Raw genomic sequence first — 243,793 nt, forward strand, 5'->3', positions numbered from 1 at the left:
TGGAACAACCCCATTTAGATTCAGAATACAGCCAATCTTGCTTTTTTTTAAGCAAAAACTTTCTACCATAAATATACAAGCTTTACACTTGGGAACATGGGGAGGAAAATGTTATCATCAACGTGTGAAACTGTATAATAATTTATAATAATTTTCCTTCCCAGCTGTAAAGAGTATGTCTTTTTTTCAGTGTATACTGTCATATTCAAATGCTGGCTAAGTGTGTGTTTTGCTTTCCAGTGTGGATGATTCTCTTGGCAGCAGGGGGACATTCTATAGCCTTTGTTACAAAACGCTAGTCCTTTAAACTGTGGGTTTCACCCCCTCTGCAGGACTGTCCATAGACAGCACTTCCATTAGCAATGACAATGACATTGAAGGGGGCAGCCCGTGAGTCACAGGTGAGAAAGCAAAGGAGAGAAAACATGTCTCTGAATATAAAAGAGGCCTCAGCTGCTCAAAGCATGGTCATTGCGCCTGTATACCAGGGAGACATGTACGCTGTCTTCCCAGACTAGGGGAAAAATTGTTGTCACTGTAGCAAAGTAAAGTTTACAGGTCACAAGATGGCAGCATAATCTCACTAGTCAGGGTGACAAAATTTGAGGGATCAGGTCATTAATCTTCCTCTCCTAGCCTGAATAATCAGAAAGTCCTTTGTCTAACTATCTGGTACCTCCCAGGCTCTAAACTACTATGTGTATAGGTGAAGCTATTACGTGTGTAGGTGAAAATCCTGTTATATCACTTTTCATACTAACTAATTTAAATTCAGATGCACTCTGATAGTGTTGAAACAGATTGCTCACCTGGAGTTCAATACTGAACAAAAAATTACAACAGCGTGTTATCTAACTAACCAATAAAAAAAAGCATCATTTATGGAACGTTGACTTTGCAAAGTCTATGCAACTGAGAGTCACTGGTTTTTTTATTTTCCCTTCCTTTCTGCTCTTGAGAGCAAGATATTCGGAACCCTGCCTCAGTATACACATTTCTTACTGAACATTAAGTTTTTTATAGTAGTACTGAGTGAATATATTCTCTGTGAAGAGCTTATTTAATGTATTATTCTCTTTCTGTTTGAGGGATTTGTAAGTAATCTGTATTCAGTTTTCATCTACCTATTTGCCTGCCAGTCTCTTGCATCTTTTTTAAAGAAATCTGCCCATTCTTAACATTCGTCATGAACTGCACCTTTCAGATGTGTACTTGATTTGGAAAAAAAAAAAAAGAACTGTGCTAGGGAGAGATGATTCATCACATCAGTCACCATATTATGTAACGCAGAGTGATAACAGCTACTGAGAACATTTCTAGCAGCAATATTCCCACTTGTGCATTTAAATTCTTTCCCCAGGAATGTCTGTAAAAATAAATGGGGGTATCTGCATATACTTGGAAGGAAAACAAGCCACGAGAGCAAGGCAAAAATCTATCCTTTTTCAAAATTAATTCCATTTTTAAATGATATTACTGCAGAATTAAACTGTAGATAGTTAGGTGGACTTTTTTGAGCAGAATGTAGCATCATAGCTCTACCAGTTGCTTGCATCTATCAAGTGAATATGACATTTTGGCACATGGGAAAACTGTGCTTATGGGTATTTACTTGCTGATCTTACAGGTATGTTTTCAGAGGACACTTTTGCAAACATTAAAGTTTTGAACATATGCTGAAATCCCAAATGGTCATTGGCTTTGTATAACTGTTCAGATGACAATTGCTCTATCCAAGTTTACTCTCACCAGTCCATATAGTTGCATCCGAACATCCCTAAACTATATTTAACGAAGCAAAAGAAAAATGAGAAAATTGTGTACAGCCCTTTCCATTAGCATGTCGTTTCTGGGCTAAGCAATTGGCCACATGGTGTCACTGTGTCTTAAGGCAGCAGAACCTCTAGCAATAAAGCCTTTACCAATTCCAAGTTTTCAAAGTATCCCAACCATGTGATATTATCTAAGGAGATGCTTCAGCAAAAATGGCAAGGTCATGGAAGCTTCGCTGTAGGAGTGTTCTAGGAAGATTATTTTATACAAAGCATCTGTTTCCCGCCTTCATGTACCTTCCTGGAATAAATCAGAAGTGTTTTTAGCCCAGAAGCGCTTGCTCTCCAGATGTCTGCCTTTGGGAGCATGCTTATATGCAAAGCCTCATCTAAAATTGTTGCAAGGCAGAGATTAAAAAATTCAGTGGTGCTGGATTTATTCTACGCTTCGTTATAGTCCTTCTCCTTCTGTCTTGGTATATCAGAATGCACAACATCCTTTGGGTTTCCTGAGCAGAGGAGCTTGGCCTTACGGAGCTCAGAGCAATATAAACTGCAGCTCCTGAGACCCACAAAATGCTCTTTAATCCCTGCTAGTCCCAAAGAATGCTTTGCACACCACACCTGCTCAAGAGAGCTGTGCCAAAAGCTGATGTATCGGGTGTTTAAGGAGTTTCATAATGTACAGCTATAGCAACACTGAGAGAAACAGTCGTGTACAGATACAGTATGAGCCTTAGCCAACAAAGATATCTGGCTCAGGGTGTATTGAAAGACTGCAAAGTCTCATGCAGTAATAAGTGTTGGTATGTGCTCTTTCTTCTGTAAAATGGTAACTGAGCCTGGAGTAGCAGACCTTAAGCTTACATCCTGATAGTCTGTGTAGGTTAGATTAAGATTTTATAGGAAGGATCACTATCTGGCAATGACTTCCCACCCATGTAGAGCGCAAGATGCTTTGTTTTGATTACTAGGACATTAGGTAGTTGCAATGCTTTTCCTAAGTCTGCTGCTCTGCTTTGTATGAAGTTTACTCTCTGCACAGCTGCTGAGAATGATAGCACTGTTTTAAGATGCATATTTCTTAGTGATAGTTCTGCTACTGATTTTGTTTGAGCCAGGAGTTGGCTTGTAATATACCAGTTTTGATGGGCATATATTCAATTTAAGTGCACGGTCAAGTCATATTTTGAGTGATTAGGTTTACAAAGCATGGCTCTGTGGAAATTCTGGTGCCTCAGTATGAATTCTGGTGCAATGGTATGAACTGAGGGAATGGCTATGTTAGTCTGGCCTTGAATGTGACATGAGACTGAGTGCTAAATAAAACCCCAACTGTCAGATCTCACAGGCTAGAGTAGAGCAGAGGTGCCCTGGAGTACGTGACTCCCTTGAAGAGACAGCAACAGCATACAGGGTGAGTTTGGAAGACCAGAAGGCACTTGTGAGTAGCAGATTAAGTTGTGTTTCCTCTTGTTACTTGCAATGTAACAATAGCTTGGAAGTATGTTCAATGATGTTTATTTAGGTACACTTACTTGAATATGATTTTGGCCTACGATTCCTCCCCTTTCCCCCTCACCATTGATTCTGGAATTATCTTAACTGGAAGAAATCTCCACTGGCCTCTGTGCTGGTGATGGCCCTTTGTATGGGAGTTTCTGCAGAGGGTAGAACATGATACGGTTCATCCTAGGGGAAGAAGAGTGTGAAGCAGAAAGTAGCGTTGAACATCAATGCAGGAAAGCAGATGGGGTCTACTGCAGGAGAACATGGTACAGGGAAACTTGGGAGTAAATCAGGCACGTTGCCAAAACAATTTGTCCTTGTTCCGCAAATCTTGGAAATTGCTGACCTCGTTATGTAGACACAAAATGCCTCTTGGTAGTGTGCAAGGGAGTTCTGTCATAACTATAATTATCCTAATGGCACTGCTGCCATGATGGTATATAAACTATAAACAGGAAAGGCTGAAACCCACTGACACAGATGAGATGCAAATGAAGGGCTGATGCCTCTACCGTAGGAATACAAATAAGAAATGAAAACTGTCTGAGGAAGTCCCTCAAGATTTGTCTCCAGGAACTGCCTTCAAAATGTTGGCTCAGGGAAGAAAGGTGTGAAGAAGGGGAAGGATATGTGTTTCCATGGTTTTATGAACCCCAGGCCCTGGACCCAAGGCTCCTTCTGAGAAAGCTTTTCTATGTTGTCCTGTGCAGTGTATTTTCTGGGAGGCTCTGTTGCTCCACATTTGTTGGAAGAAGTACACTGGATATCAGTGCCAAGGGTGTTTCATTTCTAACACTATTAGACTACAGAGCGAGTATCCTTGAAATAACGGGAACAGCTTATCTCTTCTTGTGAACCTATTTTATAAAGCACATAGCCCATCACCGCCTATGGATAATAGTCAACTACAGGCTCCTGATGTATGTTTGAGATGTAAAGAAAAGCTTGATACATGAAAGAAAAAGAGATTTTTAAAGCTAAGACCAGCTATGGTTATTGAGTCTGACCTACACAATGCATACATTTTTCTCAGCAATTCCTGAATCAAGTTCCTAGATTGAGCTACACATGAAAGACAATCATCCAGTCTTGATTTAAGTTTAGCTGTCATGTGGGAGGGAAATGTGGTGTGGAGGCTGAGCAAAGTCAGGGGTCACAATGTGAAAGGAAGGTGTAGGAGGGAAAATACATAGTCTAGCTATAACACAGGTTTCAAGGATCAGAAATAGAATTTGTTGTCATTTATGGTACCATGTCACTGTGAAAAGTCAACGGAGAAAAGGAGCCCCATTTTGTTAAAAGTGATAAAATTTCCCAGATAAGCTGTAGATCTTTCTCAGAAAAAAACTTGTAATCTAAATAGATTACATGAACACCAATGCAAATGCCAACACAAATGGTAAAATAGAAGCAAAAGGACAGGTGTTAAACAATAATTAAGCCTAGGAATAAAATGTGATATGTTTGGTTTTCCTGGGGAGCAGAGAGGGAAGACTGGGCTAATGTTTTGTGCATATTCCTTTGTCTGTTGTGTGGTTGTGCTCCTATTCATCAAACACTTGTGCACCTGAGGTGGCACTTTAATTGTGAATTATCCTATTAATATCAGTTAGACCACTCTTGAGAGAACACGTGCAAGTGTCTGAGAGGATCAAAGCTTCTTAACTTTTTAAATGTATGAGATAACTACTAAATGGGTGGCAGAGAAGCTGGTATTGTCCAACCACAAAACCTACTAATGAATTACCAGTAGCTGCAGATCAGGAAGATGTCTCCATCTTTTCAGCACATCTTTTTCCAACAGCAAACAGACAACTTTGAACTTTCAGAATTTTACTGTAGGTTGGTTTTTGACTGTCTGGATTTTAACTAGCTCCCCTCAGTAATCTGGAATGGTGGGGAACAGGAGGTGTAGTGTAAGAGAGAAGGATTTTACTCATGCTCAGCACTACACAGGTAGCAGTAAAAACCCCAAGATGCTCTGTTGTCAGTATGTTTTGTGTTAGGCACTGTCCTGATACAGACAGACTGCATAATGGTGATGGCTACATATGTCTGAAGGAAGGAAATGAAGCTTGAATGATCACAGCCAGAACTGGAATTAAGAAATCAAATAGGTGTTCCTGTCTCTAGAGGCTGAAATGGATTGGCATGGATTCATCTGTACAGTTGTTCTTTCAAAATGTTAGGTAAAAAAGGAATTAGTAATAGATAGCTATTAAGATCTGTTCCCATTTAGGAAAGCATCAAATAGCTTTACAGTATCTTTGTTTCTTGGTTTTGCAAGGGATACTGTAACATATTCTGTTGAAGTTATTAATACAGACTTCCTAGTACATGAGTGTATCGAGTGAAAATTAAGCTGCCCTGCTCACTACTTCTTCCAGACTATCCCTGGTGCCAAGTTAAACCATTAATTATCTTTCTGACTCCCAGGTTATTCCCCACAGAGTTGAAGGGTGTTTGCTGGGGACAAGTGAACAGCGTTTAGCTGCATCTGTAATAATGTAATACAACCATTCATTTAATTTGATTCAGAGCCACATAGACAATGTCCTATGTGGAACAAGCAGTGTCTTCAACTATGAATTCAGAGGGTGGGACATATTTCTGCCCCATGCTATGGATGTTTTGGTGCTCTCTGGACCATGTGTGAAATGATGTCTCCCATGACAGACACTTAGTGGGGAATACACTAAATTTCTCCAAGCATGGACAGTGACAGTATACAGTGTTTGGGTTCATAAATGGAAGGTGTCTGAAAGGGATATTTTCAAATGCTAGTTATTTGGAGGAAAGGACAGTAATATTCTATAACAATAGAATCCTGGTAATTCTTCTTTGCATTTCTAGTTCGTCTTTCCTCTGAGTTGCTCCAGTTTCCCTGATCTCAGGTGAACTGAACTGGCTGTTACTACTTTCATTTCACACTACAAATTGTTTACTTACTTGCCTCAGACTTGCAGAGAATTTATGAGAGCGCTAAGGAGTATTCAGATGGAGCAGGGGGTGCATTATCATTTTAATTTTCATTTCCTCTCTCCTCTTTTTCCTGTAAGCAAGAGCATGCAGTTGTTGTGCAAGGCATTCTGTGCTCCACATATCTGTTCATGCTGTCAGCTGTTTGTGTATCAAGTCTGAGGAGGAGGAAGAAATATGAGGTGTGTTAACAACAGTCAGGTACTTCCCATTCACAGTTTTAGCATATGTGAGGAAGTGATGTCTGATGAATAGAGCTGATCATAAGTTTTCTGATGCAACACTTCTCCTTTTGAAAATGTTGATTGGGCTCTGTATTGCCGGGTTGGCTGGTTCTCCAGCTTCATGGAAACCTGCTTGGAAAGTTGTCATTCTGTCGTAAGCTTTGTGGACCCACCTGTCCTGTTCCACTGGCTACCCACCATTCTGTGATGCTGTGACACTGCTGGCTTCTCCCAGTTACCAGGGGCTACCCTCTAGGCTGGTCAGCAGTTGAATGAGCTGCCCATTAGATGTCCTTCAGCTGTTGGCCAGTTCCTTTGCTTCCAGCTGCCTAAATCTATTAGCTTCAAAGCTCCTAGCCTGCCCAGGTGGTTGCCTAGCCACCCACGTGGTAGCAAAACAGATAAGTAGGCAGGATCCTGCCATGTGAACTGAGGCATCAGCCCAGAAATGTTTCAAAATCTTTCTTATATATGTGAGTGAAACCTTTCTGGGAAGGGTGAGGGGAGATGTGCCAACATGATTTCCTCTGTGGGATGAACAATCCAGTTCCAAGCACTGGTGCAGGCAAGTCATGGGACGTTCCACCTTTTTGTGGTTTACAGGTTGCTTGCCAGCACTTGGCTGACAAATGCATTCAGTATGTGTGCGAGTGCACAGTGGGGAAGACCAACAATTAGTGGATTTGAATCATACAAGGCGAGGGTCTCTGCCACTTTGCAACGTATCTGTTGCATGGGGAGGGATTGCAGAGTACAAATTGCACATGTTGCAGAGAAGGCACCATTACTGGTTTGTGCTCCACTGCATTGGCAGGCTGTGGGTGAGGCTTGATTCCTGGAGGGATTTATGGGAGAGGTCACCATCTGAGATCTAGTCTTCCATCACATCTTTACCCCTGGAAGCTAGAGTCTCTGAGTGAGTGTACCTCCTCCAGCCCAGACTCTCCATGGCTAGGCCCAGGAGACCTAATTTGGGATCTTTGGCACATAGATCTGGATCCTCTGGCAAAGGAGGCAGTGTAGAGAGCTTATTTTAAAGTTCTGCTCTGAACAGACTCAATGCCTCTGATGACCTACACAAAAATTTTCTGGCTTGTTGACCCTATCGTGTCTCACTTGCCATATAAACCATGAATGTTGGCAGCCCGAGGTTAAAAACACCCTAGTTCATTGAGATGCTGAAGGCTATAAATTTCTATTGGCTTTGGTATGAGTTTATATTCTGGGTTCTCAGGTTTCAAAAAGCATTGTACAAAAATCTTGGAGCTTCAGAAGTCCCAGGGCATTACATGAATTAAGAGGTTAAAAAAGATCTGTGCCTGTGAAAAATCAGTTTTCTACTAGAATGAAAACATGTAAAATTGCAGTCAAGTGTTATGTTTTGTGTGCTGCTGAAACAGAAGAATTAAAACAGACTCAATATACATGCACAGAGACATTCAGAGATAGTATCAGACTCTGTGGATGACTCTGCCTTGGCACAGGATATAGTAGGTTTCCTGAGACCAGCTGAGATGCTCTGTGTGTTTCAGGGGTCTGGCTCTCTGCTCACACTTGTCTGCCTTCTACACTGGGTTAAGGGAAACAAGTGACAAAAAGCTGCTGTCATCCTGCTGGAATAAAGCTGAGAGTGCTCTCAGCAAGGTGAATTCACAGTTGCACTATTAGGAAAACTTTCTGACTTCTGTCACAAGAATGGTACAAATGAAGAACAGACACATACCTAAACAAGAAATATTTCTCATCACAAATATAGATAAGTATCGATGCAGAAGGAGCTTTTATATTAAAGTCCTCATGACTCTATAGAGCCCATGAAGTCCTCATGAAGTAGTCTTCTGCTGTCAGAAGTTGTAATCCACCAGGAGTGAGTCACAGGGCTCCTAATTGCTGTAAATAAGCTTGCAAGGCTCATAACTCATAATAGCTCTAATGGCTAAGTCAAACTCTGGTTATTCTGTTTCAAATTGTTCCTATAGCTTGGGTGATGTCTAGAGACTTTGTATTAAAAAAAAAAAAAAAAAAGTTAGAATCATGAACCTAAGTGAAGGAAGGGAAAAATTCAGTTTTCAGTTTTGACAGCCTTGCAGCAACCTTAGAAGAACTGTACAAAGAGGTAGTGAAACGCCCGGTGATTTTCTGGTACTGGGGTCAATGAACTGTAATGATCCACTTGAAAGGATGTGGACTGAATTGTCTAATGTCTTTTCCACCCCTGATACTCATTTCCTTGAGTCTTGATGCTTTAGGCAGCTCTTCTGGACAATGCTATTTGCCCATGGTCAGATTCCTACTACTGAACTCAAGGCGAGTTTGTATGTTCTAGTAAGCTGAGGTAATGGCTACATGCCACTAGAGAAGGGCAGTCCTGGAAATTCCTCAGAAAAAGGAAAAGAGTAATATTCTATTGCTTCAGCTCCTCAGATGATCTTAGCATTTGGCCACAAGAGTTCCAGAGCCAATACTGTGGAGTAGGGGCAGAACTCTCTAAGCTTGGGACTGGGATGGGAGCAAGACCTCCTCTTTTCGTGACAGCTAGCTCTTACCTGAGTTTTGCTGCGACGTGAAACTTCACCCTCAGATATTTTTAAGACTTTAGCATTTTCAGGTATTTACCGAGGATCCTGTGCAAGTATTCACTTCTTTGTGATCATTTATGCCTGCTACATAGACATACTTTGCAGGTATTTCCAAAGTTGCTGGTGATATACTTGGATGTATTCAGTTCACCCTGAATTGGATGTTTTTGTATCTCCTCGCTCTGTCTCTATGCTCAGATGAGTAGTTTTCTTATATTTACACTTCACTAAAGTCTTCCTACTTAAGTAGGTTGGCTGATGCTAGTTTAGTTTAAAATCTATACTATACTAACCTACAGAATAACAAATTGAGGATACCTGCTACTGTCTTTAGTGTTGCTAATTTTGGAGGGCTACTTGGAGGATAAGTTAATGCCTGGAATGAATGAACTGAACCCTTAATGACTTGCATATCATATGAAATAAATGCGTGTATATCTTATATCCTTTTCTGATCCAACATTGAAGGACTGTGCTCAAGTAAAGGTAGAACCTTGAATAAAACCACATACAGGGCTGAATGAGGATTTGATACAGAACAGCAACAGGGTTAGAAATACTGCTATGTGTGTCATACAATCACAGTAACCTTTGTTTTTTAATTACTCTTGCCCAGTATAATAACATTCAGTAGCAAATATTTCCTTAGTAGGTCTTGCCTCAAAGAACTTACAGCCATAAAGAGTTCAAAACAATAGGAGAAAACAAGAGTTACTCTCTTGATTCTAAAAAAGTGACTATTAAAAAAATACAAGAGGTTGGTGGCAACTGAGAAAGAAACCCTTCTTTTGATAATTTGAAGCTAAATACCATAACCATAAGTCAAGTCTTCCTGTCAGTCAAGTGGTTAAGTGTAATACTTACCTAACTCTTCCGAGGTCTTTACTCAGGCAATTTCATACTGACATCAGTATGAATAAGATCTGAAGATAAAGGTCTCAGAAACTGGCTGGAGTGGAATGACATGGAAATATCTTACTCAATTATTCCAATTAGATGCGCTGCAATCACTTGGTTTAAAATAAAAGAACAATTTCTAAACATAAACAGTGGGTTTCAGTGTGTGGCTTTACATTGACGTGTCTTGGAAAGATAACACTCCAGTCCTCAGATACCCCAGGACAGTAATAAGCAGCTTCCTCCCATCCTGAAGCTGCGCAGATCACTATCTCACCATAGTTACAACCTCACCTGAAAAGTATCTGAGGAAATTAGTAGCTCTCTTACTCTGGTCAGGAAAAATAGGCAGTGATACTGGCTTTACTGTGTGATACCTTTATTTAAGATTGCAGTAGTTAGGGAGATAGGTAAGAGGATATAGCACCTTTTACTTTTCTGAAACAGGTTTAGATCTTGATAGCTAGGACAGTCAGTTTACAAATGCTGCCATCACCTGCCTGCTACCCTAACACACAACTTGGTATTTTATTCTAATTAACATCAGGTGTGCTGAAAATGGTTGTTTGGAAAGTGTTCAATGATCTAAAATAATTTCAAATTAACTGTGTTGTTGTGCTGAAAGAGAATGGGGGATGGAAACAATGAAAGATTAGAAAGTTTTTATTTCAAAATTAAATGCTTCAGTTTTGAAAGGTCCCCAGATCTGGCATTTCTGAAGCTTTGCTTTATAGCTTCTAGTTTCACATGGCAATGTTGAATTGAAAAATAGAGATATATTTTAATGATTTTTTTTATTAATTTTTACAGTGCTTAAATAACCCAAATATGAAAAAAAAATTAATTTGAGGATGAGCTACTTTTCCCAATTTCTGAGAAAATTTTGAATATCTTTGTTTTGCATTTGACTATAGACAATTATTTTCTCAGATTACTGTGATTTTTCTAACCTAGCCACTGAGCTGAACAAGGTATAAACTAATTTATGAGGTAGAGAAAAAGCAACTGTCATCTCCCATTGCCACTCTCTGGCACAAGAAGTGTCTGTAAAGCTGCACAGTCTTCCATCTCCTCAATTGTGTAGCTGCATCAGGCCCTAGGAAGATCCATCACTTCTGTCTACTTAACAGCTTTCATGGGATGATGAACAAATGTTCTTAAACAAAATCATAGGAGATTTGTATTTATAAAAGAGTGTTTCAGTAACTGCCATCCCTGCTTGTGAGGCTGCTAGGATCTAGCATGGAAGGAAGAGTGCATCGCGGACGGCAGTTTTTTGTACATCAAAGCTGAGACATATTTGTGTGAAATTGTGCTGTGCTGTTGCCATTGCTGGGGTAAGTAATGTTCTTCACTAAATGGGTCTTCAGTACCTTTTGTACGTTCAGTCCCAGTTAGCTTTTAAGTTTATGCTGGCAGTATGATGATCCAATTCACATTTAGAGTTGCTACTACTCTACTACTTGGTTTCTGGCAGCTCAGCTGTGACTCTCAGTAGTTTCTTGGAAGGGGCTGTTAGTGAGCAGCCCACTGGGTAAGTTGCATGAAGCTGAACACCATGTTAATTATCTTTTATTTCTTGCATACCGAGAGCAGCATGAGCTTGCATTTCTTCCATTCTGATTCTGTTTCACGTAGTCTCTTGTGTGCTTTTCTGAATGCCAACAGGTAGCATATGAAGTAATATAGCCCCAGTGTAATTTGGTGTCTTTTTATCCTCCCCCCCCCGCCCCCCCAGCTTATTTCCAAGTCCTTTCTTAATATTGATTCAGAAAACAAATAAGGTTCAGTGATAAAGGTGGAGTGAGACCAGCTTAATTAACCTGTAAAATCATTCTAGAATCCCTCTTCTCTTTGTCTCCTGAATAGTCTTTTACAGGCTGAAACCACAGATACAGTGTTATATTTTCTGAATCTACTTCCACTAGTATAAGCCTGGCATGACTATGTTCCCCCTCTAAAAAGGGAAGGGGCAGTACTTTCTGTACCCCTTGAAGATACTGCTTACTATTTAGCTAGTTCACTAATGCATTGTGCTGTGCCCTCTTTGCTTTAGGTTTAACCTTTTAGTTTTGCCTTTCCTTCTTTACGCAGTTGATTTTCTATGTCTTACTTTACCCATGCTGTACATTTTTTGTGTCTGTAGTACGACCTGCAATCACGTAGCCCATCTCTCTCATGTCCAGGAGGAAATGGATGTGGAATTTCTCAGTGTGGTTGTTGACAAGCAACACAAAATGCTTTATGTATTTTGGCCATGCTGATTTACTGGAAACATTAGCTTCTTGGAGCGGCTATTGGAAAAACTAGTTCCATAGCTCTCCAAAATAACTTTTACACCTTGATTTGAAGACATTCTGGGACCTTTTTTTCTTCTTTCCTGTTCCATTAAGACCTGGGTCTCCCTGCTGCAGCTGTTCTGTTTTTTAATGTGTTGCTCCGTTTCCAGGCAGACATACCCCCTCTTTGAGTGGAGTTCATTTTTCTCTGGCTGTTTTTCCATTTGCGTTCTCTTTAGGAGGTAAATTTGCCAGCCTGCTATTTTGGTTTCTCAGTTCACTACAGCAGCAGAACCTGTGATCGAAGCTGCAACAGCAATATAAAGGAGGAAAAACAAACCTCCACTCTGAATAAGAGCTTTTTCCCCTTTTTCTATGCTTTTTTTCTTATCTCCTGAAATGGGATGCTGCAGATTTTGGTATCCAAGAAAGCATGGTGAAGAATGCTCGCACAACAGTCTTGACTGCTCCTGTAAAAATGCCCAAGTGAGACTGTCAAAACAGTGTTACTGCAGGAGCACAAGGCTTGCATAGTTAATTGATCTGAACCCCAGATTGCTTTCTGATGAGTTTGGCTTATTCTTCTGTGAGTTTTGTAGGTGCCCTTTGATTTGCTGCACATACACAGCAGACCTTTATTTCAGATATCTTTCTTTTTAGTATTTCAAAGCAACCTAACTAAGCACTCAAGTTCTCACCCTGCTGCTTGGGTGAGTCTGCCTCCAGTCCTCACCGCTAGCGTGGTGGCTGCATGGCCAGCCACAGTAGAATCTTTGTCAAGTGTCAGTTTGAGCTGTTGGTTCTCACTTGCATAACCCAGGAGCATCTGACTAGAACTGATTTTCAATTGGTAACAGATTTTTTGTGGAAAATGCTTTAAAAAGTGATTTAAAGGTGATCTACAGTGTGCATCTGAGTTTCAGGAAAAATCTAAACCCAAAGAGTTCAGATAAACATATATTGTGATTAATTTCAATTTTTTCCTTCTCTTGCCAAAATCCGAACTCATAACTACTATTTGATGAAAATTATCTCTTGACACTCTCCATCAGTGTAAGGTGTCCACTGGTTGTTTGGTGAGACTTGGTCCTGTCTGATATTACTGTCTCCCAGTGAGGACATATTTTACTGCATACTTATGGTGGCCTCCAAGCCTTTTCCAAGTCTGGGTCTGCATGCCATCCAACATGAAATTGCAAGTGTGGATTAAAGTATAGCCAGAACAGCTTCCCTGGAGCAATGTCCTGACAGAGACCCCACGAGCTGTCTGTCAGCAGTCCACAGCAGGCAAGGGAGATGTGGAGGATGCCATGCCTGTGCCATCTCCAGAGGATGCCTTAGGACCCACCACTTTCACCAGCAAGCTGATGGGCAAATAGAATGGGAAGCGGAGAGGTGTCAAGTTGTCATGTTCTCGTAAGAAGTGTGTAGAGGAGAAAAGCCCAGCAGGTATGCAGCTTTCCCTTTCCCTACGGATATTTATCTCAATTTCACCAGCATCTCTGCATTGGCCAGGTAGTCATTCAGTAGGTACTTCAAAGTGAGGAGACTTGACTTACTGGTTGGTAGAAAGATTCCAAATAATCCCAATAAACAAGTCCCTATTTTAGGAGGAGTTGAAAAGAGCATTCAGAAGTGGGTTGGTCTCTGACCGGAAATTTAATAGATAAGATTAGCTATCCCCTCCCTTCGGGTTTTTTTGGTGGTGGTTTTGTTTTTTTTTTTTTTGGTTTTTTTTTTTTTTTTTTTTTTTGTTTTGTTTTTGTTTTTTTTTCCCCTGGAGTATTTTGTGGAAGACCTTAATAGCTACTGAAAATTTAGCCACTGACTAGATAGATGGAAGAGATGAGGAGTGAAGGAAGACTTTCTGAAAGTGGCAGAATCCACCCCAAAGCCTGGCAGGACAATATTGGGGCAATAACAAATGGTGAGAGGTAATAGTGACAGGCAAAGATGAGGTAACTGCAGCTTTCCTCTCACCTCTGACATTGCAGATCTTTGCCTCTCAGACGTAGGCAGACTCTTCTCCACACAGAGGAGGCAGAGGGTGGAGCTCAACGCCTGTATAAATTATATGTGTTCTTCAGGTTATTTCAGCAGCAACAACAAGCTGTGAGCCTGTTTGTCAGCTGGCAGATCTGTTACCCGAATTGGGTTTTCTGTTGCTGTCGCCATCTTGTGTGTCATGGGGAGCCCACCAGCCAAGGTAAGAGAATTGCAGTTCTGTGCTTTGCTGTGGCCCGGCACCTTGCTGTTGGGACCTCCCTGCTTCAGTTCTTGCAAGCAAACTCCCTCGTCTTTGCATCGGCTGAGATGCAGAGACCAACTGCTGCTGGTGCGATGTGGCAGGGTCATCCTGAACTTTGCAAATTTACCATTTTCCCCTTTTACCTCCCAGTAACTAATATACAAGCGAGCTTCAGTGAAAACACAGAAAAAATATGGCCCTTTTCTTCTATCGTGAGGTGTACATGCTGGAGTGAACACCAGGAAGGAAGAGGGCTGGCCTTGATGAGTTTACCTCACTGTAAAATGAAAGTGCTTTAGCCCTACTGCGTGCTTTTCTCAGGATAGCACATGTTCATTTCTTGCCCCAGCGGAAAAAAACCAACAGCTTTTTCTAGCAGCAAAGCATACTTTATATTACTTTAGCTGCAGGGGAGAGTTTCTATGAGGTATTTGGCTGATTTAGCTATCTTTAATGTAATGTTTACAGTGTCTGCGATTCTAGTGCAACTATTTCATGTCTGGACTCGAGTTTTCTAATAATAAGCTCCATTCAGAAATTTTAACTGATCCTTTTTAGTATAAATCAACAGAATTATTAGCTGAGAGTTATTTTCTCATGTATATCTTTGAAGAGTAATGGATGCAGTGTCTGAAATGCAAGATGTGAATCATTTACAACTAACCATTCTTTATGTATCAAACCCTATGTCAAGTTTTGCAGCAAACAAAAGAAATACAGGCATTTATGGGTTTTAAGTATAGTGAGAAACAATGTTATATATAGCGACATATAGAGAATTGTTAATCATTAAGAATAAAGAATACTTACTCTACTTGTGGCATGGTAATATTTGCAGGTGAAGTTAAAGATTCAGGAAAATATCAGTAGCTTAAACAGCTCGATAGATTAAAAATATTCAAACGTTGCATGCTCTGGGCAAAGAATATAAATTGTAAATATAATGTACTTTCTAGATAAAATTGTATCTAATCTATCTGCCTGTTAGATCCAGAGCTACCTATCTTAGATATAAATATTACCTATCAATTTTAAATATTAATTTTGTATCTAATAAAATAATTCTGAATCTGATAGATGAGTAGATAACTTAGGTATGATTTTATCTAGAAAGCCTTGACTACACCGAACGTTCTTGCATTTCCTCCTAATGCTGCAACTGCTATTCCACAAGTATAGACATATTCCAGGTTAATAGGCAACAGTGCCAAAAGCTTGGAGTACAAGCATAGCTTCAGGTCAGAAAGCTTTTATTCCCAAGGAAGGAGATTCATGCAGTACTGCAGGTAGCTCTGCCGTTCTGTCAGGCAAATGCATCTTTGAGTGTGGTAAATTGGTAAAAAGATAAGGAAATCAGAAGAGTGGATTGGTGTTTTTGGTTTTTTGTTTGTTTGTTTTTCCTTTTATTTTAAAAAATCTAACTTGTTTAGACGAGTGTGGATACTTTGAACTATCTAGGAAGACCAACTAAAAGTCTCCCTGTTAATTTTTTTCTGTTTAAAAATGCTATCAAATTGGCATGGAAGTGATGGACAATATTAATTTACAACGTCCTGGGAATGTTTTTGGTATTCATAACAGGGTCTTTTCTTCTGCTCAGACAAGAATAACCACTCTTTAGCAGTTTTATTTTGTGAACTACGGAATAATTTTCATGTGGTAAAATACTCAGAAATTTTGACAATACAGAGCCCTGTACTCATGTATGTAAAGAGATGACAGAATATGAACAGGGGCTGCATCCCAAATCCACAATGACTCTTGAAACAATCCATCAGTGGTAACATGAAATTCCAGTAAATGTTTGTAAGGCAAATGAGATTTACTCACTTCCACCTTCCAACGACAAGATTCTCAACTTCCAACTTACAATCACAAGATTTTGGATAATTTTGATTCCCAGTGAAAATGAGGCTTTCATGGTCATGCTGTCTCCTTCTATCCCCTCTTCTGGTTCTGCATATTTCTTCAGTCAGTTGCTTTTCCCACCAGAACTTCGCATTCCTCTAATTTTAATGAAAATAGGCAGCTGGTTGGAAGGACAAATTTCTAGCAGTATTTTCACTGACAGAGGGTCTAATAAACTCATCCTGTATTAGATGTTAAAGAATTTATATGGAAGAGAATGCTTTGAACCAGGCTGGTCATGAGGCTTTTTTATAGTTTACACGTTTATAGCTTTAACGTTAATTTGATAAATTGCTAAGTTGTAGTTGAAACAAATCCTCAGTATCCAGGATTGAATAAATGGTAAGAATATGCCAAAGGATTACATTTGGTGTAAGATCTTGTACATAAGTTATTGTACAGCTTCTAGTACACCACTGGAGAAAGAAAAAGTAATCTGTGAAAGGAATTAATTATTCCTACCTGAAAGATATTGATAAGTCTGAGTGATAAATCCTACAGCTATTTACAGAATGTCAAAAGACAGAGAGCAAACTCCTCATATCAGACTTCACGTAACTCTGTGTTATCCCATGGTGATAACTCCACTCAGAGAACTGCTTAGGATTGGTGCAGAGGGAGCTAAATGCTGAGATTCTGTTTCTAGTCAGACTTCCAACATGTACAAACCAAGGATTCTTTTTTCAAGAAAAAAAAAAAAAAAAAAGAAAATAAAAAAATAGGTGGTGATGGGAGGTCGTTCCCAGAGTGCCAGGCTCTGCAAAAACTAACCCCTAGGAGACTAACTTTCTAGTGCACGTAGCCGTGAGATCTTGTTCTAGGAGCGGCGTGGAGGGACAATAAGGAGTAAAATGAAAGATGGTAGGTTTTTCTTCTTTCACTGCCCATCCAAAGACTCACTTGGTAGGCTCCTCATTATTAATGAGCTTTGAGAAGATTTCATACTACTCTTTGGGACTCTGGACATGCTACTATTTATTGGTTTGGAGTGTTATTGTCTAGGATGCAAATATACACAGGTAGCTGAATCCTGAACTCTGTCATTGGCCTCAATGTGTCACTAGTTTTCCAGTAAAAATAGAATGATGCACTTCTGGGAAAGCGACCTTTGACTCTGGATATTTACAGGGGGGTTTTGTTATTCTCTGTGTGCCTATGCAGGAAACTGCTTCTCTCAAGGAAGTGAACTAAAAAGAGCAAGGCCAGTACAGCTACAGGACTGTCAAGAGCTGTCTGGATGTGGTATCTGTGTTTATCCGTTTGCATTAATTATGAAATTACACATTGCTTTTTATGAAAATAGCAAGTGGTATCTCTAACCATAATTAATTTTTCTAGAAGGGTATTCTAGAGTGCCAGCACTTTTGAGCAAAGATGTTATTTTAGACCACCCGAATCAGACCCTAGTAGTCTGCCCTGCACCGTTGTAGAAGAAAATTAGCTCTGCCTTTTTGTCATGAAAAAAAGAATTAGCCCAGTTCTGACTGGTTATCACAGGCTGGAGTAACTGCAGTCATGGGAGCAGGATGGCTTCTGGCTTCCCCTGGGGATTTGCACAGCCCATAGTGTTTATTATGGCCACATTTACCCATCTGAACCTGTTTATCTTTTACCCTGCAACAACACAAGGGCTAAGATGCTCCAAATCAGAAGTAGCGAACAGTCATATTTGATGATGTTTCCATCAGCAGGCAGATGTTGACATGTTTAAGGGAAGCGATTGCTGTTGAAGGGAGGAGGAGTGAGGCTCTCTGGCTCTAGTGGGAGAGGATGAAAACATGTCAGCTACCACGATTTAGAGTACTCTGGTGACAAACTGCAGATGCACCATTTTTATAAGCAATTAGGAAATTTTCATCACAAAACGTTTAAAGCAAGTTGTATACCAACATCTGTTTCTCCAGTGAAGACAGACTCTCAGAATGGTTTGGGCTTCTGTTGAGCAAGGGGGAAGTTGATTACAAAATAACACAGAATTAACACATTAATTAAAAACAGTCAGCTCTGTAATTTGCTACATAATCCAATATTTCATGCTAATGAGACCCACTAGGAATGCCGACTGAGTCTTCCAGTTGGTACTTCTATGTTAAACAACTATTTGCACAGGAAAATTAAAGTCAAATTCTTTCAGTGGGAAACTGGAATATAGTATAGAAGTGTCCCAAATGGAACTTGTAACATCCATAATGCGTTAAACTCAGAATGTTTTAAATGTGAGTTTCAAATTTGAAGAAAACATAATAGAAATGTTGTCACACGAGAACAAATGCATCTTGCATTTTTATACAAGAAGTGTTTTAATCAATCATTAGGAAGACAAGAGACAGAGTAATCTGTGATTTTGTAGGTTTAACAACAAGGTATCTCTGCTCAGGGCGACTCTTGAATATTAATCTGAATTTTAAAAAGATGTAACTTTAAAAGTGTCATAATAAAATTTAATATTAAGCGTTTATTTGAGTGTGCTAATTCACAGTTCAAATGGTACCCATTTGACGTAACATAATTTACTTCTAAACAAAACTGAATGAAGCTGGATGAAGGCTATTCTCAACTCTATTAAACATGTCCAGTAGTGTCCACCCCATTTTAAAAGGCTTTCAGATTAACTGTAGTGAGGCAACTCCTTCCATAGGGAGGTTCCTCCTTCCCCGGCTGTTTCTATCTCCACAGTTCATAATTTCATTGTCAAGAAAATTAATCATGGTGCTAACTTCCAAAATAAAATTGTGAAGTTATTTTGTTACAGTGTAATGGAATACTCTCATTTGGACAAATAGATACGGTGTTTCAGTCAGTGTGTAGCTTAAGCTGCCATTCAACCTAATGAATCACATCCAACGTGGTGTGGTTCTGTTTTAATTTAATAGTGGTAGCAGGACTGTATGTTATTATCACCAATTATTGCTGACAAGCTATGCTAATATGAAAAAAACAGTTAAAATGCTCAACAGAAAATTAAAAATAAATTTAAATGTTCCAATTTGAAAAAAAAAAAAAAAAAGAAGGAAATGTTTTCCCCCTTTTAGTATTAACAATGTCACATGTCTGTACATGTGTGTTCACTCAGGCTTATCAGAACGTCTTCTAACAATGGCGAATATTTTCTGACCAGCTTAGGTTGGGAAGCTTAATTCTTTGTTAGAATTAGGAACAAGTCACTTGAAATAAGCATTACAATGATAGCTTGCCTATGACAGAAATAAATCTCATGTCTGGAAGAAGTGTTTCGATTTCCATTAGGTGTGTCCAAGACACCTAATGATGTGGGATGCTGTGATATTATGTCTTCAAAGCAGGGCTCTTCTTTCTTCATCTGTAGTGCATTCCTCTAGATGTCTTTTGGTGAGCTTGGCCTACTTAGGAGCGTCATGGAAATTTAGCCCTTGTTGGGATACAGTCAGAAGTGTTTAGAGCACTTTGGGAACTACCACGTCCTGGCCTAGTGTCAGTGCTGTGCCAGGACCCAAGCGAGCAGCTGTGAGTTCCTAGTATTGCCTCCCAAAGGCCCATTTTTGTCCTACCTGTGGCATAGGACCCTCGGCAGATTGGCAGTACGACCATCACCATGGCCATGCATGCATCAGGTTGTATGAAAATTGGCACCTCTAGGGTGACTATGAAAACTTTCCATACCATTTTCTGAGCCCCTGTTTCTCTGTCTTCACTTACTCAAGCTACTTAGCAAATAGCCCAGTGTGCAGTTGTGCTACCGTCTTAGCATGGTGTACTTCCACTGGACAAACAGAAGGACAGTCTGTCCCCTGTACTGTTCAAAATACATATTATTTTTGTATTCTGAGCTGATAAAACTAATTGCATTTGTTTTCTCTGCAGATGAAGTTTTGCCCCATCCACATGCTTTCTGTAAGAATCATACAAGCTAAGAACATCAAGTCAAGAGACCTGTGTGAGTTGTGGTTTGATTATATTTTCAGTCACTCCCAGAGTTTACAGTGAGCAATGTTCCTAAGTTCTGAAGGTATACAAACAATGTACATAAAGCACAACAATAGAAGTACTAATGCCAGGGGTATAATTAGATCAAATGCCTGAGGTATCATTAGATTGGAGGACATACAGAGTGGCATTTCAGGGAACTGGTAAAAACCGACTCCCAGATGAATTTCTTGGTACACAAGGGAAGGTAGACCTTGTGAGAACACTGCAGTCTCTAAATCTGCTTGGAGTTGTTTGGTTTTGATGTTCATAATTGGTATAAATCATATAATAGATTGGAATTTTTGCCACACAGGCCACGTATTTAGGGACCTTTCATTGCGATGTATCAATCATACAGAATAATCAAAGGTAATTTAGAATTTCAAGCCTTCTAAAATACTGTATCATTCAGGGTATTTCCAGTTCTCATAAGACCAGTCATGTTAAATGATATTGATAGTTTCTGGTTAAGGAGGGCCTCTGAAGACCCAGCCCTAAGCACATGCTGAACATGCAGGCAAAACAGACTTTTCTGTGTACTTTTGTATTCAACCTTCTTTAACTCTTTGCCTCGCTCTCCTTATGGCTTGTAAAGGTGTGCCGTGGACCAGCCATTCAGCTGCCATTTTTGCAGAGGTCTCCTTGGGTTCCTCAGTCAGGACAGACCTTGAGCTGCCTTTTCTCACATTCTTGAAACCTCTGACCTGTGTATTCCTTTAATGAAAACCAACACGTTCAGCCAAAAAAGCATCACTTTGTAATGAGTTACTTGAGTTACAGCTGAGACCATTCACATCTTATCATTCAGGGCCGAGCACAACCTTGGCCAAGCTCGGATGTGAGGGAGACCTGAGGAAGTGAATCTCCTGTTGGTTGAGCAACTGCCTGCCAAAGGGCTTCCTGTACTCCTGTGGCAAATGCCATGTAACAACGTCTAGAGGTGGACACTAGAAAGGTGGTAGTGTGACAAGGCCTGTATTTCCGAGTTTCAATGATCTCTTCTATCTACTCTATTGAAGGGACAGTTCCACTTTCCTGCCAAAACCTTGCGGGGCAATGTTATTCACTGCTTGATACCAGTCTGAAGTATTTAGGCATCTCGGGGTGCAGTGGACATCTTCCGTCAAGTCCAGACTCCGGCTCTGAAAGACATCACCTTGGAGATTTCCTTTCACACCGTTGTCAAGCTTCACAAAGTAAATGTACTTTCCCACCCCGGCTCTTCCCAAAGGACAGCTGCTCGAGACACTGACTGCACTAACCATAAGGAGTATAGATGTAGGCTGGAAGTGAGATGAAGAGTTCAGACTTGTTTGTGCCTTCATGTCTTGGGCACCCACCAGCCTTTACCTGCAACAGATTTTCTTCCCTAGTACCTAACCCTTCTAGACAGCCATCGTGTCCCCTCTGCATGTCTGTGTTGCTAGACTGAGCAAGCCAGTCTCCTCTGGTCTTCTCTGTAATACACATTCTCTTTTCCTGTAATCATCCTAACAGCACTCTTTGGGACTAGTTCTAGTTTCAGTTAAACTTTTTTAACATTGTTGACTGGAATTTTAGGGATTGTGCCCGATGAATGGTCCGCGGGGTCTTTTATACCTCTTTATCTTCACATGGGAAACATGGCTTTTAGTGTACTTTGTGTGTGCATGTGTACGTTTGCAGTTTGTAGTTACCCAGGAATTAGATGGTTTTCCTTGGTTGCTTCCACTGGTGGCCTCTTTACTTATTTAAGAAAAGTAGTAATATTTGTTAGCCCCCAGAATCATGGCCTTGCCCTACTTTTCCTCTGTAATATAGGCATCAGGTTTTTAATTTTTCTCTGCTGCAGTGACTGCTTCAGACTGCTATGTGCGCTTGTGGCTGCCATCTGCTTCAAATGGAAAGCTTCGGACCAAAACCATCAGGAATTCTGACAACCCTGTCTGGAATGAGACCTTCTACTTTAGGATCCAGAGAGAAGTTGAGGTATTAAAAAAAAAAAAAAAAAAAAGAAATGTGGAAATGTCACCATTTTGAATAGCTGGGAATCCTCAGTTGACACTGTTGATCAGCTGTGCTAAATAACTTAAGAAAATGATTGTGTAACAGAATTTGCAACTGACTGGTTAGCACAAAATAGTAGACATAGGCAGTAGTGTTCCCCTCGGGTAGTTATAGACATTGGTGATGCAAATGCCTACATCTGAGCTAGTTCAGATTCACTTTGTTGTCACCTGAGAGAAATAAGCACTGCTGTAGCATCCTTCATTTGGGCTATTTTGGATGGTTAATTTAGAAAGAGCTTTCCCTCCACTGGTTGTAAGGGAAGGGTGGAGGAGTTGCTGTGATGTAGACAACAAATTTAATCCTACCCCAAGCTATGCAGTTAAGAGGACTTTGGGGATGAAGAAACTGAGTGCGTTCTTTGGGAAGGTTGTCAGTGTGGTACAAAGCACTGACATCTTTTCTGTCTCAGGATAGTGGGAGCTCTCTGTTATAGGTAGTTGTCTTCTATTTCATGATAAGTTTCCCAAGGCTGGGTTTAAAGAAGGTGTTCCACATTAACAAACTCTTGAAGGAGAGCACATGTTTCTTACCACTGTGCTAGTCAAGCAGCTGCACAAGTCTATAACCATTTATTTTGTTTCTGTGTAATAGCAGCTCAATAACAGTTCTTACTTACTTTCTTCTACTACCAGAACATTTTAGAATTGGCAGTGTGTGATGAAGATCCACTCACCAAAGATGACATGCAGTTCACAGTTCTTTTTAACATTGCTAGAATCAGACCCGGGGAGACACTCCGTGAGACATTTGCTTTGAAATCAGAGGTAAGGACTGAAAATACAGGGAGAGCTCAGCAAGAACTCATTGTCCACATTGGCTTCCATGTTAAGTGGGGTTTGGATCTGCATAAACAGATATCTGTATATATCATTATCAATATATTAGCAAAACAGGTATCATTGTGCTGGATTTTTGTGAGTTCGTTAATCTCTTTTCACAGATTCAGAAAATGAAGCAGTTTCTCTCTCGTGCCCACAGTGCCTGTGGGGGGAAAATATGTTAACAGGGAGCAGCTGTAAATAGTAATTTTTATCTTTTATAATACAAATAAATAACTTACCTTTCGGCTTTATTCCACTTTTGCCATGCTTAGAGAACATTTCCTCTTAAATGTCAACTTTTTATTAAAAACATGAAGACAGTCCACTCACCACTTGAATTAAATGATTCTTTCAGCCTTCTCCTGTTGGTATTCATGCTGGGTTTCCTTCTAGGTGATTCAGATTTCTCTAGCCCATAGTAAAGGGACGCCTGTTCTACTAACATCATTGGTATTCTGTTAAGGAGCCCATGAAAAAGAATTGTCCAGAGAACAAAGCTGGGATAGGCCTGCGGGTTTGTCTGAGCTGTGGCTCACTGCCGGAAGGAGACAGTCCATACCCAAAAGAACAGCTGCTTCCCAAGTACTGAAAGCTGTTAACATGGATTTTGCCTGTGACTCTGCAGGCTGATGCCATGCACTTCTCAGCCAGGGGGTGAGTCACTGGAAATATAACGATTCAATAACCACCTCAGTCCAGGGTACTCTTGCCTACTTCATGTCAGCTGGGTGCAGTGTGAATGTGCTTTAAATGGTTTGTACATGGAAATGACTCAGGCGTTAGCTGCATTTGTTGCTGGGCTTCAATGCCTTTCCCCTGTGCACACCGTCTTTGCAAAAAGCCATTACATTTCTGTTTCAGTCAAGCTTTCCCTCTGTGACTCCATCTTTGGAAATATGTATAATTCTACATATCCCACAATGGGAGAATATTAATCTTGCGTGCCTTTTGCAAGCCTGTGGTTTCCATTGCAATTTCAGCTTTGCAAAGAGGTAACACACACCTTTTTTGGTAACAGTAGCAGAAGAGATTTCAGCCATGGAAGTGGTTTTTACGTGTGTCTGTACTGCCAAATTTTTTGCAGCCTCCAAGAATCTATATTTATTTTACCCTTTTCTTTTTAGACAGAGAGATGCATTAAGAAATGGGAAAGTCTAGAAGTGGAATTCTGGATGGAAAGAATGTGAGTAAAATTCCAAAGCTGAAAGGTATAGATCTGCCAGGGAGTAATAATATCTCAGAGAAAGAGGAACCTCATCCAGCTCTTCCTCCCAGCAGTGAGCCAAAATTACAGTTCCAAACTTTTTTTCAGCCTAACTTCCCCAGATAATTCTGCCTTTCAGTGTATTTCATATAAATCTTACTTTCCGTTTGACGTGTATATCTTGGTCGTGGAAATGTAGTAACGCTGGCATGATGTGGCAAGATGTACAAGAGATGCATGCAAAACTTGAGAGACGTGCTCTTCAATATTAATGTTACTATTAATTGAACAATGCCTAGAACACTGTAGTGTTTCTGAAAGACTAAAAAACTTGTCTTGCATTATTATCACGATATATACATAGAGTTATGCAGACAATATTAGAAAAGTCACCCATTAGGTGATAGCTTAGTTAAACAGAAAAAAACCATACAAATTTAAGACCACCCCCCTCAAAGTGGTAATCAACATTGTCTGGAGAAGAACAAACCTCACAAGATAAACTTTATTTCTCTTTTAAATGCTATCACAAGTTTGGTTGAAAGAAAACACCTAAACTACACGTTCTGGCATATTTGAGCTTAGCATTATGAAAATTAGGAACACAGTCCAGTCAAAACTGACTAACTGGATGATTAGAAGAAGGAACTGTTTTAAATAAGGCTTCTTATTCTTAAAAATGAAAATGCATGAAAAAAGTCACTGGTCTTCTTGGTTAGTTTCTCGCACAGTGAAACTCAGGACAATCTACTTAATTTATTTATGAGAGATACTTTAATAGATGGTATAAGCATCTCTTGCAAATGTGGAAGAAGTCACAGCCAGATGTATAAAAAGGACAGACAGAGGTGCAGTGCTTGGAAACTGGACTGAGTAGATTCAGACTAGAAATAAGAGGAACATTTTTCACCATTCACTTTATAAGGCAAGTGGTGGATTCTCCGTCCTTGGAAGTCCAACCTACTTATTTACATTTAAATACGTTCTACAGCTGAAAAAGAAGTTTTAAGGCTGGAATTGGTGCTTGGTAAAATACCCTGGACTTTGCAGAAAGTCAAATATTACATACTATATAACTTTAATGGTCCCTTCTGATGTATGAAAGCACTTATGGATGTGTGTCACATAATGATGTTGGAGTATTAGCCTTAATGAGAGATGCTGTTTGTAGACTCTATAGGTTACACGTAGTATTGAATAACAACATCCACTCAGTGACAGACCTAGGTCTTACAAGGTAAAATGTCTGGGACAAAGACTTTCTGTTATTTACGTCTGTGTTTTCCAGTCATACACTAATTCTTATTTGCCGTTCATTTGTGATTGGTTGTAAATTATAATCTGGAACAGTCAGAAATGTCTTTCCTAATAAGTATTTGCAAAATACATTAATAGTAGTCTTTGCTTTCCCTAAGTCATATGGTCATTTTTTAATAGTAGGACGTGATTCCACATAGACCAATATGTCTTTGTTCTGCTGTATCTTAGCATATAGTTTTAAGCACTGGTATTTTTATGAGCTCTCCTGCCTTTCTTCTTGTTTGGTTACTACATTTTGGTTCATGTGCTTAGCACAGGTGATCATGTATTATGCCTTTTGGAAAACAAATTGTGTTACTAACATAATTATATTCAATTTTAAGCAGGAAAGGTCATAAAACTACTATTAAAAAAATAAAAATAAAAATACCAGAAACACAGCTTTTGTTCATTTGTTTTTTGATTCTGTCTTGGCAGTCCTGGCCCACCGGAGCACCTCATTACCAATGATGTCCTAGTGGTAAGGTTCACATACGAATTTAGCTTGGAGTGACTTTTCTGTCATTTTGATTGTCTCCTCTTCCCCCAGACATATGACATTTTATAGAGAGAACAGAATCTACCATGATAGATAAGAGCATGGTGTGCATTATAAAGTGAAAGATGTGGGATGATTCCCATTTGTTATGGCTTAACTGTTGCCGCTCTCCATGCAAAAATAGAAGCTGTGTTTCTTGAAGTCCTCAGATATTACAGATGTCAATATTTTGCCCAGCTGTGGTTTGTTAATTTTGCAGTACTCCATATCTGTTGGTGTTCAAAGTGAAAACTTCTTGTGTTTCATGTAATACAGTATGGCACTTGGCAGGGAAAACAAAGGTTATGAAAGAGATGAGTCTGTAGAAGGCAATAGTAAGTGTTCAGTGTGTTATCTAATGTAACACTTTTTGGGAGATGAGGTTTTCAATAAAGAGTTGTTTTAGTCATTGAAACGTAGAGTGCTCTTTTGCTATTAGTCAGCATGTAGTACATTACCCACCTCCTTGGGCTGGCCCAGCAGCTAAGGAGTACAAAGTACTTCATGCCAACCACTCCAAGCCTGCATATGATTTCCAGATGCTAGTGTTGAATACCCCTGAGGCAAAGTAACATATATTCTGTTCTTTCCCCCTCATTTTCTGTGTGAGGCATAAGAGCTGTAATGATTGGCATGTGTTGTTCCTGAAATGGTTTGGAAAACTGTTCTGGCATGAGTTATTAAATGTGAATTGGAATGACTCAGTTGGAGAGGAGGGTGGAATAAATCCATGATCTCCCTACATGAGGACCAACAAGAAGATGCCTTGTAGACTAATCACTGCCACAATAGACAGAAACTCATCATCAGGTGTTTTCCTCCACCCTTCCTAAATAATGATCGGATATATGTGTAGCAGTTTGGGCAACTCTGTTGTACAGAGTTTCCTGATTTTGGGATAACTCAAATGGGTATAATAACCTCTGGCAATGCACCACTGCGTGGACAAGCTAGTTCTGAAGCAGTGTAACTGGGCTGCTGTCTTGGTATCATGAGCTCTGAATTGACTCTCGTGCAGCTGGATCGCTGCCAGCACTGAGACCAGTTTAGTTGGCTCTGTGTTATTGGTAGTTGTGTCTGCATGGTGTTTCCTTATTTGCTGCAGATGTGGCATTTGCTGTCTTCATACTTTTCCACTCCTGTCTTTTACAGTCCCGTGAGGTTTGCTGCTTGGAAGTGCAAGTGGACATTAATGAAAGCAGGAAATATTTGAAAGGTATGCTGATTTCTCTGTGGAGCAAGAACACGACCAAATCATAGTCATTCAGACCCAGATGGAGGCACTTTAGGATACAGAGATGACTAAAAATGTTCTGAAGACAATAAAATGTAATGCAGTGAAAGTCCCTGAAGCTGCCTCCAGCTGTAACACTGATCTCCGGGTCTTTTCCTTGAAACTATCAAGTTTGGACACAGTAAACTGCAGAAGTATGAGAGAGTGCTGACTCTGGGAGCACTCCAAACTATGGGGTAAAGGCAGGAGTACCAGTTCCTGTGCTGTAGGAGACTTGCCAGTGTGGCAGCTTACAGAGGAGTTACCACAGAGAATGGCTACAACAGAAAGTTTGCCAACTTTGTGAGCTGTTTTGCCTGAACAGCAGTATTATTCTCTAAACAAATCTGTTTTCGCTAGAGGGTAAAAATCTCGTGCTTACGGTGCCTGCATCTCACGAGGGAACACAGAAAACTACAGAGGACACAGATACTTTCTACTTCCACTGTGTGAAGTCTTGGGAGCCAGTTCTAAAAGCCAGGCTGCAGGTAATGGGCACTATACAATACCACTGTTCATACTGCTTGCTTATTTCCAGTGTCACCAAAATGTAAAAAACTGTATTGCTTCTATTCTGTGAATAAAAAACGTGTTTTTTCTTCTCTGTAGAAAGTTTCTGATAAGGAAGATGACAATAGCAATTTAAGTGACACCTTAACAGTACCACTGAAATTTCTACCTGTTGGACATAAAGTGAAAGTAACCCTCCCTGTAAGAAATGTAAGTGAATTTGTATGATCTTCTGGAGAGAAGAGTGGAGTAACCCTCAGTGTTTAACACCATAACATTTACCAGTAAGCCTGAGGGAGAATTTTGTGCAAATACAATTTTCTGTGAAAAAAAGGTTAGTTTTCTCAGAGGAGTATCAATTTTCCATCGATAAAATAAATAATTGGGAATTCATCCTGGCCGGCTTTAGACACATTTCAGACCAACCTCTGCTGTCTTTACACAGTTAGAAAATGTTCAATGCCCCTAGCAAGACTTTGGGATGCCCCACTGCTCTTTATCAAGCCTGGGTGGCTAGCTCAGTCTATATACCTAAGTTTTAGATGGCTACAATTAGCTGAGTTGAATCTTACCCTCAGAGAACAATTCTGTCACATTCTTCTATGTGTACAGTCATGATGGTAACTGGTGGAGAGATACAGCTATAAGTTGCTTTAAAAGCAGTAGTAATGCTGCTGTGTGGCCAGATTAATCTGTTAATGATAGCCAGACATCCTTTCCCAGACCTTGCAGCAAATGAGAGGCAAAGACAGGAGAAGAATTTCTCATCAGCCTTTCCTGTAAAGAGAAGGGAGAATGAATGGCTGTTCACCATGACTGATTCCCCACCCCTCTGTTGGGACTCTTCTTTACCTCCAGTAGCTTTTTGGAAGGATGCGTGACTCGTGTTTCCTCTTTATCACTGTCTTTATCTGGCTGCTGTCCTCCGTCCTCAACAGTAGGAGGGTGGCATTGTGATGCTGCTGCTGGGTTAGAATGGTTCGTGGAGGTATGTTCACAGTGAGGCAGAAATCCAGTTTCACAGCCCGTTCATCTAGCCACTTCGACTACTCCTGCCTCTTTTGCTTCTCTGTAGAACTTTTGGCGTGTAGTTGCTTTCCTTCTCCATCCCACTACAGTTTTCCAAAAAACTGTATACAGGGTGGTATTGGTGTAGTGGTGGGGGCATTCCAGGAGGCTCTGAAAGTCTGGATTTCAAAACTTTTCTTTTACCCAGTCATCCACATTGTGCTCTCATTTCTTTGTTTACAGAATGTGCCACTGCAGCTGTACCTCCAACTAAATGATTGGTAAGAGAACTGTTTTTTTTCTCTAAAGGTTTTATTGCTCTTTGAACCCTGAATTCTAGAACAGAGTATCCTTTATTTAGATACAAGGAATGCACAAGACTAGGGGCAAAATGTAACAATATTTAAGTCATTAAAGAGTCACCACAACAGATCAAAGTTAAATGTCCTTGGGGCAAAAGAGTCACACCAAGATGCAAAAAAAAAAAAAAAAAATTTCAAACAGTGAGGAACTTAGTCACTGAGTGTCCTTTGCGTCAAAGAACCAAAAACTGAGATTGGAAGCTCCTTCAAAAGGGATACAGAAGCGGGAAGAAGTCAGAGGGTAAAGGGAATTTGAAATAAGCAAAACATCCAGAGTCCATACATTATTCAAACCACACAGGTATTCTTAAGAAAATAGGTTTGTGGCTTGGGTGATATCAATAGAAAGAAGTACAAGCTAGAGAAGATGAAATGTTACACAGTAAAATAAGGAGACAGACAACAAATAAACCAAAATCATCTGAATAGCTTACTATCTGAATATCTTTTTCATTGTATTGTGTCTGTATAAATCAATGGTACAAAACCCTATGAAAGACCTTGTTAAGTTCAAGTCACCCTTTGCTCAGAAATTAGATGAAGCAGAAATAGAAAGGATTCCGCTTACAAAGCTACTGACACAAAAAAACTTTTTTTTTTTTTCATATTTGCTATACTTAGTTTGTAGCAAAACTTACACTGAAACATCAGAAAATATAGAGACCATGTAGAAGCAAACCAGTTGATTTCTTTGAAACTGGGAGCTGCATTACTGTCTCTAAAACTGAACAATGAATCATGATTTTTTATGTTATTTAATAGACTGCAGTTGCTGAAAATAGTTCTATATACATTTTAAACACCAATCCTGTATCTCTGGATTTATTTATGTTTCAGCACAGAAAAGCTAGATGTGCGCTTAGGGTATGATCTGTGCCGAGAAGAGCAAGAATTCTTGCAAAAAAGGAAGAGAGTGGTTGCCAGTGCCCTGAAAAGGGTTCTTCATCTGGAAAGAGATCTACATGGACACGAGGTCTGTGAGTTGGAATCCAAGCATGGGGCGTGGGTCTATTGAATTAGGATTGGCACAAGTCCCCACAAAATTTCTAGTAGTTTTTGCATGCTGATGACAAACCCATTGATTTGAATGGCAGCGGAGGAGAAGTTCTCAGTGTGGCATACCCCATACTCATCTAAAAATTCAGCTCAGCTATTCATGACTCCATTCTTTTAAATGGGTCAGAGTCCCAAGGATATAATATACCACTCTTCAAAGCCAGTTTCCAACAGTGTGATGCAGTGGGCCAGCAAGATAGGAGGCACTGGTACATTGTGTTAGACACAGCCTAGCCAGACAACCCAAACCAAGCAGGAAACAAGAGTATTTGAAATTCACCTCACATCAATATTTATGAAATCACTGTATTGTCCCTTCTTTAGGCTTACTTTTTTTTTTTTTTTTCCAGAACACTCTTCACAAAAAGTCAAAATTCTTCCAAGTGCAGAAAAAACATTTTATAACAAGCTCCAGCTGAAATATGTTTTGTTGCCAAGATCCAGAGTGAATTTTTAAGTGAACATTTATTTTCTTGCTGGAATTACGTTTGTTGAATGGATGCTGTCCAAAGATTAATTTTGTTTGCTTAATATATTTTTATGAACTCTGCTTAGGACTTCCTTGAATCTGTTCTTAATTACATTTATTGCAATTTTTGTTAGTTATAATAAAATAATATCATTATCTGTTATTAATCATTGCAATTCCAATTATAAAGAACAAGGGGAGGAAGGAAAGTAAAAAACACTGCATATTCAAACTCATCCAAGCTTTGGTGTTAAGGGAACCCACTGAGTATCTGGAGGTTAATTTAAAGAAGGTACTGGTAAAGTCTGGCTGAATGTTGAATCAATTTAATTGTCCTCCAGTGAAGTCTGCTGAGAAAATTAAATGAGCTGTAATTAGGCTTTTCCAAGTAGGCAAGTGAGTAACTTTTTGAAGATAATACTTATGTTTTGAACAGGTCCCGGTAATAGCTGTTATGGCAACAGGCGGAGGCCTCAGAGCAATGTCAGCTATGTTTGGCCACCTCTTAGCTCTTCAGAAGCTAAATCTCTTGGACTGTGTTACCTATCTCACCGGGGCTTCTGGCTCAACATGGTGTGTATAGAAAATGAGATTTATATTTGGAATGAATGTGACACTGTGTTTCCACACAGTGACAGAGATGCACCTCTTCTGAAGTTTTACATTGTTAATAAGTGAACATAATTCCCTGGTAAAGCTGTTATTGTTGGCTCTCGATCATAACTTCAGTTTAGGCTTGCTGCTTCTCTTCTTTGATGAAAATGGTTGGGTAAATACAGTAATTTTCCAAACCCATGCAAATAAATGGATGATTTTCTCACATTTCTGTTCTTTAGGACCCTAGCAGACCTGTATGAGCATGCCGACTGGTCACAGAAGTCTCTGGAGGGGCCACTTAAGGCAGTAAAAGAACAAGTGACAAAATGCAAACTCAATCTTATGTCTATAGAGCATCTGAAGTACTATCATAAGGAACTTGCTGAAAGGGCAAAAGCAGGACACGTGTCATCTTTTACAACTCTGTGGTCACTTGTTCAGGAAATGTTCTTACATGAACGGGTATGTACATGGTCCTGCCACACACCTGCGAAACATCCACTCATGTTCTTTAGAGCTTTACTCTCTGAGGGCATGACGTAATTGTGGGGAACAAATCCAAAGTGGCTGAGGCATCCCAGTTTGATTTGTAAACAATGACGGAGGACCTCGAAACCAGGATTTTCCAGGGTAGCTAATGGTTTGAAGGTGCCTCTGTACTAGGATTCCCAACAGCCAGCAACTTCAGTAGGGAAATTTTCAGAAAGGACTGAGTAATCCTCCCTGAAATGTCAGGTCTTTTAAAATCCATTACTAGTTGGACACTTAAGAGCTAGAGTAATCTGTCTTCATGTGAACCATCAGTCTCAGCCTTAGTAAAGATCTGTGGGATGCAGGTAATCAAGGCACTTAGATATTAATGAAGAGGTTAATAGGTATCAAAAAGACAACCAGGATGGAAAATGCAGGAACATGAAGGAAGCGCTCTCTTTCAAAAATGAGACTCACAGACTCCTCTGGGTTGTAAAACATCTGTTTTCTATCTGTACTTGGGTAGATTCGGTCAGTGTTTTTGCCTTATGTTCTTCCAGAGGTTTACTGTGATTTTTGTATCTCTCTGATTAGCCAAGAAAGTACAAACTCACAGACCAGCGCAGGGCGTTGGAGCATGGACAAAACCCATTGCCTTTCTATGCAGTCCTCAATGTGAAAGAGGAAAAGTTCAGTACTTTCAAATTTAGAGGTAAGTATTCCTAGAGTTTCTTCTGACTCTGAGTAGGGACTGAAGAGAATTTGGAGAAGGGTGCGTGTGTGTGGAGAATAAAAGGGGAATACATCTGTTGCTTGCCCTGACTCAGCATTCCTCTTTTAATCAAATGTTTGTCTTTTTTTGATAACTGCTGTGTGTTGATTAGAAAGAGCAGATCTGCTGGATAATATCCTTAGGCACATACAGGGCATTTTTGAAGATCTGGGCTTAAGTTCTAGTTTTACCACAGACATTGTGAATGAGTGTGGGCAAATCACATGGTCTTTTTCTGCCTCAGTTCCAGACCTCTAAAAAGGCCTCGATGGTTCTTTAGTTTGTAGAGGTGCTGTGAAATGTAATTCTCACTTCCCTAAATACTGCACTGATGAGGGTATGAAAATGGAGTATGATTGCTATGATAGGTGTGATAAGACACTTTTAAAATGAATACAGGCTACATTCAACAAAAGGTATTAAAATGAGCAGATACTGGAAAGAAAAAAACAGTTAGCACTTACATTTGGTTAGGTTTATAGCTACTGTTCTACTGCAACACCTGTATGGGACAGCTTGAGTCAGGAAACTGCACAGCCATGCCTACACTGTGATACTTTCTAGTTTGGAGGTAATGATGTGTTTTTAGGCTGCCTTGTTATATCATGTAGACTGACAGGTTTGGGTTAGCAGAGGTTTCATGCCAGTCATTCCTTGCAGGTTGGATCACACTTGCATATTGTACATTTGATGTTCTTGATTTAGAGAGTCAAGTGGGATCCCAGAATATTTATATAGAAATATATATCTAACCTTCTGAAGCTAATGTTAGACTCCTTCTGAGGTGAAAAAGCTAATTCCTTTTGAATGCAGATCATCTCTAAGTCTGTACAGAAATAGACAGTGTCGTTTGCAATCCAAAGCTACTGGTAGTACAGAGCTGCTGAGATAAGCAAGATCCATGGAGCTTGTGGATAATTTTACCCACAGAGGAAGGTTTTACTTCCTTATTTTATTACAGCAAACATGCCATGTGTCAATTCTTTTGTAGAGTGGGCAGAGTTCTCTCCTTATGAGGTGGCCATACCAAAATACGGAGCCTCCATTCGTTCAGAATATTTTGACAGTGAGTTCTTCATGGGAAGGAGAGTGAAGAAGCTGCCAGAATCTCGGATCTGCTATCTGGAAGGTGACCTAGCAGCACACTATAATTAATCATAACATGGTAGAAAGCATGGTACTAGCGAGTCACAGATCTGTGTATAACAATCCTTGCCAGCAGGTCTCCTCTAGGTCTTGATTCAATGGGCTTTTTACCCCTTTTGTACACTTCTGCTCTTCGTAAAGCTTCTTTCCTCCTGTCCTCCCATTTAACCTGGGCGGATCTGGGAAAGTTACAGCATGGTTCCCCTTCCATTTTCTGAACAACACAAGAAGGTGGGAAAGGCAAGTTGATGAAGCAATAAGCCTTTCTTCCCTGACCAGTCATCAACTCTTCAACTTCATCAGCTATATTCCTAGACAATGCATTGCTGGAGTAGAATTGGAGGGAGCTGAAAATAAAATATAAATCATGTAGAACAATCCACAAAGGTGAGAACCACCTGAGCTTTGTGGGTTGAGAATGGTGTCAGTAATCTTCCCTGACCATAAGGATAAAGGAAGTCCTTTTAACCTCCAACAACTGCTTTGACTGGCTGTTCTACCTCTCAAGGCGAAGAAAAGGGGAAAAGCAGCTAGTCAGAGGAATCCATCTGCCCCAGGAAGATTTTAAACCCTTGTCAGAATTTTAGCTTTTGATACCAAAACCAAGGGTCCAATGGAGACAAAAATCGTATTTCTCTCACTGTGAAGTCTGCTAGAGATTCAATTAGTGAGTACCTGGCATGGGGCTTAATGACAAAGGATAGTTATTTTTTTTCCAAAAGCAGACTCACATATGGAGGCAATTCTATTTCGATCCTGGACCAGTTGAACTCACAGAAACAAAACATGCCTGAAAGGAAAAAATGGGTCTTAGAACAATTTAAAGAGTATATCCATTTAAGGGAGGGCCTTATGCTTACATGGCTTCACCGTGCTTTCAAAGCCTGCTTTCTCTCCCAAGTACACCGTAAACACGCTAAAACACTGTTGGGGTGACCAATACCTCTTACTTTGTTACTCTGTACTATACAGTGAATGGTCTGTGTGTAGTTCCCTCTTGGGAAAGAGCACTGAAGTACTGACACCATTATGTTTGAACTCTTTGAGACTTACTGCATAAGCTGTTCATGACAGGGTCAGTTCGTGTGGGCCAGTAGTATACAGCATGGATACCTGTAATAGGCAGTAGTTAACGTGTGGTGGTGCAGTGTTTTTCTCATGTGGTTTGACTTGCAGGTCTTTGGACAAACATCTTTACTAGGAATTTGCTCGATGGCTTGTACTGGTCCTCAAATTCAAATGAATTCTGGGAACGATGGGCCCAAGATATGGTAGATATAGGTAAGTTTCAAAACCAGAATTTGTTTTTGACCAGACAGTGCTCCCTGTTCAGGAGAGGATAAAGAAAGATGTATTATTGCTACTGTTTGTGAATAATCTCTCACATGTCCTCCCTGAACTGCTGCACTTTGTGTTGCCTCACTGTGGATCTTCCAGCATGATTTTCACCTATTTCAGAATGATCACTACGTGATTATTTTATTTTATTTTATTTTTATTTTATTTTATTTTTATTTTATTTTATACTCAGGCAAAATTCATGCTAGTTACAAATGTTTTTCATTTAAAACTTGCTCATGGTCTGTTAAATGACTCCTCCCATGACTGCAAAGGAGAAGGATGGCGTTTACTTGCAGCAAAAGTACAAAGCCAGTGTGTCATTTGAACGAGTAGAAGACAAAAGCTGTGCTTGCTTTAAACAAAACCAAATATCTCTTTGTTTAAATGGGATTGGTCATGTACATATGTTTTCAAGCAGACTGCAAGAAACAGGGAGAGGAGGGACCCACAGGAAGACAGCAAGGGCAGCTAGTCAGTAAAGGTGCCTGGCAGAACAGATTGCTGATGTTTTTTCTCACAGCTTCTTCTCTATTTCAGAAAAACATTCACCTGAGGAGGATGTCACTACCATCGAGCCTCCATCTTGTTTGTCAGGGAAATTGTATGAAATGTTTCAGGACATTATGACCAAGCGTCCACTACTGGGAAAGTCTCATAACTTCCTGAGAGGCTTAGAATTTCATAAGGATTATAGCCATCAGAAAAAATTTATTGAATGGAAAGGTAACTGCAACAAAGAGTTAGCTGCAGTGTGCAGGTAACATCTCAGATTTATTTTTTTTTTTTTTTAGACTTTGGAAATCTCACATTTAGAGATACTTTCTCAGAGTTTGGAAATCTGCTGAGATGGAACTATGTTTATGGTGTCTGTTTCTTTAGGGTAACAGATTAAAATGAACAAGTCCACAGGCCACTCTTTCACCTCCTGAAGATATCTGTAATTTGTGTCAAGGCATGCTCTTCTACAGGAAGTTTGTCACTCTGCATAGGTACAAGTAATCAAAAGATTCAGAAAGGGTAGAATCTTTTGAGGTCAAGAAAGAAGGGTAACACCGGAAGCATAAAATAGCAGGTTATTATGTGGATCAGATGAAGGAAAGGACTGGCTGCATGCATGTGGTTGCCCGTATGTGTGGTATTTCTGCCTGATGATTTATCCAACCAGACAGCTCTCTTTAACCCTTCAGGAACAGAAATACCAAGATCCAACAACAGAAAGTTAGCCACTGTGTATATTAAACAAACAGAATGTGTAGGCTTGATGTATAAATTGAACAACATTTTTCCATGGCCTGTGCTCTGCAAGCAGGCAAAGTAAACAGTCAAAATAGTTAAGCTCAAAATCTACAAAACAATCTGTAAAATGATAGCAAGATGATGGAACTGAGGCTTTGTGCATCACAAACCTTTCTGTAATCCCAGGGTCCTCATTTATTCCATGAGCAGGTAGCAGTGTGGGAGGTTAATCTGACTTCATCAAGAAAATACGTGTTCTCTGAGTCCTTCTCTTTGGCAACTTGTGTTTTTGCTCCCTTGTTTCATGCAAGTTACAACAATTTTTGTCCCTGGCTAGCTGCCATTGCTACATGGTTTGCTGACAATGGCAAGAGATGGTGAAGCTATTTTGTGGATTAAGGCCGAGCCCACAGTGTGCTAAGTGCTTTCAAAATGTTCAGTAAGCAAAAGTCTGTGTCCTTAAAGAGTCTGCTCTAAAAAAAAAGTGAGAGAAGGAGAAAACAAGTAGCATAAGAAGGGTGGGTGAGAGAAGGAGCGAGCAAGTATCTTAAGAAGGTGGATGAAGGATAAAATTGTCAGTCAGTAAACGTTAAAAAGATTTTTTTCCTTACATTTGCTGACTAGCAGTTTTGTAAAGGCAAATGGGTAGAAACAGATTTCAAGGAGGATTTGGAGGAAGAGAGCATAGGATACTAAAGACTACCTCAGGGTAGATATTCTACAAATAAAGTAAAATAAGTGGAAAGCATGAAGTCAGGAGTGGGAAAAGGGAGACTGAAAGTCTGGAGTGGGAAAAGCTAGCAAATTTTGTATCCTCTTCTGGCTGCCTGCATGAGAGCAAGCAAAACCAAGGTATGGCTCCATCTCTAGGAGCAAGAGGAGATGCCAGTTCTGTGAGCAGAAATTATAGTCTCATGGTAGGTGAAGTGTCCAAAATATAGCTGTGTTTTAAAGGCTTTGTGCAGATCAGGTTATCTGACGCATTCAAACAAGACTTTAAGTGTCAGTGAAAAGCCTGGTTTTCAATGTGAGAAATTTGAGAACTTGCAGTCTGAAGTTAGTGTAATGCATCTACAGTAGCATCCATGCTTTTAAGGGAATTCCCGAGGCAGGACTTCTTTAAAGTCCCTTTTTGGGTGTGGGATGGAAGAAGACTCTCCCAAAGAAATGCCTACTTCTAATTCACATACCCAGCCATGAGTAAATGCTGCACACTTCCATCTCTGTGATAAGAAAATGGGGGCAATGGAATTTCAACTGAAAATATTCGCCAGGCCAAGTAAAACTAAAAAGTATGCTCTGTTTTTTCTGTGAGGGACTGCAAGCAAATGTCTCTCATGACAGCAGAATCTATGAATTCCCAGCAGCCATGAATACTAAAATAAGCAAATAATTTTGTAAAGACCTGACAGTGAGGGAATGGAAAAAATATGAGTTATTACTTCAAGCTGCTGTCAAACATTCCAGGCTATGGAACAAGCTAGAGTTATTCTGCATGGTTTAAATCAACACTACAGAATGAGGCCAAGGAGGCAGAGAGATCAGAAGTTAAATGCTGGAACTTACCTGCACGATTTCTGTGATCAACAGTTTCTTAAAATACCTAAGCACAAATGATTTAAGGCTCAAGGGTTCTGCTCTGGGCTTTGCTACCTCATTTTGGAAACTTGAGGAACACTCTTAAACCACTATTTTGATATTTAAAACCATGGCAAAATATTTCTTATTCTGTGGGACTGGAAATGGTACCAGGGGAACAATAGTGGACTTGCTGTCTACAGGGCAGGCTGGTGGGGTTGCTAGCAGAGAAATAAGAGTTATCTATCAGAAACTGGCATTAGATCTCAACTTGACAGTTGGTATAATCCCCTTTTGGCTCCTTTGTGAAGTTTAATTAATTGAAGCAATATTTTATGCTGTGTGCATGATGTGGCATTTTTTTGCTGCATGGCTAAGATAATTTATATGGAGATCACTGAAAGCAGGTTGAAGTCAGGAGAGGAGTCTAATCCTGAGAATGCAAAAATCAAAAAAAGAGCAATGCAAAAATGCAGTGATGTACTGCATTTGTTCCATTTGTTTCTACAGTGTGAAATTGGGTTGGGTTTTTTTGCATTTTTCCCAGTTCTTAGGGGAAAAAAATAAATCATCTAAAGTCTGTATTCTGTGAAAAATCACTCCCCAGAGCAGTGTGTGTCTTGCCTGTCCTCTGCCTGGCTGCCTCACAGCCTGCCTTTGTGAGGGTGCCTAGGGGAGTGTGGTAACAGGCCAGAGGTGCTCAGACGTGCAGTTCGGAGGGTGGGCTCCCGAGGCCACGTCTGTGGGCTCGTGTCACGGAGGGAGGGGAGCCTGGTCTGCGGGGCAACCGAGGGGCTGCCCTTAAATGTAGCACAGACAGAATTACTGACTCCTTCTTTCCTACCAATGCACCACTAACTACATTCAAAATGTTTTTCAGACACTGTGCTGGACTCTTTCCCTAACAATCTGACACCGCTGCAGAAGTATCTTTGCCTGATAGATGTTGGCTATTTCATCAACACCAGCGGTTCAGCACTTTTCAAACCAGAGAGGAATGTAGATGTTATTATCTCACTCGATTATGGTTTGGGGAATGTGTTCAAGGTGAGAAGATTAACAATGCTCTGCTCCTTGCAGCCCTGGTAAAACTCTTGTGTTATTAAAACTTTTAAGTGTCTAAATCTTGATTATATACTCAAAAACCAGTCGCCATATCTTGGAGGAGGGAAAGAAAATTCCTTCAAGACTAGAACCATAGAAACTGTTAGGATCTTCTCTGTAGTGGATTGCAGCATACACTTCCTAGGATCCTCAGGGAGCTGCAGTAACAAACGATTGCTGGAGACATGACCTTGATCTTTCCTGGTCTGTCCTCATGACAAATTGTAAGTGTGGCTTTTGGTCATTCCCTGTAGCTGTAAGAAACATTATAGGGTGATAAGAAGCATCTTCTGACTTGAGGTGGGTGGTGGCAGAAAGTAGGGCTATACTGGGGCTACTTTGGACTACACATTCATTGCAGAGTAATTCTAGGGACTGAATTAAGTCGCCATTGTATTGCTATGATACCTCAGTAAACCTGATTCTTGTCTTACTGTTAGCTTTAAAGCAATGACATTCTGTGTCCACAGCAATTAGAGATGACATACAAATATTGCAAGATACAAAATATCCCATTCCCCAAAGTGGAGCTAAGTAAAGAAGAAGAGAAGAACCCAAAGGAATGTTATGTGTTTTTGGATGCAGAGGACCCCAGAGCCCCCATAGTAATCCATTTCCCCCTGGTGAATGACACCTTTAAGGAATTCAAGGAGCCTGGTAAGTTCAGTCAACAAAACTATACTTTCTAGTTGAGTTTGGGCCATTTGTCTTTCCACAGCACAGATCTTAGTTGTCCTCTCTAGCAAGAATTTTAAGCAAGGGCACAGCCTTCTTGTGAGTGAGATCATCCTGTCTCCTACCCATCATGGTCACACACATATATTTGCCTCTTCTGCTGGGCACTGGTTGCTTCTCCCATACTCTCAAGCCTTTGTGCAAACCACCATCTAGATGGAGAAAATTAGCAAGTCTCTCCAGCAATAATCAGAATGATGTTTGTGGTCCAAGAGTCAGAGCAGAAGGAACGGGCACATGGCTGCTAACAGCTGGGTCAAGTAATTCTGTTGAGAACATGTTCAGAAAAATAAATAGTAGGAGGTGGATGGGATGCAGTGTTTAGTTGGCATAAGGGTAAGAAGCATAAAAGTTCCTGATTGTCCTACCTTGGTACAAGTATTGTGGGAGGTGACTTCTTTTACTAAAAGACAGTGAATAGAAAGGGCTGCCAGAAAATCTGTTAGTCTGTGGTGTACACAAGGGAAAGCCTGTATTAGCTCACAGAGAAGGGCTTTGTCCTTTACTTGCTAAAGAGCTCTGCATGTGAGTTTGGCAGCCCTGTGCACATGATTAACAGACAGCAAGCCCCTAACTTTTCCAGGTAACACAGCTCAAATCCTTGCTCCCTTTCTCCACGGAATTCAAAGACAGACATGGCTTTGCTGTGGGGACATACACAGTTGGGTTGGTTCTGCAGGCCCTGGGCAGTGGGGTCTGACCCTCAGGTGTTGTCTATGAATGCAGGCATGAAGCAGCAAAGGCCATGTTAGAACAAGAGACCCTCAGTATAGACTAGGTTTTTCCAACAGCTTGTGGGATACTCCGCAAAAATCAGACAGGTGGTATGTTGTTGGTGCCTCTGCTGTTTGACTTCCTTGACCTGAGAACCTCCTCTGTGTTGGAGCTCTTACAGCAACAAACCCTGAAATATCTCACACACCACTTTTTGAGTTATCAGGCCATGGGGAACTTCTGCTCTCCCTCACTACTTCTCAGCACAGCAAACAGAGCATTCACTCTCTCCTTCCAGCTTTACCCAAAATTAACTTGTGGTGCTGGGACTGCAGCAAAATGGATGCCTCTGAGGGAACATTTGGGGAAGGTTATGAACAGCAGGAAAACAGGTTAAGTAAAGCTTCTTTTCTGCTATGATGTTCACCAATGCTCAGAGAATATGTTCAGTAAGAGTCGCACCAATGAAATCACATTTTGAAACTCTATGGATGAACAGAGGAATAGCCACTAGAGGGAACGAGGCTTCTTAGGTGGAGGCTGGAGATGGTCCAAATGGCAATGTGTGGTGAGGTACGGCCATTGAGCAGTGGCTAGCACGTAAAACAGATTAGTGTTTTAGAGTCTCTCTCTCAATGAAAGATTGATGAGATTATGCAGAACAAAGCAGCTGCTGCAGCTTCTCAGTGCTCCAGGCCCAAATTCGTGAGCTGTGGTGCTCACCTGCATGTCTCTGAGCAGCTGGTGATTCATCAATCAAGCTGACAGCCAGCAACTGATGTGGGTGGTTGGGGGAGGAGGGACCTTGGCAACCTGCTTGAGTGGATTTCAAGTTTAACAGTGGAGCTTTTCATTTCTAGATGGCTGAGAGACACCTTGTGGAATGTAGGTACTTATTTTTCTTGCTTTTAACGATGTAAATTCTAGGAAAGAGAATCAGCTTGTGAAGTACCCACTTACAATGCAACTGCAGACTGTGCTTTTGTGGGCTTGAGGCAGATGCATCTGTATCTGGATGTGGATAGCACAGATAATACAGCTCTCTGAATATTGGGAGGCTCACTGAAGCAAAACTTGGACAATTTTAATTCAGCCACTTCTAGTGACAGCCTGTGCCCAGCACCCTGAGGTCACACTGCCCAGAAACCACTAGGTTTGACTAAAACTCTCAAGCAAAATTCATGTGTCACTTTCATGTGGTTCTAGTAGACATCATAAGGAATATCTCAGCAGTCTGTGGCCCTACTGCTGGTCATTTCACAATACATTTGTGGTTTAGGCATATTTGGTTCAGACTGTAAGGAAATAGGTAAAAAATGGAGAAAAAATGTAACTAAACATTTTATAGAGTCATAAATGTGAGGCTGCTGTAGACCCTGGTGGAGGTAAGTAGGGTGTCCTTTAAAGCAAAAAGATTGACCTAACAGGGAGGGTGGATGTTGGCAACTCCAAGAGGTTGGGTTAGCCTGAGGCTGAGCTGAAGGAGCTGAAGGATGAGAGGCTGATGCGGGGTGCTCTGTTCCCTCTGCACTTCCACACTCTGCAACAGGCAATCCTGCGTGGTTATCATCACAAGGCCGCCTTGTACATACGAGGTTGCCCACTCGCTCTAGCTGGCAGCTATGCTCTCGTCACTGTTAATCGAGGTTTGATCGTGGATTTTGGAAGTTGTTCCAGGTGTGTGTCTTATCTGAGAGTCAGACTTACAGGGTCTGGGAAAGGATGTGGACCCAGGGGCACGCTGCTCAGGAATGACTGTCTGCACGGGCAGGATGAGGGGAAGGTAATGATTCCTGCCAGCCCTGCTGAGGGATTTCCAGCTCTGAGCTTCAGCAGGAGGGGGAAGCAGGAGTGACTGGGAAATCTGACCAGGAATGGCTCTTCCAAGCTGGGGATGTGTGCAGTCTTTCCTGGATTCTGCTAAGTAGATCAGTCCCCTCCAACAGCACATGTTTTGTGCTCCAGATTCAGTTCACTGTGATGGCTTTTGTCTTTCTCTGCAGGGGTAAAGCGCTGTCTCTCAGAGATGGAAGAAGGCAAAGTAAACCTGGACAACACCTGCTCACCCTATTACCTCATTAGGCTAATCTACTCCTCTGAAAATTTTGACAAACTCGTGAACCTGAGCAAATACAACATCCTCAATAACAAAGACCTGCTCCTCCAGGCAATCCAGAGTGCCGTAGAACGGAGGAGAAGTGTCAGGACTGGGAATTTCCCCAGCCACTCTAGAGCTGGATACCCCTAGGCTGGATTTTTGCACTGTTCCCCACTGAAGGCTACAATAGTCACATTGCAACACATTACAGTCACGTTATAACATGTCACAGTCACATTACAACACATCACAGTGTTAATTATTTGCAGGAAACTGAGGAAACCTGTACATTTCTCATCTTGCCTTGTTCAAGTTCCTAGCTTTCAAAAGGGTTTATTTAATCTCCTTCCCCTAAGTTTTCAGACCACAAGAGCCTCACACTGTGGTCTTCTTAAGAAATTAGGGTCCTGGTTAGCAGAGACCCTCCAGGATCTCCCTGCTGTTATAGAATATGGTGGTGGTCATAGTGATAGTTCTTTGTACACACCTGTCCCCTCAATCCTGAGCCCATTGTCGGTGTCTTTTCAATGCTTTGTTACAAACCAAGTCCTGGCCATTTGCATTCAGTAATGTCCAGATTTTCAGACAGGCTGAGCAACTAGAATTTGCACTGAATTGGTGGGCTCAGCTTTGAAGTCGGGCCAAAGAGTCATGTATATCTGTGAACAACGGCCAAACTGCAACGTGGACAACTGCATTCTGTCTGGCCGATTCCCCTTGCTGATTTAGAAATTATTCCTTTTTTCCATTCCCCTGCAAGAGTTTGGCACAGAAACACTGCTCCAGACTGCCATGAGGGGGGCAGTTACATTTCAAGGAGAGAGGATATCAGCTGCAGAGCACAAGTACGGTTCTTCTGAGCATTGGCTGGAGGAAAAATTCTGCATAAATTAATAATATTGATTTATACGGGTAATGCCTTTATGCATTAAAATGTCAAGAGACTGAAACAAGTTTTTGATACCAGAAACTCAAGGGGAATAATTACCATAGACTCAGGTACATTTAATTTAATAATCATGACCAAGACATCAGCTGGTGCTCCTTACATGTGTAAACTGAATGTAGGATAACGTAACTCACTAACAGAGTGCATAGCCATTGTATTTTCACACCCATAAGATTTTTTCCGTTTACAGTCTTCTGTCCCTGACATCATAGGCAAGGTATTTTTAATAGGTGCTATGCTAAAATAGATCACAAATTAAAAAAAAAAAAACCTGAACCCAAGGAAATTCTTTGTCACACCTTCTTGCTGGAAGAAAATATTTGGAAAAATCTCACCTGGTTTTCATTTGCTTTGGAGTGCAGTGAGAGACTTTGCTTTGAACTAGGAGCTTAGAACATCTTTATAGCCCTCCACCATATTAACAAGATGGTGGGGAAGGATGCTGACAAACACAAAACAGAGCTCCACACAAGTCAGAGAAGTTTTCAGACTTCCTAGCACTGAAGGATTTGGACTGGCTTCTGGCTTGTTTAATCCAAACACAGCATATTCATCGGGCTCTCCGAGGAAAATCTTACACATTTCTTCTGTGTCGGACATTTACTTGATACCTAGAATTCATTTTACCTGAAATTCAGAATTAGACAGAAAAAGAGAAACAAGACTCTGCCTTTTTTGTATATGCAGACAGTATTCAAACTCAGAGGGAAAGCACTTAACAAAAGCCTTCATTGCCTGAACCCTGCGTCCACTAAATGCTTCTGCTGCTGCCAGCAATGGCAATGCATGAGCCTCAGCAACATTCCTTGTCCAATGCTTATTTACTGAGCTAAGGCATACCATGAAAACCTGAGGAGTCTTAACAGCTGGAATGCAACTGTACAACTAAATTCAGACCATGAGATGACAAGAACTAACCAGATACCGGCTGCAAGAAAAAATATAGCGAGCCATGCTGAGTTGAGAAGTGAGATGGCAGCAGGGGGCTCTCTCAGAAGAGAGACTCCCACCAGCAGGATCTGTTACCTTGGCGCAGGAGAGCAGCAGGTCCTGGCGCAGTATGCCATGGTGCAGGTGGATGCACGTGCAAGCACACGTGGCTGTGTGCAGGCACATGCACACGTTGTGCACTGTTTTCCTCCTCCTCTGGCTGGTCCTATAAAGAAACCTCTTCCTATAACCTGCTTGCACAGAACAAAAACTGATTCCAGCATGACTGTGAAGAGGCTGCATGCTCCTACATCCTGTGGCCTGGTGCACCTTGATTCACCCGGGCTCCAGCGCTTGGCCCCACAGCCAGTCTGTGTTTGACCCCTGCTCGCCTCGGCCGGGCAGTGGGAGCAGGGAGGACGGACAAGGAGTGATGCCATTGTGCTGCCTCTCTCCATGGCCTCACTGCGCTGGGGCACGTGGGGCATCAAATTATGCTCACGTCTTCCAGCATTATGCTATTACACAGGAGGTACAAAAGGCTGAGCTGGAGGAAGGTGCTGGGGGCTGAACAGCTCACGGGGAGTCCCAAAAATAGCAGCCAATAGCGGGTTTTCTGGTGCAGTCGTTAAAGAACTCAGCTCAGTCAGGAACGCTGGTGTTCTCCACAACAGCCTGGGATTTTTTTTTGACACAAACCCAATATCTAGCTGAAGCTGGAGGACTTGGCCTTCAGGAGCAGATATTCAGGGTGACCTCTGCTGAAATACAGCAGATTTGTCAGGAAGAAGACCACCAATGATGTTATGTAATTGCATTTTATTTACATATTGTCCATATTGTAAATAGGAACACTGTTTTACCTCATCTACCTAATTTAAACGTTCTGCTGCTGCAATAAGTTATCCCTGTTTTGTTCATGGACTGCAGTGAGTTGATCCATAACCCCTGTGACCCTTGGCAGCACAAAGTGAGTGAGGCAGCTCAGCCACGCTGAGAAAATTGTGTGTGTCTCTCTCTCTAACTAAATGCTCCACAGATTGATAACTGGGGCGTTTGGTGCATTCATAGTGCTGCTAATGCAAAACAGAAATGCCCACTAAAATGTGAAAGAGCCAAAAACCCCATGGGGTTTTTGGATAACCCACAGTCAGTGGAGGATAACTTTTCCGAGGGATTGTTAAACCCTGTTACAGAGTGAAGGAGGTAGCTGTGGGTTGGGAAGGTGGCGTGACTCTCATTTTACCATGAGAACTGTCATCCACAGTTGTGTCAACACTTACAGTAGGGCCAGGGACTGCTGTTTAATCTTTCAGGCCAGAGGCACAGACACGTATGTGCCCCTTGATTTCCTTGGTGCCCCATGTAGTACCCCTGAGCCTTAAACAATAATGTTTTTTTTAAAATGCATTTTAGAGTCTGAAATTATCTGAGGTCTGTATCATTGCCCATCAGAGTGGGATGTTTTTTTTTTGTTGTTTGTTTGTTTTGGTCAGGTTTTTTGGTTTTATAGTATGACATTGAGGGAGTATGTTGCTGGCCTGGTGGTGTGGCAGGAGGACATCCATGAGGACAATGGCTACTGGAGGACTCTGCAGTATGGAGGGGCCCCCACCTGGCACAGTCCTATCCGTGCAGCTTGTTGGCAAGTGGTGGCTGGCACATGCTGCCCCCCAAAGCACACCTTGGCTCTGTTTCAGAGCATGATAATTTGCACAGCCCCAAACCCACAAAACTACAGTGCATAGCTTGCAGTGACGTATGGCTCATCAGTGACCTGCGCTCAAGTCTGCTCCTTGGCCCTTGTTTCCTTTAGTGTGCACATGGAGTCTAAGGAAATGCTGTGTGTTTGTTCCCCAAAGGTCATGTGTTTGTTCCTTGTCCCCAGCCCTGCCTGGCCTTGTGCCACAGGCTGTCAAATGGCTGTTTGGGCAGAGTGCATGAAAAGCAAAGCAGGCACTGAGAGGTGAAAGCTGTCTCTGCGACTTACCATAAAGAGGTGTGTGTGTGTGAAAAGGCACGTGGCATGCTTGTAAACAAGGCCTTACTGTTCTGGTGTTATGTTTGCTTAACCACCAAAGATGAATGCATGTGTGCAAGAACCTCATTCAAAATGCACCCCAGATCACCGCTCTGAGATGAACATTTTGGTGGAAACCCCCCACAAATACAGAGCTTGCTATCTGCTGCCAAACACAAAGGAAACAAAAGTTTGTTCTTATAACTCTTAGCTACTCTTCAGAAAAATTGCTTGCTGTGTCTTTTAACTATTTAATAATATATTAAAAATAAAATATTGCAAAGGAGCACCAGACCCATGAAAGTCTTTATGCGCTTAAACACAAGACTACATTTTCATCTGTTGTATTAGCACTACTTATTATGCTAGATGCCTGTTGAGCATTTTGTAGGGCATTTACTGGTTTCAAGATTGGGTGGAAAAATCGGAGAGAAGATATTTTGGTTTACGAAGGCCTTGAAAGCCTGAAAAAAAAAAAAGGAACAGAATCTACCTCCTCTAGTAAAACCCTCAGTGAAATGGCACAAGGCTACCCTGAGGAAGGCAGCTGTACTGAGCCACAGCCAAGGCACAGCTTTATTTTGCCTCTTGGTGATTTGTTGTATACACAAGTCTGCCTTTTACTGAACTTTACTGTTATCAATTAAACAGTGAGTTAGAACACCCAAGTTTAAAAAGAAAGGTGAGGCGGTGGGTTTGGGTTTGTTTTGGTTTTTTTTTTTTTGGTAAATGCAATTAAAAATGATCAACAATAAAGGAAAACACACCAGTTTCCCATTACTTTTGTTTGCTGTATTTTTGCGGCAGACAGCGGCTCCAGCAGAGGTACAGCAGATGGGGGAGCTGGACTAGCCAAAAAAAATATAATGATTAGATCACCTTGTTGGATGCGAATGACTGACCTGAATCGGTCTGAACACAAATTTAAATTCTAGATGTTGCATGTACCCATAAAGTATTTACAAAAACTTGGTGTTATGCACTCTCTTTCCCTCCCACTGTAAAATTAGTCAATGCAGAGGAGAAGTCTGCAAGCAAAGAGCAAGAGTCATGTTTCAGACTGGCTAAAAAAGGACCAAGGCTGAAGTCCTTGTCAGAGGAGTTAAGGACTTGAAGCTTTAGCTTCCTCCTCTCAGAGAAGAGCCCCCAGCTACTACACTGACCTGGGTGAAGAAAATGCCATTTCTCCTCAGGTTCATGCTAGGTAACCTCTCTTTGGCTCAGAAACAGAGGTAAGTAGGGGAAAAGCCCCCATATTATGCCTCATGTTTACACAATACCTTAACAAGTGGAGGCTAAAATCCAAACGCTTGCACCAATAGGTAGGTATTTTGGCTAAACAGGCCACACCCCATGCTGGAGGGTTCATCTGATCCGGTTCATCCTGGGTTAGCCCTGGGAAACTGGGCTAAGTCTGTCACGGCAGAACCTGAGTCTTGTCTCAGTTGAACAGTTTCATTGGCACCTTATTTTGATGAGTCGTCTTCTTTCCTTTTAGGATCTGCTCTGCTTCTCCCTGACTGGTGAAGAAAGCAAATTCAGAATCAGAGCTGAAACTTGCTTTCTACAAGCCCATTGCAGGGGATGGACCTCCAGGTGTGAGAGTATTTGGTCTCTGGACAAAAAGACACATGCCCAGGCTTAAGTGCACGCCTGCCATTTTCCTATATTGTTATACCTCTTCCGCGTAAGGATTTAAAGTACGTGAAGATGAGACTCTGGGCTGAGTCCTCCTGGATACCCAAGCTGAGGCAGCCCTGTGCTAAATGCTTTTCTTCTAGGCTTGGACTTCTCCCTGGGAAGTGCTGGCAATTGTGACTCTGCTTGTGGGGAGGAGCTACATTTCTAAAACCACACTAATTACCAAGTTTTTGCCTCTGGAAGAGAAAGGAGGCTCTCCAGAGCTGCTAAAATTTTCCAGGTATAGCATGCTGATAACACACCATCCAGATAGGACCTCTTAAAAGAAAAGTGACCTTGAGCAGCCCTGGTGTACAGACAAATTGGTTTTGTGGTGGCATTTCAGGTCAAAATCTCCACTTCCCAAAACAACCAAACTTGCCTAATTTACAGTGTGCAAACAATCCTTCTCAGCTGTCCCCATCAGCATTTTTAATTGTTTTGGGTGCTGTGCTGGGCTAAGGCTGGTAACCTGCTCCAGGACTGTCCAGGGACATGCACAGGCTGGGCCTGGTCAGGAATTAGGGCATCTGGGGGGTTAACCGTGCTCACTGCTGTTGTGGCAGAGGTTTCCTTGGGAATCATGAAAGCTTAAGGTGTATAAATACAGTCTGGGGAAAAACCTGCTATTCATAAACACTGACTTAGATAGACAGGGTTTTGTTTCAGGTGATGGGCAGGGGAAATTATGACAGCTTGCTTGCTTGGCATCTCCATGAGTTCCTTCATTTTGTGTGCTCAGAGCCCTTGGAAGAACAAAATCTCCATCTCCTGGCTTTCACCCTTCCAGAACCATAGTTACCATGAATTTTCTTTCTGTGAGAATCCAGGGCTAGAGCAGTCATATATAGCTAGCCTAGATTTCCCTGCTGGAAATGTGTACTAAACATTTAACCCATTTGCACCTCTACGACGCCCCATATTTAAGGACACAAGGGTTTTCCTACAGCCTTAGAACAATTTACTGCTTGGTACCAGAGGAGAGTGGAAGTAGGTGTGAGTCCTCCTTCCCAGACACGGCACACAGCTTCATATTATAGTCCTGTGCGGAAGGGTTTAGACACCATCCTATGTGACCAGGTCTCTTAATGCTAATGCCAGGATAGTCTATTCAGGCAGAAGATACCTTGGGCAGGTTTTTAGCTTTCTACTTCAAGCATTCACAGCTAATTAATTGATAAGAGTACTACAAGTAGCATAAAGCTGTTAACTGTAAGTAATGATAAACTACCAACCAGTGTATACCGCAGTGTGACAAATCCAGGCAGAACCTTAGAAGATCCACGGGCACACGAAAGCAACAGTTTTAATAATGGTAATGGCATTGTTAACAGAAAATATAATCCCTGTTCATGGGATATAAACCAGTTCCTGAAGGTAAAAGAGTTACCTGAAGGAGGAAGAAGGAGAGAATTAAGTATCCGAGCACAGAGCACAATCAGGTTAAGACTCGAAAGCCAAAATGATCCCAGTGCCTGAGGTAAAACACTACATGACATTGCTTCAGTGCATTCCTAGCTGATTCCCGGCAGCCAGCACTCTTAGACAATATATGCTCAAAATAAGTCTGTAATTTTGAGGACACTATCCCCTTCTTGCTGATGCATCTCGAGGGAGGCCCTCCTGCTGCTGCACAGCATGGCGTGTATCATCTCCTCCTGGGCAATTTGGGGTTTCTGCTGGGAAAGCTTCTTGGGGATAAACAATGTCGAAATATCTCACACGCTTCCCATCTTAAGAGCCACATTTTCAGCAGTTACTGCTGGCATTTATTAGAGCCTTATTGAGCAATGGCAGCTTATGCCTTGTGGGAAGCAATGGCCTGAGCCACCTAAGCTGCCTCCTCGGTGCACCGCACAGTGCCAGGATGTATGTGTGCCAGTCAGGACACGGGACGTGGATGGTGGATGTCTGGGGAGGAGGAGACAGGAGCTGCACAGAGGCAGACGTGCAGATCGTTTGGGATCACATGGCATGTGAGGCTGCTTCTTTGGAAGGCCAGATGCAGTAAAAGCACAAGGACTGGGCACTGCAGCTGGTGGGATCAGCAGGACACTACATCTCACCTATCAGGAAAAATACTGAGACACCTACACTACAATATAAAAATTCTTTAAGGCATTGCCCCTGTAGTGACTGGTGAGCACCAGCTTACCTGTGGGTGTGGATGCCTGGAAAACGCAAACCCTACTCATTCTTCAGTTAACGTTGGCAATAATGCAATAGATGCTTACATTTGATAATGACAGGCTTCCATCTCATAAGCTACTTTTTTCAAGCCTTCCCCCTCCCATTCCTCTGGCAAATGGCAAGAAAGATGTTTACCTCTTTATTTGCCCAATATAGTGGTAGATGCAACCCCTTTGAAACAATTGCAGAAACTACCTTTGAAAATTGACTATTTCTAATTTAGCAAAAAAAAAAAATTTGCAAATGTGCCTTTTTCTTAGTAAAGTCATGCTTTCTAACCACCAAAATTACAGCCCACCCACATTGGATGATAATTTCTTTTTTTTTTTTTTTTTTTTAAATGTTGATAATGATTTACAGTAGAATAAAGTATATTGATACACCTGCAGGTGCAGAAAGACAAGCCTACACTCAATAATTTAATCCCATAGCATTTCACATTTTTAATGTGTGAGTCACTTTTGAAAAGGTTGAATGTCTTCCCTGCCAGAATCTGGTAAACCCTGAAAAGCTCATTTTATTATGAAGTAACTGCACTCTTATTTGCCTTCTTCTCAGGAGTGATGCTCAGGTGGATGCCAAGGGATTTTTTTTTTATTATAGAGTGAAATTACTGCTTACTTTCAGTTGCTGTGACTTTGCAGAGTGCCATTCAGAGCACTACAAACAAATCTGTTATGCTGAAGCTGCCCTAACTATGCACAGCTGATTCAATGGGTCCTTTACATAAGCACCTCAAGGCAAAAGTAGAGCATGAAAACATCATGAGACAAAGCATTAAGTGCAATTATCTTGCATCTGTGGAGACAGGCGATCAGGTTGCTGTTATTCTTAGTCTGATCTCATCTAAGACCACAGTAATGCAGTTTGGCATGACTGATGATCCCCGGGAGCGAGGTACTGACCTGACAGCACCTAATCCCTCTCATTTGTCAGTATCAAGCTCAAACAATTTAAAGACTGAAGGCTTTCACAGGCCTGCAGCTCTGGCCACCTGGATTGCTACAGTTCAGTTGCTGAAAATGGTGACAAGTCTTTTCTGCAAATTACTTCCGTTGTGATTAGATGATCATTCCTCTCTCTCTGGGTATATACTTTTGACTTGCCATCTAGTTTCCAATGCAGCAAAGTGCTGCGGAAGGAATGACATCATTTTATCCAGAAAAATCCCTGCAGGCCATGCTCTTATTTCATAGTAAAAAAAACTTTTAAAAGACTTTTAAAATTTCATTTGTTTCTCCACCATTCTACTGGGCTCTAGGACTTCTTTAACTGGGGTCAGTGACCTAGTGTGGGGCCTCATCTTTCCACTCTGGTCCTCAGCCTTACCCACTGGAAAGGAACTAGTCATACAGCACCACTGTTGGGATGGTGAGTTTGGCACAGGTGTCATGGGTGTCTCCTCACACAAGTACACACGTGTGCAGGCATGTGTGTGGGTGTGCACACATCTATCCACCAAGAAGGTTCTGTTTGGTCCCCTGCAGGAAAAGATTCAGTTCAACATGCCTATCCACTTAATACAGCAATTGCATAGCATTATTGCCCAAGTTTTCACTCTGATTTGTTCCAGTGCTTTATCTCTGCTTTGACTTCTAGAAGCTGTGCTGAGGTAGGCCGGTGGCTAACAGATGGGCCAACAGGAAGATGAGGGGGGACCCTCACAGTACAAGTCTACAAAGTCTCAGAGTGGTCTTCGTTACTTCTTATCTGACCTGTGAAGAGGAATCAAAGAGCATTGGTGGCAGGAGACTGCCTCCTGTGTGGGAGAGAGGCACCAGGCCACTGGTCAGACCGTTTGTCATGGACTTTTTGCTCCTTATCCAGAGTCCAGATTTGTAATATTGCAGGAATTGTTATTTTTGTTCATTTAGCTACTCTTTGCTCTTCAGCCATGTAGATATCAATGATGTAGAAGTTCAGACTTATTGTGGAGCCATGAGGGAGACAAATGTAGTAGAAAACCTAGTGTAATGAGAACAAGTCAAGACTTCGTACAGATACCGTATTATAAGTTTTTTCCTTTTCCCACATTTCCTCAAAAGATTATTATATAATTCCTATTCAATCCAGCTTCCCAATAGGCTCCTGTTAATCAACTTTGGTTTTGGTCTTTCTGAGAGCAGTGGTCTCAGGACTAGACTTCCTCCTTGCTATCCTGATTTTCCTCTCCGTTTACACTGGAAGACTGACTGGTCACATGTTTAGTTTCAGATTCCATTAAAAATGAGTAACACTGCAGACTCTTTTCCCCTAGTAACCTCATCCAGAAAGAACTGGCAAATAGTTAGGGAATTGCTGGTTAACGTGTTGTAAAAATGAAAGATTGTGGAGACTACAAAACATGCAGGAATTATGTAACAAACGTTCCCTTTGAGACTTCTGCTTCTGTGGTGTACAGACCGCCCAACCCTCTTTAATATTATCTGCTGATATCTGCAAAGATACTTGAAGGTGGCTGCTGCTCAGTCACAGCTTGCACCTTGTGCTCTGCTCGGTGCTCCCCATTTCTGTCTCACAGTCACCTCACTTGACCTGTCTGGCTTAAAGGCCCCTCTGCTGTCCCATTAGGTAACTTGGAGTAGATATCACTTAGGTGATATGATGAATGACAGTCATCATATACAAAAAGTATACTAGATGCAGTCCTGTTTAATTACATTTAATAGTTTTACTAGATTCAATACATAATTAAAATAAGTTCCAAGGGTAGCGATTAACTTAAAACATATCAATACATTTCCAGAGGGCTGGGTTAAGATATAATGGTGAAGGGTCTTGTATTCATTGAGGCAAATATCATTTTTCTCTTCCTGCTTCTAGTAGAGATGGCAGCAGTTTTGTTTTATTACCACTTTGTTCTAGGCTTAGGGTGGCGATGGAGGCTCGTGTCACTGCTGTCCCATCTTCCTTAAAATCTGTGGAAAATTGTGCAGACGCTCTCTCTGGTTTGATTTTGAAGGAAGGTGTTCTCCTGTCAACAATATGCATCACCAGAAAATCAGGTACAATCTAGAGGAGTTTAAGTCACTCTGAATATGTAAGAACTTGTTAGTCCTCAAGCTCAGCAGCAAAAATCTACCAGGCAGAGGGAATAGGATTTCACATCATAGCCTGTAAGATTTTTACAGGCTCCAAATGCAACAGAAATTGATTTACACTACAGGCCAAATTTCTGAATTTGGCTGTGGTTGTGTTTGGATTCACAAAACAGCCTTTGAGGAAAGTATTCAAAAAGTGCAACTTTACACAACTGGTTCGGCTCCTTAAATTAGGAGGCTGGTTCCTTTCAGACCCTGCTGGAGAGAATGTTTAGAGGAAAATCCAAAGCACCTATTGTAGACTCCTGCTCAGATTCCCTCACCTGTTGGAACAAGTTTCTCCCCGTTTAGCATACAGGTAATCCAATCTTCAGATCAGATACTTTATTTCAGTAACTCTGGTTCCTACAATAGGTGATACAAGAATTCCTCTGGGTGTCCCAATTTTAAGTAACCAGCCACAAGGAAAGTGTGGCTGACTATAGCAAGGCCCATTTATAAAAACTGGCTGTAGCACATCATAAATGCACAAACTAATTGAGGCAGAGTCATACTCTGGAATAATGTATTTTACTGGATTAGAATCATAGAATTGTTTAGGTTGGAAAAGGCTTTTAAGATCATCTAGTCCAGCTGTTAACCTAGCACTGCCAAGTCCACCACTAAACCACGTCGCTAAGCACCACATCTACACATCTTTTATATACCTCCAGGGATGGTGACTCCATCACTTCCCTGGGTCGCCTGTTCCAATGCTTGACAACTCTTTTGGCAAAGAAATGTTTCCTAATATCCAATCTAAACCTCCCCTGGCGCAACTTGAGGCCATTTCCTCCTCCTGTCACTTGTTACTTGGGAGAAGAGACTGACACCCATCCTTTCACGTAGCTGTAGAGGATGATGAGGTCTCCCCTCAGCCTCCTCTTATCCAGACTAAATCCCCCCAGTTCCCTCAGCCGCTCCTTGTAAGACTTGTGCTCTAGACCCTTCATCAGCTTTGTTGCTCTTCTGTAGACACTTGTCAACTACAAGATAGTGAGAGGCCCAAAACTGAACACAGTATTTGAGGTGTGGCCTCACCAGTGCCAAGTACAGAGGGATGATCACTTCCCTAGTCCTGCTGGCCACACAATTTCTGTGACATTAGTGACAGAGGGGCGGCACTTTCTGACCTCAGGACAATCTCCCTTTGTAGGTGACTGCTACCTGAGAGCAAAGAGCACTGACGTCTGTTCAGTCTTGTGGCACAGAGCCCCTACCTCAGGAGTGAGCTTTTGCTGGTTAGTCTTTCAGGAGAGTCTCTGTCTGGAAAGTCCCACAGTCTTGTCTGGGAGGTCTCTGTGTTTGGAGCGGAAGGCTGCACCAGCACTGTAGAATGTGATCTGTTACTGTGTTCTGCAGAGTTAAAAAACACAAATAAAAACCTTCTGAAGTAGTGTTAGAGGCAGCTTTCCATTTCTGGGTCCATAAGAATTTTATCTTAACTTCATTGTTACAATCATGCTCTGGCTTCCTTTCCAGTAAGCCACCGCCTAGTGAGGTGTCCAGAAAGAGATCTAGATCCAGGAGAAAAAGCTGTTGATCAAGATCCAAAGCAACTCCTTAATAAAAGGATGAATGCAGCCCTTGGGCAAGGCCCCTCCCTGGGAATAACCTGATGCCAGCCCAGTACAACTGAAAGACTGCTTTGCAAGTCACCCTGGGCATTCTCCTGCCAGGTCATTCCATTGCAAGGCAGCAGGTGATGTGTACTGCTGTCTACCAGAGCCAAAAAGCACAGCTCAAAATGCCCCAGACTAAGGACACCGCCTCATTCTTTTCTCTCACCGTCACTTGCTAAAAACACAGTTCCTTCTTGCAGGAAGTGAGAATGTACCTATGTTATTCTGTAGTGACTGCAGCCAGTCCTCCATCAGTGCCTGAGAAGGTGCTGAGAAGAAATACTCTGCCCCATCTCTCAGCCTGTAAATAAGGATAAGAGAAGGTGAATTCTAGTTAGTCTTGCCTTATACCTGCTGTCTTTGTGAATGAGGCAAGCACTGTAAGGCAGTTCAGTTATGCCTCCTAACAGCACAAAGTCTTAAGTGATTGTAGGCAAATGCAACCATAGACGTAGCTGTGTAGGTTTTTATTAGTGCACTTCTCCATAAGACTTACCGCAACATGAAGGCATTCTCTTTCCTGATGTAATTTACCAGCCTCTCACATTTGGCACCAGGAATGCTGAGGGACAGGAGCATGGATGCATTCTGAAGGAGGATGAAATTAAAATGTCTTCTGCATCTTTTCTGCTAGAATTCAATTCCATACCAATCTGCAGGCTGACTACACACCCATACTACCTTTTTCTGCTTCTAAATTTATAACTGGGATCACGGAATAGGAAGAACCACAGAGGAAGAGTGGACAATATCTCGAAACCAATTCTTGAATAAGATACTTCTTTGAAGGAATATGTTTGAAAATTTCTGAAAGCTTATTATTCTGTCTTATAGTTGGTATCAATTGAACAATTGTTGAATTTTCACTCAGCTGACATTTGAAAGAGAACTTATTACCCCACTCCCCCAAACAAAAGGAAACGTAACTCTATATTCTGTTAAATTCATTTTTACATACGTAAACACAGAGATTACTAGAAAGATTCAAACCCAAATTACCTTAGATGCTTCTTTTTCATCATTATAGAAATCAAGCTTCAATCCATTAAGTTTTACGTAGAAGGATTTCCAAGACCTTGAGCCTGGCTACATGAATAGAAATGGTAATAAAAGCCAATTATTAGCCATATATTTTGAGTAGTGAAATCTTGCATGTTCAACTTCCACAGGAAGCCTATATATTATGATCACAGAAGCTCTCTTAGTCATGACTATCTCCTAGAAAAACAGAACCTGCTGTAGTTACTGGTGTGGGTAATCCAGGAAGGGTCTCAGAGTCAGGACTGAACAAATGCCATAACCTGGTGCAAGCAAGCTCTAGACCATGTTGTGCTCAGCAATATCTTTGAGAGAAATTGGGTAATCAAAGTTATGCCTATTTTTGGCCACTTAAAGCTCCACTTTTTTCCCACCTGGAACACTGGCCCTTGCCTGTTGGTCACAGTCTAGTTTTGTTAAGTGTGTGGTTTCAATCTAATGTGGCTGCTGAATTTTTCTCCATTTCCTAAACTAACCCCAGTGGGATGCTACTGAACACTGTGCAAAAGTAGATCCTATTTCCTACCCCAATTATGTGCCACTGAAATGTTAGCCTAGTGCCATGACACCCTTCTGGATGAAGGATCCTATTACTTGTGTATATTCTTATTTTGTTGTGCCAGTGAATCAAGTTGTCAATTTGGTCATTCAGAGAAAAGGAAGAAACAAGTCCTGAGGAAGGTAAATCATAGCTTTACTTTTTTGATAATATGGAAGTTCAGTACTACAACAAACTAAATTCAGTGTATCCAGAAGAGAGGAAAAACTAAATTTCTCTTCCAGAAGATGGAGTCCATACCAGATTCAATTTTTTAAACAGGTCTTTCAAGTTAAAATTTCAGAGGAAATAGTCTACGGAACAAATCCAAGACAACTTGCTTATGTGCAATACCTCAGCAAACACTCAGATGTCTACAGATTGGTGGTGATTATTAGAAAATTTCCTGCCATGTTATGATCATTAGCCTACTGACCTGAAGTGATATTCTTTCCCAGGATAAGAATTTAGATTTCAGTTTCATTCAGCCCTGGATTAAACAAACCACTTCAAAGATAAACAGAAATCTTAATTCTCTTCTAGCACAGTTAGAAATTATAAGCATTGGGATCATGGGAGTGAGGACTTCCTCTGCCAACTAACCATCACATGCTAATACAGGGATACAGGGTCTTGAAAGGAGTATTTTTCTTTTTCTTTCTTTTTTTTTTTTTTTTTTTTTAAAAAATACTGATTTCAGTTGATATATTGAAACCTGTATTTATAATTTGTGGAACATAATTAACACGTTCGTATGGCCTAAGCTCTGGTTCATAAGTCCGTTAAATGTAGACAGAGCCTGTTCTGCATGATTTCCATGACAAGCAAAGATTCCATTGTCTCTTTCTCTTAAGAACTTGATCAGGTAGTGTCAAAGTCAGTGGACACTTCTTCATACATTTTAGCAGCAACTGAATTAAACCCACGGTCCTGAGCTCCTCTTCAGCAAGAGTTTATCCTGAAAAAGTCGGACCACATCTGAACTATAACTCAAGGAAAGATGAATCAACCCAGAGTGATAGCATTTGTTTCTACCTGTTGTCTTCCTGGAAGGAGCTGGTCCCTCTTTTCTAGGAATCCCTCCATGTGCTGGAGTCTTGCAGAAACCTGAGACACACAAGAACACTGCTGTTTAAAATAGTCCTAAAACATACATTATAATTTCTAAAGGTGTCTCTAGATAAATTCCACACAGAGAAACTGATCTCTACTGCCTTTAGCCTTTACATTCACAGCACGGCTAGAAATCCTCTCTAGGTTGGAGTCACATCTATGATACACTACCTAAATGAAGAGAATTCATATCCCTCTAGAACAATTTACTCATGGAATTTGCTCTATTGTGGTGTGTTAATTACTTAATATTATTTTTATATTATTAAATACAATTTAAACTTAAATTGCTAAAGTTATTCATACCACTCCTGCAATAATACTGAGTTACACCAATGTTGTACACTTTCCTCTCAAAGTGCAAGAGGGGAAGGGAACAATTCTTACCTGTCCATGAGTTAACAGTGCATTTCCTGACAGGATAAGCAAACAGGAGAGGCTGGTTCTAGTCTTGCACCAGCTCAGCTCTTTGGCAAGGGTGACACTAAGTCCTGCCTCGCTGACTTCTAAACTCAGTGAACACTAAGCACCACCCCCTCACATGGAGGGTATGGGTAAGTCATCAGTCTTGCCTCTGTGAGACAGCATCTCCTGGTTCTTAATACTCTGCTGAGTATTCAGCAGCATGAATAACCTCTAGTTTGGGAAAGAAAAAGAGAAACCAATGCAGTTGTCAAGATTTAGGCTATAAAGCTGAGCAAATTAGAAATTCTTTTAAGCAATACCTAGCTGCTTAAGTTAACTATTTTTCTGGAAAGTGTATCAACTGCAAAGGCACATAAAGTGCCTCTTGCTGTTCGGATCCACAAGTGTATCCACTAAAATGCTCACTATATAGTGTTCTTCGTGACTTTGTCACAGAACTTCCTTTATTTCCTTACTTTAACTAGCACAGGATAGCAGTTTTGTGAGGAGAGAGTCAGGTATTCCTGGGACTTACCAAAGATGTATTCTCTAGTCTCTCCAAAGAGGAGTTAGACAGCAGTAAGTTTGGTGATTTATCTAGTGACCCTTGGCCAGGCTCGGATGGAGTTGCCATTAGTTTTGTCTGCAGGTTGGAGGAAGAGGATCCTCTAGCACTTTTTTCCCGAGGTGATAAAAGGCCTGTGGCATACGATTCTGACAAACTGCTGCTGTGTTGCTGGCTTATGGGAGTAGGAGATAAAGGAGAACTTAAAGAACTTTGACTTTCCAAAGATGTAGGTCGTGGACCCACCATCTTTGGTGAAGGTGGAGTGATAATCTCACTCAGCTTCCTCTCAGCTTTCATTTCTGTTTGGTTGCTGCTCAGCACATCTGGGACTCCCCCAGAAGTGAATTGTTGGAATGTTGATGGAGACTTTTCAATGGGGGAGAAAATAGTTTCAAGTGGGGCTATCCGGGACAGGCTGGGTAAGGTCGTGGATGGCAGTGGCATTGCACTCTTTTTCTCTGTCACTTTTGGCGGTGTATTCCTTTTGTCAGATGTTTTTCTTTTCAGAGAGGGAACCCGTACAACTTTGCCTTTATCCTTCTGCTCACTCTCTTCTGTGTCCACTTGTTTCAGGAGATTCATCTCCCTCTGTAGGATACAAATATTAAATTTTTTTAAATGACCTTCATTACATTCATGGGTATTTAGCTAAGATTTTTTTTTTTTTTTAAGCAAGTATAGTTTTTGAAATATGTTCTCTCATGGTATTGAATTTTAAGGCCTGTACCCCCATTGGCATTCTTAGAGTTGGAACTCAACTCAGTTGCTATGTGCTGGCATTATTTTGTTGACCAAACCATGAATAGTGATGGCAGTTATCTCAAACACAGTGAATCCTGCCCTTGCTAAGTTCTCTGGAGACTGAGTCTTTAATAAGCTCTAGAGAAATTACACTTCTCTTCTGTGGCACAGCTTCTTTAAGTTTGCTGTAGGAACAGTGTGTATCGGGGGGGGTTCTCATGGAAAATTTTAGAGTGAAGGGCCTTTGTCCTTTCATTTAACCAATTTTCAAATCACTGAGCAAAAAGGCAGACTCAGCTAAGCTCATTTTTAGCCTAATGCCAAACACAAAATCTATGTTTTGGTGGTTATTTCTGGAAAATAATTTTTAAAGCCATTGAAACAGCATCGGGGAGGCTGACTGAGTATTTCTGGTACTTAATACAGTCTACTGTAGAACTCTGATGCCAGAAGGAAAAAGGCCTATCTCTGCCTTGGTCTCCCTTTATTTTCAAGCCTTTGCTATCCCCCAGCACTCTCTCATGGCTGCAGTCCTGAATGAATCAAATCTCTCTATCTGTGTAGCAAGGGATCACCCTGTTTCTCACACAGCAACGTGCACTATGCACACTTTCTGCTGCTTCTGGCAGAGGAAAGCTTCCACTTTCCCCTTAGAGATTTTGCAAGCGAGCTGGACTCTTTTGATCCACATACAGGTCTTATTCTCTGCAGTATCTCAGCTCTGGTCACTCATTTACTCCATCTCAACACAGGAGCTCATTCTTACATGGAGTGACTGAGCTCCAAACATTCAAGGACCCACATCATCCTGTCTCACACACAGCTCATCAACCTACTTCTCACCTTAGTTTTCCTGTTGAGCTGAGCAAATTTCTCCTCCTGAGCTGCAAGCATCTTTTCAAAATCATGGTGTTTCTTCAGTAATTCCTCTACTTCAGATACTGAACCCTGCATGGGAAAATTATCAGATATGGAAGACTAAAATCAAGTCCGTCAGAAGAGATTATGCCTAAGATTTTCAGACTTACCCATTCTATTTAGCCAAATGATGATTCTAAAGTTTTTGTAACTGAAGGTCTAAACTCCTGATAGTGTGTTAAAAATCTTAATTTACACTTAAAAGAAAGGTCCGTAGCTTCCAGTCTGTCTGCAGTACATGAGAAAAAGCTCAAATAACAGCATTCTTTTTTCTGCAAAGCCATGTGGTACCATGGGTTCCAACTGTAACTGCTTACATATGGATTAAGTAACACAGAGTTTATTCCTGCCCTACAACACATCCATCTTAAACCTCTGTCTTGCTCTCCGCTTAGTTTTTGATACCTCAGTTTGTGCCAATGTTTTCCCACCTTATAAACCATCAGAAGACAATCAACAAAGGGGGGGAAAAAAAAAAAAAGCTATGGATGCTGATGTTTAAATAGGAATTTACAAGCTAGCTATCAAGCCATCTGTGCAAAATATTCTACCGAGCAAGAAGAGGTAGAGGAAAGCCCTTTTCCTATTTGAAACTCTCTCTCTGCATGAGAGGGAAGGTTGAACCCCCTGCAAGTTACCTTATTATGTGAAAAAATGGTCTGGAATTTTCCCCAGTCTTCTATCACCCCCTGGAAGTCACCACCTCCTGGAGCCCATCACCACATAAAATGCAGCAACTGTCCTGGGCTCACTTCTGTAAGAGGACAGACCTCCTGCACATCTCAAGGGTGCATTACTGTTTAGATTGTGATTAACTTCAAGCCCAAGCTGATACATGCTCTAAGTCCTCTGTATATGCTAAGAGGCATTTCAGTAGTGTTGCACTGTTGTTACTCACCCCATAGCTAGGATCTGAAAGAAAGCTCTCCTTGGCAGATAGCCATGCTTCTGCTTGTTCTAGCTCTCTGCGGAGCAATTGAATCTCCCAGTTTTCTTCATATAACTGTTTCCTCATATCCCAGCTCTCCTTTACCTTCTTCATCAGCTCCGACAGCTCTAACAGTTTTTCTTCAATCTGGAAAAATAACATTTGCAATGCCCAGAGGTGAAAAATCCAATCATACTCTCATGTGACAGTCAACTAGCTTGTAATCTGTCCTTATGATCCAGAACATGACCTCTAGATAACTTTGTAGTGTTAACATAGTTTAGAAAGGATGTCCAAGTCCTCATTTTTCTTACTTGAATTCATTTAGTTTGTATGTTGTATAGCTGTATATTATAATTGCGTGCATATTCCACATACTGTATAACCAATATTCTGATATATGCTTTCCCATGATGAAACTCTATACCCAGGCAATTTGTATTATAGAACTAGTGAGAACCAGAAGATTCAACAAATACATCAATTTATGGCAAAGCAACAGTGGAGAGCCTTAAAATGTGAAAGTTCTCCAATTCTTTCTACAACAGAAATAATCTTGCATAAATTCTGAAGATTTTTTTGATGGTGTGATCTTCGGATCTACAGACAGCATGAAGACAAGTTTGGGACCACTGCAAAGGTCAAAGTCTAAAGGTACATAGATAGCAGGATCACAGAAATTTTGCCCCTTTAGCTCTATAAGATTTCTGAAGAATTACATATCTTCTGGTGTACTCAGGGACATCACTCCATCCTATAGTTGATCACACTGTGATATATTTTATCCGATGTCTTGTGTAGTTAAATGCTAAAATCTCATTTATTATCTCACACCTTTTCTGTGGAATGGTGATAACTCCCTACCCTCCCACACAGCATGATCAATCCAGTGACTGTTCTTTTACGGTCAGCTTCAAAATCAGTTTTTAGAGGAGTAGGAACTTTAAAAGGTGTTTTCTTTTTCTACATGTCACATGAAGTCTGCAGCTTTTAATAGTAGAAAACTGGATTGTCCTGTTTAGTTCTGTGCTGGAAGAGAGACAAAGCTGCAACTCCTGCCTGTTTAATGTCTTTGTTCACTCTTGTTTATAAAATATTTAACTCATCAACACACCTCCACAGACATGAAGTGTCCATTCTTCATCAGATCACCTCCTGCCCGCTGCATTTCTTCATATTTTAGCCACTGCTTATCTATCTCACGCTTGTATTCCTCATGGCGCTTGATGAGCAGTTCGGCTCCCAGGACGTCATTTGCCAGTTCCTCGGATATCACTAGTGCATGCATCTCATTGGCCCAGGCCCTACAGTATACAGTCAAAAGGGTGAAAAGGGAAGGAAGCCAGGTCTGTTGAATACTCAGGAATGCACACATTCCATGGCTGTGGATATATGTATACAGACTTATATCAAAAAATATGAATATAAAAACATTGATGAGGGTTCACCCACACGTCTATGGATTTTTATAACCTGAAATAATGTTCCCAGTGCCATCTCAATATATAGCCTGTTAGAAAGGTAGCTGCAGCATCTATACATACTGAAGCATTGCACATTCAAATCCTCAGAAAGAACTGTACCTGCAAACGCCTAGGCTGTACACATGTGTAGGGGTTTTATATGTGGTACAGGGACACAGAGACTTTCAGATGTCCATACAACTTTACCACCATGCGTGAAAGTACTTGCATATGCGTACAGAGCACTCATGCAAAGAAGCATATTGATAGTTTCTACGGAAAAATTTCAACTCTGTGAGCCTCAACTGGCTTAAATCAATGCATCTTGATTTACCTGGGCTCAGGATCTCTCCCTTAGCATAGTAACTGTCCAAAAGTCAGTGGTAGCCACTTCATTGTCTTTGTCATTTCTACTCATGTCGAGGATTAACTCTTTCATTAACTGCACTGAATTATAAATGTCCATATTTCTTCTGTGAGAAATTTTAAAACCCACAATTTTCATCAAAAATGTATCAATTTTGAGGAAAATTACAATAAACTGAGAAAATATAATATTTTAATATTGGTCTGCCACTTTGAGTATAACATATTTCTATTTTTTCAATTTTTACGTTAGAACTCTGCTTATAGATACTTTGGCATGATTGATTTAAACATAATGAAAGATTTAGCTTAACATATAAACTTTTTAAAATATATGTTTTTATAGATGCTTTAAGCATTCAACATTTTGTTCTAATTCAGATTCAAAAATATAAAAAAACCCCCATGGAATTTCCCAGCAATTGAATTCTTCCAGAAAAAGACCCCTAAAAAGAACGGACAGAAGAGTGGGTGCATATGGGCAATGGCATTAAACACGTGTGCAAAACACTTTCAGCACTTGAGGAAGTGCTAACTTATTCTAGAAAGTTACCTTTAATGTTGTTGCTTTGACTCTGAGAACAATGGGCACAGGTGTCTGTACAGGTGTACAAATTACTTGACTATCTAGCAGAGACTACCCCACCTTCCTGCAGAATCAGCAGTATTTTCAGTTGGAATTGTGAGACTACCAAATCTATCCAGAGTGACTGAATTCTCCAAGACTGTCTCGGAAATAGTCTAAAAATGTGGATTTGTCATGCACACTGTGCTGAAGTGGAATGACATGGCCACCTCTGATGTGTGGTAAATTCTGTGAAGTGCTCTTGAGAAGATGCCATGTATGATTATTCAGAGAGATTTGCAAGCAAGGTGCAGAGAACCTGGGCCAGGAGTCAAATAACTAACAGGTGTTATTTAGAAAATCCTATATAGGAAAGACAAGAAATAAGGCCCACTGCCATTCTCAAGGGGCCAACACATACATCAGCTCCCTGCAGTCATTGAAGTAGAGCTGGACTTGTTCTGCCTGGCTCAGTCTTGCCTTCCTCTCCAGAAACTTCTTGTCCAGGTTTTCCCAGGACGCATCCACATCTGTGAGTCTTTCCATGATGTTTTCCTTGACTTGTGGGTATGTGCGGCTGAGGTGCCAAGCCTCTCCCCGAATCCGTTCCAGCTCTTTCATGATGGCTCCTAGATCTCTCTGGAACAGAGACAGAATGTATTGTAAGTCCAAGTCACTACTTACATCTATCAAAAGCAGATTTTAAAGATGGTGCATATCTTTTCTAGCCACTCACTGCACAGAAGTTGGAAATATGACTCTGTGAAGACTTTTCCTCTCAGTTTCTTCCTAATGCCTTTAAACATTCATTGTCAAACATCAAAGAAGCTTCTTTAGATGTGACACACTGATTATTTTGACAAGTGTGGAGCTGAAGTCTCTTGTAGTTCAGATTTGGAATTACAATGACAATTTGGAATAGATTTTAGAAGAGAAGCTTATCCTTAGAAGCAAAAACATTAACAATATAATATCACAATGTTAAAAACAGGAGGAAAAGGCCCCCTTCTGTGAGCACGAAGAGTATTTCAGGATGCAATACATTTATCTTTTGGTTGCCTGCAAACAAGGCACTTGAGAGGATTTCAAATCAAGTGTCAGTCTCTTTTTTTTTGCCATTTATGATTTTCTGCTACTGCTTCATGACAGATCCCCTTACCTCTACTCCTTCAAGCTGGCTGAGAAGTGTCTGTACACCTGGAAGATCATATCCATAATCTTCTATATCCACCACTGCCTCTTTCTCCTGCATCCAGCCCTTTACTTCATCCACATCATGATCATACTGGTGAACTTGCCGGGCTGCTCTTAGATTCTGGGATAAAGAAACAATTTAATGGTAACACTATATATCATGTCTGCAGCACAGAAAAGGGCAACCTTAATATGTCCTAATGCAGCACAGACTGAGCAAGAGTGGGAGCAAAACACCTTCCCAGTTAAGTCACCTGGAAGTGAGGTGTTCAAGCTCACCTAATTTCCCCAAGTTCTCTTTGTCAATGGAAACAAACAGATGTCTCCAAAGAGCAGTTTATCTTGATGTAAGATGAATGATCAAGATGGAGAGCATGAATTACCCTCTAAAGGTAACTCTCAACCACAGAAAGTCTCCTAAAAAACTTGCTTGGAATAGAGGCCTACACTGCAAACAGTGAAAATAAGAGGAGTTAAGTGAAAATTAGGTTTTCTGGAATGAGAGGATTAAAAAATTTTGTAATACTATTTTACATTCAAACTATATATTAACATTGTCATGCATTTACTACTGCTGAGAGACAATAGTGGACTTGACCCACTTCATAAGCAAAATGTATATGTAACAGGAGTGAAAAAAATCGTTGAGGCCATCTGACATTTTACATTCTCTCTCAACACAAAAACGTTGAGTTCTATGTGTCCTCTTTGTTTTTCCAAACGCATCTGTGACTGCAGTTTCATGAGAGGGGGTGAGCTGATTTAACAGCTAACTGCTGCCGAAGTGTAGGGGTTTTGGCTCCGTGTCTCTATTACCTTCTCTCCTATACCCCTTCTTTGACTTCAAGCAACTAACTCAGCAGAAATATCTGGAGAGATTTCGTCTTGTTTAATAAGCTGAAGTAGTTTAATAGAGTCCAGTGACTGCCAGAGCCAGTCTTCTGTTAGCAGTGGTAACTGTTAGATTGGCTCATTTTTTTAAGAAACCAGACCTAGCAACGAATTAAGGAAAGCATAATTACTCCAGGCTGATAAATATCTTTCAAGTATAAGTCTTGCCAGGAACAGCAGGGTAAGCAGTGGCTATAAAGGGAAATGAATCAAAAAAGAATAGAACAGAATACACCCATTGCTCTTATAAACCTTGTGTTTCAACATAAGCAATGCATTGGTTTGGGAAGGGACGAAGGACATGCAAAACTGCAGAAAATTAAATGCCCCAGTTTTTCATTACCTCTGTCCTTGTCTGGATGGCATGGCATAGTTTCTCCCACATCTCATTACTTTGCTTGGTTCTCTTCTGGATAACGTCCATCTTGCTGTGGCCCTCCTTCTCTAGTTTAGATGCTAACTCATTTAAGGAGCCAACTTTGGAATGTCCTAGAGGTTTCACCTCATTTACAAAATCTTTAAAATTTTTCTCAAGAATCTGCAGGATAAATGAGGACACAGATATAAGAATTTCTGCATGCCTCTATGAGAGAGGAAGAAGGAATAATTTTCTCTGTACTGTATAACACAAAAGCTATATATTGCAGTCTACAAGTGCAAATCACTTGATAAACCTAGATGATCCAGAGTCAGAAGGTGGCATCTGTTGTTTTGATCATTTAACATTTTATGTCACAGAGAAAAATCATCCACATTCTGACAAACAGATGCTGTCCAGATCAAAAGCTAAGAAACTTAACCCGTTAGGCTGTCCCCATAGGCAACACTTGTTGAAGAGTGGATACTATGAATTATACCTCTCTGCACTGTGTGCCCTGAGGAGAAATTTATCCTTCAAAACAGCAGCTAGAGGTGTGAATGCTGCATGCCAGTGTTTTCCCCTGAAATTGTTATAAAACCATGGCCCTGGTCACGTCAAATTTTTAGGCCCTGTCAAATTTATAATCAGGGCCAGCAGTGAAGTGTGCTGACCTCACTTTATCCCAAGAAAAAGCTAACTTTCTGATGCACCTACATTTTCTGTTGGAGGATGCTACCAGAAAGCCCTGTATACGTAGACAGAAACCAGTCTGAGTTTTTGCTGCAGAGATAATTGGTTTGCTTAGTTTTTGTCACCGTAACATGTTTCACTGTCAGTAGCTACACAAAAATTGCAGCAAAAATATTCCTGCTTTGCCACACAATACATACAATACTTCTTATTTTCTTTTACCTCAACATCATCTAAGTCCTGCCCATAGTCAGCGGACTCTGCTACAGTCTGTTTACTGGAAAGCCATGCATCCACCAGCTGAAATTCTCTTTCAAACTGATAGAGCTGGAATTGTTCTTGCAGGTGTTTTCTCCGGGTCTCAGCCTTCTGTAGGAGAGACTGATAGTCTGCTAGGATCCCCTGGAGCTTTGAAAGTATGGCTGGGCTGCAAAGAACAAGAATCAGAAGGTATGCCTTTGGTTTACTGTTCTTTTTGTTCTGACAGGTTGAATTTGCAATACCTTCAAAATACAGAAAAAAAACAGATAACATCATGGAGTGAGTTATGCCAAGCTGTTAAAACCAGCTAGTTCAGGAAATTAAAGTATCTCATACAAATGGTGGCTCTTTTAACCTTCCTCCTCCCCAGATATAAAAGAAAACTGGCAATGAAAAACAGTGAACTGTCAATGATGTCTATTTCCTTTCCCAAGCACAGTGTTTTCTGAATCTTTACAGTAAATGAGACCTAGATGACAGTTACTGGACAACAAAGCTCATCTGCACTAATTGGCCTGTTGTTAAAGAACATCAGTCATGAAAACATTTAAACAATCATCAAGCTTTCTGGGGCCTGAGTGTGTGACAGTGGGGAAGGAAGGATTGATGTCCCCTGAAATCATCTTTCTGAATGAGCTAACAGCTACTGAAGGCTGAACTTTTCTATATTTGCCTTCTCTGGGTATTTCTGTTAGACATGGAGCAGAAGCCTGTTTTCACTTTCTTACCTTTCTGGGCTGTCTTTGTTTATTAAGCTGGCACCTGTCTCCTGCACTTTCTCTATCCGGGGCCTGAAACCATCCATGTCCAGCTTGGTAGCTTCAAGTTTACGAAGTAAAGCTTGCGTGGATTCTTCATTCTTCCCATAATCAGAGGTCTCCAGAACGAAGCTTCTTTCTGCCAACCATGCCTCCACCTCCAGTAACTGTATAAAATAGAGGGATGAGCCTGAACACAGCTGTGATTTAGGTCAAGACAAAGAAAACTGAAAAGCAGTGATTCCTAAAGAGGCATATCAGTAAGAACAGAGAGCAGTTAAGGTGTAATGCAATCTAGCAGACGCTGTTCTGAAGAATGCGTGCCCAGAACCCAGTAATTATGGTTCCATGTTTATGCCTCACTTCAGTCAGCTGGAAAATAACTGTTATTTCTCTAGTGCATCCATATTCACCAGATATGAAAAAATCAGGACAGTATGAAATTCTGCTCCTATCTCAGCACTTGCATCCATTCAACAATATAGGTATCAGTTCTTTTGAGCCAAGACAGAACAAAATAAATCTCTCAAGAATCATCTTTACCTCATTCAGGAACAAATGAGCTTCATATGACTGCATGAGCCGCTGTCTCCTCTCTTGAGCCTCTGTCTTCAAGGTTTCTACAGAAGTCTCAAGCTCCTTCAGATGCTCCATAATCTTGCGGGAGGCCGAGTGGCCTCCCCTTACCAGTTTCTGCCCTGTACTAAGCACTGCTTTGGTCAAAGCATCTCGACTGCTTATCTCATTCTCCAAATTCTGTAAAGAGTAAAATGACAGATCAAAAATAAAAACTATGGAGATTTTTATACCAGATGATGTAGTCATGTAATTCCATTATAAATTTGTTTTCCATATACGAAGATGGGTCTGAGGTGCAAAGGTTGAGTGAATGCTTGAAGTGAAGTGGAGGAGTTTTCTGGGGTGAAGGAGTGATTATAGAAATCAAATATAACCATGAAGTTTCGACCTTGGTGTGTATCCATCTCAGAGCGTGGAAGGAAGGAAGAAGTACTAATCACATACTTCTTATCTGTAGATTCCACTGAAATACAGCCACTTTCACCCCATTACACAGTGTTTCTTGAATTAAAATGTGTCTAGGGAAGAACAATCAATTCATCTGCTCATCAGTATGTATCACTTGCCAACACCTTTTTGGAAGATGCAGCTTTGCATAACAGCCATTGAAAACACTCAGGGTACAGATACTACCAGACCACCAAGAGGAAAGGGAGAGAAGAAAACTACTGGAAACAGTTCTCAGAAACTTTATTTGAAATTAATTTTGGAAGACTGGTAGATTTTAAAACCATATGCATACCTCCATATACCCCCCATATGGTATCTGTGTGGGTGGGGAAGAACCACGCCACCAGTTGGTCGCTGGGCAGATGTGCATTCCACAGCTAACTATGCCTGAGCACCTTGAGCACAAACAAACCCCACCATTTTACAATTGGTCTGTTTATTTTCATAGCTACAGAACAGGCAATTTCAGAGTTAGACCGCAGTGCTGTGTTAATGTAGAAGACACCCTCTCTGAGGAGAGGAGCTGCTTTTTCAACTTGGCTGGAAAAGAGCTCTGAATCTAATCTTGCCTTTAACTTCCCCCTATTAATTTCAAGACAGTCACTGTGTTGTTGAAAAGTGACACCGTATTTGACCCCAGCAGAATGGAATCCAGTGGCAAAGATGATTATACATCTTGTACTGTGTATTAATAATAAGCTAGCAACATGAAGAACATCTTTGCAGTTGAACATTTAGCAACATGTATACACAGTATTTCATTTATAATAACATGAAATTTAAAAAAATAAAAGGGGGGGGGGGATGAGGGGAAAATCTGTTCCAAGCCAAGCAGCTGTGTGTACACATGTTATATTTGTGTGTAAATACAGCTTTGCAAGACAGTTTAGGGTTGTTTTTAGGTTGATACATTTAATGCAAAATCTCTTCTGTGGTAACAAACCAAGGACTGAATTTTGCAAATCTGTCTCATTCAGACAAACAATAGAGGGTGGAACTAAGTAAATTCTTGACTGTTATGTTACCTCTGACATTTGTTATCCTGTAAGCCAACATTAAAAAAAAAAAAAGGTGTAGAGATTCTAGCTTCTAAAAGATTGAGAATTCAAAGCTTATATTTTAATCCTGCTTCCAGAAGAATAAGAAACAAAATGGCAGGAGGAATTGTGATGATATTATGCACTGGTATTATGGTCTTTATCTCCCATTCTTATAGTCCATTGGAATATTTTGAGAACTGGCCAATTAACACAAAGATAATTGCAGCCTAAAGCAGTATCTCCACTGTTCCTTCATTTATCCCGAATATTTCCTCAGATTAATTCAGCTCAAATATTCCTTTCTTCCATGAACCTAATTACTTCCCTACCATGTCAATCAGCTCATAATTTTTAGGAGTAATTGCTCACATAACAACATTTATACTTTTGATCATGATGAAACAAGTTTTTTGTTCTTACTGCCTAATCTCAAAGTCACCAACTGCATCTTGATTAAATACATAATTTTTACAAATATGAGAATTACACCAAATACTAAGAAGGTGTAAACTATTCAGAATATACCCATGGTTCTTACTCGGGAATATTCTGGGAGATATATTTAAAAATATTTTGCAATTCACTAAAAGGTGAGTACACCTAGGATAAATCAACTTTTTAAAAGACTTAATTTCTGTCCTAGTATGTCACCTGTAGCAGTCTTGACTTTTTACTCTGGGGACATTTCAGATTTTTTGCAAGATCAGATTTTTATTTGTAGACATACAGATTGCACCAAATGCTTGGGCTTACTTTGTCTGTATATATGTATATATATCACAACTCCCACTTTGTAAGATCTTCTGTTTTTCCCAGCCCTACTGCAGATTGCACAGATTTTCCCCAGAGGCACTTGACCTGACACGTAAATGCTAACATTAAATACCAATAGCTGCTAGAAACTTTTAGCAGGATTTTTTTTTCTTCCATCTCATGTTTGCGAAGAGACAGTGATCTTTATTTAAAAATTATTAGGAAGGCAGCTGCTGTTTTATTGGTACTTGGGATGACAGTGTTCCAGGCATTGCTTTCTCTGATGGCACATCTGAACATAATTCAGCAGCTATCTTGAACGCTACCACTGGAACAAAGGTTGCCTAAGGATCATAATAATATCCTGTTAACTCCCTCCCTCCAGAGTAGAAAGAGTTTTGGAGCAACGTGTTTTCTTGAGACCTTATCCTGAGACATCTGAGCAATTGGCTTGCTTGGATGTACTTACCGAGTTTCAAAGCATATTTGTTAGAGCATCTGTTGCCCAAAGAAGCTATGATAGCATGCACAACAGTTTGTATAATCTATTTTGTGTTTTAAAGGTCAGGTTTTGAACTCAGTCCACAGAAAGAGACAATGTGTCCACAGAAAAGCATATGGTGTGGTACCTCTCCACTGCAATGATAAGCAGCATGGAATCCCACATGTTGCCAAGTCATGGGCATATCCTTTGAAAAATGTTATTATCGGATAAGAGTAATCCCTGGCATCATGACTCCCCTTAGCCAAAACACAGCAGATGAAGTTTGCCAGAGGCAAACAATTCCGTGTTTTCTCTTTAATTTTAAAGACTGAGAATGGTTCTCATGTGACATTACCTGATGCTTTTCTTGTAGACTCTGAACAGTTGCCAGGGATTGGCCATAATCCCTGGAGGAAGCCATGGGGAGTTTCTCATGAACCCAGGCCAACTCCTCATCAACATCTCGGAAGAACTGGTACTGAAGCCTACTTGCCTCCAGACTCCCACGTCTCTCCTGCAGAGGATCACGGAGACTTTTGTATCTGCAGGTTTTAAAGGGAACACAGCAAAGACCACAGATTCATAAGGAATGAATGCAAAATGTTCTTTTCAGAATGATATAGAGAAGGAAAGAAAAAAAATAAGCAGGGAAGGAAAAGACTGATAAAAATAGGAAAAAGATGGCAGAAGACAGGCCAGGCATTCACACACCTCTGCACCAGCTGATCCACTCTTTCTTCTAGTTCATCAGCAAGAAAATGTTTCTCCTTCTGAAACTGCTGAGCTGTGACCACAAGCTCTTGCAGCCGATCCCTATGGCCAGCAATATCTTCCTCCAGTTCCTCTTGTTTCTTCAGATGACTGTTCAAAACTATCAGATCATTGTTACTATATGGTGCTTTCAACTCGTGTTCCACATCTTCCAACCATTTTTCCATATCCTCTACATTTCGCTGAAAATGAAGGCCCTGAGGACAAGCAAGAAGAAAAAGTCTTTCAAACCTTTAGGACAGACAATATGATATAAAAATCTTGACCACTTTCAGTAACAATTACACAAAACCACAGAGAAACTTTCCAGTGCTCAGTGAACTCTTACAAGATATGATGGTGGTCCAAATGAACAAGGGAATTCAGTCACAATGAATGCAAGAACAGATGCAGAGAACATCAAGAGCTAATCTTATTTGTGTTGCACAAATACAAATGATGGACACAGAACCTTAAAAGGAAGCCGTTTAAAGGGAGAACTCTATTTTATACTGACAGTGCGCCCATGCAAAACTCAGTCATGAGAAGTCATGTGCGGGAGCTAGAAGAATGAAAAGCAGCTGTGGGCTTCTTAGTGTGTTGGAGAAAATGTGCCATTGAGACAGAGGTAGAGAGTTGTCATATATGAGTGAACACATTTTCCCTTAGTATCCCTCTCTGGAATCCTGATCTAAACCAGCAACAGAAAGCAGAAGGGAATACAGCCTACAGATCCTTTCCCCTTCATAGGGATTTCCAATTCTCCCACTAATTCTATTCAATCAGTCCACACTTAGTAGTTTCGTTGCTTTAATGGTCTTGAGGAATCATGTCTGATTGTATCAAGTGGCACACTCATAGATGAGACGTGTAGCAAGGCAGCCGTGCTATCTCTGGAAATGACACTGAGACCCAAACTGCTGTCATCCCTGTATTACCTTGTAAGCATCCTGCAGCTTGGTCCGTTTATCCTGACAACTTGTTAGCAGTTCCTCCCATAGCTCTTCCATTTCTTGTAGTCTGGACTGAATGGCTTCGGCAGCATAGTGCTTCTCATGGAGCATCTTCTCCCCTTCCTATAGCAGAGAGAACAGTCAGAGTTTTCTTCCTTTGCTGAATGCACCAGAACACATCACTTTTGCCTCCATAAACAAAGTCTACTGGCACTGCTATGTAAAGGGCCAGCTGCATCAATCACTTCCTGACATAACAGATAGAGGCTGCAGAGACAAATAAAAAAAACAGATAAAAGCAAAATGCTTACTGAAACTAACGTAGAGACTGATTTTCCTGTTTTTCTGGCCTCTAAGATTATATTAAATCCTAGAAGACAATATTAGAAGACAAAGAATAAAGAGAATCTTCATTATGCAACAGCTACATTGCCTAAAAGCTGGCAGGGAGCCTAGTTTGCAAGCATTCAGTTTTTTCTCTGATGTCCCACATTCTATGACCACTGTTTGAGACTGTTCAACCATATGTCCTTTTCTATTCCCTTCCTTGCATGTTAAGAGAGAACTATCTCATACGAGTGAGATATGAGATATTTATCTCATATGAGATATGAGATAAAACCTCTTTTAACCATGTACTGTTGTACCACTGCATCAGGTAAGAGAAGTCTATCTGCATTTCTAATCCTGAGCTGCAGATGCTTATCAGGTTGGCAGAAGAAAAGGTAGAGGGGCCACAGAAAGACTTCCATCAGGTAGAAGTGTGTGTAAGTATATCCTTAAGCTGGGACCAAGTTTGCTTTAGAAAGTTAAACAGAATTATTTCTACATTTTGCAATGGGGAAAAGTAGGCACAGCAATAGAAAGAAGATGTACCAGGACAGCACATGTTAATTTTCTTCTAAAGAGCAATGACTAAGGCTATTCCCAATGAAAAGACAGAGCATCAAGAAGTAATGAGAAAGAGATTGTTCAAATAACTCTTTAAAACCAGATTAGTTCACAGAGAATTGTAACTCCACCTTTTACACCCCATGTTGTGTTTGCACAAAGAGGGGTTAAAAGTTTTGTTGGTTTTTTTTTTAAAAAAAAGGGGGTTCTGCAATACTGGATGCAGCTGAGTCTGAGGAGGGAATCTACCTTTAATACTTATTTATCTATTGCAAAGCACTGTGCTGAAGTTAAGGTTAATAAACATGTAACAGTCTGTCCTTCCAAACTTATCATCTGATCACAGCTTCTGCCAAGTATCTGACAAAGCTTGTCAGACTTCCCCTGTATCTCTGCTGCTAGCATGTCTCTGCAAAGGCAACACTTGAAAACTCTTCTAGATCCTTTTTGTTGGATACTGACTTGTTGAAGTTGTGTATCTAATCAGCTAGGTTCCCTGTTGGAAAGAAACAGGTATACCTCTAAAGTGGCATTCACCCCAGAGAGAAGTCCCTGAAGTCAGTGGATTGAATCTCTCATTGAAAGCACCCTTCTCTTTCCATTGTATGCACAGTGACTATAGACAGCAAGCTCAGACTAGACAATAAGAAAGAAGTTGAAAGAAACTGATGGACACAGACAGTTCTTGATGGACTAAAAGAATAAGCTTCCCAGTTCCCTCAGAGACAACATGAATGATGTCAGCGAGGGGACAGTGATTCCCCCTTGCTTGTTTGAGATCACTGTAACTCAGACTGTCTGTAGTCTTTCATGCCAATTGCCCACCCACCATCAACCCCACTTCTCTCACAGATTTAATGGAGTCCAGGCGATTTCTATTGGCCATGATCTCTGCTTGGAAAGTCTGGTGCTTCTGCAGTTTGGTCTGCAGATTACTTGGATCCTTCCAGCTATCATCCTGGGCAATGCTATTCTTCTCATTGATCCAGGCAGCCACCTTTGGGGAGGACAGAAGTAGACAAAACCTTCAGTGTTTCTTTAGTTCCAACCTGTCAGGCTCTCCTCTAATATGTATAAAACATGGGACTAGTGAGTGGGGACACAAATTAATTGTTCTTCTGAGGTTCTGCTTCCTGCAGCTCCTCCTGTCTTTCATAATGAAGTCACCCCTTCATCTCTGTTTACCAGCACTGTTACCTGGAAAGTGGGCTGCCTCTCTGTGGTAAGACAGTGTGTGGACACTTGTGTACATGTGTGAGAAAGGGTAATTATCTCCCTATTTCTAAACCCACTGTAAGTATCTCACAAGAAAATTACTAATTTGTCTCTTTCCATGAATTTTAAAATGTTGGCACATTCCCTTTTAATGCATTTATTTCTTCTGCATTTTGCTGGTGTCCAATGAACAGTAGATCTTTCATCTGGTGACTGGAGGGAAGCTGTGACTTGAAAGCCAAAAAATATCCCTTCAATCTTATCCTCATCTTTCTCACTATAATCTCATTCCAGGCTCAGTTCCTTGATTTTTCTCTCAGTAAATCCCTCCAGGGATTCAGATCTATGCAGCACAGTATGTTTTAAGAAACCATAATACCATGAAACCTGTGTAACTGTACCTCAAAGGAATTCCTCAGCAACTTCTGCAGAAGCCTTGATTCTTCTAGCAGATGTCTGCGAGCAGCAGCATTCTCCAGCAGTTTCTCCTTTCTGAGATGAAGACAGATGTGTGAGGTAAAAGCCACAGAGTGAATTAGATAAGATAAGGGTTTTCAATTTTCATCTCTAAAACACACATGATCTAACACTCCATTCTCTAGGAGAGAAATGTCTATAATATGCACCCTCCTGTGATTTGGATTGTCAGAGATGATGCTCAGGACACTACAGAAAGGATCGCTAGCGGATAGATATGTTTAAAAGACACATAAATTCTGTATATATGATATCTGCCTCTAGGAATCACCATTGCTGCCTTTCAGGGTACAAAAGAACATAAACTCAGCATGTTTCTTATATGGAAAGCCTGTGAGTATGATGGTATTTGTCACTGGTAAACCAAAGCTACATCATCCTTTCAACTTTTTTTCCAAATGTGGACCTGCAGCACTTTATTCATGTTAATGCAGGCATATGTTCACTTTAATTGTAAGCGATCTCCAACCTCTCCTTGTAAATTTTATGTGTATCTTTTCATCTACCATAGCACTGAGTACAACTGCTTCTACTGTCAGCATTTAAGATGAACAATATGCAACATGCTAGGAGAAATAAAGTAATTCACATGAAAGGGCAAGATCTGATCAGAAAAATTCAAATGCCCTAATAGATGATTTGAGAAGGGCTTTAAGATCAACACCATTAGAACGGTGAAAAAGCCGTTGAATAGCAAATGACCTTTCTTGATGGTATTTCATGATAATGAAGTATTTAATGGCACAGCAGGCCTCTGCCTTTTGTTTGCAGCACTGTCCCTAAGGCCAGGCCAGGATACAGAATTACAGGAAAACTGCCTTTTTCTGAATCCCACTCTCCCTCCACTTCACTGTCTTTTGGAAACCTCCTAATGAAATATTGACTAGACTCAGGCCAATTTGGCAAGACCACAGTGCAAAGCACAAAGTTCAGTAAATGCAAACCAGTTTATGGTTCTCTTAAACCATTTAAAGATATTAGGCACGTGGAGAGAGTCTCATTGCAAAAGAGAATGGTGGCCAACATAGGAAAGGTTTGACTTCACCTCCTGAGAACAGCCTGGCATCTGTTGGTGATGTTGTCCGAGTCATAATGCTTGTTCTGCGTTAGCTGCTGAGCAAATGAAGCCATCTCATCAATTTTCTCCATCTGAGCTTCCAGGGCTTTTTCAAACTGCATGTGTTTCCGCTGTAGGCTTTCCACACTAGACACTGAATCCTGGATAGAATTCAACAAAGGGAAGCTGCTTTCAGTCAGAGTTTTTCCATCCACAACACTTATAATCCAGAAGCTAAATGGCATTTACCCCACATTTGAAAGATGTCAAGAAAATTTATTGGTCTGTGAAATTTATTGGCATTGAATCTGAGACTTGGGGCCTAAATAATGTTCTGTGCATGGTCTGAGGCCATTATTTTGGGGTCAAAACTGGACTAACTGCCGGATGCTTAGCTTCTCCTGTATATTGTTGTACTGCATGGAATATATAATTTCTCAAGAGATAAAGCATCAGCTCTAAATCAATCTTAAAGTAGATGTTATTTTGGAAGCAAATGTGGGATGCCAAACTGAGATCAGAGTTAAGTGAACAAATATGTCACAGAAAGAGATTATAATTAGAGCCTTGGTTTCAACCCATGGAATTTGGAGATCGAGATTTCAGTCTGAGGACTGGAGCTTGACATTACAGTTAATCCAGAGAGAAACAGAGAATTTGACTTCTTGTAACATTTGTGAATCCCAAGCTTAATGACTCAGAGTTCTCTTTTCAGCACCCCTCTGCACTTTTAATTTTAGAATCAGTGGTGTCAAAATGTTGTTACCACAATAAACTCTGCTTTCCCACTATTCTAAAGGAAGCAATAAAGCTCATGTTGAATGAGTCAGAAAAAAAGGAAACTTCTGGATGCTTACATGAGTCATTGGAAGGGAAAGTACTCACAGAGCATTTTCTGTACATTGCTGAGCTAAATATGGGTGGCTCCTTCTAAGTTTCATATACTTTAATGGAGGGACTGTAAATACATACCTTCAGGCTGGAAATTACAGACAGACACCAGCCACTAGCATTATATGATTTTCATACCATTTGTACCAATTATGTCTACAATGAACTCTGAGATGTAATTGTAGTTCTTGCAGAGACAACTAATTTGGTAACACTACCTAAACGAAGTGCAGGGTAAGCTAAGCATCAGAATGTATATCCAGCATCCTGCAGAGCATTTGCAACCCCTGCATCAGTCTGTGGTTTCAGTTATTGCCGTGTTACTGGTACCTGAGGTAGGCAGTTTAAAGCTACACTGGGTATGGCAGCAGTGATGACTCGCACACTGCTGGCAAATATATTTGGGTCAGATGTGACTAGTTAGAGAGATGCAGTCTCATTTTCCTGCTATAATCAGAGTGGTTGGACAGTTTCACTACTCCTTGGTCTGAGAATCCTATCCTGTGTAAAGTATCAAGGAAAGAAATTTGATTCTAAACTGTCAACAAGACAGAACAGTAACTTCAGAAGGGGGAAAAAAAAAAAAAAAAAAAATCACAGGAGGGTTCAGAGCACATCATCATACTTCACAGCTCCCTCTCCCCCAAACCGGTGGCAGAAAAAAATTGTAATTTCTTGGAGCACCTACCCCTAAGTCCTCGTTAGCTAGGAAAGCTTCTTTGCTGCTAAGCCAGCTCTCAGTCTGTTCCACATAGCCATAGAATTTCTGTGTAGGGAAAAAAAGCAGTCATAAACATGGTGTAAGACAAACCCAACTATGGCAGAGTAGGCTGAAACCCAGAAACTTCCACAGCTATTCCAAAAATTAACTACATAACACTGCATAGAAATAAGCAACAGATGCTTCAAAACCACATGTGTAACAATTATAATTTTCTCCTTTATAATATGATTATTTCTTTTTGTCCGAGACATAGGATACAAGTACTTGTAGCTTGTTTGCTAGTAGTGTAGAGAGTGCTGTGTAAGGTAACTGGTCAATATAAAAAGGATGGTATCACGGCCCAAAATAAATAGAATGTAATACATAAAGAAGAATGAAAATAGTCATTACCATATGTTTTTTTTCATATGTATGAAGCTTTTTTGATGGGACTAGTAGCACCAGCTGTTATTTAAGGTACTTGACATTCCCTGTTGTAAAATCTCTGTTTCAGTTATTTCTAACTTTTGCCAACAAGCCATTTGAGCAGAATTTTTGTAAGTGAGATGACTGTTACAGGGAAGTATTTCTGGAAAACTGCAGCCAAAACAGTTCTGTTCTTAGAAGAAAGCCAGGGAAAAAATACAGTATTCTGTCCATGCTAAATTTTTCTTGAGATTATTTATTTTAACAATACTTGCCTACTTCCATGTTTTTTTGGGGAGGTTATAGAATTTGTTAGTGAAGTTCCATTTTAAGTTTGTGCCTTCTGCCAGTTGCATGAGTGTTTGACCAAATTTTCCTAAGTTTGATAGCCCTTGAAAAACATATGAGCACATATTTCACAGAAATTTCTTTGGTTTGTAAAAGCACAATTTCTAAAAGTCCTGCCACAACTGAATGTGCTTGGCTCTCAGCATGTCTTCCAGAAACCAGTGAAATATACATTAAACTCTGGGTATTATTCGCATATCTTTCATCATACCATCTTATAAATTTGCTGTTTATACTGAGGAAAGCTGTCATTGGCATGTGCATTCTCCATTGAATATCTTTCTACTCACCTGTAATTCTTGTGCCTGAAACAATTTCCTATATTGCTCCTGCCATGCTTGGATCAATTCAGACCAGGCTTGCTGTAGTCTGGAGAGGGACTGCTGAATCTCAGGGGTTGCATAGTGACCAGAATTGGCAAGTTCTTGACCATAGTTACTGAGAGAGTTGAATCTTTCCACTCGTGCTTCCATCTCCTCCTAAAATATATTACTAAGGCTCATGTCAAGGGTATACAAAATGCCAGTTATTCAGAATACAAGCCTTCAGGGGAAGAATATGGGTTGTAACTTTCCAACACTAATATTCGCATGGAAAATCATTCATCTTTGAGCTGTGTTACTGAAAGAGCATAGAATTGCCTAATAGAAAATAAACGTGGACAAAAAATGACTTTATTGCTCTAAGAACAACTGGTCTCCTACAAATAAAAATTGGGATTAAATTAGAAACAGAATAGAAAATGCTTAGACAGAAATGAACACAGCTTTGAATATCCATAACACCATATCCCCTACCAGTCCTCCTACATAAAGGTGGTTCTTATGAGAAATGGTGCTAGAATTTTTCCCCTCCTGCCAAATAAATTGGCATCAGATTATTACATTAAATACATGGTTTTACTTTATTTTGTTGTGTTAAAATGAAATACATTTAACTTTTTCACCTGGTCTGAGGAATGAATTATTCCTATATACTGAATCCTGAAGGTGAAAGCATTACAAGCAACTATGACCTTTGCAAACAGAATGTGAAATTCTTAATAATAAAAATAACCATGCACTGAAATAATACCATGTGTTAACTCATAAATCACCTTAAAAACTATGGCATGTACTATTAAATGTCTGAAATTAGAACTGATGTTTCTAGGGCTTTTTTGGGGGGTGGTGTTGCTCAGTCATAGATAACACAGCTGTAAGATAGCCATTCTATTTTTTTTTTAATTCTGATTAGCACCTTGTGCTCAACTCTAATCTCTCCTGAGAACTTTGGTTTGAGTCACTAACCTGAATGAAAAAAACCCTTTCATTTTTATTGTCTTATCTAAACTAAATTTTAGTTCAGTCAATCCAATACAAAAGAACATATTACCTGGATTCCTCCTTTTTTGTGTAACTATCTCCTCAGAGCCATTTGCGTTCCTTTACTAACAGATATTAAAGACTTAGATTTGCTTCTATCTAAATTTGGAGTACACTACAGCAGTGGTTTGGGGTATTTCTATTGTGACAGTGAATTATTAGCAAAAACATTGTTAAGTCTGTGACATGAGAGAGCATTGTTAAAATGGAAGACAGAAAAAGGAGGGGACTTCAGGTACTTCACACTAAATTCAAGACTAGAAAATGAATCAGAATCTACAAACTATTTGTGGTAATAATGGGACCCATAAAGCACTGGATATTAGCCATGATTCTGGGAACATGCTTTTTAGAAAAAGTAACATAATTGCAAAGACAAGGTAATGCAACAGCTACAAGATAGCTGTAACGCTTGGGGAAAAAGTAAAATACAAACTTTTTTTCTGAAGTTAATTAAGAGTATCACTCATTTTAGAAAATCTACTAAAAATATTAGCCGAATTAGCCACCAGAAGATTGTGTGGTAATCAGTATTGGGATACAAATTGTTTCAGAACTGAATATGAAGTACCACTCAGTGGTAATTTACTGCCAGTGTGAGACAAACTGCTGCTTTTTATGTTCCTCTCAGACAAATGGAATTTGCATGACAAAATCTAATTCAAAGCTAGAATTAACTGCCATTAACTTTTTGGCAATCTGAATAAAGAGATCAGCACTGAGCATGTTTTGATACTGAATCTGCTTTTTAACTACAGGGTTGGACAGCAGTACAGGTGAGAGCTAATGGGGCTTTCTAAGACTTTTTGCAGAGACACGAGCTGCCAAACAGCCCACGGGACAGAGTTCTGTCAATAGGTAGGTGAATTCTGTCCCTAGCCTGTTATTGACAACAACCTTTTCATCATGTTATTGACAGACGCATGCAGCAAAATTCTGCTGGGTCTGCAGCAATTAATTCCCATGGGAAAGATTCCCACTATGTTCAACTGGAAGCAATGATAATACTTGCCTTTCTCTCCTGATGCTCCTCAATCATGCTTTCCGCTTCATTTGCGCTTTTAGGAAGCCCCCCTGCTTCCATTAAACCTCTGATGTTTTGGGTCCAATCTAGCACCTCTTTCATCTCCAGGTTAAACTTCTGCCACCGATACGAGGCTTCCAGCTTCTCTTTCCTGCCACACAATGTGCAGTTCAGCATTAGCCAAGACAGAATTATCTAGTTGCCTCTCCCTACACATGTACAGAGGAAAGATTCCTAGGAGAAGCCAAATGAAGTGAATTCAAGACTCCTATATCTCCCTTATAGCTCCTAACAGTCATCGTGTTAAACCAGGAGCTGCACACTGCCTTGGAGTGCTTACCTTGTTTTCTACATCAGTTCATTAGGACAAGAAAGGTAAAAAATCCTTCATAGCTGTTGCTTCCAGCAATGATTACAGCTCAGGCCTAAGGCTTTCTTGTATTGGAAAAATTCAAGAAAAAAAAATAATCTTCTAGAACCATCAAAAATAAGTCTTTCACAAAGGCTTCATGATAGATTTGATCTGATAGTCTGCATTTTAATAACATTACTCAGTGGGATAAGCCACAAGCTCATTGTTTTTGTCTTCCCAAAGTCACATCAGTGGAACTTTTCTTGTACCAAGTCATACTTGTTCCAATGCAGGTGTCTTAGCTGCCTGTATATACTTCGTAAAGGATCCTTATTAAAAGTCCCCAGGCAAGTAGATTTGAGACCCCAGGCTGCAGCTTTGCTCCTGCTGCAAGATATTCAGACCACTAGAAGTCTTTACCTTTGTTTGGCCTGTCCCTGGAGTTGTAGCCAGTTGTTTTTCATCTCCTGTTTCTTCATAGTCAGTTTGTCATTTATGGATGGATTCCTTGTGGAAAGGCGGAAAGATTCCAATTCCAATGGCTAGGAAGAGATTTATAGTGGGGTGAATTTATGCCAAATGCTTTAATTTGTTCCTGAGCCTGCCATTCAGGAAAAGTAGTTCATTTTAAGATCACAGTTTTCTAAATCAGGTACTTAAATTACAATAACAAAATATACAGAGGGACTTTTTATATGCACAAAAAAATACATATGCATTTGCAAGCAACCATCCACGTGAAGAAAAAGATGTGTGTGTTGCTTCACACACAAATGTTAACTTACAATTAAGAAAACACTTTTGCAAAATAGGGACAAACATACAGGAAAAGGAAGTGCTAATTGTAACATGTATTAATTTAATCTAACAGAAAGAAGATTATGACAGACTGGTTTTAGTCCGTAAGAAAAGTACAGATATTATACTTTGTGCATGGTATTTATGGTAGTATCAAAAAACCCCCAAACCCAAACCTTGCTCATTGTTCTGTTTCTATGCAGCACTCCCCCATACAGCCCTGATAATGCTATCTCTGGAATGCTCACTAGTAATCACCCACGTTTCATATAAGAATTAACTAACAAAGTCACAGTGTGTGAAGGTATCACACATATTGTCACCATTTGCATACTACTGTGAAGAAAAGGTTTAGAGAAAGTTTGCAAAAAATATTGTCTATATGAAAAGGCTTAACACTCTGGACAGCAGTGAAAACTGTCAGAGGTTGTCGTAAGACTTCTACTACTGGCGTTCACCTGAAAACATTTCTTTTTATTAAAAATATGCAGGAGCATAAATATATAGGAGCTCATACCCATATTTATTGCTCAACGATTAGTCTTAAATGATGCAAACTGGCCATTTTACAAAAGCCAGAGCTGATCAGGCAGACAGACCTCTAGTTTTGATGTCTATGTCAGAAAAACACATGTACCATGGGTTTTGCGTTTTAGTTTTAAACAGACCTAGAGTTGTGATTTTGATTCAAGTCAGTACAGAGATTGGGGGAAAGACAGAGAGTTAAATTTGGATTCCACACTTTCCAAAAGATATAGGACAGTCTAACCTGGCTTGTAGGTGAGGGCCAGAGAATCAGCTAACATGTCAAAAAGGTACTTCACTTCTTAGATGTGGTGCATCAAGAAGAATAACATTTGATCCTTTAAGTAGGATTAAGCAACGCAGTATTTTACTGAGAAGAAATCTGTGCTGCATTTGCATTGCAGTGCAATTGGTACTAATGAATCTCAAAAGTCATGCTGATCTTTGCACCAGGTTTCCAAGAAGCAAAAATGAACTTTTTTACAGTATCATCTGTACTTCCCCACTTCTTACCTCCATTTTGGACTTAATAACACTGATTTCTCTCTCCATCTCTTCATGTCTTCGAATCAGGTTTTGCACACTTTCCACATCTTTCCCATAATCCAGTGCTTGTATCAGTACACTCTGGAGGGGGCAGTAGGATGTGCAAATGGTGAAGATGACAAAAAGAAAAAAGATCTCTTTATTCTTTCAAATAGCCTTCTCCTTCACTTCTTTGTATGGCCATCTGAATGTTCTTATTGTCTTTTTAAATATCAACAGAGCGCCTTGTCTGCACTCCTTACAGAGACGGAACAAGTATTCACAACTCTTTGAACAGCTGCAATCCTACTTAAGGTGCTTCTAGCCATTCACATATAAAATAAAGACAGGAATGCTTCCCTGCATTTCTCAGTCTTTCTTTTCCCTTTTTTCCATATACCAAAACCAGCCAAGTATTTCCCATTAAATTGCGGCACAGAAATTTTCAAGTGCATTTTATGAAAATATGGGAAAAAAAATTGACCCTTAGAATCCTACCAGGAACAAAATCCCATACAATGAAGAAATACATTCACAAAAGTTGTTATAAAAATTTTAAACGAACAGACTTGTAACCTTAAGTATTCCAGTATGTATCTGCCTACTGACTTAAAGTGAAACTAATCGCATGAGTTATGTGGAAGAAATAATTAGTTTTTATATAGCCTTTTTCTTTTATTAATCTCAAAATGATAATACAGGATAGGCATTTTAACCTCAATTTTCTGAATTAATAAGATTTTTATGCCACTTTTCAAGGTTGCCTATTTAATATGTCTACATTGCACAGCAGGAGAGGTGCAAGCTAGTGTAGAATGAACTAGCTTTGAATATGAAACACTGGAAGCTGCTTATATTCAAGCTAAGTAGATAATCCAGAAAAAGCTCTATGGTAGCTCAGATAACTGGCTTTTGGTATTCAGAACTGACTTGGCTCAGCACTGTCTGAGGGAGATGTACACTCATGTCAGTAACACAGCAAAAAATAGACACCAGTCCCTTAGCTTCTTAGATTTGTATCCTGCTTACTGCATCTTGCTGTGTTACTTTCTTGTGGAATGATTTACTAAACCACATGGTGATGCCTACAAATGTAAAGATGCTGCAGCATCTTGTCTAATTCTTCTTACAGTTGGTGGAAAGGAGGAGTCACTGTTGGAGCATGATTTCTCTCATCCTCAAATCATCTAAAATAGGTCAGATGCACTGGGCTCTAGAAGTACCTGCTTCTTTCTACTGACTGTGGAAGAAACCATGGATGACTACTTTGGATATAGCAACTAGTCACCTAATGCTAAAAGTACTATTTAATAGGCAATACCATTTGACTAGAGACTATTAATTAAAAGAGAATCACAGAATAATTTAGGTTGGAAGAGACCTCTGAACATCATCTAGCCCAACCCCTGCCTAAAGCAGGGCCACCTTAGATCAGATTGCTCTGGGTCTGGTCTAGTTGGGATTTTAATGTTTTCAAAGGCAGTGAATCCACAGTCTCTCTGAGTAACCTGTTTTAGTGTGTGATCACTTCCATAATTTTTTTTCACTTTACACTTATTTGGAACTTTTCTCGTTGCAACTTGTACGCAATGACTCTCACCATTTCACCATGAACCTCCGAGAAGAGTTTAGTTTCATTTTCTCTGTAACCTCTCATTAGGTAAAGATAGCATCCCCTTTTACTGCAGACTTGAATCTGTAATTTTTCACAATACATTTCAAATTTACCTTTCTAACTGTGAATGCCTTGGAGTGTTTAATACAAGGTGTTTAATGACATTTCAGCCTTTCCACAAACTGGATACACAGACAAATATCAAAGGTAATCATTGGATACACAGTATGTCTCTAGCAATCTGCATGCCTGGGTTTATCACTGTTGGCAAAATAGAACATTTTCCCTTTTGAATTAAACAAAATCTGACAACTCACCTTCTCAGTAATTCTCTCTGTGATGTCATCAATTTCTCTGATTAAGGCATGAATCTCTAGGGCTCCCTCTAACTTCTTCCTGTATGCATTGAGGTTACCATGGAAACTGTTCCACCTTTTATTGAAAAGAGTATTTTAGAGATGTATTTCAGAGATGAGTATTTCCACAACTGAGTTTCATGATGCTCAGATTTCTGAACTCCCTTATATATTGATCACCATTGCCCCACAATAGGTGACACATCACAGAGATAGAGCATTAGCCTGACAACACTATCTGGTTATATTTACCCCAAGTTTTCCGGATGGCATGGGGGTTAAAAGCTAAAAAGTACTGATTGAGTTTCCTTAAACTCTCAGTACCTTCACAATCCCTATCTTCATGCTTTTGGTTCTTAGCTAGTGGTCTGTGAAGTAGAAAAAACAATATTCGCTTCACCAGGACAACTATGGGAACAGATAAAAGTGTCTTAGTTTCATGGATCTAGAGTGCAAAGTGCTGTGAAACAGCGTATTTGCCTCCAAGGCTAGGAACATGACTTTGGCTGTGCTGGATTAGAAATCCTTCCAGCTAACTGCACTGAGAGTCTTGAAAGGCAGCCCCAGTGTCTGATGTTTGGTAGTCACGATGTTGAAGAAAATACACATTGCAATTCTTCTATTCATCCCAGCCCAAACACCTAATCTTCCCTTCTTGTTTTTGCTTTACACAGAAGCTTTAAAAGCACACTCACTTCTCATTGAGCTGCTTTCGGCGCTCATATATTGTCTTTGTTTCTTCCTTGTTCTGTCTTTCCAGTTTCATGGCCAGGGCATTGATAGTCCTGATGTGAGCATCGTCCACTGTTGTCTCCTGTAAAGTGAGAAAAAGAATAAAATCTAAATGCTTGTGACTGAGTTTTCCCCTGAGATATGAAAACCAATAACAGCAAGAGTTTTACCTCACTACCAAACATTTCAGTAAAGGCAAGAAAGAACATAATGACTATAGATACAACAATGATCCAGTTCTAGACAAGGACCCTCAGAGCTTCACTTCTAAGTCAGGCGTTCCAGCAGGGGCTCATTTGTTGAAGAAACGTTGGTGCAGTTGCTGGTTACATAGGTAGCTGCTGTGAAACAGCTGGTGTGTGGCAGATTGTTCCTCTGTCAAACAGGTTGTGACTAGGCCTACTTGCTGTTTTTTCTAGATAGGCTTCTGTCCAGAAGTGCCTTCTGTACTGTGGACAACAGGCTTAGAATCCATACAGCCTTGAGAAGCCCAGACAACCCATGCCATTGTGTTTTCTTCTAAAGAAACATCACTGCATTTTAAAAGGGACGCTAAGTCTTTGAGGCAGCTTGCTTCCTGCATACATACCATAGAAAGGATAATATTTCCACATTGCACATATAATCTGGACTATAGTGGAATAATTGTTCTTTTTGAGCATGATGGATGGCCAACAGTGAACACTGCTCCAAGATTCAAAAATATTCTTTATTTTTCTAAGACCAGTAAATCATAAGCTTAGGAGGGAGACATTAATCACTGGTGTAGTGGAAGCACAGCTGCAAGATGCCAGCACACTGTTAATAGAAGTATTGACTCCATTTGTATTTTATTTATGATACATCCATACCAATGTGCATTCTTCCATATGTGCTCTACTATTATACACAGCCATAAAGTAAACAAGAGAAACCAGTAGACAGCCAGATTTTCTTCAGAAACCCTGCAGTCCTCTCTCCTGGGAAATAATAGCAACACAATGTGACAGAATAGGAGTAGAAAATCTGGCAGCCATCAATGCAGGATGATGCATTGATCATGATCATGCCCCGATCTCAGATTTCTCTAGTGAGGAAACCTAGACTGGATGAATGTACACACTGTGCCAGGACCAGCCTGCTTCTGTTTATATCACACTATGGAGTACGGTACAACTAAGCATCAGCTGTGAGGGTATCATTGTCCCAGCCTTTTTCTGCAGGAGTCATGTTCAGAGTGGTACAGGAGCAGTGGCTACAAGCTGATAGCGTCTAAGACCAAGAGCTTCCTGTGGCCCACAAAATCTATCTTAGTTTATGGAAAGGCTTTCCTATTCAGTCTTATGCTGGCTGGGACACTGGGTTGTTTCTGCCTCTTTCAACATCTGTCTTTTGGCTGGTACAACCTGTATCAGTGTCCTTGCTCCATCTCTTAGCTCACAGCTCAGCTGGTAAGGATCAAAGTGCCAATGAAGGTCTCCTCATTTCACTAATTCCCTGGTGCTGAAGCTTGTTGCGCTCTATCCAAATCCAGTATTAATACAGTATCACAGGAAATTCTGCTGGGCTCTGGAAAGGGGAACTCAGGGTTTTCTCACAGGCTGTACTGTTACTTTGCATAGAAGAGGATTATCTCCTCCTGCTCTAGGCAATAGAAGATGGGAGCTGCCATAACAGGAATTGGCAACAAGATAACAGGCAAACAAAGGATAAAGAATATTGGGAGAGAATATTAGAGTAAACCCCACTCACAAAGTCCTAATACACCTCTTTCCAGACCTTGCCCCCAGCTTCCAGACTAGCAAATCAGCACAGTAATCTTTCTTGTGTGACACCCATATCTGTTAGTCCACATCTATAGCAGCTCATACAGAGAGAACAACAGGCTGCTTCAGATGCATCCCCTTGCTGTATGGCCCTTGGTGGGAGCTGAAGCACATCACAAGGAGGGCCTTGTTGTGGCAGGGCCTGTTTCCCAGCATTCACAAGGTTTGGTGCCTATATTAGCACATCTCACTGGGGGCAAGAGAGGCAGCTGGTGTGACTCAGCACCATAAAAGAGGGTCAGAGAGCACAGAAAGGTGAACTGTGCAGCTGTCTTGTCACATGGCTGCTATCCAAAGTGTAAACCATTGCTCTATTTTACTAAATGTCTGATTATTAACGTTATGATTCATGACTAACAATGTGTGCTGTATAAACAAAGGCTCCCAAATATATATGCTTCATTTAGATGAAGGAATATGAGAAACTTGACTGTTCTTCAGGGGGAGGGGAAAGGGGAAATTAAGGAGGGAAATGGAGAAAACAGTAATTTTTTTTTTTTTACAGGCTTGTTCATGGCAAGTCTATAAGACTTTCATTCAAACAAACATGGCTGAAACCACCATTTTTGATCCACTTTTGGATGGAACTCTCTGTGACTTTGCAGACTGCATAAACCAAACTGAAATCTGCTCAAATTCAGGCTCACAGAGCCAGCTTTCCAGTCATGTATCACAATCCAAAATTTTAGGTTGTGTCACAAGTACCTGACAGCTCTGTTTAGACATCAAAGCAGAAGGCACAATGAAGGAAAATTCTATCTTTTTAATGACTTATGAAGTGGTAATGCTTCTTACTCCCTTCATCTTTCACCTCTTCAGGATACTGGAACTGTATTTGCCACCTGGGTATACTGCTGTGCTAAAAAATTAAACTGCAGCTTCCAGCCACACAAGGAATATGCATGGAAAACACGTCTTACCCCTGATGTTGCTCCACGGAACTCATTCAGCTTTTTAATGAGCTGCAGGCAGTGTTCATAGTCATTTCCCACATCACCTATGTTAATCATGACTTCCTGGGGAAATAAGCAGGAGACAGGCAAAATATTCATGCTAAGAATACAAGAACACAGCATGTCCCAATGCTTATGCTGATGCAGTAATTTCGGTGATGTGTCTGACCTACAGCTTCCGAAGTAGTCTCTTTGATCTTCAGATAATTGACACTTAGTCCCAACTCCCTCTCCAATCTATTACTGATTATGGAAGCAACCTCTGAATAAAAACTTAGTAGATCAAGTGACTCTTCCTTCACTCTTACAAAGAGAAACTTTCAGATCTGATACACAATGAGAGTAAGTGCCAGTTGCCAAATGCTTCAAGTTTCTTCCATTCTAGTTTGCTTTCATTTCTCTGTCTTGATAGAGACACATGGGATGACCACCAATAATCACAATCTCTTTATGTGCTCATTTTACATGAGAACATGTGCTAATATTGTCAAACCGATTCTGGCTTGGAAACACTCCAGAAAATGTTTAGAATTTTTTGAATCATTCCTTTCATATTGTTTGTAGAACATGCCATGATTCTTCCAGTCAAAAGCCACTAAAGAAAATATCCTGGAAGTTGACACATTTATCAGAAGTTCACTGCCGAATAATAAGTCTCTAGGGTACTGCTTGGGTTAAATACTAGCATCCATTTACCTTCTCCCTGATCCAGGCTTCCACCTGGTCCACCTTCTGGAGTAATTCCAGGAAGTCCCGGCTGTCCTCCAGCATCTTTCCACGGGCAGCCACAGCTCTCTTCAACTTCTCCCAACGCTCCTGAAGCATGCGGACTTCACGACGGATCTCTCCTGATTTTGGGTGGCCTTTTGATAACAGGGCTTCTCCTTTCTTCACATTCAGAAGAAGTAATTAGAAATGAAGGTTGACACTAATTTTTAATGAGATTACCATGTTACATGTCCTTTCTAGACGGTCTCTTTCACTTTCCTAACCCGGACTATACAATAAATTACTAATATGAATTCTTATCACTCAAATGATACTGCTCAGCTAGGAAGCTTTTACGTCTGGAGAGAATCAAGAACACTAGGATTTGAATATTTCCCTGCCAAGAATGACATTCATGGAGCAGAAGGACCAAGAGAGGTATTACAGATGATTGTGCCCTTCAGCTAAGTGATTCACCCAGTTTCAACAAGAATGTTCACAAATGAGGCATGAAATCCTATTTACCTTTTGTAGGAGCAATCACCCCAGGCAAGGATGAAGTCAGTGATATCTTCCTATTCAGGCAATAAGGAAAGATGGAACTTTCCTGGATAGAGCAATTAACAAATCTCTCTGTTGTAAATTAACTGCATTACATTTCCATAGCATAGCAACTGGGTTCTTGTCACACAAGTAGGATGATTGATATAGAAGTGGTGAACAAGCTACCCTTCCTTTTCATTCCATCTATCTGTCCTTTGGATAATCAGCAATAATCTGTAAAAACACTAGCAGAGTGAGAGAGTTACCTTATTAACAGCTGTGATGATTTCTTCATTTGCTAGAATCTCTGCCTCAAAGACCTGATGTTTCTGCAGCAGCTTCATTTTGTCCTGCAGATTGCTGGGGTCTTGTATGGAAGGATCCTCTAGCTTCTGCATGCGCTCACTGATCCAGTCTACTGCCTGCAGCAGTGTGAGGTTTCAGAGTTAGCATGACATGCCATCCTGGGGCCTCCTCCCAAGACATATCACTGTTTTATGCAACTGCCTATGCCTGGGCTAGGCAGATTGAGCTGGGAGCTAACAGCCAAGGTGGCTCTCCAGTTTCTGAGCTATTCTACTTGACAGGAAATAAAAGCAGGTAGGAATGAATTGTTATCTCACCACAAGAATAATGAAAATTTCCTTGAATACCCCAAATTTTATCACAAGCCATAAAGAGATTATACAATTTTCTAGACTGGATATAGAGAATCCTTGAGCAGATATGGAACCTTGACATGGTAGACATATTTAAAATGAGGTTGTGACAACAGAGCCTTGGATTTAGGGCTCTGAATTTCATCTCCTATCTCTGTCATTGACCTACCTGTAAGATGGGTTAAGATTCTTAAGAATTCTGTGTTTCACCTATAAAACAGCACTAACACTTCCTGATCTCAGCAATATTGTGACACCTAAATGGAAAATGCAAAGCAAATAATGCCTTACTGATGTGGCAAGTACTAGTGAGGTTATCTGAAAGCAAATACTACTCTATCTGCTTTCACACTTCATAAAATTAAAAATGGGTCTAGTCAGGAACATCAGATTCAGAAAAGTAGGTGAACCATGAGGACTAACAAAGCAAGGGTTATATGTTTCTCTCAGGAAATTAGTTTTTAGGGGATTGAACTATATGTAGAATGAAACGGACAATAGGATAGTGAGTTTTCCAGTTTTCTTTAAAGTCTGCTAAACTCAGTCTGTTAGCCCTCAGTGCTGAAGGAAATATTTTCTATCCATCAAAACATGGAGAACTGAACACTTGACATGTGTTGTAACTGATCCTGTTGTCCTCAGACCACTGAAGAAACCCAGTGTTTTGACAACACAAGAACAGCAAGTTGAAGGCAGTTTTATCAGTTTCAAAGGATCTTGGCTGTCCTTGTGGAACTCTGCTACATGCACACAAGACTTGACAACTGGAAGATTTTCTCAGTTAATTAATGATTTGAAGTGTTGTTTCAGCTGCTGAAATTCTATAAACAATAACAGAAATATCGTTCACTAGTAGGATGTTCTCCAGAAACTGTTCCCCTCTAAAGCACGGTTAGAGACTCAGACAGGAGCCTTATACCACGGTTGCCCAGGACAGCACACTGTTGTCTGCTGTTTTCATTTCTGACACCCTCCTCACGAGCTAGGGCCTTCTCCCATTACCCAGCCACACATTAATGCTTTAACGTCACTTAACTGACTTCTCATTTGTATGGGAGAGGCTCATCCATGAAGTTAGGATGAGGAACAAATGAATTCCCTGTATATAGTCAATTAAAGGGTGATTTCTCTCCTACTCTTTAAAAATAAGCAATAACTTAAAGACAGACCAAACAAAGTAATTTAAAAAAAATCACATCTGCATTCTTAGCAGCTTGGTTTATTTTAAGGCTTACTTAGAATGGCTCTAGAGAGTAAGAGATCCTTCTGGTCCCATGTCCACATTCAGATGTGAAGCAAGGCTGATCTGTTGTCTCAAGATCTTTCTATGGTAAGACTTACAGTTGTTTGGACAGGCCTTTTCATTTTATTGAAGACAACAGAGAGTCTAGTGTTATGCTCAGTGTAGGCATATAGGACCATCTTATTTCTATGGGACTCATAAAAAACATGGGCACTGTTGATTTAGAAACTTATATTTTCAAAATATCAGTTACTGTAACCTCAACAAAACAAAAACTTTTTGCAAATTACACTGATTTTTAATAACAGATATATTTAAAGCATATAAAAGGGATGTGCCTGTTCTAGACATTTAGAGATAACAACTAATTCTCTCACTCCTCTGAGATAAAGAAGTGTTTTTTATTCTCTTGTACAGAGGGTGAAGGGGAAAGGAAGTTAAATGATACTAGTATGATGAGCAAGTTTCAGAGTCAGCATTAAAACTCAGAGCAAGCTTTAGACATCAGAAATTTCAACTTTAAGATCTTTCCTCTGCAATAAAATAAATACACATATTTCTAGTATTTCTGGTAACTTGTTCATTTGCATTCCATGTTAACACTGAGGTACAGACTTTGTGACAATAGGATAGTCTCTAAGTCTGCCTCACTTCTTCAGGATTAGAAAAGCTATTTTGTGTCCTATTTTGTGAGCCGCATATGATCTCCTGAGTTAGTTGCTGTGGGTTTTGCACAGGAAAAAAATCTCGTGTCGTGAAAAGTGAAAAGGTTACAAACTGTAGCAGCTAGCCTTCTAAGAGACCATATGATGTTAAGTTTTCTATTCAACATCAGTAATCAGACTACGTTGTCTTTGTACTGTTGTGTGCAGCTCTCTGTGTAATTGCTTCTAGAGACTGACTAGGAGACTTTTAATAATGACAGTAATCACTATTTTCTGCTGACACAAAAAGTTCTGTTTGATCAATAGAAATAACTCAAGATGATTGCAGGAGAATTTTTCAGGGGAGTGGGACCTGAGCTATGGGACTTGTTCTCCTAATAAGTAAGAATAAGCAATGACCTCATCGATTTCACAGCTAGACTCAGAAGTCATCTCTGCAATTTAACATCCCTTTGGGGACTATTCTCATATATGAACTTGTACACACCCAGAACATCATTAAAATCACATTAAATATTCCATTCTATTCAGCAAAGAGGAAGAGAGATATTACTGTAAGTTTTTTTTTTTTTAAATTCCTTGGTGGCATGCACATTCTACAGCAGCAGGCACTGAATTTAGATTGGTGAGGTAAATGAATAGGTAGTTTGAGAGGAAAAACTCCCTGTAGAACTCCTGGCTGAATTTATGGGGAAGAAGTGGATGAAAAAAGGGAAATGCTCCACACTATACAGGGCCAAATCCTCTGCTATAAGTGTGTGATTCAAGAATGAAGGGGAACCCCAGCCCAAACACTGATTTGACAATTACAAGGATATGGGAAGAAATGGAGAACAATCCCTACCTAATGGGTTGATTGTATCTCTAGGAGGGCATTGACAGTTTCTCTACCAAAGAGGGTGTTTGTAGTTCTGTGACTTTTCCATCAGAGGTACATTGTTCTTTTGAAAATATTAGCAATGTGCAATGCACCATCCATTCCACTGCCCTCTGCTAGCCCAGAAGGTGGAGTGGCCATTACTGGTGGACTGGTTCGTGTAATAAGAAAGGTATAGCCAAATAATACAAGTTAATATTTGGCAGTATAAATAATTCCTGATTAAGTTAATTTTAAAAAACTAGCATGCACTCTGTCTCTTTAGTGTAGCCAAAGAAGAGGGTATTTAAATGTCTGATTATTTTATCAGGGAGTAGGGTGGGGGGAAAAATAAATTTGGTTGTCATCAGCAGCTATGTTACAGGCATTCATTCTCCTTTGGTGACAATCATAATTTGACCCATGTCAGGACATGTCTTTTTCATGGGCTGGGAGGAGACAACCACCTGTGGTTTTTCTTTAAGCCATGGAGGATGTTCCATGGGATGCAGCAGCAGCAGGAGTGCATACCAGACCAGCAAGAGTGTTTGCAAATGTCTCCCTGGACTTGCATGCTGTTGTTTATACATCGGATGCTAGCACATTATTCAGTCACACACATTGTGCTGCCCTTTGAAAGACTGACCTAGTATGTCTTTCCAACAGTAGTGCCAGGAGCTGAGCTCACAGGACTAAGACCAGAACAGGAGACAGGAGCTAACACATTCTGCAAAGACCAGTCTACAGTAGCTGAAGAGCTATGCTAAGTTACAGCACTGTTCTGAAGGCCTTCAGTGAACACCCACAAGCAAAGCTTGGCACCCTTGTCATAATGCTTTCCACTTTGTATTCACCCTGATTTGAAATATCTTTTCTTTCCTACCAAAGGAAACATAAGGTAGCAGCTGGCAGTCTTCCTTTCATTAGTTTTATTTTAACAGAGCTCCTGATGTGTAAAGCAGCTGTAATGGGCACAATGCTACAACAATGGTATAGTAACAGCACTGAAGCACGCCTGTTGCGTGACTGTGGCAGGAGTTGCCATACCAGAGTAGATTATCAATCCACCTAATCTCTGGCAAGGGTGAACACTTCATCCGACAGGCATCTCCTCTGCCTTCCATCCCCATCCTAGTCTAAAACACTCTTACCTCTTCCAAGTTCTGGTAGAAAAGTGCCAGAAGAAGGGCGGTCTGCAGCTTCTCTCTCCTACTCTGGGATAGATCCTTGATCTGCCGCTTCCTCTCATGAATGGAGTTCAGTTTCTGCTGGATCTTTAGCCCTTCCAGTCCACCAATCTTTTCTAGCCTGCTTGCCTGTTCTTGAAGAGACATCATCTGAGGAGGCAACAAATATGAAATTGCTTTTATGCTTCAAAATGGTGTGAAAGAAACAAAATCCAGGCTCCTTTCCATACCTAAAAGGTCCTTCTTTTTTCTGGAATCAACCAAGAATAGCAGGGACAAGGTAACCAGCATTCTCCCCACCCTCATCCTGTACTGTTACATTGATGATGCCCTTGTCATTGGTCTCTGGCTACTCAAATGAATTAAAGATTCAGAAGTCCCTATGCCACTGATCATCCAGCACAAGGAATGATGGAGTAAGCCTGACACACATGAGTGCTCAGGTTTTATTGCTTTGTGGAAATCAGGTGTTGGAAGGTAGCTCTCAACATGACCAATCAGTCTGGCAGGGAGCTGACACAGGTTCTGGGAGCTCCTTCCTTCTGGGGAACCCAGGCACAGCCCCAGGTCTGAGTTTAGCCCTAGCCTGGATGAATTCTGGCAGTGGCCACCAGCCAGGCAGATTCCTTTACACATAAGTGAGCAATTCAGCATCTGTTCCAAAGGTGCAAAGAGCCTAGCCAATTTGGTACAGACATTGTATACCAAATGTATATTTAAATAATGAGACAAGTCATTCCCTCTGACCTACTGTATTTTACTTGCTGTAAAAGCTACTGATTTTTTAACGAAAAAGGAAGAAACGTCTGATATCCGTAACATACAATATGGCCTGCTTGAAATACTTCCTCTAGTGAGTCCCACTATTCAACTTACTAAGCACTTTTCCTGTCTGCTGCAAGACAATACAGGCAGGACTCGGGCATGGAGCATTTAACACTTGTTCTCCACTGCTCTGCCTCTTATTTCACTAAGCCTCCCCATTTTCTTTTTGGTTCAAGCATATCAGGCATATCACACCTGCCAGCAATTTAATGTGTTGCCATATTAAAAGAAATTTTTAAAATAATCATTCTAGCTCATGTGTTGGTAGAATATTAGTTGTCAGTTTTTGTACCTTCTCATCCTGTGATGCCAGAAGCTTTTCAAAAGCCTCATGTTTCCTTATCAGTTGTTCTACTTCATCTACAGAGCTTCCGAGGTCACTGCTTTTCAAATAAATCTATAAAAAAAACAGTTAAATATTTTTCTCAGTGGATTAAGTATCACATAAATCTGATTCATAAATGTGAGAAGAGGTATTAACTCTGCAGCTGAGAGTATACTTGAGAGGAAAAAAAGGGAACAAGAGGAAACTGAAATTGGAAATTAAATAGTAGGGCTTCATGGTCTTGAGGAAGAAAGAGAAGCATTAACAGGTCCCGCTAAGGAAAGTAACCTATCACTGCTTATCAGAATCACTAAGTCACAAGGCTGGCAGTGAATTCCAGAGGTCTAAGTCATCCTTATAATCCAAAACAAGATCTACACTGCTGTGTCTGACAGATGTCTGTATGACTCCTTCTTAGAAGACTTCCAATAACAGACACTCTGCAGCCTCCCCTCCCGGGGCAATTTATTTCAGGGCTTCATCACCTTTACCATTAGCAAGATTTTCCAAATATTTAGCCTGAAAATACATTGCTAAGTCTTGACCTCATTACATACTGCCTTATTTATCACACTAAGGAAGTAATTCCTTTTACATTTATTTCAGCCTTGTACAAGTTTGTAGGCTTTTTGCATACTGTGATTTCTATCTTCTCTAGGCTAAAACCACCCTGATCTGATCAATCATTCTACAAAGACTCTGTCTTCTTGATTATTCTTATTACTTTCTTCTTGGTTTTCTCTATTTCCACTTATTTTGAAATGGTCTTCCTAATACTTGATTCAATAAATGTCAGTAAGCAATAAGGCTGCCAGAGTGAAGGTAGTGAAGAAAGCAGAGAGCTTATGTCTGCCTATTAAGATTAATCTGCATACATCTGTGTATGGTGCTTATCTTTTACACAATACCATGAACTCAAATTCACCTTGCAACCTACTATAAGCTTCCAGAAACTTTTCAGAAGAATTGCTATCAGACCAGCTTGTCCCCATCCTGTATTTGTGCAGCTGATTATCCCTGAAAAATGTTATAGCTTGCACCTGTACCAAGTACATTACATCTGTTATTTTTTCAGGCCATCTTTCCAACTTACCTGTATTAATTTTATTTACTGTCTGTCCTGTCAGTGTCTGATGCAGAAAGACCTTAGTCTAAAATAAAACACGCAGTTTTAAGGAAACTGACCTCTGCACTACTTGCTTTTAAGGAGGACCTTTTCTAACTAATCCACATACATTAAGGCACCACAGTGTTTCATGACTTGTTTCTGATATTAAGAAAGCTGACTGCCCAGTTACTTCTCTCATGCATTCCGTTATGTTCAGTTTTGACAAATGCAAAGGAAGAAACAATGTAGTTATCTATTATCAGCAACCAAAAAAGCTTTTCTGCAGGCCAGTAGGAATTTATTATTTTCCAGGGGATTTAATTGCTCACAGTTTCTTCCCTTATTCAATGACGAGACAACAGCAGGACAAAAACCCCAATCAGAGGCTCTGATGAAACATGAGCAAAAAATACCTGTGGACAAGGTTCACAGTGGAGTGAATATGACTGGACAGACTGTTGGAGTTCACACTGCTAAATTTATCAGCTGGGACATAGCACTGTGAATCCATTTAGTGAGCTCATAGAATTGTACGTATTTAGAAAAGGATGAGAAATTCCAACCAGTAACTCTACGTGGGTGAAGTGAAATTAGCAGCGATGGAAGAATTTGAGATCAGTGATACAGTGTGAAAGAACTGAGGCAGGAAAGAAACAGAATATAATCGGTGAAACAACACAACCACTAATACTTTCAGAAGAGGGCTAGTGAAGAATGTAGGTAAATCTGTACCTTAAAACCACAGATGTGCACAGGTAAAATAACATCTAGAGAGATATCTTTTGCAAAATATTATAGTCCTGTCTTACAGGGTGTTTTTTAGAGGAGAAAAAATTCTTAGGCAACTACTGTAGAAAACCAGTAACGATCTTCATTGTGTGCACAGAAGTATTGGATGACTTTAACCCCACAGAGCATCTTCTGAAGGAGATGGTTTCCCAGCCATATGTTATGTGCAGGGCCATCCAATCCATACCTACTTGTCAGAGTCTGAGTCCACCAGCAGGCTCTGTCAGCCCAGACTGTCCCCTGGACGCCCCCCCCCGCTCCCACCTGAGGGCCTCTCTGAGGCTCAGCCCTGGCCCCAGCCCAGCATTGAGGGGAAGCCTGAGCCCTGCCCTGGTCCTCCTGGACAGACCCCAGTTTCCATTCATTACCTCTCTTTGTTGCCTTGATCTCCAGCTGATCAATGGATCTTGTTACTGCCGCCACCACTCAGCCCTCCTTGGCAGCTGTGGCTAAGACGACTGGCAGCCTGACTTGGCCTTTGTCATTAATTTTTTGGGAGTTAGAGAGGAATATTTTGCCTATACAGACAAATGCATAGAAGAATATAGTGCCCAGGACAGATGTTCAAACTGCTCTATACTAATCCATGCTGAGTTTGAGAAGAAAGGTGAATAAAACCCAACACTTTAATCACTGCCAAGAAGAGGAGAAAGCCACTGTACAACAGACCTAAGTTTTTAGTAAGTCTGGCCCATATATCACCAGGATGCTTAAAGAAATACATTAACGCCTCTGTTATGCCTCTGTATGTTAAATACAACCCCACCAGAAGGCAGATATTCTGTCATTCAAATTTTAATCCTTTGATCTATCCTACTCATCAAGTATATGAAATGATGACAGTTTTGTTTTTTTTTTTTCTTAGAGTGTTTTTGGATTTCTTTTGCTTTTGTGGAGGAAGATGTCTGTCTACTGTAATGCTTTGTTAAACCACTTATAATTACTGTCCATATTTACACTGCTGTTACTAACACCGAAATAAAAACTTATTTGCTGAATCTAACTCCTGTTCAGGGTACACAAACATACAGCCATGCTGCACCTCTATTTTGGTGTTTTAAATGCTGCTTTAAAAGCATTGTAGCTTCTCTGTCATATTTTATGGGTTATGTACCATTTTTGGTCAAAAAAGATTTACCTGAGGAAACAGAAAATTCCCATAATTTTCCACATATCACTCCAAGACCTTTAGTAACTGTTAACAGTGAAACTGCAAACTCTGTGAGACATGGAGACATGGTTAGCCATTAGTTTTTCTGCTTACATATATCTGTGGCAGAAGAAAAGGCAAGGGACATCTACTAGGAAAGATGGATACTTTCTTTGGAAAAAGAGAACAGACACATTTGAGAGCAGGGCTGTGGGATGGTGAGTCACAAGCAGCTGCTACTGGAGTGCTCAGTGCCTTGCTCCCACTGAAAATACACAAATAACACCAAGCATTCAAAGCCCCATTCCTTTAGCTGTTACAGCAGTGGGAAAAAGTTCTCTTGACTTCTGAAAGCTTTGGACTAGGTCCTCCAAGTAGAAGCCCATGCAAATGCTCTTGGGAACCCAGGTTTTAATACTGAGAAAGAACACTGGTGCACAAAAAGAAAACTGTTGCAAAAGAAAACTGTGTACGTACATTACAGGACAGGCAATGGCAACACACTTAAAAGAAAGCAGCCCCAGTAGCACTAACAGTGCTACTTGGAGAGCTGGTGAGGTAAAAACTTTCCATTTGTCTTTTAAACAGAAATCTTATTACAGTAATTGTTAGAATCAGAACGGCAACTTTTTTTTTTTTTTTTTTTCATTTAAGCATTCGTTACACAAATCTGAAAGCAGAATGGAAACTGGCTTCCACACCACAATGCTGGCCTGTGGCCAATTACATCACTTTTTTGGCATATTTTTAGACCGGTCTCCAAACTCCTGCTCTGAATGGGACGTGTTGATTTCAAATACAAAACACTGCATAGTTCTTCTCAGGTAATCTACCAGGGTCTCCCACAGCACACAGCAGGTATAAACTTCCTCTCAAGTTTGTTTCTGTTATGAATCATGGCCCATCATCAGGAATTTAATGCTTAGCCACAAAAAACACCAAAGATTTCACCACTTGCTATATCATGGACCCATTTTTAAGTGAAGACTTGCAAAGACGCTTAAAACCCCAAAATGGACTTGGCCCTTTTGGAGATTTGAAATGGAGCATGCAACAAATAGCCATAGTCATTAACAATGCAAAGCACAGAAACGGAAGTCTTAACCCTTCTTAAATGGATTTTTTCACTATTTCTGAGCTCATTGCATAAATTCAGCCTCACTGTCATAAGACCTCTTACAGACAAGTTAATGCAGAACTAAATGCAAAGTCCAACTAAAAACCTTTAAAATTGTTCCTTTTAAATAAAATAGTACTATATACACACTTATGTGACAGTACATGCCAACTCTAGCTTTTGGAGAAATACTGAATGAAACATTTTAGTCATTAGGATAACTATGCTCTTTGGATGCCACAACTGCACATTTATACACACTGGAAACTGACACAGCCCCAAAAGAAATTTGTCTTCCAAGAAGTGTCATTTTTATTTTACTAGAATTTAAACTATTTTAAGTATTTTTGCAAATCCATTCCCTTCTGCTTCTACTCTTCACAGTATAGCAAAGATTTTGCCCCCCACTGCCTGCCTTGGGCTTGCTGCTGAGATTGCTGAAATTCCACTGAAATCTTTCAGTTTTAAGCATGTACTAAAAGCGAGAATTACACCCAGTTGTAAATGCCTTCACTTAAAGCACATAAGCAAGTCCAAACTCTCTGCCCAGATGGATAACAAGGTTTGATTTGACTTACTCCCAATAAAAGTAAATACAAAAAAGATTTCATGAAAAAAATTAAATTTGTTTTAGTAAAGTAAATAAATGTGCATAATACCATGATTATATATGGTTCACAAATATGTTGTACTATTGTTTCATTTCAGTAAAAGTTATAAGGTATCATACTATAAACATAAGTGGAATAAAACACAGTGAAGTTGTTTATAAAAAAAAATACATACACCTTTTCTATCATACTTACATCACTGTATTGGCCTCTGACCTCACAATCTAGATGTGAAATTCTAATGTTAAATGTATTTAACATTTCCTTCCCCTCTCCCACTGCATGCTGTCTCATTGGCATAACAATATAATTATCTGATATTAGAAGTGTATATGTGAAAAACAGAGAGCAGTCAGTATTTGTTTTCTCATAACTGGTATGATCTCTTCCTCTCAGCTATCCCCTCCTTCTTCAAAACCCACCAGCTCGACCCCTATCCTGTAAGTAGTAGGTGTTAGACCAGAACCCTATGTCTATACAACATCATCATTAAAATATTTACGTACGAAACATTTTTCTGAAGGCAGACTAAATTCCTCTTAAACTCTCCACAGTTTCGCTGCTAAAAACTTTGCTGGGATGTCCAGATTTGAGATGCTATGGAGACTAAATTCCCTTCATTTCCCTCAGGAAAGGGTGGTGCCTCTCTTTTTCTAAGGGGAAAAAAAAGTGATTTTTTCCTACACACTTGAATAATTTGGGTTTGGAAACAAGTATTACTTTTAGAAGTTACAAAACCAGGAATTAACCATTTAGAAATATAGCATAATCTGACAAATAAGAAAATGAAGACAGTTAAACAGAAAAAACTAAGAAAAACTACACTGAGGATTTGTCCCAGGTCCCAGCCCAACTGGCAGAGAAGAAAACCAGTTCCTGGCTCTGAAGTCTTGAACCTTCAAAGTGCTGAGCACTATAGCCCAATATGCACATGCATAGTATTGAGCATGTCATGTTGACAACAGTACTCTAATGGTTAAAAAGAAACATTTGTTAAGTGCTTGATCAGATCAGAGTGCTCAGCTTCACTTAGGATAGATCAAGCTATAGCTGCAGCCCCAGTGACAGCAGAACACAAGTAGTTTTCCGATTGTCCCAGAAGTCATCTCTAGGGAGTGAGAACATGGCAGGAAGCATACAAAAAGAAATCCATGTGGCTTGATTAACACAACTTAGAACTTCCGTTTGCAAATGTTCTTAGAATGGAATGGAAATCTTCACGACTCTCCTTCCAGATCCAAAGGATGCAATGTTGACAGCAATAGATGGACACCATGCACCCTCCGTGTCTCTGTGAGTTGAAGATGTGGTGTGAGCTGGTATGTTTGTCAAAATGTTGTCAGGGCATACACTTTTCAGAGTGCATGTTTCCTGGGAAGATCTCAGACCAGATCTTGCCCAATGGCTAGGAAGCAATCCTGTGCAGCAAACTGGATTCACTGATAGAGAGAGACCAGCCCCAATCTCCACAGGGTGAAAGGGTGTACCAGCTATATCTGAATCATGTGTTTTGATAAAGATTGTTGGACTTCGGCTTCTTCTAAATTCTCTCACCACCTGAATAGGCATAGCAGTCCAAGGGGTGGCAAGTATCAGGGTGATTTTGGAAACCTTGTGGTGAGCAGGTGTTAGACCATCATGTGGAGTCTTCCTAAACTCTGGCCTAGATGAAGGGTGGTCCTGAAAGACAATCAGCTCTGGATTTAAATCCTTGCTTGTGACTTCATTCCCACTAGTTGAATTTTCTCTTCCAGTCAGCACAGCTGGGGACAGCCACATATCTCTGGAGACAGTCTGCTGGGGAAGGCCAGGATACTTAGAGGAAGTCACATGAAATCTTGTGATTTGAAGGGCTGGCGACCCACCTGAAGCAAAGCCTTGTTTTGGTTTCTGGGATCCTGTTGGGAGACCAGCTGGAGTTTCAGGCACCTTTTCTAATTGTGGCATGAGCAGACTTGAATGAGCATGACCGCTTCCATGGGAATCTGCTCGAAAAGGCTTTATCATCAAGCTGCAAGTTGAAATGTAGAGCTTCACTGAAGCATGGAGGTCTGGCATTTGGGCATTGCACTGGCTACAGCCTTGTTGGGGTGGGAGAGAATCACAAGGTTCCAGGGATGCATGCAGATTTTTGCTGTGGAGTGTAGGAACAGCAGGAATAGCAGACAGATCAACATCTAGGCGAGATGTCCAGCTTGGCATAGCTTTGCAGGAAAGGACATCAGTGGGCAAAGATACAGCAAGCTTCAAGGGACTGTTTTTTTCAGGAGAAATACGATGAGCATTTTTTTCTCTTTCTGAATATTGCTTGTAAGATGCAGATGTTGACCAAGTGCCAGAACCCTCATATCCATGTCCCTGAGGGTCCCTGGGAAGACTGGAACACCTGGATGTCTCATCAGAAGGACTGACACAGCGACTAGTGCTCCCAAAACCTTTTCTCCGGTCTGTGTGTGCCAGGACGACATCTAGCCTTGAACAGTAAGCTCCAGAAGACACACTGCTTGGTGGTGAGCTGGCATTTCCTGGAGCAAACTCGGCAACTGATTGACCAGTGGGAGGATGCCATGCTGATGCTGGCATCTTTAGAAAAGGCCTGTCCCGCACAGCAGATTCAAAAGGAGGAGGTGGGGTCACTCTGCTGGAAGACAGCATCATTTCCACAGTGGAGACATAGGTTGCAGATGAAAGTTTGCAGCGATGGTCCCTGCATGACATTCTGAAGTTTAGTCCTAAACGATGCAAAAATCAAAGCCACAGAAGCTTGCCTTTCCCCCTGTTTTTAAAACCAACTCCTAATCCTTTTTCCTTTGGCACTGGAAATTTCCATTCTTCCTCTGAAGCAAAGGAATGAGAGATGAATAAACATTCTCCAGTAAAAAATGTATAAACTAAAAAAATCCACATTCAAAATAAAAACGCACAGCTCTTCTAATACTGCTACCACTGCCTGTCACGTCTGCAAAGTGATATGAGTGTGGGATGGGCAGAAAGATAAATTACAGAGCATGAGGCTCTGCTCCCCGAGTGTTCTGACAGTGAGACTGCAGACAGAGTAGGAAGGAGCCAAAAACGCCTGCCAGAGACAGCCTGCAAACTCGCTGTTATTTCATCTGTGAAAAAAAAAAAAGAAAGCAGCTAACCTGAGCAGTGCATCTGCTGCTGTGAAAAGGTTAGAGCGGAGCAGAGTGTACTGGACACTGGTGCTGCTCAAAGCAAAAATTTTTTTTTTCTTCTTTCTCTTTTTCAGCTGTTGCTTGTCTGTACTCCTAATGGCAAGATCTCAGTTTGCAGGTCTTAGGAAAGTTTCCTACAGCAGTTCCATGCAATGGCACAACTGAATCCATAATAAAAAAAAAAATTCAAGATAGACGTTTGCCTAATTTTCTCCACATGTGCTCTATTTTCTTTAGCATAGAACAATCCTAGACTAAATTCTGCAGAAATCCTTCGAAGGTTTAAGTAATTTGGATGTAATATAAGATGCTGGCGTAAAGTCAAACCTGTCACACTGGCACAGACAGCGAATGAGAGAGCAGTTCTCAGTAGTAGTTCTGAGTTTAAAACACTCCTCTGTTGCCTTCTTCCTGCCTCTGTTCCCTGCTGCTGGGGGAAAGACTTGGACTAAAGCATATGAAGTACCAGGAAAAATAGATTGAAAAATCATGGGATGGCAGAAGGTGCTTTCTTACACACATATTCTGCAGATGTGCAAAGTGAAATGCACATGCCTGAGCTTCGCATCAAACACAAAAGTCAGAAGAAACACAAGGGGTGGAGAGATTGCTTATATTTGTTTGCTCAGTAGGAATCCATTTTGAATGTGTGTTTGCTTTTGTCCTTTCTGAAAGCAGCAAATGAAAAAATTCCCATTGGGAAAGTGGTTTGAGAGTCTTCAATTGATGCCTTGGCTGAATACTTTTTGAAAACACATGTAAAAGGACTGCTTTCCTACCATCCTGCTTGCCTCCCTAGGGAGCAGAGTCTGTGTCACTACACAGCCACATTTTAACTCCATATAGTACTAACAGAAATCCATCCAAAAGGAATAGAATCTTCTTGCACTTGTTCTTCAAATGTAGAGAAGTAACATACAAATAGTAACTAAAGAACCTCAGTTCACTGTCAAATTGTATACACTGATCCATAAGGCAGATGGTGGCAGCTGCAAAAGACAGTCTAGTGGTTCTTGCTCTTTCTCCCTCATTTAGATGGGAGTCCTGCAGCACAGCAATATCCCATTTGAAGAATGATGACACTTTGAGATGTGAGAACAAAAGCAATGGGGGATATTCTGGGAATACAGGAATTCCACCTGTAGAGGAATCACAACAATTGTTGTGTTGTTGCTGTTTCTATTCAGGGCCAGGCTGATGCACTGCATATCAAGGAAGGACTAAAATCCAGTAGAAGGTAAATTCCTTCCTGATCTTCCATGAAGAGCAGCAAGTGAGTCTCTTCTTGCAATTATTTGCTTTCATTATTGATTTAATCCCATAAATTCTTCAAAGATACATCTTATTGTGTATGTGAATACATATAGTCTCTGTCTTCTCAGCAGCACAATAGGCTAAACCTGCATCACTCTATGTGAACTGACACTGCTCTTGACACTGAAGTGATCACCAACATTGCCAGATCTCAAATCAGTAAAACTGGCTTAAAGACAACAAAATATGATTTTTAATGAGCAAGTGGCACTGGAATTTGTAAAGTACAGCTGAGATGTGCTTTCTCTACTACTCTTTAGCTTTGAGGCAAGCTGCCTCTTCTTCATGTACTTTGCTCAGTGTGGTTAAAACCAAGATGACAAGAATGGACAATACAGAAATGAGTTATTATGATGAAGGAAAGCTAGTAATTCCTGAAAGGAAAGCTGTTCATAGTACTGGCCTAATTGGTGCATCCAGAGTACTGAGAGTTGAAATTCATCCTGAATGTTCACTGCTCACTGAGGATCTGTTTGTTTGCATTCTTGGATATGAACAAATTCAGCATCTCTTCTTCCCACCTAACTGCACTTATACATTTCCTGGATTGAATTTGAGCACTAATTCATAACAGTTTCTTCTAGGTGTTGTGGTAGCTTGGTGATGGTAGGGACTGTGTCAGTGAAGAAGGAAACATATGGCTGACTCTGATATACCGATTACTAATTTAGAAATCCATGGCATCCTGTCATTTCCCTGGTATCTTGCAGGTAGATACTTGGTCACTGACTGCGATATCATGGGCATTTGTCTATACAGTCACACCATTGTGACCTACTTTTCTATTTTATGACAGTAACTCTGGAAGCATGCAACTGGAATTCTTTACATGCACAGATCTCTCACAAAAGGAACAGTTCTTCAATCAGTTGTAATCTTCTGAGGATTAAATATAAGCAAAAAATGAGAAAAAAGAAGTTTATGATTTTTTTTTTTCCACAGCTAGTGTTCTTTTCAACCTGAGTGCTTTTTTTTTAAAAAAAAAAATCAGATGCAGAGAGTGGTGGAGGGAATGTAAGAGCATATGACGACTGTTGCTCCCTCTTTCTCTATACCTGCATGGATAAGATCAACTTGTTATCATTCCCCTCTCCTTATTCTCTTATTCTTCTGACTGTAAAATGTCATCTGGGTGAAGGGGTGCTGGGAGGGACAGCCAAGTAGCTACACTTTACTGTTCTGCTTTCTGAACATTTAGTCACAGTGAGAGCATCTGAATACCAGGCTCCTTGGAAGTTCATAGAGAAAATACGAGAGAAAGATTCTGATAATAGAGCTGCCCTTCATGGTCCTCAAGGTCTCAGTCCTCATTCTCAGGCTTTGCTTTGACTGAAGAAATTTGGAGAGAGGCACTGTGACTGATCCTACCAAGAGATTTTATCCAGTCTGTGATGAAAACCTGTCCCTTCCATGGCAGTCTACATCACTGCATATGGCAATGGTAAATTCATCCAAATAAATAAGTAATATGAAGTACACTTTACCTGTACAGAATGGATTGGGGGCACACTGAAAACACCGGGTACAACCCTTTTCATGTAAGAGTAATATAGTCTTCTGCAACCAGGACTCATGACTGAGGGGCAAGAAGAGACACTAATCCACAGTAGCTTCCTATGCGTTTACATCTCCAGTATACAGCAGAGCAGATGCTGTAGTCACCGTGCCTGTGCATGTTGGCTGATCTCCATTTCATGAAAAAAGAAAGAATACAGTGGCCAAAGTTTTGTAGAGTTTACACTTTCCCCGATTATGCTACCCATGCACGAGGTTAGCAATTATGTAGCATTGCTTGGTAGGGAATTGAGAGAGATATAATGCAAATTGGGCTATTTGCTAATTAATCAACAAATAAAAATTTTTAATGGGCAGAACTATGTAATATTTTACACCAGAAACCTGAACCTAGGTGAAACTCTCAGTTTCATGCTTTGGTACAAACTCAGAATGCAGGTCATAATTGCCAAGGGTCCAAATTGTAGGGAATTATGAACATATGCATTTCCGTCAGGGGAATGAGTAGCAGAAGGCTCCAAGCCCAAGTGTCCCAAAGGGTTAAGTATTACTGTATGGCACAGCTCAGAGTCAGTTTTCCAAAAGATTTAGTGCCGGTGGCAAAGCACTGGTAGAAAACAGAACTCAGCATAAGACGAGAGCCATTATATTATGCTGCCAGTGGTCTCTGAGAATTAAGAATTATTTTTTCTTAATTAGAAATGACCAGAGGTACAACCTCCTTCAGCTTTTCTTCAACCCTTCAGCGTGGCAGCCTTCAACCCACCCATTGATGTGGTTTACACGCCAAGCCTCAGCACAGTTAAAACAATCCATCAATCCATGAATTCGCACAGTGACTAGAAAAGATGTATAAATTCTGCACTCAGTTTTGTAATACCAAATGTCAGACCTAAAGCTGGAACCTCTTTAAATAATTCCATGAATCCAGGAAAGTGCAAGAGAGACAAAATATAATTTAATATTGATGAAACAAATCTATTTCAAGAGCTGCAAAATAATGATAAGACCATCCTTCTGTCTCTTTGTATCAACTGTATCAGCACTATCTTTTCATGAGAGGGCTTTTTTAACTAGCTCTTCTTTCTCCACTGCAAACAAACAAACTAATATTCCTTACAATCAAATTCTTTCATAGTTGTTCTCCACACTGTTATCAACTCCCTTGCAGAACTAAGAAAGCAGTTCCTTTCCCTGGATGATCCATTTTCTACTAGTTGCATTTCCCCAGCACTAACCCTCAGCCTGGGGTGAGGTTTTGAGCAACACCTGCAAAATAATCTTCCTGTCGTCCTTCCAACCTGCTTTACATTTTCCCTTCTCTCTGAAGCCTACAAAACAATTTCCCGGTGGTTAAGCAGTTGGTATGCTGAGACCTGTTTGTAAAGCAAACTAAGACTGGACTGCTGTCTCCCTCTTCTGTTGTGACTCTCATCTGTTAGCTCTTATATCTATTTGCAGTAAATTACCTTTCAGGCAAAAGAATCATGGTTTTGTTTCTGGTTTCACCCTAAACTCCATAACAAAGCAGGGGTCTTGTAGTCTGCTACTGTCTCCAAGTAATACCACATGCAAATAATAACAACAAAAAGAATGCTTTGTTTATACACAGACCCAAGGATTTTAAGTTGTAGGTGAACAGTAGCGCCCCTTTTAGTTTGTAAGGGTTCAAAGGCTTGAAGAGTTTAACTGCTTATTTCAAGTTTATAATTCACTCACCTCCTGCGAGTTCAGGAGCATGTCCAGATGATCCCAATCCTTGTAGAACATTTGTTCTTGGTGTATTTTCTCCAGCCACTCCTTCTTCTCTTTCCATTCATTGTACACATTTTCCTTCTCTTCCAGCAGAGCCTGTAGCTTCTGCTGAATCTGAACACAATTTCCAATGAAAAACTAATGCTGGTCTTTATACCCCCTGGACCAGGGTAAGGTGGGAGGAGAAAGGATTAAGCGCAGTGTTGGATAAACCCCTTAAATCGCAACAAAATTATCAAACAGAAAAAAGTAGAACAAGTTCTAGAACTTATATTTGAGCAGAGAGATAATCAAAGGTGCCTTATTTCAGGAATGGAGGAGTGCTTCTTACAGCATACACAGCAGCCCAAGCAAAGAGCACAGAAAGGTAACTGTTTCTCAGGGATACCTTCTAGAATCAAATCCTAATTCTCCATTATCTTTAGTCATAACAGTGCAACTACAGCACTTCAAATTGGGATAGGACAGATATTTAAATAAGTTATCAACATAGCATATTCTCCGAATCAGTGAATACATGCCTCAATGTTAGTTCTCACGTAATTTCAGCTTCCAAATTCTGTATCTTCACAGGTCTTCTATAAATTATTTTTTCCTACATTTTTCTACAGGTGAAGGACTTAACAGTCAGAAAGATTTCTAGTTACTATAGTGATACACTGCAATAGTCAACAAATTTTCAGGAAATAGCTTGGTCAGATGGGACAGTAGTTTGCACGAACTCCACAGTTTTCTGAAGATATTTGAGAGATACGTTAATGAATTGTTCAGGGAGAAGTAAACTAGTAGGCACTGGAGAAGAAATAATGCTGTGTGAATCTTAGAAGCTATTTGTCCTGAGTAAACTGACATTTTGATTTCCATCTTTCATTGCCAGGGAGTTAAATATACCAGTATAATTCATTACTACAGAAAATGTTTCAATTAATCTTTCAACTGAGTGTTTCCATTATTTGGTTGACAGTGGTTTTGCCCAGCCTGGTCTGGTGTGGATATAGCACTGTAATATGAAGCATAGTATTTGTGTGAAAACCCAGTTTGGGAAGGGGGTAGAATTGTCTCCATTGTTCAGAACATAGCAAACTTCTCAAATGAGCTCAGCTTTGCTGCAGCGGGCCCTCAGGAGATGCCAGCCCTCAGCTACTGCTGAGGTAGGAAATGGAACAGATGTTTTGTGCCCAAGCTAGGTAACACACTGAGGCAAATGTAGATTATGCATATGGATAATGTGTGAGTGTACACACGCATTTGTATGCTTACAGTGTGATACAGTATAGAACGATAGTTACACTAGTGTTGAGTAGCTGAATTTGTGTGACTGAACAAAAATGAGTTTCAATTACCTCTTTTGATCCTGTTTCCCCATCTTGCAAGACTGACTGTCCTAACTGCACAACATGACTATACTTCTCTTCTCGTGTTTCAATTTCTGCCAGTAGTTGTTGATGCTGGGTAAGTCTCAAGCTGCTAGTAGATATGTCCCGAATAGTCTCCTTGGCTCTCATTTCCCTTATTATTTCTGCTGTCCATGAGAAATAGTCCCATACCTGGAACCAGAGAAAATGCAAATTTGAGGTTATAGCTCAAGCTTGGGTTATCAGGCAGGAAAATCATAGGCTGACTGTTCAATTTTAAGTGAAGAGTAGGTGATAAAATCACAGACAAGAAAGAAAATATTTCATTAAGGTTTAGAGTAGTTCTATTAATTTTAACAAGGGTGGGTAATATGACTGCAGGAACTTCTATACAGTGTGTTAAATCATACATGATTTATACTATTATAATCAAACTGTGTCATATCACATCAATGGCAACATGATATCACTTTTTGCCCTTTACTCCATCATTCCAAAAATGTTTTCTGGTGTTATTCCTTCACAGAGGATAAATAATAAAATCTACTTTTCCATGACTTAGGTTTGACTATAATACAAGTCTATTCAAAACTTAAGTTGTACACATATTCTAAAATGAGAGTGAGAATATTCAGGTGACACACAAATGCACCCACTCTATTAGAGGTGGAAAAAAGGCAATTCACAGGTCAGAAAAAAATGCATATCAGGTATGCAGATTCAGCTCTTGATTTGTGGAACTGTATGACTGAGATTGGCACAGAAACACAATTCTGAAAGGAAAGAATGTAATGCTAGTTGACTTTTAAAATCCAATGAATCGATAAACATGTTTACAATATTTTAAAGTGTCTGAAACATTCAGCTGAGGCAATTATGAGCAAGAAAATTCTAAAACAAATCTCTCAGAATTATCTTCTGACTGTGACTGAAGAAACTTATGCAAGTAAAAATAATTCAACATTTTTTGCATGTCTTTTTCTTCATTTGAATTTGCATCTTCACCAGTCCATTTACTTTAGGCATCTCATTTCAATCTGTAATAGATGTTTGCTCTTATGTGAGAGCTGGTAAAAAATAGGACTGCAAGAAACTGTACTGAAGATTATGTGGGATGATACTAAGTTTTGTTATAGTTTGTGCTTGGATTAGTTGATTCAATTCTGAGGTAGTAAATGGTCTTTTAGTTTTCAAGTGTATTTTAAAAAACTGTTGTGCATAGTAACCACTGATGAAAAATGCTTTTTCGCTGAAGAGAAGGTTTCTCTTGTGAATGGCTGCTGGCTTTTCTGCTGAAGGGAACTATGTAATGGAAATAGCTTCTTGCCTGTTCCATTTTACCCATCACTTTATTCCTATCATCAAAATTTTGTACAGCTCAAAGCTGGCTTGTGAACCATCGAGCCAGGAAAAAATATTTTCAGAAAAGCACCACAAAATTTAAATTGGCCAGTTTGGCATCATAAGAGTTTAGGCTTTAAAGCCAAGACACTATTCTCTTAAAGCCAGTGAACACAGCTACTAAATGACTCTAAAAGGACCCAAGTAGTGTACATGTGTTGGTGTCATTGTGATTCGCAGAACTAATTCACACACAGCTGGATGTCACTGTAGACACTGACATTGCACTTGGCACTGCAAATGTCCAAGACTCCCTGAGATTTTAAGCTAAGCATGAGGAAAAAAATTCATAGGATATTTAATGCAATGGAGCAAGTCAAGAGCCAGTAAGAGGTTATAAGATTGTCACTGTCAGCAACATTTAAGGATAGACTAGGCATTAGTCTGCAGGAAACTCCTAAGTAGAGTCAGACAGAGACCATGCAGATCCTAGCACAAACTTCAGAATGAGAACCTCAGATCATGCAGAAATACTTTGAGTCTATGTCTAAATTCCTCTTCCTTGAAAAAGTTTCTTGGAAGATTTGGAGCCCTCTGCTGTTACTGTGTGTTGTCAGTTAGGGTCATCTCTGCCCTAAAATCATACTTGATGGGATTCAAGGAGATGCATTGTGCAGAATTCTCCTTTCATAAAAAGGCCGATTTGGTTTTGTTTCACTTCAAATCTGTGTACAATTTCATAATGAAAAAGCCCCATGGACTGCATATGAACAATACTAATGAAGAAAGTACACTGAACAGCTGTGACTAAAATTAAGTTTGTGGACATCCTGGTGCAGCTGAAAGAGGAAAGGGAGCAAAGTTGTGTCTTTGTGCTCAACAATTTTGGGGATGTTCTGCAGCAAAGCTGCTTAATGTACACTAGGGCTGCTGAGATTGTTACATTCATTAGATGTGGCTGTATAATCGTCTTGTCCCATCTGGGCAGAAAGACGAGCTTACTGAATTTGTGGAACCAGCTCTTCACTTCTTCAAGAATTATTGTCAGGAAAGGAGATGAAAATTGAGAGGATCAAGAACGCTTCTTGCCAGCAGACTGACATCAAAGAGACGGGGAGATACCTGAGGCATAATCCCATCTAGTCCTGCCACTGAGAATACAGTCACCTGGCTTTGTCATTTTGTTTTACGATGTTAAGAAAGCACTGTGCAGCCCTCTATTAAGCACTGTCAGATTCATATCTTTTTAAGGTGTTCATTGCTTGTAAATTTACTATTGCAGATGAAAGGACAAACTGCCAGAATAAGAAATGGGCTATTAGGTTTGCCATTCAGATCACAGATTTCAGACAAAATTCAAACCAAAGGTATTTTGCATGGTTCCAGCAATAAAATGGAAAAAGCACCCCCACTAACAGGACATTTTCTATCTGAAGTCAACTAAATTTATGACATAAGTTGTGAAACAAATCAATATCAAAGTGAACTTTGAGTGACATCAAGATCCATCTCCTGATTAAGATGTCCCCAGGCTAAATGTTTCAATAATCTATGTTAGACCAATACATACCAGAAAAAGTTTGCCTTGTTCTTACTATCATTCCTAGATACTGCCAGAAAGACAGTGAACGAATGAACCTTTCATCCACATCAGCAGAGTCACTCTAATTTTCCTTAAGTCATATTCTAATTCCTTTTATTTTCCTAACAAGAGTTCTGCACAAGGTAAAGGATTCTTAAGTTAAAAAAACAACCAAACCCTATAAAAACCAAAGTGCCATAAACATTCTTTATCTCTAACTGTACAACATATTTGTGGATGAAATATGGCAGGTAATGCTGGTTCGAACACTTTAAAGAGACTTGAAGTGGATTAGCCTAATGTGCAGAAGCCTCTCATGCTAACACAAAAGCATCATGTACATTCTGTTGTGGTCTTGATCCCAGCTCACAACCTTAAGAATTACTTGTGGGAATGTTTTTTCGAAGGTGAGCATACTCTGGATATTCTCTGCTTCCAAGCAAAGGTGGGAACAGAATGTGAACTACCAGAGGTATCTTTAATGGACACTGAAGTTACACCTGGAATAACTTAAGAATACAAAAAACTGTAAAGGTATTCTAGAAATCTACATTAGCAACTTCCTCCACAATAAAAGGGGGCACCCTTGCTGTTTTCATACTTGCTACTGCAGTACTTGCAGCAATAATCTACTAATTTGTGGTGGTGTAGCTCAAGTAAGACTACTGACATTTGCAGAGTATTCTGTGGCAAATCATAGCTCAGTGACCTACGGAGTTCTTTGGAGACAGAGCTACTGTGCATTGCAGATGGTGATATTACGCTGATATATGCATGCCATTGTGTTTAAGCAACTTAAGAGGTTACTGCAAAGACCAGTGAGTTGTATATGATACATTCCATGAAGTAAGTTAACAGAGGGATATTGCATGCCCTGAGAGAGAGAGAACAAACATTTATCCATTATAAATAGAAGTCTAACATCTATTTTTATCACTCTTACTCAGTGGGAATCAGAGTCTTTGGAAAGACTACTGCTACTCCTCTGAAGTGATGAGAGCTTCTGATGAGTATCAATTATCCCATACACAGTTGGATACCAGCTTTCCTTCCTACAGAAGGTAAAAGATCCTTACCCTCTAACATCTTTCTAAATAGCTACAAGTACTTAAATACTTGATTAATAACACAGATAGCACCTGCAGCCTTTTACATCAGCCTCTGCAGCTTGGAAGTACACCTATGATACACACACGCTGAAGGCAGCTTTCCCCTGTGTACCAGTGGACAGAAGACAGAAGGTGCTTACATGTGCCTGAAACTGGTAAAGCTTGTATGCTTGTTCCAGAAGTTTCTTGCGCAGTTCCACTTTAGACTTCAGAGCCTTCCAGTTCGTCACTATTGCCTGCTGCTTTGCTTTCAGCTTTTCCACCTGCTTCTTTGAGCAGCGGGTCAGCACACGATTTGCAGAGTGGATCAGCTCCTGCAGCTATACATAGGGACAAAAGAGGAGGGTAGGAAAGAGAATCATAGAGATCCAGCTAGTATCAGAAAAGTTATGATAAGGGCTATGTTAATTGTACACATAACTACAATTTGAGCAACATTTTCTGACCTAACTTTACTCATGCTAAATGAAAGCTTCCCTAATTTCAGTCCTACGGAATAACAGTGACATCCAGTGTTTGCTAAGGCTCATCACAACAGTGGTTTTTTTTTCAAATAGGCAGGCAGATTTTGCTTCTTGTTTTTATTATACTATTTATTACACGAATAAGGCAAGTAATACCTAACCATACCTTGTTTTCTACAGTGACCATATAGATTAACTGTGACTACATTCTTTTCATGCATATCTCATACTTTAAAAGTAAAAAGCAGCTGGTGGGATCAATTCTAGTGTTATTTGCCACAAGGCCAAGATATGAGGCCACTGATAAGTGATATTGGGATAATTACTTCAGTAGTCTCAGTATAATGCATGCTGTGTTAACTATATCATTCCATTTACTAAACAGAGGGATGAAGAGAAAAGTCATACTAGTTTTACTGGTCTAGTTGAAGCTAAGCCAGTCTCCTATACACAAGGAAGCTTTCTAAACGACAGCTGTTCTCATGAGCTGAAGTTTTTCACAAGTTTGTATAATGAGCCCTATAATTCTTTCTCACAGTCCAATTCCTATCCCTTTAAACTTGTTGAAAATGCCAGACTGCTTCCCTATCCTTCCTTCTATAATTCTGTCTAGATAATACATGCATTTTGTGTTCAATCAATATACAGTTTCTCTGCACGTAGAACAGATTCCGGATTTTTCCTTGTAATCACCTCTGGACACTTTGAAGAAGGCAGTAAACACATCATAAAGGCTGGCATAATTGTACATTTCAAACAGTGCTTAAAAATATCCCTGTGAATCACTTCAATGGTCAGATTTTATTATAATATGTCCCTTATCTGTAAGGTTTAAAATGACCTACTTTACTTTATCATTGCCATCAAACCTTGAACATATTAAAAAAAGCAGAAGACTAAGGAAGATCCTTGAAGATTTCCAGGCTCTCAGAGAGAGCCTGTAACAATTTTGTTTAAAATACCAAATTATTACTCTGATTGTCTTGGAAACTTGAATTTTGGCTACACATTAAAGACTACAAATCGCTTTCATTACCTGCTGCTCATTCCCAGAGAGCTCATGCTCCAGGGCCACATGGTTCCGGAGCTGAGTTTGCACACCTCTCATGTCCTTAGCAACATCATCTGGAATACTTTTGGACTTCTCCTAGAAGAAAGTAATCAAAGAAAGCTTTGTTACTTTCTACTTCCAAGCAAATCACACTACAAGCCGTCTTTAGTCATTTTGTGTAGTGCAACTCATACTGCACAGTTAAGGACATTCTGGGTTACTCAGCTATGATAGGTAAAAGGAAGCCAGAAAACTCTGTCCTAGAAACTCACTTGTAATTATCTTATTGATTAAGCTACCTAACTGGACTGTGAGAGATGAAGATTCAAGTCTTCCCTTGATCAGACAATGCAGGAGAATGTCTTACAGACTTTGAATTTGGAATCAATCTGGAATAGCTACTGCAGTGAAACACAGTGAATTCTTAAAGCAGCACTAACAACCAGCAGTCTCAGGTATTCTTTGGGATACAGGTGGTCTATCTGTGAACCATCTTTAGAGAAAAATTTAATTACACATGTTCAGGAAAGAGGAGTTAAAAATGGCATACATGCAAAGAAAGATTACTGTAAAGATGAGAGAAACAGAGAAACCATCATATAAAAGGAGACATTTATTTAGCTCAACAAAGGTTCTGAAGGGATTTAGTTGTTACACAGACATGCACTGTGAACACAGCAAGCAAAAAGAAAAGGCATTTCAGCTGGAAGACAACACTGTTGCTAGAATAAAATTATTAGAAACTTGCTCTGGGCCAGTTTAGCTGAAAATTAGAAGAATATTTCTAACCACTGGAAAAGTGCATTTTTTTAACAGATTCACAAGCTATTTTGGGGTACCAACAGCACATCTTGGTAAGGCACTGTAAAAGGAGATGCACGTTGTAGTTGCCTATGATATGATGGCACTGGAGTTGGTGGCTTAAGGAAGATCTTCTAGTACTATGTTCCTATGAGAAATGGCTTTCCTTAGTAAACATCTGACCAGGGAACACAGGAAGGGATGGGCAAGATGACTGAATTGCTCTCAAACTCAGCAGTGAAGCTTATTAACAAGATGCAATGCAAGAAGTGTGTATTGGTTGCCTGGGCCAAACTCAACATGGGGATAAACCAACAGCTGATCTGTGAAGTGTTTCTGAACTATCACTTGTCACTGCCATGGAATTAACTACTTCATCACTGAAGTTCTGAAAACCCCAGCTGGTATACAGTAAAATATTATGTTTGATTTTCCGTTCATGACAGGGAAAGAAACAGAATAACAGTTGAATAAGGCAGCTTCTGCCGGCACAGGCAAGTAGAGAGTCTACCACATGTAACCTAACAAAGCTTTGTTGGATCACTGCCTCCTGTACACATCTGCATTAGGGAAACCACACCTCTCAATAAAGCAAGGATGTTGATAAGCAGGATGCTCAGATAAAACAGAAGTCTGAAGATTTTCATTGGGACTTCTTGCCCCAGTTTTCACACTAGGACTGTTTGAAATTATTGCTAGTACTGGGCACTGAAATGAGAGGAAAAGATTTTTGGCCCGGTGTTTTGCATCAGGTCACATGATTGCCTGAAAAACTAGGCTAATGGTCACTGTAATCCAGACAAATGTCTTTTTCACAAGACAGTTCTTTTTTTCAGCACATAAAACTACAGTGGTGTACAAAGAACTACCACAGTGAGGCAGTATACAGTTTTTTAGTCAGGGCTGATGACTGCAAACAACATTATCATTTGCATTGCACTGTGACTCATTTTAGTTCAAGTCCTGGTATTCTTGGCTTACCCCACAGATCAGCAATACTAGCTGCACCTGGTTTCACCAATGGTTCCCCTAAGGTGACCAGTCAGGTGTTTAAGGATTTCCCAGTGTTGGGGTTTTTTTAACACTTTGAGTAATCACGCAGGTTTCTTACCAAGATTCTTTTTTTTTTTTGAAGTCATCACTAAGTGCACTAAGAATTGTAAGAATACTCCATAAATTAAGCTGAAATGAAGTTCTCATTATATGAGACTTTCCCATTATTTTTTACCTCAATATGGGCCAGAGCATCTGTCAGATCTTGATAACACTTGTGAATCTCCTCAGCATCTCTCAGCCGCTCACCTCGTAATCTGGTAATTTCCAACAGCTCCTCCCAGGAGTTCCTACAAGGGAGCATGACAAAATGAACCATGTAAAACATTCAAACTAGTAGTAAGGGAGATTAACAGTCTGAAGAAAGACTGAAAACAAGATCTCCTCTTTGTTTTTCATCCCTGCCATTAAATTCTGTTGGAGTAATTCTTTGAGGGGCAGCATGTCTCTCACCCTACTCTGTCCATGTCCTTCTGTCTGCTCCAGGCACTTAAATAGATAGTCCTATATAAGGGTGTCCCTCTCCAATATGCTTTTCAGAGTTTATATGCAGAACTTGGAGGACCGAGTCAGACCCTATTATTCCTTCATGCTTCTCTTCTGGGCCAATTTGGACCAAAGTTAAACATAAGAAACTCAAAATGTATTAACATAGTTCTACGGAGCAGTCATGAGATTCAAACTGGAAAATCAGAAGCAATAAAGAAGGAACTAAGTTCCTAGCCTTCCAGTTACATGATCCTGTTTCAAAGGGCAAAGGAAGTTCACTCCTCCCTTACTTGTAAAGCACCTCTGATGCAATTTACAAGAAGCCAAATCAGCCAACAGATAATGTCAGCATTATAGTAGTCTATTTTTAAATGAGGCATGGCAGCAGCTCTGTATCAGAGAGAAAACCCCGTATTTCACAGTTGGAGGACTGGGATGACACATCTTATGCTTTTCTAATTCCTTCTTACTTCCTCCTTCTCCAGTTCGAATTGAAAGAACAGAGCATTGTAGAGCTAACACAAGTCTCCTACCTTAGCTCTTTCTGCTTCTGCCGAATTTCCCGGGACTCAGAATGCCCACAGTTCAGCAGGTTGTCTGCCAGCTGCTGGCAAGCCACAACTCTTTTCCCAGCTGCTTCCAAATGGTGTCGGAACGTGTCATATTTGGCACAAAGTTGCTTTTGAAGGAAAAACAATAACAAAAAGGCATTTTGAGTGCTCTCTTTTCCCAAACATATCTGCTCAGCTATCAGAGCACAGTCAAACAACAGATAATAATCTGATCATATTTGGAGATGGAGAAACTGCAAAAAATGACTGGATTTTACCTCCAAAGACCATGAGAAGCTACAAACTATTAGGAAAACATGAGGTTTGTGATGTAGATGGGAGGCAGAAACAGTATTACCAGGGATAGAAACAAACATGCAAAGTGCAATGAATTTCAATTATTAAAATATGTTTTCACTTCATGAATGCAAACGTATATTACAACTGAATAATGTAGTCCAATTTTAAAATTTAGGACACAAGATATTTTGAAGAAAATTATAAAAATGAGGATACTGAATAGCTATTGATTTCCAACAGAAATCGCGATTAGATTAGATTAGTTTCTGTGCCATGTGAAGAGGTATAGTGGATGTCCATACATCAGCTTCTGTGATTAAAAAATCATTAATGGACGCCACCCTGAAACATCTGGTTATTAAAAATAGAAAGGAGTTGCTCTCTGAAGGCACAGACGTTTCAGCATGCAGTTGTTTCACGCAGCTCAGCCCCCATGGTAACAGGATGTAAGTGTTAGGCAATGGTGTCTGCCTGTCATAATGAGTCAATCCTTCCCACCCCCTCTTCACCATTTTCTCTTCCTGTCTCCCAGTTATTTATACTTATTTCTTACTCTGACCTGTAAGTTTTCAAGGATAACCTTAGAATCTTTTTACAGTCTCACTGCATATGGTTTGGTTGATTTTCAATTTGTTACTCAAAAAACTCACCAATATGTGTTCATAATCATTTCCAAAGTCTTCAGAGCTGGCCGTTTGTTTCTGCTGAGTGATCCAGTCTTGCAGATCTTCATATTCTCGTAGAAATTCATGCAAGACAAGAGTCTCATCCAGCTTCTTCCCTCTGTTGGTGGAAGGAGAAAAGACAATAGAATTAGACCAAGGGAGTATAAGAAGAGGGCAGTCAGTAACTTTCTTCCTATTAATCCCAAAACTTCTCACCATCAAGAATCACGCTCTTTATGAAAGAGTTGACTTTCTCAAGATTGGAAATTATGTTTAGGGGATGACAGCTGTCAGCCAGGTCAGACTCATTGGCCGAGTTTCATAGAAAAGCACTGTGCCTAGCTGAGTTCTCTCCTAGGTTTTGGGGGGTTTGTTGTTTGGTTTTTTTGGGGTTTGTTTGTTTTTGTTTTTTGTTTTTCCCATGAGAATACCCTCCATTTTTTTCCAGATCTGTCTTTCTAAAGATAATTGTAGTACTTGTGAAAATGAGAAGGGAATCTTTATAACTGAGAATAGTGCACCAGGAAGGCAAGTACTATGAAAGTAATTTTAAACAATTCTGTTCATATTGCCTGTTCAGCAAAACTGCTGTAACCCGCTATATATTTCTGATCATCTAGAGTATTTTATAATACAGCCTGACATGTCACAAACCTTCCAAAGTAAACAAAATATCAATTTTCCAGCTGCTAACACTGCCTGTCCATTGTGCAAATATTCCAGGAAAGATGAACCTGGCTTCCCTGTCTGAATCACAAATGCTCATCACAAGATAGAGAACAGCCCACCAAGGAGAATGCAGATCAGTGGTACAAAGCAGAGAACCAATAAGGCACTGAGAGACACAGGTTAACGTTAAGCTTGAATGAACATAAAACATTTCTGTGTTCAACACACGCAAGCATTTTGATATTTCCAGATTAAAAAGTTCAGAAAAAGAAATGTTCATTCACAAGATTTTCTATTGATGATTTTACTTTTTAACTGTAAACAAGAATAAAAACAAAAGGTAAAATACCAGCATTTCCTCTAGGCTTAATTATTCTAGTATTCAGACTCATTTATTTGTTATTCCACTTGCAGAGCCCCATTCTTTTTTTGAGTGAAATTTTTGTGGAGGAAAAACCTAAACTGTTCAGATATTTGTTCCTTCCTCACAAGAAACCAGAAGCGTTTAAAAACCCTGTGTATTGGCAGACTGTCCTGTTGTAAACATTTTACTGTAACAATACCAGAAAGGAAGTTAAATGAAAAGTAAATGACTCATTCATGAATAATACCCTTCCTATACTAGCACAGCTACCCCAAATAACAGTAAGTGTAAGTGTAATTGTCTCCCCTCTGCTGTGTAATGAATTAAGTAATTTTCAAGCAATGTTCAGGAAGCATTTTTTAAATTTTTTTTTTCCTTTTGATAGCAGATTCCAAATGCCACAAAGGCAAGTCAGAATCTGGCATCCCAGGTCACATTGCAGGAGGATGATGAAGGGTAAAGAGGAAATTTGGGGGCTTCAAATCCTTAATGTAGACTTTTTGCTTAGCAATAATGCATAGGTGCACAGAATTCTAATATAGAAACAAGTAATTTCCTAAATATAATTAATAATGGATATGATCTAAATTCCTGTGAGGTAACTGGAGATATCCTTTATTGACTTCACTGGGCTTTGAATCAAACCTAGGATCCAAGGGGCAGTTCTAGTTTATACCTTGCTGCTGCTAGTTCTTGCAGCTCCTGGAGTCTTGAATGAACTTGTTCCTTTGGTGCATCAACCTCAACATACTGGATGGAGCCCATAAGAGGAAGAGTTTGGGCACTTTCACTCAGTTCTTTCATAAAATTTTGGTAAATGGCAATCTCATGCTCCAATGTCTGGCAGAGAAAAGAAAGGATTGAGAGCCAGTTGTCCAAGATATCCACTGTTGGGACTTTTGCACCAGCATATGGTGTAGTCACTGAGACATTAAAAGAGGAGAAAAACTTTCTGGAAGCACGTGACATTTTCAATCAGTTTTAGAAAATTTTCTAGCAATTTTTTTTGGAAAAAAAAAAAGTGTACATAAATTCAAATATATTAGGTGAATAATGACAATTAAAAATTCCTGATGCATTGTTAGGCAGAAAAAAGTATTCTTGGAATAATTATCTATATATTTGATTCTAGGAAAAAAGTAAATAAGCCTTCTTCATGCATCTGTTGAGACTGAAAAGCTGATATGAGATCATAGTCAGTTTTGGCCTCAAAAAAATAAGATGAGAACATTCACCATTCGCCTTTTTTCTCCAAACTACATTTTTTCCAACCATATTAGTAAGATGCATTGGTCTCTTCTATCAGTCCCTTCACATGTAGACATACATCAACATGAAATATCTTGTAGATGACTGGACACTGAAGTACTTAAATACCAATGAGAAAGTTTTACAGCTGCAAACAGACCAGAAGATCAGGCCAGCATACAGAATTCAAGCAGACAAATACCTTATGTTTCTTGAGGAGTTTCAGCGTTCCATCTTCATCCTTACCATAGTCCTTGCTTGTCACAAGTGGATGTTTTTCTGCTATCCAAGCCTCCAGGTCTGAAGTATTCATTAAAAACTGTCAGTTAAAGAGAAAGCAAATTAGTTTCTACCTCAACTTTCAAAGTACTCATGTCATTTTTTTGACTTAATATATTTTAAGTGGAGTGTGCACTGTAAGATTTACTGCGATGTTTTATTAAATAACAAAAAAAGAATATTTAATCCCAAGAACCACTATTCCAGACTGCTGTTCTGTCAAATCATATGAAAGTGGAGGAGGCCATAGATGGAAGACTTCATTGCAGGATAACTATGGTCTTCTCCAGGCATCAAAGCTCTGTCAGTAAGTTTCAAGTTGTCTCACTTTTCTTTCTTCACATCCACTATCCTTACTTGACTTCCTTTAACTTATTCACTAAGGGTAGGGGCTAACTGCATAGTATCAATGTGATATTTCTCCTTCCCCTTCCCAAGAAGTTCAAATCACCTATAAAAATCAGGCTTCATAAAGAGTATAGTACGGAGGGCTGTTTTTATAGATGGAGGAAATAAAAGCCAGATGATCAAATTCCCCAGGGAGCATACTTTATGTGGGCCTGTGAACTTTGTGCAAATGCTGTTTCCGTCTACAAAACTGCATGTGTTATCTGAATAATTGCACTCCTACGTGACACATTTGATATAGAAAATTTGGATTATTGAGATAAATATTTGCATGCTTTTTTTTTTTTTTTTTTTTTTTAGAGGCAAACCTCTAGAGCAGCAGCTCTAGACTGGGGGCTGCGTTCAGCTACGCAACCCAGCTCTCCATTCCTATGAGTCTGGCTTCAAGCAACTGAAGTCAATACCAGCCCCAGCAAAGCTGTTTTGTTATTCACTTTAAAACTTTGGTCCTCTTGTTTGTCTGAAGAAGCTACTGTGTAAGCACTTTGCTGCAACTTGTACCTCCTGGAAGCCAACTGAGTGCTGCAGCTGCTTCATCCTTTCCTCACAGGCCTTCTCCAAGCCCTGCCAGGCAGTCACAAGCTCCTGGCATTTCCCACTTATTTTCTGAGCTGATGGGTGCTGGCCTACAACCATTGTCTTTCCTTTATCCAGGACCCGCTGGACTTGCTGTTTGTGGGCATTCACTTCTGCCTGCAGTTCCTGGGAATGAGATAAAAGGAAAAATAAGAATAAAGGAAGGGTAAATAAAGGAAGGGTATGTGAGGGCAAAGAAATTCCATGTGCTCCTAGTCCTAAGCAAAACTAGCAGCTGTTGACAGTGGACAGAGTATAGCCAGTGGACACAAGGACTGTCAGCCACCGGTCCCAGCCCTGCTCTTGTGCAGCCATTGAGGGAGGAGGTAAGAGTCTGTAAGGGGGCAGCAGACATCCCTTAACTTCCCTACACCCTCAGCCAGGTGCTCTGGCCTGGTTCTAGCCCTTCTCCTTGCCACGTACCTGCCCCTTCCGCTGGCCAGTAGCCAGGGAGGTTTGGGAGATGGAGGAGGACAAGAGATAAGACACAAAGCTGGGGGATTCAGAAAAAAAAGTGTTGAGCTTCTAGTGGGAAAATAAAATATCCCAGAACATGAATGAACTGGGGAATATTGAGAAAAGGGGTAGTACTGACAGAATTGTCAACAGTAGCATAAAAATCATTATACTCCTGCTCCATAAAGCCTCCTCGCTGGTTTTACAACCTTTCTCATGGAACTTGCAATCCAGGTGCTGCAAAATCCAGTGTTGCCTGTGGTGCAGGGCAGCTCTGAGGCGCCCCTCTGGCTGTGCAGAACTGCTACAGGGAATCAAACTCTCCAGAAATCAGTCTTAACTTATCTTTATAAATATGTGGACTGTGGCTTGTTCAAAGCATTTTACAAGCAGTACAGAACTAAAACAGACATTAAATGGCTGTTATCTGCTCTCCTAGAGAATCTAGTGTGCACATAGCTCAAGACTGCATGTATAAGTGTAGGATGAGCATATAACAGTCAAAATATTCAATGCAGATCAACCCACAAAGCAAAAAACTGATTTCTTCTATTTAGTGCAAGGTACACTTTTAATGAGAAGAGCTACATATTTTCTTTTAATAATACTGTAGAACATAACAAATTTTGCAGTTCCCACGGGAATTTCATGTTTTCTCTGAAAATCACCACATTGCTGACTTGTCTCAATCCACTGGAACCATTTTTGCTGGGCTAGTGCTGGAATCAGTGAATGTACTAATTGAAAGTGTGGCAATACATTTTGCTTGCAACAGCCTTCCTGAAGGTTAAAGGAGAACTGTGCAGGTGCTGATTTGCAGGCTGAGGTGAAATGCAGTGTGCCAACAGTGTAGAATTATAGAAACATAGAATGGTTTGGGTTGGAAGGGACCTTAAAGATCACCTAGTTCCAACTCCCCTGCCATGGGCAGGGTCACCTTTCACTAGATCAGGTTGCTGTAATGCTATAATACACTTGATTAAATGAGTTACCTTGTGTTTTTGCAACAGGCTTTGAGCCACATCCAAGGATTTCCCACATTTGGTGGAATGGGCAATAGGCAATCGCTCATTAATCCAGTTCAGTTCCATGTCATGATAATGGTAGAACTCATAGAGACACACTGCAGCTTCCAGCAGTTTACGCCTCTCATCAAGAGGTGCTTGCAAAGACTCAAACCTAGGGGTCATCCATTAAACATATGTTAAAACAAAGCTTTATCCTGACTCTGCTAAGGGAATTAGGCCATGACACCACTGTGAAGATTAGAAACCACTAGACACTTCTTTGCAATTAAATTTCAATGGTTAGTACTACCTGCACAAGAATCCCTCTCCAGAAGGTTACTTTTGGCAAGTAGACTTACATGATAACACTAAATGTAAGCAGAGGAAAAGTGATTTACACTTTTGTAGTCCCAGGCTTGTCTTGTGAAATTTTAAGGAACTAGTCACTATTGCATGCTGGAACACTGCCCCTCTTAGAAAGCAGTGGATGACCCATGGATAAGCAAAGGACTAGAGGAGGAGCGCAGCAGGCAAGGAACAAGGTCCAGTAATAAAGGCTGAGGTGGGTCAACAGGCAGCTGTGTAGGTGCAGATGAAAGCACAGTTGTGGTACAACTGGGAGGACAAATCATCCCTGAATATGGGTTAAACCTAATCAACCAAAAGACATTTTCTAGAAGGTAGAACAAAAAATGCTATTTGTCACAAGGGGAGGAGACAAAAAGAGACTGACAACTCACCTTTGTAGATATTTTTGTGTTTCATCCAGAATCCTCTGGGAGTCAAAGTGGTTGGTGGCCATTTTCCTCGCATGAGATACGATAGAGTTCATTTTCTCTGCCAGCTCACGTGTCTCATTTTCTAGCTGTTTGTGCTGCTTCAGTAGATCACGGCTGGAGCGCAAATCATGGCCTGTCTCGGATTCCTGAAGAACTTTCTCAATTTTCTCTATCTTCTTTTTGGCATCCTGCCAGGAAAACATTATGGCACACTTGTACTGACCTTTTAACAACATTTGCATTCACTCAGACCCTCCCATGACAGCTCCCTGGACACAATTTTAAAATCTGTATGTCCTTTTTTGGTAACATGATGGCCAGGTCTTTCTAAAGGCATCCCCTGGGAATATTTTGTTTTGCACGCTCTTTTGGAGTACTCTTCTCTCGGAGACACTAAAGCACATCATTAAAAGCAGTCTCTTTGAACTAGCGTCAGTGACAGAATACAAACCAACCAAACAATCTTCAAAGGCTTCGTATTGTAGCTACAACACAACAGCAGTTCCATGATACACTGGTATTGTAAGAATTTGCCTGGATGACAATGTACTTAATAGTGCCGTGCCTCCAACCCCCAAACTGACTCCAAGCAAGCAGTTATGTTTGCACAGCATTGACCCATGCAGAGAATTTTGATTTCTCAGTACAGGATGGCCACATAGACGCAGTGCTGAGCCCAATTTCAACAGCTTTGTGTCTTGGTGATGTGCTGGTACTGTTATCCTGCTCATAGCTTTGGAGTGAACTGAGTCAGCATTATATTGGGTTTTCTCTCCTGAGACTGTAGACAAAACAAACACCTTAAAATACACCTTTATCTGGATGGTATTCTGTCCTTTTTTGCAAGGACCACACAACAGATTAGCCAGGGTTCCCGGCCATACCTCCTCCCCCTGTTTACCACCTCCTGACCTGGAGCAGTTCCATGAGCTGTTCTTGCTGCCCAGCTTGTCTCAGCTTGTCACCTCGTTCTATCATCTTGCCATACAATTCCTTCCACTTCTTTTGAAGCTCTGACATCTTCTCCTGAATAGAAACTGCAGCATAATGATTGTCTTGAATGAGTTGATTTCCTGTCTGAAGAAAGACATTACATCATTTTTTTTGAGCAGATCAGCATCTATAAAGTTTGGGACAAGATGGAAAACATAGCTCCAAAACTGCTTTCACCTTTATCAGTGTTGCAAAGTGCTCCTCATTAGCCATCATTTCCTTCTCAGCAGCCTCATGCCACTTCAGTTTGCGTAGAACATTTGTTGGATCACGATAGGATTCATCTGATGCAATCTTGTACTTCTCCTCCATCCATATCAAAAGCTCGGCAGCATCACGATTAAACTCCTTACAGAAACAAGCAGGATTAAATTGATTTAATTTCTGATTCTGCGTGGGTTTGCAGCGCATCCTTGCAGTTAGGATCAAGCCCTGATTATTTATTTTTCTAACAGTTAGGAAACGTGGTATATTTGCGTATAAAAATTGTTCTACATAATCAACCCTCTTAATTGAAGATGTATGATCTTGAACCATTGACAAGTTTTTAAGCATTCAGAATAATATCTCTTAGTCTCTTTTTTACCACATTTAGTAATCTGTTGCCTTTAATTGTCAGTGAAGGTTTGCATTTTTGATAGAATATTTTAACCATAAGTGGTCCCATCCGCCAGTATAACTGTATCTCAGCACTGGAAGGTAAATGTGGTGCCAAATGTACAGTTACTGTAAGTAACTACCAAATTATAAAGGCCCAGAACAATAATAAGTAATGAGCAGAATAAACTTATCTAGTAGACAAAATATTCTGTTGATATTTTTCATTCAATACCTCCATTTTTGTTTTGGTATTTTGTTACAGTTATGACTTTCTAAGATTTATCACTAATGTATCACCAGTTCCCTGTAAAGTGAAATTCTCTGTCTCACAGTCAAAGAGAAAGTGAGCTACAATAGGAATGCTTAGCAGCTTGAGATTTGTCTCATATTAAGACAAAGGGTAAAATTATTTCACACATCCCTGACCAAATCTGCAGGATCAGTCCTCTTACCTGCAGCTGTAGGGAATCCAACAACTTCTGTTTTCTCTTGGCATTGCTTTGTATCAGCTGCTCCCACCTTTGCTGGAGAGTGACAATTCTCTCTTCAATACTACCAAGAAAAACAGGAGGTACAATACAGTAATAGTCTTAATGGTTCCCCTTGGTTGTACTGTAGTCATGACTACAATATAAGTGGAATCTAGTTCAACATCTCTGTTGACAGGATATAGAGCCCTGTCCCATGACCACACTGGGCTCATCTGGAGAGCAGCTATTTCTTGCCGGCTGCTCCAGATTTTCTTTTTTGTATGGCTGTATTACAATAGTGAACTGCAGTCATGTATATTTGACTAAAACAGCCAGACCTTTCTCTTTCCCAAATATTCCACCTTAACTAATAATTATCTCTGTGACGTAAGTGCAACAAGACTCTGGAATGGCCTGATGGTGGTAGTGCTGGCAAGAAATCAGATTTTAAGAGAAGTTTTATGAACTTTTGGAGGGAATTTTCAAGACATTATCACTTGTAATGACAAGAACACGGTCTTTTTGAGCAAAGAGGTACATTCTGACCCTGTATTTCGAATTTGTGTTTATGCAGAGGTCTCCTTACTAGATTGTAGTGGCTCTAGCACAGTAAAGGAATTACAGATGACAGTTCAGCTTTGACAAAAACATGAAGGAGCTCTTCTGATAAGTTATTTCCTTGTGAAGTCCTCTAACATTTTAACAGCAAACATTAATTCTAATATGTGATACAGATATATCAAGGAAAATTTGTTTTATGTAGGCATTTAATGAGTTTACATTGAAGAAGTTTTAACACTACATGTAATTTTTGATACAAGGGGAATTACTCTACCATTCTGTCAAATGCCACTTTTAACATAAAGCATTTCACTTATTTATCCTTAGAGCACAGGAAGTCTCTATTTTTTTAAAAAAATCCCTCTTCTCCCCCCCTCATTCAGCAGATCACAGCTTGGAGGTCAGCTAAATCCTAGCTCACAGAAGGTTTTTCATCTCAATCTAATCACACTGAATCGTTTATTAAAGCTAAATAAAAAAGGAAGGAGTTTGGACTCACGTGTGAGATGCAAAGTGCCCGCTCTCTATTAGATTCACCCCATTTTCATTAAGTGCTTCAACTCGTCTCTTCAGCACCATCAGCAGTTGTTCAAATTCCTGATGCCGCTTCAGGAGGCTTCGAACAGCATCTACATGGTCCTGCATTTAATAAAAAAAATTTGATCAAGTTTTCTCGGTCATATCATTTCTGTAACAATGAAAAAAAAAATTGGACTATTTTCCTCCTTTTTCAGGCAGGAGATATATTGTATGTTTTGCATTTGCCTAAGGTTGTTCAGGGTTACAAACAAGCAGAAGGTGTTTAGGTTTGTATCATATGTGGTTCTTCTGGTTTGTGTTTCCATTATGGTTCCCTTTTCACCTTTTAAGAAAATCTGCATTCGAATTTATGCCAGCACTCTGACACATCTAGGTACACGTAATATAGAAGGCCGTAACTAAGTAAAAATTTATTCCACTTAATTGATCCAAAAGTATTGAAGTTTCCATGTCAGCTGAAAATATAAAAAATGGTGAGATATAGCACTCCTTCACTGATCTTGTGAATATTGCCTGCATTTGTTTTTTTTCCTTCATTTGCTTTAATATTCTCAAAATACTCAATGAAAAGAAAAAGCTTTATTTTTTAGTCAAGTTTTTACTTCACCAAAAAAACCATTATGTTCAGGTTGAAACCTCATTTTAATGGTTAGCCTCGAAACTGATGTCAGCTGGTTTATATACAACTGACATGTACAAACACAGCAACAAATCACAACTCTAGTTTAAAAAAATTGTTTGAGAGTCAATAAGCTTCACTCTTATTAAAATGAGCAGGAACATAAGAACATTAATACAAACCTGAAAGTCTAGTTTCCAAGTATTGAAATGCCATAACCATAAGAATGAGGAAAGTGATCTAATTAGAAAAATGGTTGCTAATCCCTGAATGGGGAGATGAAGTAGGAAAAAAACAACATCAGCTGCTGTACATACCCCAAGGTCATCCCCCCGAAGAAACACCTCATGGCCAGAGAGGGCTGCATTGATACGGTCTCCCTCCCTATTGAACTTCTGCAATTCCAGGCCATCCTGCAGCTTTTTCCATCGCTGTTCCCACAGTTTCTCCAGCTCTTTGTTCTCCTTGGCAAGCCTCTCCATGTACTGGTGGACATCTGTGGTCCTGCCATTACTGGGTTGTTCATGGATTACTTTGCACCCTAGCTCTTCCAGCTGCACAAATCTTCCCAGAGTCAAAAAAAGAAAAGTGAGACCTCACTGCATGAGGGAATATGAATTCTCTTGCATCACAGCTCTTGGGTCTCTTGGCAGTGCCTAGACATTAAGCTTCCCTCCCTCCCTTTCACTGTTTTCCTGCCAGCCATGGTTGCACACTACAAAGTGCAGCCGGTTGTTTGCTTCGGAATACATGCTGGAGGCAGTATGTGCGATCTCCCCATTTGGGTTGAAAGCCCACATAAGCAAGTTCTCCCATTAAAGGGGAGAGGAGCTATCAGTATCTGGAACTTCATAACAGTGCAGGAGAACTGAAGATGATAGTAACTGGAAGCATAAGGCCCGAGAAGGGAATAACTAGGGGAATTGAAATAAAGTGCACATGGAACCATTCCAGTGTCAGGAGAGCTTATGAAATACTACTTCAAACAGACAGCTCCTCCCTCTCCCTCCATCAGCCATCAGAATCAGTATGCAAAGGCTAACTAGATTTTGTGTTCTACAGTCTCCTTTTGACACTCAATTTCAAAAACATTTGAATAAACTGTTGGCATCATTTTTGTACACAATGTATGTACACAAAAGACATGTTTCATCTTCACAGTACTGTTGTCATATCTGCCCACCCTGACAGATTCTCTCTACCTTTCTTTCTGAGACCTAATTTCTTTTAGCAGGTCCTGATGTTCCTTCAGCAGTTGCTCTGCAGAAGCCACATCCACACCCATTTCTTCACTGTTCAGTTTCTCCTGAATGCCTTCTGCCCACAGCAGGAGCCTGCGACTGTCTTGCAGGAAGGACTGTTGATTTTGGGCCCGCTGCAGAACGTCCTGCTTCTTCTGTGTCTCCAGTTTGAGCTTTGCCAGAAGCCTCTCCATGTTCTCCACCTGCTCAGTGATGGCCCTGCTCTCTGCAGGGTTGGTATCCTTAATCCTACAAAAGGAAATAAGATACATTCGATTAGATGAACACTTCAGGCATTTACAGCTTGAACCAATACTCTTTAAAAGGAATGGATTTGGATATTTACACTTCCTTTCAAAGGAAAGTCAAATAATGCAAGGAATGCTCCACACTAGCAAGAAATACTGGTGTGAATACAGTGTATTGCAGAAAATGCATCCCTGTGAAAGACTCTGGTAACACTGTTGTTAATGTCACTATCAATGATTAATTCCCATTGTGAACATACAGAAAACTTTAAAAAGTAAAAAACTTTAAATTAGTATTTAAAATTCAAACTCCTGTGCACAATTCTCTGCTATCTTTCTTACTTCATCATCGTTTCCCGTTATTACCCTCTTTCAGGACCTAAATGATACCTAGTTCAAAATATGAAAGTAGCTCCCATTAGTAGAGATAATTTGCTAGAGCCACAGACAATCCTGTGGTTATTTATCCTCCTACAACAGTGAAGTCTGGAAGCAATCACTTCACCTGTCACCCAGACATACTCAAGAGAGAGGATCTTGGTCCAGCAGGCAAGTCAGGTCTTCAGGTTGCTAGAAATAGAAACTTTGAGAGAAAGTTCACAAGCTGCTTTATATATATATATATATATCTTTATAGCCATAATTTACAACAGGCTCTTAGAGAACTAGTAAAGAATATGGAACAAAGAGCATGTTCCTTACGATTTTGCAACACTCCTCAAGTATTCAATTTTCCTCTCTATCACCAGGACCTCTCTCTCAATTGTAGACAGTTTGCGCTTGTCTGACTCCAGCCCAGCAGGTGAGTTCCCTGGTTCCAGATCCCTGAGTTGGACCATCTTGTCTTGCAGTAGTACTCCTATGCTCTGACAGTCCTGAAGAAATGTCCTCACATCAGCCACTCCAATCAGCTCAGAGCCTTTCTCCTCCTTCAGAGTTTCCATGCATGCCCACCTTGGAGAGAGATAACCCGATTACTTGCACCTAGCCTCAGCCACTACCCTAAAACTTGCCTTTACCTAGAGAGCAGATTCAATTTATATTATTTTTAAAAAATTTATATTCATTATTCGTGATCTATATGCTTTTTTTCTATTCAGAAAAAGTCTTGTATAAAGATTTTATCAGGACTTAAGTGGGCTGAGGGGGTGAACACTAGCACATCCCCACAACCTCAAAGTTCATCTCTGCCATTTCAAGCAAGGGGACCCTGCTCAGGTGACCAGGACACACTGGACATGATGTCAGTAAACAACAGTGGTCAAAATCAGGGCCCAGCTGTGCCTCTCTCAGTTCCAACTGGGTGCCAGGAGTACGTACTCAACAGGTACTAAACATACTTGGCCAAGACAAACAGGGTTTGATGTTCCCTTCAAGATTTGTGAAGGGCACCCTCACCCTGATGTTTAACTAACCAAACCGGCTGCTGCAGTGCAATACAGACAGAACTGCTCTGAATCCACCGCTGTCACCTGTGGGTGGGTTCACACTGTGCTTACACACAAACACACATACACGTGCAACCACACTGCCAGGCAGCCCTGAGGACTGGGTCCCACTTCTGGCCCTCACCACCATCCTGGGCCTGCCCTGCTTGCCCCCCTGTGGGACTGGCCCTGAATGATGAGGCTCCATCCCAGTCTGGCCCTGACGGTCTGGCCCAGGCCAGACCTCACTCCAGCAACGGGCTTCCCAGCCAGGCTGCAGCCCTGCCCCCTCACCACAGACTAGTCCGCCCCGGTACAAGGGGTTGCCCCGCCACTGCCTGCCCTGCTTCCTGGCTGCGGCAGTGGGACAGGCCCCGGCTGCAAGGCCCAGCCCAGGCCCCAGGGATCAGCCCCTGCCCCTTTGCCCCAGTCCCTGTTTGGTGGCAACAGCCTCACCTGAATACAGCAAGCCTCAGCCACATGTGAAAACCTCCCCCCAGGCCAGTTCTGGGAGTTAAATATCTATCAGATGTGTATTCTCTCAATGTAATCTAGATTGCACGTGAAAGGTCAGCTTTCCAGTTGCCCCCAAGACACAATCCTCTATTTTAGCAGAAGTATGTTTACCTGTTGTAGATCTCTTCCAGCCAAATTTGGATTTCAGAGTATTTGCTGGGACAGATCTTTCCATATTTAACAGCTAAATTTTCAATATCTCCCAGCTGGCCTTTTCCTGCAGCCAGTTCCATTAAAAAGCTCTAAAATAGGAAAGATACAAGAATGCAGAACTTGAGGTTTTCCCATTTCTATGAACAGAGTTCTCAATAATCCCTCACATCCACTCATCTCCCACTTTGACAACTGGCTTCTCCATTTACCTGTCTGCTGACACCACACCCACCTGCGCACACTGTTCCCTACAGCCCTCCCGACCTTGCCCTGGTGTGCACGCTACACCTATGCACGCATGTCTCATTCCACTGGGATACAAATGCACTGCACAATTTTTTCCTCATCTGGCATTTTTCTTCAAGTGGTGTAAAATAAAGCACAAAAAGAGTCCTTTTGTACCATAATATTTGCACAGGATACCACATACACAGGAGAAGTTAAAGGGAAGTAATTACAACAGCTTAAATAAGCTTGGCATAGTTTATACAAAATACATATCTGATCTATAAACAACTCCATAAATTGAAATGAATGAAAAGACTCTTGATTTCTCAGCCTTATCTATTCTCTCAAGGTCAAGCTGATTTAAAAGGTGTCATCTGTGAGCTGGGAAAAGGGGTACCTGATATTTCTGTTGCATGACCTCCACATTGTCTGCTTGAGGCTGAAGAGTCCGGAAAATGTTCTCTTTCTCTTTCATCCATGACTGAAATTCTTCGCAAGAGCTACAGAAACGGTAATATCCAATCATCTCCTCCAGAGCCTTTTTTCTGTCCTGTGAAACAGATGAAAATTATTGCTGTAATAACTCCTTGCTGTTTGAAGAAAAACCAGAAAGTTCCTTGCATTTGAACTACAATACACAGGTGATAGCTTAGTAGTTTTGCCAGACACTGCTGAAAGAGAACAGAACATGTTACCTTAATATCATAATAGTTCTTCCCAGAGCAACAGTGGTTTACAAGCATAAGAGAAGCAGGTGCAGAGTGCTCAGCCCCTGGCAGGCAGCAAGGCCACTGTGCTGCTTGCTGCTGATGACTGAAGATTTGCCTCCGTAATATCAGGAATATGTAAAAGTCCCATATAACACGTTTTTTTTTGTCTTTAGGGCATGACTGTGGCAGGTGAAAGTCAAAAGTAATAAGTGGAGAATGCAAATTGTGGTTGTTTATATTTTTTTGGTATCAGATAAAACAGCTCAAAGATTTAGGAGCTGCAGCAAGCAAACATTAGGAAAAAGAAAAAAGAGTTCACAGAAGAATCAACTCTTCATCAGGTAAAAGACTAGAAGGTAAATGGGAAGTTTGCCAATATAAAAGACATTTTGTTACAAAACTTCAATGATAATCTCAAGCCTTGAAGTCCCACAGGGCTTCACTGGATTAAGGCGCATTATAAAACTGAAAAGCAGAAGCCAACACAGCACTTAACCTCACTTCGTATTGCTTCAGATGACTATTTTTGTGAGTTGCAAAGCATTGGAGGGGATATTATACCTCAGCCATACTCTGTAGATTTTCGTAAAGTCTATCTATTTCATCTTGGGTTTTCCAGATGTTCTCTGGAAGAAAATGAACATCTGGACCGGAGGTTCCAGGGAATGCAGTTTCAGATGTTGCCCAGGTTCGACTGATTGATATCTTAGTTGTCTTTTGAATTAAGTCACTTGGGGCTTCGGTCTTCACTATCTGTGAAGCAAAATTTAACAGAATCAATGGGTGAACATTTCTGATTTGGATAAAAATTTCACATGGAAGGAAAATTTGGACTTGATAGTTGAAAATACAGTTTTCTGACCCTTTAAACAAAATATTTCCCTCATTTGTTTGAATCTGTTTCCTTTGTTTTATTCTGACAGAATGAACTAAACTGAAAAACATTGCAGTTTTGTTTAAAGAAGTTTCATTTAGCTTATTTTAAAATATATTGATTCAGTAAAAATTCTTATTTTGTGCCCACATCAAGGTTGGTTTGGGATTTTTTTTAAACTTTAAAAATTGCCAACAAACCAAGGAATTGACGATACTCACAGTTCTATTTGTGGTGATGTTTTAGTACCTGAACATTTCCGGTTTCAAAGCCTGAGAGTGCCTAGTGAATAAATGCTTTTATTTGCACATCAATACCATCTTGTCACATGCTTTTTCATGTTTAATAACAAAGCAATACAATCTTTGTTCTAATAAATATTAATGTTGGAATGATGAGCTAAATGGAAGACCCAGACTGGTGCTCATAGCTCTCAAACTGGTTTGGCTAAACATTGAGTGATCATAGAAGTTTGAAAGAAGCAAGCAATGAAATGTGTCATTAATCTCCCCTGGCTTCTGTTGTCAAACGAACTGATCTCAATCAAAATTTCCCTTTATAGTCAGTGAAAAAGAGGGGCATCTGCAGATGTTGACTTCATACCATGTGCCTTAAACATCCATCCTGGGATCGTATGTATTTTTTCTGGAGCTGTGGGATGGTTCATCACTACATTAGAATGCAGAAAGTATTTGTAAATATGTTTAGATTAAGCACCTGCTTTTTAAAGCTAATTTAAATTAATAATGTAATGAGAATAAAGAGTGAGAAGGTATTTGTGAGAATCAGGAGAAGCAACCAATATAGATGAGTGCATTTGTTGCATTTCACAGAACACTAACTAGGTGAACTATGAGTGGCCAATAAACTTCCTTGTCATCTAAAAATTTGCCTCAATTTTAATTAAAAATTTCTTCTGAATTAAAAAAATACGATAGTTTAATAGGTAATTTGGAATATTCTACTCTGGCAAAATCAAAACAATTCACATAATTAAAAAGCATCTAATCTATATTCTTCAACAAAATGGGACACAACCCCTTGTCTACTTACTGCAGCTGGAGCTTGCTCTGCTGCAGTGACAGCCTGCTCTTTCAGGCGTCTCATCTCAGAGGAGTAGGCTGCAATCTCCTTCTCCAGGCGCAAGTGACGATGCAGCAGTGCTTCGGCACTTGATTCATCTTTTCCATAGTCCTTGCTGGCCAGAAGGGGCTGCCTTTCTTGTAACCATGAATTTGCTTCATCAATGTCAGCAAAGTACTGAAGGAACACAGGAAAGAAAACATTTTATTTCACCCTGAAAGTATCATATCCAGATCCTCCTTCTTTTGAAAATAATGAATAAGACAGACATGCCATTAGGTCTGCAGGTATAAGGTTACTTCCAGGTGTTGTGAAAGCTATGAATAAGGTAGCTCTAAATCTGTGATGTATTTCGTGATCACATCTAGCACATATAATTCAAAGAATCAAAGTGAGTAAACAGATTCAAGGATTGCCTATATAAATCTTTAACAATTCTTAACTAAATAAAACTTTATGGTGCTTAATAGCAGCAGGAAAAGGAACCCACAATGTATGCTGTTGTAATTCCAGATATTTACTAAAGGTTCTAAGGAATAGTCCAACAATGAGCAATGAATTCAGTTTACAATTAAAGCTTTCTTCCTTTATCCAGAATTTTCAGTCTGCCTGGCTACGGTTGTAAAAAAGCAAAATAAGATTGAGACATAGAATAAAGGTAAAACAGAAGAAAAGAAAACCCATAGCAGTGAAGGAAAAAGAAAAACTAAGACACCATAATGGTGTATATACTTATTAGGCAGAAGACAGAATTTAGACTTTGTCAAGAACAAAGCTGTTAAGTTTTGTTCAAGTGTCTCATGGGAATAACAGACTGAGCAAAAAACTTAGGGAAGGCAGAGCTATTTCCATTAGCATTTTTAAAACTTAAAGCAACTCCCAGATGTTCAAATCTCCTGCCTGGTTGGCTTGCAGCAGGATTGAGACTTGACTGCTGGAGATCTTTTTGAAGACTGACACCTGACGGCTTTCTGTCACTGTTGTTCCGCAAGCAGGAGCATGGGGCAGAACTGAACCACACCCGTGTCCCCCGTACCACACACCACAGCAGAGCCCTGTTTACCTGTTTGATGAGAGCTGCTGCCTGCAAGCGGCTTTTGCGATCAGCCACCTCATCTTGGAGCTGCTGCCACAACTTCTGGAGGTTGTCTGTCTGCCTCAGAATGTCCTCCTGGTGCACAGGATTCTTCTGGCTCAGGTCCCAGCCCCTCCTCATCACATCTGCACATACAGCCCTGTGGGAATTGCACTCTGCTTCTAGAGCCTAGCAGAAGTACAGGAGACATGTCAGCACAACTCACTCCCCATCAGCTGAGAGTGAGGAGGGAGTCCTATTCTCCGCTACTGTAATACATACGTTTCCAAGAGCCCTGCGTCTTATCGATGCCTATGATTTTTCCCTGAGCCCTGAGATGCTTGCCCCTTGGCTCCCCCCCCACAAGTTACTGTGCTACTTTTTGCCTTTGATGTGAAACTTCTTAGGCAGTCTTCTCTGAAAGAGTTATTTGTTTGTCATCCACCAATTCAGTTGTCTTATGCCTTCCAGAAGCAACAAATACAAACACAGATGCATGAAAATGTATATTAAAATTACAGAAGAGGTTTCCATTTCGGTTTCGCCATGCAGGTTCTTCTCAAGTCCACGGGTCTCTTCTCTTGTTTACAGTGACTCTTTGCCATAAGAAGGTACTAGCTCATATAGCTAAACTTTTGATATTAGCCCACAACAAGCTCTTAGGGAAAGTAGTAACAGATTTATAAACTCACACAATATTATTCATCCTGCCTGCTAATATCTGTCTTCACTACGTCTTTCTTTCCTGACATCTCTCTTGGCCAGGAAAGGTGGGTGGGAAAAACAAAAAACATCAACCTTCTTTCCTTCCTGTCCAAAGTGAGCCAGTATGGAGCCCAGTGTCTTCACTAGAAGCCGCACTGGTCCACTATGAAGTGCATTCCTTCTCTACCCTTTCCTTCCCCCCTTGAGGAAAAATCCTTACCCTATACATTTTTAAAAATTTTAAATACTGGTCATGACACTTGTGATAATGAGTGGTTTGACAGCTTTCTTATAAGTGCCGTACTGACTGAACTAAAGGACACAAATATTCTAAAACCTGGCTGTAATATAAAGACAAGGCACCACCAGCAAAGTAAGATACCTTGTGCTTCTGAATAGAGGCTGTAATCTGGCTGACATCTTTCCCTAATGTTGTTGTTCTTGCTAGCTTCCATTTCTCAGAGATCCACAATTCTTCCTCTTTGCAGTCACGGAAGAATTCAAAGAGCTTCAAAGCATCTTCTAGCTGAGATTTTCTGAAACAAACAGTATATCTTAGTCAGAATTAGGATCCCATGGAGACAATGGTAGCATAATCAAAGAAGAATTTTAAAAATCCATAATTTGAATTGCCCTCAACTCCTCTTTGTCACAGATTAATTTGTTCATGGAAGAAGACAAAGGAAACAAAATTACATTTCCCTCTTCCTTTAGGAGATAATCACGTGGTATTCAGACTTCACATAAAGCAAGTCATAATAAATGTTGAGAATGAAGCTATTCTTCATCTATGAAAGTGAGTGATCTCTTGCAGTCATCTGCAATCAGGAGACTCAAGTTGCTTGTGCTATGTCTTTATAAATGGAGAAATAAAAAATTTCAAATGCTGGGAATCTGTGTCTTCTGATGAAGGGAGAGATTGGCCATCCTAATCAGGAAGAACAGAGCCACAAGCACAGCCCTACCGTGACTTGCTCAGAGCTGTAAGGCTCTGATACAGCTGACGAAGCATCTGAACTTTCGCATAAAGCACTTCTGGTTTAACTGTGCTGTCCTTGCTGATTTCTGCTGTCCTCTGGGTGATGTGTGTCAATCTATCATCATAGGAAGAGATCTGCGAGTCAACCAAGTTGTGCTTCTGCAGCAAATCTACTACTTCCAGAAGCTGCTTCCCACAGTCCTGGGAATTCACTAGCACCTGCAAACAAAGTGAGAAACAAAAGGCATTGGCAGAGAGTGCATCCAGGGGCTCAGTACAAAGAAATTAGTTGAAAGGTTCCTGTTCTTAACTTCTAAATGTAAAAGAATGTCATCAGCTACGCAAAGCTGAAAAGATGCCTAATTAGAGGTAGCGCACTTCTCTTTCAATTTCACAAGCTAATGGCAACAACCCAGAGTTTCTGTCTACTGCCGTGCAAGTAATGGTCTCTTCAAATAAGCATCTGTTTTCACACTTCAGTTATTTCTATTGGTTAAGCACTCAAGGTCTCATAATTCATGGGCACAAGGAACAGCCCTTTGCTATACACCCATGTGTAGACAGATTGATTTACAGTCTGTATTTGGAGAATTTTACAATATCCCATTTTATATTTTGACTGCCATGGGGTTTTTTTGTTTGAGGAACTTACTTGCCTTTGCTATCTATATAATGAAATCGAGTACTTCATAGTGTTTAATTGGTGGCTGATGAAGGTACCAAGTGCTTAAAAGTCTGTCCTCTTTCTGATTGTATCAATGGATACAATTATCAATCCTATTGTATGATGTTATCTTTCCTTACCAATCTTCTCCCTGATCCTCAGGCTTTTACGGTTCCAACAACATTACTACTATTAGGTGTTCTTTGCTTACTAACATTAGGACAGAAAGATTCATAACTTTACAGATAGCTCTTTAATTTGAAATTCACAACTTCACATAGAATGTTTACTCTTTCGACTTAGGCACAAGGCAACTTGTAGTCATAAGGATTTCTCCCTCTTTAAATAAGACAAGGCAAGACCAAGGGATGTATATATACTTCCTGCCATTACATAATCAAGATGAAATCAGTTATTTCCTATGCTAAAGAGAAGACTTTGGGCTCTGACACTGGTAACACTTGGAAATTCTTGCTAAAAGCAGTCACATTGCATTTACAGTGGAAATTTTCTCTCTCACAAGTTTAGATACCTGAAAGCAAGACATATGCCTGAGCTAGTCCCCACCTGTATAATCACTGGAAGTACTTCCAGCAGGTAATTTGTAAGCATTACATTGAATGGGAACAGGAGGCTGTTTTATTCCACTTTTGCTATTACACTTCTAAATTTAGGTGAGATTATTTCCCATCTTTATTTTACTATTTACAGGGTTCACTCCCTGTAATTCCATATCTGCCTTTCTGATTAGGGAGAGCCCCTGTAGCAAAGCCTGGTTTTCCTCATGTAGCTACCCGCAGTGATGAACTGAAATGCACAGTTAGGCATCTACGTAAAAACGGTGTATTTTTTCCTATAGCTGATAGACTTATCTTCTGTTCACACCAAGCAGTCCCTGGAATGTGGGGGCTTTTTTAGAGATATGCAGTGGTAGCAGTGCAAGCTCTGTACCAGCTGAGAGGGCTCAGTACCTGCAGTTCTTTCAGCTCTTCCATAATGGCATCAACGTCCCTCAGGAGGCCCAGGATTTCCTGCATTGTACCCAGGGAGTGTTGTCGTCTCTGCAGCTGATCCAGAAGTTCCTGCCATTGCTTTGAAATGCTGTTTTGCCTACAAAGGAAGGAAGAGAAATTACTAATTTGGACCAAAGACTTTGGGCAGCACTGGGAGATTCTCAGTGCTTGCAGCTTCAGAGGAGCTAAATGAACACACACAACTCTTGCCACTAGTGCAAGAGGACAGGCCATGATCACAAAACAGGTCAAAGCACTGTTATCTAATTAGTGTGATCACAGAGAGGAATTTTGACTAGCACATCAACTGTTATTGACTTTTTAAAATTTAGACATTGTTTTTATGGATCCTTACACCTGACATCCCACATTGCTTTCATCTGATACAATGGAAAGGCTTGGAAAAAAAGAAGTGGTCTTTAACTGGCTGCTTAAAGTAAAAAACTAATCTAAACCATATAATGAGTCACAAGCCGATGTCATAAAGAGTTTGGTTTACTCTTTTATAACTGTTTTTCTTAGTTTTCCAGTAGGTTTCTGATTTTGTCTGAATTTAGAAAAGCACTGAAATACCACAAGAGAAGTTATTTGTATGGCATTCTTTGCTACTGACAAATCAGGCTATATTGATAATCAGAGAAGTCATAATTTCTCAAGATTTGTTCCAAACTGGAGTCAATCTGAGAAGACTTCGTGCCTTAACTAATCTGTATCTCCCTAGACTACACACTGAAAAAGAAATGTGTTGATTTGTAAAAAAAAATTTATCCCTCCAAGCAGTGTGGATGGAAGACAGAATTTTTGACAGAACAAGTATTTTCATGTATAATGAAAATATCTTTGAACTATTTTTCACCAGAAATCAGTCTGAGGGTTTGATCATTCAAGAAAAAAAAACTATTAAAGAAGATGAAGCATTTGTCTTATCTGCTGAAACTGTTCACAGGTAGAAGAAATTCCTGCCAGTTCTACTCATGAGGAGCAGAGCTATGATACATAGCTACCATTTGTTTTCTTCCACCACACCACAGAATTTCAACTAATTTCAACATCCAACACTACAGTTACATGGCTGTGACTCACTTCTTCATGATTTGATCTTTGCCATGATAGTTCTCCTGGCTGATGACTGTGGCCATTTCATCCAAAGCTGTGAAGCGTTCCCTCCTGGGGAGTACATCTGCCACAATGGCTTCCAGCTTCTTGCTAGCAGCCTCCATCCTGTCTGCGCTCTCTGGCCAGAAGTCCTGTGTCCCAATCACTTTCCTCATGTCTTCCAAGTAGGACTCACGCAGGGCTGCCTTCTTCAGGAACCTCTGGACTAGCTGTTCCAGCCTTTCTAGCCTCAGCATCTCCTTCTGCAGTGCTTTTCCCCGGTTGTGCTCTGCCTTTTCCAGGATAATCCAGTACTTTTCCACATCCTGCAGTGTCCTCCCCTCTGGAGGCAAGTACGGCCGTTGGTTGTTGGCTCTCTGCTTGGTCCTGATGTTGAAGAGATGAGCTTCAATCATGCCCTTCTCTTGATATTTGGGGGGTTTCTCTACAGTGCGGAAGGTCTTGAAGTTGGCCATGAGCAGCCACATTTCCTGAAGAGAGTTGGGGAAATGACGGTCATCCAGTTCCATCACCTTCTGTTTAATCCATTTCAGGAGGTCAGAGACCATCTGCTCATATAGAAGCTTCAAGTCATCTATCTCCTTCAGGAAGAACACGATCTGTGATGGGAATATGAAGTTAAAAGCCACATAAGGAACAGAATGAGACAAGGTGTATGAACAGAGAACATCATCTTCATAAACCAAGTTTAGGATTCAAATAGTTCACTATGTGTCAGACATAGTACTTAACAAGCAGGTTGTCACAGTCATCGCATTTTTATACTAATGTGGTGACAGTTGTCACATCTGAGGCCAGATGAAATCCTAGAATAACCTTCCATAAAACACAGACAAATAAATATTATTTAATGTCTCGTTTCAGTTTTTATTTATGGAAAGGTTAATTTTGGAATAAAAAACATGCATATGGAGACTGTCAGCAGTTCCTACGTGGGATGACTAAAAAGCAAGAATCCCAAATTGAGGGTTCAGATTTTTTTGTTTCACAATGAAAAAACTGATTTTTTTTTTTCATTCTCATTCCTAAACCCCCCAAAATTCTATCCCATGTAATATGCATTTACTCTCTGCTAGCTTCACCACCTTAGGCTGTTAGGAGACCATCTGACAAGATCCTGGTTCTGTCACATGCCCACAGCAGCCTGTGGTCAAACAGCCCCTTCTCAATCTCTTTTGTTGGAGCTCTTTCTCTTTATATAAATAATTAGAGAGTGTCTTGTAGCTAAACAGGGGGTTGATAAGGATGTTAACTCTGATTCAATACTAATTTTCCAAGTCCAAGACATTTATCTGTTTCATCTGTGGTCTGACCTACCTTAATTTCAAGCTCACGTTAGCACTGGAGCAAACATTTAGAATGAAATCATAAGGAAATAAAAAGTATTAGAACTAAATCATCCTTTCTTCCTATTTCACATCTTTTTCCATCTTTTTCTTTCTACTTTATATTATATTTTTTCCTTGCCCTAACTTAGTTGCCCTCCTACAAATGTCAGGTTTAATGCTGAGCAATGTTGTCTGCCTCTATTGTTCCCCTGACCCACCTGCTCCAGCCAAGCAGATTAGTAAAGACTCAGTCCCTGCAAGTTGTAATCTGCTTTTACCTACCAGAATACACACTTGGCAATGACTAAGTGTCACAGTGTTGGAAGAGGAGTAAAACAGCACCAACCTTTAGTGCAGGAAAAGCAGCCCGTGACATCAGGGCTCCCTTCTGTATTTTCTGCCATCGTACCCAGTTCTCGCTGAAAGATCCTAGCAAATGCATGTTCACCTCACATAGGAGGAGGAAAGGAGATTTATCTCCCCGAGCTGATTCTCTCTGCCATCCTGGTCACACACAGAATCTGAACTCAAAGGCTTCCTTGACACATTCAGACTTCCCTCCCCAATCCTATTAGTAAATTCAGAACTGCCTATTTGATGGGACCAAGGACATGAAGAGATTAATATCTGTTCCATTCTCTTTCTGAATGTTTTTGTGTGTCAGAAATGCAGGAAGACAGGAATGGGATATTAGAGATAGGCTAAAAATAGGGAAGGAGGCAAAGAGAGAAAAAGAAGCAGGTAAGTGGAAAGACAGAGAGGAAAGAATAAATATACCTATACAAAATGGAAAAAACAGTGGCGCACAACAAGAACTGAAAAAGGAGAGAGTAAGAAATACTCTTTTTTTCCCATAATACAAAAGTTATGGCCTATTTGATAGTTATAGTTCCTCTAATACATGCTTGGTGACTCAAGGTCTATTTCAGGTTTATCAGAGGAAAAATAATGTCTCCTGAACAAAATCCAGACACCCACGTGTAGACGAGTCAAATCCTACTACCCGCTCTCCTCACTGATGTCCAGTCTTTGTTTGACCAAATTCCAAGTCCTGCTCTCATCTAATGCCTCTTTTCAGAGAACATCACTGTTACTGGCGCATGTTTTGGGATCATCTTGTTCTTGTCCCAGACCACTTTGTTAGCTGAGTAAACCCTGCTTTGCAAAAGCTTTTCACCTTGTTACCACCAGGGAAGTCTTAGTGTGGATTTTATTGCTTCCCATTAAGCAATATATTCCCCCTCTCAACTGCATAGGCAATTTTCTGAGTCCGGATGTTCATGTCGAATCCCATCCTGGGTGTGTAGGTTTTCTGCAGGCTGTTTGTTTTGTATTTTTTATAAAACCAGTAGAGATTATTCTGAAGGTAGAAAAGAAATTCTCTCTGAGCAAAGTGGTGTTCAGTGGAACAACTACAAAATTCCTTCAGCTTTCCATCAAAAAGATACAAGTAGTTTTGAATATAACTCATCATCATAATTGAGACAAAAATGTATGTAGAAACTGACAAAACATTTTTTTAAGCTTTGGGTTTGTTTGGTTATTTTCCCTAGAAGTGTTTCCTCTTCTTTTGCACTCCCTCATTTTTCATGTCTTTTTTTTTTTTTTTTTTTTATTATTATTTTATACCTAAGGAGTTAGAAAGAAAGGATGAGATTTTCACAGGAAATAAAAATCCAAAGTAGTGTCACAGAATAAGGGATCATCTTTCCTATTAAATCAGAAAATTTTTGACTAGGTCTGCTTTTTCCTAGCTGTAATCCTCCCAAGATTAATGAGGTCTGTACGCCTCGATCTGCCTTGAAGCCACATCAGTTCTCAAACAGAAACTATGAGGTAAAAAAAGGATTCATTTTCAGTGAGATAAATGCAACCCCTTTTAGAGATCAGAGAGTCTACAGACACTTCTCAAGATTCAAGTGATGATAAAAGGTCTTTCAAATGGCTATGACATTTGATTCACTTCAAATGATCCGGAAGTTGAGCTTGCACAAAAAACCCCCACCACATTTCCAACATAAATTTAACTTTATGTATTTAAATTTTAACAGCTGAAGACAGCAATGCACTTACTTTGGTAAGTCGCTTTTGTATTGTCTGGCCTTGTTTCAGTCTGGAGAAGTAGTGGTAATAGAGTGACACATAAGTCATGATGGATCTCTCATCTGGGTAGGGTACTGCCACATCCTCAGCATCAAGCAGTTTGCTGATTCCTAGCTCCTTCTCAGCAACATCAAAAGCATTGTTCAGGTTTTTGATGGGCTGGTCCTGCCGCAGTGAGCTATAGTGGATAAGATCAGGCCTGGACAAGGAGAAGAACGGGGTGTGGAGGGGAAGAAAGATTTATGTTTGTCACAAATTCTTTCAGATTATAAACCATAAACTGTTTATTAGACTATGGAATGTGACATTAACACAAATTACTCTGTCTGACCCTGAGTTTCATTCAAGAACGTCACCCCTTGCCTATATAACAGGAAGAAAATTGTCCCTTATGAAATTGAAGTACCACTCCCAGCAAATTTCTGCCTGTCACTTATTTCTCCTCTTCACTGATGGGTGAAAATCAAATCCCGCTAGAGAGGTTATTCTGAAAAGGGAGGTGACTCCCAGCTGAGAAAGTTGCAGGATCCCACCGTGGTATCCTGCCAGAAGGTGTAGCAGAACTATTAACGGGAGAAGAAATGTTCAAGGTTCTGCCATGTGGTTTCTCTCTCCTGCCTTGGGCTGTATTCTTCACACTTTTACAAAATGGCCAGAGAAGGGAGAAAGAAAGAGACTGGAAGGTTGCTTAGTCTGTTACAGTTGAACCAGAAGGTATACATGCTCCCTAAGCTCATACAACAAAACCAGTCTCTAAAATAAAGAGCAATGGGAACATGAGAGAAAATATCCATTTAAGAAAGAAGAGTCTCCAATGAAAAAGGGCACAGAGAGAATTTGGCATTTTCTTGACAAATACTTGTAATTCAGACCCTGGAACAACTTGTGCTTGAGATAGGAACAGCAATGAGCCACTCCTGACTGAACTGATCCATCATATCTTGCCTGTGTGCGTGTATGAGTGCGTTGAAGGCCAGCCCATCACTCCAGCTTTTGGAGAAGTCCTTCACATTCACATTGGAATAGCTGGCAGTTTTATGCTGACACCAGAGTAGTAAGGCTTCATTGGCAAACAGAACATCAGCTTTATTTCCAAATTCTTCCTGTGAAGAGAGCAGGGAAAAGAAAAATCAGTGTGAACAATATATGGAAGTAGCATCAGTGAGTTTAGGCTTATGTTCCCAAAGATAACTTTGTATTACTTCTGTCTGATTCACAAATCCCCTCAAAGTCATGACCTGCAGACTGCATGTGCCATGAAAGTAGGATGATTTAACATGAAGGTAGAAGTTCTCTATTAAAATAAAAGTAAACTCAGAAATTATAATGGGAAATGCAGGTGTTGAAAAGTTTTAAAATGTATTTTTTCTGCAAGGTTTGTAGAAATTAAGTTGAAAGCCAGTCTCAGTTTACTTGCTTCCTTCGCTGTGACCTAGAACGCAAACAAAATATAATGTATCCAGGTCCAATACTAGAAATTTCAACTTTGATTTCATAATACCTTTATAGAATCTTATGTTTCATGCACTTAGAGTACATGTTAAATAATTTTAAAATTAATACTTTTCTTCAGAGAAAGCACAAAGGAGCAGCATGCAGTTCAAATCTAGAAAGAGCTATTTTCAGATAAACTGTTTCTAGAGTCAAATCCAGTAAAAAGCTTGTGGAAGAGAGTGAAAAACATGAATATCCTATCTCCAAGTTACTGTTTGCTGCCTTTGAGAAAATATAAAGTGGATTCAATTGCTTTTAGAAATTGCTGGCTGAGTAACTGGGTAATATTATAAGAACCAAATGATCAAAACGTTTGGGTAACATCAAAATGGTGCCTGCCAGCCTGAAACTCTACAAAGTCTCTGAAATAATCTAAATCAGGCAAAAAGACAAAGACACTGTTTTACCTTATCAAGTTTGATAGATGAGATCTGAAATCGAAGTATAATGATCCAGATAAGCCCCAGGATTAAGGTTCTGTCACCATCTACGATATTCTCAGGACCAATCACTTTTACTTGTACCTGCTAATAAAGCAATATCCACTCAGTACAGAAGTACTCATGTCCAGCTCTCTGAAGGAGGTATCTGTGTACCAAGCTGTTATAGAAGAGAGTGTTCAGGGTGCTTTCTTAAGGAAACAGGTTTTACGTGATCCCTTCATTTATCTATAGAACTGCAAGATCCCATGTTCACACCCTAGGTCTTGTGCACCAAGGATGAGTTTCAGCAAAAACCTGGCAAAGGGACAGTGGTCTCAAAGATTTAAAGTTCCTGTAAGGGTTTTGAAAACCGGTGGTTGCGAGGAAAGAAACACAATCCAGCGCTCCTTTCCTCCAAAGGAGTGACCGCATGGCAAATTCAGAGACCACCTTCTCTGTTTGGTCTACAGCCAGCTAGCCAGCGTTATATCTCTTGGGCTCACCAAACAGGACAAACACCCTACTAAACAAGACATGGCTGCCTTCTTCACTATTATTTGAGCAACAAGCAGGCCTGTAGTTTATGCCAACAAGGCGATACCTCTTCAAGAGGTCTGAGCATGCTATAGTGGCTCCTGCTATCTGCATGATGCCCTCTCTGGAGGCTGGAGTTGTGACAAGTGGTGGTTGCCTGGTCTGGCTGGCAGAGCCTGGATGTACACATGCCACTGGGCCTTACACAGTGTGTACCCTTAGCAGGCACGTATTTGCTGGAACCCCGTGCTGTACTGCATTTGTTTTGTAATTAGCAAAAATACATACTTTCCCATGTCTACTGCTATGAAACCCCTCTGCTCCTTTGGAATTCATAGCACAGAGTTTTGTGTGGTGCTTTCCCAGAGAGGTCTACAATAAATTGTTTGCTCAGAAAAGAAAAAAAAACCAACATACTGACTTGTGGCTGAATGAGGATGCACAACTGGAATAAATAAAACCACTGCAATAACTTGCTGAAACTGTTAGAATCAGAGCTCTAAAAATCTCCATTTTTATACCAGGTAGCTTCCCCTCTGCCTAATGTTTGCTCTCCCCCAGCATCTGGGAAAACATAACATCTAGAAAGGTATAGAAATGCAGTACATTTTTAGGTGTGACTTGTTTTGGGGGGACATTACCTGTTTATAAGTCTTGTTACTCAAATAAAGAAATTAAAATCTGATTAATTTTTTTTCTTTTAATAAAACTGCTAGCCTGCCTTCAAAGAATACCTTATCGTGTACTATAGAGGGAAATTATAATGAACATAATACTATAATTACTTAATAATATACATAAACTGTTGTGATCTCTAATATAAATACTAATTTACCTTGGATTTCAGAAATGTGATGGCTTTGCTGTTGTTCTCTAAAAAGTGCACTCTCATCTTTCCCCGGTTCGGTCTGGGCAAAGCTTCTCCGGAGAGCAGCTCAAGGAGTTGCATGAGAGAGATGCCATCCTTTAAGTCTCTGTAAATATCTTCTATTTCAACCTTTACCTGTGAAGACCAGTCAGACAATACAGACTCTGGCTGAACTTCTGGCCCTTAGAACCCCCTACTTCTAATACTAAACAAAAAAAACCTTCTTGCTGTTTCACTGAGTGTTCTGTATGTCAGTGTACATATGCAAAAAGTATTGACTCTTACATCACAAAAAATCGATTTGCAGGAGGACGGACATTATTTATGAAAGTAGGCTGAAGTAAAAAAAAACCAAACCACAACTGAGCCAATAAAGAAAAAAATAGGAGATTTTGAAAAATAATTGAAAAAAATAATTTTCAAAATAAAATATTTGGAAGTGCTGACATTTTAAAATTCAATTCAAATGAATCTTTTCAACTTTTTATTCTGAGCAAAGTATTTCATTTAAAAATTGAGCTGACAAACCTATTCAATGACTCAGTTTTTATTCCATAGTCTCAACAGTCTGTCACATCCTGCTTAGACCTGTGCTACCACCCAAAGTCTCCATATTTTAGCCAGACTCTCACGCTAAGTAAAAGATTAAGATCTTTTACAAAAATGTGTTTCATTGCTGCCAGTAGTGAAGTCACCCAGTGCTTAGGTGATACATGATGACATAGTGTGTACTCTGACCTGACAAGAACTTGCCTTGGGTGTTTCCTTTTGGCCTTATGCCACTAGCCATCAAGAAGTGACATTAAAACCATACCACACACCCAACAATAATTTGCTGTGATTCTGAAATCACGATAAATAATCTTTTTGTGTTTAGAGAAAAAAAAAAAATCTGAAGTCGCAGCTTTTTTAATTCAGCTAATAGTTACATGTAGCAGGAAAAAAGGACATGTGCTTTTTCATTCCTGACTAATTATTGAGCAGTTGAACAGATCTTTTCTCCAGAGAAAGAAGAAAACACTGGAAGTGTAAAAGCAACTCAGAGAGACTTTAAGTCTGTACTGTGTGGAACAAGAATTTACAACTTTCTCAGACTGATTATCTCCATGAAAAAAATCCCTGTTTTGTTGCCAACTTTATTTATTTTTGCATATGAAATAAACTTAAAATTCTGCCTATATTATCATTAAAAAAGTTAAAGCTGTTACATTCTGTGACACTTCTGTAAATGAAGAACAGTTCCATTTACATTTGTAAAGAGACAGTCTTCATAGATCTCCTTTATGCCTCACCCAGCAATAGTTTTAATAGCTTTGTTGCATTGCTCTTCTCATAAAGATATCAATCACAGATTACTTAACAAATTCAATCCAATAGCATCCTTAGTGCTAGACCTGAAGTAGTCAACAGTGCAGCTGAGAATACTGCAGTGTCCTGTAGTATGATCCATGTTATGTGTGTGTTGAAAAGCTGAGACTACACTGCTGAGACAACCTAGATAAGATGTCAGTCTCCACACCATTTCTTACCATATATGGTTTGGAAAGCTCTCGCAGGTTTTTTTCCCCTATGCTTTTACAATACATGAACAAGTACTGTGCAGAAAATTAAGACTGACATTTTAATCTTTCAACTTGAAGGCATTTTTAAAGTGAGAAAGTATATATATTTATCTGTAGCTAAACAGAAATAATTTCCTATACTGTAAAAATCTAACTTTCTGCAGTGGCAAAACAAGAATGCAGTTCTTCTCTCATGATAAGAAAAATAAGTTTTAAAGTTTGTTGTGCTCTGAGGTTGCCTTTGCACCAATCACCAACTAAAAACATTACACTGAAAAAAATGCATCTAATACTGAAACATCATATAACGGTGATGAGCTAGAATGGAACCAAGCCTGGTCCTGCTTGGTGTTGCCAAGGTCCATTTTCATTAATATCAACTACTGACTCTAGAAAAGGGAATTGGGTTTTGGATGACGTAATTCCCTACCGTGACAGCTATATCATTTGTGCCCAAAACGAGCTTATCTGCAGTAAGTCTGGAGACTTTTGAAATATGCTGGAGTTACCTTGCACACACAAATCAATTGCACACTAGCTCTGAAACTTTTTGGAAGTCTGAAACTTACTGGAAACAAGCTGTTCTGTACTTGCATGGTAGTATGTCTGAAACTGCTAGACTTAAGACAACTTTTTCAGAGCCATTGAGCAGCGACTCAAGCTGGACTGATCAGGCGAAGCAGAAAGTCTTAGATTTTTGCCAGGCAATTGAGAATTGAGCACTGTTTGGGGAAATCCAGACATCTGCAGATACTTTACTTTTATAGGAAAAAGAAGAGCAAATTAAGATCTTGCTCTGAGATGATCACCAAGATACAGTGGACATTGCAATATGACAGGGTTACAAAAGTGAACCCTGATTTCAGGGGGGACTGGTAAGGTAAAAGATAGAGTGTGGAGCACTTTGGTTAGTCCTTGCTTGCTTATATGCGTAACAACAACACTCAGGAAAAGTATGTGAAAGATAACATCAAAAAGGAATACAGTGTGTGAAATAAATGAAATAAAATCCAGAAAAAAGTCCCCAGATTTAAGGAGCTACCTACATTATTCCTGAAGAAGACATTGTTCATCCAGTTGGTGAAGGTTTTCTTTTGCATGGACATACGCTGCTCCTGCAGCTTTTTGATATGATCTTTTTCATATTCAGTAGCCATGGTTACCTAGGAAGTCAGAAACTCCAGTGAAGTGCTCAGTGCTGAAGAGATCTGCCTGTCCAGCTATAAAACACAGTAACATGCCCAGAGTATGTAAGGAACCCATCCCCAACGGGTACAAGATTCAATACCACACCCAGTATAATACCTTAATTTCCTTTTGCTTGTACTTTGCACTTTAATTTCACTCAGCTTTATTTTTAACTTACGTGAGTTGTCCCTTTTAAAACGCATCTCTAGTTTCAGGATGAAAATGTGACATGTATCTATGCAGCTTTACTTTCTTTCTTACACTCTCTCCCCAATCACTTGATCCGTGAGGAGCACCACGATCTGAAAGCTGTCAGTAACTTCCTTGTGTGTGCTGGAAGCACACGATAGAGAACCAACCATAGACCCTGTCAGAAAGAGGGATCTGCAAATCGCTTTCAGTGCAGTGCTTGAAAGTGTGTTATGTTCTCTGAAGACTGGTTGAGCTGCTGCTGCTGGTTTTCAGACCACAGTATGTCCAACAGAAATCAAATAGCTGCTTAGGAAGGAAATAGAACCAGCTTGGTTCTTTCCTCTCAGGAGTTCACTTTTTGCATATCTATCACTGTAAGGATAGTGACACTAGTCCATAATCACATGGACACAGTCCTCAGCTGGGAGTCGGGAAGGGTCATTCCTCTTCCCCACACTGCCAGAGACTTGTCTGCCTCAGCCATATCAGTGAAAAATTAGGCTTGTAATTCATCATAGCACCTGAGCTGAACATTCAGTAAGGTTAGAAAGGATGAGTCTTCCCTTTAGAGTCTGTGATACAATAAACTGGATTTCAGCTCAACCCAACAACTCTTTTGGATTTATTTGGCTTATGGTGTAAACCTGTAACAGCAGTGACCTTGCTGTTATGAAGGCAAGAGTATCACTTATAAAAAAAAATTAAAAATCAATGTAAGGTCTATAGTTACAGACTTCTTTAGTGACCAGACATCATCTGCTTGGACTTCTGCTTGGACTACTGCCATAATTAGAAGTATTACCTGGGTATCAGCCTAGCTGTGAAACCAAGAAACTTGTTGTAATGGTGGAAGAGGAGAGAGGTGTCACTGTAAAGAGAGAATGGAATGAAAAATTAAAACCTCTGACAAACTGCAGAGGTGTGGAAAAGGGTGACCAAGGGTTACCTACTTCCCAAATATTCTGTGTCCATTTTCTGAAGGCCCAGTTCTGAGCTATCCTGGGCTCTGTACTCTTTTAATTCATAAACCATAAAATACTGAAAAAAACCCATTATCTGTCCTATCACAAGAAGACAGCAAGAGGGAAGTAGCAACAGGAACTGCTGCAAATGGAAAGTCTCTTGCCTGATAGTTTTCTTCTGTGCTCTAATAAATCTGAAGAATTTTGCCATTTTAGAAGATGAAAAGGTGTGGAAAATGCAGAAAAAAAAGAGATTTTTTTTACTGCCTTTTTTTTTTTTTTTTTTTTTTGAAGATGTTTCTTAACTGCCAGTGCTTGACTTCTACAAAATAGGGACAGCAAGCATTGAAGCCTGACAGTTCAGAAACAACAAAGAGAAGGATCACAACGATAGATGAAAGCCTTATGAAAGAAAGAATTTAACAAAGTTTGAAATAGACTATAAAGAAGATCCTCTACTTTTTTATCTTTCAGGCTAGTTCAGCACTGCCTACTTTCTCCATCTGGAGAGCAGGTATTCAAAGAATTGCCTTTCCCTGCCAGAATGGTGATATGAACTCACTCCCCCATGTAATAAACCCATATAGTTAAACCATATCATAATGCCATTTGTGAATTTGTCAAATGATTCTTAGAATATCTGTCGACTCCTTTTATTAAAAGGGTTTTTATCCAAGCATTGAAGCCACCCTGAACAATGACCGAACTGATTTTATTTAGGTGCAGAGGAAGCTTATGTGTTATGGTACTGCCTCACACAAAAGCTCACCTGTTTTATTAAACTAGGTTAGAAATGCTCCCTGCACTAGTAGATTACTTGAAGATAGATCTGTAATAGATTACCTGCATTTCCAGGATGAAAAGGCAGTGCTAAGAGCCAAATATGGCTATAATGATATATAACAAAAAAAATAAAAGAGCATGAAAAAAAATTTGACTTACTCAGGTTTTGAGGAACTTCTTTCCGACATTCAGCAGTTGGTCATTCTGAAGAATGACTTTTAGTTGTACATCCACTCCTATTACTACATTCAGTTTGCTGCTTTCATGCAAAGTGACCTTTGAATTCAGGAACAGAGACCAAGTATTTATGATCTACCTATGAACCTTTCATCTGATCTGAAGTAAATAACCCATCAGAACACAATGAGTAAAGGTTGTCACAGGCCTTGTCCAATTCTTACGCTCAAAAATAACGTATGAGCAGCACCAAAATTGCTATAAAGCAGTGAAAACAGTCATCCACCATGCTGATGCTTTGGTAAAGAATATCCTTCACAATTGCACTAAAGGCTCTAACTGACCACAGTTTGCTTTTCTAGAGGACTTCTTACCTGGGAAATTGAACCTCACAGTGGAGTCTGAAAATGAAAGCACAGCAGAGGGTGCAAAGATCAGAGCAATTCCCAAATAGTTAAATTGGGATACAGCAAATGAGAAGGTGAAATTGTGAAGTGTTAGGAATTTGACAGTCACTGCTTTGAGGAAGCTCATGTACACGGATAGCTGCTGCTGACAGGGCAAACTGGGATCAAGCTGGCAGTGCCAGCTGCTTCTTGAGTATACTATTGACAGACTTCTCGTTAATAACAAAAGGGAAAATAATTCTGATAACTGATATAGCAGGGAGTCCTTTCTCTCACTTATAAGGTCACACAAGCACAGAACACACTGACCTGGCAACACTGCAAGGAACCAGAGGGTTATTGCTGGGAATCACAGCTAGAAAGCGGGCAGGCATCTGAAATCAGAAACTGTAAGTGAAGATGTCCAGCTCAGAGATGAGGTAAGGGAATAGCAATCTTTTCCGTCCTGGCAAGCATAGTTTAGTTAGCATCTAAAAGTGATGAGAGGAAACACTTAAAAAGAAATTAACAACCCGCCCCAAAATCAGTACAGATAAAACTTGATCAACAAAATCTGTATCTTCATACACAGCTGTCCTGGTTTCAGCTGGGATGGAATTAATTTTCTTCCTAGTAGCTGGTACAGTGCTGTGCTTTGGATTTAGTGTGAGAACAATGTTGATAACACACTGATGTTTTAGTTGTTGCTAAGTAGTACTTGCCATAAATTAAGGATTGCTCAGTTCCCCCTGATCTGCCAGTGAGCAGGTGCAGAAGCAGCTGGGAGGGAGCACGGCCAGGACAGCTGACCCCAACTAGCCAAAGGGCTATTCCATACCACAGAACATCATGCTCAGTGCATAAACTGGGTAGGGGTTGACTGAGAGGGGCAGATCGCTGCTTGGGCATTGGACAGCAGGTGGTGAGCAATTGCGTTGTGCATCGTTTGTCTTTTCTTGGGGTTTATTTCCCTCTTTTTTATTATATTCCTTTTCATTACAATTATGATTGTTACTATATTTTATTTTTGTTATTAAACCATTCTTATCTCAACCCACGAGTTTTACTTTTTTTCAATTCTCGTACCCATCTCACTGGAAGCAGGGAGGAGTGAGCCAGCAGCTGTGTGGTACTTAGCTGCTGGCTGGGATTAAACCACAACACTCCTCTAGAAAAATGTCATACATAGTGTCACATAAGACAGCTAAAAATAAAAAAAAAAAATAAAAAATAATACATATGTTACAGGTATTACTCAAAATGTTCCCTCCAAATTCCTGGACTTGCGTTCACCAGCCAACTAATGCAATGTAATTCTTAATGATCATTAAATAGGAGTAGGATGACAGGAGGAAAGGGATATAAATTCAGCAACTGGTTACATCTCTTCTGTAAGCATGTTGCCTGGTTATTATTCCACTCTTTTCTGTCTTGCTTTTAGTTCTACCTACATTCTTCTAAAGGTAGCATTGTAGGTAGTTGGCTTAAATCTGGTACAGGTTGCCTAGGTTGTGTGTTTTGAGAAAACGTCCTCACTCCTATCAAAGAGAGGGCAGAGGACCAGTAGGTGAATTGGCCCTGGATGCAGGCATTTCTCCCTATTGCAAGTTAATTATTAACTAAACGATTAAACGTGTGAAACACTGCCTTTGCTTTTTATGATGATACAAGGCAATCAAAGATCTGGTATAAAATTTCACTGCCTCCTGAATATCTGTCTCCTTTTGTAGTATCGATAGTTCAAAGTTAAAATGGTGGACATTTATGTGACACTGACAAATAAAGCCATTTCCTCAGTTATTTATATCCTAACAAGGTAAAAGGAAGGGCACAGCAATATTTGTGTGCAGTTTCCTGGAGGGACCAGGAAAAAATCACCCCTCCATGCTAATTATGTGCCTTCTCTTGCTGCCTTCACAGAGAAGGGGAGCCTTGCCACCGACCTCAGGAAGGAGAAGAGCCCAAAGAGCACACTCCCCGTGCCCTGTTTTCAGTCTGACATGGTTTTACCTGATGGCAGAAGTGTTTTCTTGTTTCTTAAGAGGAAGGACCCTGATGCTGGATTCCCTTCTGCAAAGTAGCAGTCACATAAGACATGTTCGGTTTTTTTAGTACCCTTTCTTATCTGCCCACAATCTTAAAAAAAAAAGAGACCCTGGGGATCAAACAGACCTCATGCCCGAAGAGCCTGGTTTGCAGCCTCAGAGCTCCTCTGCCCCCAGCCCTTCCCCCACTGCTCTTCCACTCCTGGCAACACCATGTAAAATAAAGAGGGATGTGATGCTTCCTTTCTACCTACTAGATTTAGTTTTTTTGAAATATAGTGGCCCTCCTCCTTCCACAACGTGTATGTGAATTCCCAGCTCCTCTCTAAGGCAGGAAGAAATGTTTAATCCCCCATCACAAAGAGCACAGAAGTGACAGGATGGGCAGAGGGGTGCAGATGTGGAGCTTGCTGCTCCCACTCCCACCCCTGAGCGGAGCGAGGGCTGATCACCATGAGCTTTCCCAGGACAGCAGAGCCCTGGGTCTGCAGAGGCCTCCTTGGCCCCACTCTGTGGGTGCCAGTGCTGGCTTCCCTCTGGCACTGCCCTTGCCTGCTTGGATGGATGGGGGGGTCTGCCAGAGGGGAATACATTCGCACAGGAGGGTGCAGATGCCTTCATGTGCCAGTGTCCCTACATAAGGCTGTTCACAGTTGTCAGTCCAGTAACTAAATGAGCCCTTCATTGTACCAAGCTACTCATCCATGCTCTGAGCTGCCACTGAGCAAAGCCAGCTCCCATTTAAAAGCCATGTGGCCATACTCATGCCTCTTACAGAGGACTGAGTTTATTCACATGGGTCAGGTAGAAGGTTTGGCACAGTCCACCACCCTCCATTACATATGCTTTGCATACACACATTCCTGAAGGTAGGTGAAAATCCTTTCTGATCTCTACTGAGAAGGTTCCTCAAATCTCAAAGAAAATAAGTATGTTAAGTGTAAACACGTGCACAACAGCTTAGCCCTCTGCGTCTCCACACTGTGTCTCCAGACATGTTGTTTCCACATGTTAAGATTCTCAAAACAACAAACATCTGGGCCTTGACTCTGTGAAGTAGGAAGGCAGTCACCTCTCACCGCCATGGTCTTTGTAGCCACCTGGGTGCCAAGTAAGCACATAGACTAGCCTGCTGCCTGGGGCCAGCAGCCTGGGTCCCACAGGTAGCCCTCCTCTCTGCTGCCCTCCTCAGCTCCAGCAAGCACTGATCAGTCTCGATCAAGGAAGCATGGACACAGGCGAGATGAACCGTGATCCCACAACATTTCCTAACCACATCTTGAATTACAGCAAATCTTAGACCTCATTGTGCCACAGAGGAGCTACACTTTGGATACTGAGAACACTGGAGAGCAGCAGGCAGTAATTATTGCAAGAAGCTGTTCGCTCATTTGGGATACTAAGGCTGAAGAAAAGTTGGGGAGTTAGTCAAAAGCAGCTTAGGAGAGGCATGGAGACCTCCAGCTGTCAGTCTGCACTTTCACAGGCCTCTCAGCTGAACTTTGTCCTTTAATAGTCAAATACTTCTCTCAGCTCCTCTCCCTGCGGGGCTCCAGCTCACCAACCCCAGGCACACCGCCCCCCCAGCCGCCACATACCTGCCTTCCCAGCGCTACCGTCACCAGCCGCCCCGGGGGCAGGGGGGTCCCGGCGGATAGAGCCCCAGCTCCTCTTAAAGCTGAGCTCTGCCTGGGAGGATCTAAACCGGCATCCCGGGATGCTGGGTTGTTATAAACCTCAGCCTCCCCATGCTCTAGTCTAAACTAGAAGTTGCTTTTCTCTTTGAATAGTTGGCTAGCGGCGACATGACATCAACAGGGAGCAGAATTCAAGCAGAACAGTCGAATTACATCATCCAAAGAAACTGGAGCCCCTCGCTGCATTTGAAAAAGAGGACAGCTTAAAGCAAAATCAGATGGATTTATTTTTCCTGGCATGAAGAAGTTCAGTCATCTTTTTGAAGCAGAAAATATACATTTGCTTGTTTAGTCATGAATTAAAGATATTTTCTCCTTGGAGCTGTTTACATTATCTTGAAATTATCCTTCTGTTTCTGAACCTCAAATAGTTAACATAAGAGCTTCAAAGGCTTTGTGGCATGAACACATGGGACAGAGGACTTCAATTCTCTTTCCATTTCATACAAACATAAAGGGTTTCAATGACAGAACAGCCTTAATATTTTGAACATCAAACTGAAAATGGGCCTTAAAAATTGCTGCGTTGGCAATACCACATCTAACTAGTGTATTTTTATCATCTGGTTCAGATGTTTTCATTTCTATTCACTGCTACTAAGGAATGCCACTGCATGAGGACAAAACTTCTTTACAGCTGTATTTTAGGGGGTTGTTTGTATATTGGAGTGATAAAGCATTTAGCATTTCAATGAAACAAAATTATAAGACTTACATGCAGATTGGCTCCCAGCACCCTTAGTACCAGAGCACTGTACCCTGCCCACGGGGATGGCGTACGCCACAGCATGTGCTCAGGTTTTGGTCCCCCACTGCCCCAGTCAGCAGAGTATTGACTACAATCACAGCTCCCTCCCAGCCCAGCCATCCCAGTCTCATTGTGAAGGCCACCCAGCCACATAGAACGGTTGAAAGTAGCTGGCAAGAGACATAGCATCATATGAACAGTTAACATTAAGGGTGAGGATTTTAGCAGGGAGATAAGACAGGGTAGTGCAAAATGAAGAAAATTTACAATTACTCCTCATTGTAGGCTAAAATTGCCAAGTCCTGAACTTACTGGTTATATTTATGTTGTTAGTTAACTTCTAACTTTCAGACTTGACATGAAATGAATACATTTTTTTTAAAAAACCACAAATTATCTGAAAAGGAAATCATTAAGCATGAGCAGCATCTTTCAACAGTTCCCTGTTTAAAAAATGATAATCAGAAATCCTACAGTGCTTCTGAAATATAGTATCCGGTGAGAGATACATACCCTCCATGTAAAACGAGCTGCTTTCACTACAGTGAAATCTTCAGAGCTCCAGACTAAAGTGGAATACGGGTTGCTGAGCTAGCAACACCGTGGAAAGAACGTGGACAAGCTCTATCTCAGAGAAAAGTATAGGTGGGAGAACAAGTTCGCAGTATTCACTGGACCAGAAAGTAACTGAGTCCACGGTCTACTACCAGGTACAAATCTGTGCTAGCATGAAGTCCTGTGGAGAAAGGGAGAGGAACCCATGTCAATACCTTGGTTTCCATGAGAGAAGGTATTTTTCCTTCAGAGGTCAGAAAAACTGCATAACAGGTTAAAAAAAAATAATTTAAAAAGCTGTAAAACAGTTTGGGCATTTGTTACAGCTCATTGCCATATTTATTTCAATACTTTATTTCAATTTGTTATTTCAATAGCTTATTTCAATTTATTATTTTGATAGCTCATTGCAACAAATTCTGAGTGAAGGGAGGCACCACCAGCAGGTGTGTTTGTGTATCTGGCTAAGCAGGGCAAGGCAGCCAACTCCTTCAGCAGGGGCTTAAACCCTCACCTTCTCCAAACTATTCCTGATTTAGAAGGAACAATTCAAACAAGCTGCTGCAATTCAGCACCAACGCAGCCTCCAGGAACCTGCAACATATTGTTTGCCCATGAAACACTTACTTTGATGTGACACATGGCATGACCACCATGAGCGTAACAGCGTCCCTTGCTAACACTGCTACATACAAAGCCTTTGAACTCTGCAGCAACTTAGATTTGACAGTGGTAGGAGCAATAGCTAAACTGTAGTACCCTGGTGGCACAGATGTATCTTCAGAGATGCTGCAAGTTGTGTGTATACACAAGGGCAGGAGGAATTCATTTAAGCACAAAATTAATGTTCTATTGATTTAATTGGTTATTTTTAAGTAATAGATAGCACTGGGTGAAAGATGCCCTTGGATTTTTTGGGACAAACACATCAAAGTACTTTTTGCTAAACTGCTACTTAATCTACTCTTACTTTTGAAGGTTAGTACCCTCACTGAAGTTAAAAGAAGTGCCTCTCAGCTCAAGTTTCAAGCTTTCAATCCACACAGGAAATTTTTTATTTATCTTTCACATTTGGACTTTAAGGAATTTCCATGCTTAGACATTAAGAAACTCCAAAATTACATTCTGCTATAAAAAGCTAATTACAGAGAGATGCTGGAGGTCGGGGTTTTTTCCTTTTTAAATATAAATTTAATTCTGGAGTCAAGCCTTGGTGTGGGCAGTAATTTCAGCAACAAGTTCAAGGACACACAAGAGAAACAACCATAACCTATTACGGATACATAAACTGAGGTGGGAACGTAAGCAGCTTGCCAAACAGCTACCATGCTTATAAGTAGCAGGATTATAAAATTCTAGTCACTGAAGGATTAACTTCCAGAAATCAGCTTACAAAAGAAAATCTCAGGTAGTTCAATATTAGTTTATTAAATCAGCAACTTTTATCACCACTTTCTAAAAATGATTACAAAGCATATTAAAATATATTACAGTATCTGCAAGGAATTTATTGTGTAATAAAAGTGCAACAATAATAAACTTACAGGGCTGCCTAGTTGGACAAACTGAAGCACACTGCACAGATCAAGCCTTCCCTCAGAATGCCTTTGAAGTGAAAACAGTATTTTAACAAAAATATTAGAAAAGATGAGCATGTGAAGTATAAAACAAAGTTTATGTTCATTCTCTCAGTGCTAAGTTACACATACTCATCAAACCATACACTTCAAACTCTGCTTGAATTCCAACAATATAAAGAGCCGAAGTGAGCACACGTCGTGAAGGGAAGTGAGAAGAGTGCACATTTCAAGTACTGGGGATGAACAATGCTGTTGAAAGTCCACGACTAGATAGTGCTGCTTTGAGACTGGGTTCCACACAAACTCATACCATCCCCAACTAACAACTGGGACCTTGCTCTGACCTAAAAACCTTTGTAAACTCACAATTTTCCAGCTGTCACAGCTTCAGAGGGCTCTTGCTGTCCTGTCGTGTAGTTAGGAGCTGTGGCCCCACATCTTCTGTTTCAATCTACAGCAAAATTCTAATTAATTTACATGGGAACAGAACTATGGCTGGGAATTAAAACTGTGTTGTGGAATAGTTGGAAAAGAAGTAAAAGCAGCAGTCTCTATTTTGGTTTATGGCAGCAGACCATACCTGTGGGCACTGACTTCACAGGATGAATTACTGACAGTTTTGAATAGTCTCACAGCAAATGTAAGCAAAATCCTCGGCATAAAATGTCCAATAAATGCAACATCTTATTCCTTCTTCAGCAGAGATTAATAACAACAAATTGAACACCAAAGTTTACTTCATAGTGCTGTTCCAAATAACTCCTAGAGCACAATTTCATGAGAGAAGTTAATCCTGCTCACTTCTCATGCTTCTAACACAGGGACTCACTAACTCCACAGAACATTATCCAAACTGGTGCGTGTGGCTGGTTTAACCAACTGAATGGGCTTGCAGGATCTGACAAGCCAGAGAGCCAGCAAGGCAAATGGAATAGGCCCACAGGTCTGTGAGGAGGTAGTGAGAAAAGAGATCCCTTCCCCTGAGCAACAGCAACCAACTCTATTAGTTTAGCTGTGCAAGAAGCTGCTGTTTAAAGTCCACATGAAATGTACTTTATTCCTATCAGCTAAGTACAATGCTAGTGCACTGCACCACATACTTAGAAATACATTTATGCATGTAGCTCTGCATGCTGATCCTGAAACACTTCTATTCCTCCAGATAAAAGAGAAAATCCACCTCTACTGTTATACATGCTTCATACATTCCCCTTCCAAATTCTATAGGAAAACATAGGAAGACATTTCAATCCCATCTAGACAGAATATTTTAACTTATCAAAATGATGCAATTCAATTCATCTCCCCTAAACCCAATACAGCACACTGTCATTGAGACTGAAGAAAAGGTTGTGTTCTCCATTTTACTACCAGTAAAGCTAGGGGAAAAAAAAAACAAAAAAAAAAAACAACCAAAACCCACCAAAAACCAAATCACTGAGAAACTATTCTGCTCCTCTCATGCAGGGAGGATATTTCTACTGGCAGGGGATCACATGGCTCCGACGCATTTGGAGCATCACCCCTGGAACCTACACACAGTGGGAACTCAAACATGGGTCCACCCCTGGAACCCTGTGCTACTGAAGGGCAAGGTAAAGCAAAGGTGGAAGATCAGCAACTTCCCAGATTCTCTCAGCTTTGCCCACACTACAGCAGTCACAATACACAAGCTTGCTTGCTTTTTCCTAGTGGCTTTCCTTACTAAGCTAGTCAGGTTGGTCATTAGTGTATGAATTTGTTGCTGACTACAAGCACTACACACAAACAAGCATACATTACCACTTCTGCAGCCTGTTTTTTATTTAACAACTCCTGCAACGTCTATAGACTACTTCTTGTTCAAAAATAAATTACACAGAGCATCAGTTACTCTGCAGATGTACAGTCACACAGGTAGACTCATGGTCCAGTTTCACAGCTCCACCGAAGTGCACAGAGATGCACTAAGGCTAATTTGGCTCCTAATTTAGGTCTAACAGAAACAAAGTTGGTATGCTTGAATGAGAGGAAAACCTAAGAATTCAAAAAAGGCAAGCAAGTCCTCAAGAACTAATTATGCCAGGATATCCTTGATGCAGGCCCGGAAGCATGGCAAGGTAAAGGTGTTCTGTTATTATTTGTAATAGCTTTATTGTTTTCCCATGGTAGAGACCTGGCAAAGTTCATGGTAATTTCACATCAGAACAGATGCAGAAGATAAGAAGTCCAGAAAGATCTGAAGTATTAAACCTGAATGACACAAACGTACGATTTGAAAAAAGAAGCTGAGGTTCTTCTTAAGTCACCTACAAATCTGAACACCTAAGCGTGACTAAAATCTTAACTGGCAGACAACATGCGATCTACTCCCCCCTCCGGCCCCTACTGCAAAGATGCTAAACCACTTTCTGGCTTGCTCCGTTTCAGAAGGCACTGTTTCTACCACTTACTGAGATTCAAAAAGTGCTCAAAACTACAGTACCTTTGATGTGTAGGGGATTTCATACTACAAACAGAATACGAGTCCATTCCTGCTCACATGTGCAGAGCAAAACTGCCAAGTTTGATTTTAGAAAAGAACTGGCCCTCCCTGAAAGACTCAAGTTCACAGGGCCAAAAATTTGTGTTCTTTTAAGGTACTGATAAAAATCAGTTGTAAGCAGCCAGTATGTTCAACTTTGACTGTGTTAGAAAAATGGATGTTTATTAAGCATCCATTCCTTTCACAGATTGTTTTCAAGAAAGGAATAATATCTGGAGGGACCAGGCTATCATTATTAGTCAATGTAGATTCCCCATCTTTCAAATATGCCACCATTGGAATCAAGTATCTCTTTTGTGGTTGTCAGCTACATGTTGGCAAAAGAAAGAGTTAAAACCTTTTCTTAAAAATATTATATATAAAAAAAATATACAGAGATAACTGTATCATTACCTGTAAATAGAAATTAAATACAAATGAAAATTTCCCAAGACAATTTGATGTGCTTTGAAGAGGCTTTGAGCAATGCACCTTTTCTGAATAGTGAGGCTTCATTTCAACGGAAATGTGGGGTTTAAGCTTATGAAAACATTCTGCTGTCACTTTGAACAATTCAGAAATTTACTGTCCACAGAGAAGCTAAACTGAAACTTCAAAAGAAACTCCAAATCCAAGGAACAAAGGAGATTCAGTTCTTCTAATGATAATACTGAAGAAGCAGTTCTTCAGAAAACAAGACACAATGACAGATTGAAAGAATCATTTTAATATTTTGCAGTTCTAGCTATAATCAGCAAAGTTTTAAAACAAGTCTGCTCACATTTTGAGCACCTAAAAGACTCTCCCCATTACTCTTCTTTTACTAATCCCTTATTAAATAAAGAATAAAAAAAGTTCCTTTTACATCAGCCTTTTCTTAAACTCTAGTTATGATGACTCGATGCCTAAAGTATTTTTTTTAGCATAGAAAATATTCCTTGCATAGGCAGGTGAATTTAGCATTTAGAGCTTCCCTGCATTATTTAAAATAGGCTGGAGAAACTTATGGTTGATAAGTATTTAGATTTGGTGAAGGTCAGTGATTTTTCACACATGGTCTTTTCTGCTTCATGGTTATAAAGGCAGCAAGACACGGAAGCAAGACTACAAAAACATTTTCACCTTACAGCAGAGCTATACAAGGCACTTGTGTCAAGCATGTCTGAGTGAAGGTGCAGGGACAGCTACACAAATGTTTCCCTGCTACCGCGCTTCTAATTTCAGTAACTTGCATGAGATGTGGGATTTAAGGATCTAAGCCTGATTTCAAATTTTGGTGAACACATTTGTTGAAATATTTCCAAAATCCTCATTCTTCTCGTTGTATTTTTCACTCTGCTGTCTGGAAAGGTTTCCTGTGAGATGGTGGCACCAGGTGGGAAGGCAGTGTGCCAGGCAGTTCATACCCATCCAGTTTAATCTTGATGAGATGTTTTGCTAATGCAAACTCCTCATCATCCAACATCCCATCGCCATCACAGTCTGAAAGTTTCCAGATCTTCCCCAAGACACTGTTGGGTAATTTGGAAGTCACCATCTCCTTCTTTGCACTAATCCCAGATATTTTGCCATTAATCGGTGACAGAGTGTAGAAAATCTCATCATAAGCAGGTTTATCTTTGGCAACAACCCATTCTTCTTCATCAGCTCCTTCCTTAGCACCTTCTCCGTACCCATGGCCAAAAGGTCCTGCCATGGTGCCGTCAAATGCTCCACCTTGTACCATCTCTGTGGGCATGCTGCTCTCTTCCTGTCTGATCAGGCTCATCAGGGAGGCAATTTTGTTGGCCAACATGTTATCCACAGCTTCAATTAGCTTTGGTTTCAAAGAATGAAATTTGGTGAAATCATAAGTCTCCAGCAGCTCCTGTCAATAATAAAGGTTTCAGGGACAGTAGTTAGAAACATTTCAGATATATTGAAAAGGTTAAAGAATGAACTTTAAAATAATCTGTAATCTTTTGAAGCAGGTTTCAAAACTGAAAGGCCTCCTGAAGGAGAAGCAAAGCTGACATACACCCAATATATTGATGAAACACACTAAGACAATTTTGCAGCCATGTATGAACCCATCTATTAAATGACACAATTTTCAAAATGGCAATGCATAAAAACATGACAGTTGATGAATGTTACCCAACAACTTTCCATTTGGTGATTTTCTTCCAAACATCAAAGAAAGTATTCAAGTAGATCCTCAGTCCTGCTAGCACTTATGCAAGTGTTTAAAGCCAGTAATAAATCCAAGAGTTTGCAGGACTGATCTGATTTTATCTTCTTGTTTGTGGTTAGGTCATGAAGAAGCATCCTTTACCAGTAAAGAAAAACTGAGCTGGGATAACAGCAGCAGCATTTTTATAGAACTGCTGCCAGAATTAATGAAGTATGGTCCCTGCCGCGTTTTCATCTTGTACATAAACTCTTACTAACCTCAGTGAGATGTTTAACTAGGTGATATGAGCTACTCCAACACAAGACCAAGCATGTTTTACACCAGAGCACTGGAAAGTTAAAAATGCTTTAGGCAATTATTAAATGATTTCTACAGGCAAAATGTTATCTGGGAATAGAGAGTTACAATGGAAATGAAAAAAAACCAAACCAAACAAACCCAAACAATTCCCCTCAAAACCCTTCTCAAAATGGTGTTAAACACTTTAACAAGTCACATCTATCACCACAGGGAGCTCCTCTCATACATATCAGAACCATAATGATACAAACCCAAGAAAACTGAAGCACAGGCAAGTGGCTTTGTCCATGCACAGTGAACTTTCGATTTCTTCGAGGAAAATCACCAACCAACAGCCATCACTCTGTTCAGGTGACACTTATACACAATCACCTGATTTACCGCAACTGATCAATATAAATTTATGATAGGCAATACATCTTAGAAAGCAAAGGTCAAACCTGCTATCTGTTTTGGTACAATTTTATTTTCTCACAATTTTGCTCCTCATTACAGAAGGGACTGATCTCTGATGTATGTATTTGCTGCCATCTGCTGCTGAGGCGCAGCGACATGCACTATTAGTTTGATAAAGTTCCATTCAAATTTTGTTTCACTGTTCAAACTGACAGGTGATCACTTCTCATTCTCTCATTTTACATCACCAAAAAATGTGGCAAGGGAAGAAAGAGCCAACTTTTTCCACACAACTCCCTTTTAAAGCCTAGCTCATTAAATCCTTCCAACAATTCTGCCTGTGAAAACCTAGCTAAGATACTGTGCTTCATCTATAATTTACTGCCTCATGCCAATTAGTGATTCCCAAGTTAAATATTTCAGTTCACAAAAGAAATCTGTGCACCCCTATAGATAGGTTAATGAGCCAGTCATCACTCTTTATGATTAGCCGTGAAAGTGTACCACATGAACTGGCAGAATGATACACAAGTGTCAATCTGGAAAATATCCTCCATCATACCCATCACCAGCCCATGGTCAGACCAAACTCCCAATCTCATGTTTTTCAGCTTCCAAGCTCAATTATTTTCTGATTCGAAGGACATTTAAGCAGCTTATGATCTGAGATCTGAAACTTGCAAATTGAGGCTTGAGGAATAAATTGACAAGTATTACTAACACAACATTAGCTGCTCTTCCCTAGGGTACTCTCTAAACAACTCACCTCAAGTCACAGGACAGAAGTAAAAATGTGAGAAAAGTGACAGAAAGTTGGTAGTTAGATTTCTTAAAGTTCAAAAGAGGAAGAAGAGACAAAAGGCATTTAAAAATTAACAATAAGAGTATAAATTCAGAACTTCTACCTTCATGGAATTCACACTCAGAAAGACAGGGAAAATGAAAGGCACCATTTTCAGAAGAGATCGGTTTTAAGTTGAACTTTTCAGATCACACATTGCCTTTATTGCTCACTGGCAAACAGTATCAATAAGAGCAAGAAAAGAGTAGGGTAAAGATTAATAATATGTGACTAAGGATATCTTGACCTACACAAGTTTATGACAGCATTACAAGAGTGATACAAATACCCACATTTAGGACACAAAACAAGAACCAGCCTAACCCGCTGTTCTGGTTTCAGCTGGAATAAAGTTCATTTACTTCCTAGTAGCTGGTATAGTGCTGCTTTTGATTTCAGATGAGAATAACGTTAATAACCAATGTTTTAGTTGTTGCTAAGCAACATTTATACTAAGACAAAGACTCTTCAGTTTCTCATACTGCCCTGCCAGCAGAGGTTAGGAGGGGACACAGCCAGGACAGCTGACCCAAACCAAAGGGGTATTCCATGCCATATGACATCATGCCCAGTATATAAACTGGGGGAGTTGTCTGGGGGACACCACGGCTCAGGGATTGGCTGAGCGTTGGTCAGCAGGTGGTGAGCAATTGTGCATCACTTGTTTTATATATATTATTATTATTATTATTATTATTATTATTATTTTCCTTCCTTTTCTGTCCTATTAAACTGTCTTCATCTCAACCCACAAGTTTTACACTTCCCCCCCCATCCCACTGTGAGGTAAAGTGAGCAAGCAGCTGTGTGGTGCTGAATTGGCAGCTGGGGTTAAAAGCACAACATCCCTAAGTGCCCACTGTCATTTTATCTGTACAAAACCTTTAGTGCTATCTGCCATGAGAGACCAAGAGGTGGTCTGATTCCTTACGGCAATTTCTATAGTCCTGTATCAGTGGATGTACACTAAGCAACTAATTTTTTCTGCTTCCAAGTCATGCTAACCCAGTGACACATGACTGATTGTCACTTCGGCTGCTCTACTGCTGAAGACCCTAAACTATAATGCTGAGATGCTCTGTCCTACCTCTTCCAATATGGTGATCCTGTTGTAAAGTTAGTATTATTAGAGTGGAACTGTAATCTATCATCTCACCTGCATTTTTCTGACTTCAGGGAAGTCCCCTGCTGAGATTTGGTATTCCCTTTGCAGCAGGGTGTAGATCTCTGGTAATCTGCTGATCAGTTCCTTCTTCTTATTCTCTTTTCCAAATACAGAGGGCATTTCTTTTTTCAGATAGCTGATGATATAAGCATGAACCTAAGAAGAAGCAAAACTGAAATCAAGACTACTGTTTATCTACACTTAACATTAAGTGTTCTTCACTCAGGTCATAAAAAGAAACAGAAGTAACATTGCCCTATGTCAGCTCAAGGATAAGATATTATCACCAACTGTTTCTGGAACATCTTGCTTACATGAACAGTTATTAACTAGCTTTTGCTGCTTGCAGCATTCCTTTGAGGGACAGAGAAAAAGCAAACACATTTTAAATAAATACAGATACACACCTGCAGCTTAAAGAGAAGCATGATACAGCATTCTGTCAGTACCAACAGTGAGAGAGAGAAAAAGCAAGGCCCCAAAACCACATCCTGACGCTACATGCATGGATCATACACAGAGCACCAGCCACACAGGTCCAACTGTCTCAGCGGTAGAGATCTGTAACTCCATTTGCTTTGCCAATTATTGTAGAAAGCAATGGAATAATGCCTCAAGTAATCCAAGTATGCAAAGTGGCAGGGCTAACTGAAGTGTCACCGCATTCCTACCTGTTTACTCCCAGAAAAGTGAGTACCTAGAGTTTATACCTATGCAGCCACCCGAGGATGACAGAGTAGTCAGTGTAAGAACAGCGTGTCATGGCTGCCTTGCAAGGCCTTAGGGAAAAAAGTAGAGCCTTTCCAGCAAATAAGACATTAATTTAGGATGACAAGTCATAAAAACACACTGATACTTGCAGAACTCTTAGTTTCCCATCTGCCATGATCAAGATAATCCAGCACTGTCATCAAAACATCTATCCTGTTCGTGTACCCTCCTTCCACCCTTACCCTGAACCATTCATCTCTTCCTCTTCATCCCCCTCCCACCACCTTTCACCACCAAAAGGATCTGCTTGGCCACACAGCAAGTGGTTCAGGACAGAAACAGTGGCTGTGCTTCTTAACTGAGGCCAGTTCACTTATCCAGTTCATTGTGTAGACACTGATATCATTCTGTACATGAGAGGGAAGTGCAAGAGCAGCTTTTTTTTAGAAGCAATGCACATCTATCGCAACTTAACGTAACCAAACCACTTTCCTAAGGTCTGATTCTGACCGCTGAAGTCAAATAACCTCCACAACAGGATAAACCTTTACATAACTCAGACTCTTCTTCATTAAAAATGGATGAAGCTGTTCCCAAAACAGAAGTTACTTACAATTTTCTCACACATTGAAAAACACATCTATCAAACCGTTGACCAGTAAAAAGCTGAAATTCTGAAGACTAAGGGAAGACAGACTGCCACAAAAAAGCATCAGTAGCAAAAGAGTTACTACGTAGATGTGGTGTAAGTATAATACTTAATACATAGCAAAACATGACAGAACGTGCCTTTATAGTGTTCTGTACAAACATAACAAAATCTGTACAGGGGAAGTGCTCATACTTTCCTTACTTATTTAGGAAGCTTACTGGAAACTGGGGGGGGGAAAATTCTTTGTTTTTAAAGAAAAACAGCAATACCAGTTTTTATTTGCATGTCTTAAGATCACAACTTTCACACAACATCAGTTCCTCACATATAAGAGAAGTGCATGCATTTTAATTGGAGGTAAATTTAGATTTCTACAGAGGAGAAAGAAAATAAAGCGCATAAATAAGAAGTGTTTCTGCATAAAACCATGACATTTTCTAATAGGGTAGATATGGCTATTTCTCCAGAATGACAGAACTGATTCAACAAGGACATTCCACTTCACTCAAGGGAATTTATAAATAATTGTAAGTAACTTTATGGATCTTATGTTTAAAATAATACTTCTAGCAAACCCAGGAAAGTATGTTTACAGTTCAAAAGCACTAACAGTTTCACATGGGCATGCGAAGCGTTCTAAGGTCTGCCAGCATGCACATGTGTTTCTTGTAGATAAGAACAGTTCCCATCCTCAAAATCGGATAGTGAGTCACAGGACTTAAAAAAGAGAAAAAAGCCTAATGCCCAAATTGGGCAGCAAGTTGACAGTTTGCTTTTGTTTTTAGTTACTATACATGTTTTAGAAGAGATTAAGAACGGAGGGGCATAGAAATAGGACCAAAAAATGCAATGCTGTAAAAAATTATTTTTGAGTGTTCGTACTTTAAGATCAGTTTGGAAGACAGAAAGAGGACACTGGAAAGATTACATTGCTGCTTTCCTGCAGATACACATTTTAGTCCCCTTCCATAGCTGTCTAATTAGCAGGTCCTATGAGCGTTGTATTTTGTATTTACCTTTATCCATTTTTATTTTACATTACACAGAAACACCTAAAGACAATCCACCTGACACTGTTCCACTTCCAAAATGATTGTAACAAGCGAAAGCAGAAAGCTGCCAACAACATTCACAAAAATAATTGAGATTGTAACAACTTTTAACACAACATCATCAGGAATGCGATTTAAAATGGAATTTTCAAAGAAACAACTGCTACGTAAAGCTCAGGCCACAAGAAAAGCTTTAAGTGTGTCATTATATCCAGAGAGCTAATTATGCCAACATAGGAAGTGGTATATATCCCCACACAACTATTCTTCTATCAATGTAAGTGCAAGTCCCCTTCATTTTTGCTTGGAAGCCCACATGAAAATGTGTTCCAAGACAACTTCATTTACTCAATTCATTAACTCAATTCACATTCTGTCAAATAACTGCATAAGAAACCAGAACTTCTGTCTGCTACCACTTCCTTTCTCCCCAAGTATTTCTGAGGTTAGTTTCCCTTCTTTTCCAAATGACAAATCGCAATTCTTGAATCACCAATTTTTATTTTGTTCTTGAGTTTTTCAAACTTCAACAAGAAGGTTGGCAGTGCTTTTAACTATTATTCTAACCACAGTTGCAGTACTACAGTAAAAGAAACTCTCTGCAGAATCAGAGAAACAGGCATAGAAGTATTTCAGACTGCAAACAAAGCTTATTCTAGCCAGGCTGTGAGAAGAAAGGACACATGAAGCTAGTGGTGTTGTTAAGCAGGGAGTCTGCAGATTAGAGTAAAATATAACCAGAGGGTTTTACAAATAGGTAATTAAAACTTGGTGATAATTCACAAAGCTTTAAAGTGACATCCACTCAAAGACAACTAAAGACTTATCAAAAACATTAAACAGGTTTTAAACAGGTTTTCAACAGCCAGCTGTGGACAGTCACAGCACCCTCACACACAACCTGCCTGCACACACGAGTTAGTGACTGTGAGTGGCACACAGTGCATGTGCTCCTCCAGAGCCAAAACCAAGGAGAATGGTGACAGGGGCATCCTACAGTGGGGCACATAACTCATGTTCCTGGATAATGTGAGATGGGTTTTTTTGGATATGATGACACCAAGTGTCTCTCTGACTGGGAATGAAGAAAATGTGATCTGAGAGGCTCAAGAGTTTCAAACTAATGCAGAAGCGCCTCTCCATTAGTACCTGTGCTTCACTTAGTGAGGCGTTTAATCAGTCTTGTATGCCAGGGTGCAACATAAATGCATTTAGTCAAAGTGTTTTTCCACAGCAGCTGATTGACAGTGTGCATTAAGGCATTAATATGCAAAAGAGAGTATGGAAGGTTACATCTGAATATGCAATATTATGAAAGGTTGTGGTTTTTTGCCCCCCCTCACTTTTAATAGTGTTCTCTACATACCAGATATTGTTAAAGGAAAAAAAAAAAAAAAAAAGAGTGGTTTATCTCCAAAAACTAACATTAAGATTACCTCACTGAACAGCGTAAAAAAAATTCACTCCCCTACCAAGCAAATAATAGCTTTAACAGCCTAAAAATCATCAAAACCCTTCTCTAAGGTTAGGGAGACATCCCAGTACAAGTCTTGATTTCCTCCTACTTATTTATATATCCTGAGTGGCTACCTTTTCCTTCAAAAACCGACAATTCAACTCATTTGCTGAAAAACAGTTTATAGGTATAGAAAAAGACTGGGAAGGGTGAGAAAGGACACAATGAAAGAGACAGAAGAGACTACTCATTCAATTAATGTAGTTATCTTTTCTTACCTTTGCAAGTCTTGCCCTCTTAATGAGATCATTGAGTTTCCTCACAGCAGCCTTTTGTGGGAGACTCTGGATATCCTTGAAAAGATCCTGTGCCTCGGCTTCAAACAGTTTTCGATTCTCTGTGTTTCGAAGAGGATGGGCCCAAAAGGAGCCAATGTAGACCCGCAGCACCTCTGGAGTGTTGATCACCTTTCCCAGGGACCACATGAGTGCACCGTAGACCCTCATCAGCTGCTGTGTATCCACTTGGTCAGCCTTATTAAGCACCACTCGAATCTTGTCATCCTGGCCCCGGAATGACTTAATAGCCTCTGAAAACTCATCAGATATATCCAGTTTATGGGCATCAAAAAGGAGGATGATGCGGTCGACCCTCTCAGCAAACCACTGGAGGACTTGGCAGAAGTCGTAGCCTGAAGGAAGAATACACTATTACAGCCCTACCATTCAGAAAAGCGAGTCTCAGAGAAAGTAGGGCTGGGGACAGAGAACAAGGGGATCACAGCATCTACCTGGGGGAAAAGAAGAGATGGATCACCCGGAGGAGAGTGTCTGTGGACGATGAGGTCAGGACAACTGTATCCTACATTTCTTAGACCAGTCTCACTATTAACACCTTTTTTCTCACTCCCCTTCCCATCCCTCTCTTGCATCAATATCTTTTGTGCTGCTGTGAGTTACCATCTCACACCTATGTTTGCATCTTCCCAGGAGTTTTGGCTCTAGCAGAGTGCCCAAGCTAAGGAGGTCTGTGGGGCTCTTACCACAAGCTCTCCATCACTGGTAACACTGACCACTTTGGTATAGCACTGCCTATCTGTACTGACAAGGAAAACAGCACAAGTGCAGCGCTCCAGCGTAAGCCAGTAACCAAACATACTTGTGATTTAAAACCATTTCCAAACTCATTTCATTGCAACACTTACTTCTCCCACAGCAGACTCAGAGCAATGTGCCTGCGTTGCTGATGGCTTTGGGGATGTGACATGTTACAGAACATGAGCAGTGACCTTTCTGATCATCTGAAACAAACTTTTTGATGTTCTAAAGGAAAGCCTATTCATAGCACCTGTCTGAACACTTTTATGAGTGCAGCTGGTACTTAATCCACATAACAAATAGTATCAGGAACTACTTATTCACAAGTGACACATTTAACCCACAGAGAGTAACCACTAGTGATGTGGCATCGAGCTTGGTGTGAATGTGACTCATCTTGATTGAGTAAGGAACAGTAAGGTATGAGCTGGGAGCTCACATTCCACCCCTCCTCTTCCTCTCAGAAACAATCAGAGCTAAAAGAGGGAGCAGTCAAAATGCAAGGACTGGTATAAAGTAACCCCAACAGAATCAACAGTTTTGCTCCCAGCAGCATATATTTAAATGCCGACAGCAAAGGAAGCTCAGTTACCACCAGTGAGCCCTCCAGGGTGTCTTTGGTCATTTCTCAGCTGTGCAAGATAAGTGTTTAAACCTCAAATCCCCCAGCAAATAAAATCCACTTAGACTGCTCAATATGTGAGCCAATTATCCAAACACTTCACACAGCTGGTCTAGAAACAAGAAAAAGCCTCTTCACCACTCCTCATTCTCCCTAGCACCTTTTAAACTGTATAAATAAAAGGGTATGGGGACATTGTTAAGTTGCTTAGCTTTTCTTAAAACAACGATGGTTCAATCAAGTCATCACTCATTATACCTTCAGGTTGTTGGTCTTTAACAGGGAACCCAAAAGCAAATCAGCTTTTTTTTTGCTTTCCAGTAGAACATAACTAGGGCCAACATAAATGATAAACAGGGAATGCCACATTGGTCACAGAGAATACTTGTGCATGTTTAACAACACAGGAAATAACTCAGTCATATATTTTATTTGAAAATTGCAAATAGCGTATGAAATTAAATCCAGAAATTCTAGTTAATAGTGACAAAATGTCCCCAGTTACCTGTCTTCCCTGCCTCACCACCCTCCCAAAAAAAGGACAAAACATCACTAAAAATCCAACACAGACACATCAAACTGAAAGAAGAGGGTTATGTTAAAAAGGTGTTATTAGGATCCAAAAGGATGCAGGTCAGACCCATTAACTGGCTATACAGAAAAAAGCCAACATAATCTTTCCCACTGAAAGGATTACTTCTTAAGGAACGCAAAATCTGGCCCCTTTCCAGATAATACTGCTCTGGTGCTTTCATACTTCTCTCCTGTGACCAGTTCCTGGAGGGCTGAATGCAAGATGAAAGGTGCAGCACAGAGGAAAGCTGCACAAAACACAGCTGGAAGAGAACTCTTTTCACTTTACACTAACAAACTCATCAAAATCAGTATGCATAATAAAAAATAATACAAATATAATTAAAAAATAATTAAAAGATATATATCTTTTTGAAATGTATATATCTTTATAAAAATTTAGCAGAAAAGGGAGATCTGGTATGTCACTGTCATGTCACAACATAGTTGAAACAGTGCACAAAGCTGAGCTATACAATAACCTGTTCTGATTTCATTCATGTAGAAGGAAATAGGCTTGAAAAGAAATACATAAAATTGCAAAATGGAGCATGTTAAATTCTATTAAGTTTCCCAAAATGAATGTGAGAAGGTGACTTAATGCTTGAGAAATATATACATTCCCACCACACATTTGATGGATTTTGAACTGTAAAAACAATTGTGCAGGCACAAGTGTATGCTAACTAGCAATAAATTTATTTAAAATATGAATATTAATGAAGCATTTCCTTTAATAAAGAATAGTCCACTTATTGAAAATGGGCAAGAAAAAGACCTCAAAAAAATCTGAGAAAGATCAATTAATTTTAATGAAAATTTGTCATTAGAAGTGAACCTGTTTTAGATATAAATTCAATGATTACACACTGGAGTATATGTGAACTACAGAGAAGCGATAATATAGCTAAATATTTCAGCACTGAGACACAATACTCTTAGGATCCTGTCACATAAGAGTACATGTGTGCGGATTAGGGCTTTCAAAGTTTAACAGTACTAGGTCAACATTGACCAGTTTGGAAAACAACCAAAAAAATTTAGTGTAGATACTTCCCAGCCTCCTGCTGCTCTATTGTTGCTCTTCTTCAAAGGTTTGTTCCCAATGAGTGATGTCAGCAACTACATCCAGCCTGAGGATCTCTCACCAGGTACATCACGTACTTGCAAATGCATATCAGGAAGCCCCAAGTCACCCTTGTACCCAGCTAGGGGACAGAGGAAAGCAGCAATCCACCAGCAGCACTGCAGAGCTCAAGCTCATGCCGAGCTGTGGGGACGGAGCAAGCTGGTGCCTCTGACAAAGGCATAACTGTTGGGCATCAGCAACGGGCTGAGCAGACACCACACAGAGGAGAACAAAACGAAGCAATGTGGAAGATATGAAAAATCTGGAGAGAAGCTGCATATGGTTACCAGCTCTGGAAACACTGATGCGAGGAATGATCATGAGCCCTCATGTGTTACTAGCACAGGGGAAAGTGCCAGCCCCGTGCATGACAGCCACCAGCCACACTCAAAGATACAGCTGTGCAATCGTGCAGTATGAGTGTGGGTCGATTTTCTGTGCCAGTTTGTAATAAAGATTTAAACAAGCAGTAGGCTTTCCCTTACTGGCCCGTGGTAGATACTTTCCTACTTGCCCTAATGCCATTTATAAAACAATTAGGGAGGCTTGATGGGCTCCACCCATTCTCTGTGAGCACAGATGTCAGAGTGTCCAGTTCTTCCACTCCTGGGACTGGCGCTACTGGCACAGCAGAAGAGAGGTGCCTCTCAGATGAATGCTGTGGTGAGGGGCCTCCAAAGTCACAGAACACTACTACCCACCTACCAGATGAATCAGGGGTGGGCATAGTGCTGGAGTGATCCCTCCTGCCATTGCTTGCTAAGTACCACACAACCAATGCTACAACACACAATCTGGATGTGGACAAGAGCAGCCTTTCCCACCCTACCCAACCTGCTGCTCTTCTAATGCTTTGCCACAGGTGAGCATCTGAACTTAAGTCTTTGAAATGGAGCTCAGACCCACATGGAAAGATGCACTTTTGCTGTCTGGGGTGGAGGTTTGCAGTTATGTTAATGAAAGCCTGTCTCAGTCCAGCACTCCTGGATAACACTCACTGTACTCCTGTCCGTGGACTGATCCTAAAGAGAATGTACAGTATCTCAGTGCAAGGCAAAGCCCAACACAATGCTGCCACTACACACATGTCACTTTACTTAATCTATGACTACATTTTCACAAGACAGATTGAACTGAGAAAATTACCTGTATTTAAGTAACTGCAGTTCAAAAACTGCAAGCTAATCAATATTGTCTGTATTCCTGTGAGCTCTTTAGCCGTACTTCTTGAAACCCCTGCCTTCATGCCACTTGATCATGAACCAAGGACCCCCCTTCCTAAAAACAGTTCCTCCCCACACCCTGCCAGACATTGCTTCTCCTTCCTCCTCTCCTTGTTCCTTCCAAATCTTGCAGACTATACGCACATTTCTGTCTGGCACAGGCTTTGTGAACGTCACCAGTGATGCTGCAGAAGCAGCACAGGGATGGGCACTTACTGATCAGGGACAATGCTGGCACACGTCTGCACATTCCCCTCCAGCCACTTATGCAGCCCCTGATCTGACAGGCAGGAAGGCTCTGGCACATCCTCTTGCTGACAAGAGGAGCTGGAAAGCTGCGTCAAGAGAGACAGCTTTGGATGTCGCCACTCTGTGTATATTTTTGACCCTTCAGAAAATGACCAGCTCCATCCATGGCCCGGATGCTTTCCAGAGTTATAAATAAAACATACCGGGAAATAGTGCATATCCTTTATTTTTCCATAGGCCCTTTACGGTTTTCCTGCATTTGATTGCTTTCTTGGTCTCAGAAGGCTTCACCTTACTCCTAGTGATACCTGCCAAATCCTATCACTATGCAGGTGTTACATCAATTTATAGGTAAATAGTTAAGCAGTAGCTCACAGGAAAATGGAAAACACCAGCAGCAAAGAGTGAGGGTTTTACACTGAGATTCTGTAATGTTGTTCTTCCAAACACATTAAAACATCACCAATAAGAAAAGCTGCTGCTCACTGACATTAAAAACAAGCTGAACTTCTAGAATGGTATAGTAATTTCAAAACTCAGGTATGAACAGACACCAATAAGGTGCAGAACAGAAAGCATCTAAGAATACTTATGTGTTATTAAATGACATATTCCATTACTTAATTATGAAAAATCTCATTTTGTAGATATTATTTGGAAAATCACAGCAAGATTCATAAGAAATAAGTTTGAGAGAAATAGGAAGAAACCAAAAGCTTAAGTAAATTTGCTGAATTATAAAATTTTGAAATATGAAGTTGTGAAACTGTCAGGAAAGAAGTTCTGAAGAATCACCCTGTATATTCAAAGCTTTCCTGGCAAGCACAGAAAAGCATCCCTATGCTTAAGTCTATCAATCTGAAGGTGATTAAAGGAAATGGCAGTTCCCATAGTGAAGCACACCAGCTGCCACCTTTTTCAGTGAGAAGCAGCCAGTGAATTAACGGGGTAAACAACACACAGTTTGTAGGAAAAAACCTTTGTTGTCTGAAGGAGCACAAACAGAACCTTCTCTGACAGAGACACAATTAGGGACAGCATTAAACATCTTGTAGAGTCCTGCTTACATTTTATAAAGTAATCTAAGCAGCTCAAACTTCACAACATGCTGAATTAGACTTATAGCGTAAATACGTTGAAGTCAGTCCGACTCCTTCAGGAAGCAGGTCAGACAGGCTTCGCATTGTGCAGCACCACAGGACAAGTCAAGTTTGTACTCCACAAAACAACCCGTATGGAAACTGCATAAGCAGCCCAAAAGTCATATACAGGAAATGTATCTGACTATGCAGTATTTCAGACACGGGTGAGCGCAGTATTGCCTAATCATAAGGGTATGTTAATAGGTACATGCAATAGGGTCCACACTGTGACTTGTAGGTACTTCATGTACACTGGTGCCTATGAAACCTTAAACTTCGGCAGCTATTGCCCTGCAAGCCTGGGGCACAGAGAGAACAGTGCTAAAGCTGACTCCCAAAACCTTATTTATGGTACAGCCACGCTGGTTAAAGCTAAACAGCATACAGGAGGACTACATTTGTGACAAAAGAACTATGCCAAGTTATGTATTCAAGACAACCCTTAACACATAAAAAAACCCGATTCATGAAATGCAAACTAGTCAAATTAAAGCCTTTGAAACAGCTAAGAGTTTGAGGCTATCACTGAGCACTGTCAACTCAGGTGAAAGTTTACCATATCAAAGGGCAGGCCAGCTAGGCCATAAAAACAATCGATAAGGCATCAAGAAAGGGAGTTTCTGAACTATAAGGGAACAATAGTCGTTTGTTTTGTTAAGTCACGAAAGCAATTCTAGATGGCAGTGAAGAGCCGTGGTCATTCAAGCAACACAAGACTACCAGAAAAACAATCTGGAGTGAAACACAGCTCTGTCCCACACATGATGTCTGGGACTTCCACAACAATCCGTAATGGTGTTCAATTTTGTCACACAATTGCTCACTTTTTCAGTGGCATATTAATATGATGCTTTAGTTTTCTGCTTATTTCATGTTCACTTACATACTGTTATGAAAGTGTTAACAGACACTTGAACGCTGCCATGCATCGTTTTCCCTAGAGAGGGAGAAAGATGTGCCTACCTTTTCTTGGTGGAGGAAAAAGGTAGCTGGAATAAACAATGGAGAAGCAGAAGTAGATTTAAGACCACCTTTGATTTTATCAGACTCTATGTAAACTGAGACTTAAACATTTTGTGGACATCTTATGAGAAGGTTTTTCAGCATTAAAGATCATTAGTTATACACTTGGTTATTTCTGCCTAGAAATAAGAGTGCCAACACACAGTATTTGCTTTACTCATCTGGTTTCACAACATTCAAGTCTTTGCTTGTGCAGATGTAGCACTCATGCTGTTCATCTCTACTAGTTCACCAGTATATCACATACAGGAAAACACAGCTCTCCATAATGAACACTTTAACATGACTCTATGAGCAATAGAGAGGACAAAACAACCCACATTCTGTCACTTAAAGAATCCAGAAACACCGTGTGGACCTGTTTACTAACATAAGCATAGTTTAGATTACAGTCCTAAATTAATCTCGTTATATTAGTGCAATGTAAAGGACAAGACCATGGTTGCACACCTGCCGTATATTGTGCTTATTCCAGGATTTCGTCGAAAAATTCCAAGTGTAATATGTTAAAGAACTGATTATTTCCCTTCCCACAGACATGAAACACACGTTTCCATTTCTTAAGCAAGAGGGCAGCATAAGCCGCACACTGGATCACTACCATTTACCATTCCACAGAAATCTCCATGAACTTAAATGCAGCTGAAGAAAACAAGGATGTTATTTACATCATGTTTTAATATTTTCTCAGACTAGTTTTTTTTTAAAAAAACAGGGTTCAGTTTTTTGCAGATTCTTCATTTTATTAAAAATATTACCATTCCCTCTTCCTCTTGCCACCCTAAGTCTTTTGACTGAAAATTATATTATGGCATGACTGAACAACCTTAAGAAGCAACACCAGCAGCTGTCCCTACAATAAAATCACCTTATAGACCAACTCCCTCAGTTTTTAAACATGACCAACTTGGATAGATATAGCTATTATGAAATATTTCTTCATTCATAAACTTCAATAGCATATATAGCAGTCTAGACATTATTACTTTGTGGAGAGCAATTATAGAAATAAGGCTTTTTCTCGGGAGCGTCAAAGCACCCATTTGTCAGACCATGCAACCATAGCCATTTGCAGCCATAGCAGCAGGACAACAGAAATCCCAACCCAACCAGTTTTCAAGAGAAAAATTCCAAACCCTACATCCAGCTTTAAAACATGGGTTTAATAGGCCTTGTAGTAAGAAAGTTTGGCACACATCACCACTAAAACAGGGCCCCAACAGATTAGGATGATGACTTGTCCAGTATAGCAAAAATAGTGAACTCTGTTATTTCCAAGCCCTGCAGCTCACCTCTGCTGATGCGCTGCTTCTCTCCAGAGAGAATGCCAGGGCTGTCAATGATACTGATGCTCTTCAATACCTGGTTAGGTAACTGGGAACACATGAACCTGCAGGAGAGGAGGCGAAAAAAACAACATTAACAATAGCTCTAGCTCACACATATATTGTCTCTTGAGAGCTCCCCTTTATGTACCAGCTTTCAGGAAGACTCAAGTGAGATTCTGAAAAGTTTCTGAAGTCCTAATGAATCCCTATGTTTGGCAACCATACATGTTTAAGAAAGCAAAATGTAAACAGAGAGCTTCTCATAAAAAAGAAAACACAGGAAAACCCTGTAAAACTGTTAAGCGTAAGTGCTGATAAAATTCCAAATTTTGCAAGAGCTGACAACATGGGCCATATAGACAACATTAAAAAGACTCCATGGAACATTTTGCTGGGACCAAAATCGGTACACACAAGAAACAATTCTTTATGTACTCCAACTTTTGCCCAAATTCAAAGAGATTCAAAAGAAAAGGGAAGCAGGCAGAAAGCCATACTGACAATATTCCAGTCACTGGCATGTCACTGTCTCACCTGTTCCAGCAGCATTTGAACACTGTCTGTCTCCAATCCACCACCCTTCTTAGGTGGGGCTTGCAGAGGACTGAAAACAAACAGTATTTCAATTCCCGCAAACGGAGCAAAAGCTTTCACACTGCCAGAACCAAGCGTTCAGATTACACACAGCATGTTCTAAACAATAACCTCCTGCCTCTGTGATGGGAGACAAATTCAGCGATGGTATTATGAAAAGTAAATAATTCACGAGGCCTCTGAGAGTCGTGCAGAACACTGTGTGTTAAATCCAAACTACTCTGATGCTTCTGGGATCGTTCATGACTGAAGAGACTCACCACCTTTCATCATAAACTGCCTTTAAGAGATTTGCATAAGAGTTTAATCTTCTTATGGGGTATCAGCTGAAGATGGCACTAACAAACACACAATGTAACCTACCCTCCTCCTGTCAAGCTGCCCAGAGGCTGCCTAGCACAAGGTCCAGGCTCAGGCTGTAAAATGGCTGCCCCGCATTAACCCATCGCTTCAGGAGGCACACTACTGCAAGAAATACAGTATCACAGACAGCAAATTTTAACTGTGCCAAGGACAAACAAGAACGTTAAGACCAAGGATAATCTGAGTTAGGAAGAGTTCAGGCAGTTAAATATCTGATAGAAAACGCAAAATATATCAAAATTTGGAAGTTACTGTCGGACAGATAACGATCCAGATGACTCAAAACAAATCACGAAGGAAAAAAAAAAAATCCTTCTGTCTCACTTCACCTTGTTTTTCAGGTGACCTTGTAGTAATGAGTCTAACAAAAGCACATAGCATGTATGTGGGTACAACAGAAAGAGCAGCATGAGCTATACCTCTCACTGAAACTCAAGAGGGCATATGGAAACAGCAGCTATGTTGGCCTGATAAAACCTTAGGGTATGTAAACAGCACTACCCTCTGGGGATATTGTTTTTGTTTGTTAGTTTGTTCGTTGGGTTTTTTTGTTTGCTTTTTGGTTTGGGGGTGGTTTTTTTGGTTTATGTTTGTTTCATGGGGGGGGGGGGGGGGGCTGTGTTTATTGTTTTTTGGGTTGGGTTTTTTGGTTGTCTATAAAATACTGCATATCCAAAGCAAACTCTTCCACTAAGGCTGATTTTCTACCAGTGTAACAGATGCTTTTCAAACATCAGTGAGCTACTATGGAATAAAATAACATTTTTTGAACTTTCCAAAACCTAAAGGAGACACTGTGTTAAAGCAAACACATTTTGTTGAAACAGTGGATGTGCATAAGGGACAAATAAAACACATTTGACCATGTCAACTGTTACAAAAACCACATCACTAGTATGTACAACATGAAGTAACTTTCATAAATTTGGAAGTGTGAAAACTGAGTTTTTGTATGTTTTTTCTTATCACTTTATTTCAACTCTAGAAAGCCCAGCTCTTGTTTAGTATCACTGAGATGTTTCCAGGCCTCTTACAGAAAGACAAACACCATTATTTCAGCTGAACAATACAGCAGTATTTTGACTCAAGCATTGCCCAAACTGCTGGACAGTTGGAAAAGGCCAAGAACTACAAGCTTCAGAAATGTGAAGATGCTGCAGTCTTCACAGTAGTCATTAACGGCAAAGGGAAAGGATATAGGAAAAGGATATGAAATAAAAGGATAAACTCCGAATTAACTGGCTGTAGCTTTTAGAATATATCCATAATCTAAAGACAACAGATGGGTTAAAAATCCTACATCAAACTAATATTTCAGACAACTCAAAACTGTAATGCTAGTTGTACTTGAATATTTTTTTGACATTGAGACTTGGCTCTGAACTACTCTTTCTTACACAACCTGTATGAAGTGTGATATTAAGTACTGCATCACAAAAAGCAAAATGGCATTCTATATCCTAAATGACAACAGACCTTCACCAAAAAAAGGGTACAAAAATAGTTGTGCTAATTAGACACTGTAACTGCTTATGACACATTAGACCTTTGATACGGTCACGTCTTAAATATTATCATAAAACTACTGTTAAAGAAAACCACCAATATTCAACTATCCTTGCAAAAATAAGTTACTTTGTTTGCAGAAATGAAATCAACAACCTTGCAAACATCTGTTGTTGATTTTTTTTTTTTTTTAGATTAACTTTGGATGACTCAAGGAATCTAGTAAGAATTTATACTCCTTTCTGTGTCCATTCAGATACCCATTAGAATAGAGCAGGACCATTTGTTTCTTCTCATGGTCTTCTGCTATACTGCAATATTCTTTCCTCACTGAGTGTAACCAGCATCGAGAGGCACACTAGGTCCTGTCCACATCCCTGTCCCCACCAACTTGCCTTAGAAGTACTCAGGGGAAATAAGAGACAAGTTTCTACACCCAGGAGCCTTAGAGAGGCATCTATCCCCAGCAATGAGATACATGGGGAAATAAGAAGGGGTCATGGAAAAAAGAGGCAAGGTAACATCAATAAATTAATGCAGCTAATTAGTAAATACAAGCCTAGATTGTGCTACCAAATTTTTGTTTGGTTTCAGTTTCTCCATTACCTCAATTACTGTTTGCTTTCATGCTATATTTAGATGAAAATGGCACTTAACTTTGCAGTTTAAGTATCCATAGTCTTAAATTCTTCCAGAAAGCAAAACACTAGGATCAGGAAATCGTTTAAAAAGAAGATGGGCAAGAGAGAGGGAGCAGAGAAAAATCTATTAAGACAGGAGTGAAAAATGTATTTGGGTATAAAGGACTGTCAGCATGGCAGATGAGAAAAGGCAAAGTAAAATATGTGGTATGATTGCAGGTAAGAACAGGGGGAAGTTACTCAAAAATACTGAAATGAAGCCTAAGACATTTTCAACTAGGTGAAGTAGGAAAAAGAAAGGAGTTGACAAGTTTTGAAATAGCAGCAATATGATCAGAGTGGCAGGTGGAGGGTAATGCTAGGGGATTATAAACACCTAGATCTCTGCTGCAAAACTAAGGAGCAAACGTGACCGTTGGGGAAGATAATGCTGCTCGCAGCACTGCAATATAACAGTATCACAGTTACCAAAAGAACTGGAATAATTTAGTTGGTTACTTTGAATGTACATCTTTTTAGCTTGCAAATAATCTGGCTTGCATAAGATTCAGTACCTAACACAACCAGCTAGACAGATGATTTAGCCAAAAAATGATGCATACACCATTCATCCAAACAAACATGTAGCATTATTACATGTTCTGTGTAATTATTTTAATACTGTGAAAAAATACTATTTACAGTATAATTAAACTGTATAGTGGAGACAGAGAAACATCTGGAGAACAGGATTTAGCCAATAATCCCACAGAAAGGGGTCTTGGACCACAAACATTATTTAAAATGGGACTTGACGGCAGCTTCCCACAGCACATATTCTTATCTCTCAGCAAAGTGATAGCCAAGCCAACTATGAGCAGCTATAAACTTTCTTCTGTGAATAAGCACAGCAAGAGATAAGACCAGACATGATGAACTTTTAACACATATGCCAGCACTTATCAGCTAAACAGGAAAGTTTATTGTTAAAAGAGAACTAATTTAGATTAATTGGCTTGCAAAGCCAGGCCTCCATGTCAAGCTACCATCAAATACAGGAAGAAAACAAGGTGATTGCTCACACAATGCGAACAAAGTTATTAATAACTTTTAACTGGAAATATTTAAACAGCAGCCATCCAGAAGCTAACAATATCATCCTGGTCTATGGGACTGCTTGAAGAGCAGGTAGTCAAAATTAAACAACAGCTTGAATATGTATTTATCCAGAAGGTATATTCTCCATTCTTGTAGGCCTTTTCACATATCCCAGCAATTCACACTTTTAAAGACCTCTGGTGAGACCAGTGGAAAGAACAAGACAGCATCAAAGGGAAGATTTTTTTTTTCCTTTTTTGGACGGTAGTTTTTAATAATAGTACTACTCTATCAATATTATTCAGCGTGAGAATTTGTGCCCAAATTGATCCTGAGTGCCAGCCAGCATAATGCCTTAGAAACAAGTCAGCTGGTGGAGCATCTCAGCAACTTTCTGTGAACTGCTTTTAACAATAATTTTCTTTTCAGACAACTCAATGTTATCTGTGCTAATGCTACTCTACCTCGTACTGCCTTTTATTTTTTTTTCAATTCACTTGAACTGCCACCACTCCTGCTTGTATTTGAGTATTTATCCCATGCTGTTCAAAACAAATCCAGCAGAATAAAACTGGAAAAAAACACTGATGCTTGAGGATGGTATCAAGCAGAAATTTAAACATAAAAATCAAAAGACAGCAAGCAAACAAATCTCACCTGTTAAGGAAAGCATTTCCAAAGCGGCTGAGTTTACGGAACGGCTTCTTAGGATCAACAACCAGGGCATTTCCAGGAATGTTTCCTTCTGTATCTCCATACATCACTGCAATAAAAGAATCTGTAGTAGGCTCTGGACCAATCCGCATGCCTGGAAAGTCTTGTTCAAGCAGGTATCTAGAGATGGAGAATACACAAAGTAACAAAATGAATGACTGGGAACTATGGCAAGAGCAAATACCTATAATTTGCTTGAAAACTCCCAAGGATATACACACTCTAGCATAATAAAATTACATTTTTCCTGTATTTCACTATTTCTATTAAATGGGGACACACACACCCACCCCTCATTCCATTTGTTCCACAACAACTAGGTTTTTAAAGGGATAAAGTAAATCCCTTTCCCAAAACAGGGCAGAACGTATTCCTTCAACCACAGCACCTGAACCATTCAAGTGGATGCTTCTACCAGTGATCCCAGTGCGGTAGGTTACACTACATGACATTGCTGCTTTCACATGTGTTTTCAAGTCTATACAAGTGCTGCCAGTAATAAAAGGGAGCGGTTTGTAACAGCACATGAACAGCATCAGTTTGCTGACATCTAACCCTTCAATGAACTCAGAATGATTTTACTGCCTTTAACTCATCTTACCACAGGCATAGGTAACACAGTTATGAGACAATAAAGTTACATCTGTTTGGGAATGAGGAAAGGATTTTTTTCTTTTGACCCGCATATTGAAAAGTAATTGTTAGTACGTCAGACCTGCAGAACTTGAGGCCTAACGGTAATGTACTTCTGAGAGGCATGGAGTCAGGCAGTGCTGTACCAACAGAAACCATCTTGCATTTCCCTTTGATTAGTCCAGTCAGAGATGCAGACAGCACATACTCAGTGGACCAAGTCTGATACACCAAGTCCAGACTTTCCAGAAAACAATGTCGCAAATGAAGGATGCATGTATTTAAAATGCTAAAACTTATCAGAACCAGAGCATGTATTTACAGAAAAAGCCTGTCTGCATCCCTTCCTGAATGGCAAGTGAGAAGCAAGGGAAGCCCTAAGCCTATCAAGCAAGCCTCCTGCTTACAACGTTCCTCCAGCTGACACTGTGACAACTACCAGTTTTCAAAAACAGAAGCAGACAACCCTGCTTAACTTTAAAGTACGAGTGCTTTTGTCCTCATTCACAACAGCACCATCTTGAAGATGTTCACCCTGAGACTAAGACCAAATTGTTTTCAAGTAAGCAGTAATGTGACATTACAGGAACATTAGAATTCTCCAATCAACTCAAGTCATCTCGTACTTATTAATTCCATGGGCTCCAGTCATCCTGAAGTTCTTAAAAAAAACCCACAATTTTAACCAGCTACAATTTTACCTTTTTACAAAATCAAAGCTGGATTTAAATGAGAATTCTGCTTCAGGCACAGGTGATGGTCCTATATACAATTACAGCACTAGTTTGGTTTGAGTACTTCTATATTAACATCAGTCTTTGAATAATAGATTTGTTCTTGCCCTTATTTCTAACAGCATTATGCCTGTTCTTCTATCATTTCATAAACCAATACTGATTTGATAGGACTTGCAGGCTGCTTTTGCTGAAAAAAAAAAAATTCTGCAAAGTGTCTGTACTTGCTGAAATATCTGTCTTTAAATTCAGCACCCAAACATTCACAGACTTTATAGATCAGTGCACAGAAGCTGAGTTTAAGGAACTAAATATATACTACACATTTCAAAGATCTTTTTCCACTAGCCTTAAAAAACTGGCTCCAAACAGCTCAACCTATGATCTGGGAGGCTTAAAGTATAGAACAGTTAATTTATATGAGATTTCCTGCAACTCTCTGCTTCCAAACAAACAAAAAAAGGTCAATGTTAAAAACTGTGGGAAAGGAGGAACATAAGAACAGTCACGCCAAAACGTGCCAAAGTCAGTTTGTTCTACTTCCAGAATAAGCTGGACCTAATGCACAGTAACAGGGGAATAAAACACTCCAAACACTCAAAAACCCCAACACTCAAACCTCTCTGCACATGCAGGTACAGTCCAGCAGATCCCTCATCTTATGAAGTAGATCATGTAACAAAATGAAGACAAAACTCTGATAGCTCTGCAGTTGAACCTGTTATGCATGGAAACCCAGGACCTTCAAGTGTTGTAGCAAACAGCTAAGTACCTGAAACACAAAAAGTGCGTTCCTGCCTCCTCACAGAACACCACTGCAGACCAGAGCCATCTAGAACAGGATGGAAAGACTAACTCACAAGAGCTACTACAATTTTCCAGACTGGACTTATCCAAAGCATTGATTTTGAAAGGTCAATTATACTTTTATCATCTAAAATAAGATTTTTAACTTGCCACAATGAATGTTCTACCTCAAAGTCTCTCAATTTTGCTTTTCCTCATTGCCCTTCTTTTTAAAGAGAAAGGGTCTCCACAAGACTCGTAACTAAGTTCTTCTCTTGACATGAAATGTCTTACCCAGACTTCTGCTGACAGCAGCAGCAGTTCATAAGGTGGCAACACACATGACAAGAAGCTCCCAAAACATCAGTAAAGAACATTGTACTGAGTTAAATACACAAGCCCCAGATCCCAGGTCACAGAAAACTGTATGATGGGATCTTCCCACAGGATAAGACACCTCCAGGGTAACAGGATAATTGCTGTTGAGCACCATAAGCTCATGAACCTGCCGGGCATGGTTATGGACATTCAGTGGTGGTGGTCTATTAGGTGACTAAAAATAATCTCACGGCCTGCTCATGAAGTTGCTGCACATGTAACGCTTGCTGAATTCACAGAGTTGGCAGTATGGAGCACCTTTCAGAATCTCCAACACCTGTATTTACAGCCCAGACCTCAAACAATGCAAATTCATATGAGCTGCTGGTTGAAATGACTAAACAAGAATAAAGTGCTACTGAACTGCAATGGTACTTCCAAGTTAATGTCACGGATGCAGCTTTAAAAACAGGCTTTTATGGTGATAACAATCCAGGAAGGCAAGATCTCCTTCCAAATACTGAATCCCACCCAACAGTCACAGAGCTGAGCCTGGTACAGCTATCCAACAGAGATAGGAAACACTTTGCAAGGCAGGTATTTTCCATTAAGACTGGCTCACAGTTGCACATCAAGAATCAGTACAGACTAAAATAAACCCTTGTTCTTGAGCACTGGCTGTACAAGCTCTATGACACTTCCTCTCAGCATGAAAGTATCAGTTTCACTTAGCCACACAAAAGGGATGAGCAGTCTTCTGTGAACTGAAAAGCTGCAGATGTTTTTGTACAGCATGCTATATGAACACAGGAAGATACCTGGATTTTTAGCATTCACAACTGCATGCCCTTCTCAGGAATTTTCAGCAGAGAGGGAGTTCAAAAAGGTTCACAGGAAGAATGCTTAAAAATAGTACAACATCCCAAAGACAGTCTAGATCAAACGACAGACATCCTGTTGATTCTTCTCCCTTTGTTTTTACCTGGGCTATAACCTTTCTGCTCTGCCAATAAACATTCATCTATGTTCCTTTGCAAGATCTATAGCCAGACTACGGGAAACTGGTTTACAGAGTTCCAGAGATAGCAAAGATTACTCATAGTTTCATGTACTGATAATCATCTGAAGTCTAAATGCTTTAGCGAAGCCATGCTAACGCACGAATGCAGGTGAGCTGCACAGAGCAGCAATTGGGCAGGATACTGTGTAACACATGGGGAGACAAACTCAAGTCTCCTTTCATAAGGCTGCTCACCTCCACGCTGTATACTGCGCCTAATCCTCTAGGCTTTGGATTTTTTTTTTCTTTTAAACACAACAAAACCAGCAGATGTTTTAGTGTAAGAATTTTGCTCCAAATAACTCAAAACTCTCATGTAGAGCTAGTAACAAGTTTCAGCTTTCACCCAAAGAAATTAAGAGGGACCTTTTCTACCCAGAAGAAATACATCCAGCTCGTTTTTACCATACAAGCGATTGCACACTACTTGCTGACTCCAGATATTATTCGTATGAAAGAGTGTTTTCAGAAAACCCAGCTCTGGTTGAGTTAAACAGAAGGAAGTTTACCATTTTAACCTCTGAGTAATGCCTATGAGCAAGGTAAAAGCACAGCCTGGCAAGCTGAGGCCTTTACTTCTGTTTTTCCTCATCTTGGTAAGTTCTTTAAAATTAAAGTCCGTCTCTTACGCTTTTAAAATAGAAAAGTTATTAACAAGTTAAACATTATCAGACTGGAAGTTTAATTCGTTGTTAGAAGGAAAGAAAAAGGTCAGTAACTACAAACTCGCACTGACCAGTTCCTATCTTTTTCATACACTGCAATTTGCCTCTCCTGTCCTTCCTTCCCGCACTCCTTTCTCTAAAGCAGTCAGAAGTTGAAAGAATTACAGAAGCTGCAAGGCCAAGCAGCTCACATGCAAGATAAGCATTTGGCTCTCACCCATCCTCCCACCCCATTAAAAACAATCAGACATTTGGTTCTGGATATATTTGTTTGAATTGTCAGCACTGTTAGATACTTGAATAAAACAGTATCACTACGCTGCACCTTAAACAGCGAAACTGGCCAGTTTCACTGCATTGTTCCAAGTGCAAAGAGTATAAACAGCATCAAGTGAAAAACCAGAAGAGCTGTTAGAAACCTGGAAGCGGTTGTTTGCATATCGTGCTCCCCAGGGACATTCAGTCATTGCTAGACAAGTGTTTTCCATGAAGACTCAGTGGAAGGAACTGGGTGGATGTGGATGTGTCAGAGGTATGAAAATATGAAGTTCTCACGATAATGTCTAAATCAAAGTAAATCCCAAATGAATATTTGTCAGCTAAACACAATTGTTATGTTCACACATAAACCTAATAGTAAACACTTAAGTATATCTAGCATGCCCTCCTGACTATGAAATGGAAAAATGTGGAACAAAAAGCAGCTTAAGATTTGAAAGAATCTTTGCTTGTTAAAAGGCTAGCAGGAAAAAAACCCACCTGTAGTCCAACTTCACACTAAGAAAAACTATCCATAATAAACACAGAATCACAACAATCTTGAGAGTGTATGACATTTTTTCCAGGGGAAATTCAGCCTACCAGAGGGGAGATTTATTTGTGGCTGACCTCGACACTATAATATTTTCCCATGTCTTCTTCTATGTCATGCCTTCAGCATACAAGCACTTATCTTTTTAACTTTTTTTTTTCCTCTAAATTGGATTTACAGTCACTGTGACGCTATTGTCTAAGTTGCTGCCCACCTTGAATGGAGTATTTTCTCATGATAATTCAGCCAATTATCTATTCTATAGCGAACACTGATGTAATGAATGTTCATCACAATGAGGTCAGACTGTGGTCCTTTAGAAGCAGTTACAGCTGTTCCTGCTTTCTGCAGTTCCTAGGAAGGGATTAAAACATTCTGCAATCTACCCAAAACAGGGATGAGAGAAAGGCATAAGAGGGTGAAGGAAAGGGCATACCACGGAGGAAGATACCTGCTCCATCAAGTCAGGTATTTTATTAAAAATGCATGAGAAAACATCTTTGAAAACTTGTCATGGTTAAGCCCCAGACAGCAACTAAGCAACACAGCTGCTCACTCACTCCTTCCCCTGCCCAGTGGGATGGGTAGGAGAGTTGGAAAAAAAGACTCATGGGTTGAGATAAGAACGGTTTAATAAATAAAATAATAACAATCATAATTGTAATGAAAAGGAATATAATAAAAAAGAGGGAAATAAAACCCAAGAAAAGACAAGTGATGCACAATGCAACTGCTCACCACCTGCTGTTCGATACCCGAGCAGCGATCCGCCCCTCCTGGCCCACTCCCCCGTTTATACACCGAGCATGATGTTCTGTGGTATGGAATAGCCCTTTGGCTAGTTCGTGTCAGCTGTCCTGGCTGTGCTCCCTCCCGGCTTCTTGGGCACCTGCTCCCTGGCAGAGCACAGCAAACTGAAAAATCCTTAAGGTAGAATAAGCCGTACTTAGCAACAACTAAAACATCAGTGTGTTAACCAACATTGTTGTCACACTAAATGCAAACCAAAGCACTGTATCAGTTACTAGGAAGAAAACTAACTCTGTCCCAGCCGAAGCCAGGACAAAACCTCATCTCTGTCAAATATGTCTGGGTATCTTCACCCAGCATAATCCAATGCTAAAAAAAGAGCTGGAAATAGCTGTAATAAATAATACTTATTTTCTCCTTCAGACTGTACATTAGTACAGTCAACCCTATTACTCAGTATGTTATGGTTAAGGTGGTAAGTTACTCACAAAGCAACAGCACCAAAACCAGATCCAAGGCACTGCAGTCAAATATGGGCAACTGCAAAGGACAGAGAAGCTGAATGTCCATAAATCAAGAAAGTGTGTTCTCATCCAAGGGAAACTTACAGGAGGGGAAAAAAGTTTCCAGATGACAGAGCAACCCAGCTGACAGGCAGAACAGGTTCTGGTACACATATTTCGGACCATTATGTCTCTGTATTATCCATGGTCCATAAGCCAGGTAACAACACTTATCTGGAAATATATACAGGCTACCAAAGCAACTGTAATTTTAAAGAAAATCAGCACAGTTAGAGAAATGTTAGGAAACCCCAAACTGCCCTCCCCACAAACAAATGCTTTCTTGTGACTACCTTTGGGGATCCTGAAACTAAGTTTTTCTTCTTTTAATTATAGCCCTATTTCTATTTTTTAAATATTCCTCTGAGCAAAACCACTTTAAGTGTTTGCAGGAATTCAGTAATAATCGGTAAAGAACCAAGTTCAGCTTCAAGCTTCCAAGTTAGCTAGTGGTAAAACCAGAAAAGAAACAAGATCAGCTCTGCAAACATCGGAAAAGCTCTCAGGTGACTACAAGTAAACACCACTGTTCAATGAAGAAGGAAGGTGGGTCTTCTGCACTGTAAAAAGAAAACTGTTATGGCAAGGCTGCCAGTAACCTTTGGAACCGAAACAGAAACACTTATAAATTCTCAGAAGGACTGTAGTGAACTTCAGATATAAGAACTAGCTCCAAATTTGAGCGAAGTGACGGCTCAGTGTCTTCTAGAGTTTTGTATAACCTCAGACTGATTTGTAAGGGGCATATGAGGCAAACACACTCAAATACGTGCAAAATATTCATATGCTTGTAATACCCGAGTCACACTTCAGCTTCCTCAAATCAGTCACTAACAAAGTTAGCAAAGGAAGACGAGGAAGACAGAAAATACTATAACAGCAGCAACATCGTTAAGCTGCCTTATTAGCGATCTTGCTTGTTAAATGAAATTCGCCAAAAGAGCTGAGGGGGGAAAAAAAAAGGACTAATCCAAATACCATGTGGTTTTCGCCCCAAAGTATTGTTTGCATTTTTTTCTTATCTTTACATCCAATCTATGCATTAAACTACTTTTGGGAAAGAAGGGGAGGAGATAAGGTTAAGTGGTCTGCGATGACCGATGCAGTCATGCCGTTTTAACGAGAAAAAAATAATTTAAGAGATTGGGGGGGGGGGGGGGGGGGGGGGGGAACCAACAACAAAAAACACCCCTAAGAGGAAGGAGACAGCGAGGTTACACTTTCTGATCAGAACATAAACCGAGATAATATTATTAAAGAGGAAGCTGGCAGGAGAGCTCCAGAGCACCTAAGAGGATGGGGAGCGGCACCACCCTCGGCCCGGCACGGCGCGGCAAACCCTGCGCCCGGGGAGGGGCACGGCCCCGCCGCCCAGCTACGAGCCGCTCTCCGCCGGGCCGGGCCGAGCCGGGCGCACCCCGCCCCGCCGCCCGGCAGGCCGCGGAGGGCGGGGACGCCGCTGCCCCTCACGGCGGGGGTCGCCGCGGGCGCGCCGGTAGCGCGGAGCGGGCCTTCACCGCGCAGCAGCAGCGCGCTGGGCGGGAGGAGAGCGAGGGTCACCGGGCGGGCAGGGCGGGGCGCGGCGGGGCCGGGGCCCCCGAGCGGGGCCGCGCCTCGGGAGCAGGGAGGGCGCGGCAGCGGCTCACCGGATGAAGGTGGTCTTGCCGGTGCTGTACTGCCCCACCAGCAGCACCATGGGCTTGTTCTCGAAGTCGGCCTCCTCCAGGGCGGGCGAGTGGAAGTCATGGAAGCGGTAGTGCTCCTCCAGCGGCAGCAGCTTGCGGAGGTAGAGGTCCCGCAGCCCCCCGGTCACCGTCTGCACCACGTCGCCGCCGCCGCGCTCCCGCCCGCCGCCCTGCTTCCCCAGCCAGCTGAACATCCCGCCGCCGCCCCCCCGCCGCTCTGCCGCCCGCCGCCGCCAGCACCCCGCCACCGCTCTGCCGCCCGCCGCCGCCCCGCCGAGGCAGCCGCCGGGGGGGCGGGCAGAGCCGGCCGCGGGGCGGGGCGGGGCGGCGCCAGCACCGCCCGTCGCCCTGCGGGACATGCACGTGGTGTCGGGTGCCTCTGGGACTTTTTTTTTTTTTTCCGAGGGGTGTGTTATTTCTTCAGAATCGGGCGATTTTTTTTTGGTCCGGCTTGGGTGTTTTGGGTTTGGAGGTTTGTTTTCCCCAAATCCGCCTCTGGAGGTTAATTGCACCTGCTGCTCTTCGACGCTAAAACTTCAGCCCCCTGAAACGAAACCCGGGAACCCTTTGACATCTCCGGTCCGAACGCAGAATCGCCCAAAATGCTTTTCGCGTTTTTCTGATGATGGCTGCCGCCTTTGGACGCCAAAGAGCTGAGCGCCGTGGGGGTTAGCTTTTCTTGGTTCCTTGCTTCACATTTTATTTAGGGCTGTGCACGCGTTTTGCAACTCGTTTGTTGCAATTTCCATGCTGAGTCCGGAGATTTTATACCATTTCATGTGGGGTCTTGCTGACTGGCTTCCTCATTTTTTGAAATCCCCTTTTTCAGTTTAGTTCTGTATTCCTCTCATTTTTATGACTTTCCCCCATAGGTTAATCCACAGGTAATTAAGTTATGCTTGCAGTTACTTACATATTCTTCACGTTACTTTGGTATTTTCTTTTAAAAGAATCTTGTATCACTGCATCTTTAGGAGCTCTGACTAATCCTGACCATTTATTATCTCCAAAAATATCTGAGCTGTGGAAAACCTAAGCACTGCAGGCTGGGATGAGACTGCTTTCCTGCTTGTCTTTTGATGTGTACAGTATTTAGTGACTGGAGAACATCACAGAAAGAAGGCAGGTACAATACTGTCTCAGACTGTCCTCCCAGCCTCTGGGAATTGATGATTCAGCGCAGGACTGAGGCAGATGTGGAGCCTTTGTATTTTATACTCCTTAAAAATTTTCCAGTGAACGCATCCGTCAGGTTTTTTTGAACTCATAAGCTTTTATCAACAGCAAGGTCCAGGGTGAAAGAGGTCTGTAACTTAATTACATGTTGTGTGCAGAACTACCTTACTTTGTTTAACTTTGAACTTGGTGCTTGCTAGTTCTGTCTGATCCCCTTCAGGTCTTGTAGTTACTCCCTGTTCATCTCCCACAGGGCACTCCAGATTTTGTAGAACTCTCTCTTCTCTGCCTTTCACTCCCGTTGTCCTTTTTCTAGGTTGCAGATTCCTTATCTATTCGTCCCTTGTGTGGAAGCTGTTCCACCGCTTTGATCAGCCCTGACATTTTCCTTTGTATTGTTGAATAGAGAGAGCTCAGAGATACCGAATAGTTATTTCTGTTTCACTGTATGCTTTTTGAAATGAGGTAAAGTGTTCATTGTTCTCCATGACCCCTTCGTGGCTGCTGGAAAACTGCAGGAAGGGCAGGGAAGTGTTTGCACTCACACACCTCATTCTGCTTGTCTTCAGACTTCCTGCCTAGGTGCTTCCTCTATCAGTGGGGTAATTTTTGCCCTTCAACACAATAAAGCTCTAACTGTTTATGGGAACCTGGGAGTGCTTCCAAATTCCCAGGTCTGGCTGTGCCCTCTGGCTACATCCCATGCTATATTGCGATGACATCCAGCATGCATCAACATGACTGCTGCCTTTGCACTCTTGTTTCCATGGAAGGTAAACCCTGGGCATACAGCCCGCACAGGAGTGGTATGGGCTCCTGTAGTGTGCACCACAGGTAAGCGTTCACTCACCTAAGTGGTAAACAGAAGGATTATGTTTCTGTGCACCACCTAGGAGGAGACCCTTGAGAGCAAAGGGATTTGTAAGGCTTCCATTTTTGGCCCACACTAACAGGATCTCTTGACAAAAGATACTAGAGCAGAGCTGAGGAGCAGGGAAGCCTGTAGGGAACATGGGCTTGTAGATACAAGACATCTAGTAGATGAATCAGTAGCATTGAATAAAAGTTAGTTCAGAAAAAGAATAAACAGAAAGGTGGGATTCCATCTGTCAAAAATCAGACTGTTTGCTTGAAAGAAGCCATGTTGATGTGATGAACAGAGTGACAGAAAGTTGAAAATTAATGATCTGTTAACTTCAGTTGCGATACCCTACACCACGTTAAAAAATTGCTTTTGGGTGAGTGATAGTAGGTATACAATTTTAGATCTGCTCTGTGTTTCTCCCATCTTTTCAGATGTAACATTCTCAAAAACTTTAAAGCTTTAAACCTTTGGTATATGTCAATATCATTTAAATCCAGCTTAATAAAATAAATTAGCATGAGTTGGGTTTTGTAGAGAGAGGTTTTAAATGTAATCATAAACTCGAAGGGTCTCAGGATCCTGGGGCAGTCCAAATCTAGGTCTGGAGCAAGCATAATTCCTTCTTTAGTTATTTTTCAGCAGCTATGAAGTAAGTCTGCATGTTGTCTTTAGTTGTCTTGCTAGTATAGGAAGAAGCACCTAAAAGAAATGGCTTTAATATGTATTTGCTGTGAAAAAATGTTTATTTGCTTTAACTGACTCCAAAACTGTGTTTTATTATACAAAGTTTATTGTTTATTTACATTCACATAAAAACTCCCTAGTTCATAAATGGGCTTCTTGGTTTTGTTTTAGAGGCAATGGATTTTGTTCCCTGCTGCATTTCTGGACTGACAGTCCTCTCTTTTTATAGCACAGGTAGAGCACAGACACAGTCAACGTAAATGTCCTCACGCTTCCTTGTCCACGCATTTCAGCCTTGGCCTGAAAGGTCTGCAAGTGCGAGCAGAGCACAGCCTCACGTAGCCACACTCCTGAGGTTGTCAACGAGGGAAGCACATTAATTCATTAAGGAAGAGCTCTGTTTTTTGTGTTTATTCCCTTCGCTGGCAGACAGGCTTTAGCATTTCCAATGACAAAGTGCTATTCTTAGCATTCTTTGGCTTTTCTTCACTTCCTAATCAAATTCGGTTTTTTTCTTCATTAACAGGATTCACAGATATTTGATTTCGTATTCCCTAGTGTTGGGCAGTCGGCCAAATGCTGGATTCCCTTTCTATCAGGCACACACGAACCATCCCCACTGGGTGGTTTTTGAAGTTGTTGCTCTTTCTTACGTTTCTTTTTCCGCTCCACGGCAGTAGACAAGGCCTGAAGAATCAAGTCTTTATTGTTCTGGACGTTGTAGTAACTTAGGTTCACCAGTTTGTCAAAATCTTCCTCTGAATAAGTCAGATTGTTTATGTAATATGGACCACAGCTATTAGCAACAGCAACATCACCCTCTGCCATCTCTGAGGGACTACGTTTCACACCTAAGGTACAAACAATGACCCCGGTTAGTTAGCAAAAAGCGATTAGGGCCTCTTGTGTTTCTCAAGCATGCTCACACAGTGGATGACAACTCAAAATCTTCCCTCCATAGGCGTTTTATTGCTGGGACATTTAGTTGGCAGCAGGGGGTGGACAAACTGGTGGTGGTGAGGGGAGTAGGGGTTGTCCTGGGTCCTCTTGGAAATGCCAAAACAAGTAGAATAGTTCCTCTTTTGAGCACAAGAGGGTGAGTCTCCCTGCTCCCTCCTCTAGCTCTGGGGTGAGCCATCAGCATGGTCCCCAGGTCCCCCTCAGCACTGATGCTCTCTCAGTCCTGGTCCCCTCCTTGCTGCTGTCTCCCAGCCATCACAGCACCCTACACTTCTAGCCAAGGTGCAAGTAAAAGGCAACTACTCTTTTTCCTTCTCCCAAAGCAGACACCTAGAGCAAGGATCTCATGACAGCATGGTCTCTTTGTGAGTGATGGGTCTGAAGCCACTGCCACTTTCTGTCCCTTCCATCTTCAATTCTACATCGCTTTATTTTCCTCACTACTATGCTTTCATGCCTTCAGAAATAGGCTGCTCAAATGTATTTCAGTGATTCAAGCTTTCTAAAAGCACACCTGCCTTCTCAACAACCTGACAGATATTCTTTCACCCAGCACAACCCAGCACATCCCCTGGCACAATCTGCTACATCAACTCTTGGTTCCTACTGGGAAGAATTATCAAAAAAATACAGAAAACGGACCTTAAAACCTAGGTTCTATTGTCTAAACTGAAAAACTTCACAGAGCCATTATCTGGACATGTCCCAGAAGGAGATGGCACAAATATTTACTGTCATTTCATTGAGCTACCTATTACTGTAAAGATTTACAGGCTTTATGTAACCTCAGCAGTGAGAATGAACTTGATAATCCCCGAAACACGAAGATTTGGCAGGAATACTGAAAGAACTTTTCATGCCCATTTCATCATCCCAGGATAATCAACATATGCATCACAGATCCAGACAAAATAATTAGACAGGTAGTCCCACAAGTGTCATCTCTGGAAATATTAGATCTGAAGACAAATTAAATTAACTTATTTGTTTGAATTAATTTGACAGTGGAAAACAGATCCAAAGCTAATGCAGAAGTTTATTTGCAGGCTGTCACAGAGAAGATATTCATAGGGACCTCCACAGTAGGTTGCTGGTACAGGGAGAAAATTACCCAAGGTTTACCATGGGAATTGCAAATCTCAACAAATTTATGGATGCAGAAGATGTAAAACACATCTCCTCACTTGTTTTTCTAGGACCTTCATAAATCACCTCTGATTCAGAATAACAGCTGATTTCAGCTTGGTCCTGGCCATCTGCTCTAGACAGTGTTTGATTCAGCTGCTCTTTTGGACACCCCACCATTTACTGAGTTGGTGAGAATACATCTGTACACTAAATATAGTAGATGCAACATGCACCCTCTGAGCTGAGGGTGTGTTTAAGTGATATACTCAATGCACAGTATGCAAGCTTGCCCTTCCTGAACTCTGCAAAAGTGACTGCTCTCTGCCTCCACTCAGAGTGTAAGAAGCTCACTTGGCCATATTAGTTCTGGCTCGACTCTGCCCTGATGGGACACAGCGTATGGGCAAGCTGAACTTACATTTACCTGTACATAGAATAAACAGGTTCTTGGAAGGGAAAAGGTCAATTGATATGGTTACATTCTGCAGATTCCTGGGCTCCAGCATATGCCTTTTGCTGCCAAAGGATAGCTGAGGCTCCCAGCCCTGGGCCAGAGACCTGAAGATGCAGAGATCCACTGCTGTATGCTAGCCCGTATGCCTGACATGAGGTTTCATGCACTTTTTTTCCTTCCTCATCCTTACCATAGACCCCTCAGCTTTGTAACAGCTGGTGTGAGGAAAAGAGAGCAGTAACAACGCCGAAATAGGCACTAATGGTAGATAATACTGCCAGAGATAGATAACACAGGTGAACACAGGCAGAAAGTAAAATGCTTTACCCCACCTCATCACAGACAAGAAAGCATCAGAGGCAGGAAAATTTTTCTGTCAGCCTCCAGTGAGACAATCACATTGGCAGGAGGTTGTTACCATAGCAAAAAAATCCACCTTCACAGTCACAGATACCTGTACCAAAGCAGGGCAGTAGGCTTTGTGGAAAGTCAGCATCTCTCTTACTGACAGGACCACATGCATTTGGGGGAATCTTCTCTAACAACATTGATCTAGCAACATTGATCAGAGTTCTGATTTTCCTGGAAGGGTTTGTGCAAGTCTGATGTATGTACTCGTCCAGGCTTTGCAGAGTTTTAAGCAACTGGTACTGCTCAAGTGAAGCAGTCTGAGCAACCTCACATGAAGGATTTCCCCTTTCTACTCCAGTTGTGGAATAGTCTAACTAGTGCAGGAGTAACCCAGTTTGAATATGTAAGTTTTATTCATTTACTGCCCAGGCTCTAAATTCCCTTTGCTGAACAAGCTGATGTATGAGTTGGCTATGGAAAAACTGTTTGTTCATGTAGTTGAACTAATACTTTGGATGCTGTACAATCCAGATCTGGGCTAGGGCACGGTACTGAAGCGCTATAAATCAAGCTGATCTCTGCCTGTCACTAACAAAGGGCAGACATCCATCTCCAGCCTACAGGCCTTTTTGCAGCATCTGTCCTGCTACTGTGGAGGCTGGCTGTCAGCTGAGAGGTGGCAGCCCTCCCAAAAAACCTGCATGGGCCGAGTCCTTCCACGTCAGCTCAGCTGAGGCTTCACCTGTAGGGGCCCAGCAAGGACCTGTCTGTTTGTAGCTACCAGCCGAACCGGTCAGGCAGTGCACGTTTCCATCAATATGCAGATATTATGCAGGTCATATACATCTTCTACACACCTAATAACACCCCTTTTTAGATTCCCTGATATTTTGCGTTGACATGTAGCATCTGCACATCATCTGATGTTCTCCCGACATTAGATAGCTGAGTTTGGAGTAGCATCCCTGGGTTCTGGAAATTACTGAGGGGGAAAGCAAAGGCAGACTCCCTCACAGAGCAGTACAGAAGCTAATTCTCAGTTCCTGTTCTAGTTCTTTCTCCTTTTCTCCTTTCTCTAGTTCTTTCTACAAAGGGCAACTACAAAAACCAACCTTTCAGTTATCTGATCTGTGTGAAGAGCTGGAGTAGAATGGTGTGTCTACCTGTGTAAATACCCTTAGACTATCTGAATCCCGTTCAGAACCCCAGCTGCATATCTCAAATGTGCATAAACTCAATCCAGAGTATCTACAAATCAAAAGTACAGTATGAGTTTTGATGACTTGCTTTTTTAAAGAAAAAGGAAAATAATTAACACAATTGGAACAGTGGTTTCTGTGTTTGTTAATTTGTTATTAAATTTAATGTACCATATACAAGCCCAGAATTTTTCAGTATTGAAGTGATTAAAAAATAAGGTGTTAAATGAGACTTTTTGGAACCAACAGAGGTAGTATGGAGTCATGGGATATAGTACCAGGTATTAGAAGTGATCTATTTTGAAGTGACCAGCAATGTTGCTATTGAAACTCTTGTTAAATTTCAAAGTAGGACACACTGAAGTGAACAGATGCTGTCAGCATGGGTCACTGTTATTTTAATCATTTTCATCATTTTGCTCATTCACACTTTTGATTTCAAGGTTATCTGCTTAACTACAATCCTGGAAATTATTTTAAACAATGAAATCCTTAGATTCCCAGAGCAGGGAAGAGCCTCTAACAGGAAAGGATGGCAAGTATGAGGAGAGGAAATAACCCTGCCAACTGCTGCCACTGCAGACAAATAGAATATACTTTTCATCAGTAAACTCTACAATCTACCTATGAAAAAATCTGTCCCCAAAAAAATCTGAAGAGGGGCATGTATGCTAAAGGTTGATGCTAGCTGCTGCTCTGCTGTCAACAAAAATTTACATATTTTAAGCTTCTTGATATGGTTCAGATCTAAGCAAAGTCTGAATCTGTGTTTACAGGATGATCTGAAGAACAGATATTGCGCAGTAAATAAAGGGAAAGAAGGCAGCCGCTGCCTCTGTGAAGATGAGGAGTAGTTGTAAACTTACCAGGTGCTTTGTAGTCCCGGAAGGTGTCATTTACTAGAGGGAAAAATATCACAATAGGCGTTTCTGGGGTCTCCTTGTCACCAACAATGTAGCATTCCTTCAGATGTGGAGTTTCCTGATCATCTGGCACCTTTGTAGGGAAAGGAATTCCCTGTTTTGCAAAGTATTTAGAGGCTTCTTTCAGGGGCTGGTTGCCACAATAGGAAAACAAACCAAAAGAAAACATCAGATCACGTGAGAAGTACTTGGACAGAACTTGACCAGAACCCAGTTTCACTGGGAATGTTTGTGGGGTAAGGGCCAAGTTCTGACAGATTATGGCTCATACCCAATTTAGGTGTTGTAGACTCTATACGGAGCCAAGATCTGGAAAGTCGGAGTTAAATGAGATGGATCTGTGTCCACATGCTTGTCTTTGAAAATCTACATCCCATATTTGGGTATTAAAAATGCTACCTTTAGAGGACTTTTTATTTCAAATGTATTTAAAGTTCCTAAATACAAAATCTGATTGCATTTATTTGCATATCTGGCCTTCTGCATCAAACCCTTCTATTGTTATGATTGTGTTGTTCTGAATGTACATTTTCCCATGCGCAAGAATATGTATGATTGGATTGAGAAGTTATAGACAATTTTAAAATACATTTAGCTTCATTCATTCAGCATCTGACTGCCTTCAAATAACCTAAAACACATCTGCACATACAAAAGAGTAGATTTGGTTTACTAAATGCTTACTTTCTGATGACACTTGTACTGTTCAATAAAGATATGTGACCCTGGTAAACTGTTAGCTTATTTACACTTCCCAGATACTGGGAAAAAAAGAGTTTCTATGAGTAGAGGATCAGCCATTCTTGAACTCAGTGATGAGACAGAGATATCACTAAAGAAGAATGTACAAGGCTCACCCCTGTCTGGGAACCTGAACTGTAGTTGAAATGCAAAATGACATCCACTTTCCGTTCCGGCCTCATAAGGGGTGGGTAACTGGTAGCAAAGGCAAATGCAGTATCAATCAGGATGAGGTAGTCTGTTGCTGCTGTCAGGTGATTGGGCTGAGAGTCAAGCTCGCAGTCTAGAAAAGAAGCATTTGTTTTTCAGGGGTGGTGCTCAATACAAGAGATGTGCTGAGGAAAGTCAATTGTTAACAAAAAGATAATTCAGCTTTTCTGGGGTCTTAGACCTACCTATATAGCTGATAGTTGCAGTTCAGTAATTTTCAGTTCCTCATCTGGCTTCCTCTTTTCACTATTTACTCTGCAATTTCTTTAGCTTTCCTCTAATTAAGAGGGATTAACTTGGGGCTCTGAAGAATAGAGTTAATTCCATTTCCTGGTCTTGTGTGTGACTGTTCAGGTCTTTTTTTTTATGTGGAAAAAAATAAAATGGTACCTCATTGTCTTGACTTACTAAAGATTAAAGATGTTTGATGCCTTGCATGCTATGAAAACAGGCACGCAGCTACTGAGGTACACAGCTGAGGCAGGCGTAACCCCTTGTGCAACATCGCAGAGCTGGTACCAGACTGAGCACTAATTCCCAAACTGTGTAACAAGCAATGCTGTTACAAAGGTTATATCTTACTTTTAACTAAAATGGTAACACGAAGCAAGGCTCCCTCACACATCCCTTGAGAGCTGACTGTGCAAGAGACTGCATATGATGACACCAGTGCAATGCCACAAGTGTGCAGGCTGGCTGGCTGTCACGTCAGCAGACATACGCTGGTTGACTACTCTGGGTCTTTCTCATCTATCAGTTGCCAATCTTAATGAAATTTTTAAGAACTTATTTTTGAAGCCTCTCCTGCTAGCTAGTTTCGGGTTTTGGTAACAAGCAGTTCAAATATTATCAGAGGATGGGAACAGAACAAAAAGTTGGCTTGATAATCTTCTAAACATTGTTACATTTTCCCCAAGGATGGTTTAAAGTATAACTAAAACCAGGGTGCTATTATCATACCTTTCCATTTGGAAAACTCGCTCTCTAGGTAGTTGTTGTTCATCTGGAAGCCCTTCAGAAAGTTATGGATTTCTGAAGCTGCTGGACGTAACATGGCAATATCTCGGAAAATGCCTGAAAAGCTGTCAGTGGGACAAACCACTCGAGTATCCAACACGTTTGGTCTTGCAGGGAATAGGGTTTCATCATCTGCAGAAGAATAACAGTTCTCGTATGTGGTCTCATTGTTGAGGTTAATCTGTGCAATCATAATCTGGTTTAACACATTTGGCAAAACTTGCGCTTCTTTCTCTTTTTATTTCCAGGATCTCCACAAATCTCAGTTTTTCAGCTAAGATTTGAAAAAATCCATTTCTTTTCAGCCCACAATGGTAAAAGCCTTGTTTGTACTGTAAATTGATGTGTCTCATCTACCATAACTTCCTTTGCTTTTCTATGATTTTATCCACTACAATATCCTGAACTTATTCTATCTTGCTTTGCTACTCTGTGTTACAGTTTATCTCTCAGCCACACACACAAATAGCCACACAATCACAATCTCTTGGCCACACAAACATAATTAATGGTCCTTACTAGCAAAGGCAAGCTCCTTGTTTTAACAACCAGAAACTACCCCCTACAAGTGCAAAAGGATAAATCACCCTTTTTTGCTTTGTTTTTTGTTTTCCTTCTCATCTTTTTTCTCTGCAGTACGTCTGTCTTGTGTGTTTCTCCTTGAACTCCCACCCTGCCAATCTTTCTTAATTTGGTAGCATGTTTTGCAAATCTCATCCTTAGGATTAGTTTGGATTGACTTGAAATAGTGCTGAATTTTGTATCTGTGCTTTGTAGACTCCAGAGAGGCAGGGATGGTGATTGGTTTTGTTTCTGTGAAGCCTCATGCCATACTCCAGCTTCCAAGAGAGGAACTGGAGGACTGTGAATCGCTAGGAGAGACCTCCAGCCTCTTCTAGTTTATAGGGATATTTTTTTCCAGTTTTACCCTTGTGCTCTGCAGATGGCTCATATGAGGGTCATTCTCTCTTTTTTTTTTTTTCCTGTGACAGATCACATGTATTCTTTTTTCACACTACTAAAATGATTGCCATACTGGTATAAGTGGCATGAATTTCCTCCTGTGGTTTCCATGTGGATTACAGGAAGCCCAGAAGAGGGAATTCTAAAATGGCTTTGAAAAATTCAGTGAGGGAATAGCAGCACAGAGGGTAAAAGAAAGAAAAGGAAAGAAAAAAAAAAAAAAAAAGAGGCAATAAAATAACATAATGGCATAAGAATAACCCACCTATGTCAGTAATTTTGTCTCGGGTCCATTTGTGCCAGAAGTCCTCTGAATTAACAGATATATACCAAGCATCCATAAGATTCAAGGAAAATACACTGCTCCAGATCCCTGTGGCATAGGGTATATTTGACAGACAATAAACTGGTAAAGACCTGGAAGCATTTTCATTCACAAAAACCTTCAGTACGTTCTGAATTCTCCAGCAAACTTTATTCATTATATTATCTTAGCGCACAAATAAAAGGGAATGTATTTATGAATTGGTATACGAATCCATAATGAATTTATAGGGATATATGAAGAGGGCTGGTAGTATTTTCATTATAGCTGCTAACACATTAATTTTTGTTATGTGGCAAATAACGTTTTGTGAAGTACATCTTCATATTTTCCACCTGTCCTCAACATAACTTGTTCCCCAAGTTCTCAGTGTTCGTAATTCTAAAAGTTATATTTCTTTCTAGCAGAATCCTGTTACAGGTATGCAGTTCTGCAGAACTGTCAATCACAAAATGTTCAAGATTCATACACTAATATCCCTTAGAATGAGGAAGCCGGCTTAAAAATTTGGAAATAGAAAGTGTAAATATATGAGTCTTTTGATTTTTCTTCTGATTTTTGAGGGTTTAAGGCATATCTGAGTAACATTTTCAAGTTCCTCTAGTAATAGATGTAGCAAATTGATGGGAGCCCAGATTGCCACCTACTTGCAATCATCTTTTCAGCCTGGTAGAACACTGTTACCTGGTATGGTTAGATATGTTGGGTGTGTAATGATGCCTTCCCGAGCCCTCTGAACTGCAGAACTAAACCTGGCACTCCTGGGAGGAACTGAGTGATGGATAGAAGAGGCTGGACCTGGGCAAGCCTGGCCACCTCCCGCCCCAGCAGTGCCAGCCTGCAGCCAGAGGGAACGGGGCCAGCCATGCAGGAAAGAGCAGCAGGACTATTGTAGTCTGCAGGGATTCTGCTGCCTCTGCTTGAGGGCTGCAAAGGAATTTGCTGAAAACCTTTCAAATATCTGTGTCACTGGAATAAGTAACACTGCCTGAATGAGGGGACTCTGGGTCACTGGCAAGGAATGGGGGCAGAAATATCCTAGCATCACTCTAGGGAAGGGAGTAAGAAAGTGCCAAGGTGGGAGGTGTAGGAAGGGGGCTGGTGACCCACTGGCGTCTCTGACCACAGAAAGGGAGACCTATGTGCTCTGTTTGACATTGCAGCCAGGGGTGGAGAGATTCTGATTTTCTTCCTCACACCTCACCACCAGCCGTAGTGAAATCTCCACACAAGCAAGAAGTCTGAACTTCTCAAAAAACCTGAAATTTCATTTATGCAGTTGGTGGAAGTAGGAAGAACAATGAGGCAAGAGACTGCTTTTGTGAAGGGAAAAAAGGTTTCTTTACTGCTTTTAGTGTTCTTATGCAAGAGGGGAAAAATGGTAAATATTATGACCTGTTTGCACTCTGAAATGCAAGTGTTATCCTAGAGGATTAATCAGAGTTTGCTGCGGCAGGAACATGGTAGATAAAAGGCCTCATTTCAGAGACTTGGGCTGCAGAAGAAACTGATGATTTAACTCAGCACCAATGTTACACAAATTCTGTTGCTGACAAAGATGAATAAGTATTGTGGAGGCCTCATGTCAGTAAGCATAACCACATATGAAATCAAATAAAGCTGTTCAACTGAATAAGATTGCAGAGAAAATAAAAAATCCTGTAGATGGTGACCTGTTATTAGTTCTAATATTTTACCATGTGCTGCTCCCAGCAGATAAAAAATACACTAACTGCTTAATTTCAGAAGAGGGGTTTGCACAGGAGTGGGTTATATTACATTACATTACAGTACCCCAGAGTAACAAATCACCTTCCAAAAAGCAGATTCTGGATTCTGGGATTTTCTTCATCAGGCGACCCATGAAGAACTCGCTACCAAAATCTTCCGCACGAATAAAGGTGCCATATTTTGGGAATCCTACCTCGTAAGGGGTGAATTCCACCCATTCTGAAAGAAGCAGCACAAGGCAGACTGATTACAGCAGCAGAGGCACAAATTAGTTGAATAAAACATGTAATATTGGCCAAGTTAAGGTACACTGAGGCAAGGCAAGGTTTCTAAATAGCACACTTTGCAAGCAGACATTTATTCACAGTGGAGAACATGAAGAGTGAATTATCCTCTTAAATCTAAATTTCTCTACAAACTTTAGATTTCTGAAGCCTTCTACAAAAACGCATAGCAGGTAATTTCATGATAATATCCTCCATCATCCTGCTTTTGATCCTGAATACAGCTGAATATAATAAGGCCTTCAAAAATTTAACTGTTAAATTTCTACTCTTACGTGTATTGGTCTTTTAGAGTATTTGTGCTTTGAATTGATTTCTTTACATGATCTTAAATTGACCCCTATTGGGAATAAATGTTAAATTCAGTTCTTGAGTATTATTACCTCTAAAATCCTGGTCGCTGATTTTGTCCTTCACATTGAGAGAGAGGTAGATGGGCAGGGGATTCTGACCCTGATTTAATGCCTGCTGCTGATCTGTGAGCTTATGGGAGCTCTCCTGTTTTGAAGAAGGACAGTAGCTGAGTTTAGTTAGACGACACAAAGAGCCTCCCAGTTCATCTAAGCCTGGATTCTGACAATGTGGTGCATACTGGATTCCAGCTAGGATGCTCCCTACTGGTTTAGTTCAGAGAGGTGCTGTCAGCCCTACCTCTGATCCTCCCCTGCCCCAGCACTTCAACACACAAATAGTCCTCAATTAAATTCATTCGATTAAAAAACCCTGAGATTTCAATAGTAGGAAGAAAATGTTGTTATTCACGTTATTTAATTCAGAAAAATGTCTAGAAATATTTGAAAAGCAGTCTTGACAGGAAATATTTCATTTAGAAAGAGTAACCCCTTCACTGACTGCCCAGAAAAATCACCTTTTCCTCAGACCTGTGACAGAGCCAAGGCTTAGGCAGAGTTAATGTTCAATGAACCCTGACCCTTAGTGCTTCTGCTGTGGAACATCTTACATACTCAGGCAGGGTAGAAAGGGTAGGACAGCTTGGGAGCAGTACCCAGGTTTGAGAGGGTGTTGAGTTCAGATCCTCCTCGAAGGGGAGCTGCAGGTGCTCCTCCTCACTGGGGCAGCCCTTGGAAGGATGGCTGTGCCACCAGGCTTCCCTTGGGCTGTGCTGGCCAGGGGACAGGGCTGCGGCACAGTGGGGACCTTCACAGCTCCCTGTTGAGCCCCCCCTCAGGAGGTCTCTACTACTGTGCTCAGGCAGTAGAAATTTGGATGCATGTGCAGTGAATCATATTACAGGGGAATGTTTTCTCTTTCTTAGGTAAAAATGGCCTATTGGGAAGGAAAGATTCGTGACTAGTAAAATAGAGCCTGAACAGTGCCTTTTGGTGGAAATGTTTACAGGGTGACATATTTCCATTAACAACTCAGAGATAATGTCTTTGTGTTTGTGATTTTTCTTTGTCTCGTCACACCATGCATCTCTTTTAAAAGAACAGCAGGATTTTCATTCAAATATTTACATGTGAATTAATTTTAAAATTGTTCATACTGTAAGTTTCCTGTTATTTCTCCTTATTCCCAACCTTTCTGTATCAGGTGTGATGTTAAGATCTGTATAACGCAGTCAACAAACACAAAGAATGATACTGCAGAGGCACATGCTTTAGGCATCTATCTGAAAAACAAACTTGCAAGCAAAAAAACCCTTTTCCTTAAGAGTGGTCAAACACTGGCATATGTTGCCCAGAGAAGTTGTAGAGTCCTCACCTGTGGAGATATTCAAAAGCCTGTGGTTCAGGGCAGCCAGGTCTAGCTGATCCTGCTTAAGCAGGGCTGTTGGACAAGACGACTTCCAGAGGCCCCTTCTGACCTCAACTATTTTTCAATTTGCTGTCTGCCCTCACTGTTATATTCACTAAATATTCAAATCTGAAGAGAAAGGTGCTGCTATTGTACCTTTTCATGGAACATGGTTTCAATGATGAGTCCCCAGAGATCTGTGAAACATATCTGATGTCCTTCCTGTTCCCTCTGGCACAACTCTTTCAAATAGTATTTCAAACGATCAGGAGCAAAACAAGTAAAGAATTTATTTTTGAGCACATGCTTTCGGGCATCATTGAGTGTTTCCTTAAGATCCTTTCGGGACCATTCAGGATCTTCATACAAGTTTGACATGGTCCTAATAAACAAAAAAAATCACACAAGGAAAAGCATGAGTTCTGAAGCAAAGCTTTGGGAAGTTATGGAAGTTCATGTATCATGCCTTGATTTACACGAAAAAGCACATGTGTGTGGTACCATCCACATATTTAATCAGGACTGCATTGATTCCAAATGTGGACAAATACCCACTGAAGGATACAAGAAAAAGCCACAACAGAGAAAGAAAGCCCTTTCTTGATAGATGATACAACTTTTCAGATCACTTCTTCACATCACATACATACAGAAAATTCCTGTGAAAACTTTGCTTATCTTGGGCTTACCATGTTGTGCCGGATAAACCAGTGATGTATGAAACACAGTCCAAGACATTTAGTTCCTGCACACTGAGAAGGTGAGCGTACATGGCTGTCAGAGCTCTGGTTCCACCACCCGTTGTCATGATTGCCACCACAGGTACCTGTTCAGTCCCAAAATACATGCATTTAGTGACATGGCCTGAGAAGGGAGAGAAACATCTTGGTTGGAAAAGAACAGTGATAAAGTAATAAAGATGCTACATGCCACCAGTCTGCAAGGAGAAGAAAAACCTGGATTAATAATCAGGCATAGAAGGAGTAAGAAATACTTCATGTTTCCTCTTCCAAGCAACTGTGCATTAGGAAACAAAAGCCATCATCTCAAACATTGAATTTTCAGTGCTTTATTGCAAAACCAGTAACAGACCAGAAAAAGACTAGAGGGAATGGTACCTCCTGCCACTTGAACCAGTTTTTTATCAGATGCAACAGGCCAGAAAACATAGGTGCTGTCTCACAGTTTCCATGTGTGTAGTAATAACCTCTCTGTTACTGAAGTTTGCTCAAGCCAGTTTCTATTATTGTATAGTTATTTCACAGGCCATACTAGGTCTATTATGACTGTTGGGTTTAAGAGCACAGACCAGTTCAGATCCCCTAAGACCAGAGGCTGGTGACATCATCCCCTTTTACAGTTTCCAGAGGGAAAGAAAAACCATACTCACTCTACCTACTACATATGTGTATGTACTAGGTATTTGAGTGAACTGCAATTACTTCTTGCTCTGATGATACAGAAATCCAGGGTCTGGAACTCTTAGAAAAAGGATTAATCCATAAATATGACTTGGCTCCATTAACAGTAAAGTTAATTACCATGCATTGGGGTGAATTAGTCTCTTGTCCAAATTGTCAGGAGAATCTAGGGAGATTGTTCTGCAGGGAAGTAAGGGTGCCTCTACATCTGCAGGGAAGGAAATGGCCCATGGTTTAGTGCTGGCATTTAAAGGCAAGGTCCAGCTGTCAAAAAAATCTACTGAGCTCAGTTTAGGGCAAAATGAGGAAAATTTGTCATGTGTGCATCTGAGTTCAGGCTTCACACTGCGGTCATGGGAGTATAAAAGAGAAACCTGATTTCTCTCTGCCTTGGACTCTCTGTTATCATTCCAATTTGCCAAGCAAGCGCACGCTCTAACTGCAGCCGATGATGAAGTCAGAGTGGCAGCATGCTGTGCTCACACAATGGGAGCCTAAATACCGGCACAAAAGGCACAACAAAATAAAGTCCAGTCTGAACTGTGAGGGAAAGAAGTGCTGAATCAATAGTTTACATCTGGCCAAGATGATTGTGAGATCTAAAAGTAGTTTTGGCTTTGGCCTGAGAGCACCTAACCCTTCTCTGCATGATTGTGCAGACTGCTACTCAACACAAAAGTAGATCCTGTAGCAACAGAGCTACAGGGTCCTTTTATTAATGTTTCCTATGAGTACTCATTTCTTCCCTCAAATAGAGAAAATAAGTCAACTGTGGCTGACATGTGAAACTTTAGACTGTTTCCAGGAAAGTGGGAAGTGAACACAAATGCCACATTTTAACATTCAGCTGGAGAAGGCAGAGAATAATTATGGCTCAGATACCTCATCTTCCTGTAAATCCTCCTCCAGCTGGAGAACGTCCTTCAGAGCGGCTGCAACCACCTTCTTCCTCTTGCGAATGAAATCTTGTTCCTGAGCACATAGGTCAAACCCCAGGCGTATGTCTAGGTCTTCCTGGCTGGAACAGAGGATCAGGCATCTCACATCACGTTTATAGTTTAATTCACCTTCTTAATTGCTTCTACTTCATAAATAGACATGCCTTCACCATCAGGTCTGCATAAAGCAAACTAGGAAGAGATGAAATGCTTTAGTTTGTTCCTGGAGAACAACAGTACGTCTTCCTTTGGACTGAGAGGTTTGGGGGTTTTTTTCCTCCTTGCCGAAGATACCTGAAATTAAATATAGCTACAAGTAACAGAATCGTTCCCTTTCAGACATAAAGGCTAAAGTCTGAAGAGGGCAGTGTTTTAAAGGTGGCTTTTAAATGCACCTTCAACAGTGACACGAACTTCCACTGATACCTGCAAATTGTGGACTGAAGTTGTGGACTTTCATGTTTGGATTTTTTCTTATGTGTGGGTGTATATAGTAATTTATGGATATTTATAAGCACTGCAGTTGCAGTTTGGAAACTGCTATGAAAATCTTTCTCAGGTGTGGTAAGGAAGACGTTTTTAAATGACAGCTGTAAAATGTATGTGTATCTGATAGCATATTTACCTAAAATAAAGAGCACAATAGAAGATGCACCTGCTTGTGTGAGGGAAGAGAACTTCCCTTATGACATGCTATGTCATGTAGCATATTCATCTTATAAATTTTACTAAGGCCTTAACCATACCTCAAAATACACAGTGTGTTGCCTTGGTTTAGAAAAAAGCAATCACTTGTTTGAGTGAATTTGCATTTATCTCTTTGAGTAGACTTTAAAAAATAAATGCGGGAACACTTATTATTTCAATTTTTTCATATCCTAGAGTGGCCAGGCACTCTGATCTTTTTAATCTGACCTAGGGAAATGGAAAGGTTTCTTTCAATTAGTTTTGAAATGCTGCTTTTATTGAAAATCTGCATTTGGCAATAATTTATAGAGGTATCAAAGAGGGTCTACAGTGACCCTTAGCATATAATTTTGATTGCAAAAAAATATCAATATAAAATTGGTGTGTTCTTTATAAAACCTTCTCTTAACTCACTGTATAGTCCCATTACAGAAACTCATGGCTGCTGAAATTGTGTACTGAGTCCATTCTATTTTATAGTCTGAAATGAGGATGAGCCAGCATTCAGGATTCAGGCAGTAACAAAGGGATTGGAACTCGATTGACAAATATCCAAATTCAAAGAATCAAGGAGAAAAACATGGAAGGAAGGTAAATAAGATATCTTACCATTTTTTCACCTTAAAGTGCAAATCAAATTTTCTGTGCTGAAAATTCAAAAGGTAAAATTATGAATATTGACATTTTGTTTAAAGCAGTCCTTTTCTCCCATTCAGAGTGAGATATAGCTCTTTTGGGTCATCAGTACATCTACAAACTCTGAACCCCAGTAAACTGAGATCGGGAGATAAGACTCTCTTCTCAGTGTTTCATTAGTACCCAGAGATGTGCACCAATTTAATAAATTAAGACTTTGGTATTATCATCTATAGTCTGCATCTTCTCTTTGTTGTGAAACTCAGGTGTAGCTTGTGTTGGTACTACTTAGCCACACAAATAAATAGCATAAGAGCTGCAGTGCCACACCTCACCTCCCTGGAAGGGTCCACCGATAAACACGGGTCTTGAAACCAAAGTCTCTCACATAACAGCATGAGATACAAGGGGAAGACAAACAGGCTGAGCACCCTGCAAGTGTGGCACGGGTTTGCCTCCTGCAGCAGCATGCCAGGCTACACCCTCAACCCTCTGTCTTGGTGGCACCCAGTGACCTCCAGCCTGTCTAAGGACATGGACAATAGAAGAAGGATTAGCAACAAAGACGTTTTTCTTCTTCCTCCTTCTCCCCTGGATTTCCCATTTTATTTTGCTCCAAAGAATTTACTTCATTATGCATTGCCCTAGATTCAAAGTAGGTTAGAAAACAACTGGCTCTGTATAAAGAGAGGTGGTCTTTGGTTTCTGCTTCTTGGGGAACCAGCAACAATTTTTAAAAGCTTGCAAAGGATTCCTCATGGCCAGCAGACACTTACCTCGCCGACTACTTCCCGGTCAGAGGGGAGCGACTTCAGAGGGAGAGTCAGGGGGATGCTTCTCCTCCTTCCTGCTCCACATGACACACAAGCACACTGAAAAGGAGCACGGAGTTTGGTTAAGACAGAAATGTTCTCTTGCTGCCTACTTACATGTAAAGGTCAGATCATAGGACAGTCTGTGTTGTCTACCATGTTCTGGGGTAACGTACAAAGGTGGGAAGCCTCCTCTTCTTTGTGAGGGCAACGTCCAGGGAGGGTTGCTTGTATTTGGCATAGTGAAAGAAAGTGGGATCTGGGAGAGAGGAGCAGGAGTCACAGCCCACTGAAACTCTCTGCGTTTCTTCAAAGGATCCTCTTACTGTAAATGTTAGCTCATTCTCTAAAACAATGAGATAAACAGCACACAAAAAGTTACTTCTAATTGAAAAAAAAAAAAAAGAGAAAGAGGAAAAAATAAGCAAAAGGTAGCTTTGAACAAACCCCTTCTCCTCTTTGTATCTGTAAAGCTGTCTTCTGAAAGTGATCCAAGGCCCAAACATTACAGGTGGTTGTATCTTTGTACTGGTCTGAGCAAGAAGCTGGATGGGAGCATGACGTGAACGGCACTGAATTTTAGACTGCTGCATTTCTATTGCAGTTGCATCATGACACAGCGAATGCAACCAGGTATTTTGCACTGTAAATCATCCTCATCCCAGGCCAAATAATGAGCAAGAGAAATTCTCAGTCCCCTAAAATAAGACCTGACTCTGCAGCAGATGACCCTACTTATATGAAGAGATCAGCTAATCCTGCCGGAGTGTGTTATGCATGCTCTGAGATTGCCTACCAGATCCAGCCCCTCAGGGGATGTGGGCAGAGGAGCTTCTAGATTCTGGATCTTGATCATGGTCAGGCAGGAGCCAGCTGCTGAGTGGCTAACCCCTGCAAAAAATGAGGTGTTTCTGTGTGTATGCAGAAGTCAAACTGTCAGAGATCCTTAGGAAAGTTAAGGCCATGGGCTATCTCACCTAAGGAACTAAGCTTCTTCAGGATTTAGCAGTACTGCAGCAGAGGTTTTCAGGATCTTAGCCTGGGGTTTAAATACTATGTACAAGCATCTGATGTTGTTTCTAGTCTGGCACAAGGCTTCCCCGTGAAGTCAGAACCCTGAACTTACAGCTGCTGCAGAACTGGTGGCGTTCCCTACTGCAAAGTTTTTACAAATCAGCTTACATATGGTCAATTAAAGCCTTAATATTTGGATGATGCAATTTCTAGGTATTGTTAGAGTGGTTAAAATCACTAATATCCAGTTAAATAATTAATAAGCTTACCTGAAAAATGCCTCTTTTTCAGTCTGCTGTTCAAGTGAACTTCCAAACAGGCTACTTCACGACACTAGAATAGACATGATTGGAACAGAGAATTAGATTACTCACCCAGTCATCTCACCGCCAGTGCTGGCATATGTTGGAAGGGTCATTGTAGGGTCACTGTCTGAATGTGGGGACCAACTGTGGTGGAGAATTCTGCCAGATGCAGTGAAAGTGAAAATTAACTTAATTGTTATGTGGGAGGATGGTGTTATGCTAAACACGTTGTAATTTTCAACGGATGCAGACAAACAAGGCAAAATGATAACGGTCTGATGGCTCTTCTAAGATCATGCTGGCCTCCTCAAAGATAAAGCTTCTAAGAGAAAAGGTATCTTGAAGTTTTTCCCTCACTGCCATCATAGTCAGCTAAGGTAAGGAACGATGTGGGAAAAAATACAAGAGAACAAAACAAATAATATTTTACCACTATTGCCCCATTTGTGATGATGGCTTCAGGAGGATCCCGGCTAGAAAACAAGAACAAATAATATGTGTTTTATAAACAATATAATCTGGAAACTGTCTTGAACAGGACACCTTTTCCTCTTTTTTTTTTTTTTTTCTGTTTAAATTTTATTTGGTCCTTCCTATTGTTTTTAGAGATACATTCCCTTTTCATTAGATGCCTCATAACTACCTAGCAGAAATGATTCAGCTGCAATAAGGCACGTAAAAAGTGCTTGTAACAGCCTTAATAACACAAGTATGTCACAGGTTAGGTAGCAACATTCTCATCAAACAATGAGCTGCCCAGAGAATGCTCTCCAAAAAATCTATAGATTTACTGCAGTGGAATTTACCATCCCCAGAAAACCAACTCTAAACTATGCGAGTAATACATAAATTTTAGGAGAAAGTAACTGAATTCAAAATTCTGAACTCATTCTTGACATCATGATATTTTCTTACAATGATTTGCTGATGCACATATTAAGTTTAGAAAATGGGTGAATCTCGCTGTTAAGATGATACTGGGTGTACACAAGGTTTCCCTGCATTGATGCAACACTCCAAGCTGCTGCTCCCATAATAATGGGGTTTTACTCACATGCTCTCCAACACAAACTCAACTTCTAGCTCCTCCCTCTTCTGAAAATGAAAGGAAAAAAAAAAAAAAAAAAAAAAGAAGCAGCAATTAGCATGTGCAGAGAGTTTTAGAGAGTTTTGCAAAGTGACCTTCATTTTTGCAAGCACAGTTTCCTTTATGCTTTAATAAGTAATGATCTTCTGTTTTGTACTTGCTATTATCAGCAATAGAGGACAGAGTCAGCTTTTTCTTCCCCAGAGAAAAGAAGAACTCACTTGTACTAGCAGAACAAATGGTATTTGCTGCTCACCAGTCTCTCTACTAAACCTTTACTTTTCACACTTTCTTCCCTGCCAGCTTCCATGTGTTGAACACGATATAGTAAGACTTAGTGTTGTGGAAACAGGCCATTTGCCTGCCCTGGTACTGTTTATCTTTTTATAATCTTTGTGAGGACACACTTTGTGTGTCATTTTCTGTCAGATTATTAAAAGTGCAAAGCTCCCGTAAAACTGTATTCTGTGCAGGGGCTCAGGGATTTGGCCAGAATCTGTGCCAGAGGAAACAAACAGCAATTTGAGTAGGCTGTCTATTTTGTCACTGGTGTGCAATTTCCAAGTTTTTAATAAATTTGTTACATTTTTACCACCAAGCTGTTCCTGGTGGTAAAAGACAAAAGAGACGGCACACCTCTGTAATCAGAAGGGAGAGAATATATGTCAAGATGTACTAAACATCTGACCAAGCTCTTACCTGTGGGTTTAGTGGGAATGCAGTAAACACTCTTTCCCCAAGGGCAATTTTAGCTACATCAAAAAGCACAATTGCATGGTCATCATCATGAATGATGTCATCATCAGAAACAGTAATTTCCAAAATATTCTGGAAAACGAAATGAAAAATATCCAATTTGTTAGCATATACTCAGGAAGTATGACATTCTGCAGCTCTCCCAGGTTCAGCGCTTGCTTTACAGAGAGGAAACAGAAAAGTGTTGATGACAAACGATAAAGAGTAAGCAAACAAGTGTAATCCTCTTTATAAGAAATAGCTTCTAGTCCTGTCAATTAAGGCTGAACTGAGATCTCTCTTGGGTCACCTTTTATGCTTGTAAGTAGCTCTCACCAAAAATATGATCTTTCAGGAAGTAATATGGATAGCTACAAGACTTATATTGCCCCTTATCAACAGGGACGATAGAGGTCACTTCGTATCAATAACCACCCTCCTGTGTCCTTGGGCTTTCCACTTCCAGCCATCTGTTCATAGGTATTTGGGTGTAGTATAATTAGAAGTACCAAACTGAATAAAGATCTTAACGATACTAGAATTCCTGGCATTAATATGCCATTATTTCAAGTCCCCTCAGGGAAGGATGTGTTTTTCTGTTATAGTGCAGCTTTTATAGTTTTATTTCATTGTTTCTCTGTGTTGTCACTCTGTCATTGGTCTTATCAGCCTTCTGCAAGTCAGTCAGGCTCACATTACTGATATAAAAATAGTAAGTACCTGTTAGTAGAGAAGTGGATTCCAACAATAGCTGAAATTGTTTTGCTCCAGCTTGCTAGGAGAGTTTTAAGTAAACTCAAAAAAGCATTAGAAGACATGACATTCTCTTTTTGGGCTAAACTGAAAGAACTGCATGAAGCTGAGATGAAAAAGAGAGTTTTTGACTTGTGTACCTTGACTTGTCTCTGTATCCGGAAGTAGAAAGTTTCATTCCATACTGGATTTCTGCAGTTTTTGATGGTTTTGGTGTGGAATTTTTCATCTGAAGCAGTTGGTAACCAGAGGCTCACATAGCAATCAGATTGGCTTACTATAGGAACATAGGCACAAAATATCTGACAGTGGAACCACAACACACAAAGTGGAGGCATTGAAATGCTCTGTAGCTTTAGCATGGGTGGGAAATAACCAGTTCTTTCTCATATACACTGGCCAAACCAGGAAGACAGTAATCTATACAGATGGATAAATTGATTTGTTGTTCATCACAACACTATTTTAATAAACAGAGTATTTGAATGACTACGCACAATCCTACACATTTTAAAAAAACACAGCCCTAGCCAGTGGATAGAACAATATGAATAGCCAGCAGTCTTACATTACACAGAATCATCAAGGTTGGAAAAGACCTTGAAGATCATCTAGTCCAACCATTAACCTAACACTGACAGTTCCCAACGACACCAGATCCCTCAGTGCTATGACAACCTGACTCTTAAACCCCTCCAGGGATGGGGACTCCACCACCTCCCTGGGCAGCCCATTCCAATGCCTAACAACCTGTTCTGGAAAGAAATGCTTCCTAATATTCAGTATAAACCTTCCCTGGTGCAACTTGAGGCCATTCCCTCTTGTCCTATCACTTATTACTTGGTTAAGGAGACTCATCCCCAGCTCTCTGCACCCTCCTTTCAGGGAGCTGTAGAGGGCGATGAGGTCTCCCCTCAGCCTCCTCTTCTCCAGACTAACCCCCCCAGTTCCCTCAGCCGCTCCCCGTACGACCTGTGCTCCAGACCCTGCACCAGCTCCGTTGCCCTTCTCTGGACACGCTCGAGTCATTCAATGGCCTTTTTGGAGTGAGGGGCCCAAAACTGAACCCAGGAATCGAGGGGCGGCCTCACCAGTGCCGAGTACAGGGGTGAGATCCCTTCCCTGTCCCTGCTGTTCATTATTGCCTGTTATCAACATTGTTTCAGCTCTCTGGAATTGTGGCAGTAGGAGAAACTGCAACCTATGCAGCATAGAGCGAGCCTCAGTCCCTGGGAGGAATTGGGTGTAAATTGTCTCTGTAGCAAGTGCAGGCTGTTGTCTCATCCAGCTGGAGCCCAGAGAACACCAGCACTGGGTGGGCCAGGCTGGCACTAGGAGTCAGTGAAGAGAAATGATTTCCGGGTGAAGGGCAGAAACAGCAGGAGAAGCAGGTACCAGTCCCAGTAAAGGAAGTTACTGTGGAAGCTGAGGAGGCTGTGTGGGCTCACATACCCAACAGGAGAAAATTTAATCCCAGCTTTCTCTAGCTTTACCTACTTTACTTTGTAACTGTTTGTCAGGATTTTGTGCGACTATAACGTGACATGCTGTGTTTATGTAAAGAGAAAAACATGAACAAGATTAGAACGTGATCTAGAAAACTGACTATCTTAATCCACTTTTTGTCTGCAATTTAGTTTTGTGAGAAATCTTAAAGGAATCAGGCTTGAGTCTGATTCAGATAATAAACGTCTGGTATACCTGGTTATTAACCCTTCCCAATGGAAAATTAATTATTCCACCTATCCATTGTCTCCTTAGGTGGGAAAGGAAGGGAGAAGCTTACTAGCAGTACAATTGCTTCTTCAGGACGTCAGTAGGTGTCTGGAGCCTCTTCCTGGTGCTTGCCAATGCCTAAAAGACCTGGAAGCTATTTCATACTCCACATTTCTTCCCATAAAAAATGAAGTGACAGAAAGGGTTTGGATCTTGTGGACGAAGAGAGTGAGCCTGCACTTAACTAGAAGGGATCAGCTCCCATAGGTCATGAGCCAAACAACCACCAAAGAGATTCTCAGACCTTGGACTAGAACTTTTCCAGAGGCTGCTGAAAGGGCTGATCCATTTTGTTGTCTAAACACAGGCTTCAGTGAGAAAAGAGGAGAAGGGGAGAAGTCTAGTCCCATGGAAATCGACAGAGATAACTACCTCATGAGCAGAGACAAATACCTTCTATCTGTAAACTTGCCCCAAGTCTTGAGTCAGTTCCTCAAGATTAAAAAAGAGTTTGCCCTGGTGTCTTTGCTCAGCATATCAGGTATATCACTTTGGGATAATTTGCCTAGATATAGGGTGTTACTTGAAGTTCAGTGGCCCTGTGACTGGGACATCCCCAGAGGGCAGTGACTGTCAGGCAGGGAGATTCCCACATAACTCCACACTGAATCTGAAGGAATTTTTTGACACTGCCAGGAGTTTTCCCTCATGAAGGATGCCTTTCTGTCTTTGAAATTATTTCCACAGGCAACATTTCAGCATCTCTTTTTTACATAATCAAAGTGACAGGATAATATATTGACTTTATTCAACTGACAACACGCAGGAAGGCTGCGATTACCAATCTGTCTGATAACCTGAAACATCTCCCCTCAGTGTGCTGTCCGATAGCCTGCTGAGCTGTGATGTACTCATCCTAAAAAGTGGTATTACTGGCTCTGATCTACAGAGTTTCTCAAGAACACATAGGAAGCCTGTACAAAAGCCAAGAACTGAACATGGCTTCAGGCCATCTAGACCATCCCTGCTGTCATTAACACACTTATCACTGCTGATCTCAAATATTCCAAAAACATGAGTCCAGCATCCCCAAAATCGCCAAAGTGACTGAGATGGGACATGCTTCAGAAATATTAAACTGATCTGAGACATAACTTCTCTCCTTTTAGGTTTCTGGCCATTGTAGGATGCAGGAAAGACACATTTATATATTTTTGCTGCAGCTGCAAAAGCCAATTCTTTTCTTTTCCTTCTTCTTAATGAAAACCAAAATGTTCTATCCTTTTTTAAATTTCAGCTTTCAACCACAGAGTATATAAAACAAGACTCGTGATAGAACTGAGAAAGCTGGCAGTGCTAAAACTCTGAGCCAAGCATGAATGAACAGCTGCACCATTTATGAATGTCTTTTGTTACTGTTTTATCTGGAATTTACTGATTTGCTGGATTGTTTTCTTTGACAAAACATTTTCATGAGTCTATTTTCTAAATTTATTTTTCCATATGTGTGTTCCTTTCATAAACATTTACTTAAAATAAGCTATTGACAATTCGTCAAACGGATGAAGTACAGGTTAGATAAATGGACAGTGAGATGGATTAAAAACCCAGTGAACTGCCAGACCCAAAGGATTGTGATCAGCAGCACAAAGTCCGGTTGGAGGCTAGTCACTAGTGGTTTACCCCAGGGGCTGACACTGGGGCCAAGGCTGTGTAGCATCTTTATTGACAAGGCAGGCGATGGGACAGAGTGCACCTTTAGCTAGTTTGCAGGTGGTACAAAACTGGGAGGCATTGTTGACACACCAGATGACACACCAGATGACTGCAGAGGGGCCTGGACAGGCTGGAGAACTGGGCCAACACGAGCCTCATGAAGATTAACAAGGGAAATGCAAAGTCCTACACATGAGGAGGAATAACCCCATGCACCAGAACAAGCTGGGAGCTGACTGGCTGGAAAGCAGCTCTGCAGAGAAGGACCTGTGCATTTTGGTGGTCACCAGGTTGAACATGAGCCAGCAATGTGCCCTTGTGGCAAACAAGGTCAACAGCCTTATGAGCTGCGTTAAGAGTGTTGCCAGCAAGTGGAGGGTGATCCTTCCTCTCTGCTCGGCACTGGCAAGGCCACATTTCTGGGTTCTCCAGTACAAGAGAGGCAAGGATGTACTGGAGTGAGTCTAGCAAAAGTCCCCAAAAATAAGGGGGGGATTGGAGTATCTGCCATAGAAGAAGCTGATAGAGCTGGAACTCCTCAGACTGGAGCAGAGAAGGCTCAGGAGGACCTCATCAGTGTATGTAAATGCCTGATCTGAGGTGGGGAAGAGGGAAATAAAAAAGTCAGAATCAGTCTCTTCTCAGTGATGCCCAGTGAAAGGTTAGAGGCAATGGACACAAACGAAAATACGGGAAATCCCATTTAAACATGAGGAAAACCTTTTTTTTTTTTACCATGAGGGTGGTCAAACACTGGCACAGGTTTCCCAGATTGGTTCTGAAGTCTCTATCCTTGGACATGTTCAAAACCTGACTGGACCTGGCTCTGAGCAACCTGCTGTAGCTGACCCTACTTTGAGCAGGGGCCTGGACTAGACAATCTCCAGAGGTGCCTTCATACCTCAGCCACTCTGTGATTCTGCAATATCAAGTCTGGCTGGTCACAGGCAAATTACATATAATTGGTAATAAATACTGTGTGCGAATTTGACCTTGAAGGTGAGGTGAGATGAATCCACTAGGACAAAGCATGTCTTTTCCCCATGGAGAAAGGGGACTATGCCATTAATGTTTGTGCCATAATTCACCTGCAGTCACTACTAATGAGGAGAGGTTATTGTTTCCCATAAAATTCCTGTAATTTTTCTATATTCCTTGAACTGTTCAGACAGTATCAGCTATTCCCCATGCTGTGACTAACTGAGCTTATGTATTTCTGTAGAAATGGCAATTCACTTGAAGCCAGGTTAAGCTGTGAGGCAAACAGTGGGACAAAACAAAAGTAACAGGATAGCTGGATGTCTGCTGAATACTATGAATACTATGATACTCTCATTGCATGGGACCACTGAAATGACTAATCATCTTTTTTTCTCCCTCTTATCCTTGAAAAAAGCGTACAAGAGAGCTACTGAAAATCTTCCAGTTTATTCATTGCTACCTGAGAGCTAACACAAAAAAAAACCCCAAACATTTGCATTTTCCTCATTCTCTAATTTTAATGCAATTGCTGGGCATCATTAGCAATTTCATGCCATGCCAGGCCCTTACTTTAGTGCACATGTTGCAACTTCATTCCCTGATGACATAATGTCACCCCATGTGGATGCTGAGACATCTGAACTCACAGTCTCCTTGAAAGTCAGTACTAAAGGACCCTGATACCCTTTCCCAATTTTTATCTTCTTCAGTTTGAATTGCATTTGTGTGTTGGTGGGACTGTTTCTCATCTCTGTCTTCAAGCCAAAGATGGACTAAAAATTCAGGACTGAACCAAGAAGTCCAGAACTGCAGCCAGCAGTTTGTGGCTCTGTGAGAGTACAGTCCTGTGACCTGTTGCTGAAATGAACTGTCATGTCCTAAAAATCATTCATCTCCATCACAAGTAAGAAGAAAATTACAGCACGGAAAACCAAAGCATATATGAAAAACTAGTCTTAAAAAAACCAATGAATATAAACTATAAAATCCCATCTGTTCTGTTACTGCATTTCATAATGATAAAAAGAAGTAATTTTCTCCTAGTGAGCTCCTTTCCACCTGCACAGACATGTTCCCTTTAAATCCTGGTTTACTACAGTTCACCTAAAAGGAGGAGGAGAGCCACTCCCATTGCTCAATCATAGGACATTGTCTCTGGGGACATTTTCCCTCACCAGCATAATATGATGCAAACAGTATTAAGAAGTTACCTCCAACTGCTGTCTGAGAGCTGATTTGAACAGAACTTGGTCCTCTACAAGTATCTAGATACAAGACTCATCTGTAAGCATAATATGACTTTCTATAGCTTGCTTGGGGACATAACAAAAGCTCATAGATCTACTGTGCTTAATCAGTGGTGTCCTTTACCAGGAATGGACAGAGTCCCCATGTGAATGAGCCCTTCACCCTGTCCAGCCATTTACATCAAGTGACAAAGTAGGATTTGCTCCCCGGAGCACAGACTCAGTGGGTGCAGTACCTGCTGCAGCCATAGCTTTCGCACCCTGGGTCACCCCTACAACCTGCACCGCTGGCACCACTTGCATGCTTGGGGCAGGGCCATGAGTATCACCTGCACTATGTGTATTCTTCCTTATCTGCTTGCATTTATTTTCCGTAGCAAAAATAACCCTGATGTCTCTGGAGAACCACTCTGAGTTGCAAAGACTACAGGTGTATCACCCCAGAACCAACTCATTTCTTCCAAATGGGTAAAGTAAGAACTTCCACAAAATATTCATAAGCTGGGAGAGGAGAAAGGCTCTGAGCTACTCTTTTATAAATATGCAGGGTCTCTCTTCATACAAAGATGAAAACAAAAAGAAAGATACAAACCCAAAAGCAAGGGTAAAGGGAGCGGCGTAATTGTTCTGACCTACCAGATAAGACCAACAAGTTTCCCTCCACAGCTGAGACAGCTTCCACATACACCTGATTTCTCTAAGTAGAAAATATACCTGGTAAGCACCGTCACATTTCAATCCCCCCCCCAAGATTTTACCTTATCCTATCCCAGTTCTGACAGCTGCATCACAGGGATTCCCCTACCCACAACCTCCTGGACTGACAGGACACCACCTACCAGAGAAGTTTCTGTCTCTGGGAAGAAAGAACCAATCAGTCTGAAACTCACTCCGAGTAATTCCTCACTGGGACACACAGCTCAAATTCACCTCTGCAGTCCAGGTTGAGGGTTGCAAACACCCAGCACCAGTGAGGCCATATCTGACCCCTCCCTCTTCACCCCTGCTGCTTTAACGAGCCCAAGCATGCTCTCCAGCAGCAAAGGTCAGCTCTTGGGATGTGGTATGAGCTGGTACCCACAAAGGCTGCTGGTTTCAGGGAGTGGCCTGTCCCAGAGACCTCTTTACTTAGGTCTTCAGGGTTATGCAAGATCCAGTGGAGTCCGAGAGAGTTTCACTCTTTCACATTGTGCTAAATGGTAGTGGAGAGGGCCAGATTGCTGCAGGTCTGTGTCACCAGCATTGCCTGAGGACCTGGGAGGGGTCTGCTTCTACTCCTGGTGCCTCAGGACACATGTTTGAGCTTTAGGAGTGCCAGATGAGGCAGATCCCCTCACTGCTTGTCTGTTTGTCCATGGGATCAAGGGTAAGGTGTCAGGTCTGGCTGTGGGCTTTAGGGGCTGCCATAAACCAGAAAGTAAACGCTAATGATGGTGAAGGTGGGCCAGGCTGGGATCTTGTGTTCAGCTCTGTGTGGCCACTCAATAACTCATTTGCTTAAGGAGAAGCACCTGGAAGGTAGGTGTTGGAGAGCCTGTGCCACCATGGTCCTCCTCTCCATCCCCTGGCTCCTTTCTCATCTTTTTGGGAAACAGAGTCACTGGAAGGAGTGTTAGCAGTGAGCAAAAGGAGCTAATACACCGTTTCCCCTGCAACCTCATCCTGGCCAGATATTCCTCCTACATGTGCGGAATTCTCTAGGAGAAGTTGACACCATTAAGAGTCAGGAAACATGAGCTTTTGTAAAGGCCTCTGAAACTAACCTCCAGCTAAAGACGAGCAAATGAACACACCAATGACCAAAACCATAATTCTTTTACCCAAGGCTGTCTGCAGTCTCAGACAGAGATGGGGAATACCACTGCAAAGTAGGTGCCAGGCTGTAAGAGTACCATAAACTTCACTGGAATTGCTTCCTTTCCAGCATGCTTACCACCTCCCCAGCCTAACTGCGTATGAACATTGGAACCTGCTGATGACACTCAGCGTCTGCAGGGCAGCAGGATGAGTGTAAGTGATCTTATGTGGGCACCTGCCTTCCAGTGTCTGCAGCGAGGTCAGGGAGTGCTAGAAATGTGTGTTTGAGTCTGACCCACGATTACAAATTGGCATAAAGGTCAGTTAGGAATACAGTGGAAATAATAAGGTCAGGTCTGTCAAGAGCATTTGCATGATAAGACAAGACATAAACCAGTTCTATGAAGTATGAAGCAAATGTTGGAGTTGAACATTACCCAAGTATAGATGAGCCCACAAAAGTGGTGGAGCAACAGTACGTAATCATAGAATCACAGAATGGTTTGGGTTGGAAGGGACCTTATAGATCATTTAGTTCCAAGCCCCTGCCACGGGCAGGGACACCTTCCACTAGCCCAGGTTGCCCAAAGCCCCATCCAACCTGGCCTTGAACACTGTCAGGGAGGGGGCAGCCACAGCTTCTCTGGGCAACCTGTGCCAGTGTCTCACCACCCTCAGAGGGAAGAACTTCTTCCTTACATCTCATATAAATCTGCTCTCTTCTGGTTTAAACCCATTATCCCTTGTCCTATTCCTACACTTCCTGATCAAGAGTCCCTCCCCATCTTTCCCGTATCCCCATTTAAGTACTGGACAGCCACTATAAGGTCTCCCTGGAGCCTTCTCTTCTCCAGCTGAACAATCCCAACTCTCTCAGCCTGTCCTCGTAGGGAAGGTGCTCGAGCCCCCTGATCATCTTTATGACCTCCTCTGGACCAGCTCCAACAGGTCCATGTCTTTCTTGTATTGGGGGTCCCAGACCTGAACATAGTCCTCCAGGTGGGGTCTCATGAGAGCAGAGTAGAGAGAGAGAATCCCCTCCCTTAACCTGCTGGCCACACTTCTCTTGATGGAGCCCAGCACACAGCTGGATTGCTGGGCTGCAAGTTGCTGGCTCAGACTCAGTTTTCCATCCACCACTACTCCCAAGTCCTTCTCCTCAGGCCTGCTCTCAATCCACTCATTGCCCCAGCCTGTGTTTGTGCATGTGATTGCCTCAACCTGCATGCAGGACCTTGCACTTGGCCTTGTGGAACTTTGTGAAGTCTGCACAGGCCCACCTCTCAAGCCTGTACAGGTCCCTCTGGATGGCCCATCCCTTCCCTCCAGCGTGTCGACCACGCCACACAGCTTGGTGTTGTTGGCTAACTTGCTGAGAGTGCACTCAATCCAGCTGTCCATATTGCCAACAAAGATGTTAAAGAACACTGATCCCAGTACGAACCCCTGAGGAACATGTCACTGCTCTCCACTTGGACATTGAGCCATTGACTGAAACTCTTTAAGTGTGACCATCCAATTCCTTTTCCACTGAGTGGTCCATCCATCAAATACATGTTTCTCCAATTCAGAGATAAGGATGTTGTGAAAAGGGCTAATAGATCCACTGAGGGTGAGCAGGGTGTTTTCTTCTTGTTTTAATTTTTTACATGTGAAAACAGATCCAGTCATTGCCAAACTCCACCAGCATGTGTTGTCTACAGGCAAAGGTGTAACATCAGATTTCAGGATAAGCTGGGACTCCATCCCAGACTTGTGAAAGACACATCCCACAGATCTTGAGGTACATGTTTAAAAAACACCCAGGATCAAGTCAGGTGCACACAATAATGTCAGTGGAAGTATATAGAAAGTGGCAGTCTCTGAAGCCAGGATTTGGCAAGTAAGTCAAGGAAAAATATGAAAACTCTATGGCCAAAGGACCTGGCATGACTGCACTTGCAACTAACAGAGAAAATCAGGGAAATGGAACATATTTTAGCCAAGTGGAAGTGAACAAGCAAGCAGATAACTGTACGTGCTTGGAAAAATGGGAAGCCAGCATAGGGACAGAAGCAAGTTGTAGAAGCTGCTGCACTTGATTGGGAAGGTGGCTTGTTCCTGGCTTTGACAGTTGAAGATGAAAATCTAGAGAAATCTGAAATACATTATCACAAAAATTCTATTTCTACTGAAAAATTCAGATTTCTACTGATATCTCACAGTCAGATAGGACCTGTATCAGCTGTTTATAATCTGATCTCCAGGGGAAATGATTGTATTGCTGAGACAAGGCTAGGCAGACATCATTTTCTAATTCTCATCAGCACATTTTAGCATGCATAGCTGTTTTAGTTTTCTGATACTTCAAATACTTTCAAATGTTAAAACCAAAACCTTAAGATAAAAGGACATCAGTATCAGTGCAAAATCAAGCACTTAAAAAAACCCACAAGATATCTTTTTGCATTGTACTGAAGTATTTAAATCACATGGTATCACACTATTTTTTTCTGAGAGACTCTAGCTTCTTTGAGAGCACAGGCAGGTTGCTGCTTAGTCGAAGTAGAGCTATTTAATATTTATCTTTCTTGTTCAACAACATGCTGGTTTACAGTGCTCCATTATGGGATGACATCCTTAAGAAAAAGGCCCAAAGTCACAGAGTACCTGGGGAATTACCAACAGAAATGAAAGACATCCTTTTCTTCACCTGCTGGTCCCCAAATCTTGTTCTGGTAATTAACAAAAGAATCTGAAGATACTTCTTGCTGTTTCTAGGGTTTATTTCACATCTTAAATTAGGATCCCTCTACACATTATTAAGAGATAACCCCTTTCAAAATGAGCACATCATCTAAATAAACAACAGAGAGAAAATGTATGGGAGAAGATATTGTTTTATCCTGTTTTATAGATAGGACAGAGGCACAGAGCATCTAGATAACTTGCCTAAACTTACACAAGTTGGTAGGCAGAGCTAAAAACTGAGTCCACACATCTTGACCCCTACTCCAGAGATGTACATTTTGGTGATAATGGGAATTTTCCAAATGTCTGCATCTCATTATGCAAGACTTCTGAAATCCCCCTGTCCTCAGGATAGAGGACAAGGTCATAAGAGTAACACTGTTTTCTGAGAATGCAACATCATTTTACTTTGTGCAATCCCTTTGCATAAGCCGCTGAATCATGGTTCTTATCCTGTCATTCAATTTCTACTCTAGATCAAAGATGATACTAAAAAATTAAATCAGCACTTCAAAGGAAGGTGAAGCCTTGCATGTATGTGCAATATTTCATAGCTGTAAAAAAAAATAGAAATTAATTTGACCTTCTACGATATTTCTTCTACTCTCTGCAACCTAGTATTATGGAACATGTGAACTGAACACTTCTCTCCATTTGGTTGGAAAACCGACAATGGTGACATCCATGTTCTTGAAACGCCAAAGTGAGTGGAATACAAACAGATGGTGAGAAATTTTCTTTGTAGAATATTGTTCCATCAGAAGATGGAGATAGAAACAAATGGTAATGTTTGGGGTGAAAATATTTCTGTCCCTGAATTATTCAGTGGAAGACAAGTAGTTCTCACTTAGAGAAAACAAGAAGGTATCCTGCTATGTCCTTAGCCTTCCTGAAAGTCTGTCTGATGACTTGCTGTCTCATGGAAAGATGGACCTTTAGAGCTGCCTATCTGCTTGTGAGAAGTCTAGTCCAAAGTAGTCTTCTGAATCAAAACCTGTTATGGTTTCCAGGCCAAAGGAATCTAGAGCAGAGTTTCTGCCTTACTGATAGCATGGGGTGCCTCATCTTATATTCTTTGGAAAGGTTGTGCCTGTCAGACATTGTCTAACTTCAGGGAGTGTATCAGGACAAGCTGAGAGTCCTTGACATGCAATGTGCAGCCATTTCCTCTGACAACTTTAGTAACTGCACCAAACCCACAACATTTCAGAGTACCATAGCTAAAGAACTGACTCTTGGTCTGTGAAAACAGCAATTGTGAATTACTTTCCTCTCTGATAGATCCTCTAGATGTACTAAAAATATTAAAAAGTAGAAAACCAGAGTGAGGTAACGTTTTATATGAAATGTTTGACAGTGAAGAGGCTGTGGCATTGGTGAACTTCAACATAATCTCCCAAAAAGGAAAGAACATGCACAGTAAAAGGAGAAAGAACAGGATGGTCATGGGATATGCAAAACTGAAGTTATTACTGACCTACCAAGTTCATGAGGCATGTGTAGGGACCACAGAAGAAAAAAAACCTCTGTGAAAGTGGAGCACCAGGTAAGGGCTGGCCAAATACCACATATTTTCAGAACATTTTGCATGTAAGCTGTAATGTACCATATACTACAGTCCCCCAAAGATTTCTGTTATGCATCTTCCAGTGGGGAGCAAGAGTCAGAAACATCCATAGCAACGTGGCAGCTCAGGACATGTACACTATACACCTCACTGAACTGGGATGTGGCAGGGCTCTTTAGAGCAGAGAAAGAAGAGCAACCGATGTGTAAAGATTTCAGCCCTGTATTCTACGTATTTGTTATAGATATGGGATATGAACATCTGGGTATTAAAACTGGTGTTAGGATATTTTCACACATCTGAAATAGCCAACTTGTCTGTGCTTTGCTGACTGATGAAGGGTCCTAAATATTTAGTCAATACTCTACCTGGCATTGACCTGTTGCTAAATTTTTTTTTCTTAAAAAAAAAAAAAAAAAACAAAACACAACCTAAACAACAAACCTCTGAAATTGTAAATAGATACTCTGTGGCAGAACTTGGCCTTGACTGTGATTTCTTAGCTGGTATAATTTCTCTGTTTCACATTTGTGTAGTGGCTAGCATAAGCAATTTTAGTACCGTATAACATCAGTAAGAAAATCTGGTACTTACAAAAATCCGCCTGATGAGCATTTCTCAACTTTATGACTCTTACAGTGAGCAGGGAGTAAGGTGACATTTCTTCCTGCTGAAAAAAACAACAAAGGAGATATGCTTTAAAGTTCGTGATGTGTGTATTTATTGTAATGACAACCAAACACTGAAAGGAATCCAGGTTCTGCTGAACGCATCTCTTCCACTTGGCATCACAACAAGAATACAGTAGGCAACAAAATACACTTTCTCCACAAACTTCATCAACTCCTGAAGTCTGCCATCAGCTAAGCATACAAACAGAAAGTGTGGAAGGAGAGGATGAATAGGAAAGCGAAGACAGGAAGTAAATAAACTGAAAAAGCTTGGTGAGCCAGCTACATGAAATCATACACAGGGTCATCAGCATCCAATTCAAGAACACAGAATTCAGAAATGCTTCAATTTTGGTTGGGGGGAAAAAAAAAAAAAAGAAAAAGAAAAAAAAAAAGGGATCTTTTTAGGCTTTCTCATTTGTTTTTAAAAGAATGATTTTCATGATAGAGAAGTGTCTAAGGATTAGCGTTAACACTCTTTTCATTCAGTCTCCTGTGTGCAACTCTCTTTCCTTTCCATCTGTCTGGATCCTCTGACTGTGGGAACAGTTGTGGAAAATTTGCAAAATAGCTGAAGTTTATAGAAAGGAAAGAGCATTGCACCTTGGTTGCACACAGGAGACTGAATGAAAAGGGTGAATCAGTACTGTGGATGGCTACTTGAATCATAGTTTAGGAACAGAAGCAGAAGAGAAGAAGGAATTTCAGAAATTTCAGTCTATATTGAGTAATGAATTCCCAAGCTGATGTATGATTATAATAGGAACAGGTCTCGTTAGATGGGATAACACAGTAAGACTGCAGTGAATGCCAGAGGACAAGGGTCTGCATAGGAAAGAAAATATTCTTTCAAAGTCTGTCAGATCCTGAGGGCTGACTGCATACAAAGATATTAGCAGCAGATTCTGAATTTGCTATCTCCAATAAAAGGTGAAGCTATAAATAGTATAGCATATATATTAAAAAATGACCTTGAGAGAGTCGAGTTATGGAATAATAACGATTTCTTTTTAAGCAATTTTGAGTAAAGCATCAATAAAACCAAAATGCTATAGCATTGAGGTGGATGTGCAAATAGGGAAGTGTTAGCTTTAATAACAAGGGTCTGTGGAAGTTATAAAATGACCAAGCTAATTATGGTGACATTTGTAGATCTGCAGAAATTTATTCAGCCAAATAATCACTGAAGGCACAGTATGTATCAGCAGCAAGCAATAGGTGGCCACTTCAGTGATCGTCAGCAAGCAATAGGTGGCCACTTCAGAAAAGCTCAAGGAGGAGTTGAGATAATGGCAGAAGGCAAATAGATCAGTAAATCTTAGTAAAGTCACCTCATGAAACAATAACATCAGCAAAAGGTGGCCAAAGGAAAAACGTGTTGTGAAAGTCAGTGACCGAAAGTTTGAAAATATTATCTGAGGTGAAAACAGAGAAGTGCTGGTGGAAGATGATGAAATAGTTAGATGTTATCTATTTTCTGAGAAACTTCAATTAAAACAATAGAGACAAACTCTTGAGTGAAATAAGAGAAAGCACATTCATAGTTGCTGCTACTGTGACAAAAATCAGACTGCTAAAAATGTCGAAGGAACCAGCGAGACAAGACAGTACATCAGCTGAAGTGTGTAAAGCGTTGGACCATGACAAAATTTAGCTTAACCTGCCAAATCTTTTCCACCTCTATGAGGATGGAAGTCATGAAAGTCATAAAAGGAATTTGCAAAAAATTGCAGTAATTCTCAAGCTATGAAGTTATCCAATGAAATGTCAAGAAAAAATATTTTGATAAAATGCTGGGTAATTTAAAGGCATATTAAAGAAAAGTTAAGCAGTGTCTAAAATAACCACAAAGCTTTGCCCATGAGCTCAAGCTTATAACCAGGAATCCTAATATCAGAATGTTTTCAGTAAGTTGTCTAATTGAAATGCTAATGCTTTTTGCTGTGAGGTACAGAAGCAGTACACCCAAAACAACAAGAGTGCTAATAAGTACTGAACAAATGAATTCTCTTTATCAGGCTACAAGCAGTAGAATATCTTGACTTCTGGGTGGGTGTATTCCAAAACTAAATAGGAAGTTAATCACTGTTGCTTAAAGTCATATGTAGGGCACAGGATATTTTATAGGGCTGTTCTAAACAGGGGAGGTAAGATCTCAGCATTATCAGAATCCAGGCTGAGACAACTCCACACTATTTTTTCAACCATTATTGTTAGACCATTCCTTTTTCATCAGTCAGGAATAACTGTGTCTTCTTACCTCGACCTGTTTTTTGTTTGTTTGTTTTTTTTTTTTTCTTAAAGAACAAACACTCATTTGGCTTGTTTGTTTCTATGCATTTCTCAAAAACACTCAAATTAGAGAAATGCATTAAATCTTCAGCAGAAATATTTAAGGAGAAATAAAGGAAAGAGCTGAAGAAATTGCATTTAGCATGGGGCTTTCTTAGCCTTCTTTAATGGCACCAGTCCTTCAGCCAGCATTTTGGAACATGTGCTTTTAAAGATTGCCAGAGACATGTATGAACTATCATGACTTTTTAAGAAATAGAATGATGGAAACAGAAACAAGCGTGGGTTCTGTGAAGATGCGTTTACACCAAGGACCGGTTGTGCACTCATTCCTGAGTGCCATTGCAGCAGACGAGAGTAGAGGTTATGTGAAGAATGCATCACAAGAACCTCATACTTTGCATGCAAATGAGGACAAACTGATAAGAGACTTGGAGTATGGGAGGGCTATATTAAGAAGGGAAAACAAAACCCCAAAACAATAGAACATACCCAGTGTTTCCATGAAGAAGTCAGATACTACACAGATTAGATAGCGTCAAAGATTATGCAAGGGTTCAAACACCTAATTTCTGGTGCAATCATGGTGAGAAAATAGCTGGGGATATTTGATGTCACAGGAAGATGGCTTGGTGTAAAGAGCAGGAGTTTATTTAAGTTTTAAGAGCTTGCCAAGGGAACAATGGGGCAGGGTATCTGATCAGCCATAATGTACAGATTAGAAATTGGATTGAATGAGAAGCAAGAATTATTTCTCACCTCCAGGAGGAGAGCTCTGAGTGGGTGCTGTGCAAGAGAAAAGCCAGTGAGCTGTGCATGGAAACTCTGTGTACCAGGAGAAAAATCTCACCAGGTTGCCTGAGAAATCTGAGTTCTGTGAGACAGCAAGATACAGGTTATATCAGCCAGAGCACACCCAGCATTCAGTCATGGAACCAAAACCACAACAGAGAGAACGTGAAAAGAGACTCAAGGAATTACCAGAGGAAAGCGCCAGTGATGTGAACCTGGGAGATGTATTCAGAAAGTGTGTCTGATGGCAGAGAACATGCAGCCAGGGGAGTCATGGCTGAGCTTCCCTCAGCCAGAGCCGCGTGTCCTGGGTTTGTTCATAGGGTCAGCATGGTTCATTAGCAAAATCTCTTCTGGTATTAGCCTGCCCACAAGAACAATGATTACTTTAAATTTGAAGGAATAATGAAAATGTTGGTTTTGTCTCCATATTCCCAACATTTTTACCAGTTAGAAAAGGGTTTTCACAGCACTCAGAACCAGTCTGTACTCTGAACCCCTCTTGCTTTCTCTCAGTATAACACTCAGATGGCTGTATCACCCAAATAAAAGTCCCTCAGAAAAAAACACAATCTGTTCTAGAAAACATTTTCATCCTCTCCTTAGGGTGTCAGAGGAGGAACAATATTCAGTGATCATCATCATTTGAGACACCAATGCTTTTGAAGAGAACTGCTAACTATTAAGCAAACTACTAATCATAAAGCAAATCTCTGAGACAGATGAAAAGGAGACTTATCCTCCTTGGAGAAGGTAGTTAACGAAAAATTATTTCATATAGTACTTTTCTGATGGCCAAATGCCAGACATGAAAACTGCTCCAGAAAATTCAACAAGCAAAATAACATCTTCTTATAACTGAAGCTCAGGTCCCTAGTGCCATCAATGGAAGTCATGCAACTAATTATCTTTTCTCTCTAGTCATTATTTCATTGCAATATTACATTGAATAAGGCTAATAAACTAAAAAGAGAGTGTGCTGCTGCTGCTGCTGATTATAATTTGTGTTACACTAAAAAAAAAAAAAATGGTTAGTTCAGGGAATTGGTAATGTAATCAAATATCCATGAGTGACTAATTATCATAAGCAGCCATTTTCAGCACAAAATTTGCATTCCATATTAAGTCAGGAGCAATTCCTAATACCTACAATAAAGAAAGTGTAACCAAAATTTGAGAATCCCCAGTACACAGATGAATAAATCCTCTTACAGTCCCCTCTAATAAAGATAAATCTGTGTACCCTGAACCTCTAGACGTATCCCTGCAAAGGCAGAGTGATGGTCAGACTGAGCAGACTTCCTTAAAGACTCAGTTTTACCCTGGCAAAAGGTAATCTTACATGACACACTTCAATCACAGATAATTTTTAAGAAGGAAGGGTGACAGGGCCTTTGGTAATGTCATGGCTTTTTCTAGTTTTGCAGCAAACCATTAAGGAATGTGCATCACTGTGTATCACACATAAATCAAAAACTCAAAATTCTCCTACTTCTTCTCTGGTTTCTGATTTCATGTCCAGCAGAATACTTTGGTGAGCCCCCCTGCCCTATGTTAATACTGCTAATCTTGAGCTGAGATTATGCTTTCTACTTTCTTGCTCTTTCCATTACTGTCTGTTTTCAGTGCATTCACAGATGATGAACCAACAACTAGTTAAACTGATATTTTGCCAATAAATTTTTTTTTTCATTTTTGAAAATAACAAATTGTTCTGTATAAGGCAATGCACAAACAAATGATGTCCAGTGATAAATTTTCTATATTCACTGTAATTATGGGATACCTTACTCACAACTACTTAATGATCTTCCTTCAGTATGGTTCATCTTTCCTGTATTCCTGTGTAAGGTGCTAGACTTGGGATCCCTGAAACATCTAAAAGAGATGCTCTCTTGATGCTCCTATTCATTTTAAAATATGAAGGAGGTTTCACAAGGTTGCTACATTTTCCTGCAAATTTAGCAGTGGGGCATATTTGGCTTTGCACTGTAGATAGGCAACACAGCTAAATTCCATGTGCAGCCCCTGGGCATGTTTTTCTAAACCCAATCCAGTAACTATTCAGTTTATCACACAGCTGTGTAAAGTCCTCTGAAACTGAAGCAAGTACTTGGGCAAGTATTTGAGCATTATCATTAAGGAAAGCTTTGCACCTGTTTACTTGTTCTGGGACTCAGGTTTGCTATAAGCATGTTATCCTTTACAACACCTCTCTACTAATGATTATCCTCCTCTTGCAGATGGCAAGCTATGGCTTGCAAAAATTAAGGGAATTGCCAAAAGCTGCCCAGGAAACCCAATGCCAGCAAGAGGCAGAAATTAGCCGGCTTGCACATGTCTGTGCTTTTAGTGCCAGTTTTCTGCCAAGCTTTATTACAGAGCAGAGAAGACATTCAAAAAACAGGAGGCAAATAAAGAGTGTCTGAGCACGTCCTGGTTGTGAAACACCCGTGGATAGCAAACAGAACTTTCAGAGGTTCATTTGATAAGGAGAAATTATGACAAGAACAACAAATTAAAGCTATGGAAAGGGTCCCATAACCCCTATATGCAAGGGTTTATAGCCACAGGAATTTTTTTTACATGTAAGTACCTTAGTGGTAAAGAAGGATTGGATGCTTTTAGCCATGGATATTCTAAACAAAAACACAATTTCAGTATAAATACAGTAAACCATTACAAAAATGCTAGAGATCAGGTCACTGCACTCCCCAATAGTTGCTTTTCCTGCTTTAGCACATTCTCTTGCTGAGCTTTAGCGCACACAGAGTAAATTATGAATGCCTAAATGCCATGCCAGTTCTCGTTATGCTACTTCGCCATTTACATCAAGTTTCACACCCCAGTGATAGTTTGTCACCCTTTTTGTACACCAATTTCCATCTATAGGAGCTGCTAGAATGCTACTAACAAAAGATTAGTTTGATCAATCAGTTTGAAAAAGTTGTGACATACATAAGCAAAACGATGTTAATAGTTTTCTACTGATTTGGAAGTCTGGTTGCACAAAAATTAAATTAAACATAGAGGTTTCCTATGAGCTATAGACACTTGAATCACACGCCATTTAAAATATCATCTAAAGTAAATTAGCTTTTTGTTTGGAACCCTCTGGTTTTACTCTGAGGCAGCTCGATGAAACATATAGTCAGCTGCAAGCTGAGAGTGGAGACAAAAATCATCACTGATACATCTGGTACGTGTGTGATGTAAATATATCTCTGCCACAAGCCCTGCAAAGATTGCTAGAATTGTTATTTTGTTGTGATGAGTTGCTTACTGATCAAGGTGGGCATTTGTTCTGGAAACTGGCATTAAAAACCCAAAGGACTGCCAACAACCATGCTCTGACTTTCCAACACTGGCAATGTTCTCCATTGTGCCAGGCTAAAACTCCATTAAAGTTAATAGAGATAGATAGCATTAAACCGAGGCCAAATCAGTCCCATTTACAGTAAATTGAGAACATTCTCTCTAAGGAATTTCTCCAAGGAATAAAGCCATGAAAATAACAGAGTTTATGGAAATAGATAAAGGAATGGAATTTTTTTTAAAAAAAAAAAATGGAATGAAGATGTTTCACCTAAAGAGAATTTTCTTTAATGAAATGTTCCTATTTCTAAATAAACATGAATCTTAAATAAACAAATTTAGAAAAAAAGAAATCCTACCCATCTCAAAAAAAATACTGATTTAGTCCCTCCTATTTTTAGTTTGCTGAAGTTGGTACCTTAGCATCAACGTCGCTTGGGGCTACATACTGCATCATCCATTTTCTTTCTTCATTTTCCAAGGGACTTGATTTGCTGCTTGAACGCTGTTGAGGGAAGGGGAGAACAAGGGATGAAAAAGAGAGCAAAGACCAATTTTTCTACTTATTTCAACTCCTCAATGTTGAATTGCAATGTAGAATGGGCAATTTGCACCTCCTCATTGTTTGTGGTGGATAAAATGAACTTGTCAGGGAAGTGGCAGTTGTTCCTGTGCTATATGGAAAGATACCGACCCCAGGTCCTCATAGTGCAAATAGCCAAGGAAAAACAATTTTGTTTTCTTGGAGATTTATGTCCTGCAGGTAACAGTGGACTTGACCTGTTTATAGTCTGGGGACAAATCTGAATCAAATACTCACAGACTCCTGCCAGGCTTGTTCTGTTTTCCACTTACCAGAGGGAAGGCAGAGGTTGATGCCATCAAGATTGCTGCTGCATTAAATGCAGGTGCTGTTCATGCCCCCTGAGTGCTAGGCTCCACAGTTGCCAGTGCCTCCTGAAACAAATTTACACCCTTGAAGAGTGTCAGAAGTTGCTCCATGGGTGTTTTATTACATTGAGTCAGAGCTCCACCCCTCCATGATTTCTGAAACAGGAAAATTTCCCACCCACATTACTTGTCCAAAGAGCATGCCTGTTGCAAGGTGTGAACGTTCATATCTGCAGGTCTTGTGATGGAGCAGAGTGTGCTCAGAGACCAAATTCTTCCCACCTGGGGGCTCGTGGAAATGTAATAAGAGCAAAGCCTGATTAATGATCTGATAGAGATCATCTATGAGAGGTAACCTTACAGCAATAGTCTAAAAGAGATGATAATAATAGCCTAATACACACATCTACCTATTGTCCCCATGCAAAGACCCTGTATTAAATGCACTATTGACTCCATAATAAAAAAAAAAAAAAAAAAAAAAAGGACAATCATTAGAAAGAAGACATTTATGTATGAAGATATTAAGAATTCTTCTGAAAGAATATTTTTCCCTGAAAAGTGCAGTTGCATCATGATTTGTTCATATGTGTTTGTTTTTATTGCAGTGTTCTACTTGAAAAGAAAGGGAGCAGAAATTTGAAAAGCAATGTTTCTGTGCTCCCTAAAACACAATATATCATTTTTCCATTTGAAATGTTTTACTTATTTCTAGGTTTTACATTTAATACAGTATGCATCTTAACAAATTTAAATTAGATTCAAACATTTCACCTTAATAAATCGTGAAATATTTCAACAAACTAAAATAATTTAATATTTTAGGAGAATTTTTTTTTTCCCCACCCAGTTCAGAACTGTCATTTTCTGATGCAAAAAACATTCAGATTTCTGAACAACTTTATTCATACCACCAGCTGGCTGGACATTACTAGCAGATTATTAGTATTTAATGACTGATCCTGTACATTTTATGGGGTTTTTTATCTAATAGTGATCTGCATGTGTTCAGCACACCTCTAGGAAGCTCAGTGATTAAATTTTCTAATCCATTATGCAAGCATTATTAGGCACTCATACGTTTGTATTGAAAGTCCTCCCAAATGATTAAAAGTAGCGCTTATGAAAGGACTTGAGATTAATAGGATGACAAAGCATGATGCTTCCAATTAGAGATCTGCATAAGTATGAAATCGCAGCCACTCTGACTGTGGCAATGAGTCTTGTACAAGAACCTTGACTGACAGAAACTAGACACAAACCCAATCACTTCTAGCAGTCTCATTACATACTTTTCTTATATGCACAGAGGAATCAGGATGAAAATCTGGTGTTGCAAGGAAAACAAGTTAAGACAGTTTGATCATCTTACCTGAAGTATTCCATCCTTACAGAAGTTTGATTTCTTAGGTTTAATTTTACGCCTACATTTGTTGTTTGGTTGTTGTTGTTGTTTTAATTAAATAAGCACATTTATTTTATCACATTGTGCAAAGAAAAGGTTTGCCGTGAAACTTTGGTTTGTATTGAAACTTTTTGATGGAACAGGAACTACTTAATTGAAACCAGAATTAGATAAACTACAGCAATAGGCAAAGGATAGTCGCAAGCCTCTCCCGTGCTTTGGCCGATCCTTTGCCTAGTATGAGCACTTGCACTTCTGTAAAATAATGTGTAGAATCTGCCTTTTTTTTTTTTTTTTCCTGTAAAAATGGTGACCAGAAACAGTGTAGCGAAAAGCAACTGTACACACAACAGTGCACACATTTTCTGTTTCTTCTGCAACAACCTATCTGTATCCTTGATTGAAGTGCTTAGAAGAGGTGCTGTACCACAACAGAGGAATGAGAATATTAACTACAATTTGTAATTGTGCCCCACAAAGGTTATGAGCTCCAGGTCTTGTTTCTACAACGTATGGAAGCTAATGCACGTGAGGTTTTTGCATGAGAGCCAGTTTTCATTTACATGTGTCGTACTGCACCTTTGGTTTTAAGACAAAAGGAAACAAGGTGGGGGAAGAAGACTCCAGCATCCCTTAGGAAGGTGACTAAGAGTTGCTCATTGCCTAACAACTAACTCTTCTTTCCTGACTCAAGCCTTCCCGATATGAAATACCTGTTCTTTAAGCCCAAGTCAGAGGTAGCCAAAGGTACCTTTGACTCAAAGTTGGCACTGGCACTGTTTTTTCTAAATTAGTTCAAAGTTCAAATTGCTTTTTGCTATGAAGCACTATTCCTTTTGAGGCAAACATGGCCTTTTCACAAGGCGCACACTTAGGATAGGCTTGACCTCACCTAAATTAAGCCATCTAAAAGTTAGATTTTAGTCAAAGCCGGTTACTTGTGTTCTCTGTGTACTGAATGGAGGACAAAGCAAGCTTGGCAACTTCAGGTAGTGACTAAGCCCTTCTATATTGGATTCTTCTGGAGAAGCCTAAATATCCAGGTCATACTTGACACCTAACTTCTGAATGGCTGAAGGTAGGTGAGGTGAATCCCACCCTAAGTAATCAGTATATCCTCTTTAATCACTTGTTTCCAAAGTTACTGATGCTGAGGGAACCTGACATTGAGGAACTTGGTGGTGTTGTTAACACGTGATTCACCCTGTCGAAATGTGAGGCTGCAAAACACCCTTGGGCAGAAGGTCTATTAGCATATAAATGAAAAATCCTCTCGTGGATTCATTCAAATAACAAAGAAGAGGGTTTGGGATAACCAGGGTGGAAGAGAATACAAAATGCAACGTACATGTTTCCTACCATATTCCAGTTTGAGATCACCTAAGGCCCCTGTGACCATGAATGGGACAGCCTGACTGGGTATGAACTGGGCCTGCTGTTCATAAAGCACAGGCTGTGCAGTGGTAGCTCATGCCCAGGCATGTTAAGGGAGAAATATGAAGTTTTCCATGAAACCCCAGGCTGCAATCTGTGGAAGTTCAGCACCTGCTTCATAAGCATCTGAGACACGTTTGGAACAAATGGGAACATGAGAGGGAAGGACAGAGAGGAGAGGACTGCTACAACTATCTGAAAGCAATGCACTCCCAACCTGTGGGGCAGAGCCCTAGAGGTCAAATGGTACATTTACTGCAGGTCAAGGAGCAGAAAAACTATGCTGGGCCACCCTTAGATGCCCACAATTATGGCAATTCTGGGGTCTGACTGTCAGCTGGTGAGGTGCTGCTGAGATACAAATCACCCAAAGTTGCTCTGCCTCGAACTGGTTGTCATTTGAGGCTTTTTTCTGTAATTTTCCTTTTTCCTGACTAGTCTGAAGGTGTCTAAGACTAAAATCAACATGGCCTAAGTGTAAAATCAACATGATCTAAGACTACAGCTAATGACTGAGCTATGCCAATTTTAACATTAATGATCAAAGACATGGGTTGGATTATTCATTATTCAATTAATTATTCAAAGATTTAATAAAGTGACAGCTAAAGACATAAAAGATTGAGGCTGTGTTTTCTTTTGATTTTTCTCAATCGTTCCCAATGATAACCCTCTTGAGGCCTCTTTCCCATCCTTTCCAGCTCCTCTGCAGCCTACAGACTCTTCTTATATCTCATACCTGTATCATGAGCCTTTACACATCGTGCCCTAGGAATGTCATCAGCCCCTCTTGCTTCAGCACACCTTCCCCTCAGATTTGCCAGACCACCTTTCTGCACATAGGAGAAAGGAAGGGACCAGCTTGCTTTAAAGCCCTTCTGGTTTACTCCTGATTACTATCTTTACTAGAAACAGCTATTTTCTACTCCTCAGGGATACAGGAAGGTGCAGCTAATGTGACTCATAACAGTATGATGCTTCAGGCATATTAGAAGCAATAAAACATGGTGGGCCATCTGAATAAAAGCAAAAATGTTCAAGTTCATGTCAAAAATTGAGAGATCACGTCAATCTCCATGACAGTAATGCCAAATATCATTCATAAGAATTAGGCTTTAATATGGCAATGGCTGTGCAACTCTGCCTGATCCACATCATTGCTGTTGGTGACCCATATGCCCTTTATTTTAATAAGATAAATATATTTGTCATCATGAGAAAGTATATATATTTATCTGTGATTCAAATATGAACACATTAGGACAGAAAAAGTGAAATAGCTTGAGAAAGTTTGGACAATAAAGTTAGATCAGCAGAAAAAGGGGTGTTTCTGTCTACCAGTATAATATTACTTCTAGGACAGCTCTGTATGCTCCTCCCCATGTCAAATATGGGGTATAGATATTTGTTGTTAAATATATACTAACTTTACCCAAACTCAGAGAATACTTAAATTCAGAAAATATTTTAGAAACAGTCCAAGAAGTACTTAATATCCTGGACAAATACTGACAGTAGCTCAGATCTGCAAGGTTATTTGGTCTGCTTATTCTTACATAGAATATAACCTGTCTTCTGATAGATCTGACTTGTAGGAGACCTGTGCATGTGCATAAGTGCAATACCTTTTTTTACTGAGCTCATATATGAAGTTCTTAGATTAGTCTTTTTTTTTTTTTTTTTTTTTTTGTAAGGTGTGTGCTGCATAGGATCCTAGTTCTTACCAGCATCACTGTAGTCTCCCATCAAACACTAAAAGACATTGGGACTGCTGAAACAACTTATCCTGAAATAACTGTCTCCTAAACCTCTTCTGCTGTGGTAAAGGAATGGTATCTTGGTATCTTGCTAAAATCAGCAAGTGCTGGAGGGTTATGCCTTTGAGTTTTCTTTTCTAGCATATGGGATAACATATGCTATCATCAACTTTAAATTTACAGTGTTCATTGCAGTTAGCTCCAAGGGATAAAGTACATCACAAGTATCTAGTCCATGCATAAAACTGTCGGTCACCAGGGTGCTTTTACTGACTACAGAGACAGAAACATGGTTTCCCATGAGGACTGTTATTTGAGAGTTCCAGGCAGGATCAGTGCAGGTGACAGGTTTGCCACTGATTCTGGCAGTTCCTCAAAGCCTTCCCCACTGCTAAGCAGGATCCCTTTTTCTTCCTCAGTGTAAAGGTGTACACAGCACTTTTCTGAGTGCGTTGCCTTTTCAGCCAAGAGTGACATAACCAGTGTTTCAGCAGACATCAGGAGACTGCTTTTCTCAACATGGCAATGGCTCAAGTTTTGGTATGATGAAATTCCTAACTTTTCTGTCTTTTTCTATGCTACAGAAGAGGATAGTAAAGTGCACTGTGAGACCAGAGCTCACTTCTGATGCAGTACTGCACGAGAATGAAGTCTCTCCCTCCTAATTAACTGAGAGGGACAGCAACAGCCAAGAGATTCTGCCCTACAACCCATGGCAGGTTGCTGCCTCCAGTCTGAGAGCCCTGATGGGAAAACACAAGCTATGGGAAAAGGACATACTTGGGGAAGGCGTACCTAACCAAGGAAAAGTTGCCAGGCACTGTGGGCATTTCTCATCCCACTTGCAGGCTGAGGAGGAAGAGGAAGAGGAAGCAGAGGACAGGGTTAGGCGATGCACTCACTCCAACTAATCTTGCAGTGCTGAAATTTCTGGTGCCTCTTTATTGCATGAGAAAGGCCTTGCTGTTGCAAAATTTCTTGCATCCAGTATCTGTCCACATGTGCAGAAGCCATGTTCCCATTGCCATGTTGACTTCAAGCCTTGTGACCCATTGTGCAATATGAAGAGGTGTGCATGGCAGCGTATCTTGCCCTATATACAGTGTGTTGTCACTGGGAGGATGGAGTGACAGCCTTTCCAAGGCACCTGGTAGGTCATGTAAGTAGTGCTTAACAAACCCAGGCTCTGCTGGGAGTCACACGGACACCCCACAGACCTGCATTTTGTGCCATGAGATTGAGCTATCACCCATGCCTCGTGCCAGCTGCCCATGGGATGTGGTCTCAGTGATGCTACATGTGTGACTCCACATGGCTGCTAACAAAACAAGCTGTTTCCCAGGCAGTCCCAAAAGGCTTCACAGTTGTCTGGGGACCCAAGTGTGGGAGAATTTAGAGCTCATAGGCTAAAGAGTCAGCTATCATTCCACATGCTCCCGCTGAACAAAATGCAAAACTGTGCAGGAATCTAGTGTGGCCACTTACTCACAAAAGGGCTGATCACAACGATTAAACTATGTTAACAGCTCCACATGGAAAGACTTTAAAGAAACAATTGCAAAACATCTTAAGGAAGTGTTTCAGAAATGCGTAAGGAAAGAAACATTCTCCAGATCAAGATAGGCAACTATGTAAGTACATCCTATTATCTGCTAAATTAAATAACCATTGCAACATGATACTGTACTAAAACTCACAGACATCAAAGACAAATGTGACTCTTAGGTCAGGTCAAGAAAACACAGATTAAAGAAAGGCAAATTTGTAGTGGCAAACATTGCTGAATATCCATTATAATAAATGTAAGCAAGCCACATGTTACTAAACCAGGCAGAAACCAGTCTAAACAGTTACTGCCTGCAACTCTCACATGGTTTTGATATTTTGACCCTATGTGATGTAATGACTAAAATCTACTTAATTAGATCACATTGCACAGATATGACGTGAAAGGAAAATTAATTATTCCCTGTATTTCCACAAGTCCAAGACAATAATAAGGTCCGACTAGCTGTTAGTAAAAAAACCTTGCATGATCGACAAAGAGAAAATCCTATTGTTTTGGAGGCTCAACATCGCAGCTGCATGCTAAAAACCAGTGGGAAAAGTCAGGTGGGCTAAAAGATGTCTCTGGAGGCATAACTATCTATTCCTGCTGCAGTTGAGAAAATCTCAGTGGTATGATATGAGCTATACCAATTTCACATTTTTGGCTGAAAGCCCAATCTCTTTCAGAAGTGATAAGAAGGCAGCAGCTGAATGTGAAACAGTACATGGGAAAATGGGAAATACTGAACTTTCAACATAAATAAAAACTTATAGAATATAGAAAAAACATGGTTTCCAAGGGTGACAATATGAAGATAGATATATATATATATAAGCAAATATAAAGGAAATGTATATGAGGAGAAAGCAAAATCCTATCAAACGTCTATATTTATTACTTTATAGAGATAGCAAAATAATTACTAATGATGCAGCTGAAGCAGGAATTCTAACAAAACACTTGTGTTCTGTGTCAGGAAAGTAGAAACTGTACATGTTTCATTGATGAATATTATGAACTGTTTTGCAACACATAGCCATATAACTCATATTAAGACAGAACAGAGATAATTCTCACCAATTAGTTCCAAAAGCATAGTCTAGGAGGATTCTTGACTGTCTATGGTTGAGCTATTTTAATTCTTGCAACACTGAGAAACTGCAGAAAATAGAAAGAAAGTGAATATTGTGCCAATTTTCAAAAGTAGCAAGAGGGATGTTGTAATGTGTTACTAAATTGGCTACTCTGGCTTCCATTGCAATAGTGGGCACAATAGCTGATTAATTAAAAATCAGTTATCATATATTACCACTCCCGGTTCTCTTGCTATTCCTCAAAACGTGGGCTGGTAGTCATGGACACCAAATGCTCCATCATCCCTTAAATAGTTAATAGCAACACTTACTTTAAGTCAGGAGTTAGTTTCAAGCTGTACTTACATTATTCTTTTTCTACAACATTTGTTAATGTATGCGTGTTTATATTAAATATAAGTTTCAGCATACAAAAAAAATATTCACTGAAAATTGCACTCCACCACACAAGAGAGTGTTTTCCAAAAAAAAGATTGATGATGTATAGTTAGCCTTAGGACAAGTCATCAACTAGTACAATTTACTGTCTGTACAGCAGATGGTTCCACCCAGTCAAATTCCATGTGCATGTGTAAGTGTGTGTGTGTATACATATATGTGTGTGTATCTACCTATCTATCTATCTATAAAAACACCCAGGGAGATTTGGTGCAAAAATGATGTCTGAAACCCTTTCCGTGAACGTAGAAATAAAGGACCTACCTGACTTGCATATGAACAGAATGCCTAGTCATATGGTTTGGTAAAGAGCTCAAGAACTATATAGCTGGGAAATAAAAGGGCAGGAAAAAAAGGATGAGAAAGCTTCTGGGAGCTGATCTGAATAAAGGTAAATATAATTGTGCATTTCTTTTTCTTTCTTCTTTTTTTTTTTTTTTTTTAAATCTATTTCTATTAAGCTTTGCAAAAGTCTTACTAGAGTTGATGCCAGTGTACAGCCAAAACTGAAGTATGCTGTTCCTATGGATGCATTGATCTTGCAAACCACAGTACTGGTGTTGTCTCTCAGTGACCAGAGTGCAATAAAGCTGTAAAGGATGTCAAAGCAATTACAGGATGTTCCATCAGTAAGGTGCATGGGATAGTAAAATGGTGATGCAAGGTGACTGCATGGAAAATAAATCTTTCTAGGGTTAACATTAGCCAGAGGTTCCCTGTAAGGTGATGAGTAGTTTTGGTAAGCCCTGAGCTATCTTTTGGAAGACAGTCAGTATAAAAGAGTGGGGGTTTTAATAAGATTAAACTGGTTTTATTCTATCCTGCAGTTGCAGGATTTTTTTACTTATAGTCTGTTGGGCAGATAGTAACACGTTTGTTACGCAAAGATTAAAAAAAGGTGTACATTAATAAGGTTAAGAAACTAACTGATCTCAGAATCTAGCTAATTGGTTTCAGAATTAGTTCTCAGCAAGAAATATCACTGAAAAAAAGTTTTCTTCTGAGGAATTTTTAAGAATTTACCAGTCTCAAACTCTATTCAACATTTTCGTGAGTGATTTGGAACTGAACATGACATCCTGACTGTCCAGATTTGCAGTAGAACAAAAATCAATGGAGTG

At 40.5% G+C, this 243,793-nt stretch overlaps 3 protein-coding genes and 1 pseudogene across 4 annotated transcripts; 1 reads left to right on the forward strand and 3 right to left on the reverse strand.

The window, feature by feature from the left end:
• Positions 1-14,424: 14,424 nt before the first annotated feature.
• LOC141962048 (cytosolic phospholipase A2 beta-like) lies at positions 14,425-43,382 on the forward strand. Its single transcript, XM_074909573.1, has 21 exons — positions 14,425-14,445; positions 20,236-20,308; positions 21,360-21,536; positions 22,172-22,308; positions 23,022-23,153; positions 24,335-24,393; positions 26,152-26,194; positions 27,404-27,467; positions 27,885-28,012; positions 28,134-28,244; positions 29,286-29,323; positions 30,242-30,377; positions 31,366-31,502; positions 31,766-31,988; positions 32,592-32,709; positions 33,761-33,898; positions 35,092-35,196; positions 35,794-35,979; positions 38,951-39,117; positions 39,645-39,831; positions 42,627-43,382. Exons 1-21 carry the CDS (start codon positions 14,425-14,427, stop codon positions 42,869-42,871), a joined length of 2,625 nt encoding a protein of 874 aa, XP_074765674.1. The 3' UTR covers positions 42,872-43,382.
• A 9,764-nt stretch (positions 43,383-53,146) lies between these two features.
• Positions 53,147-151,010, reverse strand: SPTBN5 (spectrin beta, non-erythrocytic 5). 2 transcript variants are annotated; one of them, XM_074909575.1, is made up of 67 exons: positions 150,322-151,010; positions 147,681-147,848; positions 146,297-146,416; positions 145,341-145,498; positions 144,366-144,594; positions 140,932-141,563; positions 139,807-139,945; positions 138,158-138,390; positions 137,575-137,728; positions 136,476-136,676; positions 135,383-135,589; positions 134,017-134,208; positions 133,143-133,295; positions 132,476-132,606; positions 131,124-131,375; positions 130,135-130,422; positions 129,250-129,496; positions 128,273-128,412; positions 127,195-127,294; positions 126,320-126,490; positions 126,062-126,226; positions 125,111-125,337; positions 124,356-124,542; positions 122,833-123,033; positions 121,847-121,963; positions 121,073-121,236; positions 119,349-119,481; positions 118,381-118,526; positions 117,534-117,648; positions 115,490-115,600; positions 114,130-114,309; positions 109,946-110,149; positions 108,567-108,716; positions 96,035-96,139; positions 94,882-95,067; positions 90,574-90,729; positions 89,753-89,944; positions 89,024-89,119; positions 86,262-86,380; positions 85,528-85,642; positions 83,584-83,697; positions 82,168-82,289; positions 81,384-81,546; positions 79,298-79,486; positions 78,219-78,296; positions 76,628-76,800; positions 75,507-75,597; positions 74,741-74,887; positions 72,985-73,122; positions 72,008-72,264; positions 71,652-71,838; positions 68,534-68,746; positions 67,961-68,157; positions 67,194-67,398; positions 66,264-66,458; positions 64,995-65,150; positions 64,257-64,474; positions 62,556-62,745; positions 61,412-61,588; positions 60,439-60,543; positions 58,822-59,442; positions 57,804-57,875; positions 56,192-56,278; positions 55,689-55,780; positions 55,408-55,493; positions 54,791-54,926; positions 53,147-53,464 (listed from the first exon to the last, which is right to left on the reverse strand). In XM_074909575.1, exons 1-67 carry the CDS (start codon positions 150,430-150,432, stop codon positions 53,290-53,292), a joined length of 11,679 nt encoding a protein of 3,892 aa, XP_074765676.1. In that variant the 5' UTR covers positions 150,433-151,010; the 3' UTR covers positions 53,147-53,289. The 2 variants fall into 2 exon arrangements, with proteins under 2 accessions (XP_074765676.1, XP_074765677.1); XM_074909576.1 differs by lacking the exons at positions 144,366-144,594; positions 145,341-145,498; positions 146,297-146,416; positions 147,681-147,848; positions 150,322-151,010 and adding an exon at positions 142,639-143,797.
• Positions 151,011-159,412: 8,402 nt separating this feature from the next.
• On the reverse strand, positions 159,413-192,344 carry EHD4 (EH domain containing 4). Its single transcript, XM_074909578.1, has 6 exons — positions 192,085-192,344; positions 184,062-184,238; positions 179,188-179,285; positions 171,116-171,528; positions 166,958-167,122; positions 159,413-163,958 (listed from the first exon to the last, which is right to left on the reverse strand). Exons 1-6 carry the CDS (start codon positions 192,315-192,317, stop codon positions 163,422-163,424), a joined length of 1,623 nt encoding a protein of 540 aa, XP_074765679.1. The 5' UTR covers positions 192,318-192,344; the 3' UTR covers positions 159,413-163,421.
• Positions 192,345-195,367: 3,023 nt separating this feature from the next.
• On the reverse strand, positions 195,368-240,605 carry LOC141961820 (cytosolic phospholipase A2 epsilon-like; annotated as a pseudogene).
• Positions 240,606-243,793: the final 3,188 nt, after the last annotated feature.

This window comes from Athene noctua, chromosome 6, assembly GCF_965140245.1.
Source record: "Athene noctua chromosome 6, bAthNoc1.hap1.1, whole genome shotgun sequence".
NCBI lineage: Eukaryota > Metazoa > Chordata > Aves > Strigiformes > Strigidae > Athene > Athene noctua.

Coding starts and splice junctions, on each gene's coding strand:
- SPTBN5 (XM_074909575.1), bottom strand. CDS start 150,432: ATGGCTACTGAATATGAAAAAGATCATATCAAAAAGCTGCAGGAGCAG. Junction 78,297..79,297: donor TTCAGGCACAAGAATTACAG/GTGAGTAGAAAG, acceptor TTCCCTACACAG/AAATTCTATGGCTATGTGGA. Junction 71,839..72,007: donor GTGGATCAGCTGGTGCAGAG/GTGTGTGAATGC, acceptor TAAAACCTGCAG/ATACAAAAGTCTCCGTGATC.
- EHD4 (XM_074909578.1), bottom strand. CDS start 192,317: ATGTTCAGCTGGCTGGGGAAGCAGGGCGGCGGGCGGGAGCGCGGCGGC. Junction 179,286..184,061: donor GGAAATGCTTTCCTTAACAG/GTGAGATTTGTT, acceptor CCTCTCCTGCAG/GTTCATGTGTTCCCAGTTAC. Junction 171,529..179,187: donor GAAGCAGCGCATCAGCAGAG/GTGAGCTGCAGG, acceptor TTCTTCCTTCAG/GCTACGACTTCTGCCAAGTC.
- LOC141962048 (XM_074909573.1), top strand. CDS start 14,425: ATGGGGAGCCCACCAGCCAAG. Junction 21,537..22,171: donor CCGTTGTCAAGCTTCACAAA/GTAAATGTACTT, acceptor TCTCTGCTGCAG/TGACTGCTTCAGACTGCTAT. Junction 24,394..26,151: donor GAATTCTGGATGGAAAGAAT/GTGAGTAAAATT, acceptor CTGTCTTGGCAG/TCCTGGCCCACCGGAGCACC.